We start from the raw sequence: 283,385 nt of genomic DNA, 5'->3' as shown, positions 1-283,385 counted from the left end.
GCATATAGGCAAAACAGCAGATGACCAGGGAAGCCCAGGTGGCTTAGAAACTTTCCAAAGAGTAAGAATGAAGAATGTTTGCCATGTATTTGCTTGTGTAAGCAGGTCCAGCATATTTTATTTGTTGAACCGATAACATGTTTCATTATGTCCTACAAATTCAGTATAATCACCCATTCTTCTAAAGAAACAATTTATATCCATCCAGAAACTTGTCCAGACAAATCATATTGTCTTTGGACATTTGTCCAGGGTTTGTTGATGTCCTGCAGCCAAGGTGGAGCAGTAGCAATAATTCCAGTCAGGCTGCAGGACATATGGAAATCCTGGACACGTGATACACCGTAGGGTATGTATACTGCCACTGTAGCACAAGTGTCGAGCTCTGGCACACCTGGGAAAGACTGATACAGGTAAGGTATGTATTGTGCAGATATAAGGCGTACCCTGGAGCCGTCAGACTCACTGCATGTGCAGTGCACGCTGAGTGCACTCGTCACTCTGGGAAATCACCCAGCAAACATACGAGGAGCAACACAGGAGGGAATATACCACGTAAGCCTAAACACATTAACTTTTGCTTCCTCAGCTTGAGTTCATTTTTAGGACACTTTTTAAAAATAATAGAAACAACTGTAGGCTGTATAGATTTCTCTGTGGCTACATATAAGATTTCTACCAGACACTAGAGAGTGAAATGCTGCTAACTTCAGCATTAGCAAAGCATGCTGCTGTCTAAGCACAAAAGCAGAAGTGCAACAAAGGGCTTAGCAGCTTCAAAGTTAATTTCAGAAATATCTAACATTCCTGCTGCTGGTGTGAAATCCTGACAGCGCTGCGGCAGGAGCTAGGCTGGTTCCCTGTGCAGTACCTGTGGGTTCCCTGTACAGCACAGATGCGGGTGCCTCAGCGTCAGAGGCGGATGTGTGTGTGAAGACGGCCAGGCACCCATGTATTGCCTACCAACTGGGATGGGCTCTGCTGCCACAGGTAGGAAAGTAGAAGCGTCTCTGCTTGCAAAGGAGTCACGACAGCTGAGGAAGCCACCTGCAGACAGCACATATGCAAGAGAGGGATGGCAAACATATCTGATATCCTGCCTTTCTTCTATGATGTTCTTTAAGAGAACAAAGCAAGGAGGCCATGCTACCAAGACAGACCCATCGAGCATTGGGCACTGAGGAAAATAAAAAAGGGAAAGCTACATTCAGTTCCTTCTCTTGCCTGCGGAGCTTTGTACCCGCTTCCCTCTATGTCCTAATCAAGGGGTAAGTCGTGGAGAGTGCACCTACCATCCATCTTACTGAAACAGCAGAGAAAGAAGTTCAAGATTTATGAGGTCAGAGAGAGGGAACATGTGTGGGCATGTATTGGCAGCCAAGGGCACGCAGTGGGGGAGGCCAGGGCTGCTCTGTACTTCATGTTCTTTAAACAGGCCTTGGATAACATACAGAAATAGGAATGAGAACCCAAAGGCCATTTGGAAGGTGACTCACAGAATCACTAAACAACAATTTCACAGTCGTCTTCCCTCCTCCTACGAGTAAAGGAGAATTTGCATCTTTTCAGCAGGAAGACTGGACACAACAGAGCCAGTGCCGGAGCTGGACATAGGTAGGGCTATGGTAGGACAGCACTGCACCTCAGTGTATCAGCTGTATTGCCATGTACCAAGTCGGCTTGGACAACATGTGCCCTTTGCAGATCATTCAGCACAAACACATTCCTGCGGGATAACATGCTGCTCCTCAGCTGCCTCTGTCCTACCTTGCTGGGAGCGCCAAGATGCTCACCCCTGCACCAAAAGCAGTAACTCCGTGGGTTTACCATGGGGCAGGTTACAGGTGCTGATGTAGATCAAGAGTTCTCTATGCAAACATGAACGGGTGCATGCTCCCTTCTTCAAGCCTCTGTATGTCCAAGCAAACACCACTGAGGCCGAGATAGGGCTGGGGCTGTTGCCAGTTAGGTTCAAACTTTTTATTTCTACTTTCTAGATAGCATGTATCACTGTGTTAGCGTGCTCACCTATTGCCAGGGTAAGTGGCTGTGACATGCACTTTGCAGCAAAGATGAAGGCTGAGGAGCTTTGGAAGTAGGAGTCTCAGGGTTGGGAAAGCAAGATTTAAGTGTGAGACTGAAAATGAGATGAGGTTCCCGGGTCTGTGGCAGGCGGTGGGACAAGGCAGGGAGTGGGAGGGTATGGGGGCAGGGGCTATGGCAGCAGCACGCACAAGCTATGCCCCATGCTTGTACAGAGTCCCCAAAAAATGACTGCAAGTGATTCAGCAGCTGCAGTGTGATGTTGGCAGATGAAAATCCTTGGTAGCCTTCCCATCGCTTCCCCTGGGCGGGGCAGCTCTCCACAGACTCCCCGACTTCTCTAATCTGAACCACTCTGGTACTGCCCCAAATGAAGGCAGTACCAGAGTAGCTAAAAATAACCTTTAACAACAAACAAACTAAACAATCATCTTTAATTAGATATTTTTATAAGGGAAAACTATTTTATTCAGGAATATAAATTGTGAGATTAAAATAAAATGTAAGCTGGGAGTGTTCAGGGATAGCTGTATCTCCAGAGGAAAAGCAACAAATACCTGTGTCCTCTTACACACAAGAAGAACTACACTTCCAAAAGCAAACTTTGTAAAGATTTCTCTAAGGTCCTCTCAATTTTTAAGTTCACTGGGCCAGTACTGCATGATCAAGCTTGTTTCACTCATTCCAGAGCTCACTAGCTGTTAATAATTTTAAATATTTTAGATATGATTCCTACTGCAGCTATTAAATTTAGATGTACTTTCTGATAGAACCAAATCCTGGGACTTTCCAAAACATTATGTTAATCACAAGTTTTCTTTTTTAAACTGTGACTTCTTTTCTCAACTCTTTGGCTATGCTGTACAGAGAGACCAGTACTGACCAGGCAATAAAATATCCTAAGCTGTTTATTGTGGCAGATAATTCAGGCCAAATGTTCCACAGATGCAAATTCATGTAGCTCCACTAAAGGCTGCTCTGTGATGCTAGTTTATGAACTGCAGAGAACTGCCTTCTGAAAGAGCTGTTTTTGTTTTGCCTGGGATGGCAATGACCTTGAAACTTCACTCCTAGGACAATTTCCTGGAAAGGAGGGAATCTGAAGATCTTATCAGACTAATTACTATCTTTAGAAATCTGTACCTATGGATTTCTGCACAATTTGGCCCTTAGAAGATGCAAGTATCTGTTGTACTGGCACTATATTTAAGCTGGCTACACATGTGAGTATATTAATATATGTATTTTTAGATATATATATATATTTTTATATGTGCATACCCACATACTCCTTAGCTTCCTTTTACTGGCTGAAAATATATCCAAGGTGTGCAGATACCCAGGTATTCACAATAGACAGCATTTAATCTCAAGATTTTCCCAGTTCTCTCATGAGATAACCTTTCTGTGTTTGGCCCATTTTCCTCTACAGCTCTTTCCTTTCCTCCCTTCCTTTCTCATAGTAAAGCTGCTCAAAGGGTGGCCGAGGAGAGGTTTGCATCCAGATCCAGCAGATCTGTGCATTACTGGGATTCCAAATTCCCAGCAATCTGAAACAAAATGCTGCATTTGTCTGCCTGACAATACAGGGGATAGTTCGGTGCATGACCCTGAGAAAATTGGATGAACATGTTTGCATTTGTTGTAAACGCGATGATTATCAGAGAACACAGTCTGTCACTTTTAATAGCCCTGACAAGTGCAAAAGGAGAAAATAATGGCTGCAGGTGTTCACACAATGTTGTTGTGTAATTGTACAGAAGTTTTGACAGGACTAAAAATGTGAGAAAGAATAGGACTGTATTTCTGCCTATTTTTATCCTATCAAAATAGCATGCTTTGGCCATATTGGTAACATAAAGATGAAGGCCTAGCTTTTCAAAAGATCAGTCGTCTTTTTTGAATTGAATCTTGTCTTTTCAGTGTTGAGTGTGTGACCTTTGGCACCTGAAGGATAGCTAAAGATATGCTGCCTCCTCTGTGCAGTGGTTTTAGCAGAGGTTACAACTTGAAAGCCCCCTGCAATCGCATCACACAACATTTCCTGGTTCTTTGCTGGTAACGGGTCAGTGTCTGTTACCATCACAGGCACCCAGCAGCTCTAACAAGGAGCAAGTTCTGAGCTCTACCCATTGCCTGCTGATGCTCAGGTAAGGGGGTAAGCAGGGGTACAGCTTCAGACGCTCCTCTGCATCCTCAGCTGTCAGGGTGATCCCCACTTCCTATCAGGGTCAGCAGTGCTGCTGCTGCAGCTTTATAAAGATCTCAGAAGTTCAGAGAATTTAACAGAATGATCCATCCCAGGCTGTGCTATAGGGTGCTCATGTACCGCTCATTTTTAGACATCAGTATTATTTTTCTCTTTCTTCCTCTTTCTCTTCTTTCCAACCTTTTCTCTCAGTTAACTATACACATATAATTAGCACACATAATTAGCACACGTCCCTTTTTTCTTAGTGGCATCGGACTTTACTGGCATCAGGTTACATGCCATTTTTCTACGAGCAACGAGATCACCCTGTTAACAAACTGACAGTATTATTACATTTGAGGGGGCAATGTTGGGGGTTCCATAATACGGAGAAAAAGTTGCTTTGGGATTTCTCTGCAGAAATGCGTGTACCTGTGCTGCACAGACAGGCCTGCATCAGCAGTATGCCCAGTACTTACTCCTTGCAGCTGAATTGCTGCAAGAGACCCCATGGGCAATCCTAGCCAGCCCCAACTGTGAAGAAAAACACATGTGCTTGCTTGTCTGTCCTCAAGTATGAGTACACCCAGCCACCGTGGTTTGTACTGTTGTTTGCTGACATGCTGGTGTCAGTGTGAGTGCTGTCGTAGGAGCTCCCTGCATTGCTCGTCTCCCCTTCCCCGGCTGCACATTTCCACTCCCAGAAGGACAGCCCACCAGCTGCATCAGTACTGATGTGGAACACGTTACCAAATGAAGCACTGGCTTCACTTAAAAACATCTCTGAAATAAAAAAAGGGGCTCAGAGTGGGAATTCTTTCAGCTGCCATCTCTACCGAGGTCGATGTATCATGAGGTTATGGCCCCAGCTGAAGGATGGCCATTAGACTGTTACTCCAGTCATGACTCAGGAATCTGTGATTGGATGTCCAGACACAAAGAAAATAAGGCTTCTTTACTATCTTAGATATTCTCCATCTTCTAGATCACTTAGAATTTCTCAGATACACTGAGTTGGTTTCATTTTATTCCAGACCCAAAATGCTCTCCAATTTTTGGGACAGGTCAATGCTTCACCAGTGACTTCTCACAGTGCTCTCTCTCTCCTAATTCATACCTCTAACTGGTGCTTTCTTACACAACCTTATCAGCGTTTTAGGGGCGGAAGGTGATGAGAGACCTCCTTGAAGACCACTGCTTTCCAGATTTTAATTACATTATCTCCCTCTCTGTTGGAAACCCTGCCCCTGCCCTCTCGACTAGGCAAGAGCAGAGTAAGGCCAGGGAGGGAGAGGCAGTAAGGGAGGAGGAGTGGCCCTGCCTTCCCCGCCTGCTCTCCATTACCTGCATGCTCATCTTCACTGCCAAACTGAGCACCAGCCTGCAGAGCCCCTGAGCAGAGTAATACCCAACTCAGCCCGTGAAGGAGTCGATCTCCCTGGCTAAGCGTGGCTGGTGGGGCAGGCAGGAGGGCTGGATGTGGCCACGGTGCCTGCTGTTAGTGCTGGGAGAAGTAATGCTGCTTTTCCTGAGGTTGCCAGCTGCTCCCTGGACCTTTCCATCTTGAGACATGTTTGTTGGAGATGGGAGACATTGTCTGCTGCTTCCCTCCCTTTCTTTTGTTTCTGCTGTATCACAGCCTCGTCGTGGCTGATGCTCCCCTGCGGAGGATGCCTGGGTGCCAAACTCTGCCTGATGTGCCTTCCCCCATGCTTTAATTCTCAAACGCCTGCATTCTAAATGCCCATCCACACTCAGCTGCTGATTTTTAACAAGACAGAGCTGTATAATATTGTTGAAGGAATTTTGGTGGGGCTAAAGCCTTTTCTTCCTTCTAGTGTTGCTTTTGTCTGACTTTGACTGGCCCTTTGCCTTTATAAAGGACATTTTATGGACCACAGGTTCCCAGGAGAGGCCTTCATGGCCACAGATGGGAGGTTTGGGGGGTGAGAGGCAATTGTGCCTATTTCTGGGTGTATTCCCCACCCTACCCAGATTTAGGGACAGAATTTGAGGTCCAATGACCAAAGAGTCTGTCAGAAAGTTCTCTAGGAAATGCAGGTTTTTTTAAAAAACACATCACTGGAACGAACTAGTTTTATAAATTCTTAAGGAAAGTTTTGCATTCTCTCCTAATCTGAGCAGAGGTTGCAAGGGTACCCTTGAAAACAGCACCCTCTTCTGGAGCCGTGCATGGCTCCCACATTTTGCAAGATAACATAAAATATGGCATAGTCGAAAAGAATCGCACCGAGGACTTCATGAGACCCACTGGGCTTTATATTCTCTTGCCAGTAAATTCAACAAGCATGAAAAGATGGATGTTTCACCTGACCACAACCAACCAGGTAAAAGTTTAAAGAATTAAAAGCAAAGACAAAATTTGATGGTAGGAATAACAGCAATGCACCTGAGTGCTGGGGCACGGAGAGGAAGAGGAACAAGAAGAGAATGAGATGTGGAATGGAGTTTACTTTTCAGCTGCCAAAGAAAATAAAAGTTTGAAGTACACTTCAAAATTGATTTAATTATACTGTAAAGGCTGAAAATTATTTTGTTTCAGTAAAGGAAACTGGACTATAGAGACACAGCAAAATGTAATATTTTATATTATTATTTATCTAGTACATATTTATATGCGCTTAATCTAGAAATTATCCCTAGAACCTTACAATTAGAGATGGACGAATATCTGAGTTTCACCTGGGATATTTAAGCTCCACTTAAGCTTGGTGATATTTTTTCTATCTTACCTTTATCTCATCTTTATCTCAGTATTAGCAGTTTAGATCTTAATCTAGGTACTTCAACTGATCTGTCAAAACCTAAGGTTGCTACCCAGTGTCTATACAGAAAAAATGGCTGGGATAATGGTGTACATTTTGACCAAAGGCTGCTTGTCACTGAGAAGGTTATCCTGTTATAAATATTTTGGTAAGATGTATGATTATATCCTAGAAAAAAAGTCAGCGTGGAGGTACCCATACCAGTAGAAAGGCATAACAGTATATTGCCATAGATTATTTCCCGTATTTGAAACAAGCTCTATTAATATAAGCATACTAGAATAACTGAATACAACATCTGTTGGCTTGGATTTTTAGTTTGTTGCTACATATCCCTATTGGCAAACGCATCAAACTTCCTAAAGCCAGCAAGCAAAACGCTCTCTCATGTTTGTGCTAACCCAGGCAAGTTTAGAAAAGCTTTTATGCTAGCTTTGTAATTTCATAAGAAAATGTATATGCTGGGGTGCCTTTCTGGTGCAGTGTCTCCTAAGAGCATGAATTCATACCAGCAGAAGACTTCCAGTCCTGCAGGTGGACCCCCAGGCCTCCTTCTGCAGGGGTGTCACAGGGGAACCCCCCAAACTCACACCCTGATCACCCACATTGCTCATCCCCCCAACGCTCAGGCAGGTGCCAGCTGAAATCATGCTCGCTGCTCCTCCCGGCACCGACCTGGGGTGTCTGTCCTGGGCTGGACACCACTGTGGGATCGACCGCAACTGTTCTTAGCCTGAAACTGAGAACCTCATGTCATAGCCACCTTAATAGTTACTACGTGCGTGTTCAGCAAGCTAATTTTAAATCTGATGGTTTCCAGAGCCCATGGCGGGCGGGAAAGGGTTTCCCTGCTCTGTGACTCCAGCACAGCAGAGGACTGAGCTGCTCTCACGTGGGCCAAGGCCACCACACAGCCAGGTGGGAGAGAAGAGCTGTTGCCCCAGCAAACCCTGGAGCTTTGCTAAGGGCACCCAAAGCTGAACCCACTGACACAGGCATTCTCAGGTCCAGAGCTACTCTGAAGCTCAGTGGTATGCTTCATGCTTGAAATCAGGTGTTTGCTCAGTCTGGGGCTGTATCTCATTGGGACAGTTTATTTATGACCGCAGTGCAGAACTAGGAGCAGGCACACACCGTCAGGCCTGGCCAAACAAAGGCACTGCTTGGTGCTTTACAGAAAGCCAGAGTGCTCAGTGCTTACAGCAGGCAGATGTGGAGTCAGACCAGCATGCATCTATTGCTCCAGTATCTTGTGATGCCAAAGAGATTTATTTTCTCTATACTGTAATCTTCCACATCAGCCCTGCGGCAGAAGTGACAGTCCCCACAGAGGACGGGAGGCTGCAGCCCCTTGGAACTCTCCCTGCATAAGGGACTTCCTTGATCAGTGCCTTATCATAGAATTATTAAGGTTGGAAAAGACCTCAAAGATCATCAAGACCAACCATCAACCCAACACCACCAGGCCTCCTAAACCATGCCCTGAAGTGCCACCTCTACACATATTTTGAACACCTCCAGGGATGGCGACTCTACCACCTCTCTGGGCAGCCTGCTCCAATGCCTGACCACTCTTTCAGTAAAGAAATGTTGCCTAATATCCAATCTAAACCACCCCTGACGCAGCTTGAGGCCATTTCCTCTTGTTCTATCGCTAGTGACTTGGGAGAAGAGACCAACACCCACCTTGCTACAACCTCCTTTCAGGTAGTTGTAGAGAGCGATAAGGTCTCCCCTCAGCCTCCTCCAGGCTAAACAACCCCAGTTCCCTCAATCTCTCCTCATAAGACTTGTTCTCCAGACCCTTCACCAGCTTTGTTGCCCTTCTCTGGACACACTCCAGCAACTCCATGTCCTTCTTGTACTGAGGGGCCCCAATCCGAACACAATATTCAAGATGCAGCCCCACCAGTGCCGAGTACAGGGGCACGATCACTTCCCTGCTCCTGCTGGCCACACTATTCCTGATACAAGCCAGGATGCCATTGACCTTCTTGGCCACCTGGGCACACTGCTGGCTCATGCTCAGCCAGCTGTCAACCAACACTCCCAGGTCCTTCTCTGCTGGGCAGCTCTCCAGCCACTCTTCCCCAGGCCTGTAGCGTTGCATGGGGTTGTTGTGAGCGAAGTGCAGGACCCAGCACTTGGCCTTGTTAAACCTCATACAGTTGGCCTTGGCCCATCAATCCAGCCTGTTCAGGTCCCTCTGTAGGGCCTTCCTACCCTTGAGCAGATCAACACTCCTGCCCAACTTGGTGTCATCTGCAGACTTACTGAGGGTGCACTCAATCCCCTCATCCAGATTGGTGATAAAGATATTAAACAAGACTGGCCCCAGCACTGAGCCCTGGGGAACCCCGCTCGTGACTGGCTGCCAACTGGATTTAGCTCCGTTCACCACAACTCTCTGGGCTCGGCCATTCAGCCAGGTTTTACCCAGCGAAAACTGTAGTCTCCCGCAGAACAGGAGGCAAAACGGGGCATTTAAAAACGCCCTGTGAAACACGGCAGATTCGGCTTTCGGGGCAGAGGAGGTGGGCGGGCGAGGGGCGGGGCCTGGAAAGACGAGGAGCAGCCTGAGGTGTTGGCCGGGCGCAGGCGCATTGGCAGCTGGAGGGCGGTGTGGGGAGTCCGCGTGCGGCTCTCGCGATAACTGAGACGCGGGGATCCGCGCTGCCTTGTGGGAGCCCCCTCCTTTTTGGCTGCCCGGCCATCTTGGCGGCGCGTCTCCGGTGAGCGGGGCTCGGCCGGGGCGGCGCGGGGGGCTCCTGCCGGCTGCTAATCCTTTCTCCTCGTTCACCCTTGTCTTCCAGTTACCGCCCGGCCTGACGCGAGGCAGCAACATGGTGGCCGCGAAGAAGACGGTGAGGGGGAGCGGCCCGCGTCGCCTTCACGTGGTGGCGGAGCGGGGCGGGTGGCGCTGCCGTGAGGCGCTTTGGGTCCCGGCGCCGTCTGAGGCGGGGAGCGGGGCCGGAGGGGGGCCCTGGGCACAGCCTTAAGGCCCCTGCCGCGGCCCCCAGGGCTCGGGCCGTGCCCGGGCTGCCGTCGCCTGCCGCCGGCTTCTCCGTGCCGGGTTCCCCGCGTTGCGGTGTGCTGCCCCGGGCCCCTGTGCTAGCTGGAGGGAGGGGGAGCTGGTGCTGAGCCCCGAGTGCGGGTGGAGCTCAGCGTCTGTATTTCCTGCCATCTTTTCGTCTTTCTCTTAGAGCCGCTCTGGCAGGTATGGGTTTCTTGTTAGATGTTGGTGTTCTGCTTGCAAATGCGCTTACCTGTTGTCATCAGCGCTCCACTCCTGTTGGAGTGTCGGCTCATGTTGCATGTGATTAGTTGTTTCTGCTGGCCGATATAACACTTAGTACGGGCCCTGGGAAGAGACATACTCCAAACCTGGCTTAGATTTGCAAGTACTTCCTTGGACTTGACTAGCTGCGCTGATGAAGGCCTGTCAGATACACCCGGACATCATTGATTAACGTAGGTAGCAGCAACAGTGCTTTCAGGTGTATTTTTCTAGTGTAAGATACACGGCTAAGAGGTATTTTTATGAAATTGGGAAAACATAACATCAGTAACCCCCTTATCCACAAGCCTTCTCATATCTGTTTGGTAGGTTCGCTTTTTTTATTCAGTGTTGCAAATTATAGGGAAATTATTAAAAGATTCCTTGTACTTGGAATTTCTTAATTTTCTTACATTCTCTGTAATTTTGCAAAATGTAATGTAGAGTAACACTCTTCTGCATCTTTTTCAGAAAAAGTCCCTAGAGTCCATAAACTCTAGGCTTCAACTGGTTATGAAAAGTGGTAAATATGTGCTAGGATACAAACAGACTCTGAAAATGATTCGGCAGGGCAAAGCCAAGCTGGTCATCCTAGCCAACAACTGTCCTGCTTTGAGGTAAGCAGATGTATGAAAAAACAGTTCTCTCAAACTGAGGCAGGTCCTTTGTACAAATACAGTGTGTACTTCATGCTAATCGCTACAGTGAATTACTAATGCAGAATACTTTGCTGCCATATTCCAGAGTGCTATGGAATAAAAGTGGTGGGTCATTCACTATACAATGATTTCAGGTCTGGATGTGTTGAAGTGCTTCCCAACATTTTTCTGGCTTTCTGATTAAGAGTTTGCACTAGCGAAGATACTGTAAGCTTCTCATACTGTGATAGCATTCATTAGAAGTATAATGGGACTGAATTCCTCTTATTTTTAAAGTAGTACATTGGAAAACAATTTTACAGGTAGGAAAACTAGTAATTGACAGAGATTTAAAATATTTGAAGCACACAAAATTTGCTGTCCACGTAAGCTCTAAATTTAGGTTCCTGGCCAGTGAAATTGCTTTTTTGAGAATGAAATCTTTACTGACTTCCCTTGTTGAATTTCTGGGCACTTTTTGTGTTCAAGGGATATTGACAGATTCAGGAAACTGTAAATACAGAAAACCAAAATTAGGTGCTTGAGAAGTAGCGGGGCTGTTACTGTACTCAGCATGCTAGTGGGGATCCCAGAAGTCCTTGAAGAACAGTATTGACCACTAGAATCTCCTGGTGGAAGTCAGAAGAGAAGGGAATACAGATTGACTTTTTTAAAAGAAAAATACACAAGTTTTTCACAGCTAGTGGCAGTCAGATCTCTGTTCAGTATCTGGCCACTGGGTGTCAGCATTATAACGGTCATTGTTTATGCACTTTGACTTAGCTCCTGCAACGTTACAGAAGTCTGAAAGTCCTGAATCCCCATTTTTCCTGTAGAAATGAGCACGTGTAGGAGCAACCCCAAGGATTTGCACTCCAAAAGTGGGTTTGCTGGTACATACCTTCAGCATGCTCCTGGGTAAGGGTTCCTGAGCCACAACACGGTAGTAGCGTTGGCTGGGAAGGAGCAGATGTGTTTTTCTGTGTGGGAAGGGAAACTGTAAGGTTTAAGTGCAATTGGAGTTAAAGTTGCTCTCGCTGTATACAGTCAGTTAGAATTGTTTGTCAGTATTATAACACCTAGTTTTTGAATTGCAGAAAATCAGAGATCGAGTACTACGCTATGCTTGCCAAGACGGGTGTCCATCATTACAGCGGCAACAACATTGAATTGGGCACAGCCTGCGGAAAATACTACAGAGTGTGCACGCTGGCCATCATTGACCCAGGTATGTCTCTCACAGGATAGTGACCAAATGGGTATGGACCAGTGGTTCCTCTGCTCACTTGTGAGTAGCAGCAGTGAGGAAGTAACATGCAGGGGTGATGACATACTTTGTCCTTTTCCCTTAATTAACTCTTAATTAAAATTTTCTCTGACCAAGATACTGTTCTTCTTTTGTGAGTCCTAGGTTCTTAGAACCTGGAATTACTGCTGCTTGTGTTTGTGCATAGCTCCTGTTACCACTAAACCCTGTGAGCATGCGGTTCATCTACCTATCGGTCTGTAACGAGGTTTCAGTGGCTAGGAAGCAACTTTATGGTCCCTGTTTCTGAGCCCATCAGCCTGAATATGAGCAGGTGCAACACACCTTGCATCACCTTTGTTTGACTGTACTTAACCTAAGACAAAGGATTGTGAGTTGTCCAGCTTCCCAGAATGATACATAGAAAAATAACCTATGTGCGGGTGGATACTAATACAGGGTTGAAAATTATATTAAACTAAATTTTGAAACTGTAAATCTGTGTGTAGTTACTATGGTTTGGTAGTGCTCTTTGTCCCAGAGAGTTGCTTAGGTTCCTCATGTGGGCTGCTAATTAAGTGACTTCTTATCCTCCTTCCAAAACCTAAGAGAAGAGTCAGGATTTTGTTTGTTTGTTGACCAAAATGTGTATGCACTGATTTAATGATTTCTGCAATAACTTTCACTTAATATTCCCCAAGTGACATTGGTTTGAATTCACCGTTTCTTCAGAAAGTTTTATTTAGCTTGCTTATATTCGAATACTGTCTGTAAACTTAACTTTCAAAATGTTTAGATTGATTTTGGGCAGGGGGGCTAACTGTAAGCTAAGGAGCTGCAAGTAAATCTTATTGCTGTGTAAAGTAATGCGAATATTCTCGCTGTCCTGATATTTTTGTGATCAGGGGAGGCTAGACATTCGCTATATTAAAACTATGCATTGTGTCCTCCAGGACTAGATTGTTGCTCTAGTACTGGCTTTGTAAATGCTAGTGACAGGTATGTAATTATGGTATAAAAATTGTGTATGGTTTAGCAAAACACAAGCCATGAAAATTACTTGTTTTTTTCTAAATGTACTGTCTTTGTATTTAAGTCGTTTTCTATTTGTAGAATCAGTGTGAGTGTGTTTAACTTTGGATTACTTCTCAAAAGAGATCTGTCTGTGGGTCGTCTTGTAACAATGGATTTTTGTTTTACAGGTGACTCTGACATCATTAGAAGCATGCCAGAACAAACCAGTGAGAAGTAAATGCTGTAAAGGTGTTATTTCTACAATAAAACTGGTTACAGATCTGTTTTAAGAAAGATTTATTTTATACCTTTGCTGGTTTTAGGGAACAGACTATATAAATGAAGATTCATTACCACTGCTGTGTCTCCTGTTCTGTTAGAAATAACCTTCACAGGACAAAACTTGCCTGTTTCTTACTCCAGAAGTTGTGGATTGCGAGAGGTAAGTGGAGTAAGAATTGATCATGGCAAGTACGGTGCCAAATCCCAAGAGGCTAGGGCTTCCTTAGTTGTTGGTTGTGGAGTGCTAATGCAAAAACAAGTTGTAAAATGAGGTACAGTAGCAAATTTGGGATGTTGGTGGGGGACCCCAAAGGGTTTACTTACACTAAAAAAATTCACACTATTTTTACCAAATCAATCACAATGCAAATTATCCCCTTTGTCTTTTCATTCCAAAAGAATATATACCTGTCAGATGGCAAATAGGGTAGGTGCTAGACATGACATCTAACATTATACTTTCAATAAGATAACAATTAAATTCTCAAAACTGAGTTTAAATTAGTCCTTTTTTTGTTTTAGTTTTTTGAAGGTGTTACGTTAGAGACAGATGCGTTGGTGTTCTCAAGTCACTACTGCTGAAGGCATTGGTATCTTGCAGATTTGTTCCCATCTTGTGCAAGACACTGACTGCAGGATGTTCCTTATTACTAATGAGTATTAATTGAGGTGCCAGTACTTTGCTGACATGCAATAAAAGAAACAACTCATGAAAATCAGGATGTACCAGGATCCTTGCAGAACTTGCATTGTTTGCCAAAGTGTACCAAAGCACAAGGTACATTTTAAAGCTTGGTGTTATGTATCCATGTAATGCTCATTGGCTTATCTGAGATCACTTAAATCTGGTTTTGCTGCCACTACTGCTTCTGGTATAGAAGGGATGAAGCTGCGTATTTCCATTTGGAGATAAGAAAGGCAAGCCAACGTGTGTCAAAGCAAAGGAGGAGGTGCTGGTGTCTCTGCCTATTAAACCCCAGATTGGAATCAGTTCAAGAGATAGTTTAGATAGTGCTCTTGGTGTGAATGCAAAGGTAGCAGAAGAGTGCCGTTGCTGCCAAGGGGAAGGAGTAAAACTTGAAGGCACTTCAGCTGGCCACGGTGGCTGGAAGCAGTTTGCTGCTTCCATTTGTGTCTTAGTGTTTGACAGACAGGTGTGCAGCCAGTTGTATTGCCCAAAGAATGGTTTCATAATTAAAAGACTAGTTGCATTCAGGGAAGTTAGGGAGTCACTGAACCAGGGAACAGTAGGGAGGAGTTACGTGGTCTGGATATGGTAAGAGGAAACGTACCTGAAAGTTTGGATTTGATACCCTGATAATCCAGCAGGCTTCCCGCTTTGCTCATTTACTTTCATCACAGTTTCAAGACAAATTTATAAATTCCTATTTTTACTTGTAGTCTACTCTTGTTGGAAGAATATAAGTGAAACGTAATTGCTGTGAATGCTGTCCCACTTGTTCTGTTTTTATATATGTATGTGTATATGGAACTATATATATCCACACAGATTGGGTGCTTAAAATACGAGCAGAGTGAGTGGAGGAAAGAAATACAGAAAAGCAAGCCAAATAAATTGGCACTCTAAAAGTACTTCAGAACATGGAGGTTTCACTTCAAAAAATAACAGCATTTTATTATTTTGCGTAGCTTATTTCAGTAATTTAGTTGCTAGTTACTAAATTGTTTATATAATGTTTTCAGTATTTCTTATCGGCAATCAACGCAAGACAGAACACAAAGGATATAGATGCAGGGATCCAAAACAGTCTTTTCAACTTCAGACACAAGGGTTTGTTACTTTACTTTGAACCAGTTTAAGAAAATAGCTCTGACAAGTTGTATGTATAAATATACAGTGTAGTATACACTTCAAATTTTGATCAGTATTTTAGTCTGTTTTCCAAGTCTTCCATTCTCTTCGTCATTTCTTCCAGTAGTAAAAGTTAAGGAAAGAGAGCTACTGATAGCATGTATTCATAGAAGAACTGTGTCAGGTGCCCGATTGCTATGGTCCATAAGCTCGTTTCTCTTAGTTACCCTCTGACTCTCAGTAGTTTCTGATACAACACTCCCCTGTATTTTCTTACTCTGCTTTGATCAGCTGAGTTCAGAAAGCTGTGTGAAGCCCTCTTCATTAACAGGCATACCTCAACATGGAGTTCAGGCTGCAGCTTAATCAAAAGGCTGGTAGTTCTGAAAACTGGCCATTTTCCTTTATTTCAAAGGGAAGCTAAATGTTTATCCTAGTTAATGATGTTTAAAAATGTTACACATAGTTTTCCCTGTGATTAAGTGAAAGCTAACAATAGATTGTAAAACCATAGCAGCTTCATGACCGTCCTGTGGTGGTGTAGCATAGGATGCTATTTTAACAAAGCTAGTGGTTTCCAGACAGATGGGGAATAGGGTGCAGCAAGCTCCAAGGGACCTCTGGCTGGCTCCAGTGACAGTAAGAAGTAGCTATGCAAAGCAGTGTACAGCATCATGTTCCCGATAAGCACCTCCAGCTGCCAGGCGTTCTATGCTGCAGGAGGAGGTTGGATTGGTACCATTTATCTGACCACCTCTCCCAACAGCGGTGGTAGGGCTGGAGCTAGGGGAACCAGAAAGGAAGAGGGGACCTGGCATCAAGAGAGAACTGAAGGCACAGTGGCCCACCTGAAAAGGACTACCGCTCTGCTTGCATGTCTAGTGTCTTGATTTCAACATCTTAAGGCCTTACACAAGGTAAAAGGAAGAACTGGCTATATGAAAGTGGGATCTTTGACAAGGGCCTGTTGGAAATTGGTTAGGGTAGGTGGGCAAACTGAATTCAGCCTGTGAATTTGGCCAGAACAGCCATGTGCTGCCCACCCCCCACTCCATGTTATACTCAGAGGAGTAACAGCTATCCTCTTGCTCATATGGAGCAAGAGCAGGAGTCCTGCATCTGCTTGTGTGGGGACGGACCTGTACATCAGGCTTATGTTTTGTAATTCCTCAACTGTTTGTCATACAGAAGGGATTACCATATGTATGCCAGCATCATTTGAGCTGGTTTCTATGCAACGTCAGTGTTTCTCAGGTGTTTACAGTGACAAAGTTCAAGCAGTAGAAACTGCATTCATCTATGGACAGAAAAAAAATAAATGTAACTGGATACAAATCATCAACAGTTTGGATTGGTCCCTCTAAATTCTGTAACGAGCTAGTTCTGTAGCCAGTTCTCCCTCTCCCCCAGATCCCTGGGATGGGGACTGTCCAGCAGTCTTTGGCACTTACCAAGAACTGCTATGTCACTCAGTATCTGAGCTGCTCTTCAGATAAGGCAGAGAAATGCGGCTTGTAATGGAGAGGAGACTGCATAGTTCTTCCTCTGTTCATAGCAATGGTTGCGCAGTGCTCTGGTGAAGTATTTGGCACTGCTATCAAAATACATAGGCCTTGCTCAGTGTCAGCAGCTTTTCCGTCACCATGAGTCTTCATAGACTCTCCAAATCACAGGTGCCTGCTCAAATTGTAAAGCAAAAAACGCACATGCTGCTAAGCTCTGTTTTCTTTGGTTCTAGTATGCTCAGAGTCTAGGCTTACAGCCTAGCTGCAGGAGATAACAGTAAAGCTTCTGCTGAAGGGGGAAGAATTGGCCTTCTTTCTTGTCAGCATCTAGGTTGGAACTGTGTGTGCCTGGATAACGCTCTTAAGGATGTGGGAAATGACCTAGAGATTTTTCTCTGAGGTCACTTGCAGACTTGGAGAAGTCCCTGCAGAGAAGTATAAATGTCGATGAGCATTTGAAGCACCTAGCAGTAACCTTATGCAATGGTTTTCTCCCCATTTATGAAGTAATTCTCCTTTGTGTAGAATAATTCAAAATTAATCAAGTGATCAGAACATGATTCCTTGAGCTCCCTGCTGAAGGAGTCACTTGGGAAGGTGGGAGATACAGTGACGCTGGCTGCTGCAGTTACACAAAAGAGCTGGAGGTAAGGTCTGAACCGGGAGGCAATGTTTTGCATCAGGTTAATGGAGCCATTGGCGGTGTTGCCTGATGGCACGACCGCTGAGGGCTCTGTGAGCCTGACTCTGGACAGACTGTAGCCTCCGTAGGTTCCTCAGTCTGAAGCTGTTCTTGTCTAGGAAGCGCACAGCTATGAGCTGTTGGTATCACTGCACTCTTCTGTGCGGAAAGTAACTGCTTACTGATCTTGCACACAGAAAATTTAAATAGATGTGATGTCTTCTTACTGTTTATTTGATTAGGCAGAAGTAGCTTTCATGAAGAAAACACAGGAATTTGCTGCATAAATAACTCTGTGATGCAAAATATTGCAGAAAGTTGTATTGCCAATTTGCTGCTGCTGTCTCCTGAGACATCTGGTGGATGTTACAGATAGTGTAAAGGCTACTGTACTAACAGCTCCCTTGAAAAGACAGGCTAACTTGGGGGAGGTGGGGGCAAAGCTACAGATCTGCACTTGACTCATTTTTATCTGCGTATTTTTTAATGCAAAATTCATCAGACCTGAGTCCTCTGAATTCCTCTTCATTTGCAGTAGTATTTTAAATGACTGCCTGCATCTGGTGTTTCTCCAAGCACTTCAGAAGGGAAACATCTCCTGTATTCTGACTCCTGTAGCCAGTAAGTGCTATGTTGATACCATCTGAAGAAATAACCCAAAGCAAAGAGGTGTTAGTCTTGAATTTGACCAGTCATTTCTTTGCTGCCCCTGAAGGGCATAATCTTAGGGATTATTAGAAGATACTTATTAATATTTTGGTCTCTTCTAGGTCTTCTTCAAGGTCTTAAAAGCCTTGCTTCTTGGAGATTATCTATTAAGTAGTTTAGGTTTTTATTACAGTAGATTGATTTGAGCTATGGAGACACCTTAGACTTGATGCAGTGTAATTATAATTTCTTTGAACCTACCCTCCTGCCTTACATGTAAGAAAGTTATTCTGAAAGGATATATCGCTGGGTAAGTCTTCTTACTTCATTGGTTGCATAGTTCTGGAACGTCACAAGGTTTTCACATTTGCACTGGTCTTTATCTTTTGAAGCTTTTCCTGAAAAACAATGTCAAGCATAATAAATCAAATGGGATGGGGGAGGAAATGACAAGGACTTACAAATACATAGTATGTTTAATACAGCTTCCTGTTCTCAAAAGAGGTCACCATCCAAAGGAATGCTCTGAGGCAGATTTTTAAATGCTGGAAAAAGTGCACAATACTTAGGCCTATATATTCAAAGAGCAGTCTGGATTATTCTAAATATAGGTAACCTGATTACCTGTTGTGCTTGTTGAGTGAGTGTGACTGTCTTCAAAAAGATACTTGTGGTGTATTGCAAGATTGGGACAGGCAATGACATCTGTGATGGCTATTGTGGTTGATTCAGGTCCTGCAGGAAACCCCCCAAAAGTCTAAAAATCAAACCCATTTCACTTAATAATACAGTATTTTTTTCTACTCACATGCACAGAGTTCTCCTTAATTAGTGAGTAATCTCACTGACTGTACTGGGGATCATTCATAGAGAGGACTAGGGATACAAAGATGTGAAGGAACCAAGCTGTTAGGCTGCATTTACTGGATATGATTTAATTTGTGGGTTGCAGAACTGAAAGGGAGTTGTGAAACTTCCTGTGAGGAACAAGTGATTGAAAGCTGAACATGCTTTAAAATATCAAGCACAGTGTGGAAATACAAGTTCCCCCATAAAGTAATTTGTTTGGATGGTGTAAGAAGCATGCAGCCATGCATTTGTTAGAGTGAATCTAAAATTTTTTTTGGACAAAGCAGATTTGAATTGCAGAAAGGACTGTGGCTTGGAGAGGGGGTAGGAATGGGAATGGGATGAACAGTTCTCTCAGAGGTGAGGTGAGTTGTTAGGGTTCTCTGCAAAAGGCATCACAAAGAGGCAACTTGGCAATGATCTGGGGAGATAGCAGTGCGCTGAGTTAAAACAGCCAACCTGAAGGCTGTGGACCAGTCTTACGAAGCCTCCCAGTTGACGGATCCTGCTGGTGAGCTGACTCTTTCAAGGCTGGTGGAAAGAAATGAGATCACAAAAGGAGCAATAAAAATGTCCACATTCCCTAGTAATGGAGATGTTTCTTATCAGTTACTTGATTTCTCTCTGTCTTTCCTAACACATGGAGAATGCCTCATACCTGTGCAGTTCAGAACAGGTCCAGTGCTGGAAACTCCAGGACTCACCCTTCAACTCAGACTATCAGAGGAACTCTTCCAAAACCAGAAGTGCTTTATGAATAGATTAATAGTGGTGAAGCAAGGTGAAATGAGAGCAAATCTACTTTGTGTCCTTCAGTGAAAATTCTTGCATGTTTCATTGTCATCCACCAGTCCTTTGGGGTGAACTGAATAAGAACAAAAACTGCTTGGAGAAGGAAGAAATTTTACTCTTCAGTTTTCTTCTTTGTAATGGGAAGCATTGATCCAGGGAGTTGGGAGTGTTTAGGTGCGAAGGTACAGTAGAGTTTATTGGATGCACTAGAGTTTAAGCAACAATACAATTTTCTAATTCTTGAAACACAGCCTTTAAAATATAGCAATTTATTTCAGACTCCACATACCGATCTCTTTAGCCAAAGGGTGGCTGGAGACAAATGGAAACCAATTACATATGCAGGTATAACCACCTCGGGAGTCACTCTGTGCACTAGCCCTCTCTTGCCGCAAGAGGGTAATGTAGAGGCAGCTTGGGTTCCTTAGGAGTGGGTTATTTTCTACTGAAGGTGAAGCATTTATTTTCTAAACTGTGGAGCCCTTAATGGTCCAGACGAGCTGGAGAACATACACTTAACAACTGCATGACTTCATCAACTATGCCAGGGGAGTGGATGGAGCATCTGGGACTCCCTCCCTGCAAATATACCTGGAGTTCCTTTGCTGAAAGGGTATGTGTGAGGGTAAAAGTGATGGTGCAAACATTCCCGATATGCCATGAAGGTGCAGTAGGAAGGTGGAAGATGCTTCTGGGCCAGCCTCCAAGCGCGTCTTAAAAAGCAGTGGCTGACTATTTACAGCAGTGACAGTGATCCACAATTTGGAAGAAGAACAGAAAGTTAACCAGCAGGCTGCTGAGTACTATCATCTGACTGGGGGTGGGGTCTTGTGGCAAAAATAATGTGGACCCTGTAAGTAAAGGCTCCCGTAATGCACGTGCTCAGAATGGGGGTGAAGAGGCAATCATGAATGTATATGATGTATGACATTGCCGTAGCCTTGTTAGTGCTTCTAGTCAGATGAGAAATGAATTAACCAAGGCAATGAATAGGAACCTTCTGACTGAGTTCCTCTTAATAAGAGGCAAGAAAGAAAACAACTTTTTTTACTACTAGTCATCAAGAATAATAAATAGTAATCAGCAGCTATTCTACTAGGCTGATGCTTTCTTGCAGAATAAAAGGAAAAAGCCTTACCCCAAAAGATATTTGGAGGGCTGCTTTACTTGGAAATACGCAGCCCATCCATAGCTGGGACTGGGGGTGGGAGACATTTTCTGTGGAGTCCAGGAGATTCAGAGGGTCTCCCACTGCCCTCACAGGCCGGAGCCTCAGAAGTCCTCAGCTAAGGACCAAGGCTGGAGTAAAAATGAAATTACTGCTGTTGCAAAGGAGGGAAAAAATGAAAACAGCTGAAAAAAAAAAAAAACAAAAAACAAACTTTCAGCTTGTGTAGCAGGCTGAGAGGCAGAATTTCTGGTGGAGTGAGTTGATGAGCAATAGGTGGTCCTGGAGTGTCCAGAAAAACAAGGCTGGCTCAGTCCTTGGTTCACAGGTGTGAGGCATTGCCTGTTGATGAGAGAGGAGGAGGAGAGAATCTGAGAGGCACCAGCGCTGCCTGTTACTAGAGGTGTAGTCTAGAAACTGCCACAAAGGGGCAGGATTTACTTATTTTTTGTATGGTAAGTAATGTAGTTTTAAAAAAAACACCAACAAAAGCAAAACATGGTTGCTGACACTGCTGTGGGTACCTGAAGGATGCATTTCCATCACCAAGCTCTGGGGTTTGCTAATGAGAAAGAGTTGTTTTACTGGTTGCCAGATAGTTTTGGCTTTGGAGTCTCCCCAAGCTTTCAAGATGACGTGCTGTCATCAGCAGATTAGCTGCATAATAAGAAGGTTAATTGAACAGGTTTGGTTTTGCATTTTGTATTTCAGGAAGATGGAACTAGGACTTCTTAGGACTGAGAGAAACACAAAGAATATACAAGCTAGGAAGCGGATTCTTTTTTTCAGATTCTTCCTTGACATCTGTATGAAGAAGAAATGCACTACTGCTTGCCAGCCAATTTTACACAGTAACGTTATAGAAGAAAGTAAAACCTGTTTGCATATAATTCCAAGAAAAACCACCAAATAAAAGCTAGTGAAAATTAAATAATCTTGCACAATTCTAGTGCTATGACTAATGTTATTGATGGTGATGTTTCTGAGTTTTGCTTCAGGTACCAATTTGAATGTACAAATAATACCAAGTCCTGGGAATACGTGAGTGGGAGAGACATGCTGTCCTCTCTCTGGTGGAATAGCTTTTGTCCCAGCTCACATTCCCCCTTCCCCTTGCAAAACTTCAGCTGGGAATATTTATATAGAGGCTGTTTGTGCCAGAGTAAAGAAAGGTGCTTTCCGGAACAAACCTTCCACATTTGTGGAGCAAAACTTGGAGCTTATGCATAACTGAGATCCACTCTTTGTAGCTGTGAGTGTATGTTCAATGAGCTAATGTTAGTCTTCTATAAATATACACAACAGATCTTGATTATTTGTTTTGCTGTGGTTTAGGCTTTTGCCACTGGTCTTAAGAGTAATTTTTTATTCTCATTAAAATGTTACAAATCTTTGATTATTTTCCCACATTCCTAATGAAGTAGATCATGCTTCTTTGGTGGGGAGGCGTTCAGTGCATGGCTGACTTAACAGTAGAAAAAGGAACGGGAGGGAGCGATTGATTCTTCTGGGCACAGAGTGTACATTTTATGCAACCTTTATGAAAATAAAGGAAAGACAATTATTATATAACTTACCTGATGACAGATTAAAAGTATGTATTCCTCCCATGTTAAAGGGCAAAAAATTTACTGTGAGTGACTTGTGCCTTACAATGTCTGACACCAATGATCTACAACCTATAGTATGACACTAGTTGTCCTCTTAGGCCTGCAAAAAATCTACAAGCATTCATTCCTTTTCTATCTCAGTGAAAAGTGGAATGCTGTTACCTTCACAGATTTGGACTCTTAGCTCTTCACTTATGTCCTCCATAGCTGTGAAGTCCTCAGCATAAAAGAGATGTTTATATGATGGCTCAGAAGCAATTTCCAGCAGTTCTTCCTCAATTGCTTTTCCTATTCCGATGGCATAGATAATTATACCTAGATTCAAAAGAATTGCACATAATTATTACATCAGCAATTCTAAACCCTTGTTACGCCATGAAAGGAAAATATGAGCATTAGTCATTTTGGAGAGAGAGAAAGGGAGAGCACAAGAAATGTATATGCTATGTAACTTCAGAATTGGTTTTGAACAGGCTTAATATGCTTTAGTTATTGAGAGATGTGTAGAAACTCACTGCTTGGCTGTGATTTAACAGATAGTTTTTAAGTTAAAGTGATGCCAGGCCACTACTGATAGTAAATGAACCCAGAAAGAGTACTGCAAAACATCCGAGGGAATCACAGAAGTCAGCCCCACGGTTCCACTGAAAGTTCCTGGTTCGTGTGTGCCTGTGTATGTAGGGTGTGTATAATAAAGCTAATTTCCACATTGATGGGAAGACCTGCTAATATTAGCAAATCGGGCAGAATCCTGAAAGATAGCAGTAATTTTTTTATTTCATTGAAATCCTCAGAGCGCATTGAGACTAGATTCATGCACTCTAAGGGATGCCAGTGGGCTGGGAGGCACTGCAAAGGCACCCAGACCTGTGAGGCTAAGAACGGGAAAGGAACGATTTGTTGGGTGAGGAGAGAACAGGGATGCCTGGGACAAGCATTTCCCCAGCAGAGGTGCTAGGGAGAAAGTAAATGAAGATTTGTAGTTTTCTTCACTCTGAAAGCAAGGGAGGAGGAAGTGGTTCCCAGCCCTCTCACCAGACAGATTTTAAGCAAGCAACGAATACAGAACATAGTGATCTTCAATATCCCCTTTTTCAGCCGTTTTTTTTTTTTTTATTCTCATTAATGTATGATCTGATACAACATTTCTCTCTACATCAGTTCTGGCTTAGAAAGTGTCCACAACTAGCACTGATTTTGTGATTCATAATACAACTGTTAGCTTCATAGTATTTCAAGCTCTTTTAGAAGATTCAAGAGCAGAAGCTACCTTCTCAGCTGGTTGGTTTCAGATAAAACTTAGGATGAGGAGGCTTGGTATCTCTTTATTATCATGGGGTAATAACAGCTACACACTCGCTGAATTGCAACTTTAACCTTTTTGCCAAAGAATCCTGGGCGTGATAACGTCATAAAATATGCATTTTCCAACTCTTTAACATTTAATGTAAGCATCTCCTTACTTTTCCTCATGAATCTGCCTAGGATTGTGCTTTAGCCAGGAAAGTAAAACATTCACCAGAAGCTGATTCAGTTTAATGAATGGACCAATCACGCTGAGGTCTGTTGCTTTTTAAAGACTTGGAGATATCAGTGATAAAGCATTCAAGGCCAATTTCATATTCCGCATTACTACATTGCCTACGCTGCAATTACACAGAGGATGGATTTGGCTTGTAGCATGACAAATATCAGTACAAGCAGTCCGGGGCTGAGGTTTCATTCAGCAAGTAAGCAAGGTTGGCCTGTTCTTCTTTCCTTCTTCAGTCCTGTAAATCCTCCATGTACTTTCCTAGATCTCATTAGTTAGTGTATAAATTTTTTGTTTTGTTTTTAATATTCTAAAGACCGCATTTCATTGTAATGTCACCCTTGTTAGCACATACTCTTCTCATATCCTTGGACATTTTTCCCTTTTCTGCTTACAGAGAGGGATCAGTCCTGACCAATGCGACACTAATAATGTATCAAGTTATGACTGATGTATCAAGTCAATAAAATAAAGACAGAAAAAAGATGTGCAGCGTCTTCTAAAGTCTGGCTGTTTTCTCTGTGTGGTGGGCTGTCAGCCATGGTTCTTAAAGCAGTTTCTCAGAAAATGTTTTGCAAAGGAAAAAAGAGATCCTTTATTTTCTTGAAAAGTTTTGAAATTTTTCAGGTAACTAACTCTGCTAAACAGCTGAGAAGTTTCTGATTTGTGGTACAGTGTCCTAGAGGATGGATATTTGCCCAGACATACTCTGAATTAAAAATCACCAGTTTTCAGTTACTTTTCAGCATATCACCTGATAAGGCACATAGAAACAGAAAGACAGACAGCATTACAGCGATATCTTTTTGTAAAGAGGACCCATCTTCCCTCCAGAACACCATCAGCACTATAAAATCAGTTAAAAATACAGAACAGATGTAAATAAAAAAATAATGTAACCAATTATTACCACAGTATTTCTCAGGGGGATGGATTTCTGTATTTTGAAGAGACAAGTTGGAGGGGGTGTTTATTGTTTTCTTAGAATTTTTTATTAAGTTCCCAGTGTTCCCAAATCTCTGTATCAAATGTCTGCCCTTGGTGGATATGTTCAGGGCACTGCCTGGCATGCCAGGTAGGTAGTACCACTGCCTGGGGATAGCATGAAACCCCAGTGGTGAGACACTCACCATGGGTCCTGCAGTAGGGGTGACATAAGCGCCTTATAGCAAAGGCTCCTGTGAACACCAAAGATCCGATGTTCTGCCGCAGTGGTCACTGTACTGGCCAGACTGCTATGGCAAACGCTCTCTGGAGCAGCACATACTGGAGGACATCCGTACTATTGCCACACCTTAGTTTCTAACAATATTTACCTCTTAGAATGAGTCGAAAACATTTCCACTTACCACTTCGCTTTGCTCTAGCAGCCCACTCGGAGACTTCATCTTGGGCTCGTCCATCGGTAAACACAATGGAGATTCGAGGGACATTTGCTGAAAATGGTCTTGCTCCTTCTGCTTCTGTGAAGCTTCTCTCAAACATTTGCTTCAGAGCCAGTCCTGTCATGGAACCTCGCCCCATGTATTTCATTTGTGATACAGCTTTCTTCATGTCTCTGGCTGAGCTGAACTGCTTTAATGTAAACTCCGTGCGAACTTCAGTGGAATACTGAAGCAAACCAACTCGAGCAGCTTTGGGTGAAATCTCAAGTGAATCCAAGACTCCCGAGACAAATTGTTTTACAATTTCAAAATTATCCTCTCCAAGACTTTTTGATCCATCAATCACAAACACCAGGTCAACTGGGCCTTCAGTGCATGCTGTGAAATAAGCAGCAGAGCGTTCAGATCATGAAAAAATTCCACAAAGCTGAAGAAGGGACCTAGACACCCAAGGACTGTATAAACTCAGAGATCATCTAGAGTACCTTGTTCCTGGCTCATCCAACTTTGTCAGTGTGTCTAAAGATGTTGTGTACAGTCTATATGAAAAGCTAAGAGTGTACCTTTGACCAAGAGTTTAACAAAAATATAATCACAGTGAATACTGAGACGTACTGCTTTGCAGAATACTACAACTAATACAGCAACAATCAGCAAATTTTAAGAATGACTGTTAGGTGGAGAAAACTGTATAACTGAAGAACATAGCTAGGATATAGAGACAGAGTTGCCATCATTTTCTTCCAGGGATAAGCCAGAAGGCTAACTTTGCATTTGTGTAAGCGATCAGCACTGAAAGACATGGAAGAGAATCACTTGAGCTGCATTTGTGTGGCAGAAGTAGCAAAAAGGTAAAGGTGGTACAAAGAAATGAGTCAGTGAAGCCACGCTTGTATACAAGGTGAAAATCTATGAGTTGAGTCATATTTAGAGTGGCAGGGAACAGTGAGGCAAAAGCGAAAGAGCTTGGGAAAGGCTGAGCGAGAAGAGAGAAGTTAGGTAGCCTGCCCTAGAGCTTAGGATGAGGTTCAAGTCTGGGGACAAAATTCACACAACGCACATGTTTTTATAGCACAAACTTAAACCTCTAGTGGCAGAAAAACAGCTAAAAAATACAGGTGAGACAGTAAATGCTAGAAATGTGCCTAGCTGCTAAACATGGCTAAGAACTGTTTATGTAAGGTTTTTTGCTCGTAACTCTCTAACAATCTTGTAATTAGAGGTATATGTATTGCTGAAATTAACCTTTTCTGGTTTACCCATTAAAGCTGGGAGTTTGTCAGGAGACTGACAAATTTGGTGTTCTCATACTTTTTGGCAGGTGCACACGCAAAAATCAAAGCAGTTTGTAGGCACTGTGCATCCGTGACAAGGCTAGGGAATTTAGGGACTCAAGAATGTTTTCGAAGCTGCAGAGTGGTTCTGCCAGGTGTTTTCTTTTTTATTATTCTGGAAAGCAATTGCCTCCAGCAGGCATAGACTAGTGCGCTTTGTGCAAGGGGCTGGCTGCGTGTATGCTCAGCTCCTCTGATCAATGTAACTTCCAGGGAGAATTTGCCATACTACGGAATATAAGGTTTACATCTTAGTCTGGACCAAATGAACTTTGACCTCTGCTCATCTCTGATGTTTGTGTAGTGAGCATGCTGTAAGCACTACACAAGAGAATTGTGCAGCAGAAATTACTTTGCAGAAATTACTGAAGGTGCCTGTCACCAAGTCAGTGCAGGGATAAGGAATTTTCAGCTTTAAAGCTTGGGCTTTTTTTCTTAGACAATAGCTCTGTTTTAAAACTGCTGTTCAAGAATTCCTTTCTGCAGTCATCTGACGAAAAGACCACAGAATCACAGAATGGTAGGGGTTGGAAGGGACCTCTGGAGATCATCTTCTCCAACCCCCGTGCTTGAGCAGGGACACCTAGAGCAGAGGCACAGGACGGCCTCTAGGTGGGTTTTGAATGTCTCCAGGGAAGGAGGCTCCAGGCGATGGAAATGCAATAATGTGAATATCAGAACCACCTCAATATTGCATAAGTCAAGATAGGGCAGCAGTCCATGGTGAATGGTTTTAGTTAGGATTGAGATCAGCCATGAACATGTTACCATTCTTTTGGTAATAACAGTCTCCCCAGCTAAGGCATCCATTTTTGCAGAATAAATGTTTTTACTGAGTTCCAGTAGATGAATTTCTCCTCCAGGTATTAAAGGGTGATGAGATAAATGCATGTCATACTCTTAAGCATGTCATGTTAGAAGATAAGCAAATAGAATTAATGATATTTTAAAATGGAGTATATAAAGATAAATGCTCCAGAGTATATGAATCTGATTAAAGTGCACATTCCTTGATAGTAAGATTTCACTTTGGCTTTTTTCCTGATGTTTGGAAAGAATTACTATCATACTTGATGCTATACCAAAATAACTGTTCCACTTTGTTAGGTTTGTGCTTAGGAGAGCATCAAGTTAGTTGTTCAAGACATTTTCCATCACACTCATCATATGCTTTGGGCTTTCAAATATTATATAATTTTTGAAATGAAGCATTTTTTGAAGTGAGGCATTTTAATTGCAGTCCAGTAATTTTAGAATTCAAAGAAACAAATGTTTTCTAAATAAAATGTACTTACTTCTGCATGTTTTCTGATCCTCTTTTAGTATATATCCCTCCCGGCATTTGCAGATGTATGAATCGTCATTATTAACACAAATATGTTCACAACCGTGGGCAACTGATTTGCAGACATCTTTATCTAGGAAAAATTGAAATATTTATATGTATTCTATTTAACATATTCATAAATTCAAAGACTCCAGACATTATATTTGAACAACGTATGACAAAAGAGACCAATATCTTTTGTTTATGCAGCAATGCCAGAGAAGAGTGGTGACTGACATACTGAGTTACTTACTTCGACATGTTTTCCCATCTTGTCGCAGGACAAAACCCTCATGGCACTGACAGCTGTATGAAGTGTTATTATTAACGCACACATGTTCACAGCCATGGTCAATGGATTTACACACGTCTTTATCTGAGAATTGTTAAGAGAATTTCCTTGTTAGACCATTTTTCACATGCAAAACTGGCACAAACAAGCTTTGAGTGAAATTAAGGCTGTTATTTGCTTTATGACTGAAAAAACATTCCCCATAAATGTTTCAGCTACTCACTCCTGCATGTTTTCTTGTCTCGCCTCAATACAAATCCCTTGTGACACTGACACGTGTATGAATCGCCAGTTGGAACACAGACATGTTCACAACCATGGTTGACTGTTTTGCAGATATTTTTACCTTGGAGTAATGAAAATTATATTTAGTACAGTTAGCTATGTAAATAACTTTCACAAAATGTAAAAAACATGGCAATAATCTTCCATGAACGAGCTTGCTTCCATTAAGTTGGTTCTATATTAAAGACACAAATAACACACTACCATTGCATAGTGTGTTTCATTAACAGATCAGGAGGTACAAAACAAAGATTAAACAACTTACTCCTACAAGTTTTCCTGTCTTCCCTCAGTATGAAGTCCTCATGACACTTGCAGATATAGGAATCATCAGTATTAACACAAATATGTTCACAGCCATGTTCAACTGAGTTGCAAACATCTTTATCTGAGAAGAGTGCATGGAGTTTGTGAGGTGAGGTTCATTAGGGAGAGATAATATCTTTTATTAACCAGCTCAAGTAGTTGGAAAACACAAACACACTAATGTGCAAACACTCACAGCCACAACACTTAAAAGTCTCATATTAAAATATACTTCTATAGCTCAGGCTACTCACATCTACATGTCTTTCCATCTTCCTTCAGTATGAATTTTTCATGACACTTGCAGATGTAGGAATCCTCAGTATTCACACAAACTTGTTCACAGCCATGGTTGACTGAGTTGCAAACATCTTTATCTGCAAACAGAAGAGTAGGTAGTCAACATACATCAGCAGTGGTCTTGATTATATGTGTAATTCATCAAATCAAGTTCTCCTGCTACTTACTTCTGCAGGTTTTCCCATCTTCTCTCAGTAGGAACCCATCATGGCATTGGCAGATATACGAATCATCAGTATTAACACAAACATGTTCACAGCCATGATTGACTGATTTGCAAAGATCTTTATCTGAAAACAGATGACAGCCCTTGCTGGTAATGCATTTCTACACAAGCCTGATCTGCAGATAAAAAGTATGCTGATAAATATCAGGCTACTTACTTTTGCATGTTTTTCCATCTTCTCTTAGCAGGAATCCCTCCTGACACTTACAAACAAATGAATCACCAGCATTAACACAAGCATGTTCACAGCCATGGTTGACTGATTTGCAAATGTCCTTGCCTGGGAATAGTTAGATAATATTTAATGTGGTTTGCTAGTTAAACTTTTTTTATAAATACAAAGACTGTGGGGGTAATCCCATGAGCAAAGAAAGATGGAAGCCTGCAAACTGAAAGCAAATCTCTGGCTAGTTAAATGATAGACAGCTTAGCTTACATGGAGCATGAGTTCTTTACCATCTGAGAAGAAAGAATTGCATGGTTTGGGTGGCTTCCCACTGACAGTAAATCATTTTAGGATTAATCTGACTAGATGAAGGAGGAGGACTTTACATTAAGACCAGAAAGTAAGAGTGAAAGGAGGGAATAATTTAGTGCAGGTGTTTAGCACAATTTCATGCTGGTAAAAACAAAATTAAGCAAAACACCACAAGACATGAAGCAAAACAATTCTTGAACATCCTTACACCAATGCCAAGAGTCTGCATAAACAAACCCCAGAAGAATAGGAACTACTCATTTAAGAGAATAAATAAAACCTAACTGGTATTGATGAAAATTGATGGGAGGATTTGTATGACTGCAGTGTTAAAACCAGTTGGTTAAAACCAGAAAGATAGATGGGGAGAAAGTACAGAAGGAAGTGGAGCCATCTATCAGCATTCCCTGTTTCTTTTTCACTGCAACACAAAAGAAAATGTTATCAATTGCTAATGGAGAACTACTTTTACATAGAAAGTAGAATAGTGTGACAGCCAAGTTTGGATTGGCTCTTCAGCAAAATACTTAGATTTAATGTGAGGGGAAGAAAACCTTATATTTTTACAAGAACTTCCATCTGAGCCAAATTACCTGGGGGTTTCATGCTGGCAATACAAAAACTCCAAAAACTACTACAGAGGACAATCTTCTAACTCAAAAAGCATTACATTTAAGATATAGCAATCTAAACTAGATCCCATTATAGCAGATAAAGAAGAAATTATCATGTAAGTAAAAATTAACATCTGCTTATACACAGCTGTGTGCAACTCAGACACATTTGTTGTTTATAAACAGAATCAAATACAAACCAGCAGCAGACTTGGCTATTACTTCAAAAGGATAAATTTTACATAGCTGAAAGCAAATATGAGCCAGAGTATTTTGGGATGGGGGTGAAATAATAACAATAAAAAAAACAAAAGCAGTGAGTGATTGCACTATATAAGGTTATAATCTAAAAAGAAGCCAGAGTAGTTAAAAAAGCAACCTCAATTAGAAATTGAAATTGAAAACAGCGACAAGATTTGAATAATAATTGAAAGAAAGGAACATTCACAGTATTTGATGAGCATGAAAAAATTAGGAATTTGAAAACACTGAAAGATAAAGGACAAGGAGGTGCATGGCCAACAAAATAAAGGCTAGTATGAGCACGTTATTTAAAGACTATTAGGAACAAAAAGCATTCTAACAATGTATTGCTAATTAATACATAGAAATGGTAGACTTTCCAATCTTAATGCAGAAATGTTAAAATATTTAGCGTATCCAGATCTGAACTTATGATATAGGCTACTGTTGATATTGTTGGAGTGAAGAGTTTCATCAGCTGAGAAGTAGGTCACACAGCACCTGCTGAACACACACACTTCTAAATCAATAACTCCAGATAACTTGCCGTGGAGTTGTAAAAGAGCTGGCTGAAGAACACCTTGGATGCTTAGTGTTGTTTTTCAGTAAGTCCTAGAACTCCGAGAAAGCCCCAAAACACCAAGCAGTCTCTACCCCCAGTATATGCACACACACTGAAAAAAATACTATTGTTCCAGTGTTTGAAAAGGATGAGTAGTTCATTGTAAGCCTGTCAGCTTCACATTGATGTGCATTAAAATAGTGGAATAGATAATGTGGAACTTGATTCAGAGTAAAATCAAAGAAAGAGAATTAATATCAATCAACCCAGTGTTATGGAAAAATAGATCCTGGAAAACTAAATAAATATATTTTTCAATTGATTATGAGTCTGCTTCATAAAGCTCATGCTGGTCATACAATGCAGCATTCACTAAGGCAGCAGTCTTGGTATTTATTTTGATCAAGCAAGCAGTCTACAGAATCACCATTAAATGGATTAACACTGGCTAGAGAGGACTTCAGTATAAATAGTAAATTGGGGAACATCAAGTGGCTTTCTAAGAATTTGCCCTGCTCCTCTACAACTTAACATTTTTATGAACAACACAAAAGAAAATACAAAATAATCACTGACAAAGTTTGTAGGTGAGTCCAGTTTTGAGAGAATGGCAAATAGAACTAGAGAAGCTGCTCGTAATAGGAGACATGAATCTTTTTGCAAGCTGGATAACGGCAAACCATATGTATTTTAAAATAGTCAGAACTAAGCTTATACATTTAGAAATAAAGAACGAAGGCTGTATTTCCAGGATGCGGAACGCATGTGTGACTAACGGTCATATGATCATGGTAGATAACTGACTGACCATAAACGCTAGCAGAATATTTTGGTCACAGACTAACGCTATCTTTGGTTATAAAAAAAGATACATTAAAAAAAAAGATAAAAGATAAAAAATTATAGGTATATTCAAATAAGAATTAGGTGGGTTATAGTTCCTTTACCCTGGACCCTGCTGTGTCTCCTATTAGGAGACTTTGTACCACTGTGGTGCCCCCACAAGGCTGCTGATAAATAGCAGAGGTTTTAGGGGAGCAAGAAGAGACTTATCAAAAGATTAGAAAACATATAAAGAACGTGAAGGAGTTTCATCTGCTTATCATTTACAAAAGAACATGCTAAGAGGTTAAGCTAAGGAACAGGTTACATCAGTATCTGCATGAATATACACAGAACAACACAGTGGCAATTAGAGCATCAACCCATCAAAGAAAAATGCAGCAACATCCTATGCTGAAGGTTAAAACTCAACATACTCAATCTCGAAATGAAGCTCACATTTTTAAAGCCACATTCAAACCTGATTTTCTGAAATGTATCTTTAGTTCAGGCAATAATTAATTCATAGAAGTCTTATGACCTATAGAGAACAATATTCCATTCCCACCACTATAGATCAGTGAATAATCTCCTAATAAAATGAAAATGAAATTTATTCTTTTATTCATAAACTACTTACTTCGGCATGTTTTCCCATCTTGCCTTAGTACAAATCCATCATGGCATTGGCAAGTGTATGAATCGTTATTATTAACACAAAGATGTTCACAGCCATGACTGACTGATTTGCAGATGTCCTTATCTAGGAATAATTTAGACTTTATTTAGTACAGTTTGATGAATGAGAGCATTTCCAAAACTTTAAGGCTAAAAATAATAAGCTCCTAGTAAATATTTATCCTCCATTTTGTCAGGCAAAATCCTCTATAAGAAGACCTACCTCTAACACAGTATGTTTCTTCAGTAGACCTCTGAGTTCAAAAAATAAAGTAACATAACTTACTTTTACATGTTTTCTTATCTTGCCTCAATTCAAAACCCTCATAACACTGGCAAATGTATGAACTATCAGTATTCACACAAACATGCTGACAGCCATGGTCAATAGAATTGCAAACGTCTTTATCTGGAAAAAAAATAAGGTTGCCAGTATTTAAAGCATGTCTATGAATGCATAGATCATAAAAGAAATCTTCTATTAAAGATAAGGATACTTACTTCTACATGTTTTTCCATCTTCCCTAAGTGCATATCCCTCGTAACACTGGCAGATGTAGGACTCATCAGCATTAACACAAACATGTTCACAGCCATGGTCAACTGAACTGCAAATGTCTTTATCTGAGAATAGTTGATGGTATTTGGTTAAAGCACATCTACAATGAATGTATCATGCAGGGAGATGTAATAGCTTTTATCAGGTCTACTGATATGACTGGAAGAAATGGGTAAGAATTTAGGCAGCAAAACTTCTCACTCTTGGTACATGAAAAATTGTCTTTTTTGTCTCCAGTCGTACCAGTCTGCCTATTAAAATACACTATTTATGTCCACAGAGTGTCTTACAAGCTTCTGGCTGGTATAACAATACTACTCCTGTATTATAACAGTAAACTGTTGTTGTATTTGTTAGAACACTTCCACAAATCTATATACTGTAGATAAAAGTCTATGAGTAATTATCAGAGTACTTACTTCTGCATGTTTTTCCATCTTCTCTCAGCAGGAAACCCTCATGACACTTGCAAACGTACGAGTCATCTTCATTTACACAAATATGCTCACAGCCATGGCTGACTGATTTGCAGACATCCAGTCCTGGGAATGATTGAGATAAATGTAGGTTTTGAATGAAAACATGTTTAAAAAATGTAGGTATAAAAGGGAAGTTGTTTTTTTCTTTTCTCAGTAAGAAGTGAAAAACCCCTTTCTTAATTGCTTGATGCACAAGCAAAAATGTTCAATAGATACCGGTCACTCACTTCTGCACGTCTTGCCATCTTCTCTCAGTATGAAACCCTCACGACACTTGCAGGTGTAGGAATTGTCAGCACTAACACAAATGTGTTCACAGCCATGGTTGACTGATTTGCAGACATTTTTACCTGGGAATAATTTAATAGGTAAAAAATTGTGTTAGTCAAGGGCAAGATGTTCAAAGTCTTACAATTCCCAGCTACTGAATGCTCTTGTCCTTGCTAGTATACTGGACTCAATCCTGCAAATCATTTATAGCACCTGCTGTCTTTTTTTTGGTGTACAAAAAGGTACACCTTTGTCCTGCTAATTTTACAACCTTCCTATTAAGGAAAAGTGCACTGTTTCAGTTCTAGAGTTTGTAGAATTTCAGGTGTCGCTAGCATGCAGATTAGTGGTCCGCAGGGATTTCCAAAGGCACCTAAATCCCACATCCACATTTGAAGTAAGCTTTCTGGTGAGAAACAGATCTATCATCATCTTTTCATTTTCTGTAATGAACCTGCTCAAACCTGAAACAGATATGCTTTTTTTCCTCTGTGCTTAATTTCAGAAGGTGTTTGTCATTTTTCTGTAAAGCAGGATTACAAAAGTTAGGTGTATTTGTATTTAAGGGTAGGGAGAAAGACAAATTATACGATCCTGCTGTGCAATTCTGCAAAATTGTCAGCTATAATTGGGCAAGCAGATGTTCACCGGGGTTTTCTGACACAAAATTTAGACACAATTCGTTTTTCAAAATAAAATAAAATACAATGGAATGTTAATTAACATTTGGTAAACTAAAATCTTGTTTTCACTTTCTTCCCCACACCCTTTATTTTCCTGCAAGGACTTAGAATAGAATAGACTTTTTCAGTTGGAAGGGACCTACAATGATGTCCTGGTTTCAGCTGGCATAGAGTTTTCTTCATGGTGGCTAGCATGGGGCTATGTTTTAGGTTTGTGCTGAAAACAGTGGTGATAATACAAGGATGTTTTAATTACTGCTGAGCAGCGCTTACACAGAGTGAAGGAGTTTTTCAGGTCCCCCTGCTCTGCCGGCTGCACCAGAATCTGGGAGGAGACACAGCTGGGACAGCTGACCCCAACTGATCAAAGGGATACCCCACACCATATGACATCATGCTCAGCCTGTAAAGCTGGGGGGGAAAAGAAGGAAGGGTGGGGACATGTTTGGAGTGATGGCGTTTGTCTTCCCAAGTAACTGTTACGCACAATGGAGCCCTGCTTTCCTGGAGATGGCTGAACACCTGCCTGACCATGGGAAGAAGTGAATGAATTCCTTGTTTTGCTTTGCTTGCGCAGGCGGCTTTTGCTTTGCCTATTAAACTGTCCTCCTAGTAGCTGTTATAGTGCTGTGTTTTGGATTTAGTATGAGAATAGTGTTGATGACACACTGATGTTTTAGTTGTTGCTAAGTAGTGCTTACACTAGTCAAGGACTCTTCAGCTTCTCATGCTCTACTGACTGAGAAAGCTAGAGGTGCATGAGAAGCTGGGAGGGGTCACAGCCAGGATGGATGATCCAAACTGGCCAAAGGGATATTCCATACCATATGATGTCATGCTCAGTATATAAAGTAGGGGAAAGCTGGCCAGGGGACTGCTGCTTGGGAACTAGCTGGGCATCAGTCAGTGGGTGGTGAGCAACTGCATCCTGCATCACTTGCTTTGTTTAGCCTTTTATTATTTTCATTATTATTACTAGTTTATTTTATTTCAATTATTACACTTTTGGAAACTATTAATAATTGCACTTTGTACCTTTTCTCCTTAGAGAGCCAATTACGGGGGAGACACCTTCCTTCCCCTTCCCCTTCTCCTCCAGGCTAGTTACAACAGCTCTTGAGAATTTTGAATATCCTTGGGATGTTATAACTGGCATGTTCCTGTTGCTCCTACTCCTGAATGTGTTTCAGGTCTTGTTTAAAGTTAAACAGCTATTTAAGAGTACCACCCAGAGATCTACCCCAAGGCTGGACAGTTATGAGTAGCAGGGTGTGTGGGATAGTATGGGCAAGTATCTAGGACAGTGGGAACCTCCAGGTTTTTTTGGAACTTCATCCCTGAACAACTGCAGAATCCTGAAAAACTAGTAAAGTATTTGGAAAAAATATGCTGTCACCCTGGCAATTCCAGAGAGACACAAATCACTGCAATGTGCTGGGGCCTGGCCTATGCCTACCAAGCCCTGTTCAACCCTATTCAGTACCCTCAAAGGGAAGAGAGGGTCTCTGGATCTGAAGACAGAATGGCAGGTACTGTGGCTACTCCAAGCCCAGCAACAGGCACCGCATCCACTCCAACTCCTGCTCTGGCATGGGTTTATCCACAGCCGCAGATGGTTCGGGGTGTCCTGCTCCCACATGGACTCATCCACAGGTCAGTTGCTTTGACTCGAGTTCACACTGGAGTGCCAGCCTGTCCAGTACAACAGCACAGAAACAGCAGAGATGCCCTGGCCATCAGCCAGCCCAGGCACATCACCATTGCTGTTATCAAAATGTTCCCAGGCACAGCAGAGTAAGATGATAAGCAGTACAGCAAGCAGCAGAAGCAGAAAATAGCCACTAATGAGCACTAGACTCTAATATACAGTAAGGCAAGCAAGCCCCATGGCAAGCACAGAAGCCTGCTGATTAATAGGTAAACAGCAATAACAGCTATAAATTCGATGTAGCACATCCCAATCAAATCTGTTGTTATCTTGAACACTTCAAGCCCCACACTGGGTGCCTAACAGAACTGTCATGGTTTAACCCCAGCCAACAACTAAGTCCCACAGAGCCACTCACTCACTCCCCCCCGGTGGGATGGGGGAGAGAATCAGAAGAGTAAAAGTGAGAAAACTTATGGGTTGAGATAAAGACAGTTTAATAGGCAAAGCAAAAGCCACATGCACAAGCAAAGCAAAACAAGGAATTCATTCACTTCTTCCCATGGTCAGGCAGGAGTTCAGCCATCTCCAGGAAAGCAGGGCTCCATCATGTGTAACAGCTACTTGAGAAGACAAACGCCATAACTCTGAACGTCCCTCCCTTCCTTTTTCTTCCCCAGCTTTATATGCTGAGCATGATGTCATACGGTATGACGTATCCCTTTGATCAGTTGGGGCCAGCTGTCCCAGCTGTGTCCCCCTCCCAGATTCTTGTCCCCTCCCAGCCAACTTGCTGGTAGGGTGGGGTGAGGAGCAGAAAAGGCCTTCAGTCTGTGTAAGCGCTGCTCAGCAGTAATTAAAACATCCTTGTATTATCACCACTGTTTTCAGCACAAATCCAAAACACAGCTCCACACTAGCTACTATGAGGCAAACTAACTCTATCCCAGCCAAAACCAGCACACAGTGTGTGACCACCCTCTCAGTAAAGAAATGCTTCCTCATGTCCAGTCTAAACTTTCCCTGGTGCAGCTTTGAACCATTCCCACGTGTCCCGTCACTGGGTCCCAGGGAGAAGAGATCAGCACCTCCCTCTCCACTTCCCCTCCTCAGGAAGCTGTAGAGAGCACTGAGGTTGTCTCTCAGCCTCCTTTTCTCCAAACTAGACAAGCCCAAAGTCCTCAGCCGCTCCTCACAGGACATTCCTTCCAGCCCTTTCACCAGCTTTGTTGCCCTCCTCTGGGCACATTCAAGGACTTTCACATCCTTCTTAAACTGTGGGGCTCAGAACTGCACACAGCACTCGAAGTGTTTATACTGTGTTTGATGCACCCCAGGATGCGGTTTGCCCTCTTGGCTGCCAGGGCACACTGCTCGTACGGAGCCTGCTGTCAGCCAGCACCCCCAGATCCCTTTCTGCAGGGCTGCTCTCCAGCCACTCCTCTCCCAGTTTGTACTTGTGCCGGCATGACTCCATGCTAGGTGCAGAATCCAGCATTTCTACTTGTTAATTTTCATCCCACTAATCATAGCCCAATGCTCCAATCTGTCTAGATCCCTCTGGACTTCTGCATGGACAGAATGTTTCACTTACTTTTAGTGTCAGTACTTTTGAAGACAAGCAGAATTTGTCTCTGTTTGCATGGAATAACAAAGTATGGTGTTGTGCTACACAAACTAAGAATAAGGAGTTTTCATTTGTCATGGTAATATCTGGATTACTTTAATTTTTTTTCTGTAAATGTTTTTTAACAGGAGATATTGATGAGATCTATGGATATTATTAGGATTACTGTTATGAAATACTTAATGCCTGTGTGTTTTTCAGAGACTTATCCTTGATTCTTCTTTGATCACTTAGTGATCAAAGCTATAAAAATGGAGAAAAATTTCCAATGTTTTTTTCTTGATATCTGCCACTCATCATAACTGCATAATATAGTCAAATGCATAATGCAATTATGATATCTCTTTTTCAGTCATCCTTAGCCCATGCTGGACAAAATGAACTTTCCATTAATAATATCGTAAGCTTCATGCTGTGTAAGACTTTAGAAACATTATGTATTCTTGCTGTGATTTGAGAAGAATATTACAGTTGTCCCATATAACGATGTAAATCCAAATAAAATAGTTTTGAATCCACACTAGTCCAATTTCAGGGCTACTTTATAAATGGCACAGACATTTAGGGTGTGATTCAGGTGCCTAAAACTATGCATCCAGTACCACTTTAGATGCCTTAGCATATCCAAGATATTGACGTACTGCTAGCGAATACCACACCAAAGGGGAAACTATGAACTTTTGGAATCCTCAAGCATTTAAAATTACACCGGACAGCAACATTTAGGCAATCAAATCCTCCCTTACAGATTTCTTCTATGTGTTTCATAAAAATGTAACTGTGAGTTGCTGAATAAAAACTTACGTTTACACGTTTTCCCATCATTACGAAGCTTGTATCCTTCAAAACACTGACAAGTGTAAGATCTGTCACCATTTACACACAAATGTTCACAGCCATGATCACTCAGAGCACAATAGTCAATTCCTGTAGGATCAGTTGAAGTTATTAGAAGAATTTAGCAAATAATGAATCAATTATTTTTCATCTCTAGTATTTGCATGGCATATAAGCAAGTAAATATAAATACATTGAACTGCTTAAACAATAATCCAGTTCCTTATATGGTAATATATATATAGCTTCAATAAAATGTAAAAGGTGTACTTTCCATTGGTTGCTTTAAGCAGAATGGAGAAATCATACTTTGCTATGCTTAACATAGCTCAACAGAGTTCACATCTCAGTACTTACAAATTGAATTTAAAAAAATAAAACCAAAACACTTTAGCAATTATTTTATGTAAGACAGTGCCAAAGACATAAAAGCTATCTTGTGAGCATCCTTCTTTAAACACAGTCTCTAAATGGTGCTGTGTGAGGGCGTCATTCCCCAGAACTCACTTGTGTGCCTGACCCAGCTGCTGTGGCAGCAAGCAGAAAACCTCTCAGGGACCTCAGTGGGCTTTGGTTTAGACTATCCACGCTTTTGCAAAGAATTGCAAGTGACAAGTGCTGTCAGATATGCTCCATTTTTCATCTCAAATTTCCTACGTGTTTCTTCTCTATAATACAAAGACATAGGACTCCTGGGATCCTGAAGGCAGCACTTGCTACTGTCTATTGGCTACACACACAGTGTCACTCATTTTTTTGTAATTAGTTGTCAGAGTAGAAATCTGTTTACCATTCAGGTGTTCCCACAGCTGTCTTTCTTAACACACTAGTGCTGTGTATATGATACCAGAATTGTAATTCCCAGGTGTTTTCCCATTAGGAGTGGTATATGCTAAATGCTAGTCACTTCCATTCAACTGCTTATTCAGGAAGTCCCAAAGTGCCAAAACACTTTTCCTGATAGCCTAAAAATGTCCACGAGGTTTCAACAACTCATCTGGAGTTCAGGAATAGAACAAATCTCTTTCCTAAATATATATGAGGAGAGGGGTATCCTGGCAAGAAAAGGAGCAATTCAAACGGGCTCATTTTCATTGCACAGAGGGATTCCAGAACCACAACACTGTTTTAATGCTGCTGATAGGTCTCCAAGTATGGTTTGGAGGAAAATAACTCAAGAGTGGAAAAAAACACTTCTTTTTAGTACAAACAAAAAGGGCTTTTCCATTTGCAAGTTGATAAAACTCCATAGTTTGGCTGTTTCTAAATTTCCACTGATTCTTTTAGATAAATATCTAGATAAATGGTTTCAAGCAGACCCTATTGCTGTTACATGTAAATTAGTTCTGCTTTTGCATTACTGTCAGCCCCTTTCTAGCGAGCTGCAGTGGCAGACAGATGCAAAGTCTGTCAAGGTATTGGATGGGGCTAAAAAGGTTAGCATGGAGGCAAAGACAAGGTAAAAGACAAAGATAAATTGCCTTTGCTCATTTGCCTCACTTCTCCCTAGATCAGAGACTGAGCACTTGCAGTTTGACTTCTGTTAAAACTGCGTTGCCTGAGTGGAAGAAAATGGTCAAACTCTAAAGGTGCTCCATCACTCAACAGGCTTGAAAAATAATGAACCTCCAAAATCTGAAGAAAAAGTGGCCAAAACCCTCTCATCAAAGAGGTCCAGGAAAAGTCAACAGATAAAATGCATTCACATTCCTCTTTTCCTGGCTCTTTCTATATATATACTATTTTTCCAGTGAAGGAGGCAATTTGGCTATTTGCAAAACTGCAGTGATTCTCAGTGACCAATAGATTTATAAATGGTGGAGAGCTGTCAGGACAACTGTTGTTCATTTATTAATGGTTTTCATGCAAAAGGAAAAGCTCAGTGTGGGATGCTCACTTCTCCTCCTGCCCCAGGTCAGCTGATGCAGTTTGCCGAGGGAACACTACTGTCAAGATGACCTGTCAGTCAGACACATTTGTGATGTGACTGAAAAACTGTGCTCAACACCTGGGGATGAACAGATCTTCCAAAACTTTTCTGAATATGTGAGGATTTACAGTTATCTTAACAAGAATCCTTTCCTAGGTCCTCTTTCTGTCTGTTTCTGCTTTCAAATCATTATTAAAGGATTATCAAAATGCAGACAGTAAAAATAAATTGAAGGTGTGTCCTCTTCCCTGCATGAAAACAGAAACCTTTCCCAGGTGAGCTCAGATCAAAGAGGTTCTCACAGGACTTACGTGTGCAGGTTTTTAGGTCGTCATTGATGACAAATCCTTCAGAGCACTGACAGACATAGGAGCCATCAGTATTTAGGCACAGTTGCTCACAGCCATGATTGCTTTCAGCACAGTGGTCCACTCCTATTGATTTGTGTTAGTAATTGAAGAAATCACATTGGAGCCTTAGATACATATACTATGACACTGTAATTAGTACACAGTGCTTTTGCAGAGTAAGGGAAAAAGATCAATACAACTTTTTATTTATGCAGTATCCCCATGTATTTGAGTAACAACACCTAAGTGAAATGAATACAACAACCCCACTTGGCAGATAGCAAACTTGACGAAGTCCAGATCTCCCTTGCCAAAAATCACAAAGGGAAACTAATGTGGAGTGAAGGGAGAACCTTAAAGTCCTGCCTGGTTTTACCCACAGAATCATGCTTTCTTTCCTTAAAAAGCAACTCTTTCTCTTTTGTTCACCATCAAATTTTCTCAGAGAGAAAGTATGAAAATTAGTAACTCTTGAAATAGAAATTATGGCTTTCAGATTACTTCATAAGCAGTAAATTCTTATTCAATGGGATGAAAAATCACCAATTTAAAACTTTAACCTGCCAACAGGTTCAAGCAGTAAAAGCCTAGTGGGGAACAGATACAAATTATGAGTGTAAGAGTGTCTTAATATATTCCTCTTCTTTGATTTTCCTATTCCAATTTCAAGTAAGATAAAATGGAATTTTTTTTTTTAGTCTCGTGTGCGACTGGTTGTGTGAAATATGAAGGGGGCAGGGCAGGAGAGACGTATGAATTTGGTTTTAAAATTATATTGTCTCATAGAATGGACAGCAAAGCAGGAGGGTGACATACGTGCACTTGCAGATGTACTATGTAATCTGCTGACTCTATAAGTTTAGAAAAAGCATATTTCAGGAAAAAAAGCTTTATATTGAACTTCCTCATAATGTTTTGTTGCCGACTTGTTAATGGCTATTTTTAGTTATATAGGCCCAAATCACTTTGCTTAACTTGACCAAAAATAGTGGTGTTCCCTCGGACGCAGAGAGTCTCGTATATCTTTACTTGCAAATCATTTACAGATGTGAACAGGCATGTCTGCAGCTATTTGTTTACATGAAAAAAATTCTATACTTAATGTAAAATTACTTAGTTCTAAATATTACTGTTCATTAGTTTATTTAACTAAGCAACGAGTTTGCAGTAATTGGTCCAGATTTACCATTATACATAGACAGAGATAACGTTGGCTTGAAAAGGGGTTTTACTAGCTAAAGCAAGTTCCAGCTGGAACATTCTCCTTTTTCCAAGAGTTTATATCATCATGAAGAGGCTTGTGTAACTTCTCAGAGCACACAAAAAATGTGGGGGGAAAAAAAATGAAAAGAAAACCCCCTAGTATTCTCTGTGAAAAATTGCATCTGTTTGACACCGTCCTTTACAAGACAAACACCCACACTAACATGAATTTTAACATTTAAATACTTTGGGTTCTCATGCAGAATCTTTTAACGCACTCTTTCAGTGAGTGGAGTAATCACAAAGCTGCTAATTACCAGGGTTTAGAAATTAGCATATCTGTAAATTTGGTCATCATGTGCTTCATTATACATGTAAAAAAATGTAAGAAGGGACAGGAAAGGCTTAGTATTTTTAAAAACAAGAGTCTGGGGTCATATTAATTTTTAGATATTCAACCTGTGATAACCTAAAACCATAATTGTTAAAAAGTTTTGAGCTCTTGCAACATATCCAAGTTTCTTTAAATATGGCTTTATCACAAACAATTTATTTAAAAATAATTTCTCCCTGGCCTATCAACTTTTTGTTAATTTCAGTGACTGAGTGTTCCTTTGGAAAAATGTGTCATAATTACATCAGGGAAAAATGCTGCCAATATTTTAGATGATGTGCAAAATGGTTCTCTGCAATAAATGTATCTTCTAAAAACTGGGTGACATCAAGCGGGCAATGTTGTTGGGTTTATCTGGTGCAACACTGATCCTTTAGAACATTCTTATTAAAAGAGGACAGATCACTGAAAGTGTACACACATAGAAGGGGGAAGTCTCTACATATCTCCACATATCAGCATATGGCTTTGTGTTAGACACCTTGGCTGAACACATTTTCCCAGTTATTTGGATTGGAGAAGATGACGCTTTAGTTCTCTATTGGATCAGGGATCTCACTATAGCATTACTTCACTAGGCCTGGCTTGTGGCAAACTTTACAGTAATAGAGGTTTGCATTAGCTCAAACTTTCCTCAAAGTGGAAAATGCTCCTGTGTCCCCCTCAAAAGGGACCCAGGAGCATTTTCTCATTCTGTTCACACCTCGCCCCACTGCAGTAACTAGTCACTGTAGTTCATGAGACACACTCATTTCTGCACGTATTGCCATCATGTCTGGGTGTATCCAGGATGACATCTGCACACAAATGGCTCTTCCAAGTTAACACAATCATGTTCACAGTCATGCTGACCTAAAGCACAGAAATTTACTTCTGTGAGAGAAAAACAGTGAAGAATTCAAGCTAGCCAAGAGGGTTTCTGAAGTAAAATGGCTTAGAAAAACTCACTTTTCTCTGGACACCTGTTAAAGTTGACAGTGAGCTGAGTATCTGAGAGCAGATTGCAAATATTTGGATACAAGAGGCTTCACTTTGACTCCCATAGACTTGCTCCTGAGTCATCAGAAGTCATGTATCATGGTGACAGAGGAATGCCTGGTGCTAGTCACCAGTGATGCATTCTCCCTGATTTATAAATAGGGCATATATGCAAACATTCTGCTTTATTTTACAAGCTTATCTAACACGAGCCTTGTTCTAACAAGATGTGGAATAGGAGTTAATCCTGGAAACACCACCAGGTTTACAGCCAAATCCAAAGCCCCCTAAGGTTAAGGAAAAATACCCCAAATGGGAATTACAATTTCCTTTTCATTCGCAATTACATCCTTGACAATAAATATTCTACACAATGCTGTTCTGTTGCTCCTATAGCCACCAAGGCACATCCAATCTATAAAAACCTGAATGTATTAAAATACCATATAGATAATAAAAACCAGAATAGCATGGATTGCTGTAAAAACAGCACTGTGTAGGCAAAGATGCTTCATGAGAATGCATCTTTAAGACTGGAGGAATATAGAGTTCCAAAATGGGATAGATTTTATGAGTGTCTAGAAATATAATTATGTTGCTGCAGGCAAGCTTCTTATTGATATAATATCAGCAGTACAGTTCTACCCCCAAGAACTGAGCCGCCAGATTAGACTAGTTCATTTTGCCCAATATATTCTCCTTAAACTTTAACAACATTACATTGAAAATCTGCTGTGGTTCCAGGCCGCCACTCAAGAAGAGATGTAACATGAAAGTCTCTTTAAAGTAAATAGTATGTGTGATTGGTCTGGAACCCTGACACTGCTGAGGCTGTTTTTACAATGCTTTTAGGAAATCGTGGGGTTTCATGTGTGACTTTAAGTTGATTTCAATGGCTACCTTACCTATCCAATACTTTCCCAAGTTAATCAAATATATCTGTCCTTCGCTAAACCAAATGGGCAAAGCAAGGTGGTTTTTTTTTAAAAGCTGTTTGTGTCACTACAAGACAAGGTCAGAAAGTTTCAAATAAGTAATGAACTTAATTGGTTTCGAGCTGCTCCGGTTCCTATATTATGCCTCAGATTTCCATAAATCACTTCAGAAAAGTCTAATATACAATCTAGCCTACAAAAAAGCAAACAGTCTATTTTTCCAGCATGACTGGCTCAGTTAAAATACAAGTTTATAAGGAAACATTTGTTTCAATCTCAAGTAAAGAGAAAACTTTCATCCTTTCAGAAGGGAAACCATTCACAGCAGGTTTAAGAAGTAAAAGCAGATGAACTTTGGTATGTCCAAAGGATTACTCACTTTTGCATGTTTTCTTATCTGGGTTAAGTCTAAACCCTTCTTGGCATTGACAGATATAAGAATCATCTGTATTAACACACTCCTGTTCACAGCCATGGTCCTGAAGAGCACAATAGTCTGGTCCTAAGTGGCAAAAAAATGTGTCGGTGAGGAATACCAGAAATAAGCTAGGTAAAAAACAGTTGTTTTGTTTACTTTTCTTTGGCCTCTTTTTTTTCTAGGCATGATTCTGACTTTTTACCATATTATTTCAAACTATGAAAATAAAATGCTCCTTTTTACCAAATATCTGCTATACTTAGGTATTCCTGATATGTATACTTCAATGAATTCTTCAAGAATGCATGTAATACACGTATAGAGAATCTTAAATATTTCTCAACATTTTGCAGCTATGGCCTGTATATTGCCTCATCAAAATTGCCTCTTTATTTTACTCAACTTTATTTTATTCCAACTGCAACCCAATGGAATTTTCTCCCTTAATTTTAAATTAATTTAAAGCATTTACAACAAAACACAATGCAGTTAACATGGCAGAGATGCACAGAACTGTGGGAAGCCTTGTCTGTGGCCTCTGCCCCTTGGCTTGTGAGTTGCATTTCATGTCAGGCTCTCACCCTTTGTTCTTGCCTGAGCTATGTTATAGGTATGCCTGTACCTAGCCTTGCATTTTGCTGATCCTGACCCGCTGACTGGCTGACTTATTTCCTGAATTTACCTTAGACCTCTCTTGACACTATGGACTTGTCTAGTGATCATTGGACTGTTGGCTGAGCCTGGTTACTCTCATAGGACTTTTGTTCTTCTTCTTTGGGATCCAGAAGAATCCAGAAGGCTGGGAAGGGAAACAGCATAATTCAGGCTCCCTATTTCACAAGCTCAGATTTCAGCTTATTCAGGGAATTGCTAGGAAGAATCCCCTGGGAAAAAGCCAAGAAGAAAAAGGATGCCCAGGACAGCTAGATGATTTTTAAAGAAAACTTGCTAAAATCTCAGGAACAAATGATCCCATTGTACTGGAAAATCTGCTTAGAAGATCAAAGAGCTTCTCAGTGAGCTGAAACACAGAGAGGGAAAATAGTAGAGGCAGAAAGGACCAAAGAAAAAAGGGGAGTATAAAAGCATTGCTTCAGTCCTTTGGGATAAAACCAAAGCCCAGCTGGACCTATCACTACTGAGGTAAACTAAGGGTAATAAGAAGGGAGTCTACAAATACGCTAGTAGCAAAAAGAAAGTCACAGAAAATGTGGGTCTTTTGGCTGTGGGAAGAACCCAGTGACGAACTATAGAGAAACAGCTGAAAAAAATAATGCCCTTTTTATTCCTGGTTCTCACAGACAAAGCCTGCTCCCAGATTTCCATGTGTACCAACACTGTTTGGGAAGGAGAGGGGCTAACAACAACAGTTAAAGGCTACTTAGAGAAACTGGATATACTCAGATCCATTAAATGACTGGTATTCACCTGTGGGCACTGAAATGATGTCATGCTACTGTCTATCATGTATGAACTTTCACAGGGACCAAGAGAGGTCCCTGATAACTAAAAAATGCTAACGTTACACTCATCTTTCAAAAAAGGCAAAAAGAAAGACGCAGGTAACTATAGACCAATCTGCATCATTTCAGTCCCAGGATCATGGGGCACATCCTCTCAGAATCAATTTCCAAATACATGAAGGACAAGAAGATTATTGGGAATAGTCAGCATGTATTTACCAAGGGCCTGACCAACCCATTCACCTTCAGTGATGAAATGACTGCATCTGTAGACAAGGGAAGATCGCTGGAAATAATACATCTTGGCACTAGTAAAGCTCTTGATGCTGCCTCTGATAGCAATCTCATTTGGAAGCTGAGGAAGTACAGGCTGGAAGAAAGAACTCTTAGGTGGGTGAATATTTGCCAGGCCACCGGCCTCAAAGGATAGCGATCAACGGCTTCATGCCTGGCTGGTTGCTGATAATGACCAGACTACCGCAGGGGACAGTACTGGGGGCCACATTTGCTAAACATCTTCATCAGTGACATAGATGATGACACAAAGTGAACCCTGAGCAAATCTGTGGGTGACACTAAATTAGGGACAGTGACTGAAAGCAAATAACAGAACTTCAATACAGAGGAACCTTGATAAACTTGACAATTGGACCAGAAGATGTCTTATGAAGTTCAGGAAGAAGAATTGTGAAGTTCTTCATCTGGGTTGGAAACACCCCATAGTTTGTACAGACTGGGAAGTGACCTGCTATCAGGGAGCAGCATGGGTCAGCTGCTCCCTAAGGGAAGGAGAGCCATGAGCCAAGGGTGGTAACACAGCTGAGCAGGGTAGGGGCCTTACCAGACAGGTACTGTCCTGCAGTACCCAAGCAGGGTGAGCAGGGGAGGCCTGGAAATGGTAGCCAGGCTTATCCAGAAGTCCAAGTCATCAGACAAGTACATGCTGCTGAGGCAAGTCTGACATCAAGCCACGAAGCCAGCCTGCATGTCAGGATGAGGTGAGACCACTCCTGTTGAGGGCAGCCAGGGTCTGACACAACCCAGTGATCACTAGACAGGTCCATAGTGGCAGGACAAGGCCATGGTCAAGCTGGGAAGTCAGTCTGCAGGTCAAGTTCTGGATCAACCAGGGCTTTTGCCAGACCCAGGTGGAGACTGCACCTGGCACAGTTTGTCCAGTTCTGGAACAATCCCTTCCCTTCTCCCCCCAGTTAAAAGGAATAAACTGAAGAGGGCTCAACAGAGTCATACTGCTGGGACATAGTGCACCTGACTTGTGCAGAGAACTTGAGGCATCTGGTCTTACTGAGTTTGGTGAAAGGGAAGGTATCTAACTGCAGCCTATAATTATTTCTTGTAGGTCATTACGAAGGTGACGAAGCTAAACTCTTCTTGGTAGTGCCAGAAGATGGAAGAAGGAACAACAGTCACCACCTGTGGCTTGGGTGACTCGCGTTAGACATGAGGAAAATGTTTTTCACTACAGAGATAGGGCAGCAGTGGAACAGGTTGCCCAGAGAGCCTGTGGACTCTCCACTGGCGCTTTTTGATACTCAACTAGATAAAACCATAGCTGACTTGATCCACAGTTTGTGGCAGTTTCACTTTGAAGAGGAGGCAAGAGATGACTTCCAGAGATCCTGTCCAATGAGCATTTGGAAGCTTTTGTGTTTCCAACATAAAGACAGCAGCACATGGTCAGGCTGACAGCCTGTATAGCCCAATGTGCTGTCTCAAGCAATTAATACCCAAGTCAGAGGATAGCAACAGGACAAGCCTGAAATACTACTTTCCCAGAACACTTTCTCAGCTTCCAGCATTCTGTGGATCATCAATTTAAACAGGTTAAAATAATTCATACAGTTAGACCATAAGCCCAAAACCACTCAAGACATACAAAATGTTTATGCAGTTTTAAGGTCTTTGTTCTGTTCAAAACAGGGAAGAAAACACTGCTTAAAATCCACATTCTTAAATTGAAGGAATTAACAAAAATTTGTGTTTGGGCAGTGTAAAGCACTTACGCTATAGTAAGATTTGAAAAATATGTGGATGTGGAATTATATATGGAAGTATAAGAGAATTTAGCCAGCCCTTAGCTAACAGATATTGACAAACATGTGAGTTCATACAACCTACAAGCAATGTGAACCAGTAAAAATTGTACTCTGACCCTTGGGAAGGCAGGAAAATAATCTCCCCTGACTCTGACCATCTGCAGATTAGATGTCTAGTCTGTCAAGTCACCCAGGCTCCCTGCACAGTCAAGGAAAATACAGGCACTTCCATAATTTCTGTCAGAGCTGTGAGCAATCGCCTTCTATAACTGTGTGTCTCTTTCCCTTGATCATAAGGTCAGATGTGCAGACTGGATTAGATGCTTTCTTTCTAAATGTTAAATTTACGTAAAATAGACACCAAGCATAATACAGAATACAGTCTATAGGTCATCATAGTCTCTCATCATAGACTAAAATGCCCCCAAGGCAGTAAAAAGCACAGAAATGCAGTGCTATATTAATGCATTTTTTTGAGAAATAATGTTTGAGCATATTATTCAATAATACGGGTTAAAATCACCACTGGCATCAGCAGTTCCACTCACCTAAAACTAATGGAGTTTGTCTGCCTACAGAGATAATAGTAACATTCCCTTATCAAGACGCATATTTATGAAGAAAGGTAACTAGGAAGGTACATAAAGGTTTTCCTTTAATATTTCCTGAAAGTGAGTTATGACTTTGACCACTGAGAAGATTTTAGCTTGTTTTCCCAATTATGGCAAGCCTTGGCAAGGATACTTTCTGGTCTGGAAGTTCTCCTCCACTTTATATCTGCTCCTAACTCTGTGGCGGATATATATAAAAGCCTGGTATCAATCAAATTTGACAAACACCAAAAAAGCAAAGCCATGAATATAACCTGGTAGAAACATGGAAGCTTGGTAGAAGATACTGATGTTGCCAGAGCTTTGGCACACTATGAGAGACCTCACTCTTGAGAAAAAGCCATAGGAAAATAGGCTGCAATGTATCCTCTGATTGTGGAACTACTCTATTTAATTTTAGCTTGTCTTACCAATAAAGCTGATTATAAATTGTTTTGTACAGACTTGTTTGTTTACATAGCTAGGGAGATTACTCCCCCCAGTACAAGAAGGACAGAGCTGCTGAAGCATGTCCAGAGAAGGGCAATGAAGCCGGTGAAGGGTCTGGAGAAATGAGGAGCAGCTGAGGGAACTGGGATTGTTTAGCCTGGAGAAGAGGAGGCTGAGGGGAGACCTTATCGCTCTCTACAACTACCTGAAAGGAGGTTGTAGTGAGGTGGCTGTTGGTCTCTTCCTCCAAGTCACTAGTGATAGGATGAGAGGAAATTGCCTTGGTTGTGTCAGGGAGGTTTAGATTGGATATTAGGCAAAATTTCTTTACTGAAAGAGTGGTCAGGCATTGGAAGAGGCTGCCCAGAGAGGTGGTAGAGTCGCCATCCCTGGAGGTGTTCAAAAAATGTGTAGATGTGGCACTCTGGGACATGGTTTAGGAGATATGATGGTGTTGGGTCAACAGTTGGACTTGATGATCTTTGAGGTCTTTTCCAACCTTAATGATTCTATTCTATAATTCTATAATATTCTAACTGGAAAATCTAGATAATCAAAGAGACTATGCAAGAAAAAGCTTTCAGCTTTACTGTTCAAAAGGAGGCTGGTTTCATGTTAAAAGCTTCCTGTTCATAGGAGGGACCCCTACCCTTGGCCCCTCCTCCAAAAAGCCAAACTACCCCAAAAAAAACTTGCATTGCTTTCAAGACCTTTGCCTTCCAGGGCACTCCAACATTTTCTATACCTGACACATTAGTCACTGTTCCCAGGACCAGTGGGAGTATTACTGCTGAGAGCTGGAAGACAGAAGTACAATCTGTTCATAATTAAAAGTTATCACAACTTACTTCTGCAAGTTCTTTTGTCTGGATTTAAAATGAACCCTGGGTGGCATCTACAGTAATAGGAGTCCTCAGTGTTAACACATTCATGTTGGCAACCTTGGTTATCCAAAGCACAGTAGTCTACAACTGAAAAAGAACAAGACCAACATGTACAGTTAGATAAACAAAATTAGAAATATTATTCATAGATATTATGGTACTAGTTAAACACAGTAGCTATTAGAAAAAGGAAAAAGCCGACATAATTTCTGTCCTGAAGAGCCTTTCTGCATAAAGCAGTGCACTTTCAATACCAGTTGGTATATCAGATTTGAGATGAGTCCTGGATCATTTCTCCTACCCTTTGAAAATTTATCAACTCTTGGATTGTCAGAAGCTTTCTCAACATGTCTTCTCAGGTCTGGAAACCACGCCTCACTCAGTAACTCTGTCCAGATGTTCATACTGTAGACCAGGGTGTAGCAAAGTTTGTTTGATTTAGCTCTGGCTTCTGTCTCTCCAGCCCCAGTCCTGGAATTGCTCTACTTTTCCTTAGTTCCCTCCCAGCTGTATTAATTCTCAAGAGCTGTTCCCGTAGCCTTAGTATATAGGAGACCCATGGCAACACCTTCTACACTGAGGACTGTCACAGTACATTAATTCCCTCTAATGTGTTCCAGATTCATCCTGTACAAAGCAGCTGCAGCTACGAAGCCTGACAGCTTCAGGCTGATATTCAGCACTGATATTTTGTTTATTTAATGCCTTTTGTATATCATAGCTAGCCCAGTCACTTATTTCATAAGTCTGGCCATTTATTACACAAACCCATATTTACAAAGATAGATTACCAAAGGATAATAAGGTAATACTTTAGAGTTTACTCAGTCAACCCCATTCAAAAGTGATAAAGAAGTTAAATGATTTTTGTTTTAATTTCTTTGCAGGTTAAGCTGTTTTTTAACAAAGAAAGTCTTGGAAGATATTAACGACAAGTCACAAAGTAGGTGTTCTGTCCCCAGAGAGCTGCCAGGCCCACATTAAGCAAGTTTATCTGACTCTTTCTGCAGAAGACAGTAACGTGCTCAGCTTCACATGGACATTTAATGAGACAGGTACCCCTTCTTTGCCAGCTGAGTAATTTTTTCAGTACTTTATATTGCTGAGCCTCCCAAATTGCTTTAAGAGGCAGTAATTCATTTTAATGAAATCAGTTCCTTCTTCAATAGCCCTGCCTTTGCAAATCATGCATATACTCAAGTGTGCTAAGATATTTAGTCAAGGTCATCTAGTCAGGAAAGCAGGTAATCCATTTAGTTACTTTGAAAGAGCTTCTTTTAACCCTTCAGAATATTTGTATTGAATCAAGTCAAATTAGACTACTTACTGGCTACTATGTGAGACCATTTTCCTGGCAAGCGCCTTCTTGTTTCCAGACTGAATAGCTACATATAAAAACGTATTTACTGAATATGTATTTCAAGGATATAATGTGTCATAAAATTAGTCAGTTTTCCACTTAAATTAATTCTGACCACATACACATTTTCAAGTGCTTTAAAAGAACACATTAAGAAATAAGTAGGCCAAAGAATAGATAATTTTTTTCTATCTAGCATCTTATCTTGGAAACAGCCCATATGGGTCACTTCATAAAGTCACCTCCTCCTCTGCATTTCAACCCTAACAAAATGCATTTCTACCACAATAACTGCAACTGCCCGACTAATGATTATAAAGTTGAGAAAAGAAGAGAAGAGAAGAGAAGAGAAGAGAAGAGAAGAGAAGAGAAGAGAAGAGAAGAGAAGAGAAGAGAAGAGAAGAGAAGAGAAGAGAGGAGAAGAGGCTAGTTCCAGTTGGAAGGGACCTACAACAATCACCCAGTCCAACTGCCTGACCACTTCAGAGCTGACCAAAAGTTAAAGCATGTTTTTAAGGGTGTTGTCCAAATGCCTCTTAAACACTGACAGGCTTGGGGCATCAACCGCCTCTCTAGGAAGCCTGTTCCAGTGTGTGACCACCCTCTCAGTAAAGAAATGCTTCCTCATGTCCAGTCTAAACTTTCCCTGGTGCAGCTTTGAACCATTCCCACGTGTCCCGTCACTGGGTCCCAGGGAGAAGAGATCAGCACCTCCCTCTCCACTTCCCCTCCTCAGGAAGCTGTAGAGAGCACTGAGGTTGTCTCTCAGCCTCCTTTTCTCCAAACTAGACAAGCCCAAAGTCCTCAGCCGCTCCTCACAGGACATTCCTTCCAGCCCTTTCACCAGCTCTGTAGTTTGAGAGATGACTAAACAGGTTTTAGAATGCTTTATTATGAACATCTGAGCAACTACATAAGAAACCCTAAGCACTTTCAGATGACAGTCTTTTGAGGGAGGAACTGTGCCTTCTTATGGCTATGCAGCTGCTAATGTTCTGTGGACAGAAAGGAAAAAAAAACAATGAAATAAATAACTATTTTTTCCAGGCTTGCTTTTTTCCATTTATAGCCTTCTGGGGACCTCTTACTCACAGAAGTAGGTCTGTTGGCCTGTAAGAACAATGAGCATATAAATTTAAATAATGCCTTTCCACTAACACAGTTAAGAAGTGAGAACATTCTCTTGACAGTTGCTTTCGGAGATAAGTATTATTCAATTTTTTCCATATTTTTTGTATACAAATTGCCCTAATTCCAGGAAGTCTTAGCCTTGCAGACTGGTGCTAGCAATTAACCTACAAATTCATTTCACTTTTAGCTTCATGTTTCATTTTGGTGGTACTTGTTCAGAAGGGAAACTTGTCAACAGCATTCCAGTCAGTAAGTAGGTAAGTTTTTCATGGAGTGAAAACTTCCAGGAAAGACTGAGAAAAATTATAAATCCGTTTTTCTTATATTGAAGTACTGTAATCCTTTAGTTGGTGTGCAGAAAATATACACACTTTGTATAAGAGTAAAGCAGAATATTTCCTAATTTAAGTTTTATTCTTTTCATATTTCTGTACTGAGTCATGAGATACACATGAGAATGTGACCCCTTAGAGATCTCACTGTTTAATGTTAGCCCATGCCTATTTCAATAAGAAACTTTTCTAAAGGATGAATTAATGACCTTTTTAGCAAGCAAGCAGTTAATCCAGTTGTCATCTCCCCATGTTTCTTCTACCCTGTTTTTCTCGCTTGGAATTAATTGGTAAGTGATGAGAGCCATCTTTTACTTCCAGTTACCAGTTCTGCACTCTGGGTGCTTACATTGCCCTCTCTGATCTGTGGACAGCATGTTGTTCATATAGGTTATTCAGGCTTAGGAGAACAAAGTAAGTTAAGGAGGAGGGTAGGAGAAAAGGGTAGGAAGAAAAGGTAAAGGCATAAAGGATCACGAAAAAGAACATGGGGGAAGAGTAAAGCAGACTCATGGAAGACTTGTAAGAACCTAGAAAGCAGCCAAAAAAATCTAGCGGTGCCAGGACTGCAGAGAGGTGCCAGCAGCCAAACCACTGCCAGGAGAAGAGGTCCCAAGCCCAACAGCTGCAGCAATATGGACACAGACTAGCACCAGCGCCAGGAAAAAGAGGACAGCATGTCCAGCAATGCCAAGAAGGTGGAGAGACTGAGTGTCCAGCAGCATGATGGAGAAAGAATGGCTCATTACCACCAAACCTTAACTGAAAGGATTTTGTTCACGTGAAAGGAGGGCAGTTAACATGAAAAGCTGTTTAAAAAGGCAAAATGATAGTGCTCTGCCAACCATACTTATAGCTGAGCAGTTTCAAATATTGTTTATTTGAAATATATTGTTTAGTCTACAAATTTGTTCATAAACTGTGTGTTGCAAACACTCAGAGTGGATGGCCATTCAGTGGTCACTTCAAATGAATATGTTGTGAGCTGCTGCTGGCGAGATTTTATTTAATTATTGCCATTCAGGTCACTGGCTGACACGTGTCAATAAAAAAATCAGTATAGCCTTTGATCCTTAACCAGATAAATTAGCCCATCAGAAAGAAGGAAGAGCACTTAATAAACCTGCCTGTGAAACGAGTTTTTTGCACTTTCTCATTTACTTTTGCTGGAGTTAAAATTTTAGAAGTCTTAGCGATCTTAGAGAGAAACCTTTGGCTCTTTGAGAGAACCGCAATGTGTATGTCCTACTGAAATTCTCTCTCCATTCTCTGGATGAAGAGGAGAGAGTAACCTTAATGAAGTCACTGCTTTTTGCAAAATTGTCATTGTACTCAGTGGTCCCTGGCATATATGTACACCAAGATCTTTCTTCTGATCCTGCTCATTTGATAATAAATACTTCACAGGAACAAGGGTTACCTAGCTTAATGGTAATGAAACCTGAGACTTATCACTACTGGTTCAGTACTATACATAGTCTCCTTTACAAGATTTACCAGCAAGGATGATTATTCATTGGTGATCACATCTGCAGAAGCTGTACATTCTTGGTAGTAGCATATTCCTCAAAAATCTCAAATTGTTCAAATCTGAAAAGTTGAATTGTGGAGGCAGACAGCTAGCAGGATTTGCAGGCAAATTAGCATGAAAACCGCATATTACCCAGACAATCTTTTCCTGTCCTGGAAACATAGGGAGGCTAAGTTCTGGACGGGTAAAACGTAATTAATATACACTGAACCATTCATGTGCATCAGCAAGAAACTAAAAAGTTAAATGGTCAAATAAATGCAAGAGAAAACTGAAAAAATAGAAGTGCTAATAATGTGCTTTAAAAATCACAATTAATACTGCTAATTATTGAAAGGGTATGAATAGCATGAGTTCATGTTTTTTTGCTAAACTAGGTATAAATGAATAGAAACCAAATGGAGAGGAAAGACAGCTGTAAAATGCAAGATACCATAGTGAACCCATGCATGAACTGTATTTTGAAAATAATTGAAAATAACTGAGAATATGAAAGCTTCAGATGTCATCAATACAACTTACAATAGGCCTGTATCTCTCCATGCCAAAGAAAATCAGTGAGGAGGTAGAAAAAAATGTTAAAGATGTATCACACTTCTAAACAGCACTCTTCAGACTTTGCAGAGAAACTATTATCGGGCAAAAAACAAGTGCTACTGTAAAAAATTTATTGAATGGCATAGAAATATTTTGAAGCTTTTAATAAGAAATATAGACTTTGATTTATTGTAGAGGATAATATTAGGTTTGACATACAAAGAATTTCACCAAAATTTATTTTTATCCCTATGAAGCTACAGTAGCTACCTTCCCAGTAAGAATATCTTGGGCTGTAAAGGACCCTTCAACTTAATAGAGAGAAAATAGTAACAACAGCTAATGACACTAAGCATGAATATTTCACATTAGAATATATTATAGGAAAGAACTGGGGATGAAAGAACATACCAACAGAAGCCACAGATTTTCTGTCTCAGGATAGTCAAATCAATAGCAGAGAAATATATGATTTATCCTAACACAGGTTAAAGTCATGGGGATTAGCTATGGTTTTTGGATGCAATTCTGTGGGGTGTTAGATGTAGAAATTTGGGCCAGAACATCTAACAGGCCTTCTTGCCTAAATAGCTGCATTTTCAAGACAATTCAACTTCAGAAAGCAGGTCCTTAAAATGGTATGTTAGTGGCCAAATTATGTTGAGAATTTTACACACTCCTACACTGAGATCATGAAGCTACAAGTAAGGGAAGGGTAAGTACAGAGTGAATGTTCTTCAAGAACGCATATAATCTCCTTGGCCTGAAAAACCTCAAACCCTCACTTGTGTGTCCCAAGTGAAACTACATGCAGAAAGTTCAGTTCCATAAACTGTCATCTATTTTGCATGTCAAAACAGGAAATAGGATTATACTGCAATGCAATAACTCTGTGAAGGTAATAAGAGACAAATTATATTATGTTAGCATTGTTTAAAATGACAAGAAAAAGTAAGCTGTTGGACAAAAGCACTGTGGTGGCCTGTGACAGATTTAGGACCAAGGATTCACTTAGATTCACTTCCATGGGATTTCAGCATGTGTTTGAAATTAAGCATGCATTTAAGTGCTTGCCTGAAGAGAATACCTAACAAATAAGGCTATTTTTTTCAAGGACTCACTAGGGGTTTTTTGTGGTAGACACCAAAAGACAATATTTTCCCAGAATGTAGCATGGGATGAAAAGTTTACAAGAAGGCTAATAGGCTGGTGAAAAAGATTATCCTAAAAGAAATTTCTGTGTATAAACGGGGAAGAAGAGTGGGATACTTATATGGTAATAGAGAGGGAAGTATTTTTTGTGTTAAAAAATTATTACGCTGTATTTCCAACTCACTCTTTTGACTTGCAATTCTTAGAGCTGATGTTTTCTTCTTTACTGACTATAGTAAAAACTTAAAGGCACGTAGTGGGTGGGTTCTTGAGGGGGGCTGAACTTTCCTTAAAGTAACCTTCCCAAAAAGAGTCTGAAATCTCTCCTGGCATAACCATAAAAGCAATTGAGAAATGGCAAAAAATTGTCACCTTCACATTTTTCCATGTGTAACTTCTGTCTGAAGAGGAGCTAAGAGGATTGTCTGTCTTTGTTTAATGGCCACATATATCATGCACATTGCTGGCCATCTACATGGATCTAGAATAAAATAACTGGTGTGTTGTTTCAAAACAGCAATGTTACTTTCTGTGTGAAATTAATTGGAACAATTTTACCAAGTCACTATTCATTATCAGTAAAGGCCTACGAGCATGCCAAAATGTGTTCTTCCTTTTCTGCCACTCATATAGGAGAAGAGAGCTTCCTATCATTGTCTATGGCTAAACTAGATATTAATTTACATTGAATTTCTCTTTGGTTTGTGTCAAGAGGTAAATGCAAATTGCTAAACTCATACTCACCAACACAATTCTTTCCATTTGCATCAAGCTCATACCCTTCGTAACACTGACAGACATAAGACCCAGGTATGTTCACACAAATCTGCTCACAGGCGTGTTTCTCCACAGCACAAAGGTCCTGAGCTACAAAACATAATCGTATGAATATGAAATTCTTTGACCTTCTACAATGCATGGGTAGACCATAGATCAAAAATAAATTTCAGGAAGCTATGAACAGCTCTTTAGAGATGAGCTTATTTTAACAGAGATCATGCCAATGTTCTGTCAAACAGTGAAAGTCATGCCAGCAGGGAACAACCACTCAAAGCTGAGGAGCTCATTCCTTTAGCTGAAGGCAACAACTATGGATGGTCCAATGATACCTAGCAGAGTTGCTTGACTGTGTTGCTCTAAAAAGTTTGAAGGGCATTCTTCAGGGTTTTTTTTCTTGAAAAACAAAAAAATTTGTGTTTATTTGTGTCTTTTTTTTTTTCTTTTTTGCATAGCCCTCCCAGATAAATGATGATGAGGTTGGAAAGGGAAAGAAAAGGTAAACACAACACCAAAAGACTTGGTGATTTTTAATTTCAAAGTTTTATAATTTTTCAGTTTTGTGCAAAATACCATAGGAAGCTACCCCTCCCAAGCAAAAGATCTTATTAGAAAAATTACTATGACAAATGAGGTCAGTTCAGCACCTGGCTGAATGAAGCACATTGGGTTTTCTTTTTAGTAGACTAAAGCTTTCTGAAAACCCCAGGTTTCCCCAGTGAAATCTCTGGAACACAAGTAGTTTGTGTTGCTCAGGATGAGGCCCAAAGACTGCTTAACACATAATGATGGTTTACAGCTACATGAGAGGCTTTTGGAACATGTTTGATTAAACTAGCCAAGCAAATAGAATTTTCTTTTATAGCTGTCTGCTTCATATCAAGTGGCATGATGAACAGCATAAACAGTTGTTTAACTCTCTTTTTCCAGTACAAACCCACAAATAGATATTTTTCTGGCTTGTTTCAGCTGCATTTCATCTTTTGTACTATTTTGTGTATTAATGTAAGATTTGAACATCTCTAGGGAAGAACGGAAGAGATTAAGTGAAACAAACAAATACAGTGTAATGAGTAAAGAACAGCCATCACCTGACACAATCAATCTTCTCTAGGAAAGTTAGACCAGGATCCATGAAAGGAGCATCCTTTGCATGGATGCAAAACCACCTTAATGAAACAAATGTAAGAACATTACACATGAAACAAAAGAACTTTTTTTCCCTGGATTTGTTCTGGAAGATAGCTGAGTTGCTTTTTTGTTTGGTTTTGTTTTGTTTCACGTGGAAAGCAACACAATTATGGCAGATTCTCTCCCTTCAATGCAAGGAAATAATTTTGTTTAGAAATAATGTTATAATGAAATGTACTAAGGAACAAACCTATTGTCTGTTCAAAAGTGAAATGCGCCCTTTTGCAGCCTGAAGCAAAGTTGCCAATTCACTGCTGATTGAAGCCATTTGCTTAAGGGCTTTAGAGAACTCAATACTGATATGGTGTGCTCTCACAACATTAAAAAAAGGCAACAGAAGAACGAAGAAAAGAGTATAATGTTAGGTACATACCATTCCCCTTTTCTGCATTGGTTAATTTAGAAAGCATTAAAACACATATGTAAGGAAACTATTTGCTCATGAAAGAGCTGTCAAAATACATCCAAACCTTAGATAAATAGGTCTGGTTTATGTTGATCATGTATTGCACTAAGCATAAACATGATGAAGATGTATTTTACTTAGAGGTCAAGTGAGGAACATATTGTCTTTCTGCACTTGCGGAAAATCAGTAGGCAAAGAGGATGGTCACAGACTGTAGGTTTTCCTATTGCCATGCTTCCCCTTACCTCCAGAAATAAGCTGTCCAGCTTGTCCAGGCTTGGTCCCCTTTCCTCATAAATTCTGTTATTTCTCTGGGGAGTTTTTAGACATAACTGCTACCATATCATCTCCCTCCTTCACCAACGATTTGCACCAACCTAGCACATTTAAGGCCAGTTTGATGACTCTCAATATGAGATTTCCAGTGCTAATTGCTAAAATTAGTTTATAGTTTGGTGTAGAAAAAAATCCTTTAGAAGTAGGCTACAAAAACATGGAATGACTCGTTTCCCTGTCATATTTAGCAAACTGCAATCTAGTATCATCTGATTGATGTTCAAAGCAAGTATACAGTCAAGCAAATCATGTGTGACAGGTAAGTAGGGAAAACTAATACAAGACCAAGTCATAGCTGAAAAAAAAAGTAAAGCAATGCAGCAATGGGCTTTGAAAAATATGTGAAAAAATTGTTCTTGCCACAATCCTTGTCTTGGCTCAGCTGCTAAAACAAATCAGGAAATATTCCAGAATGGATTGAATTTTTTTTCTGTGTCTTCTTGAGGAAACAAAACCACAAATAAAGTGTTAAATTTGTTCCATTTAACACAAAGCATTCCCCTATAATGCACACACATGCATATGACAAGTGTCTACATTTGGTGAAGGATGCTGATCAGGACTAGAAGACAGAGATTCCTAAAAGTAACTCATCCCATAGCTTGACAGCATAGGATGTGAACAGCTCAAAAGTAGTTTCCTGCTGTAGCCCAAAGGGTCTGAAGACGCTTCCATGCAGCCGTGAGAATGCACAAATCACTCCGGTGCTGACATTCTTTTGTTCCCATTCCTATTTACTGAGGCTCTGACGGAAACCATGTGTCCCACTGCACATGTAAGGACTCTAATCCCCAAGCTGCAGAGTCGCCTCAGATACTGACATACTCTCACTCTATCAGTGGTCATTAACTATTTGATATAAAATACAACACTAAGCAAGAGAGACTAATAACCCTCTAATCCCAAGATACCTGATTGTTTTACAGTACTATCCTGAGATGTGGAACATGGAAGTTCAAACACAAGGATAGCATTTGAGCCTGCATCCTTCACCTTAATTCTAAATCATCAGTTGTGAAGGACGCATCCTATGGTCGGTCTCACCATGACTGTCTCCTCCAGCTTTTTGAAAAGATGTTTTCCAAAATTTTTCTTCTGGCTAAAATCAGTTTGGCAAATTTCACTTGAATCCATGCACTGTTGTGGGATAAGAAGCTGCATTTTTAGCAAGCACATTTTCTGCAAGTAATTAAAATACTATTACATAATTTCTTTAAAATAATGGTGAATACAGAAATAAATTTGGCATACGCATCTAATGTAGTCTGCTGTTAATTATTGGGAAACAAGTTAAAATAGACAAAAGAAATACTGCTTACAAAGATCACAATTAAAGTGAAATACAGTTTGTTGTTATAAACTATAAAGCCAATTACTTAAAGCTGAAAAAGTCAACCCTTTTAAAGAAGGAAATTAGAGCATAAGCAAGACTTTTGAAACTATTCTTTGAATGGTTCCAAACTCTTATGCTGCAAGCAGCTGTTAGGAAGAGCTTTTCAGAATGGCAAATTATTTCACAATTCTCTAGTTTAGGGTTTATTGCACCTTTCTGTAGTATTTAGTACTGGTTGCTGTCTAGACAAGTTACTAAAGTAATTGGATTCGCTTCATGTGAGATGATAAAACAGTTTGTTCTTTGGTTGTTGCTTCGTTGTTAAACTTACTACAACAATAAAATTCAAATGCAATTTTATGTAGTAGCAGTGTACCTCTGCAGAGCTGTGTATAAAAAGCAGCTTAATGTATTTCAGAAAGGTTTATAAGAACTTCATTTACACAGAACAAGAAAACGAATTACCATGTCACCTTTTCATGCTCTTTCTGATGATTACCATTAATTACATACTGAGCTCAGTTCTTTATGAGCCCAACAAAAAGGGTATGTTATGTTAAGCACTTTTCAGGAGCATGAAAGAGAAAAGTTAAGAAAGATAACGTACTGCTGCAAGTCTTCTGGTCAGCATTCAGAATATATCCTTGTTTACATCTGCATACATAGGAGCCAGGGGTGTTTATGCAGAAGTGATCACAGCGATGCTCAACTATACTGCACATATGGTGCACTGAAAGTAAAAAGGTAAAATGTTACTTACTGCCAGTCTTACTTGTGGTCACAGCTGAAAAAAAAAAAACCGGTATAGAAGATTCTAGTGAAGTAATTTAGAAATTTCAAATTAAGTGTTGACAGTAAAGACAAAAATGGAAGCTTAAGCCTGTAAGACCATAAAAACATCCTTAACAAACAGTACTATGTATTTATTCCTAAAAAAAGTAGGACTTCAGATATTTTCTGTCTGGTTGACATTGGTGGCATGTTTTTGGACATAAAATTACATGTGGAATGGAGATATAAAAAAAATAAAAATATACAACAGAGTATCTGGAAACACTAATTACTTGGTGGGCCCAAGAAGACAATGAAACAAACCTACCACATCCAAATTTAGAAAATAAATGGAATTTAAGTACAAACTGTTCTAGAGGACATTCAATATGTTGAATGAAGAAAATCACAGCACAATACTGAAGAAAAATTACTAGAAAACAACTTGATGAAGAATCTTGCTTGCTTAGTCATTAATATTGAGGAACATACAAGCAATACTTGACAACACTGTGGGCATGCATCTGCAAGATTCAGTAAGTGGCAGCTGAGCTGAGCTACACTCCAGTGTATAAGTCTTTCTGAGTCTATTTTTAATCTGTATTTTATGTCTCTAAAAGCAAGTAGCAAAATGCAACAGACTGAGACAGTAAGGAAGAAAAAGAATACTGGGCCCACTCTGTCAAATTTATTGCTGAACTATTTTCCTCCAGATCAGTATTTGGGAATTAAGACATCTCCTTGATGTTTTCCTTCTACTGGAGCATTGCTTGTATGTAATTTCTATAATACATAGGTGAATTACTTCTCAGAGAACACTGTGTGGAAAATAATCTATTTTGCTCAACAACAATTAGGGATCGATGTACTCCTTATCGTGCTAGGTCGACAAAGCTCAAAATTTATAGAATAGATATTAACAGTAATCTTCTAGCAGCCACAAAAGAAGCCTGATAAATAATTTAACACATGGTATGTGTGCTACTTGTGGAGAAAAAAACTGTGGTTTTGAGATACATACTACGCATGTGGTCTTTGGAATGGTTACCAGAGCTCTGCACTTATTACTAATATAGAAACCACCACAATTCCCAAATCCCTTAATCAGCTTTTTGCTTCTTGTAATTTTCTGCCATAATAAAACTTCTCAAGTACTTTGATTTATGTGAATACAGACCTGCTTGGACTTCTTGTCTTTTCATCTTTCTGTCATTCTGAAAATGAAGTTTATGACCTCTGATACTTTCTAAACAGAAGTTTCCTCCTGGCTATATTTCACTAGCTTTCAACATCAGCTTGTTATGACTAGAGAGGCACTTTCAAATACGACAAATTTAAAAAATACCTACTTCAGTAGTTTACGCATTAGAAAATCTTACCATAGACTAATGCTATAGAATATGGATCTATAGAACATTACTAGAAAAAGTCAGTCCTCCCATATCAAAAAAGCATAAGGCTGCAAAATAGAGTACTAAAAACAAAAAAAAAAAAAGGAAAAAAAGAAGACAAAATAATAATTCAATGATAGGCATCCCAATAACTCAGTCCCCTAAGAATATATTGTTACCGTCTGTTACCAACCTTCCAATATACTATGACATAAAATCTTTTCCAAAGTGTCTCTGTTGCACCCATAATTTTGAAGAATCAGTGGTACTCTGGCCATCAGTCAGAGTTCTGCGGTGAAGGAGCCTGCTGTCTGTATGATTTCTGCAACCTCATTTGTTGCAGGAGGTGTTTGGTGGATACAGCCAGGGACTGAAGTAATAGAAAGGATGATCTCATAGTTAAGGAATTTGAATGTGGGCCTTGTGAATTAGATTTTATCTCAATTTATGTTACAGGGTCCTTATTTGACTTTGGGCAATGAGTATCTTCAAGCAAGCATCAACCTTCACACTGTATGTGTTCAGCTAGAGACACCTGAATTTGGATTTGAAAGAATGCAGGGGTCTCTCAGCTGAAGGCTGTAGAGCTGTGACTGGTATGTTATATTAGTCTAAAAATGCTAAATGCCCCAGAAAATCAGACGAGGAATTGCACTGCATCAAATATTTAAAGTTAGTGGGTGATCTTGACAGTCCTAACCCTGCTTCTGTTCCTCCAATGTAAAATGGGGGTGACACCACTATCTACTTTATAGGAGAATAATAAAGACTTTATTTGCTTCTTGCTGCTCCATTACAACTTTCACACTCTTCTATTTAATCTTCACATCTTTTCCTGGATCCTGTCCCCATTTCTGTTTCTCTTCTGAGTTTTCAACTCTTGCCTCACTCCTCATGCCTCTGACATTTCAGGATACTGTTTGCTTCTCTTTTACCTTGCTGAGTGGTAATAAAAAGAGGCCCTGGGATCTCCTGGCTTCAGCCGCTGTTTCTGACATCCCCAGATCTTTAGCAGCCAGAAGCAGCAACTGTAGGGAAAGTCTGACTTAGCAGACGATGGAGCACAGCCAGTTCATATGGATTCTTCCAAGAATATAGCTGCTAAGCACTGGGTATTCTCTGCCATCCATGGGAAAACAGTGGTTAATTTGGTTTTCTTTTATTTTCCCCACAGAACTTCATCATTTGGCCAGGTTTTTCTCTCATCTTCACAGGAACCATGAGGACACATTCCCACAGATATAATGGCAATCCAGACACAAGGACAGCTCAGGTGCCAAGGTCTCCCACAGCATGAAGCCCAGCAGACTGCATGCCAGAAGACTTGACCAGAGGGGTGCCTTCAATTGCTCTAGTGAAGAAACAAGGTGTCCAGATGTTCGGCTCAGCTACAATGATACTGCCTCTGGGTCCACGCTGGGGAGAATTTTAAAAAACTAACCACATTATCTGGGAGGAATATAGTGCTCTAGGAAGCAAAGGCTATGGATGCTTAGATTGCTCTCTTGAAATTCAGCAAGTTGAACACTGCTTCCCAGCCCAGACTCAATAAAATATTAAGGATCCTATCTGCAATTAGTCACTTCAGTTGAAATCCATAAGACTCTAACAGCTTAAATTCTCTGTTGCAACTGGGCCTCGGTTTTTAAGTGTATTTTTGGATCTCACCTTCAATTCTTGACACAGCAAATGTTGCAGAGGCATTCCCTGAGAAAAGGAGGCAGCGGCAATCCTTCTCACCTCCATATTCCTCCATCTGCAGGGGTGGTGGTTTTATTGAGGATCACATGTTTTTGGATTAAAAGTGAGCTATAAAACTCTAATACATTTCCTGGACTCTGCCTAGTCAGAAAAAAACGAGTAAGTAGTATTTGTACTGGATTTGTTTCTAAAATGCAATTAAAAAAATCCAATATGATGACGTTTTGAAGCATTTGCTGCTCATTCCATTTAAGCTCTCAATCCATGATTAGTTTACTCTTTTTTGTTTTTTAAATGTATCCTACTACACCAGTTAATAATACAGCAAGGAAGAAACAGGAAAAAATCTATTATCTAATGATTGTCTGTGATGGTGTTTCGTGCTGATGCAGTTCAGCTGGCGCCCTGTTGCATTTTGAAACAATTTTGGAAAAGACCAAGTAAGGAAAATTCTCCAGACTATCCTGACAATAAGCCTCAGTTCTTTTCTGGCAAAGGCATCCCTACAGATGAGTGAGCATTCAGTCTCACCATGCATTCTTTTTCTGGACTCTGCTGAAAATGGCGCAGCTTAATGCCAGATCTGTATGAAGATCTTTTATATTTATCTCAGGAAAAAGTAAAAAGGAAAATTATATTAAGTACACAGGTTGGAATAAAATTAATTATGTAAGACATGATATTTTAAAAGGTATTTTCTTATCAGGGAATTACAGATGGAAGTGATTTTTCTGTTGTAAATTAATACCTATTAAAATATTGTTTACTTTATTGTATGAATTATCACTGCATTGGCTTTTCCCAACTTTCTGTATTTAAAATGGATGGAATAAAAACTCTACCACGTCTCTGTGTCTCAGTTCCAGTCACAAGGCATACACAGAGATAACTGTTTGCACAGAATTAATATGTAAGCTTTGGAAGAGGAATCCATGAACTCCATAAAAATTTTTAAATAGCAAAAAGACTGTTTATCAGTTTGAAGTTTCAGTACTAAGGGAGAACACATTTAAAACCAGTAGATGAAAAAACTTATCTAATATTCAAATAGCAGAGGGTGGTAAACTTACTGCTATTATGCAACAGACAGGAAAATCATGATATGTGTGTTTGCCTCGCTGCTTATGACCCCTAGGAATTAGATCCCATTTTATGGCACTTAGCAGTAGAATTAGTTTTCCCCATATGTATGACTGCTGTTATAAATGTTGTCTGGCTAGCCTCTCTTTTTTTGAACATATATATTCTAACAGATATAGATCCATGTAAAAAAAAAAAGTTTAATTCTAATGCATATTTTTTTCTGTGTTTTACCTTCATCTAGGCATTCAAATCTATAGATAAAAACCTTACCACAAAGTTTAGTCTGGAAGGCAGAGGTCAGTGTTTCAATCTGACTGAAATTAGCAACCAGAAACACATGCTCTTCATGTGGTTCACTCCCAATGGACTTCAGCGTGTTCATATCTACTCTTCCCACTCCAATGGCAAAAATCAGGATTCCTGAGTTACGTGCTTTAGCAGCAATCTCTGCCACTGGATCTTGAGGTCTCCCATCCGTTACTATCATAATAATTCGGGGCACATTCTGCTTCAGAGGTCGAGCTCCTTCAGACTCTGAAAATGCAATATTCACTGCATACTGAAGAGCCAGTCCCGTCATGGTGCCAGTTGCCAGATGCATCATCCTTTTCACTGCTCTTTCAATATCCTGCTTCCTCCTGAATGTCTTCAGTGAAAACTCATGTTTGACAGTGCTGCCGTACTGAATCAGACCTACGCGGGTGGCATCAGGACTGATGTCCAGAAACTGCAAGATGGTTAAAATGAACTCCTTCACTTTTTCAAAGTCGTAAGGACGTACGCTGCGAGAGCTGTCAATGATGAAGACAAGGTCCAGATGTTTGTTGTTGCAAGTATTTTCTGGAAGGCAAAATGCAAACAGAAATACATGACAAGAATTTCAAAATGCAGATTGGTTCAGGTTGACCTGACGTCTCAACCATGCTGACTAAACAAACACCCTGACAAGTGCTGGGAAAATACAGGAAAAATAGGAAATGCCAGAACTAAGGCTACTTGGGCAATATAAAACCAGCCTCCAATAAATAACAAAAGTTGCCTGTTACATGATCAGTATACTTTTTTTTTTTTTGGTGAGATCAGTGCCCAGAATGACTAATGTCAATGGTATGAGTAGATACTTGTGCCATACCTTTTGCTGTTGAAATTTTGACCTCATACCCATGCCAGATAGAAACCCCTTCTGAATGAAATAGTTACTATTTGGGTGGGCTGCACTGTGATGTTTTTTGTGGTAGTGTCTGAGAATTTAGAAATCTAACACTCTGATGAGGCAGGGTAGTATCAGTCCTCCATTACAAACAGGGAAAACAGAACACAAAGAAATTCAGGTCAAATGCATCTGTTAATTGCAGTGACCAATACCAGACGTGAAGGGACTGATTTTTCAGGAAACTTGGCATTAGGCAGCTCTTTGTATGTACAAAGTACAGCTCTCAATGACGTCAACTGCAGCTGTGAGTGCTCAGCCCTTCTGCAAATCAAACCCCATGATTTCAAATGCATAATTAATGGCCATCTGCGAAAAGTCTTGTCTATTGGACTAGCTCAGCATCACACAGAAATTCTGTGGCTGCATCAGACAGAAAATCTTGTTGTCTACTGTGGCATTCAACTTGGCCAAAATACCACTCATACACTTCCTGAAATCTTCTACTTCAGCCATCAGCAGTCTTTTCCAAGAGCTACTGAAGCAGAAACACCACAGGGTATGTCTATATCTGACAATTGCACAGGCGGGCAGGCCAAGATATCATGGATAACAGCAGAAGTGAAGGCTGGCTCTCTTCTGGCCATGCCACAAGCTTTCTGGGGTCTTGGGTAGATCCTCTGGGTTCTGTTCAGCATCCTTCTTTTTTGAAAGAATATGATACATATGCATGAGTTGCACGATGAGAATGGACAGGGGCTGACCATTCACGGAAAGCCAGCACGCGGCAGGCTTCACACAAGCAGGGGTAGGTGAGCCACGAGCCTTGCCACAGAAGGCAGCATATGGCAAAAGATTAAAAGGACTTTGAAGGGCTTAATGGGACACTGGTGAAGAGAAATCAACTGAGGTTTAATACTTACATTAAAGACCCCTCCAGATCAGGAAATTCCTGAACCACAAAAGCATGGCAGTTGGAATTCCTGCAGGTAGTATTGTCTTGTCCTTAAAACTTTTTCGTATGCGTCCACTTTTGACTGTTGTCAGAAATAGGACACTTGGGTTAGATAGACCTATGGCTTCAATCAGTATGTCTGCTCATGTTCTTAAACTCCTGAGGCTATGAATAAACCTGTGAGGTAGCTAGTTGCCCATTTGCCTGCCTGACTTGAAAGATTAAAAGCAGCAAGAATGCTCATCAGACTGCAGCGGCACCCTCATCTTACTAAATTGAGATACCCCTAATTAGTAATCTTCCTTATTGCCCAAACCAAGTCAATTCCCAGCACACTTTCATCCATCTTGTGCAATGAATGAGGCAAATGCTCAGTGGAAAAGTAGTATCTGAGTGTATAATTAAAGGTCATGTCATACTGCACAAGTACAAGTGGGCCAATCAAAGACTCAATTGGAAAAACATCTGTCTGTAGACAAGCCTTTACATGAGTTCACTTGTGACTGCTGATGAATGCTAACCATGTACTTCTGCCAAGGCAAGGGGTGAGAAAGATGCCTGTTTTCACTTGCTAACTCAGAGGCCTCTTTCATATATTATCAAGAACATTTGTGGGCATAGAATAAAAATGCTCTTTGATGACAACAAAAATGACTGCCTGGATTTATTCACATGTAGTCTACAGTATGGCTTTATTCATAAGCGTAGGAATATGCTCGGGTTGCTTATTCTTTCAAAATCAGAGGATGCTGAATGGAAGCCAAATTGAGCAGAAGCAAAATTCCAGTTCTAATGGGATACAGATATTCTGACATATTAACTGTTTTCCACCTTATTATCTTAGGGGCATATGTAATTATTAATTATTTTTACTAAGCTAACATGAAATATTCCAGCACGGTTGTAATACAAAGATAACGCTAAGATATGATTTTGAGCAAGGGAAAGAAATATAATTACAGAAAAAAAAGCTAAAAATATATGTGTGTATATGAGGGGAAGGAGAGAAAAAAGAGAAGGGTGAAATGACTGCTATTTTATTTCTCTTAGAACAAGTCAAAACTAAAGCCATGGTGTTGAGTCCTTTTAATTTGAATATAAATATTTGGATCCCAGTCTCTAGGGACTCAGCTATGTATTTGAAGTCAGGCATGAATCTCAGTGGGAAAAACCTGGACAGCATTAGTGGATAGTACTACCAGAAACACACCCCATTGTACTAAATTACTTAAGAAAAATCTACCAGTCTGAATGCAATACAGTATATTTCAAGACTCTTTTCACTAGCAAAATTCTATCTCTAGAAATACCAAACATTTCCAAATTAAAATGTATTTAAAATCTTTGTCTTCTGATTTGGTGGGAATTTTTAATAACCTTATTATTAAAGTTGATTTAGCTGAGATGGGCTTCATGAAAAATAAGATGTAACTCTTACTAAGTAAAATTCCAGCTGGGTGGTATTTTGAGGAGTGGCAATCAGTAATGACTAACAGATCTGAACATTCATCCTGTAAGATAAACTTTCAGTGATACCTTTTTAGCAGTTCCATGCTTTTGCACTTGCCCTGTAAACTATAACCTCTTCCTCTTACCAGCTCTCATTTTAAACAGGGAACTTTCTCACAAATTTGGCAAACATCCTCATACCCAAAAGTAATTCCATTCCATTCTTATGAAACGCAACAACCTCACTGAAAAGAACTACTCATCCATAAACCTGCTTCTAAGTCAGCAGAGGTTTTGTATTGCCAACACAAAAGTTAAAAAACCCCTCAGTGTGAGCTGTGTTATCCAAAGACATGGCCAGGAGAGGCACAACAAGGACAGACAAGGCAAGGGAAGGCAAGGTCAAGTCAATAGTAAATATGTTCTCCTCCTCCACTCAATATCCAGTTTGCCTGTAAATGACAGTTACAGTGATGCCACCTTTGTGGAACTAACAATGCAAGGAAATTTGAGTTCTACTTGGAAGAATCCAGCTGAGATCCCATTACCAAGAGATACAAAGCTTAAAAGAATATTTCACATTCAGCATCTTAATTTCCTCTAAAGGTAAAAATTCTATTAAATTATTTTCTCTGATCCCTGCAGGTTTCCTTCTACTCCTTTCTCAAAGCAAATTACACTCAGGCATGAACCCCTACTTTGGCTCTGTCTGACAGCGTGTTTGTACCCTGTTAGCTTATTTCTAAGTAATGCTACATTGCCTTAATCTAATTAAAGCAATACCAGGGAGTTTTCCTGGCCATTGGAATTGACTCTTTTAGGCTGTTAAATCATTAGAACAGTTCCTGGTATTGTTTGTCCTAGAACAATTAACATTTTCTCAGACGATCCTCAGGCATGATACAAGAAGTAGCATGAGCCAGAGACCCATCCTAACAAGCGATGCGGATGCAACCACTCTGTAAACTCAGGGTATTTAGTAGTACAGAAGCAGACCATTGTATACCACTGGTCTCAGTGCCAGAGAGCAGTTTAAGATACAAGCTAAGCTCAGAGGCCAGCTGGCCTGCATCCACAGCATTGAACTCACCTTCCCACTAAAATAGAGTGGCTGTACGCAGGCTGCTGACTGGGAATAATCCCTGTCCCACTGTACCCTCTGAACCATGCACAGGGATTGCTTGGGGTGTGCTAATCACTGTGGGCCAGAGAAAGCTCCAGCAATTTAACAACAAGAATAATAGTAGAGTCCCAAAGCCCAAGAATGCCCCCTGGCACTGTTTAATTTCCTCAGACGTTTCCATTCGGGGATATTCAGACTGAACACATTCAAAGGACCAAAGTTCTAGATGGTGATTTTTCAAAAGTTTTTGCAAGCCAGCTCCCTTGAAAAGATTGATTGTTTAAAAATTAGTTATTTCTTTTCTATTTTTGCCCTACATCTTTATGACTCAATACCATTTTTTTAATCTGGATATTCTTATTTGGTTATGTAGGTCTTTATACTAATATATGAAAACGGATAAATGTTAAAGAAGGCTATTGCTGTATGCAAAGCAAAAGGAGGTTGGCTCGATTTGGTAAATACTACAGCAAAGTTAAGACATCGAAAAACTAATTTATAACAAGTAAATATTAGTTCAATGAAGATGTTATAGAGTAAGATAATTTAAGCAAAAAGGAAGGATGAGAAATGAGATCATAGAAAAATTATTGCCTGAGCAGGCAATGCATTAATGGCAATTTTAAGACTCAATATATTGTGTTTCTTAGCTCACTCCACAGTAATGTGTATACAGAAAATTACATGTCCTGCAACACTGCCAGCAATAACACCGGGTTTATTTTTAGATTTTATCTTTGAGTAACAGAACAAAAGTCTTTACTCAGAATTAAACAGAAGATTAGAAAACTATTCTCCCAGCTAGCACATTATAAAACTTCATAAATTTCTCTTCCTTCTTTGCCATTTCATTATTTCATTTTCCCTCTAGCCCTCAACCTTATCTGCCTCTCTTTTCTTTACAACTTCTTTCTTTATAAATCTCAGTATAACTCCTACCAAATTTGTTTCAAAATGTATGAACTTGCTGGGTGTCAAATATTTGTTGTTAAAGTCCAGAATTCTGTTTTTTCCTAGCTAACTATCCAGCCAGAAAGATTGGGTTTGACAGGTTCTCAGATATTTCCAAAAGATTTCTTAGCTCATCAAGAAGGTTTAATCTTCTTGCCCTGCAATCATACAAGTAAAGAATACTCAAATATGCAATTCATTCATAAATACACTAAGAGCAAAAGACTCCGATGGGAAGAAAGACATATCTATGATTTACTGACATACACCTTCCCGGAAGTGGCAGTAGCTTCATTTGCCAAGATCAAGCATGAAGTACATAGCATTTAATGTAATGTTGTTCCTGTTTGGAAAACGTATTTTGTGGTTGTTGCCAAGAGTAAATGAAGAACAGCAGTAATTCCAAGCACTTCTTTGCTTTAGTGAGACATTTTGTGCAAGCTACCTTCCGCTCATTTTTCTTTTTTCTTATTTTAATTCAAAGAAAGGCAAAGGATGATATGGTGCAGTTCAGATGTAATCATACATAGTTCCTCAAGTAACCATTAGAATGTTCTCCATACCTCTTGGCTGACAGGCATACATGCTGCCCTTGGTTCTGCAGGTTCTACACTGCCTCTGGGACAGACCCTGGGTCCAAGACCTGGCCCCGTACTCCCCAGCCCCATCCTTGCTCTGAGCCTTTCCTCAAACTCACAGGTCTCTGGCCCTAACCCAAAGGTTCATTATGAGTCTGGCAGCTCACTGATTCCTCCTTACAAATTTCTTCATCTGGGAACACTCTAAGTACAACACAGCATCCAGACATTTCTTTATTGCCTCTGACAAAATCTTTTCTGAACTTCCAAAATTTCTGGGAGAACTGTACAGCAGGAGGATCTTGTCCACAGATTTCCATTTCCTTCTACATGCAAATATATCACTATCAGTCACTGCTGGAGGGTCCACTACCTTGTTGTCATTTCACCTCACTATTTCTATTCCTCCCTGTCATCCTTTCCAAAATAACAAGGGCATTATTAATATAAAGTCTTTCTAATTCCATTGACTCCTAGTGTTTCTCCATTGCTTTACTGAGACTGGTGTTTTCTCTGGCATGAAGCCAAAGTACAGTGTAGGGACACTCTCAAGTTTCTTAGTTCTTTTTGAATATTTCAGCTGTTCTGAGATGGAAACTGTTGGGTTTCCTGAGAGGAGTCAAACCTGATTTCATGGTCAGGAGGACCAGGGAGCAAGTTTCTTTCCCTTGCAAGCAGGGGAACATCTGGACACAGGGATGAAGCATCCTAATGCCAGTCCTGGCAGCATCAACGTCTACCCACTGCTTCCTGACAGAAACAAATGTTATGTGCTCTGCTGAGGTCACACCCACGAGAGAGGGGGAATTCATTTTCTGAGCCGTGATGGAGAAAACTTGTACTATACACAGTTAACGCTAGTTTGAATCCAGTTCCCACAGACAGCCTGGAGGCATTTACTCTGCCTGTGACTCTGTCTTTTCCTGCACACATCTGTAAAACAACAAATCACGAACAGCACAAAAAGCAGTCACTGTATGGGAGAAGATGATCTTCGTATCTTTCTCCTTGAAGATCTGAAATTCCCATCCTGTCTGAGCTACTTGGGGTGCTGTTGGAAGGACACAGGAATTATTAAAGAAGGAACAAATAGAGAAAGTAAGTAACCGTTAGCAGCATAGAGAATTCAGTGAAAACATGTGACGTTAATGAGTTTGTGCTGTTCTGCTTTCAGGATATTAGCTTAACGTTTTAAAAACTCCTATCCATACTTTCTTTTCTTGAAGTTGCCCATGTCTTTGTTTACGGGAAAGCTGTTAGCAACTTCAACATTACTCATTGATCAGCTGACCTGAAACCACATACTTCTATCCATTGGTAACAGTCTAAGTATTAGACTCTTTTCCAGATTTGTTTCAGAAACAGCACCATGGGACAGTGCCATATAGAATTTCCCGTTGCCCCCAGAATTATGTGGGACATCATGCCCACTGGCAAACCATTAGTTCCACCACTTCAGCAGTACTTCAGTAAGTAGACAGTGTCTTCTAGCTTCCAAAGCAAATTAAAGGCAATTTCCCACTCACACCTATAAAATGAGATGTTCCTTAAGTTATGCAAATGCTGTTTCCAGGATTTTCAAGTTAATTTTGCACATATGTGCTTTTTTAATTATTAAGCTAAAGTACTCACGATGAAGCCAAAACCACCACACTTTTGAATATTTAGTATTCTTTCTTTTGGCCTGATCTTCCTTCAAGACAAAATACACAGAGGACGCTTTGAGCTCTTTAAGAACATACATTTTAAAAGAGTGCAATTTTACTCAGTGAATTATTGTCAAGGCAAACTCTTTTCAAACAGAAATGGTATTTCACAGTAATTTGTGGGGGCTGCAACAAACAATTTCAGGAACACAAGGAGCATTTGCAGTTTAGTACATGACTTGGTTTTTTCTGTAGCAGCAGATATTTCTTCCTTCTGGAAAACTTATAAGTCACTTTTTAAAAAAAGGAAAAAGGAAAAAGGGAAAAAAAGAGGGAAAAAGAGAAAAGACCAAGAAAACAAAACAAAGAGAAAAGAGAAGAGAGGAAGGAGGGAAAAGGCTTTGCTAGAGGAAATACATACACATTAAAGAAATACAAGAAAATTTCTCGTGCTGCTAGGAATATAATTATATCCCATACAGCATTAATTACTGAATTGCCCTTTAAGTGGCTTAAAAGTGAGTGCTATTTTGATACATGACTTGAAAATTAATAATGAATACTAAATATGACAGTTGGCAAGCATAGTGTTGTTATGTGGTTAAAAATTGCTAACACAGGCCAAAATCCAGACTTTCTGATCTCCATGATAATTGGCTGCAGATGAGCATACTCAGAATAGGACACAGATCCCTGGGGTCCATCATGGACCCAGCTAGCCCTTATGGCTCGTTAGATGTGCCTGCTTAAGGGATAACAGTTTCTGCAGGGAGCAACTGGCCAGGCTCGCTTTCCCAGACTCCGGGACCCCTGTTAGGGGCTGGGGAGGCACACCCTCAGCACAAGCCAGGCTACCAGACCTCAGAGCCACAGAAAGACGGTCTCCCACTGTGAACAAAACCCAGAAACCTGAAAAAGCAGGGTGGTCTGTACAAGTGCAACCTTCCTACTACTGTTTTAGACCCCAGCCAGGTAGCTAATGGACGACAGCTATTGCAGAGGAGAGGCCAACACCTGACAGACTAAGATGAAAGCTGAAATTTCAAGACTTAGCATAAAACCCACAGGAGACCTCTTGCTATTGAGGCAATCACGACAGGGAAGCAAAGCTCACGAGTGCTAATATTGCCTCGAGGCACAAAGATTGTAAGACCTACCTACATGCATCAGAATGAAGAAACAGGTGATTTCACAGACTGTAAAATGCTTTGCTCTCACTCTTTCTAAATATAACACATCTCTATTTATCTGGCAATTTTATTTTTTTATTAGAGAGAATCTAAGTTGATATGCATTTGATTACCTTGTATCCTTATAAAAGTTTGGTTAGGATTTTGCTTACATTTTAACTAAATACATGATAATTCAAAAGATGCCATTTGCAACCTCTTCCTACCTTTACCTACTGCCTGGAATTGTTTTGGTCTCCCCAAATACTATACAGGCAGAGTATGTCAAACACATGATGTAGTTATCATGACACAATTCTGACTTCAACTGCAATGCAGACGTCAGTTACGAGTCTAATTAACATGTTTGAGGACAAAAATACTTGGCAGGGTTACATTTGTGTGAAGAAATAACATACACATATGCTCAGGCTGTGAGTAAGTTTCTTACAGAAGTTATCATCTCATGGTAGTTCAGCAGGCCACATTAGCAGGATTTAAAGATCTCTGGCCAGCTGTTCATGTATAAATACACAACGAATTCAGCCAAAACTAAACAGAAATCTTATCTTCACTTCACAGAAGCATCATGAACCGGACTCACTTTTGTCACATATTTTCCTCTCTGATTTGCGGCTAAAATTTAACCCAGAATGGTTAACCTCATAATATTCTCGAGCCCTAAAGTTACATACACAGAAGTTCAAGAACTGGGTTGGATATAAGAATGTTTGGAATAATTTTAATGAGTAGGAAGTGATTCATAAATTTAGTGAGCACTCTACTTCAAATTACTTCCCTTCATATTATTAGTGGAACCATGTATATACAACCAAGAGATAAAACATTATGTATTGTGTTGCAAAATGTAATTTAACACAGACAGGGACATTTGTGTTTCTACTGAACAGGAGCCAAGTACATTTCCTTCTTGGCCTCCCTTCCCCTCTCTGTTTTAATTTTGTGCAGAATCAGTTGCTCTCTTGTAGTTTCTTTGTTCTGGTATCATGTAGTAACTAAAGGAACGAAGGATGCCCCCTAATTTGGCTTTTCTCCTCACATAAATGGTTATTGTCAAAAATGGGTAGGTGCCTGTTTTGTATTCCTAAGGAAAAGAATGAACGTTATTGCTTAGAATATTGTTCTACAGCTTATTCGATTATTCCCATGCATCCACTTCAGAGGTCTCCAAAGAAATATGCCCATGTGACATGAAATGCATGCCCAGTTTACAAGAACAGAGTTCACCAAGTAAAAAAAAAACCAACAGAAACACTTGTGTTTTTCCACAGTGTTGAAATTTTGCTTTGCTTTGCTTTGTTTTACAGTAAATTATTAAGATGAAGTGGGCATAAGTCCCAAATATGCTCCACCAAAAAACCCCACAACATCAAACACCGTAAAAAGCTACATCTTGCAAGGACTGGGCACACGTTGCTTCTGAACACGGAACCTGCTGAAAGGTGCTGTGGACCTCCAACCATGGCCCTGAGGTCACGGTATGGAAATCACCACCCTGGACAACTGACACAGCTCTTCATCAGCCTGTTCAGGTGCAGAAGTCCATTTCAGGTACATCTGAAGGGAATCAGCTAACATAACATACATAATTTTATCTTTAAAACCATGTAGCCAAGCATATTTTGATTACTGTTTTTCTCTAGCACCCAAGAAACAAACGCTAAGCTGTCAATCTGCGCTTTCAGTGATCTGTGTGCAATCTAACAAAGCAGCTGCGCTCAGCAGGAACAATGATTTTGTCGGAGAGCTAAGGAAAAACTCTTTAGAGCTCTAGTAAAGCCTTTAAAAGAGAAGATTCTAAAACAAAAATATTAATTTCCTTTAAGGAATCAGGATAAGGCCAAAGATCCAATACTCAGGATCAAATTACTGATGAGGTGAAAGAGAAAACAAAACTTAGCTCATATGTCATGTAAGGGGAGAAGCAACTGCCCTCTGCTACAGGAAAGACAAATGGACTGTCCTATTTCTTTCCGTTATGTCAGAAGCTGTGGCAGGACTATGGAAGTGATCCTTCAAAACATAAATACACCTACATTAAAACAGTGTTTTCCAGCAGTATAATACAAATTCTGCTATTATGAGAAATACATGTATATTTTCGATCTCTAAGGAAACTATATATATTCTACAACTACTATGCTGCAAGAAAGATTTAAGAAAATGTTAACAAATTTAATTAAATTTAAATATTTAATTAAGATTTAAATATTTCAAAGTTTGATTCAGTGTTTAAAGAAAGAAAAACCTGCAAAACAGTTTGGCTTTCAAGGGCCACACAGAGACAGTTCCAAAAACTTTATGTCCAATCAATCCTTGCACAAAAGATTTCAGATCTTTAATAGAAATTATTAGCTATCGCAATAATTTTAAACAATAATAAGTGATGCAAAGATCTGCCAAATTAAAACAACACACATTGAGGTTTAGCAGAAAGACTGGGGATAAGAAAACCATAGAAAAGACATAGCTCATTCCTTCTGAAACCTTTGTTAAAACATATAGGCTATTAGCCCTAACAAGACAATTAAGAAACCTATGTGCATGGCTGCCAAAAATTTAAATCCTCCTAAAGCTGGATCCCAAAGTACTTTTATCTCTATGTGGACAATCCTACAGGACTTTTCGTCCATTCCATTTTGCTTCTTTAAGTGTTGGTTTTCTGGAGCAAGGACTTTCACTTCTGTACGTGGACACTACCCGTATTTTACCAGTAAACAGTTAGCACAGCAGTACACTTTTGTTTTAAAAACTGGCAAAATGAAGAAAAAAGGAATAAAATTATTTTAATGCTACTAACATTTACATAGCATAATTCTTCATTTTAGTCCTAAAAACACTGAGACCTCCACCCCCCCCAAAAACACCCAACCTGAACTTTTATTACTTTTCCAGGTATCTGTTGGTTCTTTGCAGCTATATTCCTCACTTTCGCCTGCCAACCAAGTCTTTCCACAACAGCAGCAATTGTCATCGCCGCCACTATTTATAATATACCTCTTACATAGAATGGGACAGCTTCTAATCCCTGCTAAACTGCTGTAATTCTGGAGTGATTTTATTAAGTCAGCAGACTTCATGTCACTGAGATCATGGTTTGGCCCTGTTCTTTCTCATGTCATTTGAGGAACACTGCAGCTTTCCAGCAGAGTGGCATGCATTTTACACATTCTGTTCTTTACAGAGAGACACGTTTTAACCATGCCACTGTTTATACGTGCTGCTGAATTTGAAGCAGGTGACCTAAGTTATTATAACAGAATGCAAGGCCCAAGAGTCTGCCTCCAAACTGCCACGTACTTTTATGGGCTGGACCAGAGAATGTCCCAAGTTTCTTGCATCATTTAATGTCTTGAAAAGGTTCTTTCAGCCAGAGCTGCCAGAATTGTTTGCATCCTCCACATGCCAAGCTGAATAGGGATTCAGAATTTTCCAAATGCAGGGACCACGAATCACTTGGCTTTTGAAAGAAGTAAGAAGTAATCTAATCTATACATGATGATTTATATAGAGTGTTAATTCTTTTGATATATTTTCACTATTTAGAATCAGAAGAAGAGGCTATAAAAGCAATTCAAAAAAATCATAGGGAAAAGGACTAGCTGAGAAATGTGACACCTTTTAGTTTCTCCATATAACATCTTGCTGTTGCATTCATTTTCTAGTGAGACAGGTAGTTTATTTCTTAAAGTAATAAGCTCACTTAGGATATTTGCTGGGGACCCTAAAATATTCAAGAGGGGCTGCTATTTAATCACATTTTAGAATTTAGGATTTTAGAAAGTTTGAGAGTCTTGTTGAGTAAAGTGTGAATGTGGGTATTTCTCTTTGCTGTTCCACATGCATACTTTTTGATGGACTAGATCTCCAGAGCTGTAGTTTTCAGCCTTCAGTTGCAAAACCCCAAGTGTCTCAAGACCGCATCTATTAGTTCTGAGAAAGTTGAATAAGAAAGGGAGATCTTGTCATTTGGCTTAAATTTGTTCTATAGGAATTTAAAATCAATGGTTTTAAGTTAACAAAGGACAGATTGTGAACAGTACTTCATGGAATTTTACATATTGAAGGATTATGTTTTGTTTGGAGAAGAGTTTCACTGATAAAACTTGCTGCTCCCCTCTCTGTCACCCATTCTCCCATGTTCTGGCTTTGTTTCTTCTTCTTTCTTCCCAATATATCTTCTGCAGGACATTTCTCATTCCTCATGCTCACCTAGGCTAGGTCACCTTTATGGGGCAGCAGGTCACTTAACATCTCCCACTGACTGGAAAGAGATACCTGATTAGATCTACTATTGATGTCTATCATGAATCCCTAATGATGGGCCGTGTCCAAAGTCCCATCCATGCTATGTTTTCATAATCTCACGATTACTTTAAACAATGAGCAAAAGAAAATGCTTCTAAGTCACAAACTGTTAGCAGATGAAAAAGTTGACCAGCAAACTGCTTGATGACATATAGGCAATGATCAACAAGAGAGAGACGAACCTTCTGTTCTGTGACAGCCACAGTCTAAACCTGGTAGATCCTGTCCTCAGATTTTTTTTGCAAAAGAGGAAAAATGAGCTAGTTATTGTAAATAAAATTAACCTGACAATATGAAAGGATTAACATCAAGTAATGTAATGACAAGCCTCATTTCAATAGCCACCGATTTCCATTCAATCATCATTATGCACAGCACGTCCATACAGACAGCTAAAACGTGCTGGCACGGTAAAAGGCAGCTTTGACAGAACCTCCATGGACCAATATGTATTTTCTCTAAGGAGTGGTAAAAAGGTCTTTTTATCAAGACAACAATCTTGTAGCAAATATTTATTTCATATCACTTACATAAAGTAGATCTAGTATTCCAAAAGTAAACACCTCCTTCCAACAGCTGCCAACTGGTCAACAAACTTTCTTGTATTCCTCCTTGCAAATGACAATCTCCTTTTTATTATAAATTAACTCTGACAAGGTTTGGCCAGTTGCTTATGCCTTTTATCATTTGTATTTGAGATGGCTTTCGGTGGCGGTGTTTGGGTTTTTTTGGGGTATTTCTTGTAACTTACCTAGTAGAGATTGTGAGTTAACATCCCTTCTTCGGGTGAAGTGTCCTCCAGGGAGATCTTTTGCCATGACAGAGACAGTGGAAAGCAGAGTATGTCCAAATAGCAGAAAGAAGCATGCAATCATTTTCTTCATCTTCAAGAAAGACAGGGACATTCAAGGATGTGAAACTGCAATAAAGGCAAGAAAGGGATGAGCTCTTTGACTACACAAAAACATACAATGTAACCACGTCAGCCACCCAGCTGCACTGCTTCCTTCCCATCACATACAAACATGCAGATATACTGGCATGGAATAATACCTACACCTTCAAGAAAGATCTACATATTAAAGTAGCAGTTAGCAGACCCTGCATAGCATTTATAAGTATTGTTGAAGTTCATAGTTAACATTTAAAATGTATCGACTTTCACCATCATTCATAATAATCAAGTATTTTTAAAGCAAGAAAAGGAACTTTATTTCAGTCAGCCTGTCAGCATAAAGAGGTTTGAGAAGGACACAAATATATTTTCATTATTCTACTCAGTACGTCGTTGCATTTTTTCAGAAATGTAATGGTTCTTGTAGTCTGAGAGTTACTTGCTTCAGAGAATCTTGAGAGAATTAATACACGAGAAGGGAATATATTCCAGAAACAGCAACTATAAATGAGAACCGGCGACAGCTTCTGCTTCCTTTTCAGAAGACTGTCTGTGGTTACTAGCATGAAGACAACAGCGCAGAATGAATCCTGTTTACTCAAGGAGGCTTCTGAGGACTTGCAATGAGCTTGCCATAGGTTATGGAGAAGTTTTGTCATAGAGAACAAAACAGGCAAAATTTCTATGCTAAGAGATGATTCCTGCCAAGGAGTTTGTTAAGGCACCATCAAAAGCTGTGGCTGACTCTGCCCACAAACAGAAAGCTAAGACTGACATGCTAAAGGCTCATCTTCTGATCATGTCCCCTGTTGGTGGGCTTTCTCAAATGGCGATTCCATCTATCTTCCCCCAAAACTTTATTGTTGTGCATTGTGAAGAGAGCATCTCACAGGAGCTAGATTCAGCCTTGGAACCGGTGATAGTCAGGAATCTTAGTCAAGAGCTCCCCTAGGTGCGCAAGAGGTGGATAAAACTGCCCACTTTCACGACAGAGAACTGTTCTACCTGTAACTGAGAGGAAACTACAAACAGTGTAAACTTTAACAGTAATTCTAGGTTAAGTAACTAAAATGTTGAAAACAATTTTAATAGCGTCTTGATAAGCAGATAGAGCCACAGATCTTTAACAGAAGGCAACTAAATGCCCCATTTCAGAAAGAGAAATTATTTCTTTCCCACCATGGGGTACTCACTGGCAGAAAAGAAAATTCTGAGTAAATATTTTCTCTTTAATAAAGAGATTTTATAAATTATTCTTCCATCTGTCCCACACAACCATCACACGTGGGTATATTTTGCTGTCTATCAACCTATTTTTCCTTTTGTATATCCTACTCAGCATCCCCAAATGTGAACACAATGTTCTGGTGTATATACCAGAGAGCAAAATAAATTGAGTCTTTGCATTCAAAATGCCCAGCCTTCGTTAAATGTTCAATATTCTCCAGGTACAGGCAATACATGATTTAAGGACACTCAAACTAGGAAAGAGATGTAAATAGTTGGTGCTTATAATAGTGGCCACAAAAAATTTAATTTTTGGAGCCCTAGCATCATGAACACCTGGATGGTATTATTGGTAAAGTATTTCCAGTGCTCTACTCAGAAACAGATTGACACTACAAATAGCATGCACCACTGAAAAGGACACAAAACTTCACTGGAGGCAACAGTTGTGACTGTGGGAAATTACTGATGAAAGCTTCTCCCAGGTTGCCTCCTCACTTCTCAGAACCATCAACAAACATAGGGCTGTGCAAGGGGGCCACCTCTCTCTCTGGCCTGTTCCTTCAGCCCACAAGGCAAATGGACCTCAAGGGTACATGCCAGTTCTAGCAGCAATGTTTTAGAAACATAGAAGCCATGCTCAGAGAGCTAAGGAGCATAGAGTAATATAACAGGAACCAGGCATGAACAGTTTGTTCAAGAGGGCTATCTGGCTGTTACCTAGTTATCGGTGGCCTAACTCATCCCTCCTTCCTATCCACCCTAAACCACTGTGAAGATTGGGCTAATCTCTAAGTGGAGCCAATTTTACCTGTTCTGATGGCATGTTAATGGAAACCAAGGCAGAGCACCTTCACAATGCATTGCTGAACCATCCAGTAACAGCATGATGCCAAAGGAAACTGTGACAAAGAAGTGACTCAGGACAGTCCCACCTGCTCTGTAAATTACTCCAAACTAAACCCCTTTATATTCCGGCACTTAACATATTTTATACCTTTGTAACAATTTTTGATATTTGGTTGCAATTTCAAGTTCACTAGGCTCACAACTGCCCCCAAGCAACTTAACAAAGTAGAAAAAAAGTGTTTGTGATTTTAAGCCTTTGAATACGGTTAGGAACATGTTTATATAACATGCAAATATCATATGATTAGCTGACCATATAAACTGAAATGCTTATGTAATCATTCATTAGCTGTCACTGAATTCTGAAACAAAATAAAGCAGTAAATTTTCAATTTTTCATTATTTTACCAGTCTCTTTGAAAAGTAAGCTTGGGGATATTAAGAAACAGAAGCATGGAATAACAGTGCCTAGTTTTTACCAGTCTTTTTATTCAAACTTAACATAGCTTCTATTGTTCAACAGTAATTAATTTTAGAATCACAGAATGGTTTGGGTTGGAAGGGACCTTTAGAGGTCATTGTCGAACCCCCCTGCAGTGAGCAGGGACATCTGCAACTAGATCAGGTTGCTCAGAGTCCTGTCCAACCTGACCTTGAATGTTTCCAGGGATGGGGCATCTACCACCTCTCTGGGCAACCTGTTCTAGTGCTTCACCACCCTCGTTGTAGAAAAATTTTTTCCTTATATCCAGCCTAAATCTACCTTTCTTTAGTTTAAGACCATTACCTCTTGTCCTGTCACAACAGGCCTTGCCAAAGAGATTGCCCCATCCTTCCTATAGTCCCCCTTTAAGTACTGAAAGGCTGCAACAAGGTGTCCCCGGAGCCTTCTCTTCTCCAGGCTGAACAACCCCAACTCTCTCAGCCTATTCTTGTAGGAGTGGTGCTCCAGCCCTTGGATCATTTCTGTGACCTCCTCTGGACCTGCTCCAACAAGTCCACGTCCTCCTTGTGCTGAGGGCTCCAGAGCTGGATGCAGTACTCCAGGTGGGGTCTCACCAGAACAGAGTAGATGGGCAGAACTGCCTCCCTCGACCTGCTGGCCACGCTTCTTTTGTTGCAGCCCAGGACACAGTTGGCCTTCAGGGCTGCAAGCTCACATTGTTGGTTTATGTCCAGCTTTTTGTTCACCAGTACCCTCAGGTCCTTCTCTGCAGGGCTGCTCTCAATCCCTTCATCCCTCAGCCTGTATTGATATCAGGGGTTGCCCTGACCCAGGTGCAGGACCTTGCCCTTGGCCTTGTTGAACCTCATGAGGTTCTCACAGGGCCACCTCTCCAGCTTGTCCAGGTCTCTCTGGATCACATCCATCCTTCTGGCATGTCAACTGCACCACTCAGTTTGGTGTCATCTGCAAACTTGCTGAGGGTGCACTCGATCCCACTGTCTATGTCACTGATGAAGATATTAAACAGCACTGGTCCCAGTACAGACCCCTGAGGGACACCACTTGTCACAGACCTCTGTCTGGACATCCAGCCATTAACCACTACCCTCTGGATGTGGCTATCCAGTCAATTCCTTATCCACTGAACAGTCCATCCATCAAATCCATATCTCCCCGGTTTAGAAAAAAGGATGTTTTGGAGGACTTTGTCAAAGGCTATGGTCTAAAAATGTACCCATGTTTAAGATAACAGGAAACTGTGATCAAATCAAAAGCTTTTACTGAAGTTAAAGAAACTGCAAGCGATCTATGTCAGTCAATAAAATCAGAGTCCATGTTCCCAAGTCAGCAAGCGCAGTGAGTTACTTGGAAAACCAATAAGCTCTTGTTACATGAAAGCCACAAAATATCTCATTCTCAACCCCATCACCTCAGAAATTAAAAATGTTAAGGACAGCAGGTACTGTAAAGCCCTGTTAACTATCAGTTAGAACATGTTCCAAGGTATTTCACTATCCACAAGCCAGCACACGCATTACTAGTTCATTACTCATTAAAATCACTGTGTGTGGCATTGGTGTCAGGACATAAGAGTATTAATAATTTCATCTGTCTTTCTGGACCAGATTGCTGACACAGGCATTTTCCAGTTCTGAGAAATTGTAATAGAGTCCTGCAGAGCCCAATATTGTAAAATATCTGTCCTTAGCTATGCAGGTGTTGTGTGGGGCCATCTAGCATGCCAGCAAGAAGTGCCATCTTGCCTTCGTCCTTATAAAGGGGCACTCTCTTGTCATTCTGTTTCACCAAACGATGCACTGGATTTTCTGCAACTCTTTGCTGCACAAGGAGGGCCACATGTCATTGCTTTGTGCCTGCCGAAGGACACAATCCTAGCATGTGATGGTAATTTGCCTGTTCCAGACATATCTGCACATGAATGGGGACAGGATGACAACCACAGATTCACAAAGTCTCCCAGACTTGTTTCCTATGCTTTGATATGGTCCTCCTCACCCAGCATATATCCCTACCTCAGCAGTAAAAAAGATATTCCAGTGCTCTGTGTACTGAGAGATACCCTGCCTTGTACAGCAATTGGGCTGCAGCCGAAAGAAACTCCATCAGTACCTAGTTATTCTGACTGCTGCTACAAATGCCCACAGCTCAGTTGTGTCCTGGATTAATAAAAGCAAATGTTACAGTGGACTAAACTTACGTCTTGAAGCAATAAAGGGAAGACCGATAATGCATCACAGAGCAGCTCCTAGAAGGGAATGACATTTGGCAGTCAGCTAAACATTCCCACAAAACCAGCACTGTGTGTGAGTACCCCTGCGCAGTGTGGCTGAAGGTGCTGCAGCGTACAGGAGGGCAACTGCTTTCCGGAAGCCATCAGAAGAGCACTGGGGATGGGGGAAGAGCAGCTTCCCTGTTCAAGCACAGAGGTCAGATAAGCCACATACATCTTGATGAGTATACACACCAAAACATAGAGCATATGGCAACGAGCAAAGATCAGCATTTCAGTTCTGCATTAAATTTTATTGTGAGGTGTAAATATCATGGTAGGACTGTTACACAATGGACTCAGCTATCTAAAGGGCTTAGAGTATATGCACTACATGTACAATTTAATTTTCTACAACTCTAATGAAATAAGGAGCATTAAGGGATCTATTAGTTATTTTTAAGTCATTCATCTAAATCACACATAGACTTCCTGATATCACTGTTGTAAAACTAATAACTACTAAATCATAGAATCACAGAATAATTGAGGTCAGAAAGGACCTCTGAAGGTCATCAGGTCCAACCCCAGCAGAGGTGAAGCCGACAACCATTTCAGTGATTTCAGAAATTTGCCATATAAACGTTGCTGTGATGCTTTAGAACAGTGCACGCACAGTATGGCTTACTCTGCATAGTTTCCAGTGGTCAGACAGCAAGCTTTAGCAGTGAGAATGCTTTTTTTATGACAGCACCAATCTCCATGTTACGATTTTCTTCAGTTGCCGCTTGGACAACAGACCTTTTCATTATCTTGTTCTTCTGGGGAAGACTCATTTGCACTTTCTTGTTCCAAATCTGATCCAGACATCAGAGTTTCCACAAAGTTCCCAAGAGTAGCATGGCAAAACTGAGAAGCTTCACTTTTATCGTGAAGAGTATGTATTTATGTGAAAGCATATATTATATGACATATAATATATATGTGGGCTGCTTAGTTTTGTCTCTGAGAAGTAGTCACAAACCATAACAGACTGATAATTGCAAGCAGAAAGGCTTTCTTTTTTAAAAAAAGAGGATACAGTAGTTCTGAAACTTATTTGCAAGCCCACACTGACCCCAGCACCAGCGTAAAACAGTAATTTGGGGATTAAAACCACTCCATTCCAAATACTCCACAGTCATAATGAAAACACAATCCAACAATGAGTACACTGTTAAAAGGAGCTTGTTAATGATGTCCAGATTATAATTAAATAGCAGTGCTTAGTGTTTTACCCTCCCATGGAGATAGTTTGTATGCCACGGGAGAGTATTTGGATCTGATTAGCCTTTCCCTAGCTTGCCTGGACTGACTAAAACATCTTTTACTATTACAGCTGGGTCCCAGGGTCCCAGCTCGTAAGCACTAGAGCGTGCGTTTGTTTGTGAGAAATCCCAGTGAAGTCAATGGAAAGACTCACATAAAGTAATTAGGTGTGAATATCGAGTGCAGGACTTAAGGTCTTAGCTGCAGCCTTGTGTAACTGAGTGCTACATTTTCTTAAGATATAAATCAAATTTAATTTGATTAATATAGTTACAATCAGTACATGAGAAAAAGCTTTAAAAATCCTGTGGTTAAAGCTGACACATCCATATGAAAAGTGTATCATTCAAACATTTTTTGTAGATTTTGTAGGATTTTATGGAAAAGCCATATGTGTATTTTATTAAGCTCTTGATTTCGGGAGAATTTATGGTGGGATTCAGTATGATAATTTCTTCTGAAGTAGTCAACTGCCTGACAGTAGCACAGCTCTAACATGGGACACAGCATGTCACCTTTTCAGATCTCAGTCAGGATCATTCACCCCTTGAATGATGGCCCCAAACGAAAACCCAAGCATTTAGGAAGTCTTAACATAAATCAGTAGATTGTGTTCTTCCCTCCCAGTCAACACTAACCCACGGTTAAGCAGTGACAGCAACCAGTCAGACACGGAAAGGAGTCTTCTGAAACAGGAATATGTGGTTGTTAAAGATGCCACAACAATTTTTTGAAGATGAAAGAGCACCATCTAGGTTGGGTTTCCAGGGTAAGTATATTGCATGCAGCAAACTGCTCCCCACTCCTTCCATCTCCAAGAACTGTGCTGCCCTCAGGGAGCCCGGGCAGCCTCCACACTACATGTCAGAGGCGACTGCTCCAGCCCAGGGCTACCTGCAGGGCTGCATCCTCTGCACGGGGATAAGCCGCACCCTGTCCCGCTGGAAGCTGGTAGAGACACCTGCAAGCTCCTCACTAACAAATGTTTCAAGGTAAAGTTTGACTCCAATTCCGTGCTGATTTTAAAATACAGTGGTTTTTGTTTTTTTTCCTTACAGCACGTACACTGTTAAACGAGTTACTGAAGCACGCACGGGGAAGAGGGCACATGGGGAGCTTGCTCAGTCCCGTGCAGTCCAAATGAAAGGGTGACACTTCTCCTGCGGCTGAATCACGAGCAGCAAACTTGTCCAGCGGGACCCAGCAAGCACCTAACCCAGCCCCGGCCCCCGCCGCGGCCCCTTGCCTCGGCCTCCCGCTCCCCGCCCGCTCCCCGCCGCAGCCCCCGCCACCCGCAGGGCCCTCCCCTCACCCGGAGGGGCTCCCGGGGCACCGCGCCGCGGGGCAGGGCCGTCCCTCCGCCGAGCCGGTGCCCCGGGGCGCGGGTGACCGCAGGCTGTGCCCTGCCCCGGAGGTGTCAGCGATGCCGAGCCCCGCCGGGCGGCGCAGGAGGCGGCGGGTGTTACCGGTGCCCGCGGGCGGGACGGGAGCGGCCAGGCGGGGCAGGGCAGGGCAGCGCGGGCGGTGAAGCCGGGCTTACCTGAGGGGCTGGCGGGGCCCTTCGCTCGGCGGCGGGCGGCGGCGGCGGACGGGAGCGAGCGCGGGAGCGCCTCCTCCCCCCTCGGCGCGGCCCCGGACGGCGCTCCCCGTCCCGCCCCCCCGGGAGCGCCGCGGGCTGAGGGGCGCCGCCGCCTCCCGCCAGCCCCGGCCCCGAGCGGCCGTCGCCTAGCTCAGCCGTACCGAGAGGAGGGAAGCGGGTGAGGGTCCCCGCTAGGGAGACACCGGCCTCCCTGCCCGGACCTCCAGAGCCGGCTCTTCCCCGGGGTGGACAGGCCCCCTCAGCCCGCGTCTGCCGTCAGGGACAGGGTCCCGCTCCTTCCCGCATGCCCCGTGTGAGGGACGCGGACTGTCCTCCCGCTCGCTCCCGCCCGCCGCGAGTGGAGAAAGGGGATCGGCGGGATCACGGCCGTCAGCCCCACGCCTTCCCGCCTGTCCCCCGCCAGGGACGAGGGAACAGCTCCCTCCCGTCAGCCCCATCAGGGACGCGGGCCGCCGGCCCCGCTCCCTCCCGCCAGTCTCTCCGGGCTCCCGGCTGCGGTGGCCCTGTCTAGTCCCCGCCGGCCCGCGCCCGCCGCGCACCTCGGCCCCGCCGCCGGTTCCTTCCTGTCAGACCCGGCCCCGCGCTGCGAGGGGGCGGCGAGAGGAGCTCCTGCAGCCCCGACGAGGAGCGCCTGCCCCGGCCGAGGGGGCTCTCCCCGCAGGAGGGGGCCGTGGCGTCCCCGCCGGAGGAAAGCGGCGTGGTTTCCGTCTGGCGGCTCAGCGCCCTATCGGCGGCATCCTGCCCCGGCCAGCACCGTGCTCCCCGCGCCGGGAGCGCGCTGCCTTCCAGGGACGCGGACCAAGGGAAACGTCGGGGAATGGAAATCCCATTCCCCGCGCCGAGGGCCTCGGGGCCAAGGCAAACAGTCCCTGGTGAATCATGCGGGTCTCTGCCACCGCGGCGAGCCGGTGGGAGCCTCCCTCGGGAAACACGCTGAGGGAGGCCTGAAATAAGTGGGCCAGGTAGAGGAGACCGTCGTTCCTCAGGTGTCGTGGCAGCGGCACAGCCAGTGGAAAAGCTGTGCGTGGGGGTTGACATCAACATTTACTGTTTTATTATGCATAAAAAAGAAAAATAAAATTCCTGCTTTGTTCCAAAGCAATTGCGCCTTCTGTTTCCTGGAAAAAAAACCAGCAGTGAAAGCCATTCCAAACGGCAGAGGTGACACAGGCTCATGGTCACAAACGACAGGAAAGGGATACATTGGCCAAGCCACCCCAATTCCAGTGCATCAGCTGCCAGTGGGGTCGAAAAGAAGAGGTTTGTACCCCCCAGAGCTACTAGAACGGTGAACAAACTTTGGAAATCAGCAGAGCTAATTTGGGTAAGTTTTGTAAGGCACAGTTAATTGCCTGTGAGGTGGGTGTACAAAATCTGATCCCTAAAAATGGGTGTAAATGATGAGCAAATCTCAGACTGAAGGGCCAGATTCACCCCATCTTTCATTCTGAGCACTGCCTCCTGAGGAAAGGGAAAAATTAAAAATGAAGATGAACATCCATAGAAGTTATAGCAAACTCAGCAGACCCAAGTGCAGAAGAGTTCACCCGTTCTGTTCCACCCTTGTCCTACATAGCATAGGATGAGGCCCCAGCCACAGTCCTAGTTAAAGCTCCGTCATCTCAAAATACAGAATCTGTACCCCTGAAGATTTCACTGTGCTGTGCCTTGAGGCACCAGCTGCGTTGCCAGAGGAATACAAAAGGCAGGAGAGAAAGCGTTGTGGTGAGAAGATGATGTGCGCACCCAGAGGCTCAGCTTGGCAGCTTCAGCTCCATCCTGCACATAAGAAAACCCAACGCTAGCTCTTCCCAGAGGCCATCCGGCCTGTTGCTGTTGGCAGGTTGAACACATGGAAGGTGTCCCAGCTGGAGATCGGAGGAGGAGGTATGAAGGCAGTGAGTCAGCACAATAAGGCATCTATTTGTTTCATAAGAGACAGCTTAGAAGATGGGGGGATTTTTATTTGACTTGATTAATCAACTTTGCTATTTATTTAATACCGTACCAGGAGTTCTGTGTATTCCCTACATTACAGAGTCTCACCATCTCTTCATCACTTGTCCTTACTCAAATGACGAGCTTCTGTCCCCCACTCCCACAGTGTGACTTCTTTTTGTTTGGGGAAGACATTGGTCAGTCTGTCAATATTTGGGAGGATGGGCAGAAGGCAGTTGGAAGGGATTAAGTTAGGAAAAGCTGGAGGCTTCTATCAAGCCATGCTTTGATCTGCAGGCAGTTATTAAGCTTCTTGAAAATTGCTAACTGGATACCAGAGGCTTTGTGAGTCTCCCCTTTCCTTTCCTGGCTTCTCTCAGTGCCTGGAAGGATAGTTCTTGGTCTGGAAGGAACTCCCAGTGAGTAGGCCGCTTTTGAATTACCACAGGCCACCACATAATGTAAAAACCACGTTTCAGAAAATACATTCCATCTTAAAAGCAGGTGCTTTAGTAAAACAGCAGGGAATTGGTTTTCCTCCTGCTGTTAGAGGACTCTTTCAGACCTTCCTGGTAGTTAGACACTTCCTACTAATTTCCAGCTTAAATGTATTTATGGCCATTTGATACTTGTGCTCTAGTACCAACGTTATCTTTCAACCTGAGCGGTTCTTTTTCTTCTCCATGGTTTGCCTATCTAGTGTGTTTGGTGACAGCAATCATTTTCTCTTTCAGCCTTTGCTCTTGTTTCACTCAACAAGCAAGTTCTTGCTGTGTATGTGCTGACCTGGTTCCTGTGGCTGCATGTGACAGAACTGAACATGATATGCCGTACAAGCTCTCAACAGAACATTTCTATTTCTTGAAAATTCTTTGCCTGAATTGGTCTAGGTTTTCATTTTAATTTTAAATGGATGAATTACCATTGATGGCTGATGGTCATCTTTGTGTTCAGTTTATATATGCAGCTGCACCTGTTTGCCAGTGCGTAAATCCTACCTAATACATGATCTTTCATTTTATACTATGGAATTTCATCTCTCTTGTAGTTCTTTCATTCTTAAGACCATTCAGGTCTTTAAAAGCGAGGTCCCTCTCCTTTACATTTACAATACCTATTGATTCTCCTGTGTTTTATTGGAAAACTTCCACTCTTGTCTGACAATTTCAGGAATGAAAAAGTTAAATGCTAAATAAGATTCCAAAACTGATCTTTCAGTAATCGCTGATAACTTTTTCTCTAACTTTCCCCTTTGAACACTCCCTCATCCCATTTTCCTATTGCCATGAGCTAGGTCCACAATTAGCTCACAGTCCTCCTCCTAGTTCCTATTTCAATTAGTAATTTCTTCACTGGCAATGCTTTTCTGAAGTGTAGACAGATTAGATCTACTGCATTTCCTTTGCCTAAAATAAAGCAAGTTAGAAGAGCACAGCCTAATGCTGGGAAACTGATCCTGCATTTATCACTTGTTAATGTTTTGCAACATCTTTAATTATTCTTTACTTCAAAATTTGTTCTGAAGTCTTTAGTACTACTTGGAGCAGAATAAAAGCTGAGATGGAATTTGTACAAGTCAAGTTGCTCTAAGGTATTAATTGCTTTTCACTGATCACTACCTGACTCAATCCAACTGTTAAGAAAATTAGGTATGATACCTGTACTGTCATTTGGGATGGAAATTCTCTGCTCCCCTTGATGTGCATGTGTTTTAAGGTTCATGTCTCCCTTGGTTGTAGTTGCTGCTGCTCTTACTTTTTATCCTGCCTTTGTCTGTGTTGACTGTAATAAAATATTTACAGATAGCAAAGTTTTTAGCACTGGGAAGAGAAGCAGAAGCAAGACAGGTTTCTCAAAGGCCTAAACAAAAGTTCTGTTAGTTTCTATTGCAAACAAGAAAATATTTAGACCTTAGTAAAAAAGGTTGAAATAAATACGTAAAATGGTTGTTAATGCAATAAAAAGTCTGTGGCTTTTATCAGTGGAGGAATTCAGCTTTTTATTTATTGGCATGCAGGGTTTGAAATGGTTGTAAACAAGGTCATAAAGCTGTTGTACTATTAAGTGTCTTTATTAGTCTATAGAGAAATCAAACCGTATTTTTTAAATCACTTCAGAAGTTTGTTTCTGACAGCCTTATGATTGGAAATGTTATAATGTATATCTAATATTAACTCAAAGAGTTTATAAGCCACACCTCACAGCACTGCAATTAATCAAGCAGAGTTTCCAATGCTAATTGTATTCTATCAATTGTAGCACCAGCCTTAATTATAGTTATATATTATAACTATATATAATTATATAATAATAATTATAAGAAATAATAATAAAATAAATTCATAATTATATATTTATAATTGGACCCTTTCCTGGGTCCAGTGCTCACTGAAATGAAGCTGTTTCCACTGACTCCTGAAGTGCCAGCTCAGCAGGTTCTTGGTATCTTGAGAAACATACAATGCAAACTCCTCATAGTTACAGTGGGATTTTCAAATTTCTACAATAGCTTGAAAGTAAAACTGTATCAATCTTTTCTTTCTCTACTAGTCTTCCTAAATAAAGACAAGGCAGATTTTTTTTTTTTTGGCTTAGATGTCTGTTGTGGTTAAAACTGCTGTCATGTAAAGCAGATATGTTCCAGTTGGTCAGTAGTTGTTAATTACTTTGTCATTCTCCATTGTTATCACTTCAAATCACTTAAATAAAAAATAAGGATATAGGGTTCAAGGCTATATGTAATCTGTTTTCCTGAAGAAGCAGATAGATAATATGATCTATCTCATCATCCCCAAAAAAACTTTGCTATGGCCACAAGCCCTTTCTACTTCAGGCATGCACTACTTTGCAGTTTTGGGCATCTCTTCCATAGCTAGCCACCTCCTTGACACTTACATGATTCTAATTTGTAGATGGTACATTATATAACCTCTAAAAAGAGATGAAGAGAGAGATTTTTTGAAAACTCATACTGTTCCTTTACATGAATCTTTCCTGTTCAGCTTCCATCATTCCAGGAACATGCAGCTGGTTAAAAAAAAAATCAGTAAAGATTCAAATACAGAAGCAATGACAAAGTGTTTAGTTCTTATTTGTGGTAAAAAGGACGCACCTGAGTGCTAGTGATGAACTGATGATACATGAATTGCACGGCTCTGTTCACAGTTCACAGTTTGTGAACTTCATTATATATATAAAACCAGGGGAACTGCAACAGATCAAAGGGTTTGAAGGACTCTGAATTTGTAAAGAGCGTGCACTTACTTTTCTCCCACACTTCTCTGTTGATTTTGCTGTGGTTTAGTTCCAGCTGTTTGAGGATTAGGATCTTGGCTGGCTCTGTACTTAATTCAAAGAATCACGTCATATTTTTAAGGCATCTGAAAACAGCAAATAACTCACTAGTGTGCATGGCCAGACAATGTACAGCCTCAGTTCATCCCACTTTGATTTGCTGTCTCTGTACCACTCCAGACTTTCATCTTTCTGGTTGCCATGGATAGCAGCTAAAGTCACCTCCAGTGGCTCAGAGAACTGGGCAAAACGCAAAAGTTTTGCTTATTGAATTCCAGATGTTGCAACTGACAGAGTATTTTCTACTGAAATTCTCTTGGAAACTCCATTTGACTCAAATATTTTGGAAGAAGAAAATGAGAACTCTTGCAGCTGGTACCTGCAAAGCAAGCATTTGCCTTATATATAGGTTATATCCTTTCTTCCTTTTCCTTAGAAGAATTGTGTGGTAGTTTGTGATTACTGTCCAGACCGGACAATGTTTAGTGGTGAAAAAAAAATCATATATGATATCATCAGAGGCAGGACTCAATGAAGTTATATGCTGTTGATAAAATACATACTGAATTCATCTGCGGACAGCACTCTCCCCCTCTCTAGCTAGCTGAAAAATTGTCCTGGGATTGCCACTCTGCCAAGTATATTCACAGGTTTTACTTTTGCTGTAACTTCCAACATGTGGATGGTAAAATTGCATTTTCAGCATTTCTCTTGGTAATTTAAGCCATGTCATGCTTAAATTCAACTCTCCTTCAGAATCCAAAACAATGGGTTTTTACTCAGTTCTTGGGACAAAACTGAGGTCACATACAGAAGGAGCTGAACTTAGATCTTTCAACATGATCCAGAAAGCATGCAAGTTGGTCCTTACACAATGAAGACTATTCTAAACATAGCAATGCATTTGAATTGTCACCCGTGTCTGGATCTTAAGAGAAATAATAAGATTCTTTGTGAATCTTAGGTAATGCCTGTGTTGTGCTCAAAATAGGCACCCAAATTTCAGCTGAACTACAACTTCGGCAGAATTTAGGAAGTCTGTCTCTAGACCTAACCGTGTTTGTACAGAACCACGTAAATCAAAGATTAAAAAATAGAAAATTACATCACATTTGAATTCTGGTGATTCAGATGCCAAGCAACCAAATGGTAACCAATGCAGCCAGATCCCTGGGTGTTTTTGTGGTATCATTTGCAGCAGAAACACCTGCCTGACTTATCTGTCATTGCCGTGGCTCCTGACTTTACCGATTCCATCTTTAATGAATTTTGTTGATGATATTACTACTTTAAAAAGGAAGCAGACTGTCTCACAGCAAGTATCAATGAAAATGCAGTTCTTGAAAACATATGCTGGTCCGTATTTTAAAAAAAAGTTAATGCAAAAAGTATGATTAGCGAAACTGGCCTGCCTCTGAATGACCCAGATAAAATATGTTCTGTTAAAAGGCTATTATGGTAATATATATTAATTAATACAGAGAACTGTGGCTATTATGAACCAGTTCGGTGTTGATTAAATGTTGCATATTGAAAATATCTTTTCATGTGGCTATGGCACAGCTATGATGCTGACCCCAATTAAGTCTGACTCATGAACCATCTTGAGGAGAAAATGGGAAGCACCAAAGCCTGCACTGAACTTAGATTTAAAGGAGATTACTCATGGTCTTCAAGTCAAGCCTGTGTTCAGAGGTTTTGGTGGTTTCTTAAAAAAATCATCACCTTAAAAAATATTTGACTCCTGAAAGCTTGGCCCTGTAACACCTAGGTTTGTGGCAATGGCCCTGGGAAAACTTGGTGCTTTATGAAGCACGTAAGGAAATGCAGATGTTAATTCCTCTTGTTGCCAGTCCTCTTCCAACACCCATAAGACAAGAATTCTCGTCCTTGTTGCCAGGGCTGTGCAGAGGACCTTGGGAGCCGAGAAAGGATGGCAGGTCTGCCCAGCTCTCTGAGAGTGTTCTGCTGGTTACCCTGTTCTTGCTCTTGGACATACTTCCAGGGCAGGTGCTCCAAGCCTCTGCAAACAGCAGGTAGCAACAGCCAAGCCACACCTGCACCTTGGACTGTCCTACAAAAGTCACTAGGAACCGCTTCTGCATCTTGTGAGCAGCAGATCTCTGCTGGTTTGTGCTGTGTGTGTTGTTAGAGCACACAGGGGGACTCAGATGGCTGAACGGCTTCAGGGAGCTTGTGCATGAGCTGGGCATCAGCCTGCTCAGCCCTGTCCAAACTGGTGGTGTGTTAAACATAATTATCAGGTCTTTCTCCTTACCAGAACCCCCTGGGGCCAAGACAGTAGGTGAATGCCAAGCTCCACAGGCTGGAGAAATCCTGGTCCACAATGCAGAACTGCAGGCACCAAGGGAACAGCAAAACGTTGAGCAAATTGAAGCATTTGTAAGGTTGGGCAGCCATTGAATATGCTGTCTAGACATCAGTTTTGGAATTAAACATCCAAATTATTTTTTGAGCCTACTACGTAACAGAAGATACAGAATTTCCCTGAGTTAATTCATTCCTGAATTAATTTATAGATTGCCTTGCAAAACCAAGTCCTTTATTACTTGAAAAATTGCCAAGGAGAAAAAAATCCCTTACAAAATATTATCAAATATAAAGGATGGAGTCGTAGCAGAAAACCAGCTTGTTTCTAGTCTGATTTTATTGCCTGCAGGTTCTGTTGGCTGCATTGAGGACACTTTTTACTGAAGTTTTGTTCCCTATGTTCTTACTTATATGGTGTCCCTAAGTCACCTCCTAAATCTGAGTTATTAAAGGCATTGCATTTCCTGAGTTTTTCACTTGATGGCATATTTTCCAACTCTCTAATGGTTCTTTCAGCTCTTTGCTAACCCACTCCAAGGATTTTTTAAACATTCTGCTTGAATTATTCACAGCTTTAAGGTATAGGCAAAATAGAATCTTTTTTTTTTCCTTTCTATTGATGATTTATGCTTTCTTTAAAGTCATGGATGAAGAATTTTAAGCACTGAGCCTTGCAGAATTTCTCTTGAAACACACTCATTTACTGAGTATTCTTTGCTCACACACAGCTGAGATTTATCATGTGTTTTGCAATCTATTTCATATGTGAAATGCCATTGCTGTATCATTCTAGTTTCCTAGTCAAAATATTGTGTTGGATCAGGTAAAGTGCCCAAGAAATGTCCAAGCGTATAATGTTTGCAATCGACCTCATATTGATCCATTTCATAGCCCCTTTAAAAAAAGAAAAAAGGATAATTTAACAAAGTCTGTTTCCCCAAGCAGTCCTGTGTTCTGTTGACAGTTTCCTGAGTAATGCACTAACTGACAGAACTATGGAAAGATTTAGGTAGGAAGTGACCTAAAAAAAATCTCCAAGGATGGTGTTCAGCCTCTCTAAGTTATAGCCTTGTGTGATGAATCTTCTGTTATACCTGAAGCCTAAAAATTTTAATTCAGGAACTCGCCAAAACATGTTTTTTGAGTACCGCTGCTGCTGGTGGTGGTGGTGGCATTTGCCAATGGTTTGGCTCTACACCAGATCACTGTGCTTTTAAAGACTGAAGAGGGAGAAACCTTTGAAAAAGGAGCTATAGTGAAAGGACAAAGAGTGAAAGATTTCTTGAAAATAATACTAGATATAGTAGTAGATATTGTAGATACGGAGTTTCTTGAATAATTTAATGGGTTCCTAGTAATGTTAAGAAAACCATCCTCAACCCTCCCTGCCCCAAATACCTGGAAAATCCATCCCAATATAAGATGGTATTTCACAGAAAAAGACATCATTGCAAAATTGCAGTAGAAGAAAAAGTATGAGATGCCAAAGAAGATTCGTAGTAACCTTGGTACAGTTTGTAGCTGTGTTAAACCTCATTAGGTAGTAAAAGGATACTGCTAATACTGTCACTGAATCCAGCTGAGAGGGAAAAGTTACATTCACAATAAGACAGAATCATAGAATCACAGAATGGTTTGGGTTGGAAGGGACCTTTAGAGGTCATTGTCGAACCCCCCTGCAGTGAGCAGGGACATCTGCAACTAGATCAGGTTGCTCAGAGCCCCGTCCAACCTGACCTTGAATGTTTCCAGGGATGGGGCATCTACCACCTCTCTGGGCAACCTGTTCTAGTGCTTCACCACCCTCGTTGTAGAAAAATTTTTTCCTTATATCCAGCCTAAATCTACCTTTCTTTAGTTTAAGACCATTACCTCTTGTCCTGTCACAACAGGCCTTGCCAAAGAAATTGCCCCATCCTTCCTATAGTCCCCCTTTAAGTACTGAAAGGCTGCAACAAGGTGTCCCCGGAGCCTTCTCTTCTCCAGGCTGAACAACCCCAACTCTCTCAGCCTATTCTTGTAGGAGTGGTGCTCCAGCCCTTGGATCATTTCTGTGACCTCCTCTGGACCTGCTCCAACAAGTCCACGTCCTCCTTGTGCTGAGGGCTCCAGAGCTGGACGCAGCACTCCAGGTGGAGTCTCACCAGAGTGGAGTGGAGGGGCAGAATTGCCTCCCTCGACCTGCTGGCCACACTTCCTTTGATGCAGCCCAGCTTGTGACTCTATCTGGTCTCTATGTGGTCTCATAACCCCTGAGACAAAGCAACACTTCCTCAAACACTTACCTCCCTCCTTTCCTCAGATACCCCTTTTTGTAGCTCATCCTCAGGCTGCTTGTGTAAAATGAACTGGTCCCAGCTGAACCGGGACTGTGCAGCCTTTCCTACAAGGGCCACAGATAAGGCAACTCTAGCAGTTAAATGTAGGACACATCTATATATTGCTGCTGCACAGCTGCACAGCAGCAATTATGAAAACATATGTTAGGTTGCTCAGTGCTAATAGAATACAACAGTTATCAGACAAGTTCTGCTGATCTTCATTTTTTCACAGGGGGTCTACTTTTCTAGACCCTTGGAGTGTTTACAGTGTCTATTCAGCATAATGATACTTTGCCTTTATTGTACTTTGTTGTCTGAAATTCTGTGTCAGAACTCTTTATCCAGGCAGAAAAATTGAATTGAAGTGAGAGGAAAAAGCAACCAAAAGGTGACAATGTATTACGTTGTGCTTTGGGCTTTTTTTGCTGCTAATTAACAAGATTTTAAAAAAAAAACCCACACAAAGAAAATATACCTTTGAAACAGAAACCAGGCAGTTCCTAAGATGAAAATGTGGCCACAGATACATTTACTAAATACCTATATTTAAAAGGAAAACATTTGCATTAAAAAAGAAGGAAACATAAATATTTTTGAAGAAAGAAAACCCAAAAAACTACTGTATCAACTAGTCTGGTTCATTAAAAGCATTTTGAACTTCTTTAGTTCCTTTTTCTTTATGAGAAGCAAAGAAGCAGGATCACACAATAACAGGAAATTTAAGCTGGCCTGTGTAACTGATAAAGCTAATTCCATCCTCAGCTCTAATGCAATGGAGGAAATTAAATGCATTCCAATTTTCTAATGATTTCATGGGGAGAAGACTTTATGAACTCACAAAAGATAAATATTTGTAACTAATTGCCAGCTCTTGCCATTGTTCCTTTACTTTCATTGACCGTGCTGCCCTCCGCTGAGTGCATCTGATACTGCCAAGAATGACCACATTCATATAAAAAGGATCTCCCAGAGTGTAAGATCTCCCAGAGTGTCCCACCAATTTATTGTTTACCTAGCAGTCTTAAACTGGTGTACTGGTGATACGCAAAATATAACTGTAAAATTAATTATCTGTCCAGCCACCTTTTCTCCATAAAAGACAGGATGCCTGTTTGTGCTTGCTTCTGGCCCAGAGAGGAGCCCAAAAGATCTGCCATCTGTAAAGTAGAACATATCTGTCTTATCTTATCTGTATTTTTAAGAACACCTTGCCTATCCTGACACTGAATGCGCTCAGAGGATTTGATGCTAGAAGTCTACCAATGTTGGACCTCTCTGATTGCATCCTTGCCTCTGTTGTCATGAAGGGACCTGAGATGGGGCACTTTGGAGAGGGAAACAGTTTCAGGATTACAGGCAATCAACTCCCCAGTGTTACTGATGATGAAGCAGAAGGAATCTCAAAAACCATGTCTCAACCTCTCCAAAACCAGAAGTATTCTCACTGCATTGCAGCTGGCTTAAGGAGGTGATTGTCCCCCTCTACTCTGCGCTGGTGCGGCCTCACCTCAAGCACTGTGTGCAGTTTTGGGCGCCGCAGTACATTAAGGATATAAATCTACTAGAGAGTGTCCAGAGAAGGGCCATGAAGTTGGTGAAGGGTTTAGAGGAGAAGCCGTATGAGAAGCGGCTGAAGTCACTTGGTTTGTTCAGCCTGGAGGAGACTGAGGGCAGACCTCATCGCGGTCTGCAGCTTCCTCACGAGGGGAGAAGGAGGGGCAGGCGCTGATCTCTGCTCTTGGTGACCAAAGACAGGACCCAAGGGAATGGCAGGAAGATGTGCCGGGAGAGGTTTAGGTTGGGTGTTAGGAAGAGGTTCTTCACCCAGAGGGTGGTGGAGCACTGGAACAGGCTCCCCAGGGAGGCAGTCACGGCACCAAACCTGACGATATTCAAGAAGCACTTGGAAAATGGCCATAGAGATATAGTGTGAATTTAGGATTGTCCTGTGCAGGGACAGGTGTTGGACTCGATGATCCTTGTGGGTCCCTTCCAACTCATGGCATTCTATGTTCTATGATTCTATTTGGATACTTGGGCAAAGTTTATACAAAACTAGAAACCTGTTAGACTTACTAGCAGGATGCACTTACATACTGTAATGGAGTCCACGTTCTGTGCTAAAAAGCTGTGTGTGTCTCATCCTTGCTGTTGCTGTTCACCTTGAGCTCAAAGAGCAAATGGAAGTCCTCTGAAGTGGCTGCAGAGACTCTGCCATGCTGCGGCTCGCTCTCTCTCAAAGTAGCTTCTCTGTTGGCTAGCAAGCTTCTCCTGTAAGCCAAGTGGCCAGCCCTGCTGCATGCCTGATTCATCTCCTTGCTGTTTATTCACCCTTCCAAGTGACCATGTGTCCTTTCCTCAGCCTAATTAGCTAAGTCCAGCTCTGGCTCCAAAGGACAAACCTGTCATGATTTTCTGAAAACCCTCCTGTTTGAAAGGTTTGAATAATCTTAAAGAAAATAAGTAATTTACTGTGTTAAATTTTATATAAGTTCTTTATTAAAATAAACTACTGTTGTAGCTCATTGTCTAGGATATAGTAGTAGAACTGCCTTTTTGCTTTGAAATAACTTTATATCTGCTGGCTGGGTGACAATGAGGATTTTGCTCCTGTTGCTTCGGTATCCAGTTCTGCTGGAGGTGGACACAGGCTGTAGGCAGAAGGTCACAGATCTGGCTTCCACACCCTGCTGAGCTATTCAGCTGAAAAACTGGCCACGTTGCAGAACCATTTTGGGTCCAATCCATGGGTGTGGAGACATCATTTACAAACACCAGAGTCCTTCTCTGAAAGAACTCCTGATTTATCAGAGCCAAGCCTCCCTTTAGATAGCTATGGCTGCTGGTTTGGGTTTCTCAGAGCTGTGAACTGAGATAGTGCTGGCACATCTCCGTAGCCATAGACACTGAAATTTTGCAAGAAATGCTTTTTCGTGGTACTTGACTGCAATTTCTGCAGCTAATAGGGACATGTAAATGGGAAGTATATAACTTAGCTCCAGAGAAGCAGCCTCTAAGGTGAGAGCTTCTAAGGATAGTAGCCTCTAAGGATATAACTTAGCTCCAGTGAAGCAGCTCAGAGTCTTCTGTCAAGCTAGACAGTTTGACAGGAATTTAACCAATATTCCTTTAGGTTAGAAAAATAAATCTGTAGATGTCCTTTCTTTACAACAAGTAAGACTAAGGTATCATCCACTCCAGTGATAAAAGTCTGAAACAGAGCTGATGTAATGGGTAATGTAAGAGGTTACAGAAGCAATTATATTTCCTCCTGACAGTAGCACAAGAGAAAAAGAGCACGTAAGCCAACCAGGTTTGTAGCAGTGAACCCTATCAATGCAATGACATCTGTCTCTGCTGTTTAAAGGACATACATGAACATTGCCCTCCCATGCTTTGTCCCTGTTGCAGCTCTTCTCTCCATTCTCCCCTCACCAGTAGCCAAGTCTTCCATCTTGAACATTCCAAGCATCAGTGTGCAGACTTTTTGATATTAGCAAAAAATGGTTAAAACTGTCCATGGTGTCTCTAGTTGCTATACTTTGGCCAACACGGTAGTGGTGAGGAATGCCCTATTTAGAAAGCACAGAATTTAAAATTTGTTTCAGACTAGTTATCGTTCCCTCTACTTCCTTGCCAAGCTTTTCTCTGGCCATAAATCGATCTGATATGGCCTTTGGTAACATATCAACTCTGGATTGTTTTTACCAACCAGAGGTTTTCCCAAAGAAGCACAGACAGGCTAACACGTAAAATAATGGTCGATAATAATTATTTTAGAAAATTTTGTGTACTTACAAGCATGAGTGCCACACTGTTGGGTCACCACTACAAGTTCCTCTTTGCTTTCTCCAATATGATGTATGGATGAGTATACAACAAGGGGAAGCTGCATTGTTCCATCAGGAATAAGAACATCACCCACAAATGAGAGAAATGGGATTTGTGCCTTAGCATGTGTAGGCTTTGTGAAGCCTGCAATGCCTTATAAGAGATATTTAAAAAAAAAACCAGAAGATTTTAGCAAAGATCTACTTATATTTCTGGTACTATCAAAGTTTAAATTACTACTTGCTGATTTTGGCCCCGTATTTATGATGTTTCATGTCAACATACCTTGAAAATATTTTCTTTCCACTCTTAAGAGACTAGAAATTATTAATAATAAACTGCTATGTTAGAGTTTAAGATAAGAGAAGAGGAGAGAATTTGAGTGAGCACGTGCTCCTAATATCTGGGAGAAAGGAAAAATGCAAGGAATAATGAAAAAAGCACTGTTAAGAGCAAGCAGTTCCCAAAGCATGGAAACTTAAGAAGCTAGGTTTTTAATGGGTTTCTGTGTCACAGAATACTGACTAATAAAAATTAATTCTAGAAAAACTGTGGTGTGAATTCCCTGGGATTAGATATGGAAATGGAGAATGAATTCAACAACTGAGGATAAAAAACCTTCAGCTGGAGTTTGTGTCTCTTCATGTAACCCGGAGACTCTAATTTTCCTTTGGGAGTGGGAGAACTCGTCTCCCATGTGGGTCCTCTGATACACCAGCAGAGCTGAACTAATATGACATTATCTGCTCCCTCCAATCCAGCTGTCTATCTACAGTATGTGTAGGCATGTCATGGTTTTGACACCATAACCTCCCTACCCTCTAACTCAAATTGGACAAAATCCAAAAGGTATTAGGAGTACTGGCAGGACACATGTACTTGCATTTATGCACGTATGGTGTGTGTGAAGTAGTCTTGATTCTTTGGTAAGACAAACTAAAGTCTACAGAAATTTCATGTGAATTAGCACGACATTATCCCTATAAAGATCTGGAGAAGAAGCAGCCCCAGCTTTCAGTGCAGCTCAGTATAGCACTGTTGTATATAACACACTTCATCAGACCTGGAAAACTGCCTGCACTTCTGGACAATGAACTAAAAGCTTGAATTCTCTCTTGGTTTTATTGTACAATAAATTACAGAACTTACTGTTCTATTCTCCATTTATACAGTATGGAGGGAAAAGCCAATGAATAGACTGGCGAGTGGCCTGAAAAACTGTTGTTTAGGTCATTTACAGAGAAAATGCTGCCATGCCAGATTGGTTGGACAGGAATTTTTGTATGGTTGTTCTTGGAAGACCAGCAAAATGATTTCCATAGTCTTGAGGAAACACCCTTTTATTGCAGAGAAGTTTGTATACACACATGCGATGTATTTACAACCAGCTTCTCTCAAACAGATGACTGTTTCAAATCCTTCACAAATCTGTCAAGATGAAAGAAAATGAAGATCAGAAGCCCAGCCAGCCAGCCCAACCCCCAAAATCAGATTAATTCATGAAGATAACTGTAATGAGATAATAATACATGGAGTTATTCTGAAGGAAGCAATAGGACTGTGACAGATACCAATGGATGGACTTCAGGATTGGTTCAGCTCAAAAGCATTGCTTAGTTTGATCTCAGAGTAGATGAACCCTGAAGTAAAATGCCAACAAGCAGATGGAGACCTGTCTTTTCCCAGGAGTGTGGAAGACACAGGCAGAAAGAGTCTGGCCCTTCATTTCCTGGCCTTTGCAAGGACAGGTCACAACAGCAACCTCCATGAAAAGAAGTTGTTGGTCCTGCGTTCCCCTGGAAAGCTCTTTTCCAGAAGAAGGCAGGAAAAGCTCCACTCTTCTTCAGTCTGCAGAATGGAGTCAATGCACTGAGGGTGAGAATGGGTGTCCTCCTTAGGAAGGGTGTGGACTCACATGCTCGCTCAGTCACAGGAGAGACGACACCTTGGTTCCTTCTGGTGCCCCTCCAAACTGTGGCTCAGCTCTGCACTACCCTTTACATGGGGCGGTGTGCAATGGCATCAGTCTAGCTTCAGCCTCTTCAATCACCCCAAATGCAGAGGAACCAACACAGGGGGAAACCATGAGAGGTAGAGACACACATTATATTCCCTTTTCCTCTTCCTTTTCAATGAAAAGTAGAACTTTCAGAAACAACAAAAAGTTACATTTGCAGGAGGCACTTCTCTGGGGAAGAAATAAATACCTCACACAAACAGTCATGGATGGACGAGTCCCATGAGAAAGATTCTCAGCACAACCAATTCAGTCATAAAAGAAATCTAAAATCCCCACGTTGATGTATATGAGAAACACGCAAAACATACCTGCTAATGCTCGAGGAAGTTGCATGCATAAGTTTCCCATAGGTTGGGAACATATATCTTAGAATCTGCATAATTTAGTTCACACTCAGCAGAACATTGCAATATTTACAGGCACATTCCAACGTGAATGGGAAAACATTTGCATATCGAGTGTGAAAGATGCAGCTTTGTCACCTAACCATGGGACTTTAAAAGCAGGGATTTTTTTACCTCAAAATACTATTTGTGAAGTTGGTGGGGAGGAAAAAGATGTACAGGCAGGAAAAGAAAACTGCCAGAAGTTGGTAAGAACTCTTTTTTGAGCGTTAGAATGGTTGCAGGCTGGGACAAGGTGAGTCTGTGTAGACCACAGGTTCTGGCTTGTTACATATTACAGAGTGCTTTGTCTACTCTCATTTCCCATACTTATTCTGCTCAATTAAATTTGTTTCCCATTAGTCAGGTTGATGAGAATAGTGCGTAAGACTTATTCTTCTTCTTGCAATCATCACCCTTCATAGTATAACAACTTAATAAATTCTTGCAGAACAGAAATGAAGTGGAATGTAAATTTTTTGGACTTGGTCTGTATTCTGAAGGTAAAACTGGGCATCTGAGAAACACATTTGTAATGCTTTGGAAGTTTTACAAATAAAAAAAGAAAGTTACACTCTGAACTTGATTGAGACTGCAGAGTTCTATGTTCTCTAGCATTGCATGTCAGACATAGTGAAAAAAGCTATTCAGACTACAATAACCTTAGCGCTACCCAGATTTGTTCTGAAATCAGTTCACTAGTTTCTGAAACACTACTGTAGTTGCAGCAAATTATTAAAACTATCTACATAATTTTAATCATACAATTTAGGTTTCAATATGTCTGCAAAACAGGAATGTATAACCCATAGAGGTTATATCCTGGAAGTGAAATTATTGAACTATTGCCTCAATGTCTGAAAAGTAAAGCTATCCTCTCTAGGTACACTGCATTCTCTCTCTTATGCTGATACGTAAGGTGGTGGTGGATCTTTAGCAGCTCCGTTCACAGGATCATCATATGGTGGCAACAGGACCTGCAGGAAAGGAAAAGAAAAGGTTGTATTTTTTAAAAAGAAGCCAGCTGATCAAGATTACAGAAAAGAAAACCCTTAAGGCCTTGTCCTAAAAAATAACAAAAAGAAGTAAACCAGTAAGCAGGAGCAGAACAGTAAGAAAATGAAACAGTATTAGCTTGAAGTTCCTCCTTTTCAATTTGTGGGCCTGTTTTCGTTATGAAGGAAAATGTGATTCCTTCCCATTTCTTATTGACTTCAGTGACAGCTTGATTTCAGCCAGAGATCATTCATTGCTGGTACCTGATTTTGTTCAATCTGGCAGTGACAGTAGCTACTTATTCTGCAGCTCTCCTCTGTCAAGAGCACTTAAACCATATATCCTGGAGGAGTGCTAAGCCAGAGTGAGAAAAGTCCCAAACACCTCTCTTTCAGAGGTCTCCCTGGAATAGTTAATAATTATTTTGAGGTGGGAAGAAAGAAAGCAAATGGAGAACAAATTACCCAATGTTTAAATAAATCTCCAGTTTTGTGCTTCTGGGGCACTCAGCCATGAGAAGGAAGACCTGCATTCCCATAAGCCATTCCGTGAATACTTAAACACCTGACAGAAGTTAGGACAGCTTTAATCATATATCATGCCCATTCATAGGAATCCAGGCAGCTTCCTAGGAAATGGGAGATGCAAGTTCAGGCCACACAGGGCAGAGGAGGGATTTGAACCAAGATTTCTACTTCTTTAGGCAAGCATGCTAGCTATCATGCAATTTTTAATGGCACCAGCACTGACATTAATTAGCTTGCCCGTGAAAAGGCAAAAGAGCACTTGCTCTGTAAATCCCAGCAGGGACTGAGGATAAAATAGATGTCTGGATGAAGAATGAGAGTACATTCCCTAAAATATCTCAATATAATGTAAGAATATCAGTTGTAGTGCATTGGCAGAGATACTTTATGCAGCTGAAGATTAATTATTCACAATGGAATTTCCAGATTTATCAGCATTACTTCTTGGTCATTAAAGAGCACATAAAGCTGATTATCTAAACATACATCGGGAAAATCCTGATCTCAATAAAGTCTGTGGAAGTTTTTTCATGAGAGGATTTCACCAGTTCTTAAAGAAGTTGATAACCTGCCTTCTGCAAAGAAACCTCCATAATCATCCCTTTTGGACCTCATCCACAACATAACAAAATCAGTGGGAATCTTCTATAGATTTAAATAGACTTTGGGTCAGACTTTTGTGGGGTAGTTCCAAGGGTGATTCACATTACACTTGTGTGAGTTTACAGACATGTATGGATGACCATGTGTTCAAGTACATCTGTGCAAATGTTTGTTAGATTACAGAATGGCTACCTTGGCATCTTCAGCCCTTACTCAATAAAGTTGCATTATTTAGAAAAGGAAATTGTCAGAGCCATCACTCTTTATTACTACCATATGTCTGAGCTTGCAAATGCAATATACTATGCTCACGTCCACTATATAATCTACAAAGCCTTGTATTGAGAAGCATTTAATAAATTATGTCAACTGTAAAGGGTGCAAACAGCTCATGGCAGACTACTTATCCAGTGAAATTAGGACAACATATAGAACTTCAAATAAATATTGCACTAAAAATCATAAATATATTTTGCAAAGGAACCTCAGTGAATCACACTGCTAAAGCATGTAAACTGTGAAAAACACTACAGTTGAGATCCTCTCTCTAGTGCTGATCATTAGTTTAATAACAGGGTTTCTAGTAAAATCCCAGTGTTACTAAAAAAGGCAGTAGTTTCTCAAATGTACCGAAACATGTTCATTAGTTGATTATGAAGCAATATAATTAGTAACTAAATCTGATCTACAGATGACTCTGAAAATGAATCAAGTTCAGTTTGTGAAGATTTAGTCCTCTTATTGCACTCTTGTAATGCCAAGCCCCAAACTGTCCTCCAGTCCTTTCCGGTTCAGAGTCATTTCATCAGGCATGATAAGAAATGACAGCAGATGCAATCCAGAAAGCTGCCTATCTTTCAGGTCTATGAGCTGATTAATAAAGGACAATACCTCTTCCTGTGCTCTGATACTTTTTTAGATCAATGTGTCCTAAGACTACTGTAGTTAAATCAATATTATTACTTCAGCATTGAGGTTACTGTCATTTGCAGTAGGTCCCCTGGAGGATTTGCTGATGTGAGTGAGGTTCTTCATTCCCTTCACCCCTGTATGAAATAAAATCTGTCTGGTAGGAGAGCAGCCTCCTGGTGAGGCTTTTTACCTCTTGGGAGGTGAGTACTCTACTTTGCTTCATAGACCCAAAACTCATATGTGGGTCAGTGTCCCCAAGGACCCTCAGAAGACACTTCCTCGCTTATCATCAGTTCAACAAGAAGTGAGGGGAGATAGGAATACCTGCAAAAGCCATGTTGGAGAAGCCACTGGCAAATTCCTAAGGCATATGGATTTCTATAGGAATATTCAAGGTATGTGGGGTATGAACAGGGGAGACAACTAAAAATGTTCAGAAGCTTCACAAGAAAATATCTACAGTGGAAGGCTGAAGAGTATTTGCAAATGTCTGTAAGGTTTAGGGTCACTTTACTGCTGGCAAAGATTATTTGTCTGAACAGTTCTATCAGTGATGACTTTACAGGCTTACTCCCCACACATTTCTGTGTTTAAGTATTTAAATATCCTGATCTTGCATTCCCTGACATGAACAGAATAGTGGTAAAAAATAATGAGTGTAGCATGAGCAGAATTAAAAATTACTACCTTTGCCTAGCAGTGTTTGAGTTAGACAAATAAAATATGGACAGGCTGTTATACAAAGGTTAAGATGAATAAGCATGATGGACAACTCATGGAAGAAAGCACTCGGAGTTTGTGGAATACATGGCGCCGGCTTGGACCCCAAGTATCTCACATCATTAGTATAAGTCTTTGAAACTCATTTAACTGTTTTACTTTCAGTCAATGTGGTTTTGTTACTGTTACTTAATCACCTGTCAAATATAAGTCTGAATAATCATCCTTCAGCTTCCGTGACAGGTTGAATAACTCTTCAGCCACTCTATAATTACAAATATTGCAACTCTGCCTCTGTAAGACTACCTTTTTATTATTTTTGACAAAAACAGAGCTTCAGGCCATTACTTTCCCTTAATAATTTTTTCATCTTTCTCAGTTAAGTGTATTTTGTCAAAAGGGAGAAATATGATAAAACCTGAATTATCTCAGCTTTTAACTGTTTAGTGTTGAAATGGTTAAGAGTTCACAAAAATCTCAAGGAAAAGAAAATTCCATTAGAATTTTAATCACTGAATTTATGCCGAAGTAGCTGAGATGGAAATCTCGATCAGAGTAGTTTTCCCTTCCCTTGTGTTAATTTTAAATCTCAGCATGGTTTAATGGAAGCAGATAAGTGCCTTGGACATAAAACAGCACAGTTATTCAGGCAGTACATTATGCTCTCCAGAGGCATAAAATGGAAGCCAGTCACTGAGCCAAAGGGTGAATTCAGAAACTGGAAAAATAGGCAGAAACTCACTATTCAGTCTTATCTAAGAATCTAATTAGAATGATACAGTCTAAAATAATTCATACAGGACAAAAATGTATGCATATTTTAGGTCCATGGTATCCCCAAGGCAGAATACCCACTAGATCAACTGCTGGATTTTGCTTCCTAGGCTCTACATTGCAGCATTTCCTTGCTTGTTTGCTGTGAACTGAGAAAAATGTAGGTTAGTTCCCCTGGATGCTGTGGGACTAATGTTTATACAGTGCTTGAGATTGTCACTCACAAATTACTATAAAAAGTAAGTAAGAAGGACTATGTTTTTTGGAACTGAGTGATCCCAGTGAAAAGAAGTGCTGGCTTTTTATCAGTAGACGAGCAAGCAAATTTGGAAGATTAGATGGTTGCAGGGTTCGGTCCTATAGGATGCCTAAAACCCAAAGGATAGAAGCTCCTACCTTCTTTTGCAATCCCTACAACTGTATCAAAGAACCATGTAGAATTTTAGCAACATAGAATCATAGAATCATAGAATCGTTAAGGTTGGAAAAGACCCTTAAGATCATCGAGTCCAACCACTAACCTATCACTGCCAAGTCCACCACTAAACCATCCTCAAGCACCACATCTACCCTTCTTTTAAATACCTCCAGGGATGGAGACTCAACCACCTCCCTGGGCAGCCTGTTCCAATGCCTGACAACCCTTTCGGTGAAGTTTTTCCTAATACCCAACCTACACTTCCCCTGGCGCAGCTTGAGGCCATTTCCTCTCATCCTATCACTTGTTATTAGGGAGAAGAGACTGACCCCCTGCCTCACTACAACCTCCTTTCAGGGAGTTGTAGAGAGAGCGATAAGGTCTTCTCTCAGCCTCCTCTTCTCCATACTAAACAACTCCAGCTCCCTCAGCCGCTGCTCATAAGACTTGTTCTCTAGACCCTTCACCAGCTTCGTTGCCCTTCTCTGGACACGATCCAGCACCTCGATGTTCTTCTTGTACTGAGGGGCCCAAAACTGCTCACAGGATTCAAGGTGTGGCCTCACCAGTGCCGAGTACAGGGGGACGATCACCTCCCTGCTCCTGCTGGCCACACTATTCCTGATACAAGCCAGGATGCTGTTGGCCTTCTTGGCCACCTGGGCACACTGCTGGCTCATGTTCAGCCGGCTGTCAACCAACACTCCCAGGTCCTTTTCCTCCAGGCAGCTCTCCAGCCGCTCTTCCCCAAGCCTGTAGCGTTGCACGGGGTTGTTGTGACCGAAGTGCAGGACCCAGCACTGAGCCTGGTTGAATCTCATATCATTGGCTCCAGCCCAAGGATCCAGCCTGTCCAGGTCCCTCTGTAGGGCCTTCCTGCCCTCCAGCAGATCAACACTTCCACCCAGCTTGGTGTCATCTGCAAACTTACTGAGGGTGCACTCAATCCCCTCAGCCAGAGGAGGAGCTGACATCACTTACTGTTTTTGTAGTTGTCTGGTGATAAAAGCATTGCACAGAGACTGTGAGATCAGAGCTCTGCAGACTCCCAAGCCAAGAAGGTTCAAACCCACAGCTCCTATCTGCCATACGAATGCTCCAGACGCGAAAATTTCAGTTAGGTTGGAAGGAGCATTTTCCACCCTCCTGTTGAAGCCAAGTATGCAATAATCCATGGGAAGAGAAAGAAAATAGGAGAAAGTGTAGGTAGCTATGTAGCCCCATAGTTATGGTGCTTAAGTGGGACAGGAAGTCCTGGGTGCTGGGCTTTGCTCCCAATACCGTTTAAGCATTTTGTAATAAGAAGTCTTGTTGTATAATATGCATAAATAATTCAGAACTGACCCATGAGAAATCCTGGTCCTGACTTAGCTTGTGTCCTCCAGCTGGTTTGGGTAATTGTATTACATAAGGAAATTAGGAACTATTACTTCACAGAAAGGGTTGTCAGGGATTGGAACAGGATGCCCAGGGAACTGGTTGAGTCACCAACCCTGGAGGTATTTAAAAGACTTGGATGTGGTGCTCAGGGACATGATTTAGTGGTGAATTGGCAGTGTTAGGTTTACGGTTGGACTCGATGATCTTTTCCAACCTATACTATTCTGTGTATCTGTGTATAAACATCTCTCTATTATAAAGCACATGATACAGGATGACCTTCTTTTGAAGAAATAATTACCATACAAGTTTGCCAATGGCTAGAAAATAATCAGTTAATATAAGCATATGTCATTTCTTATTTTTTACATTCTGGTTAATCTGGTTTTGGGGAATAAGTTTTTAAAGACGTTGCTTAGAAATATGCTTAAGAAGAAACACAGGCAAATATTTGTGTATTCAAACAGTTTGGAATTAACCTTGGCCCAGATTTGGGGGGTATGGGGCGGGGACGGACGGAAATCGCATAATTTCATTAATCACTCCATATTTTTGCAGCTGATTCCACATTTACCTGAACTTCCAGTAGAAAATTTTCTTTCTTCAGCTACAAAGAAGACGGAGACTACCTTTTTACAAGCAGTCACATGGAGTGGACAAGGGGGAATGGACACAAGTTGCTCTTGGGGAGATTCCGATGGACACCAAAGGAAAATTTTTCACAGTGAGGACAGTCAACCATTGGAATAATCTCCCCAGGGAAGTGGTTGACTCGGCCACATTGGACACCTTCAAGAGTCGCCTGGACAGGGTGCTGGGCCATCTTGTCTAACTATGCTCCTCCTAGAAAGGTTGGACTAGATGATCCCTGAGGTCCCTTCCAACCTGGGATTCTGTGATTCTGTGATAGATACAAGTTTTCTCATATTGCTGCATTTATTCCCATTTGAACTCAAATTCTTAGATCTGTTTGGTGTCTAGTACATTTCTAGAGCAGAAAATGTGCTTAGTCCTGTATGAGTAAGTTTAAATATTTAATTAATTGATTATTTCTATATTCTTATGGGTCTCACCCAAAAGTCACTGAACTCAATAGAAATCTTCCTGTGTCGCCAGAGAGCTTTTGATTGCTTTTTCCCACAGCCATTTGTATTCTTCACTGGGTGGAATGGTACAATTGTCACATATCAGTTTTGAGTTTGAACAGCATTTTGGCTGGCAGCTATATGAAACTTCTGTGAGTTCCCATGGCAAAATACCTTCCCATGGAAAAATGTCTTGTTAGAAGCAGACATTGTTAGAGACCGCTCTAACGTATTTTTCTCTAACACCTTCTGGAACAGAAATGCATTTGATAATGCCAAAAAAGCTGTAGAGTAAAAATATAGATTAAAAATGTCTATGGTAAGTGCTGATGGTTGTAGTGAGCATTCAGGATGTTTTCTTGAACTTTAGCTTTTCCATAAAAACTCCAGTCCTTTACGCTGAAGAACTTCACACTGCACAATTACACTGTATGTAGACAGGGACAGGTGACAATGAGTAGTTGAGTAGAATTAGGGTCATCACTACTGCAATTTAATCCCGATCCTGTTGTTGACCTTCTGAGTTTTGACAAATCATTTGACTTTGTCTTAGGAAATCTGTAGAACAGACATGTTATTTGAAACATCTTAAAAGGTGTTGGAAACCTTAAGACAGATTTAAAACTCTCTTGGATGAAACATGCATATGACTGTATGAGACAGGGATTAGGTTGTGGAAATATTTACAGACTAAATCTATATTTGCAGAAATTTCAGCCTACGCCTGGAAATGTTTAACCCAACCTCTTCACCACAGCTATGTATGCATTATGTATCGTTCTTCTGCAGAAGTGACCTTTACATTTCAGATACCCAAAGCACTACCAGGAATCCTTATGCGAGGCCTGTGCGAATACATGGCGAGGAAAGGGAAAGAGGGCAAAAGGAGCCTTTTCTTTCACACAGCTCACATACAAGGTGTCAGTGGGTTCAGGTCTTGTTCTCTGTTTACTTAAAAAGGGAGGGAGAGTAACCACAAAGTGAATAGGCAGATGGCAAGAGTATGCCAGAGCCAGTGCTGGACTATTTCACAGGTAAAAGTGCTAAGCCACAGGGATTTCCTCATCCCTGAGCCTCTGTCCAACATTCAGCCCCTGGCCTGGTGATGGGATGAACACTGATACATCTGCAGGCTGAAATACAGTTGCTGCATGCCTTTCCTTTCCTAATTCAGGATAAATTTTCTCCTTGATGTAGCATGGGGCTGATGCGTCAGGTTCAGAGATAACTGAATTGAAAGATAAGGTTTTAAGCAGCGCATGCCTAGTTGCACCAGTCCTCTACTCAGGGTTCATTTAATCTCAGTGATTCCAGCCCGAGACCAACCACTGACTTGTACCAATCTGATACCATTGTGCAGTCTGGAAAGGGTTTAATGGTATGCAATCACATTTACTGATTTCATGTTTACTTCCCTGCTCTCCTTTCATTCACCGAGCCAAGAGGAGTGGAATTTCCTCCCACAGCTGTGGTGCTTTGAGGAGCCATTAACTGCAACCTAAAACCATGCTCAGCTTCAGTGATTGAAGGGTGCTGACGTGACCACCTGTCCAGTTCCAGATAGTCTCAACAGCCCTCGGGTACTGTTGGGTTCTTGACTACACAAATATTATGAAGATCACCTGGGGAAAACAGAAGATTTCTGTGTGCATAAACAGCTATAGCCAGCTGATTGCTTCACTCTGTGTACAGGAAAGGCTGAGAATAATTCTTTCTTTGCAACATTTTCCTGCCCAGTTTGACAATGTAGTTTTCTTCTGAGAAGTCTGACATGATTACAGAGGAAAATGTAAAATTAAGATGGGGTAACATGATGTTTTGTGGTCATTGTTAGTGTACTGAGTAAAGTTGGCTGAAAATACAATTGTCGGCATACAAAATATTTGGTAAGAAACTCCCTGAAATATTTGGTAATAAATCTTGTCTGTATTTTTTGCTTAAGATTTTCAGAAATCCAGATCTTCTCAGTAGAGCCCTGGTTTGGAGGCTCAAGGCACCAGGTGGCAGTCCTTTAGTACTATGTATACCAATAAGCACTGGACTATATGTAAATGTAACTGATTATATAATTAATTTTGTATCTTACTTTAAAGGAAATAAGCATATTAATGTAGCACATGGCTTATTTCCTGTACAAAATTTACTGGAGTGATTATATATATTTTTGAGGCAGACTTCAAAGGTTTCTAATGTTTCTGTATGTAGGGTGGGAAGAAGTAGCATCTATCATGAGTTTCTGAATAAATGAGAAAAACAAATGGTGGAAAAAAAGAAATGAAAACCAAAGAAAATCCTGTGGTGGGAAGCAGTCAAATGTTTCATACAAAACGAGCACTGGAGAAAGAAGTAGGGATTAGCTTTCATCACACTGCAGCTAAGCATGTGCATGTAGGGATAGCTCTCCTTGATCAGGTGGAAGGTCCATCCAGATAACAGCAATTAGTGATGGATAATGAAGAGAAGAACAAGAGAGAACAATAAAAGAAATTAAGAGAGCGGTGCAAGCATATATAGTTATAACTTGCCCAGAATATTCTCCAAACTGTCAGAAATTTGAATGTCAAGGACTTGCTGAATTACTGGTCATGTCTTACAGGAATTTTTCTTATACCCATTTTTCTAGCCTGCATTTGAACCTGTGTTGACTTTTAGCACCCACAATGTCCTGTGGTAATCAGTCCCACAGCTAATCTAGGTGTTACATGAAGAAATAACTTACTTGGTTTGCTATGAAACCTGCCACTAGCTATTTCACTGAATGTCCCTTAGTTCTTTTGCTAAGACAGTGAGCAGTTTTTCCTCCTCTATCTCCTCTGCTGCTCATGATTTTAAAGACGTCTATCATGTTTTGTCTTGTTCTGTCCCTCTTTCGTCCCACTAAGGATCCTTGCTACCATGCGGTGCAGTCAGTCCACAGTTAATTTCTTCATACTGACAAACTCACTTGACAGTTTTGGGTCCAGGCTGAAGAGCTCCAAGACCAGGCACGTGGAGAAGCATTACAGTCAGGAGGGAGCTGACCTCCACCTGGATGAAGCTTCCTTCATGCTCAGGGGAGTGGCAGGCACTTTCACCCACCTGACCTGTGTTAGATGTTCTTCCAGATGAGATCAACTGCCCTTTAGAAGCAATTCTTATAAAAAAACGCTTATAAATATATGCTTCAGAGGTGGCTGTTTACAATGTAAATGACTGCTCTGGTCAAATAAGTCCAGTCAAAGCAACTGTTTCTGAGGAAGTCAGAGAGCAATGTTTGCAAAAAACCTTTCCCATCTTTCTTTTTCTCCTTTCCCGTCCCCAGATAAAAAAGCCCTGGGTATAGGGCCAAAGCTTCATATCTGAGCCAAATAATTCTTAATATCAAATGAGAACTGTTTTACTTTGCTTTATGCACAGATGCTTTTACTTGAAAAGTTTGTCCAAAATGTGCTAGTTAATTACTATTTAAAGGTTTCATGATATGTTGTCTGTCAAATAAATCCCAAGAAACCTTCCTTTCAACATGGACAGGAAGTATTTTCATGTTTGTACGTATGCATTTCCGTTAGAAACCACACTAGAATGATTACAGATGGAGTAACTGGAAGCAGAATAGCTCAGAGATAATTTATAATCCCATTCAGCGAAGAAGTAGGCCTCAATGCTGCAAAATCATCTGTGTGAAGTTAGAGTTGGTATGTTTTTTCCTTTGACAAAATTGCTTGTATATTCCAAGCCACCAGCTCTCCAAAACACTGTTTAAGAAACTTTTCATGATTTTATGGATTTCTGTAATGAAGCAGCACAATGTTTTCAGCACTCCAGATAGAGGAATAAGTGTATATATTACTAGGACACAACAATATTCAGGGACAGATTGTGATTGCCCTTGCGTGGGAGGAAAATTGGATTCAGGAAGCTATTGTCTTTTTCCATCATGTGCAACCTCATAAAAGTCACCCAGAATAATGGTGTAATAACCCTCTCCATTCAAAGGCATGGAGGAATAGTCCACCTCAGGCCACAGAAGTCTTTTCTACATCTTGGCCTGCCCTCTACTGATGCATCTCTAGTTGCACGTCATGATTTTGTAGGGAGAGAACATCTATTTTTTCAATTTTTCCTACATTTTTTTTCAAAATGAGGATTTGCTGCATGAGCACATGCTTTCTCAGGGGGTACTTGCCTGCATGTCATCTGTACTGAAGACTTGAAGTATACTATGTATAAAAAATGGTTGATGTGTTGTCCTGGGTGCAGAGACTGTGACAGAGCACTAATCTTCCAATCGACTTTTTAATTACTAACATGCATCTCTTTCTAACCTTAGCTCCTTTTACAATTATGCCATGTATCCTACTCAAGAGTTAACAAGAAAGAAACCTAGGAATAGCTCAGGCGGGGCATTCAAATTGTTTAACAGGACTAGTCATGTCCCAGGAGCGTGGTTATCACAGCCTTGCTTGCATTACAGATACTGCTGGAAAGGCTTCTGTGTTATCTTCATCTCACCAGATGGACTGTTTTGCCCTATCTATATGCCTAGGGACATAAGGTGACCCAATGTCAGTCTTTGGGCACCACAACAGGGAGATGGGCCAGTTGTAAAGTTTGGAGGTAGATTTTTGAAGTCTCATTATAACGTTTGGGAGCAGCAAGATCTGGGATTTTGAGATGACCTATCTCTAGTTCTGTCTTCCATACATATTTTTCACTAATTTTTATTTTTCTACAAACACATTCTTTTGTATCACTATTAAAAAGTAAGACATAATATTGAAATATAAAATACAGATTTTCTTGCACAGTATATTTAGGCATTTCCTAGTGAATGTTGAAGGGAAGCCAAATTATTATAATACCGTGTTAAAACTACAAAGGATAAGTGTCATGAAAGGTGATGAACTGACAGCTTGAGGGAAAACTCTTATGTTTATATAAAAATCCCTTAATGTTGGTAAATCACATCTGTAAAGTGCCAATCAACCAGAAACTCCCACAAATTTTTGCAGATCTTCAAAATTTGGTACATGAATGCCCACTCAGCTTTGTTCTTTCTGACTTTGAGTGTTTGTCACACAGTTCATTTAAAGCAGACTTTGCTTTCCTCACTGCCCATAAGACAGAGGACCAAAGCCACAAGTACTGTGCAGTTCGGGACAGACTGCAGCGGACAGCCCGATGCCCATAAAGAGTCCTGAGGGAGCCTGGGGAAGAGCACAGTTATGCTACGGGACCCATTAAAGTGAACTGAAATCAGACTGAAAGGATGGTCCAGAAATCACCAGAAGCCATTAATTACCACAGGAAGCCAGGCCTCTCAATGATCGTCACACCCTCAGCAAAACAACCGCAGCTGGGCGCTCCTCCCCGGTAGGGAGCTGAACTTCACTTTCACACAGTCTCTGAGAGAACAATGCCACCTGCTGAACCACCAGCTGCAGCAGCTCCCTGCCATCTAACTGATGGCTGGTGTTCTTTCTGTATCTGCATAGTTTGTGGTGTTGGGTAAGTTTCGGCAGGGAGGCTCGGGGCTGGAGGGACTGGGACGTGAAAGTCGTTCCTCCTCTGCTTGGCAAAGGCCAGGCTTGTGCTGTGCAAGGGGATGTGATGCAAAGAAACCAGATGAGCTAGTGCTGGAGCTGAAGGCAGGACCGCCTCTGGGAAGAGCAGCTTTGCAGAAGGGCAGGGCTTCTAGCGTGGGCCAACTCTACGGCTACAAAGCCACAGCATGGCTCACTCCTGCCAGGACTTGGCCTCTTGCACCCTGCTTCATTTCCCTGTTTGAACAATACCTGCCTGAGTGAATTCAGGCCTCCCCCATCCTTGGTGCACAGTATAACTACAACTTGAGCCTGACCCAGAAAATTCACGCATGGCTCAGCTTATACACCCATATATACTTGGCAACAGGGTTTTAAGTTGTCATCGGCTTTTGCCACACTGATACATATCCTTGGAATTATACTGAAGACTTTGACTCATTTTTTTTAAGCCCACAAAACAGCAGCTGTCAGATGGTAATGAATCAACTCAGTTAGAAAAAAAGGGTCTGTAAAGAAACACTGCAAATTTATAAGCACTCTGTTTTTTCCTACATTGCAACACTCCCAATTAGTGAATCCAAAAAGACTTGGAAGATTTAAATTACATATCTCCATTTCATGTCTTCTTTTTAATCTAATTATGAACACTGAGAACAGATTTGTCTATTTTTATTGCAAATCTCTTACGAATTGTCATATATTAGAATAATTCCAGTTTTGAGCTGCAAACATAAATACAGTTTTGGTGTTTAAAATAAAAATCTACTGGGGAAAATAGATAAACATGTATATTTTGATCCTGTAATTCAGCTTGTAAGTAAATGTAATGACAAGTGGAAATTTTTTGGAAGTCTTATTTTTAAACTTAAGAGGGTATTTGTTCCAAATTGACACCGTTAATAGCCTGTTGCAAACAGCACAGCTGTCTTCTGGCAGCAGCCACCTAGTAATAGGTGACACCTATAACAAGAAGTGTGATTAGCGAATAGCACTAAGCAACAGAGCAAACAGGCAGCATGAAGCAATTCAGACCACAGGGAATGTTGGATTTTAAGACAAAATCCTCCCATGAACAAGGAAGTACTGGAAGAAATGGTGGAGTGTAGATGATAATGGGAAAGTTAAAAAAAAGAAAATATGAAAAAACAATCTTTGCTAAGATTAAAAGGCAGCTGACAAGGGATGGGACTTCAGGTAGAACATGAAATGCCGGAGCAGCTGAACAGCTATTTGTTGGCAGATACAGACTGTCATGATACTGTTCTGCAACTCAAAATCAAACAGAAGAGGAGGAAGCACACACATTGCACTAGCAAGACATGAATGCTGGCATCCATGTGGAGCCTGAGCCCTTTGAAGATTCTCTGATTAAAGACATTGCTCTGGGAATCTTTATAAGTGCATTTCTGCAGAAAAGCAGATCCAGCGTTTAAGCCACAGTCCCAGGTCTCATGTAGACTATTGTATGTGGTTACTAAGTAATAACCCCCTTTACTTCAAGTAGTTCTGCCTGTATCCTTTTCTTTCCTTGCCCCTACTTCTTCCTCTTCTCTGCCTCCTGTTTTACCTGCTTTCCTTCTTGCAGGTTTTATCAGACAGTTTCCACTAGGGAAGGTCAGAGCTCCTCTGCCTTGTCTCAGTTGGAGGCCCCGAGCTGAAGAGAGTGAGTCATGCAAAGGTATTCAATTCATGGTGTTTGCTCACTTTAAAGTATGCTCATGGTTACTAGTCACTAGAAGAAGATGCCTCTGATCTAGTGGCCCAGTAATACAAACTGCCACACAAGAAAAGCTACCTGGTGAACATTGCCAAGTTTCTAGGATTTTTATGCCGCATTATGGAAAATATCTTTAAAGCAGGACTTTTCTCCAAGTTGTCTTTGACTCTGACATGTACCATCTCAAACCTGGCTCACTAATTGGAAATCACAGGTCCCAAAGCACCTGTCAGAAACAAGACCTCTTGGGCATGGTTTGTTTGCCTCTGGGCTCCATCTCACACTTCAGTCTGTTTAATTGGCATGAGTCTAAGGGTCCTTCTCTCTGTCCCGAGCCAGACTAATCACCTTCCACACATGTAGAATAACACAATAACACAAAGAATGGTCTTCCAACTTTGCCAAATAATATTCTTCCTCTGCTCAAAGGAATCATCCAGCAGGAATGAAAGACCTAACTCTGCACTTCTCAAATAGGTCTCCTATTGCTTTGAGAAAGGGAGAGCAAACAAAAGTGTCGACAGATTAATTACAGCCTCCTTAGTTGATATCATGGCCACAGAAGGAATGTATCTGCATTGAAAAAACAAGTAACTTATTAACCATTGTGGATAAATGTATGTCAGATAGGATCTGCTGGAGTGATTTCATTAAGTACATAAGGATGTAAATCCCACTTTGAAGAGAGATTTGCGGCTTTACATTTTATCCCCACTGGCAGCATGACCGGAGATGAAGCTTCCATTGATTGGCTTCAGTGAGAGTTAAAAATAAACAAAATGAAATCCCCTGGCTGTCCAAGAGTACAAAGGAGCTCTTTCTGCTCTGGAGAACAAAATGTCTAACTCTGGGTTATCTCCTGTACTTGTATGCTGGTAATTTTTCCAAACTGGACAAATATTTCCATGGTACTGCTGTCACAGTTTAAACTATTTTTAGAATATTAATCTTCATCCATGGTGTGCTTGAGCAGTTGGCAGGAAAAAGCAATCTCAGATTGGGAAAGTGGAAAAAATAATCTTCAGGTTACTATGGTTCACTGTGGGGGAGTCACCTTCCTGCCATGCCAAAGTCTCAAACAGATACCTTCAGAAATTGAAAGGAGAGAAGTATTGGAAAACTCTTAGAGGAGTGAGATGATACCATATCCCCAAGTGACTCTGCTGTGACCAAGGTACACGGCTGGATCCCCAGGTCCTGGCGTTATCAGCCTCTGGAGCATAAGACAGTAATGTCTTCCCACCAGCCAAGGTCCAGGCTATTCCCCTGCCCAGCACCAGCTGGTTCCCCCACCCCATAACCAAGTCTGTTCATGCAGCCAAGCCGGGTACGTTCATGTGGTGTCAAGGGCCACAGAAGGAGGACCTCTTGCCTAACAGCCTGTAGTGAGAAGGACGTCTGTTTGTTCCAGATGGCACGCTTGCAAAAAGGATGGCTTAAACCACTTACACTGAGTGACAAAAATCAGATTATCTGGTAGCCCATAACTGTAGCTAGCAGGTTAGTTACAGTTCAGATCTATGAGTATTATTTATATGAACCATTTTGATCGGGGAGAACTAACTGGAAATTTCTGTGTTGGGAATTTCACCCCAGATCAGTTCACACTTAAGTTGTTCTCATGGCTTTATTAGTATGAAAATCAGATAAGGAATGCAGAGACATCTCAATATGTTTTAAAATAAAGAATTACTGAATTGGGGGCTGGTAACAGAGAAGGATCTCACGAGGAGCATGAGAGAAGGTACAACAGATGCAGGCGAGTGCCAGCGACTGGCATTGGCAGACCTGTCCTGTATAAGGACAGAAAACACAAAAGCTCATCTCTTGGAAGGACACACCAGTAGATTTCCACCATGTAACCAGCCAAGAAGACAACAGATGAATACTGCTGTTGAGACCTGTACACTCTCAACATGAATTTACAGAGTCATGATGGACTGACTTTAGATAGAAACAGGAGAAATTAACTGTGAGATTCACCAAGGACTTCCTGAATGCAGAGACCCAAGGAACAAGGAACAAAAAGCAGGGTGGCATGGCTGTGCTTATGGAGTTATCCATTCTCCTAATTGAATCTGGATGTGATATGTAAGCGAGCTTACATACCTTGCCAGTAGTAAATTAAGAAATGCAGTAAACCAAAAGATAACCTGGTTATTATTTTCAGAACAACTTTCTGGACTGGGGAACCAACTATATACAATCACAGCTGCTTATTCTTTTGAACCAAATCCTAGCACTCTATATTAAAGAAGTTTCCTTCTTTCGTAAAAGAAACATGTGCAATCCAAACATCTCAGAAGGGTTCACAGCTGCTGCAGCCAGCAAGTAACTGTGGACCCTTCCTATCTCTTGTGCCATAGCATCCGCGCTAGTAAGGATTTGGTTGTTCTTCTCCAGAAAAGCTCAGTCATTAATGTCGTACTTCCATTTAAATTGAAACTCATGGATATATTTTTCAAGGGGTCTGAGCAGGTAAAACAGGTGACTCATAGTTTGAAAGTTAGAAGAGGGAAAATAATTATCTTTATGAAGGTATAAGTAAATTTGTATTTATCTGGCAATGGAAGATCCAAGAATTTGATTTTGCCAAGATGTTAACAGACCAGAGATAAGAATAACTATTGTAGCTGACATGCCTTCTCTTACAACAGACATAGGTGTCCCTTCAAAAAATGGCACATAGCAATCATCAAGTAATCGTAACACGAATGCAATTGTTTATGGCTATTTAATTGTCTGTAACTAGAGTTATTAGAGGACAGGGTTTTACCCATTCCTTTTCCATTTTCAGTAAAAATCCTGCAGGTATATAGAATTTTGAATTCAATGATGAATTTGTTGATGATTTGTTATTGAAGGCAGAGATTTGTTTTTTTCCTGAGTGCAAATTATAATAGAAATAAGGTATACATTTCATTTTTAAGATATTTTTTGAAGACAGCTCTCCCCAAAAATTTTAAGACACAGTAATAAAATTTTTGTAGTAATAAATTTCTTAGCTTCATTGAAAATATTTATGCAACTGCAGAAAGATTTTTATTTTGTAATCATCCCAATATGTAAACCAGATCTTTTAAGTTTGGCAGTAAACTAATCCATACTCTAGGCCCATATCTAAACTCCATTCTAAATGTTTTTTGTAATACAGTGTCTAGCACTTGCAAACCTAATAACTTTTTAAAAAATCTTGTGTGCAGAGTGTAGATGAGATGCATTAATTACCATGCAGTACAATGCAGGTAGCAGCTGGGATCTGATCTCTAGATTTTGCAATTTTTGGGGTATATCTGAAACTTGTTACTCTATAGCTATTGTGCCCAGTCCCATATTTAAGCTTAGATTTTCACTTCCATTTGTACAGATTGGTATTTTTTCAGCTAATGCTGATGATAAGCGTATCAGAGCTTACTTTGTTTACAATCATGCAAATAGGGGTTTTTGCTGATGTCTCTCCATATAGGTATAGAAAAAAAAGTCCTTCTGAGTCTATGATTTGCACAGGTGAAGGGAGGGAAGGACAGTCTTCTGATTCCCACTGGAGAATGATGAGGATTTAATCGTACAAACTGTTGTTCCTTGCTGAAGCTCAGCAATGAGCAGAAGAAAGAAAGAGGGTGCTTAGGAATGCATCAGCTCCTCCATCACATTGCTGCGTGCACTGCGCTGGTGGGTGTCCACAGAACTTGTCGGGGAAGGATGTGCAAGAAACGGAGACCAACTTGTGTCACCTAGGGATGAAGGAGCTCATCCTGACTGTGGAGAAGCTGTCTAATGTGGGTTTGAATGAAGCTTGCCTCCACCCCAAATAAATAATTTAAAACCCAGGCTGTTTGTGACTCTCTCTTCTCCTGCCTCTCTGGCTAGAACTGAGAAACTTCCCCAGCAGCATTGCTCCTGAGCCTTTCTGTACTCCTGAACAAGAATTTTTGAGTTAATGTTTTGGTTAGCCAATAAATTCCCAAACAGCTCTTTCTATAGGACGTGATTTAACATCATCTCGTTGAACTTACTTAGAAAGAATGAACAACAAATGTGTCATACCTGAAAGAAAGAGATTCTGACCATATGCAAATTAAGGAGGTGTAAATATTGAGGAAAGAAGAGTCGTCCCATGGTCAGGGCACTATCTAGGAATGCACAGCCTTTCTGAAAACCTGCCTCTGCTGTAGCTGTCTTGTAAGATCAAGATAAGCAAAGTTAAACTCTTAGTGCAAGAATGTGTCACCTGTAAACAGGATAAAAGGGCATCCTTTCCTCACAGAAATACAAGTGCTTTAAAGATGAGGAGGCAGCTCAGAGTACTTTGGTAATTACTAAATATAAAAGTACCGAGAGGTGCTTTGGTAACCAGGATCTCTGAAAACAAGAGTCTTTTGCTTTGTAAAGGCAGCAGTGGAGCAGGTGGCTTTAATGTAGCTTTATAAATGCCTTGGTAAGTTTAATTTCCCAGATAATCCAACTGACGTTCTCCCACCACCGAGTCTGCCAGTTCTGTGGGTTGTAGGGTTAGCAATGTTTGAAGCTGAGTTACAACTACCCACTGTCTGAACAAAAGAGCTATCCAAACTATTTCTAACAAAACTCCTGATTTTACTCGAAATAGATTCCAGTAAAGAAATAGTAGTACTTCTTAGCTTTCAATAAACCCATATTTTTACACTTAAATGTCCTGGTTGCCAGCTCTGATCATAGTCTGTAAAACTTCTTATGCTTTTCTTAAAGCTTCAGGTACTGAAGACAAATAACTATGCAAGAGTTACAACTTTCTTTTAAAAGTAGTAATAGTTTTCTAAGCCCTCGTGGCTGCACAGGAATCACTCATTCCAGTGGTTTAAAGCTGACAGTCTAATACCTCAGCGTGTGGAGACCACCCACATTTTTGGAAAGCCTGAGGAAAGCAATCCTGAAATTTTACTCAGATGATTGAAAGGTCCAGGTTCATGCTGCTCTCATTCTGTTATGTAAGTGATGTAAAGACCCTCATTACATAAACAAGTGGAGTCACCCCAGGGACTGATCTGGCACCGTGCCCTCAGTGTGTAGCTTGGGTGGAACCAAGCAGCTCCACAGAGGTACTGCTGCGAAGAGGACTATCTCTTTCCAGGGACCCTTTCTTCTTGCATTGCTTCAGTGCCTTATGCAACAAGCAAGATATTGCTTAGCAGTCGTGCCCTATGCATATGCGTGTCAGCACTAAACTACTATAAAGTGAACTGACACCTTCCATTCTTTGAGGTTAAATCTGTTTATTAATTTCTTTCATGTGGATCTCTATTTAATTTTGTCTCCTTACTATACAAATCCCATCGTGCACTGGGAGATGAATCACTGAACTTTTGTTGCCATTTAGCTCCTCTCTGTGAGTGTGTAAAGCACTACACCAGACGCTGGGTGTCCTAAATCACAGTTTCTATAGCTAAATCCACACTTCACAGCAGTCGTAGACCATGGCATTCCTAGGTCCTAATCAGCCCCCCTGCTGTCCAGATCATCACACAGCTGGAGAGCTCAGAACTGAAGGTCATTCCTGGGGCCACGAGGTAAGCTGTAGTTTATGCTTAATATAGATTCTTTACCAGACCTTATGCATAAAATAAACCCAGTATTTTAGCAATACATTAGATTAGTAACTATAGCACACCAGTCTGTTGAATCTCAGGTCTAAACATAACCAGCAGATGAGGACTCTCAAAGGAATTAAGGTGGTTAACTAAGGAGTCAGAAAATAATAGAATATAAAGCTATTAAATGCATAATATTAGCCAAGTATTGGTGATCTAACATCCTTACCGCAGTGTCATTGGTGGTAATGTACACCAACACATCCGAGTTGTTTCTGCCATTAATGTATCGGTAACAGTTCCATACGCAGCTTATCAAGTAACCCTGCAAAGAAAAGGGATTTATTATTCTGTGCAGAAAATAAACCATATATATTTTTCTGTTAGAGCATTTCTATTCTTATATAAATATGAATATGAGCCTGACAGAAGCATAGGACAGTCACTTTGCTGGTTGCAGTGACTGTAAGTATGTGTAGGGATTCTGTAAGTAATCCAGCGCTGTTCCTCATACTGACAGAGCTGGGGTTGTTCAGCCTGGAGAAGAGAAGGCTCCAGGGAGACCTTATAACAGCCTTTCAATATATAAAGGGGCCTTATAAGAAAGATGGAGAAAGACGTTTTACCAAGGCCTGTAGCAACAGGACAAGGGGCAACAGTTTTAAACTGAAAGTGGGTAGATTGAGGTTGGACATAAGGAATAGATTTTTGATGATGAGGATGGCAGACACTGGAACAGGCTGCGCAGAGAAATTGTGGATGCTCCATCCCAGAAAGTGTTCAAGACCAGGTTGGATGGGGCTTTGAGCACTGTGATATAGTGAAAGATGTCCCTGCCCAAGGTAGGAGGGTTGGACTACACGACCTTTAAAGGCCCCTTCCAACCCAAACCATTCTACAATTTGAAGATTCTGTGATTACGGAGACTTGTGTTGCACTATGAACCGCTCCATCTAGGCAGAGATAACTGAAATCTAGACCTATCTGAATGAACTTTACTATTCCAGAGATTTAGTATTACAACATATTTAATATAAACTAATTGTTTTGAAAAGAAAGAGTTTCTTTGGCCCTGAATATAGCTAAAGTAACATCAATTTGTGTATATAACTTCCATTTTACTTAAATGAGCAGGTCACATATGCTCTCAAAATACAGAGAGATATGAGTTCAGTCAGGCACCTCGTTACTGTGCACGGGATACTGCATACCAGCAGGGGTGAGTTTTACAACATAAAATAGGAGTACAAGTTAGACCATGACAAACATGAGAAAGTGCTACAGATGCAGAATCTCTTAGGGACATCAGTAAAATGTAAACAGAGACCAGTTCTGGATTCCTCCATGGTAAGGATGTTTAAATATTGTCAGCTAGGGTTTAGTAGTATTAAGAAGTGGAAGCAAACCCCAGTAAAAAGAGCACAAGCAGGGCGGGGACTAAAGAATTGTCAAGAAAATTACAGGAAACCCTCCTTGTCTTGTGAGTGGAAGCCTGGCCAATGACTGTGTGATGATCCTATATATCATGTGCATTGTTCCAGTACTCTGTTTCACTTAATCTGAGATTAAAGCAATGTATTCCATGTGACTGGGGTGGTCTGGAGTCTTCCTATTCTTTCCTGGCTCGAGAAAACTGCCAGTGTAAAAGTTTTTCTTGAAATCTGAAATTATGTCTGACCTTTTAACTGTTACTACAAATTCTTAATTTTTTTTTAGTATAAAGCAAAATAATGTTATTGCAGCAATAATCCTACTGCAGGGTCATAAACTTCACTGGTTTTGTTCTTGGAGCTCCCTTGGCTCTGGGTAGGGCTGCTGCCTGGCAAACAACTAGTTGTCTCCACTTTTTTTAACTGATTGGGCAAAGTGCTCACATCCATCGTCTCATCCACCAGCATGAGAGATTCCAGTCTGGCCAGCAGAGATGAGCAAAGTGACTGGAAGGAAGATAGGAGTCATTAACACACATGGAGGAGCAGGAGTCAGATCCTCAGCATGCCACAGACAAGGCTGGTGGGATTAAGCAGTTCCCTATAGAGCTTTCTGCTTCCCACGTAGTCAGACATTGCAGTGCTGAGGAGAACAATGTGTTTTCATAGTGCCCAACTTATATTTTTACTTAGCAGGTTCTGCATAGCAGTTCTTTCACAGACTTAGCGTGTGCAAATTAAACTGCCAGTGCTGATTGGATTTGCATGTGTGTCTCACTCCGAGTGAGTCATATTTTTGTGATTCACTTGCACTGATGACCTTCCAAAAGCCTCTTATCCTCTTGAGCTGCCCTATGCTTCCTCCCTCACCAGAGCTGTCACACACGAGCTGGGTGTTCCAGGATGGCTTGCTTGCAGATCAGGAACAGTTTTTTCCACCAGGGCCGAGCTGTCTGAAATCCAGTAAATTTGCTTCCTTTTCTTTACAGTGTCTTACAGACCCTGGATGACTTGGAGGTGTCGCAGATTTTGACAATACTTTTTACCATTAAATGGGGAGATCAGAAGGCTTCTGGAGGAAGCTGAGTCTTAGGAGAAGGTTAGGCTGACTCTACAACCTGAGCTGCAGGTTATGCAATCTTGCCCTAGGCTACGGAACCAAGTGATGTAAAGACATACACATATATACATATACATTTCTGGGGACACAACCCATCTTTGTAAGATATCCTTTACATTAAGCCTACCTATTTGCAAACCAATTTCTATACTCCTCCTGTTAAAATCCAAACGGAGGGAAGCCCCATTTCAGATAATACCCTTTAATTGGTGAGAAGCTAGTGGGAGATTTATTTTTGAATGCTCCTATTCCATTACATGCTGTGAATAAAACACGTTTAACCCTACAATGAACACCTACGGCTGTTCCAGCTCTGAGCCGTAACTCTAATCAGCGCTGCTCCTGCATGCACAGGCTGTCTCTCAGTGGGTGAGGTCCGTTCCAGCCCTTGAACTAAAGAGGTCATCAGCCAGCACACAGCAAGTAATTGGCCCTGAGACACTGACCCACATACAGCTGAGAGCAGCGGCAGCTCAGAGCACGTCCTTGTCCAAGTGCTTTGGATATGTGCTGCTGGCCTGCTAATTGTGAGTCATGGAAATTCGTTTTCCTCAACCTGAAACTTTGTGTTCCTAATCACTCTTTTCTACTGACGCTGCTCCACCGTTAAATGGGATTGCTGATTCAGTTACCAATTTTTTTCCTGAAAAACTTGGCTGAGGTTTCAAATACTGCTTTAAAAAGAGTGGCTGGACATACGGTATATAAATATATCAGTTTTTTCTCTTGGGAGACCAATGTTCACAATTGGAATGGGTCCTACGTAAAAGGCATTAAGTCACTTCAACCTAATCTACCCACCCATTCATGCATACCACAGGACAGGCTGCTGACAGACGCCTTTTGAGGGGGGGCAGCCCCAATAGCCACCATGTGAAAGGACAGTGCACAGGAAGGGCTGAGTGTGGAAACAGGCACCGTGCCTACTTCTACCAGCTTTCAGTCTTCCTGCCTGAATGGTGATAAATAACTTTAGCCCCTAAGGAACTGCTACCCACAAAATTTTACAACCCTGCCTCTCACCATTGTTATTGCATATGCACTTGTTAAGCTGCAAAACAAGGGTAATATACTGATGATTTCTGCTCATCGGGCAGGTGCCCAACCAGTTGACTGACTGGCATCTTTGTGGAAATTAGAGGTTGTTGTATCCTGCTGTTTCTCGTCATGCAGCAAGGAAAAATCTGTGCCAATCTGGGTCACAGCAGCCCTCTGGGCAGCATCCTCACTGGCAGCAAGCACAGGGTGAACACTGCAGACCCGACAGAGCACCCGTGGGTTGGGAGCTGTCTGCACTGAGTCCCATTTTATTCTCCAGTTGCTTTGAATTTTCTACTGACAGAGCTGGGCTGATCTTCAGTAACTGGTGAAAAAGAGATAAAGATTTCTACAAAAACTGGAATTTATGTAAAGATTTCAGAGGGATGCTAATGGCAGACCAGTTGGCTACGTGTATTTCACATGTCAGTGCTGCAGGAGAAACAATGGGTTGCTATGCTGATGAAATCTGCAATTAAATCCAGCTTCTCAGCACACTAGAATGCGTATCTTGTGAGTATAAAAAGGCTGTACAAGAATCACTCCTTATAACTGCGAAGAAGTGCTGTGATTGAAAAGAATGAATGATGTCAAACCAAACCACTGGCCTGTGACACTTTAAATGGTACCTTATATGGTCCAGGACATCATTTATTTGCTCAGTCACACATATTGGGGTATGCAATTTAAAGCAAATGACCCCTGCTTTAGACATGCTTCTAAGTACCCTGCTACTAGCAAGCCCAGTGCTGGGATCTGTCCCAGGCTTTCATGAAACAGGTGGCAACCTCATAGCTCTGTGTTGGCCATTCCTGGGAGCAGGGATCAGAACTTGGCTGTTGGGGCTGTGTCCATGGTCCCAACTGCTGCTCCATCGCTCCTGTGGGAAGGTAGCAGACACCAGGGCGACGTGCTGCAGGTCAGGATTCCCCCTGCCAGGAGACATCCCCCTGTGCTGAGACACCAAATCTTTCAGGGTGAGCACAGAACTTCATTCTGCATCACCCCTTCCCATCTACTGAGGACACCAGGACATACAGAGTGGTCTCACCTCCAGGCTCAACACCTTGTACATGCAGGTTATAGGCACATTATGGAGACCAGAGTTAATATTCAGTTTGCTGAAGACCAGCTGGTCTCAGTGAACTGGTGTACCTTTTGGGTATCCCACTGGCAACTACCTCTTCCTGCCTCCTTTCCAGGAAAACAAAAGCCGAAAAAGAAGAGGAGGCCATACTCTGCAGCTGCAGATGGCTCAGGGCAGCCTGGGGGAAAGCTTTATTCTGGTTGTGTCTGTGTTCACCTGAGCCCAGCTCACTTGGGCCTGGGGGGCTTTGCCTATGGTGGGGAGGGGTAGGTTGAAGCCTTAACTGTTCTCTCTCAGCAGCTGGGGCTGGCCAGAGGAAACTGAGGCCTTGTTCCCCAAACCAGCGGCAGAGGAGGGTGTGATTAGAAAGCCACTGTGTTGGCCATATGCCATTTCAAGTCCTGTGTACATGTATATAAATAAATTTGTGCTGCTGGATGTCCTTCCTCAGCCAGATAGGAAACACCTATGTTTCATGGTATGTAACTCTGGTTCAGTTTCTAGATAAACACAGTAAGTGGAATAACACATTTTGGTCTACTCTGAAAAAGATTCTGCATGAAACCACCTGAAATATCCATTAGCTGCTTTGGATCCAAGTAAATCCTAAGGACTAAAATGGCAAGTGCTTGTGTGTGGTTAGCTGGCTCGCTTTCTTACTACCCTCTCTTGTCCCCCTTCCCTTTTCACAATCCCATGACTGCAAAGCACAAAACCACAATCTACTACTGCTATATCTTGATTTCTGCTCAATACTGTTTTCGTCTGCATGTGGCTTCACCTAAAACAGAAGTGTCATGATGCCAAATGTTTCTAAGGAATTACGTGATTCTGTTTCATATTTTACACCAGCTGAATGTGGCTTTTCCTACTGTAGCTTTTCCTAGGTTACAATGTTTTGGTTTCTCTCCCTATTTCTAGTCAAACTCCAGAGGGAGAAGGAGCTCAGGCGTATTTTTATGCACAGTACCTTTTCAGTTTCAGTATATAAATGTGGTACCATCTGTTAAGTCTATCAGTGATAAAGTGTGGTACATCTGATACTGTCCAGCTTTCTTTTCATCTAGCAGATTCCATAAATCTGCATAGCAGCTTTTCTGGAAACACAAGAAATTCAAATGAAAATGCTAACTGGGACTTAGCATGTGTTTTTATGTGAGTCATATTTTTGTGACTCATTTGCACAATAATATGTTGCTAGAATGAGCATTATATGAGGCACATATACTCTTGGAAAAAATATGTGTTAGCCACTTTAAAACAAAATTATATTTTTGCACTATTATTTCCTTGTTTCTTTTTTCTATATTATTTTTGCCATTCCAATTTTAGTTGCGTTTTTTTTATAAGCTTGAGATTTCCTTGCCATACTTAGTCAATGAAATACCAGACCCACCTGGGGTAAAAACAAGCTAAGGCTTGCATCTGAGAAATTTAAAGACCACATCCCTTGTGGCACCTGACAGATCTACATATTTATTACATTCATACATATTTCTTAAAAGTGCAAACAAAATCGGCTCCATAGCTGTGAACATATAAAGCCAGAAGGCTAAATTGTATTTCTAAATCACAGGAGTTGGGGGTCGACCTCGCTGGACCACGAACCTGGGTGCGGGGATTTCACATGAGCCCTGTCCGGCTGTGCTGGGCGATGCTACATCTCCCCTTTGTCTGGTACCTCCTGCCATCTCTAGCCCTCTCACGTGTGAGCTTTGCATAACAGCAAATAACTCATCCCTCCCTGTGCCTTTTTGCTGCCCAGTGTGGCAGCCCTTTACATTGTCCCTCCCAGAGGGATTGTTTGGATCTATTTACCTGCTCTACAACATCCTCTTTGAGATAGGGCATCAGAAGTGAATGCATGCTTCCAGAGGTGGTAGGCATCAAAACTAGCAAAGAAATCTTTAGATTTCTGGTTTCTCTATTCCTTTCTTAACATTTTTATAATTTGATTTACTTTTTTGACCAGAATTGAGCAGTAAGCTAATATTTTCACAGGTCTGTCTATTACAGCTACAAGATCCCTTTTCAGGTGGTCATCCTTAGTTCAGAGCCCACTACAGTGAAACAAGATTGTGCTTCCTCTGTGCCCACCACTTAGATTTTATCACCACTGAGTTTCTCTGCCATTTCATTTCTCAGTCACTCAGTGCCACGAGATCCTTCTGCAAAGATTTTTTGCTGATTGTTTCCCCTATTTTCAATGACACACAAAAAAATGTTGTTAGATCTCCTTCCCCTTCCCAGATCTTTTATGAATGTACTGAACAGCATGGGTCTCACTGTTGTAATGACCAATAATTCATCCTTATTCTCAATTTCCTAGCTACAGTCTGTGAGATGACCTTTTCTCTTATCCCTACACATCTTAGGGTCTTTTTTAAAGCCTTGGATGAGATACTTTGCCAAACTGCTTTTGAAAAACGAAGAAGTTTGTATCAACAGGCTCTTCCTTGTCCACTACATGACCTGCTCCTTCAAAGGTTTTCTGTGCCATGAGCTCCCCCTACAAGCATCACGCTTCCCCTTTGTGGCTTATATGTTCATGTGTTTGTCTACGAGATTTTCTGTTTTTTTTCTGTAATATCTATCATTTTGCTTTGTACAGCTGTCAGGCTGCCTGGTCTGTAGTTCCCTAGATCTATTCTAAAGCCAGGTCTCCCAGCAAGGGTCATTCCACCTATGACCAGAAGTGAACTTTATACACAGTAATGCAACTTACCTTAAAAGCCAAAATGATACTTAGGAAAAGGAGGATAATCACAACCAGACACGTAGGGTTCACAGACATAATCTCTTCCTTGTATGGAAAATTGGTTGGCTGCATAAGCAAAAATAAGTAAAACACTAAGTTAATCTCATGAGTCATTTAAGAGCCATTCAAGAGCCATTCAATTAGTGCACTCTATAATTAACAGCTTACAAAACTTGATGTGATCTATTAAATCATGAGCTCTCTGCACCAATAGCCAGTTTTGGTAAATTTGGCTGAAACAGGCATTGCAAAGACTCAGCTACCAAACATTCACCAGACGGCTGAGGGTTTTGCGTTTTGCTTGGTATGTGGTGTGAGCTGTCTTTTCCTCTGTGCACACGGGTTTTGCATCTGACACAACCTAGCAAAGGACATCTCTCTGGGAGCTTTGCAGCAGGAAATCTGCTATCTTGGGCAATGGCAGGCGAGTCCTGTACTTATTAACTAGTCATTATCTTCTAGTGGCACTGGTTGCCAAAGACCAGTGGCAGTTCCTTCCAGTAAGTCAAAGCAGGAAAAGCTGGACAGCACAGTCCTTTCACCTAAGTATTTGATAAAAGACATTGGATCTGTTCTGCTCCATCTTATTTTGGCTAAATTTGGACTATATCTCCAGGAGCACTTGCTACTGCTGCTGTCTGAGTCCATGTCCCCTGGAACCATCGGTCCTACAGGGGGGCAATGTCATAGCTTCAAATGGAAATGTGCTCCAGGTCCTTCTGTTATCTCATACATGAAATGGAGGTGACAAAATTGATCTTCCTGCTTAGCATAGGACCGAGGGATTTACAATTGTGAAACACTTTAAGATCACTGTCTGAAAAAGAAGCTCTAAAAATGTTTTACTATTATTTGCTATTGCTTCAAGAAAACACACCCTTTAAAACAAATGTTCCAAATCGTTTTGAAGTATTGCAAGACACAAGTTCCTGTTTCAGTTAGAATAAATCATTGTTCACAGACAGAACTGTTCTCCACAAAAGATAGCACCGCTGCAACAGTAACTCACTATAACTGAATGCATTAACTCCTTCTACACACAACCCCCTTTGTCCTTACAGAACTAATTACTTAACCAGGCCAGCTCTGCATCTTTGTCAGGACAATTAACTAGACAGAGCTATAACCACATTCTTGGCGATGATGGTGTAAATCCAGAGTAACACCTTAATACCCCTTATACCAGAACTCAGCCCACTGCATCAGGAAATTCTCGGGTTTTTGGGCAGTTCCTAGTGAGAATAGCTCTTTATTTAGCGCTTCCACGAACTGTTCAGAGTGGTTAACATCAACAGCAGCTGTAACCGTTTGCAGATAAATGTTACATAAGCACATTTTCCGCTTCTTGACAGCAATGTTTCTGTTCCTGTACTGAATGTCATGGCTGAAATTTTTATCACCATATCTTCTTTGTTGAGGTGCAGCTTTTGCAGGAAACTAGCTTGCTATAATTCAATAAGTTGCTTCTTTTTTTTTTCCCACAGGTTATTTCTAAATATAGTGGATGCGGTCACCCAGAGACCAACAAAGCAAGAGTATACACCAAGAAAAGATGCACTGAAAAATAAACACAATCCTAACATGCAGAAAATTTAAGTATTAATGCCACAGCCTGCCCTCCTGCTTGCAGGAGAGAGGGCATGCACGTGATTAGAAAGTCCAGTTAGTTAAGGACAATTACAGTAAAACTGCCCCCAAACCATTTTTTTAGCACTGACCTACCATTAAAAAACTAGTTTGTAAATGTAATAAAAAAAACCTCCTAGTGAGGTTTTGGTGCTCCTGCGCTCTGGTTTTTGGCGAGCAGTCTCTGGTCAAAGACTGGATGACTGCATGCTGCAATCTTGGCCATAACCTAATGGCCTGTTTGCAGATGTTAACATAACTGGGACTTGCACAGGGGCAAGAGGAGGGTGGGAAAATGACCAAGCAAGGTCCCACTACCTTGAAGAGCAGGAACATCTGCTGGAGCCATGAGCCTTGGCCAAGTCTGGGAGCAGCATGTGCTGCAGAGCAGTGCCAGGCCCTCCCTTACATCAGCAGTGGTTCAGGTGAAAGGACAGCAATTCATCACTGAAAGCAGCAAGCCAGGACAGCACATGAGGAGCAGGTGCTATGATTTGTCCCCTTCATGCTCAGCTTTCTGGGTCTCTGTCATGAAGAGATATGAGGTGCAAGCAAACCCCAGCGAGGCAGTGGGTGCTGCACCCATGCAGTGGTCACTCCACCCACAGACACCTGGGAGAGCTTGGTGCAAGGCATGAAAAACAAAGCTGGCCGCTCCTGGGGCTTCCCAGCTTGCTGCCTAGGAGAAAAATCTTTTGGGGCTGTGATGAATAGCCATGGGGCAGCAGGTCCATGTGGAAGAAGCTCCCTTTGTTTGCTAACTGGGCTGGTGGCGCCAGCTGACCAGAAGACATTTAATGCTGGCTTGCCCAGGCCGGCCTACAAGCCACCGAGTCTGAACTTGTAACTACAAACCTGTTTAGCGCAGTAGGAAAAGCAATTTACGAAACCTGCAGCTTTTGGCAAAGAAGCAGGAAAGATGATGGGAAGCATCTCAGCTGGCTCCAGGCTTGCCTAGTGCAGCACCGTCATGGAGCTTGTGCCATCGGGAGGCCCTTGGGATCCCCCCATGGCAGCAGCCACTCCCAAAACCTCACTCACTCCCACAGAAAATGAGTACCAACGGTGGTTCAGATGAATCAAAGACCCATTGCTCTTCACTGATTGCAGTGATAAGCTTAAACACCAATGTGGGTGTATGAGGTGGGAAAAGAAATTCTGCTTCTGTGCTGGGGGTTTGCTGTTATGTTTCAGTAGCTGAAATCCTGCTGCTGGGAAGACCCCAGGCACAGAGCTCAGTGCTGCAACTTCTGGGAAAAGCTCAATGTCAAATGTTGAGCAAGGTTTAATCGAGCTGAGACTGAAATATGGCTGGGTAGGAAAAATCAAGCCTGTCCCTGGAAATACAGGAGTGATTTTGCAGCAGGACATGATGAAATTTTCTATACAAACAACAGGTAGTTGTAACAGTGTGGCACTGGCATGCTAAAGTCATAATAAAAGTGTCATTTATAACCTTATCACAGACATGGAGAGGGCTGCCTGCATAATACTATCCCTGGTCAACTTTCAACTGAAAAAATGATACTGCTTGTACATAGCAAAGCTCTATTAGACACTTAAAAAGAATCTAAAACTTGCATGGAAAGTATATTCCTATTGTATATTTCTAATGCATAAGAAGAATAAAAAGTTCAAGTCTGAAGCCCGTTCTCATTCCCTCAGCCTGCTTGCATAACCTTTCACATTTTCCATCCCCCTCAACCACAAAAAATCTGCTTTAAAAGATGGTGTGGATTCTCATTCAACAGTTACAATCCTCCAAGTAGCAGAATCTTAGAAAACTGACAGAAAACATGAATGTGTCTGTAGAGTTTTTAAAGCTCTGCTATGAAGTTAGTAGTACTTCTTTGGAATTATAAAACAGCATTAAAAATGTCAGAAAGGATATTCCTTTTTTAAGCTTTAGTTTATAGGAAAAATTTCTTTAATCTCTTTTATGTTCTCTAGACATTTCCCCATGGATTTAAAAGCATGACTGATACTACCTGAATTGTTAAGACAGCAGCATTGCAGGTAGTCCCATAGTAAAGTTATTTAATATACTTTGAAATTTTCTTTAGATGAACTGCAATAGTCCTGTACTTTAATAAAAAACAAGTTTGTGTAACTCAGTTGCAGACTGGCCTGTTCTGCACCTCTGCTTCAATCCATTTTGTATACTGTTATCGGATGATAGAAAATGAAGTGTTTAATTTCACAGAATCACAGAATGGTAGGGGTTGTAAAGGACCTCTGGAGATCACCTTGTCCAACCCCCCTGCTGGAGCAGGCACACCTAGAGCAGGGGGCACAGGAACACGTCCAGGCAGGTTTTGAATGTCTCCAGGCAAAGAGACTCCACAACCTCCCTGGGCAACCTGTGCCACTGCTCTGGCACCTGCACAGGAAAGAAGGGTTTTTTCTCACGTTTAGCTGGAATTTCCCATGTTCCAACTTGTGCCCATTGCCCCTTGTCCTGTCATTGGGCAACACTGAAAAGAGCCTAGTCCCATCGTCCTGACACCCACCCTTTAGATATTTATAGGTATTGATGAAATCCTTCCTCAGTCTTCTCTTCTCCAGGCTAAACAAACCCAAGTGTCTCAGCCTTTCCTCATAAGGGAGATGCTCCAGCCCCCTGGTCATCTTGGCAGCTCTCCACTGGGCTTGCTCAAGCAGTTCCACATCCTTCTTAAACTGAGGGGCCCAAAACTGGACACAGGACTCCAAATGTGGTCTCACCAGGGCAGAGCTGAGGAGGAGGATAACCTCTCTTGATCTGCTGGCCACACTCCTTTTAATGCATCCCAGGATACCATTGGCCTTCTTGGCCACAAGGGCACGTTGCTGGCTCATGGTTGGCTTGTTGCCCACCATCACTCCCAGATCCTTCTCAGCAGAGCTACTTTCCAGTAGTTCAGCCCCCAGGCTGTACTGGTGCATGGGGTTGTTCCTCCCCAGGTGCAGGAACTTGCACTTGCTCCTGTTGAATATCATGATGTTCCCCTCGGCCCAGCTCTCCAGCCTGTCCAGGTCTCGCTGGATGGCAGCACAGCCTTCTGGTGTATCAGCCACTCCTCCCAGCTTGGTATCATCAGCGAACTTGATGAGGTTACACTCTGTCCCATCTTTGAGGTCATTGATGAATATGTTGAACAGCGCTGGGCCCAGCATAGACCCCTGGGGAACACCGCTAGTGACAGGCCTCCATCCAGACTCTGTCCCATTAATCATGGCCCTCTGAGTTCTGTTGTTGAGCCAGTTCTCTGTCCACCTCACTGTCCACTCATCCAACCCACACTTCCTTAGCTTGCCTGTGAGAAGGCTATGGGAGACAGCGTTGAATGCCTTACTGAGGTCAAGATAGACAGCAGCCACTGCTCTCCCTTCGTTGACCCAGCCAGTCACGCCATCACAGAAGGCTATCAGGTTGGTCAAGCATGATCTTCCCTTGGTGAATCCATGTTGACTACTTCTGATAACCTTCTTGTCCTCTATGTGCCTGGAGATGACCTCCAGGATGAGCTGCTCCATCACCTTTCTGGGGATGGAGGTAAGGCTGCCTGCCCCTATAGTTCCCCAGGTCCTCATTCTTGCCCTTTTTGAAGATTGGAGTGACATTGGCTACCCTCCAGTCCTTGGGCACCTCTCCTGTCCTCCAAGACCTTTCAAAGATGATGGAGAGTGGCTCAGCAAGAACAACCATCAGCTACCTCAGCACTCGTCGGTGCATCGCATCGGGGCCCATAGATTTGCGAGGATCCAGTTTGCATAGGTGAATTTGAAGGCTTTAGAAAGCCAGTATATCAAAGCTTAGGTGGGTCTAAAGAAAAGAAATGTGCTTTAGGTCAAACTGCTTTAGACCACTACTGCTCCAAGAACCAAAATTTTTACTTTACACATTCTGGATTTACTGTATGTGAAGGTTTTTGTTTTTATAGTGACAGTGATAATGACCAAGACATCCAGCACAACTCTTAGAAAGTTTTAGCACATGTGAGCACCATACAATATTTCAAATACTAGACTTGTAACATCTACTTATTTTATATGACACTTCATGCTGAGATGCTCTTGCTGTTTATGGGAATTAAGTGGCACATCTGTTTGCAGCTGGGTATTCAAAGGCAACAAAAAGTTTCCAAAGACAGTTGCACCTCTGAAAGCAGTATCCAATATAGGCTGACAGTACCAGATACCCTGTGATCACAATATTCTGTATTTTACAATTGCAACGTTTTCAGCTAGGGCTCTGCTTACTCTGTTGATAGGTACTCATTTATCATCTTGCTAAAAGTACATGGAGGGTTTAGCAGTAGCTTGCAACTCACCACTGACAGACTGAAATCTGTCAGATGTGCACGGAAGTGAATGGATGACATAATTCCAGATACTAGCGTAAGGAAGTAGAAATGGTTAAAAACACAGGGTTTTGACCTTAGAGCAAGAAAAAAATGATCTTCTGAGACTGCCAAATATATTCCATTACATAATGCATACCTTCTTCCAGATATTCAATAATGGATTTGAAGAACAATTGAGATTTTTCATTTCCCTTATGGATCTGTGCTCCCTAAAATATCATTCCCCAAAGTCAAAGCAGGTTACAGGTCAACGCTGTAAGAATGCCAGGAAGAAACACAATCCCCTCCCTTGCTTTCTGCCTACCTTGGCAGACCTGTGCAAAGGGGGTGAGGGCAAGATGACTCTGGGGCTTATTTATAAATCGTCAGGAGAGATCACACCTAACTGGCGTGACTCAGGTCTCACCTACAGGGACAAGAGCAGTAACTGCAGTCTTGTTCTAAATGTGGTGTTTGAGATGACAAACCTATCTGCCATGAGTATTGTTAAAAGATAGGGAAACAAGTCCATGGGTACAAGCCTGTTTAACAATATTTTGGTGCTAGCACTGCATTGATGGTGTTAGTATTAAAATTTTAAAAAGCTTGTTTTCCATTTCATCTGACTGTGTGTCTGAGTATTTCATACCAGTAGATGTGATCTTCACCACTTCCTTTTGCTTTTGCCCACTCAGAGAGACTGTATTTGCTCTGAACCAAATGTGACATCCTTTTGCCAACTGATATGGTCCTTCCAGGTAAGGGTCCGAGGGATTCCTGCTGAGCCACTTGTGCTTGGGACCACAGCTAAGACACAGGAGGCATAAACAGTTTCAAAGCTGATGTAGAACAGCTTCAAAAAGCTTCAAAACTTCATTAAGCAGGTGACATTAACTGTACAAAATTCACCGCAGCTCTTGGTAGTTCTTGCCAATCATTAATCTCCACCGTGAATGATAAAATAGAATTGACTCCTCCTTTCTAAATGAACTTAACTTTGTTTAGCTTTTAGCTACTCATTGTCATTATCCCTCTCATCTAATTTAAAAAGCATTTTAATACCTTATTATTCTGCATATGAAAACTCTAACAGCATCACCTCTCGGTCTCCTTTCTTGGTAAATGAAGAAGGAAAAGCTGATTGTCTCTCTTCATACTACAATGTATCCAGCTTTTATATAGTTTTTGAAGAACTTTTCTGCATGTTTTCTGACTTGTAAGCATTATTCTTTACACACAGAAACAGACAGATGAAACCTATGTCACCAACTGAGAAGGGAAGTCTCCTCTCCACTACTGTCCATTATTGTCCACAAATCCCATGAGCAGCTCTGGGGAACAGCAAAAATCCTGGGGACTCCTGTTTTGGCACTTAGTTCCCTTAGACTGCATACTGGGTCACTGCATCCCAGGTACTGTACCCAGGTACTGTATGCTCATTTATATTCCTCCGGTTTTTACATCTTTTTCCATATAGCAATGTAACACACATTCACAACTGAACTCAGGTTCTCAGTCAGTCTAGCTCACTCTGATTAATGGCTCTGTCCTTAGTGTCATTTACTTCTTCATTAATCCCGGTGTCAGTGACAGGTTTTATTAGAAGTGATTTTGCTGGGAAAAGGCACAAATACTGACTCTGGGAAATGCAGAGGTGTGCTCACTTTGGGCAATGCAGGGATACGGTCTTTCAGAGGAACAGCTATATTAGGCTCCTGCTCGCAACCTCCTGCTAGAGGACTTGATCCCTCTAGACAGTGAGTCTAGGGAAGCTCTCCCAAGGCTGATGTTAGTCTTTGTGAATGGCCTCTTGGGTATCAAGGTTATTAATGGAAGTCAGGATGAGCATGAGACCTAGTGCTGACTCCTGGACCTTCCCCTACCCAAAATAGAAACCCACTGGCAGATGGCTGGCTTGACCACGACCCTTTGCAGCCTGCCATCTAACCTCTCCTAATCCATTTGATACATCCTTTATCGATCTAGTGCTTTATTGTTGCTCTGAGTATCATGCTGCAAAGTCACAAATCTTACGAAAGTCTATTATGCCCCTGCCCATCTTTATTGACAAAGCAAATAATCTTGTCAGTAAAAGAAAATGAGTTTTCCTGCAGGACTGATTTTCTGTGAAAGTGTGCTGGCAGTCATTAATCATATTCCTCTCTTCTAATCCTTTATCAATTGACTCTCATCTCAGCACTTCTGTTATTCTGCTTGGTAGCAATGTCAGGCTAATCAGCCTATAATTATCCTGGAAATCCCCCTTGCCCTTTTGAGCACTGACAGTTTAGCACTCCTGAAGTCTTGCCGATTTCATTACCAATCCGGAAAATTATTTACAACAGCAAGACAAAGTTGTGTGCAACCAGAGGTTTTTTATGCTCCAGAGCAGCAATGCGGATCACTAAGTGCTCTGCTGCACTGTTCCCAATACCTTCCAAGGCCTGTCCCTTCTATTTCTGCTACTGAAGTGCCTATTATTTTTTATCTGCAGGAATGACAGTGATGTTTTAGCTGACATTTTGAGAGGATCAGCTGCTCTTTGCCCTTCTGGTGAGCCAGCTCTAGATGTGGCACTAGAAGAGCAGGGACTTTTCCATGCACAGGTCCCAGCCTGCTCCCATCCCCTCATGTTCTCACAGTGACCGCGATGGAGTAAAACACGGTTACAACTCATGCTCTGGGAATCGAGGCCGCGGGAAGCTCCTGCAGCCAGCAGATGCTTGTGCTGCCACAGGAGAAGGGGTGGCACGACTGCAGAAGGAAAGGACTGCAGGTGAAGGATGGGCAGGGCTGTAGCCAGCAGCAGTGCCAGCTTCAAGCACTTGCCAAGCTATGGCTGTAATTTGCACTTTTCTACTCATATCTCTGAGGATGTTTTGAATTATTCCTCTGCTTCTCTTCCAGTGTAGCATCAGCCATGAATGCAGGCGGGTGTTAAATAAGGCAAAGGATAACAGGCCCCTGATGAATGCCAGCTCCTGCTGGCTTGACACATTCCCTCTTCCCACAGATTTGTGTGGCTACTTATCTGCCTGCTGTTTCTCATTACCTGTTATTTATACTGCCCTAGCTAGTTTTCCAGCCACACAACAGAGTTCACAGCCAAGGTAATCTATATTCAGGTTCTCAAGGCAGATTTTCAGACACAGTGGCAGCGTTAGCTTCTCCCAGAGCTCTGCAACTCCACCTGAACCTTGTTGGACATGGCACATGGTCCTGGATGAGACAGAGGCTGATGGGCTCTTGTCTTTGCTGTAGGTGGTTGCGATCATGTTTGCACAATACTGGCTATGGATGTTTGGCCAATGTAGACCATGGCAAGAAGGCAGCCTCTAATCGTCCCTAAGACAGAATGCGATAATATTTTCTAGCAAAACCAAACCTACATTGAATCAAACTCCTGCCTAATTAAATCTGTGTTAAAGCCACCAAATACATTAAAAGGAGCAACAAAACATCCTTGAAATAGCATCAAAAAGAAGCCACTGGATATGAACACAATAAGGCTGAATCCAAAAGCAATTAGTTATTATCTATATCTTGCAATATGAGCCTCATTCTAAATGAAGTGGTGCTGAGAGCTTCTGCAGCGTTGCAAAACTCCAGAGCTCTGCACAAATATTGTGATAAGTTAGTAAAGTAACCTTGCAAGGATGTTGAACACAGACTAGCAAGGACTGAGAGGACTCTTCAAGGGCTGCATAGAAAGTCAATAATAAACTATTGGCTAGAAATACAGGGCAAACTGTGCACCTTGCAGTTTTTCCCCAAAAGCCCCCAAAGGCTTGTGAACATAGAGTGATTTACCAGTTGGCGGAGGTAGTCCTGAATTGTGCTGGGATAGACGAGTACACTGATGGCAACCAACGCGTTGAGAGCAAAGTCAAAGATCTGGTAACAGAAGAAAGGGATGATCCAAGCTGCATGTTGCTAAAAAGGAAAGAAATTAAAAACCCATCAGCCACAATTTAAAATAGAAGATGTAGGTCTTTCTGCACTAAAATCTACATAACATTTGACAAAATGCATTACATTAAATGAAGCCGTAAGAGAAAAGAACTTGTTAAATCAGCTAAAAGAAATAAGACATTCAGCCAAAAGGGTTGGCCAAGCCAGTTTGGCTGCTGAACTGCAGTAATATGTGTGGTGTATGTAAGTCCCACAAGTTGTTACACTGGGACATTTAGAAACCACATGACACCTTTTTTCCCCTAATTAATAAGATTAATACTGGGGAAAACCACCGGTTTGGGAGGTGAATGGGGAAAATTTCATTTAATTTTGGTAGGAACAAGATTTATTTCTCTCAATTCAGAGTTTGCCCAGAGCTTACTCATATTTGAAACTGCAGATAGTCAACCTAACTGGGCAGTCTTCCTGCCTGCAGCGCGCGGCCCTGGGATATCACTGATCTAAGCAATCAGTTCTGCTGCCTTTTTGACTTTTTTTTCTCAGTTTTCAGCTAAACAAGTAAACAAGAAATTGGTAGAAAGCAATTTTCTTAATTTAGTTTCTACAGAGTTATGTAGTTCACTTGATTCATGTCTTCACCGAATATAATGAATTACCTTATACGCGCCATATGTAGCCATTGCACAGATCAGAATCATAAGAAGAGAAATTGCTGTGGCAATGCACATATCTAGAAGAGAAACACATCAAAATGATTGCAGATAAATTCAGAGCTTGGTTCAGTTATTTTGCCATCTACCTTGTGCAAAGCATCTCAAAGGGCAGGGTGGGAAGTGGGGTGGAGATGGGGTCAGATGCATCACTCAGCCATTGCTGGCGGAAATCTCTGGCTCTTGCGGGAAACCTCCTAAACGTGAGAAGCACAGACAGTGATTACACCATGCAAGCTTCTGCAACCTCTATGAGGCTGTGGAGATGCCATGACTGATTTAATTTTTTCTTGCTTACATATCTCTAAAAACTTTGGAAAAACAGAAATGAATTTTTAAAACCAAACTGGCATGTAGAGGCATGTTACAGCAGAAATAATATCTTGAAAATTATTTTGACCAAGACTACTACAGAGATATACAGTTTATTAATGAAGATGTATAACTGTCCAGAAAGGTGAAGTAGTAAAAGAAGCAAAATACTCTTTAAGGTGTTGATTGGAGTAATTACAGGACTCCTATCTTTTTCTTGCAGCTCAGCTCTCAATTAACTTTTCACCAGTTTTAAGAAGTTCCTAAGCTACGAACAGCTAGAAGGAGATTTGGGGGGGGGGGGGGGGAAGGAATTACATATGTTTGTTCTTTTCCTGTACACCTTCCTCGATATCATTAGAAGCCATAGTCAGGATACCAGAAGTGTATTTCTGAACCTAATGTTAAAGTGAGTTTGGGAGTGAAAATGAACATGGCAACTACTTTTCTGAGGCTAAGTCCATGCACAAAGAGGAGAGAGGACCTGATGTATAGAGGACATGACTTTAGAGAACCCAGCTCTTTAGGTATCTGTGAGATACCTGTTGTTCATATTGCCATCAACCAAGTGCATTTAAACTACCAGCCTGGTGGACTTGAAGCACACAAATACATGACTCTGTTCAAGCTGGTAATACCCATCACTGCTTGACTTTGGAGGCATTCAAAGTGTGAAGATGCCTCCATTTGGTCACAGACTTGGCACAACATCTAACTCCAGCACATGATAAGGGGCATCCTGCAGCAAGAGACAGTCCCTCCACCTCCCTGGCTGCATCAAAATGACATTCTGAGTAGGTGCCCTGGAGCCTGCATCAAAGTCCCTGAAAGGTCCTGATCTGGTAGCTGCGGAGCGGTCTCACCTACAGCCACCAGGCAGCAGTGCAGGTTCACTCAGGTCATGGCTGAAGAAGGACAGACACTAAGTCTTGTCTGTCATTTTTTCCAGCCCAACAGTATTATCATCCATGTAGAAGACAAAGGACCAATTCCTTGACCCTCCTCTGCCTGAAGGAATGCAAACCTGCACTAGCACAGAGCTCCTGCTGACACTAATCCTGATTTCTGCTGGCCCTTGATGCAGAGAGGAACCTGAGACTTGTGAAGCTAGTGGAAAAATGAGCAAAAGGAGGCTGTCGCTGGCTGGTGAGGGTGTCTTCAGAGAGCACTTATGTACATTGAGCTACAGGCTCCTTGGGTACCATGCCTACCAATGGCAGGATTAAGGATTTAGGAAACCATATCTCCCCTTTTCCAGGGCAGTGCCTGTGTCCTGGGTTTCAGGACCCTTTCGCTCTCCCTCTTACCCCCAGATTTTGACCCTGTGATTGCACAGGGACTCAAATGCAACAGAATAAGCCCTATTGCAGACTACTTCCTAATTAAATGGGTGGAGCCCCTTTCATGGACACTTGGAGGACCATGTTTAAACCACTGTAGTCTGATGAAGACCTGGAGTCCAGATGTCCTTACTCATAGTGCCAATGCTTGAAACTGTCTTATTGTCAAAATAAGCAGGTCTTACCCAGAGAGGCACCAGCACTCAGCACTGAGGTTAGCTGCACCCCTGCACTTACTGCTTCCTACCCAGTGGCTTTATGCAGCTCTGCTTGTGGGTGCTTGGAAATGCCACTGGGAGGCAGCTGGGCTTCCTGCTTGTAATTTGGGAGGGGATGACATCACAGTGAATCCCAAATTGCTCTTCATCTCAAATTGCTCTTTAGAGGCACCTCCTTCACCTCCTTGACTGTGCAGAGAATCCAGACATCCAGTGTAGATGTCTCAGCTGCATTGCCATGACCATCTTCGGCTTTTTAGGAGCTGTAAGGCTGTGCTGTGCCTGTTAAAGCTGATCTGAATTCTGCCCTCAAGAGGAAGAACAACTCACAAAACAAACCCATACTGATACAAGGTATTGCAGCCTCTTCAGATACTCTTATTTGTGCGGTACTTTACCCTGGCAGCCCACATACATCCTGTGAAATCAAAATTCTTTTGAATAGACCAGGTACAATTGAGGTAATGTAAAAGAGATGTGGAAGTGGCCACCTGTAGGCACTAACCTCAACAGAACCTCTTATAAAAGAGGATCTTGGATCAATATTTTTATTTTAACGATCAGCTTGGAGGCACTGCTCATGCATTTTTTCTGCCCATTCTTAATCCCAGTCACCTACTTACTGTATTCAAGGGGAAGCTGCTGTCATTGTCATCTGCAGCAGATGCAGCAGCCACAGGCCTCGCTTTGCTCGTGACCATAGCAGTACTGGTTCAGAGCCAGAGCTTAGCAAACTGCAATAAACTTGACATTGAAGCTCTGGTCTGACACACTCATGCTCCCCGTCTCTGATGTCTCTCTAGCTGTGCTCTGCTGTGCCAAGTCCTAGTTGGCTCAGGCTGGCTCTTTCTCATTTAAGGCTTCATTGGGTTTTTTGAGTTGCGTCAGCTTCAATTAATGAGAATGAAACTAGATATGTTGCACATTAAATGAGAAGCTAATAGGGGTGTGTGAATTTTTTCCAGCCATGCTGTACTTTCCATGGCATTCATGGCTAGAGTGCAGTACTTGGACCACTGCAGTGGTTACACAGCCTATTGACCTAGACAACTTTTGAGTTTTCAGCTTGGTTTTAAAGAAACCAGTTGGGTTTTTGCCTCTTATACCTTGCAGCGAGATCCCACCTTCCTGCCACATTGGGGAGAAGAGGCTGCTGGGGCTGGGTAGAGCTCCTGCCATGGTGTGCTTTTGTGCATGCAAAGCTCTGCAGCTGGAGCTTCTTCGAACCCACCTCACAAGCATTTCCCTGCCTTCCCCTCTTGTCTTACAGAGGAGGCTGGTGGAGGGTGCTGCAGGAACAGAGAGGAGCAGCCAGCAAAGCCAGTCCCTGAGCCAGGACCTGTATGGAGTGATGGAGACCTCAAATCCCCCAGCTCATCACCTGCCCCAGCCCTGAAGTGAATTGCTGGCTCTCGTCTCTGAGAGCAGGGGCCAGAAAGCTACAATCCTCAAGCAGATTGCAGCCTACAATCCTCAGTCAATTTTGCCCACCCTCCTAGCCTTATTTATCCAGCAGCCTGGCCTCCTTGCTGCCAGCTAAGGATTACTACTTTGCTCTCCCCTCCAGGCTGCTTGTGTGAGCTCAGTGCTGCTGCTGCAAGCTGCTGAGCAGCCTCCTGAGTTGCAACCCATGCAGCAGTGGCAGTTTTTCTCCAGCAAAGGAGGGAGGCCAATGAGAAGGAAAAGGTTTTCTGCATCCTTGAGCCCAACTCATTTACTCCAGAGGATAAGGATAGAGGGGAAGATGCATCCCAGAATATGCTATGCTGGGTCAGGGATCTAGTTATTTTCCTCACCCTGTAACATGGGGCTCATACTACAGGGGTGGTGCTGATGGGTTGAGGCACAAAGGGTATGTGTTCTACTGTTTACCCCCCACAGAAGTCCCAGCCTGCTACCTGTAGGTTTTCTTAGAAAATATTTCTATTTGAATTACTCTTTTTATACTCCAGATGCATGTCATGTTCTGCAGAGAGACCATCTCTTTACCCTGCCCTGAAACCTCTACTTGTCTTGTCTGCCTGTCCCAGGGCAGGGACACAGGCTGATTTTGGCCTGAGTTGACAACATCAGTGTCAAAGTTCCCATCAATTTCTATAGGGCATACATAGCATTTCAGTTCTAGCTGTTGTACAACTTTTGAAGAATCACACACACCTGTGACACGCTGAAGGCAGTAAATAAAACCAAGCAACACTCACTGCTTGTTTGGACTGTTGATATGTCAGGATCATAGTCTGTGTATCTGGAGAAGCTGAGCAGGAAGCTCAGGTGAAACCCTCTGGGAAGTCAAATTGATTTATAGGGCTTTTCCATCTCCTGCCCAGACATTATTAGTCTTTTAACAGCAGCAGTATTATGTTGGGCAGCTCACACATTTCTAACTTTTCCTAGTCCAGCTTCTAGTGCCTTAACTCCCTCAGGCCCTAAGGAAATAATAAAAAGAAAGATGAGATTAAATGGGCTCAGTTGAATATCCACCACAAGAAGTAGTCCAGTGTTTTCCACAGCTCCCAGATGCACATCTCAGAGAGCCAGCCAAACTCACATGCTGGTGTCTTCCAGCACATCCATCTGCTGTGTGGCAAGTCTTGACAGATTATTTTCCCCCTCGTTTCCTTTTCTAGAATAGAAGGGAAAATCTATAATCTACAGCTTTTTCTAAGTGCTCAGGTAAATCCTTTCTCTGCTTAATTGAACAGGCATTTTGGAGCCTCTGGTAACGCCCTGGGAACCACACTGAATCCTGATATTAAGGCTGAGCAGCCCTTTGCAGAAGAGCTGATGCTGCATTGACATTTTCAAACAGTTTGCCCTAGGCTGGTTCTGGCTCTGCATGTGAAAGGAACTTTTCCCACTGCTGGAACAGAAAATTGAAAATTCTCCATAAACCAGGCCAGAGCATAGCCAGAAATAAATAAGAATACAAATATTGGGGGAATCCTTGTTTCTTGGAAGTCAAGGGAAATTGGTCATTAACTTCTTGTTAGCCATGATCCCACTGCTATGATTCATCTGATAAGTTTATTTCCAGTTTATATTTTCAGACGTTTTTTGAGGGAGCCTATTTGAGGAAGAAGGGAAAGGGAATAACAATTTTAGATGCAAAATGTGTGTCTGCACTCTTTTTTGGTTTGCTATTGACAGGGGCATCAAAGGTAATAAGAATAATGGTTACTAGTATTTCCATCATTATTGTTTGCTAGCACAAGTACATAAAGATAACAACTCTGGGACCTTCACTAGCATAAAAATTGATGTATTCTCCTGTATTTTGTACTCATGGTTTCACATCAAAGAATTTCAGCACATGTTGCTAACCTGGGAAACATTTCTTAAAAAAAGACAAGTAAAAGTAGGACAAGAGCACGTGGAAGTTTGTCTGATGTTTTATCTTGTAAGAAAATATTTCCTCAGATTTGTTCAAATATAGTCATATTTAAAGAAAGAAGGAAAAAAAAAAAACCTCCTGCCAGCTATTTCCAGTAACTATAAAATCCAGTAGCTTGATTCAGCTGGCTTTACTCAGTAAGGGCTTAAACCAGAGGGAGTCAAAGAATAAAAGGACACATTAATTCAAATGTTCATTGGTAATTTAACTGCCTGTGAAATGTTTCCTTTACCAAATGGAAATGAGGTCACTTGGCCCATAAGCCATCGTTTTACAGTCTTGCAGGGTTCACTTCAGAAGCCTCGATAAAAAAAATATAGAAAATACAATTTTCAAGTGTAGATGGAAATCCCCAATGTACTTGATCTGACAGCTATTGCATTACAAAACAGAATTACTATTTTAAAGCCTTGGGCACTGGCAGGCTATATAAAACCACACCGACAGACAGTCATTACCAAGGTTAATCTCTGAGAATTAGGACAAGACAGTCAGTTTTAATATGTCAGTATCAGCTAGGAGCCCATCTGTACTTACTATGGTCCTTACTTTCTTAAATCCAGTTATATAAAAAGATTTTTAGTTGGAAGTTATAGGTGTTTTTTCAATGAAGACACAATAAAGTACTGATTGCGCCTTATTATTAATTAAATGTAGGCCCTCAAGGCATAGCTGCACTAAAGGACTTGTGGAAATAAGCAACCCTTAACTGATACCCAGCAGCTCTGACACACCATGGGTGCAATTATTTTTCTCCTATGTGGGGCTACTCCTTTTCCTACTGATATTTTTATTGTTTTGAGTAGGAATGAGGAAAGGACTTTGAGCTTTTTGCTGCGGATGGGTGCGATTCTGAGCAGCAAGACACCAGGGTAACTAGTAGGAGGCCTTGTTTCATATTACTGTGAGAAATGTTGAAGGTAATGATCTTGTGAGCAGAAATAAAAATAAAAAGACATTTTTTTCAAAATCACATTGAGGGAAAACTTTTCTAGATACAAAATAAATCATTGGTCTGTGCGTGGGTGGGGAACTGGCTGACAGGCCGCACCCAAAGGGTGGTGGTAAATAGCTCTTTCTCAAACTGGCAACCTGTCACTGGTGGAGTCCCCCAGGGATCAATATTGGGCCCAATGTTATTCAATATCTTTATAAGTGATCTGGATAATGGCATCAAGTATAGCCTGATGAATTTTGCTGATGACACCAAGTTGAGCGGGGAAGTAGACACTCCAGAAGGGAGAACTGCTCTGCAGGAAGATCTGGATAGGCTGGAAGAGTGGGCCAGCAAGAACCTTATGAAGTTCAACACGGACAAGTGTGAGGTCTTGCACCTGGGAAAACATAATCCGGGAGTGCAGCACAGACTGGGATCCACCTGGCTGGAGAGCAGCTCTGTGGAAAGGGACCTGGGGGTCCTGGTAGACAGAAAGCTCAACATGAGTGAACAGTGTGCTGCTGCGGCCAAGAAGGCCAACAGGATGCTGGGTTGCATCAAAAAGGGCATCACCAGCAGAGATAAAGAAGTCATCATCCCGCTCTACTCAGTGCTTGTCAGGCCACACCTGGAGTACTGTGTACAGTTCTGGTCCCCGCTATACAAAAAGGATGTGGACAGACTGGAGGGGGTCCAGAGAAGGGCCACTAAGATGATCAAAGGACTGGGAAGCCTGCCATATGAGGATAGGCTGGGAGAACTGGGTTTGTTCAGCCTTGAGAAAAGGAGGCTTAGAGGGGATCTCATCACCATGTACCAGTACTTAAGGGGCAGCTACAAAGAAGATGGAGACTCCCTTTTTACATGGAGTCACATGGAGAGGACAAGGGGGAATGGGCGCAAGTTGCTCTTGGGGAGATTCCGACTGGACACCAGAGGGAAATTTTTCACAGTGAGGAAGTGAACACTTCCCCAGGGAAGTGGTCAACTCGGCCCCGTTGGACACCTTTAAGAGTCGTCTGGACAGGGTGCTGGACCATCTTGTCTAGACTGTGCTTTTCCCGGAAAGGTTGGACTAGATGATCCCTGAGGTCCCTTCCAACCTGTGATTCTGTGATTAAAGTAAACCAAATAATTTGAAACAGTTATGGAAGAAAGAAGCATTTGCAAAGGACAGGGGGTTTTTGCAGGAGACATAAATGGCCTGGCCCATCCTTCCCTAAAACTGTATTGAAGATTTTCTATGATGTCCTTTGGTCCTGTGTTATCACTAATACACCTATGACTATACAGATAATATTTATACTTGCATCTCTTACAACAGGTTTGTGCGAGTCATGCCATGTGCACATGGAGGATATGTAAATAAGTACAACATGAATGAACACATTCAGCCAGTTACATAAATTGCAGTTTGGGTTCTTATGCCTGTGCATGCACTACCAGACGTGGTGCTGGGGGGTGCAGAGACTCCATATTTCCCTATGTCATGCAAAATCCCCTTGGGTCTTTCAGCACCATGCTCAGGGATAACATCTCTATGTCAAGGGTTGGCTCAGCCCCTGCCAAGCCAGGGCACAGTAGAGCAGATGGATTACTAATAGGTAACAGATATGGTTACTACTAGGTAACCAGTTTGAACTGTGCCATGAATACACCTTTCACAATAAAAATGCATCTGTAGGATACCATGGTGAGCAATAATTAAAGGACAATAATTAATGAAATGATAGGACAGTTACATAAATGCGTGAGCAACGACTGCTAGTGTTTAGGCAGTTTGTACTTACTGGCATCATCCATGAATTCAAATTCACCCCCTAATTCAGCACTGGTTAGATGGTACTGGTCAGGATCGGTCAGGGCGCTCAGCAGGATCAGCAATACCACCGAATTGATAATCTATAGAGAGGAAAAAGGGAAAAGAGTAAGACTGTAAAAGTAATCTCTGGAAAAGCTCTCAGTAGTATATACCTGCCACACTCCATGCCAGCTATGGAGTTTTCTGACTGTAAAACCGCAGTATTTAACTAACACTGCAATTAGTTTCTCTGGGTTTGTGTAAACAGGACCTATTTCTTCCCCAGGTGGTAGCAGGAAAATGAAACAAAACGTGGATTACCCCTTTTTGTTCCTACTCTCTCCCATACCATCAGACAAGTTACCACTGCTCTTTCAGATTATAAAGCATGTTAACACATACATTTCGGTTTGTTCTGTTACAAAAACTAAAATCAATTGAAAACAATGATTTTGAGATTATTACACGAGTGCTGTAGTAAAGGATTATTAGCACTGCAGAGCTGGAACTGGGGACAGGCCCTGTGAAAGTGCCAGGTGATCAAAGAGGAGCTGATTTGCTGAAAGAGGCTGAATTTTAGAAGAGGTCATGAGTGATGGAGCTGATTCACGTGACCTGCTAAACCAGAAGGCCTTGAGGAGACGGGATGAGTGGCAACCGAGCCCATCATCTGATGCAGATGTTCCTGTATCATATGGCACAGAGATATGTTCACATACGCTGAGGTTTTGGCTATGAAATGCAATAAATTATTTAAATACAAGAATATAGTATCAAGTGATTCAGTACAAGCAGATTGTTAAGTATCAGCTATGAGAGGAACACAGAGGTAGCCAAGAGCTATGTTTTAAAACAAATCCGAACAAAATGCTCATATTACTTTGAAGTAGAGAGGGCTAATTGCAGAAAAGAAGATTGCTCAGCATGAAATAACACAGCTTGGCTAAAAGATTATTCTAGAGAACTAGGAAGATAACTGATGAACAGGAAGATGGAGAGAAGAAAGCTGATGATAGAGTATGCTGGGGAGCATGGATTTTCATTGCTTTGATTCTCACTTCGAAGTCATCCTAATCTGATCACAGGTTACTAACAGCAACAAAAGGTGTAGGAACACAGGCTATAATAAGACATGAACAGGCTAGAGAATTTCTTGGGTAAGATAAATACTTTTTGATAGGCAAATTCCATCAAGTTTAGCTGATATGAGATCTGTTAGCAACAACCTTTGAAAAATTTTTGAGAACAGACTGAGTTCACAAGGTGGGGAAAGAGCAAGCACAGTTTATGCCTTTACAAAGCAGAAAGGACATATAAAGAATTTATGGCTAGATTGTGAGATTTATTAATAAAATAAACCCAAAACCAGATAATCAAGCATTCTTCCAATTAGTACTTCAAATTTTATTGTTATAACCAACAATCACCATGGGCTTGTCAAGGACAAACTGTAATTAATTCATCATCTTTTCCTTCTCTGACAGGCTAAGAGGCCTTGTGGACAGGGAAAAAGCAGTAGATATCATTTCTTTGCATCTTACAAGCCTTTTGACATTGAAAAGTTCTCGTAAATGAGCTAGGAAAACCTGGTTTGGTTGAAAGTGCAGCAAGGTGAGTGCACAACCAGCTGGGTAGTTGTAATGAAATAATAGTTGCCAGGGATTCCCAGCCAGTGCTGAAGATATATTGATTAGGGTTCTCCAGGATTGTTGAAATACTTGGTATTTCAAGGCATTTGTGACGTCTATCTTTTTTTTAATTTGCAGACAATGCCAAACTGTAAGCACTTTAGCAGATAAGCTTAGAAAGATTTTGAGCAACTATGTCAGAATTCAAACAATAGAGCACAATTCAGTACCAACAAGCATCAAGCATCACATTTGTGACAAACTGCAGAAGAACAAGGGGAGAAATAACTGAGTAGGTAACAGTTCCTCAGAAAAGACTCTGGGTATGACAGTGAATTAACATGACTCAGTGCCATCCATGAGCTCATCTTCACGGCTGCATGGTGGTGGGCAGTACTGCAGAAACCTGGGTTTTAGACACACAAGTCATCCTCCCACTTGCCCTCCACAGTGCCTCTGCAGATAGGGCCCAGTTCAAAGTCCTGAAATGTACCTGCAGAGGGTCCTGCAACAGAACAGAGGGTGATCAGACATGTAGAAAGTGTTACTCGCAGGGAAAATTGTGTTGTTTAGTGAGAAGGCAGAGGGAAATGCTCTCAGTCTTTTATATGCAGAAAGGTGAGGAAAAGGAGGCGGTGATAGACTTTCCACTGCGAGATGAGTAAGTAACAGATTAAAATTACAGCAAAAGGAAATACAGGTTATGCAGCTTGCTGAACAATAAGAACAATCAGACAACAGAAGAGATTGTCTGGAGTGGGTGAGAGATCTTCATTACTGCATTTTTTCCTAGAACAGTTATATGGCTTTGTGTTGGGAATGCTGTAGCCGTAGATGGTCTTGGATCGGCTTTGAAGACAGATCAGATGAGCATCAAGTTTAAAAGTTATATTCTATAAGATCTACTATTTTTTAACGTTATGTCTAACTTTATATTGCAATCCAGTTCTTGTTTTACACTCTTTTGTGGCAAGATGGAGGATGTATGACAGTAATAAATATGTTACTTAAGAAAAGTCCTTAAAATAACGAATCAATCAGAAGCTATAAATGTATATAAGTGTTGCTATTTTAAAGGCATACAGGTTTAATCTTTTGTACAGATATAGTCAGGAAGATTCATAAAATACTGACCTAGGCACTCTACTTTCTCCATATGGATATGTCCAGATTCAGATTACGTGTTTGTCAGCATTGCCTTTAAGTCTCCGTATAAAACACAGATTGCATTTGCCTGACCTGAAATCTGCTGTGGTTAGTAGGAATCTGTCTAATGCTCTTTAGTGCACACTTTTCTGTTCTATCAGGATGTACTCTTGAGATCCTCATAATGATCTCTGAGCACCTTCCAACTGTGCTGTCAGCAGTGCAAGGGAAATGCACCGTGTCTTCATTTGCTCACCCGCTTTCTCTGAGAAAAAAAATGTATGTGCAGTTGGGTGTATTGTATTTGTTACGGTTTTTCTTTTGTCTTGAACGTGATACGACCGTTGAATTTTGGAAAGTGCTTCAATGCATACATTTAATGTGCCTAAAAATTTACTGATGTAGCATCTTCCAAGGACACATAATCAAGGACCAGAGCATAAAGTGATTCCCTGTTGATATATGTGGATCATATGAGAGTTGAAATCTCTGTTCTAAGAAAAGCAAAGGAGATTTTTCTGCTCTCTCAATAGGACCAAGATTTCCTTCAAGATCTTTTACATTCCTTCAGCAACAAATAATGTAATGACTAATTAACAATCCTTAGAAAGAATTTTCATTATGCAAAGTTTCAGTAAGCAACTAAGCCCTACAGAGGACAACTAAGCCCCAATCAATGACACACGTAGTCCTCCTTTTATGGATGGAGAAACAGAAACATGTTCATGACCATGCAGCAGGGTGGTGTTCAGTGGTAAGAATAAAATATAAGATGTTGCACTACCAAGTCAGAACTGTGACCACTGGGTCCTGCTGCTGGTTACAGCCATAGAGCTACCCAGAGTTATAAGACAGGAGCTCCAGGGGTACTAACAGGCCTTACCGGCCCTTCCCAGCCACATCTTAGGCCTCCCCGCACCCCTGCCCATGGCCCAGGACTTCAGCTCAGCCTGGGGTCATCAGTGCCTGCCCCAGTGGCGCCACAGGAGTGCCGGTCTCCAGCCATGCTTCTGGGGTGGTCGCCTTGAATGCATGTTGCAGCTTGTCTCCAGTTGCGTCCCTGGTCTTGTCCCCTCCCTTTTGCTCCTGGTTGGGCTCCCTCAATGGCCCCTGGCCCTGGTTCACCACCTGCCATATGGGGGCTGTTGATGGAGGCCATTACCAGCCCCCAGTTCTGCACCAGGGCTCAGCACCTCCAGGATGGTACCCAGAGTGCCATAACAAGAGACTGGACAAAGATCCCAAAGAAAGCCCTAGAAATGCCCAACTGTCCTCTTATCCTGATACAGAAATAAAATAATAATTTTAAAAATGCCCCAATCTTGCTTCTCTAGCAACCAGGTAGAATACATCCACCTCCTTATCAGTGTAGAGGAGGAAAATAACTCTGCTTTGTAGAGACCCCAGAATATGTAATGAAAACAGGAAAACAGGACATATTATGGAGGAGATAGCTAATCCAAATATTGGAGCATTACTTGGATTTCCTGCTCTAGGCTTACAAAACACAGTTTCAGATTTGAGTAGAAGTATTTTAAACAGCAACAACTGTGTGAGAGAAGGTACATGCAGGCATGAGGGTTAAAGGCAGCACATGCTGAAAGGATGACTGGCACCACCAGCCACTGCTACTGCTTCCATCTCTACTGTGATAAAGAACCAGCAGCTTATGTATGATGTGAAGCAGCTCTGCCAGAGGGAACATGCAGTGTTTAGGATGCAAGGAAGCAACCTCATGTCTTCCGCAGACAGCATCCAGCATTTAGAAACTATATAATGCACTGAAATTTCAGACCTCTGCCACCAATGAGCGAGTTGTCTTCTTTTCCTCATCATTTGTTCCAGAGATCAGCAGTGAACTCTGGTGACCCATGGAGATAAAATGCAGGGGAGGGAAGGTGTCAGAAACCACTGTATCAACAGGTGATGAGAAAATGGGTATCACTATAATTTCAGACCCTTCACAGAAGTGCAGCTGCATTATATCTATCCCAGCTTACCTAAAAGAAAATCAGTTCCAGTAGCCCCTAAGAGATTGCCGTTAACACAGATCTTTTTGCTGATCTCCAACTCAGACAGAGAAATCCTCAAGCCAGTGACTTACATAGATGTCCGTAAATACTACAAGAAATAGCAGGACTTTATTTGTCCTTTCCTTCCTCCAGCTTACAGTCAAGGGTTGAAATAAAATTGCTCTGATAAAGGACTTCAGAAGAGGAAATATTAAACTTACTTTAACTCAATACGCTGCATTAAAAATACACCAATGTTTCTATTGAAGTCCACAGGGTGCCCTCTACAAATATTCTACCACTCTTCTCCCAAGACATCCTAATGCAGTGAAAAGAGTTCTTTATATTTATAGGGATCAATTTATTCATGCATGTAATGGTCTGGATGCTCTCTATCTGGTGAAAGATGTATGTACACTGTTAATTCTGGATCTGTTTCAGCCTCACTGAACTTAACTTAAGCACACTCAAACCTCTGCATTGGTGGAGCACTAACTTGCCACCCATGCTCTCTGTCAAGGGTCCTTTACAGTTCCAGAGAGCTGGTTTAATGACAGTGAACAACACTCCAGTAATATTTAGGTATAAACCCCCATGCTTTTAGATAAGAGGAGATAAACTTTGGGGTTTTTTGTATAGAAAACAATGAAAAAAGTAGATATAATGAAAACACGGTCATTTTGCATTAACCCCCCAATTTTCTGTAATTCATATTAGTGAATTATAATTCACTATATATACTCGATATATATATATTCAATATATATTCAATATATACTGGGATTGATATCATCCGCTAGTTATCGGAAACATCACTGTAGTTTACTCTATAGTCCTGTACCTCACGTAGTACGAGCTACTAGATGAAAAAGGAGTTGATGTTTCTAAAGAAAAATGGTTGTGACTGAGCAGCAAATAACAGCAAATTTCTCTGAGGGTTTTGAACAGTGAGCCATCTTGGGTTGTTTCTGACCAAGGCTCCTAAACCTTGGCCCGGTTTTGAACTGTCACACACAATTCTAGCATATTTTTTAAAATCCACAAAACTGTCAAGGTTTAGTTTGTTGCCTTCTACAGAGATACTGTTGAAGCAAATCACCAGTTACATTAATTTTACTAGTAAGAAAGCCTAAATGTTTTTAATATAACTGAAGAAATTCTCAAGCAAAACCCCATACCCTCCATCCCCCTTCAAAAAACTCAAGGGAGGTTTATAACTCTAAGTGCTCGTTCTCTGTAGAAGCAAACCCCCAGTCTTAAACTATTTTGCTCCTTGAAACTAAACTAACAACAGAAATCTGTACATATTTTAGAATACTTGGATATTTGAAGTCAGTAGCACCATTAGAAAATGTAAGAATGTATGGAAAATGTACAGTTAAGCTAACTCAACATCCTTAATTCTCCCCATCTACCGCTGTATATCGTTGCCTTCTCACTTGGCACATTCTTTGCATTTTTCTTGCTTTTTTCTTTTAGCGTAGAAGATATTAATAAAAGCAAACACACTTTTGTTCATTAAAAGGACAAAAGAACTCTACGAAAAGGAAAAAAAGTCATGTTTAACTCAATAGTTCAGGATAGATTTGTGCTATATGGGGCACCTTTCCCAAACTTCTTTTATTAGCACTGATGATGACTTAAAGTTTATGATCTACTGCCCCAAATAGGCAGATCTTTCTCTCTCTTCTCTCTCTCTGTTAGGCAAAGTATATTTTTTTTCTGAATTCTGGTTAAAGAGGAAATACGAAGGCAATTTTAGCAATAAAGGTTTTACAGCTGTCTGACTGCTGTGGAGAGCAGGAAAACAATGTGAGAAGGAACAAGGTGTCCCCACTGTGTGCCCAAGGTTTTTTACAGATCTCATGGCAATTATTCAGTCATGCATAGGGTGCATAGGACCCAGGAGCTATATCTGATCACACCTCAGTCAGTGGCTTGAACTCCTAGGAAAGGAGGAGCAGGAGAATCCTGGCTGTCAGAGTAGATACCTCTCTGTTTTTCTGCCATATAAGCCTTCTGCCTCATGCTAATGAAAATGTTTCAACTCTCCAATGCTGGGGGACAAACTGCAGATGTGTTAGTGATACACAAAATGAGGAATGGTCCAAGGAAGGAAAGCCAGACACACCTAGTTATCTTTTCACCCAATGAAACATATCAGTCTGAAGGGAAACAGAAGGATGGCAACATAGAGTTGGGTTAAAGGAAATCCTTCACCCCTTTCACCAGTGAAAGTCATTATCAGACATTATTACTGAAGCCAAAAGGTTGGAGGAATACAGAAAAGGATGAGCTGTTTATTCAGAAAATGCAAGTGCTCAGTTGTTGTTACAAAGCATCTTAAAAACAAAATACAAGCCTTCATGCTTCAGGTTATTGCCTACCTTAAAATAATAGTAGAATAAAAGAAAATGTCTTCCCTGCACAAGTTGTTCTTTCTTACTTCCCTGTGGAGTTTCTCAAAGCATATGTTTCTAGCTGCTACCTGAAATAATGCACTGGAATAGGGAGATCATTAGTCAGATCAGAAGTAGCAATTAAGTTTTTGTGTTCTTTAATCTGGAGAAGACAGGGTAGAGTTTGCAATTCTTGTTGCTTATTTTTCCAAATTACTCATGAGAAGTCAAAGAATGATCCAGGCTCAGGCCAGGCAGGCTCAGACTGGCATATTACAGAGAGCATATAATAGAAAGCTGCATAAAATATTTTAATCAGACTTTATATATAATCTCAACTGTGTTTATTATAATGACACTAAGCATTGAACTTTAAAGGCTATGCTGATTAAATTGATATAGGAAGTCCAGCATATTTTATCAGCACTCTTCTATACAAATGACTCAACTGCTGCCTACTGTCAGCCTTTTAAGAGTCCTAAAACCCAAACCACAAGAGGTCTGTTACTAACAAAATACAGTAATGACTAAATTTATAAAAGAAAAATTAGATGGGCAAACTGTGCAGGATGCACACTGGAGGTTTCTGCTTCCCTAGAGATAGAGTTTAATTTGTAATATACTTAATCTTAGTCCTGTCATGGTTTAAGGAAATAGGATATTTGTATGCAAATTTGTCAGTGGATTCTTTGCTGCTTTTACATTGCATTTAAAGGAAGTGGGACCTGTTTCTGAGCAAGGTCCTGAAAATGATTGCCAAGGTCTTCTGCCCAGCCTTGGGGAAATATAATCATGCACCCATGTTCAAGTCATAACATTCAACTCTATTTCTACTAAAGCACATCTCAGTCCAGGATGCTGTGGAGAGCTAGGAAAGAATTGGTATGCACTAAAACACCTTATTAGAAAAAGAGTTGAACAACTGGTCTGTTGGGATTTGTCCTTGACTTCCAGAAATTGATTTCTGAGTCTTGCAGGTGATTGTGAAAGGTTGAGGGCAGACCTGTGGAAGTGTTGCTGTTCATGTGAGTTGCGGCAGCTCCCACGGGTCTGAACCTTAGTGTGGACTCTTGACAGAGAATGGGCCAGTCAGCACGGCTGTAACTCAGCAGTTGAGTACCTGGGCTGGATTGCCCAAGGCAGCTGGCCATGGCCAGCAGCTAGTGTGTCTTCCCTACACCAGCCCACATGCTGTCTGGGCTCAGGCTCACCTCTAGTCTCTTTGGACATGTGTTACTGCACTGGTGAGAGGAGTGTGCTTCAACTTTTTATAGTGAGCCACATATGCCCACTTAATTTAAAAAAAAAAAATAAAACCCAACCAACCACAAAAACACACCAAACCTTTGATGAATTATTCTTTTGTAGTCACCACAGGCAATATCTACAGAAACCATGCAAGGGATCAGGGCTGTCAGTAGTAAACTGCATCCTTACATCACTCTGCAACCCAAGGCAGTGATTTAGTTATGCAAGCAAGAAGCTGGCACACCCCAAAAGTTGGTACAGTACAGATAATTCCTGAAATAGTCACATGTATCCAATCTGTCCGGGCATAACTGTCACATCTGGAAAATGCACCTCCACAAGGTGAAAATCTCCCACAAACCCGTGTTTCTGCCAAAAGTATCTGTCCTGTCTGTTTTAAGTAGCTTAATATATCCCCTGACAGAACAAGACCTTGCTCAGCACAAGCAAGGAATGAAATGAAAAACAATCATGGCACTTTAAAAAGCTCTTCTAAGGCAGAGGACTAGGACGACGGTTGTCACAGCTGACTGCAGACACCTGAAAGAGCAGACCCACAGGAGGTCCAAGAACAGTGTGCTAGGCTCAAGTCTAGATTATTTCTTCGGTGATGCCTTGCTGGCAGATTCAGCACCTCAGATTGAACAGGAACACTCTCTCACACCTTCAGCAATGACCATGGTTTTTCTCTTCCTATTCTGCTCTTTGGAGGTTTGGAAAACATCAAAGTTTCAAATCTGAAACCTCCAGGTCAGCTGCAGAACACCACAGAAACTCCCGAGGACATTTTCAAGCCTCAGCCACTTTAAACTTCCAGAGTTTTAAAGTCAAAGCATGAGCCTCACAGTAAAACCAGAGAAAAAGAAAGCAATCAAGGAAATTAATTCCTGGCTATTTTGCAACATCCGTTCCATATGTCCAGGAATATATAAGACTAATTGCATTTTCACTGACGTCAGTCTAATCAACGATCAGTTTACGAAGCTTAATGTGTTCTCCTCTGGCTCACTAGAAGATACATATTAACCTTCAACAGAACTTCTAAACACATTTTACTTGATTAATGTAATACCTCCTCTCCTTTCTAAAAATACATTCATGATTTTTGTATAAAAACCAAATGTAGTTATAGCATTCTGGACTCTTAATGGGCTTCTTTCCTTTAACAAGCACTTATGTAAACTTTACTCCTCTTACAACCAACCATCTGTTTTCTCACTGGAGGAAGACAACAGTTCTTTGTAATCCCAGTGAATTTATTATCCAATTGAAGGCCTTACTAAGATAAAAAGGGTATTTTACAAAAGTTTACATTTTCTCAATTACTGTGTTGATTCGAAGAGACAACTGTGTCATTATTCTAGACAACTGATGCAGTTTAGCAGCTATAGTTGCAGTGATTCATATCCTCTGTGCAAAAATCCCTCTGTGGTGTTTGGGGACATAAGAAAACTTGCAGTGTAAGGAGATTAGAGCTTAAAGTTTTCAGAAATCCTTGTGTGTGTTGCAGATCAAGAAACTGTTCAGTAAATGTATGGACTGTCCAAAATATGCTTACAAGAAATTTTAGCCCTCCAATGACTTAAAAAGTTTTAAAAACAAAAACATTAATAAGCACACTGATGTGTGACAGAGTCTGGGGAGGACCGACAAAATGCTGTTTCTGCTCTGCTCTTCAACAGAGCAAACACACAAACCTGTTTGTTTTTTCACTTAGAGCAGAAAGCACAGATAACATCTATGAATCTGTCGGTTTTTCAGATAATCTTTCTGGCCTCTTCATAGATTGATTCTGTCACCCAGAGGTGAGTGATTAGGGTCTTTGCAAGCTGTCTTATTGATTGTGCAATTTAAATTCCTCCCATATGGTACTTTATTTTGCAATTTAACAGAAGAGGCCCTGAAACATGAATTGGAATGAGGAGGGAAGGAGGTGGGATAAGGTCCTGCACTGCAGGAACCAACCTGGATTTGCACGTGGGAGGAAGGAGTTATTTAAGGAGTTCTCCAGAAGTCATCTTGAAGCAATTAATTGTTATGTTATTTAGTACTGTCTCTCTAGTAAGTTACAATCAGAACGTAGTTATTGAGAAGGTCCTTCAGACAAGGTACATTTTCTTCATGCTAATGATTAGTGGTGGTCTTTATTCTTTGCTCTATCATGTCTAAAATGCATACATATATTTTCAGTTTCTTAAGGAAGTACCATGCAGGCCCTGAGCAGGTATTTGTGTGCAGGATCAGTCATTTATTCCCTGCTGGTCTTGAAGAAGATAATGAAATGGATGCAATCCACTCCAAAAGCAAACACTCTGGGCCTCCTCTGATACCATCTCAGCTGGATATTCAATATGTACATCAGTCATACAGAGAAGCCTTTGAAGGTAGGATTCACAGTTTTCTTTACTCGTAATGAATTCCAAGTTCCCTCTCCACTCACCTCAAAAGCAAGCACCTGCACAAAGCAGCAAGTCTCCAGTGAGTTACTGGGGATTGCTACTGTTTTTTTTCAAGATGTCAGCTTTTTTTTAATGAAATGAAGTGTAGACAATAGAAAAGCTAATTTTATAGACATGGCACTTTGAACATAAATATTTACTCACTGCAGCCATTTCCATGACAAGAATTGGGAATCTCAAGTAATTTCAGATTATACCCTGATCCCTTTACCTGTCAGTGGAGACATCTCACCTGCTGCTGACACTACATCTCCCACCAAGGGCCGGGAATTAGCCATGTCATTGGGACCATCCAGCTCTTTGCCCTGAATATACTGCCCAGGTCTGGGCCATGGAGAGGCAATCACCTGGTGAACCCACAGTGAGCCCCATTCTGCAAGACTTCTTTCCCCAGTGCCATCAGTGTTGGACTCTTAGTGGAGGTGGTAAAGGCAGAGTTGCTTGCAGAACAACCTGACCCAACACCCAAGCTATATCACACTGGTATGACATGGAAAGCAACATCCCTGGCTGATGTGAAGGAACAGAATCTTCAATGAGCTCGCGGACATGCTATGACCATTTATATGTAGATAAAGTTGGAGATCCTTATTCTTTGCCAATTTCATTCCATATAAAAAACAAAGAAAGCTAATTTTCTGAGTAAAACACAAAGCCTCATACTTGCATTCACGCAAATTCCCACAACCTGACATGGGGATAACAAAGTTTCCAGTTCCCTGTAACATCAGGCTTTCTAATTGTGCAATTTCCCCCTTTTCACAACTTCAGTTCTTTTTTCAGTTTTCAAAATCTCTTGATTCTCACAGGTTTGAAAATAATTAATAACTTGATCTTTTCTTAGAATTTCTTTATTTTCCCTGAAAGAGCCTTTCCACCCTTTTGAAGGGACTCCCACTTACAACTCCTTGCTGCTGTGAGCAGCCTCAGACAGTATAAAGGTTGCAGGAGTGGGGACAGAGCAGCCTGGAAGGACCCCAGTGGAGGTATATTTTGTTTACATGAGCAGTCATGCTGATCTCTACTCCCTGCCAAGTAAGCCAAGATTTCAGTAATCTTCTAACTGGTATTTAAGTACATTGCCATACATGCTGTTTTGCATGGGGCTTGAAAAAGACAAGGAAATAAGTGTGGCCCAGTTGCAAAATATATGCCCTGATTCTCTTTTTGACATCAGGTCAAGTGCACTCTACTGATGTCAGCAGGGCGTTCAACCTGTAAATCAATGAGGCCATGGCAACCGGTGCTTTTCTTTTGCTTTACAGTATAAAAAGGCCACTACCAGTACTGCTTTTCATCCATTAGGATTCAATCCTTTTATTAAAAAATGACTGGGATGCAGACAGAAATTATGCGCTTTTTCAACTGTATATTCAGAAAAACCCAGAACTGAAATGTCACGACTAGCAATTCATGCCGAGCTTTCCACAAATAGCAGCTCAAACGTTGAAGCCAGCCTAGCTAAAAACTTCAGCTTCTTCTATTCATGTTCTTACTTCACGTCCTTCAGAGGGAGCCGCACAACCTGATAACTCACCATTATAAAAAGTTCTCAGCCTTTATTTTTAGCCCCTCTCTGCCGGGGCCCTGGGGACCACAGAGAGGGCCACGGACAGCTTCAGTGGGTATGAACAGATCCCACCACGACTCCGGGGCTGGTGGTGGCTCCTGGGGGGCCAGGGGGTCCCTAAGGGGTCCTTCGGGACAGTGGGGAGGAGCAGCCCCTGCCAAGGCCACTGCTGCAGATGGCACTGGGCACACAGCGCTCGTTATTTTAACACTATTATTTTTTCTGACCTGATGCCTTAAAGTTTTGTCTTCCTTCCTCCCAGGTCAATGGGAAATAATTCCTGTTGTCCCAGCTGGTGCTGGTGGAGCCTCAGGTTGTGCATAAACCCTGCTACCATGTGTTGGGAGAGTGGGAAATCCTTCTGTGACACTGTCAGCACATCTGACATCATGCCTCCTTTATGTTTTAGATAAAGAAAGTGGAGTCCATTTACTCAGGAAGAAGACATGCTGTGTTTATAAATGCTGTTATGGACAGGGATGTTATTCTGACTGACCAGTGCTGACTGGGTCACTTGGAACTAACAGAAGTGCCAGCTTTCCCCTGGTCACCTGCACCCAGGGGAGATCAGTAGTGAAGTTGGCTCATTTCAGCAGTGTCACTGCCTCAAACAGCACGCTGATACAACTGTCTAGAACAAATCTAAGCTGCTGAAAGTGACTTTCTCTGTTTCCTTAGGTTTTTTTTTTCAAAACATGAGACTTTTAAGACATTTCTGCGTTATTACTCACGACCTCTGACTTCATGTTTGATACAATGCAGAGAAGCGTAAAGTCCATGCCAGTAGGATAAACCCAAAAGATTAATAGCCAGCTGAAGCAAACTGGTCCTCAGGTTTTGAAAGAAATATTATCCCCCAGCCAGCCATATTACCTCCATCTTAATCTTCAGCATAATGTTTGTATTCAACATTGCAGCACCCCCTCTTAAGCTTTTCTCCCCAGGCAGCACACCAGCTCGTGAAGCGTGAGCTATTTTGCAACCCGATTAGATATTCTTTTCAGGATATTTCCTCTGGCTGCTCCACGCTTTACAAGTTACTTTTTACATCGAAGTACCTCAGTGCTCTGTGGCAGTATGTCTATTGTACTGTGTATACTATATTGCAATATCATGCAATGCTGGATTATGTTATATTAATCTAGATGTAGTACCTATGGCTGTACCAGAAGGAAACAACTGAAACACAAGAGCTATAGAAACATTAGCATTCTGAGATCCCTTATGTTCTACAATAGAGCAAAGTTAAATATTTATTTCCCAGCTACTGATACTTTATCAGACCATTGTAACTGTCCGTGGCTGCTGGGTGTGTGTTGGAAATGCACACAGCGTTCCTTCCCCTTACCTACGTGGGAAAGTGCTCTCATCAAGCAGCCCTGATGACCCACCTGCACTCAGCTTCCCACTCTCTCCACTATTTGTAGGATCCCAAATAGTCAATTAAAACATAAAAGCTAAAAAGCTAGAACATCACCCAGAGAAATACATTCATTTTTTCCACATTTATTCAGACATTAAATTCTGTCTCCTGAGATTATACTAACTCAAAACTGGCTCAACATATAAAAATGTTATTTTGAAAGCCTGCCAGAATTTTAAGCTACTATTTTTACGTCCTTCAGAAGCCTCCACTACTGAATCACTGCATTCATAGTCATAGAATTAATAAAAGTTACACCTCACAGGTAGCGAGATATGAAAAAGCAACAAGAAAACTATTCATTCTCTAGGGGGATGTTTTTAACTCAAGTAATTTCCTGTGAAGCATAATGGCAAACATTACACAGAATACATGTTGGTGTGGTGAAAAATCAAGGGGATTTTTATTTGAACTGTATTTGAGGTAATGCTCATAGCTCACATGTGGTTTGGAGAAATATAACCACCCAAAATGCACGCAGAGAAAAAAATCTGCTGCCAGGACAGCATCTATTTTTACGTAAACACTAAATAGCACACGATATAAAATAATAATTTTTCTTCTGAGATAAAACAATATTTTCATATACGACTTTGAAAAACAGACCTTTCAACCAGGGTAGCTATTTGCTCAGGGAGCTACCCCTTCCTTACTTATTGCTTCCTAACTTTCTGAGCTATCAAAATGGTTTAGCATTTATTATCAACATGCATCTAAATTTCTATTCTTAATAGTTAAACTTAAAAATTCTAGATATTTGCAATAGAGGAGAAAGTGCAGAAAGAAGTGCGCACCCTGACATGTTGTGATTTTGTGTAAGTTTGAAGTCACTCAGAAATCTGCCCTGAAAAATCTATGAAAGCAAAATAGGAAAAGGTCTAACTCGGGAAATACCTGCTAGTTAAAAAAGAAAACTTTAAAACAGATTTTGCAGAAAAATACTATGTGAAATTGGGTCACTGGTATTTAAACGTTAGTAACTTAATAGGTAACAAAGCCTAAGAAGCTGTCCGTTTTTTCTTTGTATCTAAGGCCCACTGATGCACTTAATTCTCTCTTCCTCAAATATCTTTAGGTCCACTGAACAGCTAAAATATCTGTATCCCTGTCTTTGTGGAGCCAATGTGAAAAGGCTTCATTCAGCTGAAGGCAAAAAGAAATAACAAGCATCCTGGAAGAAATGTTCAAAAGCTTTCAGGTCGTATTAAAACTTATTGAAATTTCATCGCAGCTGGGAAAAAGGGGCATCTTTTCCAACACTGTTAGTATTCCAGATACCATAGGCTGTGGATAGGATGTTGCATTTAACTATATTTTATTAAACCAGGAGCAAGAAATAGTTCAACAAATGCACCATTTTCTCAGTGGTGAATATGTATTTTATAGGACATAGAGCATTTTATATTATTTCTAGGACATAAATGTCAACCTAGCCTTTTTATTATGCTGATTGAATTTATTTTATGAGCTGTCCTACAATGGAGGCCAGCCCTGCATTTTTCACTTGCTTCTGAAGGGAATTTCAGTAGTTAGCAAATAAGCCCGGGTCTAATCTGCTTCCGTCTGCAATCATTTGAAAAATGACGCTTGGCAAACAGCTCTGCGTGGCCTTGGCATCAGCCAGAGACCGATTTCTTCCACCAAGGGACCGGGAAGACCGAGCAGGCTGAGAAGTGCATCTACATAACCCAAAGCGACGAAGCAGCTCTTTTTACTCTTGTGACACATTTGCAAACCCTGCGACTATGGCAGGGCAGGTCTGGGAGAGCCGCTTTTCCTGCATTGTTACTCAAGGGACCGAGAAAAGATTGACAAAGCCAGAGAGGAACCGAGGGCTTAATGCGCCTCCTTCGCACCGAGTCTTACCCCCGGCTGAAAAACCGGGTGTCGAACAACCTCTGGGACTGACGAGAACCCATTAAAGCTCTGCCTCGAGGGGCAATTCCTCGCTTACAGCCTATAACCCCGACGGAGGACAGAAGTCTTTCTAGTACCTGATAGCAGCTGCCTGAAAGGTTTCCACTCTCTGCCAGACAGACCAAGATACTACTGAGAAACAATTATCTGACAGACAAGGAACAGCAGTGAGGAGAACACCCGACTTCTTCGTGAAGCAGCGACCAGAGATAATAAAACAAGGTTTTCCGTGCGGTGTGGTCAGGGTCCGGGCAGCCTTGGCAGAGCCAAGGCAGCAGCGGGGCCTCAGCGCTGCCGTCAGCCCCGGCCTGAGAAACACCGCTCCGAAGTTTGGGGAAACCAGGCCAACCCCTCACACCGGGGGTCTTCACTCGTCACATTTTTATCCCCAAAAAGGCTTTTCGCTGGAGTCCCTGGTGAGCCTGCCTATGCTCTGTATCTCCTGCTCCCGCTCCCCTGACCCTTAAACACGCACACGCTTCGTTTCCCAATTTAGAACGAGGCTAAGCCTCAGCCTCGCCGGGGGCTAACCCGCGGGCTTGCAGCGGGGAAGCGCCGGAGCCCACCGAGCGCTACGCTGCTAGTGACAACATGACCTCGCGGAGGTTTATCTCCAGAAACCTGCCTGGGCTGGCAGGGGCACCTCAGCTGCTGCGATGGGCACCCCCTCCGCGGAGCAGAGGGGCCGAGCAACGGGGGAGGGGGGCTGGGGGTGGGGGACGGACGCCCCCGGGGGGACTGGGGCAGCCGAGGTGGGGACTTACCAGGTACCAGACGCCGAGGATGATGGTGCCGGTGCGGACATGGCAGCAGAGGCAGCAGCTGTTGGAGTAGAAGCGCGCCCAGGGCGAGCTCAGCATCTCCGCGGCTGCTGCGGGCTCCGCGCCGCTCCGCACCTCTGGCCGCGCCGCTCCGCGGGGGCGGGACCGAGGCCGGGGCTGGGGCCGCCCCCCCGGCGGGCGGGACCGGGAGCGGAGGGAGCCAGCCCAGAGGGTGGCGGATGGCGGGGGCGACCCCCGCCGGCCCCTCTCAGGAGGCAGCTGCACCCCGGCGGGCGGCGGAGCCGCCCCCACACCCCTCCATGCCCGCACACGCACTGACACCGACCAGCTAGAACTCCCCGGAGCGCTGGAGCATTCACACCAAAGCAGGGAAAGGTTTCAAAACACGAAGCTGAGGGAATTCAGGGCGTTCACAGCCTGGCCTGCGTGGCCCCGGCATGTCGCGGGTGGTGGAAAAGTGCCATTCTCCTGGTGGTCCTACCCACCCCTTCCCAGCACGGCTGCGCCTGGACCAGGCTGCTGAGCGCGAACCCGCGGGGTGCTTCCTCAGCAAAGCTTGCAGCTCGCCTAGCAGTTCTGGACCGGCAAACCAGTAGGAATAAAACTCCGTTTCTCTATAAAGAGAGATAATATCGGAGGAGAGCGTGGAATGCTTTGGATTTGCCCCGAATTCTGAAGCTCTGAGCATTTATTTTCTTGCATAGTGCCCTCCTAATCCACTCCCAAAGTCGCTCACGTTAAGGAGGCCGGAATCGCCTCCTGTAACTGATACACAAGTTAACATTAACCTCATTGTCCTATCGGTAGTTAATGCCCTGATGGTGGTGGAGGAAGCAGCATTAGGAGGAAGGACCCAATTCTGCACATTCAAGCACGGATGCAGGTAGAAGCTAAACTTCCTACCAAGCAGCTGACTTTTTCATATTTTATCATTGGAGACTCGTATCATTCGCTAGTGGAAATAACGAAGAAAATTCTACAAGGAGGTCTGTATGCCTAGCCTGACCCTAAGAATAATTTCTTTACTGCCATCTATCTTGGCTTCCTACCAAATCCCACAATTTATCATCAAAATATAACACTGAAAAGTAATCAAATATTTCTCTATATGGTTGCTTTGGGACTCTTCTTTATTTCATACATACATCTGCACAGAACAGGAACTCCAAGATAAAAGCTAACTTGGCACGGAGGAACATCTCTAACTATGCCTTATCCCTACTCACAAAGCCACCTTAGTAAATTACATTAAAAATACTTCAGGTAGGAACTTTACATAACCTCTGTTCTTAGCTTGTCCTTATAAAACTTTCAGCATTTTTCGGGGGGGGTGGGGGGATGGAGGGGGAGGGGGAGGGAGGTGCCTAAAGAGAAAAGCCACTGGGCACCGAATTTATAATTTTGACTAGGTTATATGCATAAGCCAAATACTGTATTTTCAAGATTCATATTAAAAAATGACACTAAAATTCTAGTAAAGATGAAACATCCATATCGACAAAACAAATATTCGAGAGACAAAAGGAAAGTCCCAAACAATGTGGTCTGGACTACCTCACTGGTAACCTCGATGATATCCTGAAGAAAATGGAATTTTTGGAATTTTCTGCTAAGCTATAACAATGAACTATGTGAGCTTGGCAAAACAGAATTTGACAGTGAGAGACAGGAACTGAGAGATAGAGAAGAACTTGTTTTACGACTATATCCTTGAGGAGAGCTGAGAGACTAATCAAAGCAAACATCCTGCCTCAGAAGATGCTGAGAACAGGATGATAAAGTGTATAGTCAAGGAGAACAACTAATTGGGATGTTGATAAGAACAAAAACGGAGTGCCCATTAGGGGAACTATCCTCATTATAATACTAAAAATCAGGCCCATAGGCCAGGAACCACCCCCACTAATAAGTCCCTTACTCTTTGAGCATGCATAGTAAATTAAACGTGAGCTGTACCTTTACATCGAAGTGAAAAAAATTAACCAATTATTAGCTGAGGCATGTGAATATTAGTTGTGACTGACTCATGTAACTGTATAAATGCCTTGTAGTTTCTCGGTGTGGGGTGCTGGCTTTGTGAGTTACCACCTAGCACCAATCTTTGTGCAAAAATAAATTGAATAAAATACCTCTGCTCTGTGTGGTGTTTGGCGTTTTGCACACCAGGCAAGTGAACCCGCTTTTTGGGATAACACTGAGAGACCTTGTCCTTTAAAACCAGAAAGTAAGGAAGTTAGACACAGACACAAAACCCTTGAATGTACACCTTGTAGGTGTAAGTGGAAGGTAAGAGCATCTGCTCATGAAAGTTACCTAACCAAGGGCCTGACCTTTTCAAAGCAAATGCGATAGTAAGTGAAGAGGGGTGTGATAAACAAGGATGCACAGAGGCCAAGCTGGTGGACAAGAGACAATGGAGACAACGCCAAAGACCAAGAGTCTCCGGTTACTGATTGATGGGCCATTGAAGAGCTCTAGGCACAGCTTTGGAGAGGGTCACCTGGACTCTGTAACTGATAAGAAGGGGCAAACAAGAGGAACAGAAGGATTTGAGGTATTTGAGGAGGACTTTGCAAAACTTAGGAAGGAATGATTAGGGGAAGGGGAAAGGAGCAAAGTGGTGATCAGACAGAAAGGGGTATAAAAGGGGCTGGTCATGTGCAAAGTACACTTCTCTGACAGAGCCTTGTGCCCCATCACTCTCTCGTCTCATAAAACCTTTTTTAACTGTCGCTTTGTGTACTCTTACTCTCCACACAGTGTGTGCAGAGGCTGCAAGGAGTAAGTGCCAGCTACTGAGTGGATTGGTATGAGTGAGGGCGTAAGGGGCTCAGTGCTGGCGGCTGGAGTGGGACCATGGGTCATAGCCTGGGGCTGGCTGCTGGGGAGGTGAGAGTCTATCTGCCCCAAACTCACTTGCAAATGTCAGGCTGGAGCAGCTGATCTGCACTTAGGTCTTCTGCAGGTCCTACATGTAAGAGGCACAGCTGAAGGCAGCACCTGGTCTGTAGCCATCTGTGCAGCCATCCCCATCTGTATCCTGTGCCTGCAAACGGGAAAGCAGCAGCCACATCCATCAGCCTGGGATGGGCACAAAAAGTTGGGCTCCAGCAGCCTGGCAGGAGGAACCCCAGGTCCTAGAGCTGCTGGAGGCAGTAGCTGCTTATAACATCCCCCAGTGCAGCTCTCATCTCTGTAAGGAGAAATTAACTGCCTGTCTTCTTTTGCTTATGGTTTCCCATCAATGGCTTTAATCTGGACATCATCAGAAGAAAAAGGAAGGAAGAATGAGAAGGTGAACACTAATTACTTCAGAGCAGTTTCCTGTATAATTATTAATTTCCATTCAAAAAGCTTGATGGGAAAGATCAGGAAACATCAGGCTCTGTATCACACTCCTGATTTATAACCAACTGTATTGGGTTTGCGTGGCAAGGTTTTGGTAGCGGGGGGGGCTACAGGAGTGGCTTCTGTGAGAAGCTGCTGGAAGCTTCCCCCGTGTCTGATAGAGCCAATGCCAGCCAGCTCCAAGATGGACCCTCCGCTGGCCAAGGCCAAGCCCATGAGCGATGGTGGTAGTGCCTCTGGGATAACAGATTTAAGAAGAGGAAAAAAAAAAAACCTGCACAACTGCAGCTGGAGAGGGGAGTGAGACTATCTGAGAACAACCCTGCAGACACCAAGGTCAGTGAAGAAGGAGGGGGAGGAGATGCTTGAGATGCCAGAGCAGAGATTCCCCTGCAGCCTGTGGTGAAGACCGTGGTGAGGCTGGCTGTCCCCCTGCATCCCATGGAGGTCCCTGGTGGAGCAGATATCCACCTGCAGCCCATGGAGAATGCCATGCCAGAGCAGGTGGGTATCCAAAGGAGGCTGTGACCCTGTGGGGTCCCAACCCTGGGACAGGACTAATGTCAGAGGTCTGCTGAAGAGGGGAACACCACGATGAGGCTGAGGTGAGGTGTGGAACTAGGTGAAGACTTGGTGGTCACCCCTTGCTTAGCCCCCAGCCACAACTGTGCAGACTCTGGTAACATGCCTCTGCCTCTCCCTACACTGCTTATCAGCTGCCAGAAAATTAGGCTTAAATTTATGTCAAGAGCCTGGACAGTTTCTAACAGAACACCCCAAGGGAAGTATTTAAACCGAATCACGAAGCTGTCACCCACTCACAGCTAAACACTAATCACAAGCACAATTTGTGGTTGAGGGTTTAGTTGTCTTGCTCTTTTAAATTATAGAAGTGTGAACATTTTTGTTGAACCATGAGGCCTTCTGTCATGGTTTAGCCCCAGTCAGCAACTAAGCCCCACGCAGCTGCTCGCTCATTCCCCCCACCCCTGTGGAATGGGGGAGAGAATCAGAAGGGCCAAAGTAAGAAAACTCATGGGTTGAGATAAGAACAGTTTAATAATTACAATAAAACAGTAATAGTAGTAATAATAATAATAACTTAATGAAAGGGAAAATAACAAGAGAGAAAGAGAGGTGAAACCTCAGGAGGAAGGGAAAAATACCCAAACAACAAGTGATACAACCACTCATCACACACCAACCAATGCTGCTGATCCCTGAGCTGTGATTGCTGCTTCCCCCAGCCAACTCCCCCAGTTAATACACTGGGCATGACATCATATGATATGGAATAACCCTTTGGTCAGTTTGGATCAACTGCCTTGGCTGTGTCGCCTCCCCTCCTGGCTTCTTGTGCACCCAGCAGAACATGGGAGGCTGGAAAAGTCCTTGACTAGTACAAGCACTACCCAGCAACAACTAAAACATCGGTGTGTTATCAATATTATTCTCATACTAAGTCCAAAACACAGCACTATTCCAGCTACAGTGAAGAAATTTTAACTCTATCCCAGCTAAACTCATGACACATACCTTCCTCTTTCCCCTCATTTTTCTACCCAAACAGCCCCTGTTCAGCTCCAAGAGACATAGCAGGGTGTGCTGTGGTGATAAAGACTCTGGGTACAAAGATGTGTGGGGACCCCCATCACCTTTGACCTTGCCACGGACTACTGGACTGCCAAATAGGTTGTATCCTCCTTACCCTGATTTCATGTATCTTGCTCTATGTATTGAGCTTACTATATGGGTTAAAGCGACTTGCTTAAGGACAGTGGAAAATTTAATAAGATTGTGGTATATGTTAACTGCCTCGCGTCTCATCAGTGAAGCGTCATGCTGCATCTGTCATGCTGCAGATGATAATCTGGGAACGGTGTATGACAGACCCCATGAGAAGCCCACACCAGAGCAGGCTCCTGGCAGGACCTGTGGACCCATGGAGAGGGGAGCCCGCGCTGGAGCAGGGCTGTTGGCAGGCCTTGTGACCGCATGGGAGACCCACACTGGAGCTGTTCATGAAGAACTACAGCCCGTGGGAAGGACACAGGTTGGAGAAGTTAATGGAGGACTGCTTCCCATGGGAAGGCCCCCAAGCTGGAGCAGGGGAAGAGTGAGGAGCCCTCCCCTGAGGAGGAAGGAGCAGCAGAGACATTGTGTAATGAACTGACCCCAACACCCATTCCCCATCCCCTGCACTGCTTGCGGGGAGGAAGTAGAGAAAATAGGGGGTGAGGTTGAGCCCAGGAAGAAGGGAGGGGTGGGAGGAATGTGTTTTAAGGTTTGGTTTTATTTCTTATTATCCTACTATTATTTTGGTTGGTATTGGTAATAAATGAAATTAATTTTCCTGAGCTGAGTCTCTTTTGCCCATGAGAGTAACTGCTGAGTGATCTCCCTCTCCTTACCTTGGCCCACGAGCTTTTTGTTATATTTTCTCTCCTCTGTCCAGCTGAGGAGGGGGAGCGATAGGGTGGCTTTGGTGGGCACCTGGCATCCAGCTGGCATCAACCCACCACACCAACTCTAGAAGTCCAGAGAAGTATAAAATCACAGGCAGAGTTTAGGGAAATGATGAAGTCTTATTTGTTCCTTTCTATTTTTATTTCTGTGGCATACTACATACTTTGCAGATGGAAGACCTAGTCCCTGCCTTGCAGCAATTAGAGTCTTCAGCTCTAATCAGCAACTGACCACACAGGCACGAGCACTCTTACGGACTTGCATGGAGCCCCACCAGCTCTGGGGAGCCCCACCCACTGATCCCAGCTCACTCCCCTTGCTACCAGTTGTGGAGGCAAAGACATAGCTCCAAACTGAATTAAAACAAAAAGTCAGGATGGTCACAGCACAGATTACAGTATGAGGTCACTGGGCACCAATGCACAGCAATCCATCCGTATTTCTTGCAGGCAAATGGATTTAGAGAAGATACCCGGGCTGCTGCAAGTCAAGCGTGCAGCTTTCTCATCCAGAGGAGAATTTGCTTTCCTGCCTTGGCTAAGGGAGATCTTTGGAGGGAGGGTTGGCTGGTGGGACATCGGCCCCCGGCGGCAGTTTCTGTTGGAGGCAGTTTCTGGCACCATGTTGGTCTCCTCTCTCCAGTCCTTACCACCAACACACACATCCCCCACTGCCATGAGCCCCTCTGCTAGCAGCGATGCCAAATGGCCGTCAGCAGCCACTGCTTAGCAGAAGGAAACCCACTTACTGGTACCGTTACACAAACCTTTAATGACCTTAGAAGTATGCTGTTGACTGTGTATCAAGAGAGAAATTCAGCAGAAATTAAGTGTTCACAAATCTACAAAACTCACTGTTTACTAATTTGTTTCAGAGCCCGAGAACTGCCACAGTTACAGACGCATAACCACAGCCGCTGTAGTTCAAGCCTCTGTGCCATTCACTTCGCTTTATAAAACCAGAAACAACAAACACTTCTTACAAAGGTGGCCGTGAATCCACCAATCTGATCTTACACCCAGAGTGGTGAAAGATCATTTAAGATGCACCAGGGACAACTTCTGAACTGGATGACATCTGAGTTTTGTCAAGGTTCCTAGAGTCACAAGAGGCACTCTGGATTATCATCTTTATACATCAGAACTTGTACAGGATCAATATCGGTGCCTTGCTCCGAAAGTGCTATGAACTCAAGCGAATCAACAGCCTACTCACAAGCACTTGTTTTAGTTGTGCTGAAAAAATATATGATATTTCCAGTGGGATCCATTATATGGTAAGGAATTTTTCCAAGGGAATATTTGAGTCGGAAACAGGGTCAAAACCTGATGCACCGTTGCTTAGCCATAGATTGGCATGTAGGCTGTAGGATGTATCCAGAAGAGAAATGCAGACTCACGGCTTCCATCTGCCCCTCCTTACCACAGCAGAGCTGTAAATCGCTAAACTCATTTTGTACAGCCACTTATTCCCCACAGCACATCCTGAGAGCTACGCTAGCCCACTGCAGAAGGACCCAGCCCAACTTTGGCTCATTGCCAATTCTCCTCTGTGCTGCAAGCTGTTAAAAAAAAAAATCCAGTATATTCTGTGTCCTGCTTCTGCTCTGTACTCCCCCATGTGTCCCCAGTGATCATCTCACTCCAGGGGACAACTTCTTCCTCCTGCCAGAGGATGCTCTGATCCATTTGGCATTTTCTTGTGCCTTCTAGTGCTCACTAAAATTGGTTACTGGTACTCCTCTTTCCAACCTTTTTAACACCTAGCTGAGCAAGATGGCTTGATGTGGACAGGTGGCTTGGAAGGTGCCGATCATTCCTACCTTCTGTCTGTACTCACAGTCCACAGAGATGGTGCTGCATATTTCAATTGGCCTTGAATAATTCAATCACACTGTTGCCCAACACTGCATACAGCACGTACACAAAAGGACAGCTCAAGGGAGCCACATCTTCTGCTTGTAGGATTAGCCAAATGCTCCAGAGTGAGCAATTGAGTTGTTAATTGTTTTGTATTTGGCCAGGTTAAGACAAGATAAGAAAAGGGTTAAACATTGCCCAGAAACCAAGGTCTGGGTATTGTCCTGGGGCACAGGGTGGTGACAACATTGGCAAATTGACTGTGATTGTAGTAAAGAGTAATTTTGAGTCCAAGTTGTTGTTCAGCTTGCTGTGTTTCAGGATGGCTGCAAGTATTCAGCGCTACAAAAATATTTAATGCAGCAAAGTTTAAAAAACACCCATGCTTTCTAAAAAAAAGTAGCCCTCCAATAAACGTCTGACACTATTACTCTGCCACAAAGACTGTCCAACGTGCAATAAAATAGGACTGCTTCCACAATTCAAAATGGTTTCAAAAGATCCTTAATTCTCCTGGTTTGTATAAAAAAGGTCAGAGTGAGAATAGTATTTTCCTCCAACATGTTACAACTCATAATACATCTAAGAAGCCTATAAGAGAGCCGTCACAATGACACAGCGCTTGGTGTGCAACCATTTGCACGAAGCTAGTCAAACACTCAAATTTCAGTACCAGACAACCGACAACAAATTCTTTTCCTTTTTTTTCACTTTCTTTCTTTTTAAGTGCTCTTCTGATTGTTGAGAGAAATACCTGGACCTTTTTAGCTCATTTCTGGGATATTTTGTCATGATTTGCCTTATAGAAGATATTGATTCTAATCTCTTAGACAACTGATGTACTTACACATTTTCTTTCATGATGGTCAACTGCATTTGCAACGCTAGCTCCCTTGGGCCAGGCCACAGCTTCATAACTGTTTTAAAGTCGCTGATTTTAAAAAGCATATAATTAAAATATTTTGATACATTACTCTCATAAATCAGAAAAGCCAAGCGCTCAAAATGTTCTCCAAGAGAAAGCTCACCTTACTGCCTCCTTCCTCTTCCCCTTTGCTGACTCAAAAGCCTCTCAGTTTTACTGTGAAGATATAGGGCTCACAAGAAGTCTGGTGAACTCTGGAGTACACTGAGATTCAGCTCTTTTTTTTTTTTTTTTTGTGGCCTTCCCATTCATGCTAGCCTCGCAGATTAAGTTAACATTTTGCATGGGAAAAAACCATCTGTGCTACATTCACTAGAAACCTCAGAAACAGGTTAGGCTTTTATGGAATTATTTGCCTGGCAGCAGATTTGCAATTTGGTAACATGCACTGGAAGTCTTTCTTCAGTGTCAGATACAATATGCTATCCATGTCCTGCAGTCTCCTCAGAGACGCACCTGCTCCAGCATGGAGTGCCTCCTTCCAAAAGTACCAGCCCCATCATCTCCCCAACAATGTCTCCCCAACATGTATCTCTTCCATTTCTCCTCAGGTGGCTCTTTTGTGTTCCCTCCCTTTCTCCTCTCCCTTGCCCCTGCTGTTCTTTCTTAACACGTTTGCACAGTGTTGCCACCTGTTCTCCTCACTGAAGTTTTGGCCTGCAAAAGATGTTTACACTGGAATTAGAGCCGTCAGGGACTGGCTGTGACCAGCACAGGGCACAGTGTCCTTCCACAGAGGGCACCCCTGCAGCCCCCAGCTACCAAAACCCTGCAATTTATGCCCAATATGTTCCACCCCTAGAACTAGATGATGGGGTCAGCACTATTACAAATTTAACATAGGCTTACCACAGAGTCCATCCCTCCTCCCTGCTGACCAGGCTGCAGGGGTTAACATCCTAACAGAGGGAACAAATATCTATTGCAAACTTCAACTCCTGCCCCTCAAAACACAAGTCAAGAACATAATGGCTGGTTAAGCAATTTATTATATTTTTGAAAACAAGCAAATAATTCATATGGTATGGGCAATGATTAAAACTGCTGCTGAAGGTACCTATAGGCTTAAGAATCCTATAGCAGTAGGGCTCCACCCAGATCTGAAGAGAGCAGTGAACAGTGTTCACTGGATGCAGTATGGGCATTTCCTTGTTTGGGGAGTAAAATTATGCATCAGACAGATTTAATCTCATGCTCCAGTTCCTCCAACAGCAGTAGCTGAGCTCCCCTGTGCAAGTCTTTGGCTCATGATGCCAGATCTCTAAAGGATCTTCCACCCCACTGTGCCATGGCCTTTCCCTTGTCTCTCTGGAAGATCTGTATGTCCCAGCCTGTAGGGTGAAAGCGTGAACAGTTTTCAGCCTTTCCTGACAGTTTTTTCAAGGTTTTCTGTGTTATTCTTGGCCATGTTGCTAAGGAATTTGTTCCTCCTGTGTGCTCCCCGAGTCTGATATGTATAGATCCCACCTTGACCAACAGGATGCCCCATCAGCTCAGCAGGTGACAGCCGAGGGGCATTTGTAACCATGTCTAGCTGCCAGGTCTTTTGGGCCATGGCATTAGTGTTCACTACCATTTCAGGGTCCCTCACCTCTAAGGGGACCTCTGGCAGTCAAAGCAACTGCAACTCTTTCCTAGCCCCTTCACTGGGGCATCTCATCTGTGGGGTTGGCAGAGTTGGGCCATTGCTCCACATTTCATGGGAGCACGCAGCAAGCCCGATGGCAGGACAGTACACTGATCTCCTGGGGTTTCGTAGAAGACCAGAGAATTGGTGTTGGTGTGTGACTGCCTCCTTTGGCCGCTCCTTCTTTCTTATGCACGTTCCTCAGCCCCGTGTAGATCACCCACTCAACTCACCGGATAGTTTCTAATAAGAGCACACAATGGGAAAGCAATACACAAGGGCTTCCCCTGAAGAAACTATTTAAAACAGAACTGAAGGGTACTAATTAGCCAGCCAGCCAGCCACCACACAAGAGTGTTAGTAGATAGCAGGTCCTGGGTAAGCACCAGAAATGCTGCCTGTGGCTCATAATTGAGCTTTTCTCCCTCGGGATTAGACAGGAGCTATCACAAGTTTCGGCTGCTGCCTAGTGACATTGCCAAAGCAGAAGAAATGATGGGTCTGAAAATTTCAAGTGTCTTGTAGCTCTGTCTGCCTCTGGCGTTCATCATGGGGAGACACATACATGTTTTTCCCTTCTTAAATGTCCATTCACAGAAGGTATAGACCAAAGAAATTCATGCAGCAGAAGTGAACCTTACTGTGGTGGTAAACAAGAACTATTTTGTTACAGAAGCAGGTTGGATTGATCTAGATGTTGATTAAAAGAAGAAAGGCACAACAAGTTTAATAATTTTGAAAATTTGGATTACTCACTAGAATAATTTTTGGTTAGTAGTAATTTGCAAGTTCAGCAGAAATTTTAAAAGCGCTAAGGCAAGCTTGAATGAAGATAACTGATGTTAGTAAAAAGACTTATGAGATAAATACATGAAAGTGAAGTATATAAAGTCAAACAGAGTCTGAAAAGTACATCTAAAGATGGAGTACAATATGTTAAAAGGATGTGTATTCTCTGAAACTTTCTACCCTGCAGCGCTGCTATACCACTAACCAGTACCTTAGCAGTAAATAAAGAATAATTCTCTCTCCTTTTGCCTTGGGAATTCTGTGAATTTCTGTAATAACTTTAGTTCTCCCAGCTAAACAGAGCTAGCGAACCTTGTGCCCCACCTTATGCCCAGGGCAGTGGAAGTGCTTTGGCTTTTCCTCTCCCCTGGCTCAGCACGCCTGAAGACACTGAGAAGCGAAGACACCACCACTATTCTCAGCATCTTGGTTCTAACCATTATCAACCAAATTGGTAAGAGCAGGTGTCTTGTATCCAACTCAAACTCATCATCTCTTCCTCCTTCAGGCTAATGAGCCCTTTAGCACCTTGTATCATAGTAACTTTTACTCTACAACAGAGTCTTCTCCAAGTCTTTTTGACAAATTAATTCTCTACTTATCAGACACTGCTTCCAGTCCTTTAAGTGTGTTTATTGCTTCTCTCAGTAGTGTGGGGATCTAGACAGTTATGTGAAAGCCTTGAAAACTGCAAGCATCAGACATAACAGTGTTTATTTAATCAATGGACACAGATTTGGGATTGTTCCCCCGCTCCTCTTCACTACTCGGATTCAAACATCCTGGGATTTACACTTGACCTTTTACCACAGCGACCCAGTGGAAGGTCAGGCTTGGAGATTTTTTGGCCTTTTGGCCTGAGTGCTTGTGCTGGACACAGTATTAAACCACCTGGTACATTTTATGCATAGCCTGTAGACAGTTATAGAACATGAAATACAGCATATGAGGATGAGACGGAGCTGTTTGATAAATAGGTTGTTGTGTTGCCAGCAGTGTCTCACTGCTTCCCAGATCGCTTGAGCAAAGGAAATCTCAGTGAGAGTTTTTAATACTGTGTTGAATTTGTGGTCAGACAGGTCACAGGTCTTTGATTGATAGGAGAGGCAGACCTTCTAAGAAAAGCTAATATACATCAAATAGTATTTACTTCCTTTTAGTTCCATTAGTTAGATTAGTTAATGTTTAATTTATGGATTCATCTGAGTATGGCTCAACACTGGGAACACTGCCAGATTTTATTCCCTTTTTCATTATATGATTATGGGTTTCCCCCTCTCTTTTAAAAGCTCACTTTTAATGTAGAAGAATGTAGATATTCCCCCCAGTTTTGCTCACAAAGCATGTTCTGTTTACATATTTATTTGGATTTCTTTTTACCTATATCTAGTAGAAGTCATGATCATTTTGTCTTTTATTAACAATCTCAGTCCACTGATAAATCCTTTTCTTCCATCCTATTGAGAACCAACACTGATTTTTATGTACAGTCAAGAAGGATTAAAAGAACACATCTTCCATAATGGTAATTTATTACTGCCTGTAACTTACGCAGCAAACACTTCCCAGTTTAATATTTTTAGATGATAGTCAGGTTTCAAGCAGTAACTCACCACTGTACTTGGGCGCCTGCTTAGACTTTCCTCCAGGTGCACTTTATTCTTTAGTGCATTAAACCATGTGCACCAAAAGCCTGCGCTTTGAGCTATTAGCAACTTTAAAGTAACTGAATAGCATCACCATCATTACTTTGAATGTCTATGGAGTTTGTTTCCAAGTTTACTGGACTCTTGAACAAACTCCAGGACATGCCATCCAGTTCTTCTCACTGGTGTTCACCGCAGGCAGAGGTTTGCCATGGAGCTTTACGGAAACTTCCAGTCTCACCCATATTATTTTTTTTCTATGCTAAGAAAAGCACTTGACTTTCTCAGAGTGTCACATCCTCTGCCCATTTACCCATTTGCTGCTTAATATGGAGTCACCAACGGGGAGCACTTGCTTCCGAGCCAAGCCTGCAAAACGTACCGTAGGAGCTGGTGGCTTTATACTGTGAAAACATCAACTGGGTTTGCCCCCTTCAGCAGTCTGCCCTGAATCCCCTTGATGGTTGACTTGCTGAGCACATGATAGCAGTTCAAACACAGTTAGCCAATACTTGCCTTTTTCTGCAGCCCATGCAAGAGGCAAACTGCATCTCCTGTACATGCAGTGTAACAACTTTTATATACACTATCTATAATTACAGGTCCACAGTACGTCCTTCATGAAGTGCAGAGATACAGAACAGATGGATTTGTTACTTCAACAGCAAGGTAAACACACATTTATGGCGCAGACAGTGCAGAAAGTTTAATTGGATGAAGTTTGTTCCAATTTATAAATCTTTTGTATGTATTGGGAAATGTGGCTAGGAAATCTAGATTAAAAACTACATAAGATGGAGCCACTGGTATCAGGTGTACGTGTGCGGGGTGAGGCTGAAGCTCTCTAGTACTGTATATTTTACATTGTTTCTTCTAAAGAGACACAGATCAAGACTGGTAGTGTTCTTTCAATTATAGAAACCAAAGATATTCTTGGCTTCTTTTCATCACAGGCTCCCCCAAATGTCCAAAATGTCCTCTTAGGATCCCTCGTGCCAGATGTTACATTGATAGTTTAAACCACATGCCTAATTTTTCATCCTCCACTTTGTATAGCAAATGGCATCATAAATACCAATATAATTCTACTGAAATAAAATTATTTGGCAACTGATCTCCAAGTGAAGTATAAACATAACTTCAAAAGCATGTCTCACAATCACACTGCTTTCTGCTGTGTGTGCCAACAGAATCACAGAATGAAAGAATGGTTTGGGTTGGAAGGGACCTTTAGAGGCCATCTAGTCCAACCCCCCTGCAGTGAGCAGGGACATCTTCAACTAGATCAGGTTGCTCAGAGAAGTTTTATATAAACCTTATAATGGAGGTCATTATTGCAAAGTATATTACTGTACTGTGACTGTAAAGCATTTTATAGGCATGCACATCTGAACATGTTTGATTATACTCTGAAGCAACTTCAGGAAATACTGATTGAGCCAACGTTGCAGAGATCTCCCAACGCACGTTGGTATTCAGTAATGGACTGGTAAAAGCACAGAGAAAGTTTAACTTCAATAACACACAATGCTAAGTCATCATCTCTGTTGGAACCCATTTAGTGTCAAACATCTACGTACAAACCTTTGGAATCCAAGTGGCTTAGGCATGGCATATGGAAACCCCATCTCTGCAGACCAGAATGATACACCTTTGTCACCTTGGGGATAGGTACCTCCTATTTCGTACTAACTCAGCATCTCATTCAGTCAACGTTTAAAGTGATTCTGATAGCACTCTGAAATTAAGTCAAACTTGTTGGGGCAAGCTGGTAGGTATGTAACAGTACAATACCATTACTGTGCATCCTGCGTAGCACACTCTCGTAGTGAAGTACCTAACACTGCTATGCTTCTCAGCATCCGACTTTCTTTTCAGTTGTAATATAAAACTAACTGATCACCAACATGACATTCTCCAAAACCAAGCATACTTTGAAAATGCAAATCTGCATATTTTCCCTCTTCCCCTTTGATGTTTTGTGTCTATGAGCCCTTAAACCACTTAACTGCCACATAGGACACCTTCATATTTGCAAGATGGGCAGCACCCCTCACTGAGAGTTTTTACTGTGCTGACAGAAACATCCCTAAAGCCCTGGCAGAACACCCTGCTGACAGCTCACTTCATTTGGAGCAGGGCTGAGCCACTGGTTTGCCATAAATTGAGAACACAGTTTGCAGTTAGGAATTCTTTCCCCAGTTAACTTGTCAAAATACTTCCTTTGAGGTCGACTGCTCAAGAAATATTTGGAATGATTATGTCTAAAGAGTTTAAAACCTCAGACTGATTCATGCCCTCCAATGTGTTCCAGCATGATGGTCTCTGGCAGCACGAAGCGATGAATCCCAGTGGCACACCAGCACAAAGTCGAGGTTTTTAGTGATGGAATTATTAATGCAAAGTGAAGCACTTGCGATCCTCCTTCCACATGCTTCCACATGTTGATCTTGTGATGCACGACAGATGTTCTGCCTGGAAGTGAACAGGCAAAAAGCTATTTTCTGATGTGACACACACTTCTAAGTTTCCCTAGCCTAGTATTTGCATGATGTGACTGCAGGAATCCAAAACACTTGGCAATCCTTGGGTATGTAAAACCCACCCCTCTCAATCACCAATGTGCCAGGCTTTGGAACCCTTTAATTATGCATCTGTGTCACAGTCTACAAAGTATTTTTAATATTCAAGGCAATACAAGCTAAAGTGTTTTAATCATTACAAAAACAATCACTAAATCTGTTGTTCTGCTTGCCTACTAAGGACTCACAGTAAGAGACACGCTCCTTAAACATTATAAAGAAGTAAGTTCCACAGTTAACAACAGGCTGCATGACTTGGATGACTTTGAACTGCATCTCTGTAGCATATGAATGTAAAATAGCACAGTATTGATTTTCCAGCTCAGTTCTACCAAGTGCTGAGCATCCTGAGCCCACTCCAGAAAAGCACTGAAGTACATTTTACTACTACTACTGTTCAAAAGTGTTCAATCCCTAGGTCAAATCTGAGTAACATTATTTTTGCTTATTAAAAAAACAGGTTTTCCTTTTTTCTTTTTTTTTTTTTTTTTAAATTAAATCATCACATTAGTTCAGAGCTGACAGCTCTTTGAACCTTTGTCCCCGGAAGCTGCAGAAAGTAATTCCAGCAAAAAGGAAGAAAATATGTCAAATCTCTACTATGATTAAAATTTTAAAAAGTTTTTAAAATAATCAGCCAGGCATGACGGTGACAGAAAAATAATTAAAGGTATTTATGAAGGGGGAGACACCCCCCACCCCCAGCCATGTTAAAGTCAACTGTGAAAGTTTCGTACTTAAAGTAACACCAATATTAACCGTACTCTACGTGGGCCACAGACTTGACTTACAGCAGAAATACTGGAGAAAGAATATTTCTCAAGTACCACCGTAGCCTTGGCCTTATTTAACAGCCACACTTGCACCTTCTGGGGGCGAGTCAAACAGGCAGGGTAGGTGTGGGTGTGGGTGAACTGGCACTGCTGCTGTAGGGTGTTGCCCAGCTGTGCTACAGGAGTGCACGAGTCATCCTACAGTCTCAGATTTGGTTCTTCTTGAAGTGGCTGCTCAGACCATGCTGGCAAGCACGGAGAAAGGGATTTGTCTGAAAAAGTTTCAAAGAACTTGAAAGACCCTAGCTTTATAGCCAAGCTAAAGGCCAGTGTAACTAAGACACAAAACTGGAACGGAATAGTTCTAGAGTCAAATGAAGGATGATGCTAGTGCGGCGGGGTTACTTGTAACGGACAGGTGACTTGGAACAGGTACCTGAGGGAGCTGCCCACTCCTAAACTGTCCCTGGCAAAACTCAGTTGGGCCAAGACTACAGCCTTTGTTTCACTGAATTTATAGGTTGAGGTTTTTTTTTGTTGCTACACTATCAGAAAAGCAAATACTGACGGATTACCTTCTTATGTAATTCAGAAGCATCTAAACTCTCTTGGTGATTATGAAAAGGATGCTGCCTAGCACTGCATAGTCCGAAGCAGTACAGTCTCTGGAGGAGAACACATGGACCTCTCAAACTCTTAACCAAACATCTGGAGAAAAACACCATGAAAAGTCCAAGCAGGATTTGACTGACAGAAAATGCAACTATCGAGACATGTTTTATGCACACCACAGAAAAAATCCATTTGTATATGAAAAGCCAGGTAGCAGTTTTGTGGAATTTTATAGTAGTCTGTGGTTTTTGTTCGTACTTTTACTGCATTCAACAATACGGAAGCATAACCAGCCAGCTTTTTTTCTTTTTTAAATCTCACTGAATTTGAATGTAAATCCCTTTTTTGTGTTTAGTTTGAGATCTCCTCTAGAGATTTCACAGTCCCTCAGTTAAAGCACAAATACATCTCCAAAGTCATAGTCAAAGGCGTAGGGGAGGACTCATCACTGGGTTACCTGGCAAAACAGGTGCCTGTATGAGGAACGCTGATGGTCTTTCCAACTCTTCTGGATGAAAACTCCTCAAAGGAGTTTGAAGAGCTTTCCCCCCTCCTCACTCCAAGATTGGATAAAAGGAAGTTTAAGGAAAACATTATGGCTGCAAAAATAGTTTTGCCAATTACATTTTGGGATACTTCAAGCTTAGTCAGGAAGAAATTACCTTACCAGTCATCATACCTTGCCTTTCAGTTTTGAATAAGCAAGATGAGGAACTGAAAGATGAACCAAGAATTAAGAAAACAAGTTTCAGCATGTGCTAGATCTCTGAAATACCTCAGCTCCCAAAGTATGGATTATTACAGACATATGGAGTATCACCTATTTCAGTCAGCCCTCCTTCTCCTGGGCAAGCACAAAGCAACAGCAGTTGACATTGGCACAACCACATTTGGGAGCATTTCAGGAGCTTGTGTGTGCAGATCAAATGAAAGGAAAAAAGGTGAGGGGGCTCAGAGGAGGGAAGAGTGAACTAAACAGCCTGAGCTCCTCTCAGCCCTTCGTAAGGCAATTCTTTCAGTTTTCAAGGCAATGAAGAAAAGTTTAAGGAAATACCTAATCACAGTATACACAAATAGGAAATTCAACATTGCTGTTCACTAGCAAACGAGCTAACTAAAAGTGGAAATTTAAAGGAAAATTAATTCATCTGAGCTATAAGTAAGGTAACTTCAAATCAGGATGATTTAACTCTTGCAGCCAGTCTAGAATCCAGCCTCTAGCTTTTTGTAAATTGTAATGACAGCTTCAGGATTGTCTCTTTCCCCTTCTGAAAGATGTTGCCTTCCTTTTAGTAAGCACAGATTATAAACCAGAAGGGGCCAGCAAACCGATTTCACATACGATAGACCTCTGCTCATGTAGGGACTGGACTTGGGTCAGATCCGAACTTCCAGCGATGGCAACTTCTTGAGAAAACTCATTCTGTACTAATTTTGGACATGGCTGCAGACATTTTCCACACAAAATAGCTGCCTACATGTACAGGTGAAAATGCAAGGTTACCAATCTTTCACAATGCCTTTGGAGACTTGTGAGAGCAGATGGAAAGCTTGCACATCTCCTTGGACATACACCCAGCCACTTGGCCCCGCTCAGAGGGACCACCAGTTGATGCAGCTTCTATTCTTTAGCTAACTGGCTCGGGCTCAGGAAGACACTCGTCTCCAGTCCAGCATGCCTCTTCAAAGCACACATTAAAGCCTGGCGGTTGGAGGGTGAGCGAGTCCAAGTTACAGTATCCCATCAGAGGGGAGTTATTTCCCATCCGGAGCTTAACTTGCAGATGTAGCTCAAGGCACAACTTTGCTCCTTCGCTACACAGATAAGGATGGCCAAGGAAATAGCATACTCATGAAAAACACGCTGTGGCAGCCTAAGTCAGAACGGCCTCCAAAAACAAAGCTCTCAGTAACAAAGTATTTGGTTTATACTTCATCAGATATTTGAAATAAGGAGTCATTTATCTCCACATCAGAGCCTATTGAACAGCTAAGTGGAAACACTGTGTGTGTAAAAGATTTGCTGTCCCTGAGAAAACAAGGAACCGTCTTGAACCAGTCGGTTTTATGAGTTCATTGTAGTGATCCGGTTCTGAGTGGTCCATGACTTACCCTCTGCCACCGACTGAATTAAAAATACTGAGCCAAGAGGTCACTTGATGCTACAATTAGGATAGAAAATGTACTTGCTTTGAGCTGCAGATGTTCCTAGGCATGTTTTTTTTTTTCCTAAGGGCATTGTATGAAACCCTGAAACCAGCAGTTTCACGTTACGAGTTTTAAATGCAGTTTTCCTTTCCAGAATACACCAAAATTAAATACATCAGAGTTTCAGTAAAGAAACTGATTTTCAGTGAACCAGAAACCTTCAGCTTGGTACAACTAACAAGATATTTAAAACAACAGAAGTTTAATAATTTCATAAACTGAAGGGACCCAATATGGAGACCAGACAATTTCAGCAATTCGACCAAGTTTCAACAGGAGGGGTCTGTGAACCATTAACAGCAACATGCTATGAATAAACAACAATTCTGCCCCCCGACTCGTCTGTCAAAGGACAAGCTTCTCCTGCTTCATTCCCAGCATCCATCCCGACTAACAGCAGTTCTCCGAGTCCTGCAGGGAATCAAATCTGTGGTCATACCACACTACTTTCAGGTTTGAACTAGTGGCCAAACAGCCCTTCTTGTCCTTTCCCCCATCCAAACTGCCTCAACTGATGCTCTTAATTCTGAAATGAAGCAACTCACTTGGAATTTTAACAGTAAAATAGATTTAGCAGTATCTTTTAAGCACAAATTCAGTTTTAGTTGTGTGGTTTTTTTCTTTCCTTCCATTTACAGCAGAACAATGAAGAAATCTTTCAGTACTAGCCTGGAAATGGGAACATCATTAGTACTCAGCGGTCACCAGGAGGAGACTCACAGGTACAAGTGGCTGCAAGAGACTTTGTTTGTTTGTTTGTTTGTTTTTGGTTTTTTTTTTTTTTTTTTTTTACAACTGAAATCTTGACTGGCAACCAGCTTGAGTCATTTAAAGGCAAAACAACTATAATCAGTAATAGCCGAGAGTCTGCTTACACCGTGTATTCTGTCTGCACTCTTCAAAAGCCATATTCACCGGACGATCCCATGGCTAGGAAGTATTAATAAGGCAGTTTCCAGAGAGATACAATTCAGTTACAACACAACAGTACTAGAAGTATTTCTATAAAGTTTGAAATGTTTTTAATATGTACATTCTTTCTTAGTAAATATTAAAGTAGTGCTTTTTTTTCTTGCACTTTTTTCTTTAGACTTCTGAAAGGGCAGAAATACACTTTTCACCCCCCTCCAAACCAATGCACAGTTGTTACCTCTGTAACAAGCACACAGGAATTCTGTACACCTTTCCCTCCCCACAAAAGAAATAAAAATATGCCATGACTATCCAATTACACATCATCACAAGTTTAAATTACGCATACAAATAATTCCAGAGTATTTAGAAAAACCCAACATACTGAATTTATGAAACCATTCCATGCATTCAACAACCAAAAAAAAAAAAATGAGAGAAAAAAAGAAAAAATATTAAGTTTCTTTAAATGGTGTTTTCTTTTTCTATCCAAGTACCAAAGTCTGGATTCAGTGTATCACTAAGACTAACCACTGCTTGAGCCATAGAAACATGACAGTACATATATAACCAAGTTTCTAGTTATAGACAATATGCTATACAGTTACTACCTCTTTAATGAATACCAAATAAAGCAAGTTTCACTTTCTAAGATGTTGAAACTGCACATTAAGAAAACAGTAAGAGGTGCTGCTAAATAGGTAACAACATTTTGAAAGGAAGGCTATGCATTTATATGATCCTGCCTAGCAGTAGCAGTTAACTAGCAGGGTTCCTACGTTGTTAGCTAGTTTGCTTTTTTCCAGAATGACAAGCTATTCAAGAGCTAGAGCTTACAAACCCAGTAATATCACCAATTTTATCTTCAAGAGAAAAAAAAGAATTTATGCGGTAAAAGCCCTTGGGGGCAGTCTCTCTCATTACATAAAATCTTCCTATTTTTTCACCAAATAGGCTTGTAGCACAACATACAGATTGGAAACGGACATTTTGGACATACATCATGAACCTGAATTCAAAGGGTATTCTTTTTAACCATTACTATGAAGACAAGTAAAATTAAAATATTATTTACATGCAAAGGACTCTGCATGATTTTGTAATATCCTATTTTTGTGTTTGCCTTAAGATACTCCTTGAAAAACTGTACTTCAGTTCTTAATTTATTTTACATGTATCTTGACAGGTATCAGTCTTAGGCATCACTCCCTCCCAGTAAATAAATCAATACTGCCGATATGCTCAATTTATTTTAACAAATCAATTTAGAGTGTCACATGTTCCTGATATACAGGGGTTAATACCTGTGCAAGTTAGTATCCATTTATTAGAACTGCAGTCAAGTACAGGAAGAGTAACAAGATTGTTGATCAGTACCATGTGTTACAGCTGTTAACAATTCTGTTTGTGCCACAAAACCAGCAGCCATTTGAAAAAATCTTGGCTCTTCTTTATCTGAATTTACCAGGTGATGTTAATTACCATCCTTACCAATCAAATTTTTGTAAAGGCTATTTACAGTGTACATGGCTGAGCATGCACCTTACAGACACAAGCACATCTGCCAGTTTGATACCATGTAATTACACAGTGCCTGAAAATGACAACACGTCTTAAACACCATTTTAATTAACAGTTTCAAGCAGGAAATGGTCTTTATTTTGCAACTGCTATACTTGCATGAATTTTAATTTTTTTAATATAAAAACACTAACTCCTGTCCAGAAGTCTAGACACATTCTACATACTACAGGTTAAGGCAGTAAAAAAATGTGTTCCTGATAACTGGTCTTGACAATGTCAATTAAAGCTGTCTGAAGCCACTCCAGTTCTCCAACAGATCTTTGAAATCCCACATAATTTGTGAATGAGAAGAGTTCGCTTTGCTTTCTTCAGAGTTTCAGTAATACAGAATAGAACAGAATTGGATATGGCAGAACAGAATTGGGTATGGCAAGTTAAAAAGTGTTAAGGGAAGGGAACGTTTGATTTCAATTCATTCCACAAGTTTAAAAGTTGATAGGAGACAGGTTTAGATGGGAGTCTGAATCAACCAAAGTGTGTAGGGAATGAAGGAGAAAACCAATTTAATGCACGTTACTGCATTCTTAAAAATATACTGTTATCTTCAACAATTCAAGTAAGGTAATAGACATTATCAAAAATAACTTCATGAACCATACTCAAGTTTCAAATCACATTCTCAATCTTTTAACCCAAAGCAGTTTTATTGTTAACTTCATATAATAAACCATGAAGGTCTGACTGTACAAATGGTTAATGATTTGCACTTGCGATTCCTGTAACAGCTAGCAGACTTGCTAACCAACTTACTGTAAAGATATGGCAGATTATGTATTTAATCAAAGCACTTTGATTTAGGCATGAAACAAATTCAAATGGTTGACATTCTGTGCTTCTAATGCATCACTCGTAAGAGAGGCAAGAAACACCCACTATTGTACAGACAGTTATTTTTACAGAAAACCCTTCCTTGAAATTAATCTTTTATCCGCAGCTGTAGATGAGTATAATCTGTTGTAAACAGGGCACTGTTTTGTAAAACCAGTTTTTTTAATTAAGATCTCTCTCCAAAAGTTGGAAAAACACAGACTCTTCAGAATGTCTTTCAGATGTAGCATGTTCTGTTTGCTATATCATAAAGTTACTTTCCTCTGATTCCTTTTTAAAGATGTTTGTGTTCACAGCAGTTCTGTTTTTAAAAATCGTTTGAAATTTATATAAAATTCTGTACATGTTCACAAATTATTGCATAAACAGCATAATCTTCATGACAGTATTCAGCAACACATGTCCATCTCGGGAAGTTCACGTTTCCCTTCTTGCTTTTTTCTTCTTTTTGACTTGTTTGGGGGATTCCCAGCTTTCTTCAGACTTTGCTAAAAACAAAACATAACTGCATTGTTAGGTCTGAGAAGGTTTACACAGAATTGACTTTTAAAATCCTGGATAGTACATCCCATATTATTATGAAGTAATTCAGAACAATCAGCTAGTGTGATTTTTGAAGAAGAGTTGTATTTATCTGCTTCTCCCGAACAGTCTAATCTGAAGTTCATCTAAACAAACATTTGCTAATTTCAATCTACCTTTTTACACCACAAAAAGTGAGACAAGGAAGGCAATTCATTTTGTGAATATATTATTTACAGTAAGGTCATTATTATTCTTTGGCTCACTGGAAATAATGTCAATTGTGTACATGTACATTAATTGTTCACTTTTATCAGATTACACTTTTTAACCACTGGTAGCTAAACGTCCCGTCAGCTGCTGTGTTAGTACCCATCTGTTCCACTGAACTCTCGCAAGCAGCGAGTGACATGTGAGAAGAGTATTTTTAAAGATAATGAACTACATATAGATGTGGTTACATGGAATCCATAACCAAATAAAGCAGCACTATGTTATTTTAATAAAACAGATTGCCTTAAAACATGCTGGCTGCTTAAAGTGGTAAACCAGGTAAAGTATTTTGTATGCTGAACATAAGTGACATTCAACTGCTGAGGCATGAATGAGTCACAAAAGCCTTCATGTTTTAGAACCAGAGCAAAAAGTTGTAAGTTGACACATTGACCTGAAAGATCCTGCTTAATATATGCAAAACCAAGAAACCAATTACTGAAGTTGAATGAGACCAATATTATGAAGTCTAGTTTCTTACACAGTCATTAAAAACTAGTTTGTTACTTCAACACTTTGCCAGAGTGTTCTTATGAAATGTCAGTATTTATTAGTCTTACTAAAAAGCCTAATTCAAACAATTTTTCTTTTAAAAGCAGTGCCTTTCACATCCTGACTTCCCTTCTAATTTTTCTGTCTTAACAGGTGAGCACCCTGCAACAGAGGAGACGTTTGACATCTCTCTGCACAGTGTATTTTTTAAAAAGCAATACACCTGTAGTAGTTCACCAGATGTACGTGCTGTTAGGCTACAAAAACAAATGCATAACCCAATACCTTTTACTCCCATATTAGCAACTGTTTTCTTCCATGATTACTGCATTTCACGGAAGCATACGGAAAAAGATGTTAATGAGCCAGGCTGAGGCAAAAAAACCCCAGTTGGTTGAAAATTGAGTTGCATGCATTTTTTTCCAAACTTCTTGTAGCTAAACATCCTGTCAACTGCTATGTTAGTACCCATCTGTTCCACTGAACACTCGCAAGCAGCCCTTTGAAACAGCGTTGGCAGAACTACTCAGTCACAGCATGGAGCTCCAGTCCTGACGGTGAAGAGTAGGTACAAATGTCTGTTAAGGACTGGACAAGGCCAACAGACATTTTCAGTCATTCAAGCACACGAGTGCTTTTTGAGAAAAAAAATACCAGTTTTTCCTCACAGCGAAAGTACATTTGTCAACGTACTTCAAACAAAAGGTAAAATATGGCAAGATATATAAATGAAATGCATAAGTACCTGATACGGCACTCTGAACCCAAACCTCAGAGCAAAGCATTCTGACTATACACGCTCTATGGGGAAAAAAAGTATACCCTGAAGTCAGTCGAATGAATTGTACTGAGAGATACTTACTCTGTGGAGGAGGCACACTGTTTTGCTTAATATTGGGACTAGAAACATCTGTCTCTTGCAGCATCTGTGGCACTTGGGAAGCGATCTTGTCAGAATCGCTCTCTGATACAATTACAGATGGCTCAGTAGAAACAGCAAGCGAAGGAGCCTCCTCAGGCTATTTGAAAAACAGAAAAAAGGTTCCAGAAGTTGAAGTCATACAGCAGTAAAACACACTTATACGGTGTTATTTTGGCAGTATACTTAGCAGCTGCTGCATTGAAAAATTAAGCCAATATTAAAATCCTTCAAAATTTTATATCAAGGCTGCAAGACTATGACTGCCATCTAGTGCCAAAACTTTTAGTTGCATACAAGCAGAGATAAACTACACAAACGAATACTTCTGAAAATACATGACAGGCAAAGAAACGGAGGACAATCTAAAAGTCACTAAGATCCTAAAAAGATCGTAGAATCATATTCAGAAGAGATGCAAGACAGTCACACGTATGCATTTGGTAGCAAGGCAAACAGGCAAGCTGTTTAGGTCCAATATGCAACTCAAAAACCAAAATAAATCAAACTTTTATAATATTTAGAAAGTATTTGCAGTCATTCCTACCAACTGCTCAAAACACTTTGTATGATTATATTATAATAAGAGATATTTGCAAGAGCAGTTAGAAAGTATTTCAGTGGAAAACTACTGTAGCAATAACCACCAATTAAAAGATACTCCTAACATTTTCCAATTATCTGGTCTATTTTGAAGGTTCCCAGTACAGAGAGAAGGTGTAACTGTAGCTTACTGTGTAACACTTACTGGAATTAAAGTACAGTAAAACAGAAATTGAAATGCAAAAAAACATTTTGACATTCCAATAGCAAAGTCAGAACATAAACATATGATCCCACAGCAGGTGACCTACTAACAAAAAGCTTCAGGTAAGACTGTAGTAGAAAAAACGAAGCCTCAGTCATGCAATAAACCCCAAACTTAAGGATGCTATTAAGTAGTCATGGCTCTAGTTATGATACAGTAGCCAGGACCTGGAACCATCACAACAAAACAGTGAAGTCTAGATCCAGCCCTTGGTGTGGATGGACACAGATCCTGTGTTACAGATAGCCACAGTTTGTACTCTCTCCATCACTGCAATGTCAGCATCTCAAAAATTTAGTCAGATCATAGGAAAAAGAAAAAAAATACACATTAACTGTTTTTTTTAATCATATCGTACTAAGCAAGAAGTTAAACAGCTTTAATTAAAAAACCCAGCACATGAATTTAGAGGGTAGCAGTCCTCTAACTTTTTATAGAGGAGTTTGCTGCACCCTTACACACCAACAAACAAATTTTTTGATAACTATAATTGCAATATTTCTCTTAATCTACTGAAAATATGGTAATCTTGATTTTTTTCGTAATATCAGCCATGCTGATTAAATTAACTCCCATCCTACAGGATTTCCAAGCTTAGCCAATTCTAATGTTGTCCAATGGTTAGCAATTATTAGCTACATAAATATGTGAAGAACTCTAACAAAATGGATGTGGCCCTAAAAGAGAAGGGGGACTTAGAGCTCTTAGTTGTGCAAAGTAATTGATTCAGGTCACTGGTATAGTTTTGTTAGGAGAGAGTCACTCTCCGCCTGCAGGTAAAGCAACTCAATGAAGATTTAAATAGCATTCAGCTGTCTCAAAGCTGACTAAGAAACACGCTGCAGCTTCACTGTTAAAGCATGTAGTATTACTGCAAATGTAACGATACAGCTGCATACAGCATTATCTGGATGTTCTTCCAAATACCATACTTCTGTCTGAATTTTCAGAGAATGGATCACAGAATGGTAGGGGTTGGAAGGGACCTCTGGAGATCTTGTCCAACCCTGATTTTTGGATGAGGGGAAGTGGATAATGATACCAAACATTAAGAATTAGGTACTACTCTTTGCTAGGATATTCTGTGTTAAAAAAATCAGTTCAGAAAGGAAACCTGAAACAGTGGATAAAGCCTATTGGCTCAGTTGGACTTGATGATCTCAGAGGTCTTTTCCAACCTTAATGATTCTTTGATTCTATTTGGTAATATAGTTATATGCATAATTCTAAAATTTATTAATAAAGTAGTGACTTGTGAAACTGTTACAAATGAACGGTTTCCAGAGATATCTCTTAATTTAAAACCTGTGCCTGCTGATAAAATGCCAAAGATTTCCATGCAGGCCATTGTATAATATGGGAAAAATATCATAATCAGATAAAAGCTGGAAGTGTTCAACATTCAGCTGTTTCTGGTCTTTATAAGGATATTCTGGATAATAACTTATTTGTACTCAGTTTATTTTTCCTCATATTTAGTTCTCATGTTTTAGAGTATTTGCTCAAGACCAGATTACCTACCTTGGAAACTTAAGTCATCCATTTCCCACATCAGTCACATACTGTTTCTACAACTTTTTGTAACAGCCAAGTCAAACAACGTCAGAAGGCACCTTTCATGTGTGAAATTAAAATGAAGCCAAATCGGATGGAAGGAGGCTTTGATAAAGACTGATAGACCTTCTAAAGTACAACTAACTTCCAGAGAATGTTTTTGTTAATAATTTTGTTTGCCCTCTGCCCCCACACCAAGTTAGTATGTATTATGTCATTCCACAAAATGTCTACTAACACAGCTATACATAGACACATACATGAACAGAATGAATTTAAGACTCAAGGGTAACAGCAGCACTCAAGCCCACCAGTGCCCAGTGTAGGTCTACATCAGAGCTGACACCATCATATCAACTAGGGAGTTGTTTAGTGTTTAAAACCATACCCAACTGAGCAGAGTCACCTTTATATTCATAAACATATATCCTGAAGCAGCACTCTTACTGTAACCTTACCTACACAAATTAATGTTTCAATGGAATTACAGCACTTCCAAATCAGAACATCAGAAATTGCAACATAAACCCAGTTTTGCACCCCTACCTTAGCTGGTTCACTAGTACTTATGGTCTTCAGAGAAAAAGCTATTTCCTGCTGTGGTTGAACTTTTGAGGTATCCTCCTGAAATTCCTCTCCAGCTTCTCTATCCAGTTCTTCAGTGTCCTACAAAAGGAGGGGGGGGTGTGGGAGGGTAAAAAAAAAAGAACAAAAAAGAGCCTGTGTTTGTAGTAAAGTTATGACTCTTCTTCCCAGCGCATCAGTTTCGTTGCCAAGATCAACTTTTGTAAGAAAATCTATCTAAAAAAAAAGTTGAAGTAGTGGGCTAATATTAGCCTATGCAAACACTCAAAATTTATAGAACAACATAACACAAAGCTACCCATAGAACCCAATAGAGCCTGGAAAGCAGTATTCTTCATGCAGTTTACTAACAAAAATCCCTATCTCTGAATGAACTGCACTTCATACTCCTGTGAAATTATAATGGTGTAAAATTAAACTCAAGTTACTTTCAAAACTTTGCAAAGGTATTGCAATGAGACTTGACTGCTCTCAATTCTATGTTTTGTTACAAGTGCTTTTAAATGCAAGTTCTGCATATTAACCTGTACCATTTTCTATCATATATTAAGCTTTAATAATATTTTTGCAACCTAATTTAGTTTGCCACGAGGCCTGTAAAACAAACCTTTTGGTACAGAAACTGAAAATATATTAAAAGTATCCAAGAGTCTCAACTGTTACTCCTGAAACACTAATGGTGGAAAGTTTCCATTTTACATGAGGAATGAAAGTAGTTACATTTGTTTGTAGCACCAGAAGAATCAACAGAACACAGGTCATCAGTTTTAAGCTGGAAGTACCTCTTGAAACATGTTCCTTCACTTATTTCCCCTGGAACCTTGTGAAAAACACAGCCACAGCCTAAATCTGTTGATTTTTGTCAGGAATGACTATATATTGCCTTATATCTAGCTCTGAAGGTAGCTTCCACTGCCTTGACAAACACTGAAGTCAACAAATATGAGTACAAACACTGATGTATAATCAATGAGAAAGTTGATGCTGTTTAAATGAACACATTAAATCCTCAGAGAATATACAAGTTTTAAGTGAGTTTGAAGTAGGACTGGCAAGTTAAGTTACTAAACTGCTCTAACAAGAATAACTCATCTGTGATGTATTAGCCTGCTCCTATCAAGCAACATCCCCCGATTTTCCATAAAAATTTAATTCAGAGAAATTCTCATCTTTAAACTGATTATTTCACAGACTGATGGACTGAAAGAGAAAGTAACAAAACCAGAATGGTTGGAGACCAGTGAGTAGACTAAATTGATTACGTTAATGAGGACAGTAGGATTCTATTTGACATACGTAAGGAAAAGGCAGCCCACAGACAACAGGAAAAAAAAATTCAGAATGCACTCACCGACCTCAAGATCCACACAAGACATCCACAAACACCTGTTAACCATAACCTATTAATCTTGACTTACACTTAAGTCATTGCAGACACCAGAACATGACAGATTTCAATTACAAAAAAAGCTGCAGTCCTAGTACCATCAGTTTGAATTTGCCTCAAAAAACCCACTGCAAATTGACACAAGCATCCACCTCCACAACTTCAAAAGACTTATGTAATAAAATTTAGTCTTTAAATTCTTTTAATAAAATATCAGATTGAAAACGTGATAATAAAAAGCAAATCCAAAGCAAGAATGACTGAAGTAATGTTTTCCCCTTCTCTCCAGTTCACCTAGTCATATTCAGCTGAGCATTTAATATTTTGTAAAGAATGTAAATTATGAATGGCTGTCACTACAAGCAGAAGCAGGATGTATTCTGAGCATGAGCTATTAAGAGCTTTTTCCTATTAGGAAAGTACTAGTTTTCATCTATTCAAACATGATTCAACACCCGAGTGAAGTGCAATCTGCTTTCGCTATTTTTGCAACAAATCTGTTTCAATGTAATTCTTCAAAAGCTATTTAAGTAACACAGACTCCAACCACCCTCAGTTTGCAAATACTATCTATCTCATTCAAATCTGACTCCCAGAGCAGCTCCACCTACTGTGTTTGAGGCGTTGATACTTACCATTTTACATAAAGCAAGCTATGACAGTACTTCAGAAAAAACACTGTATTCTCATAGAATTGTACTTTAAGACAGTCTAAGAGAAAACTTCAATTTCTCTCATTCTCCTAGCTAGCTATGTCCACCAAAGCAACGGTTATTTAAAAGACAGGAGGAGAAGGCTTCCCATGCAGAGGGAAGTTCCTCCTGGAAGCACCCCTACAGTACAGGACCCTGATTTGATAGAAAATGAGTAATTCAGGATAAATATTTTCCAAATATTTAATGCTTTCCAGAAATCCAGTAAAACTATGTTGAATTCACAAGTCAAACATCGAATAATTCAAATTAAAGGAAATACTAATAAGAGAAGGATTACTTTAACTGTCAAGAAATAACAGCAGACACTTCAATGCCATAAGGAAATTAATTTCTCCAAAATAAGTTTTGCTTAAGACACTAACATATACAAATAAGATGATTTTGTGAATTCCTCACAAATGCCTTTCAGACTATCTAGATTTTGTTCCATTTACCTGCGCAGGAGAATTAGCTTCTTCACCCTGCTTCTTCTTTTTCTTCTTCTTTTTCTTGGATTTGCCGCTTGTAGAACTCTGAAGAATTGGCTCTGCTTTTTCCCTTTCGTTATCTGAAGCCTTTATAGGGGAATAAAAAGTACTTAGCATTTAAAATGACAATAAAACATGCCTTCTATAGACTAAGCACAAAATAATAGCTGTAAGGAATTTAATTGCACATAAAAGTATAAGTGAACACTATCTTATCTGTTCAGTTCATTTTAGGAAAACCACATTCTTTACATGCTATCTGGTAACACAGGTACAGGAGTTAGGAATGAAAAAGGCAACAGAGCACCATGTACTGGTGGCATGGAAATGCTGTTTTTCATGGAGAATTAAATATTGTCAAGAAGTATTTATGAAAACAGATCTAAATCCCCTCTTAGCCTACAATGATAAGGTAATCCTTATATTATGGTGAGACAGTAAGATTTAACATGGGTTAAGTGGCTTCTATTTTCTCAGTAACATTCAGCATTTTCCATCTCTGTGTACATATTATACACAATTGCGCTACTCTTATTGCTGCAAAAGAGATGAGATATTACCTTTATCACCCCACTTAAGTTACTTTAAAATGGCAGTGGTAAAAGCAAAGTCTTGAAACTAAGAAAATATCACCTTTTACCTTCTGAACATCAGGTATCTCTTCAGGTTGAGGAACAGAAGCAACTTTTTCTTCATCTACCCAGTTTCCCCACTCTTCTGCTGGTGCATTCCAATCAGAGCTGGGATCAGATGAAGAAAGTCCATCTACAGAGATTAAAAAGATTTTCAGGAATGTCTCCTTACTTTACAGGTGCTCTTTGACATTTTAAAAATTAAAAAAAACACCTATGCATAAAACCACTTCTTGGTATCAAGATATAAGTATTAATTTTGTGTATTTCTGAACAATTGTAAATATTTTCATGATAGGTAGAAGATTTTTGTAAGTAATGAGTAGAATTTGGTTATTTTACAGAGCAATTGGATTACAAACAAGTTACAGCATCAGCTAGCTAGATGCTTTGAGATACTCTAAGTCCCTACTCCATTTTGCTATTGTTCATTTAGGATGGCACATATTTATGTTGTCACACAGGAATGCAGATTTAAAGGGTCAGCTATATAAAAATCAAAGCTATCTGAAAGTAAGAACTAAGCCGTGTTTAGTAGAAAGTTACAGCAAGCTGATTTTTAAAAACAAAACACCTTGCAAAACATCATCTTTCATTTCACATTTATATTAACACCACTAATATTTCTCACCCTTAGTCTATGCCAAATTAAAGGGAAGAGGCAAACTTGGTCTGTCAACTACAGTGCCATTCAGTTTAAACATATGAAAATTAAGTGAAAATGAAAAGTAGTAATAAACCCAATTAAGTCTACTAGCAAACATTATGAAACAAAAAATTTGCTAAGATATCACAGGATTACTTATAATACTCTTCCACCTCTTGCTTTCATGTAAAAATATTACCTCAATGACACTTTGGACATAAGAATTTACTGATCAGAAAAAACAATTATTGCCCCACATACCACTTCATGTTTCCTCTACCACCCTCCCGCTAGTTGCTTAAAGAAATATCCATCCTTTTTTATTATTAATAAAAATTAGTAGTATTTGTACATAGAGTTAACTTCCTTGTCCTGAACATGATAGAGCAGTAAGGTTTGTCTGTGTATCACATTGGCCTGAACTTCCATTATTTCCGCACTTCTATTAGCGTACACTTCAATTAGTTGACATTTGTGACTAAACTATTCTATTACCAGAAGCTATAGCCATAAACATTGCATGCTCAGAAATGCAAATTATGCTTTTGATAATATGTAAAACTGATTACTTTCTATACTTTCTAATGATTAACCAGTATGTGCTTCCCTTATCCTTAAACCAGATAAAACACAAAAGGTAATTTTCAAAACAATCCAGTATCAGAGCAGTCATGCCAAAACTGGTGGAATCAAGGACTGCAATCAATCCATTCCACTTTTGCAGTCATTAAACAAGAAGCTGTTCTTAGAGAGAAGGTAACATGCAAGGCAGCTTTTCTGGTCCACTCCTTGACTGATTTTTCAGGTCAATGACCTAATGACAGGCACTAAGGTGTTGTTCTTAAACATTCTTAGATCTGACTGAATAAGCGTATCGGTTACAAGGCAGTTCAAAAAGTGAATTTAGGACTGAAAGCTTTCTTCACAGGTACAGTTTCATAGTAAATATTTAGGAATGGCTGTAACTTTATTATACTACAGAGCTGCTTAGGGAGAGACTGTGGTAAGAATTAAAAGAGTATTTTAAAATTGGCGGGGGAAGGGAGAGTAGACACCAATTTTACAATTCCCAAATAATGCAGCGATTTCTATCCTGCATATGCTTTCTACACACATAAAAACTTCCTAATGTTTGCTAAATGAGAAAGCAAGTTAGACTACATACAAGAGTTTTATGTCACATTAAGTTTTCAGTAAGGTGCAAACATGTAAAAGCAAACTCAGTGACCCAAATACAATCTGCTAAATACCTGGTCTTTTGCAGACTTGCAGGATTTTTCTCACTGTTCACAGTAAGACTGCTTTAATTGATTACCAAGATTTTCTGGCAAAAGCCAGAACCACCTTAATATGCATGAGCTCTTTCACTTCTGTGTTTCAATATCCAAGTATCTTTCCTAAAAATGAACCATTTTCTATTATCATTCATCAGAAAACTTCTTCCTGCTTTCTTCAAACTGTAAGTTAGCTTTATAGAAGTGGAACATTCCAGGTTTTCCTTCAGATGCTCACAACTGGCTAATACAAGTAGCTAGTATAAGTAACTACTCTTTAAAGTAACAATAATTAACAGAAGTTTGTTAATGAACATTTTAGATGAACATACTTAACCCAGACCATTCGTCATCAACAGGGGGTTGAGCATGACTTAAATCCCACTGAAAATCAGAATTACCAGCCTGAGAAACCGACTCACTGTTCGATCCTGAAAGGGAATAAATAAAATTGTACTTGTAAGTTAACAAGCTTCCTGAGTTTTCTTGGGTAAAGGAATTCCAATCAAAATAGGAAAGGAAGACAGAAGGCTCAAAGGAAAAAAAAAAATCTCATTCTAAGGACTGCGCAGGAAAGGAAAACTACAAGGCTCTTGAAAATGAGATATATTCATTAACAAGGGAACTGAAGAAAGACGACAAAATTAAGTCAGGAGAAGAATACATTAAAAAAAGACATTAGAAGAGTGAATGACAGCAGTCTATAAGGCTTACAGCCTTAATAAGCCTAGAAGTCTTCTCCTCAAGTTGAGAAATACAATGAAATTTTATGGGTAGTAAAATTATTACCCTGTATCAGTAAGAACTCTTACAGGGAGAAGCTTAAAAGAAAAGAGTAGTAGAAAGAAACCCGATCAATTACATTGCAGATATAGCAATTAAATTATTCATTAAAACAATTTTCATTTCAAGTGAAAGGTTTCAGGAACAAAGAAGCAGCACGAAAAACAACAGTAAGGCCAAAACCAGTCACGATGAAAGAAAGCTTAAACATCTAACATCATTATTTTAAGAAAAATAAGGCATCAGTGAACAAACTAGTATAGAAAAACAAAAAAACCTAAATTGTGAGACTGAATAATACTTTATGATAAGACTTACTTTTGAAGTGAAGTTTAAATAGGATCATAGCTACCTGGGTGTCTATTTTATAAACACCACTGGAAAAGACACCTCAGATGACAGGAACCTTGACGTGTTCTCACATTTTGCTAGCCAGTCACAAGTCAGAAGTAACTATTTAGTGTGGTCCCTTTGCATTAAAATGTTGTTGGCTAATGTGCAAAGAGGACAAATATACTTCACAGTCTTCACACTTCTCTTTCAACTACCGTTGGAATGGTGGTATTGCAGATGAATCTCAGGTTAGTCTGTCATCCCACTTCATTAAACTTCCTTAAGGTTTAGCCTAGAGACTGAACTTGAATTCAAATGGCTCCCCTGGGAAAAATTTTATTAAAACTCTCTGCACAATTAAGACTTCATTTCTTCTTTTTAAGATAAGGTTTCTGTAAATTTTCATTAAGTGAACTGTTCTTTGGAAAGTCTGATATATTAAGACCTTGGCATAACTTTTTTCATTATATGTATTTGTGTATATATGAGTGTGTATATATATTATTACATTAGATGTGTGTATATATACTGTTATATATAATTTGTTATGGCTGGCTCAGATGTGCACAGAGAATGAAGCACTCATGTGAGCTGTAGGACACTGAGCTCAAGTTCCACAGCTGAAAGACTGTAGGCTGCAATGCAAGTAAACATAGCCCCAATGTATAAGCACTTGGCCAGCTACTTCCTGAAAGAAAATAGCCATGCCAAGCTCATTAGATAATGGGAGTAAGCAAGAGCAGAAAACATGACATATGATCCCTTTATTGTAAAATAAATCACTGTAGCACTTATGTCAGTAGTTTAACACACAAGATTTGTTGCAAAGCTACGTTTGCACTCTATAGTGATTTCACCCTTCAAAACAAGAAAACCCCAGAGCTCAGCTTTCCCACCCATCATAAAAAGACAAGACTCAGGACTTCAAATCCTGCTTATGGAAGTTATTTTGAAAATAGTACTTCAGCTCCTTGAAGGGAAAAACCCCAACCATCAAATAACAGACCTCCCAGCAGATCAGGGTAAACAGACTTTCCTAGAAATGGTCAGATCGCCAACTTGAGACATGGCAATACTGAGCAATCTCTTATGCCCACTATTTAAACCCAACACACAAACATGAGGGCTAAATAAGAAATATCGCCTTGTTATTGACGAAGCTTTTGATTATCAATTTAAAACAGTTACATTATTGCATAATTTGAGCATAACAAAAAAGCTTTCTAGGCTTTCATAAAATGTGTCTTCTGCTTGTTTACAGTTACCAGTACTATTTTCAAAAGCACAATGAGAAACCTGCATATTAATAACACCTGGAAAATTCTATTTCCACTTGGTGGGGTAGAAGAGAGTGCAAAAATCTTTGGAAGGGCATACATACCAGAAACTCCAGGAGTTAATCCAAACGAAGAGAAAGAAGTAGAATTCTGTTCAGAGGTATTAATCCTTGCATCCACATTCCAAGCAGCTGTGCAGAAAGGGGGAAAAAAGGGAAAATAGAATTTCACACTGCTGGCAATGTTGCAAAAGTTAGCTATTTAATTATGAACAGGGTCAGAAAAACAGTGGACGTTCCAGCCATGTGAATATTTCACAAAACTGAGGGCATTATTTTGCTTATTATGTCAGGCAATCAGTGCTGGTACAGATGTGACTGTATGAATACTCAGTTTAAAACAATTCTCAAGCTTTCTAAGATCTTCTTCCCTCTATAGCCTTTTCTATACATAAACTTCTCATAGTAAATTGTGTTTTGAGCCCCATAATATTATTTTTCCCACTACTGCAATCATCTAAGTTATTGAAAAGCATATTTATTAACTCCACAGATAAAACCTAGCTTGGAGCAAATTACATATATGTTAAAGAACAGGACTGAGTTCAGAACAATTTTTGACAAATAGGAGATACCACTTAAAAATTGAGATATTCTTGACTCCGTTAAGTATAAGGTGGAAAATAAGCAGAAATAATCAGTGGCATTAATGTGTCAAAAGAAACATCTGGTTAGAATTATATTCATTTAGCTGGGGTGCAGGTACTCAAAACTGGACAGAGTATTCCAGATGTGGTCCAAGTAGTACATAATCACTATCTCCAATCTACTGATTCCAGTTAACACAGCCCAGAATACTGTTGGCATCCTTTTCTGCTGGGGCCTATGGCTGGCTAATGTCCAGCTTGGTAGGACCCCATAGCCACAGAGTTGCTCTCTAGACAATCAGGTGCTTCCTACCCAGGTGCAGCACTTCACATTTTTCCTTGTTGAACATCCTCAGGATCCTGTTGGCCCATTTCTCCAGCTGGATTATGTCCCTCTGGACGGCACCCCTGATCTGGACTATATCAACTGGTTCTCCCCTCCCCATTCAAGTTTGGTGTCATCTGGGAATCTGATATGAGCGACATTCTGTAGCCTCCTCCAGGTTATTTATAGAGCTGTCCTGTTTAGCATCTTTAAGTACAGAGTCCTGTGACACCTCCCTTGTTACAAGCCTCCAGGTAGAGTATGACTCACTAACCACTACCTTTGAGCCTGACCAGTTTTTCAACCATCTTAACTTGGATACAATAATACTGTGAGAGACAATGCTGAAAGCATTACTAAAGTCATCATAAAAGATGTTCAATGCTCTCCCCTCACCCACAAAACTAGTCATTTTACCATAAGCAAAACAGCCTGTTTACTATGTTATCATCATGTTAGACATGATGTATTCTCGGTAACAAAAACAAGAACAAGCTGGTCACAGTCACTAAGAACTACCTTATTAGAATATATAGCAGAATACAGATGACTGGAGTATGAAAAAAAGCCCTTTGCCTCCACTTGGCAATAGTAAAGCTTCCAATGGTATGGCAGGCCCAGCCACAGGCACCACACTTCACGATAAGAGAGACAAATAAAAGAGGTGTAGACCAAAGCAGCGTTGCTGGCTACAAAGGAACACTGCTTTCCAGAAGAAACCAGGATCAGTTAGACTGAACAGTGGGAAGGACCATATTACAGCATCTACTAAGCTGAAGATTGTTGCCTAGAGAGAAATTAAGAATTCTCTTCATTATTATTATGGACAGTACAAGTGATAAAGGCAAAAAACTATACCTGTAAAGATTAAAACCAATTTCTAATGAGAAAAACACTGTAACACTAAATGTCAGGAGAGCTGAACAATCTTCATGCCCGGAGCCTAAACAAACATCTGCCAAAACCAAACACAGCTGACTTGATCATGTTGAATCAACAGAGTAGACTGTTTTTTAAGACATTCATTAAAGAAGTTACACTTAAAAATGGCTTAGCAATCACTTTCAGAATTTTAGGGAAGTGATATAAAAATATGATTCCTTCACAGAAATAATTTCTTCTCAGATACACTCCAAAAACCCAGTTAAACTGTAAACAGAGGCATAGATGTTAAGCCATCAGAACCTGGAGTAAACAGAAACTGCTTAGTTCCCATTTCACTAGACCACTCCAAGATTTTTTTAATATATAAAGCTATTTAAGATATTCACTACTAAAAAAATATACTTATGTAAAAATGCATAAGTGAAGCAAGCTTTCTTCATAATAGCTTACCAATAGGAGTGAACAAAGAACGCTCTTTCCAGGGCCTGCCCACCAGGGTTACACCCCAGTCCTTTCCATTTCCATTAGCATCTCCAGTGTCCTGGCCCCAAGCTGATGTCTCAGCCTTCCTCTTTCCAGCTGCAGCTGAGGGAACAGACGTCCATTTTTCCTCCCCCACACCAATCTGTGAGGAGATTTTTACAGACTTCTCATTCCAGCTTCCTCCATTTACAGTATGGCTTTCACTCAATCCTGGAGAAACTAAAATACAAGCATAATGAAAGCATTATATAAAGTAAGAGCTAGAGGAAGAATTAAAATATTACTTATGTGCACTTAACAATAGAAAAGAAGAGCACAAATGTTCAGCAACTTTGCTACACCAATGTGATATAGAAGAACTGCTGCTCTGTCTCAGATGATTTTCCAGTTCAGATAATATGCACCATCTGTCTACTATCTTGAAGAGTGAGGAAAAAACAGCACCAAATTGCACTCTCCTTCCTGTGTCCCTTTCTTTATAGTGCTGATATCTTGGTGAACCAGTGCCTCTAGACAAAAAAAAAAAGAAAGGGTGGGGGCACTTCCAGCATTGCCTCTCTTACAGAGTACAGTGATGAATTGCAGAAAGCCCAATGCACTAAATGGAGAAATACTTCTGTTTCATAACTGCATCAGCAGTTCTCTAGTCAGGAAATTATTGAAGACATGACCAAGGATTAGAAAGTGCTTCCCAGACACTACACAGAATTTGCAAAGAGCACAGCTACCATTTTGACTATAGAGTCCATCAAAGTTGGAGGAAAAAAAAAATCATGGTAACACTCAAAATAATGTGTAAGCAATATATTCTACATTACATTACGGTAAAAGACCATAAGTCTATCTGTAACAGTCTACCCTGCTGAGGAACTACCAGTCATAGCAAGTTTATGTCTACTGGCTCCTCTCACAGTATTACATTGAGACAAAGATCATTATAAAACTTTTGTAAAAATAATTTTTAATTTATGCCCCTATAAAACAAAGTCTAATGGTCACCTGGCACACCCAGCCTGACCTACTGTGTATCACAGTTTTTTCTCAAAGGGCTCTGTATATTAAATCCTCTCTCTTTATATATGGAATGTAAATAACAAAAACTTCTCATTTACAAATGATTAATAAATACCTGCATACTACAAGCATAACACTTAAACAGTCGGCCAAAACCTGATGCACGAGTAAGTCAATATCATATGCCAACAAAAACTATAGACCAAATATTTCATTCCTCAAATGAGCTCATAGCTCAGGCAGCACAAACATACCACATTCAAGGTGGCATCATCAGCAAGAAATTGATTAGGTGATATATGTCTAGATTTTCTTAGGCAAGTCATTTCCAAACACAGACATCTGTAAGGTCACCATTATTGTACCTAAAAACACTGCCCTTTGTCTATACAACTCCACAGCACTAACATTGTTCAAGTCAGTCAACGTCCTCTAAGGGTAAGAGGACATCTTAGGGGAAGGCAACCACAAAAATAGCAAAGAGACAGAAACCAAACTGTAGCTGATGAAAAAACTCTTTTGCAACCTTGCAAAAAGACAGCTGAAGTCCTGAAGCAGGAGCTTAGTTATTCTGTGTTTATCATACTACTCTCCTGTCACAAACATTTGCCTTCTATATGATCAGCAAGTTTTCATGAATCACAGAAAACAAGATTGGAAGTGATCTCTGGAAGTCACCAAGTTCTATAAAGGCTGATAGTTCAAAGCATCTCTGGGCAATTTTATGAAGAGCTTTTTTCCTCATGGCCAGTGAGAATTTCCCTTACTGGAACTTGATTATTGCCTCCTGTCTTCCCATTATGCATCTCCGAAGGATACACGCTCCTTCCTCCTGTGCTATGGTCCAGGAAGTTTGCGTGTGAAGTAAAGCTCTCAAGAACTAGCAGGAAGTGATTCACTTTCTGGACCTGCGTGCTTTTAAAAACTAATTTGCTGACTTGCTTAACTGCACTGACTACTTTCATTAAAGCAACACTGCTAATGTTTATTATGAGTAAGAAACAACCATCTCGATTTCATTATGCCAAATTAATTCACTTTAAGTATTACTATAGCAGCATCTTTTAATTAGCAAACTGCTAAGATTCACTAGTCAGTCACAGTCTAAAGATAGCCAAATATTTGAACAACTGCATGTATGACATGTCATGTATATTTTATATTTATAAATGTATGTTTATATTTATGTACCTTCAAAATGAATATATTTGAAGTATGCCTCTCAAAGGAGTATGTAAAGAATTGATTATTTCTTGTGTATACAATCTGAAACAAGTGCAAACTTTACAATAATCAGGGCTGGTACCTTTGAGCTCTTTGCCTTTATCTGTATTAAGTTTTTCATTGAGCAAATAATCAATTCATTAACACAAAAAAGTGAGTAAGTTTGAAAAGCTAGCATAAATAATTCTGAAGTGGAGCTTGAAAATAAAATTTACTGTTCTCTAAGCAACAATTTGTGTAATAGGTAATCTGGCTGAAAATTCTAGATATTGAATCCTTATTCTACATGTAACAGAGACTGTTTTCAACCTGTTGAGAAGTAACTGCAACTTAGAAGCATAATATTTGCATAGACAAAAAAAACCAGCTGCATAATACACTTCCCTACCAGCAACCACACAAAATCCTGCACTGATAATTTGTGTTTTCACTTCTGTAAAACACTTCCAGTTAGTTAGGATGCCTAATAATGAAAGCCTTTTACCTTGTGGAATTGATGACTCCCCCTTTGCAGGTTTAGAGCTGTTAACTTGTGCATTCAGAGGCACATCACCTGATCAAGAAGAGGAAACAGAACTAGAGTAAGTTTTTTTCAAAATAGCAATACCTGCAAAGGTCTTCAGAAAGCATATCCATCACTGATATTTTGAGAAAAAAAATAACAATACTTCGAACTAAATTAGGACTTTTCCAGAAAACTTAAGAATGAAATTAAAATTATCTTTTAAAAATTATTTATTTTGCAGATAGATTGAACTCAAAACTGATTTAGGGCCTATAAAACAAGTAACAGCACATTTCAAAGAATTCTAGCTAGTTTCCCCAAGAATGGCAAGAAGATATCTAAAACAGAGGCTGTAATTTTCAAGCAAAGGGCAGTTCTAAGTAGTTCAGAAATATATAGCTATTTGTAACTTTTACCTTACAATGAAAATACTAGATACATCTGAATTCTTTTCAGATTAGTCTGATACAAGGTGATACATAAGAACATACGATGCATAAAGTACTCCTGGCTAGCCACAGAATATGTAGACAATTGGAATTACCATTTCTTGAAGCTGTTTGTGTGTAAATGGACAATAAAAACAGGAAACAGGAAACAATTGATCTAGTCCTCAATGACAAGATCCATACCCTCCGTCAAGATGCAAGCAACTATCAATAAAAACACCAGGTAAGGCATGCAAATTTCAAGAAATTTTTTCAAGGTACTAGACTGTTGCTAGGCTCAGTATTTCTGTTAATTTGCTAGAACACCAAGTTTCATCTAATTCAGACACCAAATGTATCAGGAGGTTATAAGTACATTAGAAAGCTAAACTGTATGTCTTCAGATCCTTTAGGCTTGTTAGACCATTTCTCAGTTGCAGCCAAATATGAATTCCTGTGCCTACACATGGTTTAAACCAGCCCATGCAACTATTCTTCCTGAAACAGTAGCAGCCATAGAAGCAAAAGCCTACATTTCCTTATTGAATCCTTATCTATAGTAATTGATTACTAAATCTCGGCCAGATGTGCCCCACCAATATGAACAGCTTTAGTACAGGTACTACTATATCTTTGTTGGAAAAAATGTCTACACATTAAGCAGTGAATGATCTGTAAAGAGAACTCATGGGCAAAACCTTCCCACAAGAAAGTGTTCAAAAAGCTAAGGAGTTGGTGCTGCCTGCAGCAGTGCTGACTGTGCCTTTGAAGTTTCTAGAAACATCAAGGGCAGCGTCAGCAGAGCACAAGTGAAGGAGTGGGGAGATATCCCTATGCAGCTGCGTAGCTACTGACAGAGCACCAGTGTGGAGGCCAGTGTCTCAGCCACTTACTCCAGAACTTTCTCTCCTAAGCTTGCCCAAAAGCATGGCTCATAAAAGGTGGAGTTTTGCACAATGAAAAGTACCTTTACACAGCTTGAAATAATTTCCTCAAGAGTTACACCTCCAAATATACCTGCCATACATCCAAAACAGAGTCATTATTTAAGTGTTCAAGTGAAGTTATGTTTCTAGAACACATTCACAGACCTATCAACCATCATACCTTTATTTTTTCTGAGACCAACCGGAAGTGATGGTGTAGGTATCAGCTGTTCAACGGATACAGTAACTGTATTTTCCACCCCTTGGAGATTTGATTCTCCTGAGCCACCATCAGTCAGCACCTTGTCTCGCTTACGCTGCTGTCGCTTCTCTCTGTTACTCATTTTAGTTTCCCAGGTTCCTAAAACATCCCCCAAATGAAAACATCACTAAATAAGTCAGAGGGCAAAAAGGAAGGGTTTTAGCTTATCTCAAGCCAAAGTCAAGTACAGATTCAGTTTCAAAAAACAAAAAAAAAAACCCCAACAAACCAACAAACCAAAACTCAAGACAGTCAACTTCAACATTAGTTTGAAAACATGAACAACTGGCCAAAGGTAAGTTTTTCTGGATGCAATGTGGTAATACTTTGCTTCACAGAGCAAAACAGGACAACGAGGGTGCTACTATTAATGACTTTTCAGTTTTTGTAAGTTTAACTTAAAAAAAAAAAAATCAGTTGAAGTTATCAAATGCTGGTGTTTCAAACATCAGATTTCCAGATAGAATATGCGACTATGGAATTATTACAAAATTAGTTTCTTATGTTTCTTTATGAAGCACAAATAAGTAAATCGTGAACAGCATTTAAGCCCGAATACGTCTAATTGCATTTTTGTGTGTTTGTGTTCAGTACCTTCATCAACTTCCTTCCCATCTAGACGTGACATATCCTGAACTGTTTTAGCATCTCCCTTAGATTTCTTTTTTTTCTTTGCCTAGAATAAAAATAAAACATTATCTTAATAATTACTTAGTGATCACTTGTCACAGTGGTTTAGAATTCTCCCTCCTCCCTCCCCCCCCAAAATACAGGAGTAAATTTGAAACAGATTTTCCTGAACAGCCCTCTGTACGGACAGTCCCTTGAAAGGAGTATGGAACAATACTTATTCCTAAACATAAGTGAAGGCTATTGAAGTCACATGAAAGACTTGCGCAGTACATAAATGGCAGGTGGGGGGAACGATTACTTATGCTACAGATCACAAAGCCTGGTAGAAGAAGCTATGCTGATCACAGTCACAGAGGAGTAATGAACTGGTTGGCAGGCAGATCCCACTCTGGCAAAATTTGTTTTGTGCAGAAGCAAGTATGAAGTTATACATGGAGAAATAAATAATGCCAGTGACTCCTTTAAAAAGAAATGGGTAAGAGAATTCCAGCTTGGAAAATGAATTTATAACAGAGACTGTGGTCAGAGTCCATTAAATAGATACACAGGTTCTTTTTCCAAGGTTTCACCAGTTATGGCTTCTTGGCTATACAAGCAGAGATAAACGAAAAAGAACAGAGGTGACTACTTCTGCAAGCAGTTTTGGTGCAACAGGTAGCAATATAAAGTGTTAAAAAGATAATATTGAAGAAAAAGAGATGATAAATGATCCAAGATATGAGGAGAAAGTATACTGCAGAAAGCCTTGGAGTTTAATATTTTGGTAAGATAAAGTGATGGCAAATTGACTTGACTACCTTCTTAAAAGAAGATATAGTACTGAAAAGCTTTTCAGTCTAGTGAAGAAAGGTGTAAGAATTACCAGATAAATCTGAACAAAAAAAAAAAACCAACAGACTTTTTAAAGAAAGATGGTTATCCCCTCAAATGTTATAAGGGGAACTATTCACTGATTCACTGTCTCTGGAATACTTGAATAAGGATATTCTAAGAATGTTGGAATACATGCTTCTGCTAGAGTAAGACTAATAATTGCCAGCTTTATTAGCAATTTGAATCCCAGTTCAACCTATATGATTTTTCTAGTCTTAGATGTTTAAGAAGAGTATAACAATCTCTCTAAAATTTAGAATTGATAACAGCTAAATTATCACCACACCTGCAGCAGATATCCTATGGGCCCACAATGGCATGCAGTTCACATGCCTTTGAGTTAGCATGCCCGAAAAGTATCACGTAGCTTCAGTATAGGTATGGAAAGCAGCATAGCTTGTTAGTGCAGCACCAGAGACAATAAAAATTTCATTGCTTATACGCAATGCTGTGCCAACACACCTATAACACTTAAGGAACTGACCTGAACAGTTAACTCATGGTTTACTGCACTAGGGGACCGACAATACAGATGCACCCAAACTGAATTATCTCTCACTTGCTCAGTAGACTACCTTTAAACACAGCAGCTATCCAACTTCTGAATAGTCTCCAAAAGAGAAGGGCCAATTTCAAAAGCAACCTGAGAAGAATTCATTCTAAGAATATGAACAAGCTAAACTATTTGCCAGTGCAAATGAATTTAATTTAATTAATTAAATGTAATTCTTTCTAAGGAAAGAATTAGAAAGGAAAGTGAAAAACAGCATGAAACCAGTAACAAATTGCTGCTTGGAGCTCAAGCAGAGGAAAGATTAGTAAGTTTGTATCTCTGTCTCCCATTTTCAGCTACATTGAGATGAGAAGTTGAGGTCTTAGAACCTCCCACCCACAAAGCTGTAACTACCCAACTGTCCTCCCGCACTAAGAGGACACCTGAAATGACTTCAGATGTCTCCCAGACAGCAGTTTAAGATGACTGCTCACCCAAGTTATAACTCCAGTTTCCTAAATAAATAGCTCCTACAGAGCTATTGACATCAAATTTTACACTTCTTGTTAAAACATCAAAGTTGAACAGTTTAAAAAATATGTTCATTACTAACAAACTGTTTTTAAAAAGATCAAGAATTCAAATCCTGAAAATATATTTAGTTTCCTAACCTAAGTTACTAGAACTTGATCTGAGAAACCAGAACCATGATTAGGTATCCAATTTACTCACCACCTGCCAAACTTAGTGGTGTAACAGCCACTATCTCTGTAACTGACTAAAACAGCAAGAGATGTTAAAGGTTACTGAGCAAGCTAGCAGATCATTTTGCAGAAGCCTATTCATTCAAAGTGTCACCTTCTGCAACACAGAAAGCTTACAGTATTGGCTCCACCACTAGCCAAAGAGCACATGAGAAACTCAGCAGGCCTGCCAAAATTTTTGAAGTCTCTAAGATGCACTGTCTCCCATGCAAGAACAATAGAAATGTAAACCTTTCTTCCTCATCCCTACTGGTCTGTTTATTTCTAGTATTAAAGACAAGGCAGTTGCATGCTTGCAAACACAACAGGCAATGAAGTTTTAACATTCTGCAATCTCATCCACAGAGTCACTTCTTTGATACAGTTCTTTACACTAAGAACTAAAAAAAAAAAAAAAAAAGTCCTGTACTGGGCAAGTCACTAAAATAGAAAAAAGGGAAGAAACTATTCAAACTGTCAAGAGAATCATAAATGCCACCAACCGCCACAATCCATACATTACCCAAAGCTTCCCCTCCCCCAAAGGCAGAACAAGAGAACACAACTTAAATGACTATCCTGAAAAGACATCCATGAAATTCACAACCCTGAAACAGCCAATACAGAAACACAACAGGAACATGATTTTCATCGAAAGCATATACTCAAGCACAGAAAAAACATCATACCCTTCAGGTCACAGATTATATATATATTCATAGATCTACACACATGCACATTCTACTTAAATCCCACGCATTGACTTAGACCACCCATCCCAAGCTATACAAAGACACATACACAGGACTTCTTACAACCTTCTTAGCAGGTTTAGAATGTTACAGATGCAGCATATGCCCTGAGAGGCTTAACCAAATAATTAGATGCCTGTAAAGTTACCTGTAGTTTAAAGAAAGTTCTTGGATATGCATTTAATTGAAGGGTAACAATCAACTCCTGAGGCAACCACACTTTGCCCAGGGTTCCCCAAAGTGATACAAAAACCTAATCAGCTGAATAAGCATCCATATCCATAGTGGTACCAATTTCCTGGAGCTGCAGCTTCAGCTTAACATTTTAAACTTCACATCACTGAATTGCAGTTTTAAGGTAAAGCTCAAGTTTAGCATTTTAACACCTTACCTACTTGGAAACCTGCTTGAGATAAAGCGAAAGTTAACAAGAAAAATACAGTTATTCCTTCAGGATCAAATTTTATTCTGTTCTTGAAAAAAACTCACGAAAGTAAATCTGATGTGTGACGCATGGAGAAGAGAAATAAGTGTGCAGCATGAAATTTTAAGGCAAAGCCATTTCACACAAGTCTGTATTTGCCAATGCTAAAAACATTTAGAGCCCTATAGCCAACTAACAGGATACAGTCTTTTAGCCAATGTACTAACTGCAAAAGCAGTTGTTATAGAATAGACAAGTAAGTTAATTAAAGCTTGAATGAGCTAAATAAATTACAATATCAACGACTGGTTTATTTTTCCAATACTCCTCAGTATAGTTATAACAAGTGTATTTTATTGAAGAAAATCAATCAGAAATCCATGACAGTAGGAAAATTTCATGCACAATGTTAGCAAAAGAACCAAACCAAAAATTATCACAAATGGCCTATCATACCCATGTTGCCTGTAAATGATAGCATATATGACAAGGCTAGAAGATATTAGTCCTCACAATGAAAAAATAACATTGCCATTAGTACAGTTACCTTTTAAATAAAACTACAGAGGAAGTTTTAAAAAGCTGTTTTTATTGTAGCTGTTAAATTTGCATAATAAAAAGCTCACACCAGACTTCAAAGCCCATATTTGTCATTAGAAATTAAGAACTCTAATGAGCAACGGATACATCTGATGAAAGAAATAAGCAGGCAAATGGTCTTAATCCTTTGGATAGCAGTTTTCCTTTGGATAGCAATTTTTTAGACCATTTTCAAGCCACTTAACAATACTATCATGTTGCATCTCCAAAGAAGCCAACAAAGGTGAAACACAAACTTAATTTCTGTAGGCTTAATGTTTTCACAGGGCGAATAGGGATATTGGTGTTTAGCAGAGAGTGGAGAGGGGAATTTGCTTGATGCAAACATTCTGTGATAAGGCATGACCTCAGAAGTTAATACGACTTTAGCTCTTTCCCACACCAAATTAGTTTAATACTCTTCATAGTAAGAAATATGCCTCTTCAATCAGTAAGTAACAGGATTTCAAATCACAAATAGAGTTATTAGACATTGAAATAATGGCACTAAACTTTGACATTGTCATTTCATATCCATAACTGACCTTTTCATTCTTCTTTTCTGTGTCCATAGGCTGCTTTATATTTTCTTTACGGACAGGTTGTATTACTTCATCCTCAGATACATCAAGGAAAGACCGTCCGTTAGGCTGTGTAAACAAGAAGTGTGAATAATAAAAAATCTGGAGAAAGCAGATGAAGCAAAGCTCAAATTACATTATTAATGAAATGCAACTATTTGTTGACTGAAAAATGCTGAAGTAAAGCAGACAGAATCCTGGACTGGCACTCAAAATATCTACTGCAATTCTGTATTTACCATAGAAATGAGAAAGGAAAGAAAACACAAGTATCTTCATTTCATCTCAGTCCTACTCAACACAGGAATTGCTTATCAAAAGGTAAATTTCTGAAAGCTACCAGCATTCTGAAGAGCTACAGTTCTCTGTAGCCGTTCTGAAAACTGATTCAGAACATGGTTGCACGTGCCATAAATTATCTAATTAAATGAACACATTTACACTTTGTAGCAGTTCAGCAACAGGCTGAATTTTTAAAATCAGTTCTACCTTGACCAAATTTCTGCAATTTATATGTATGCATATCCCTCACAGCTCATTTCCTTCAGAAGTTAAATTTCATAGTAGAACAGAAATTAGAAGTCAAACACTAAGCATGACTAAGCATGACCTCCCACTGTTCTTTTCAGACAGACTTGATTATAGTCATTACATTAGTCTACCATTTCCCCCTCAAATAATAAAGGAAAGAAAATTAGCACGTATTATTTAACACATGAAGTTAAAACTCTGGACAGTCATTAAATTAGTCTTCATCATCCTCTTTGACAGCAATGGCATACATCTTAGCCTATATATTCCCTATGCAAAAATGTAATAATTTTTAAAGTAATGTTTACTGTTAACAAAAAGCTGTGACTGAAGTTACTGTGCTTAACTGCAGAAAAGATGAAAATAGGCAAAGCATATTACTGCTAGCCATTAATTTCACTGAGTGAAAAACAATCGTCAAGAGTAGTAATTGATAAGAGTCCACACAAATTTCACATTGATTCACATTCATAATGATTCAGATAGTTTAGGCTGAATTTAGTTAGAATTAAGTTAGGCTGAATTAGGCTGAATCAAGATATTAAGCATAATTACTTCATAGTTGCTTTAATTTCTCTAACTTCTTTTAAAATAAAGTTCAGTTATTATCTTTAGTTATTTTTGTTATTAAAAAAACAAAAGCTATTTTAACTCTTCATCACATGAACCTGATTCTTTGAAGTTAAAAAAAGGCCACACGACAACTTAGCATGACCTATTCCTTCAAATATCAGATCTGATCCTCCATTTAACTGGTACAGGTATTTAAGTCTTGCCATGTTATATTATGCTTACAAATCACCCTTGGCATGCATTCACCAGGGCATAACATAGCACTGCTTACTGTAGTTAGCCAGCATGCCAACGTCTTATTTTGTAACTATTAATAGAAATTAAAAGATCAGGTCACCTAACCCTTCTTTTCCTGCAACAACCAGCTTTAAACTAGACTTTTCATATCTCAGATGCAGTACATTTCTCTCAGCGTTCTGAAAATGAAGTTTATTTTACAGATCTGTGTCTCAAAATTCTCTCTGGAGCTCTTCTCAATGAAGTTCATAGTACTTGATTCCACAGGGACACCAACGACCTGATATTCAATCTTGAAAACAAGCCGTTGCCAAAAAATCAGTTTTCGAACCCCTCTATTTTCTCCAGATTCTGCACAGCCATGTTATTAGTGGTGTGATGTCTTTCAATCCATGTTAGTACCTGTGATGTTTAAGATCTTAAGCTGGAGAAAGAACCTCTATTTCTAAGTTATTTAGCAGTAGAGTTAGATAACAGATTTGCTGCATCTGGTATTGGACTTGTGTCAAAAATGTTTACAGCCAGCTAACTTTAATTATGTACCTTCTTTGCTTCTTTGCTATTACATATATACCTTAAATTGAAAACCACTTTCTTAATCCCTCTCAAAGATTCAATACATAAAAGTTTTAACCTTTAATTTAAAAGAATCCAGCTGTTTCTCTGAAGTAATAAACTAATTCATCTCCATTAAGAACCTTCTGGAAAAATTAATCCACACGATTGTACAAAATGCTGTCTGATCACCTGATCATGTAAACAACAACCACTAAAATATGTTTAAAAACTTGTAATTGATACATTTCTCTCTGAATGTATTGCTGAACTGTAATAGCCTCCTTTTCAGTGGAAGCTTTCCACATTTATTTTCTGCCCACAGATGAATCATAGAATTTTAACCAAAATTCATATGACCATTTTTGGATATACCAAAGATAGTAACAGAAGCGGGGAAAAAGTGGTTTTCTGTAGTATTAAGAAATGTTTCTTTTAAAAGAAAACTACAGCCATGAAGACTAACTTTAAAACTTTATGGTAATATATTAAACATCCACTGAAAATATTAATTCATTCAGATTGTGTAATTTATTATTTGCCATCTTTTCTTCCTCATCCTAAAAGCTATAGGGAAGATGCAACAAGGCAGAAACAGTGCTGTCAATAACACTACTGATTTCTGAATGCATTTCTTGCCTGCTGACCTTAAAATCCCAATATTTAAATAAATCTTTTTCACACACAGTCATTTGAGGGCATTAAGATAATCCAAAAGTAGAGTAAAGGTTTTGTTGAGACTGTTCAAATGAAAAATATTGTTCTTTGAATATGGTACAGCGCAATGGATAACTCATTTCCACACTTCAAATGGCAGTAATGAAATCGTTATCATTTGAGTCTTACAAGGCCATATCAGCCAAAGTCCCTAGTTGCTCATTATAAAGATATGCCTGCTTACAATACCTTTGGCCAATGAAGGAATCTGTTTACCAATACTATTTTCTGTAAACTTCTCTTAAGAAAGGAACCAAGCAATTTTCTCTTTGAACACTGGAGCATCCTACAGCCCTGCTTCTCCTGCAATCTGACACTTAACAAAACCAACATGTAAGTATCAGCTGAAAGTATGAAAAAGTCTTTCTGCAGTCTATTTCTAAGTGCAGTAAGCATAAAACAGTCATAGCCTGAGAAGTTCTTTCGAGCAGACCAAGTAGGAAGCTCTTTCAAATGAATGCAAATGCTTTTACTGAAGTGTGTAGCATTTACTGTCCAGGTGTACTTCAAACAATAGGAAGTACACAGTCAATTTGGTATTTTCTGTGTCTACAAACAGATGGTATGAACAGCTTTCTAAAGCTGTAGCAGAGTACAGAAGATGTTACTCAAGTTTCTATGGTGTTTTGCAGATTGTCCAGAAACCATGTAAGAACAGTTTCACCTTTCTCTGCTGTGGGTTTAAAAAGTAAAAGAGAGGCACCGCAGTTATTCAGAAGGGAAAGGATTTAAAATTAAACATCAAAAGATTTTTTTTTAAAGAAAAGAAAAATCTTAAAAGGGGCTGAAAAACTCTGTGACAGGAGACAAAGAGCTTTGCCCCTGGCAGGAGTAAAGAAAAGAGGCTTCAGCTTTACTGCACAGAATCTAAAGCAGGGATACCATGCTATTACCTTGCTCCAAGCAGCTGGAGAAAGCCAGAACTGGCTCTGTAAACTATAGTGTTAACAAATGCTAAGCCATTTCAGCTTTTTTTTCCCCCTCAGTCTGCCCATAGCAAGTAAATAAACCAAATCTTATAGTTGCTACTACATTTAGTCAACACAGTGCTATTCAACTAAACTTATTTTACTAAAAACATCAAGTAAGTTGTACCCTAGTTATATAGGAACTGTATAAAGCCACATGCAAGAAATAAAGCAATAATATTCTTCCTCAGAAAGGGTACAGTGAAGAACATTTCCGATCCTGACTGATGAGAGTTATACATCGTCTGCCATACAATGAACTCTGTAATTCTGTATTAAAGTAACCCCACAGCTTTTAATTAGACATCTGTAGCATGCTCTTTAATGCTTCAGTCCACTTGCTTTAAGCTTTCTGAAATGCCCGCAATGGAAATCTAGATCTTGGCGTAGCAAACCCTGTAGTAAATCTACCGATAATAAGCTTACTCTTTTCCCCTCACAGACCTCAGTATTAGCATCAGAGTATACAAAAACACAAGATGAAAATGACTCGGCAGCAATTGGCACAAGTTTTTGTTGCATCTTTACATTTCCAATGTTATTTTGAGAATTTTCCATGTGAAAATTGGAAAATATTGGGACATGCTAATACAGATCTCTATGAACTTATCTTGGAAAATGAGTGTGAGGCAGGCCTATTAAACTTTGCCACTGGTATAAACTTATTTGCACTACAGTTAATGATTCAGATTGTGCATTTTCTTTTTGGAAAAGGAGGGCTTTTTTTTTTACCTCTGCATGGAAATAATGAACATAAAGTACTATAAAAATAACTTTACAAATCTTAACAATACAGAATGACAGCTTGACAGCTTAAAAACTATTATATTCTTTTGATAAATATTTGTTCTTACATAGCCTTATTTTGTGCCTGAGTAAACCAAGCTTGAAACAGTGCAAGTATTTAAATTCACCAAAAATGTCAGTTAAGTTTCATATAAAATGAATACAAAGTCAATGAAGCCCTGCACAACAGAACATTGTCAAGTTAACAGTGTAACTACCTCTTCATTTGGTCTCTTGCTGAGGCATTTTTTAATGTCTTCAATGATGACTTGCAAGAGTTTATGCTTTGTTTTTATGCTGGAGTTTAAAGAAAATAAAAGAAGCAAAATCTAAATTATTTCTAGGATTAGTCTTTGTTTTCAAGAAGGCATAACAAATCTGCTAAATCTTGAAGGATTTGCTGTTCGAGATGACAAATAAATTTGCATCTTTCACACGCCTTCTCCAAAATGGAGACCTAGCTACACTGGAAAGATTCTGAATCACAATGCTTCCTCTTCTTGGTGCTCAGCATTCAGTCTCTTGCAACTTCCAGAATCAGCTTCAGTAGTTCACTGCTCAAAGACAGATTGATGGCATATGTAGATTTTTTTTGTTTTCTTTGAAAATATTCTAGCCTTAACTTCTCATTAGAAAAACCCACCAAACAAACTTCAAGTCTTAATACTGCCACAGACTCAAATGAAGGTACAAACCCATTTTCTCTCCCTTTTCTGGTCATTAGGTAAACGATTCAGATTTTATAGAGCAAGATATAATTAAAAGACAGTTGTAACAGGCAGGGGACATCTGCTGCACTTTTATTCCTATAATCTATTTGGACATAAATAGGATTACAAACATACTAACAATATAAACGCTATAGCAGCAATCCCTCCAAGCCCCAAAACTATGATAACTGGAAGCTTCAGAAGGGCAGTCGATCATTTCTGCTCTCTACTAATTCTCACAAAGCGCACGCAAACTGTCAAAGATGAGAGGTTCCCACAACACGTACTGAGGATTAAAAAAAAAAAAAAGAGACAGGAATGATCTGTTTTTAAGGGGCTGCTAAGACAGATTTCCTTATTAAAGGAGATGATCCTTACTGTAACAACTAAATCAGACGTATTCCTACTGAGGCAAGCTCACCACAAGATTGACGTTAACTTGTTCTGTCAAAAAGACACAGCAAAATGCCTTACTCAAGTTTGAATCATCACAGTATTTGTGGGGCTTACAATGCTGCTTCCATTAGTTAATACCTGCCTGGACTGCAACTCCTGGCTTGAAATTATAAGCCATACTAAGGTCCACTACTGGTTCCTAACCCTGCAAGCATTTGATGAAGAATAATAAAAAGTTAATGCTTTCATATAACTCTTGTTTCCATTAAAAAGCTTCTAAACAGAAACGAGCATTTTCCTCATCATCCAGGACTATTAAGGTGTAATTTATGTGCCTGCGCCCTGCTCCTCCGGGTTTTCAAAGCAACGGAGTAACCCAGACAAGACGAGACAGCTCCAGAGCAGGCAGCCAGGACCCCCATCCGTTCCACAAGCACATATCGCCCAGGTGAAGCTCACGACGGCTCACGGGGACCTCTATTGCCTCCAGACCCTGCGGTCGGCGCTCCCTCTCCCCACCGGTGCCCGTCTGACCGGCGGGCGTTTCACCGAGCAGGGGGCACCGAGGACAAGGTCTGGGGTGAAGCAGCCGCACCGGGTGCCGCCGGCCAGAGGCGACCTGCCCCCCGCTTCTGCCTTCCCGGGCGGGACTCGCCGTGCCCGGCCGGGCGCCACCGCGAACCCCGCCGCCCTCCCGCTCCCGCCGCTGTCAATGAGCCTTTCATCCCCCTTCCCCCGCCAGCGCCCGGGCCCAGCCACCCCCCAACCCACCCCGGGGTGTCCTCTCCCCTCCCGAGCGGCGCCGTCCTGGCAGACCCCCCCTCACCCGCGCCGTTTTCTCCGGCAGTTTCTTCTTGTTTCGCTTCTTCTGCTCGTCGCCTTTCAGGTGTAGCTGCCCGGGGCCCGGGCCCGCCGCCTTGCCCTGGCCCCCGCCGGCTGTCAGGCCCCCGCCGGCCGCCTCCTCACCCTTCCTTTCCGCCGCCCTCCGCGTTGGCTTCTTACGGAGGCCGCCTCCGCAGGCCACGGCCAGGAGCAGCCCCAGCAGCCCCAGCCCCAGCGCGGCCGGGACCACCAGGGCGAGCCAGGTAGGCAGGCCCTGCGGGTCAAGGCCCAGCTCCAGGCCCAGCTCGGCGCGCAGCAGGCCCAGACCGCCTGACAGGACGTCCCGCACCCGGGCCGCCGCCTCCTCGGCCTGCTGGGCCGCCGCCTCCTGCCAGCTCCCCGCAGCCATCGCGGCCCCGCTACCCCGCAGAGGCCCAAACCGGGCGGGGCGGCGAGGGAGCGCTCAGGCCGAGCGCATTTCGGCCTCAGGAGAGCCGCCCTCGCCTCCCCGAGCCGGAGCCACCGCGGGTCGGAGCGGGGAGAGGGTGGCGGGGAACACAGGACACGAGCGGAGCCTCAGCAGGACACGGCTGCCTCAGCCCCGGAGGCGCCCGGGTCTCCTCCTCTTCCTCCCCACCCTCCGCCTCGCACGCAACGTCACCGCCCCGCCGAGCGCCCGCCGCTGCCGCAGCGCGCCCCCGCCGCCATGGCCGCCGCGCAGCGGGGCGGGCCGGGGGGTGACGCCTGAGGGCGGGCACGGAGCCCTCCGCCTCCCGCCCCCTCCTCCTCCCCCGCCGCCCCGCCTCGTGCAGGGCGGTGCCGGCCGCGGTGAAGGCCGTGGGTGGCGGCGCGGAGGGGAACCGCGACGTGGCAGCCAGCGAGCGGGGCGGCCGGGGGATGCTCGGCGCCGCCTGGCGCCGCCCGGCGGTGCAGTCGCGGCGCCCCTGCGGACGGGGCGGGAGACCCCGCGGTACCTCACACCGGGCCGGGGCGGGCGGGCTTGAGGTGGCCGCTTGTCCACCTCGCCCGCTGTTTCGGCGGGTCGCGTTCCTTCCCCTGTGGGGACGCTCCGCGGAAACGTGCCCGTTCCGTGGTGCGGGACGGCCCCGCTCCGCCGGGCGCCGGCGCTGAGGCAGCGGGTGAGAGACGGCCCCGGCGCCGGTGTCCCTTCTCAGGCTCGTGGTAACGTGGGTGCATTTCCACGGTAACGGCTGCTTATGGGCTCTATTTTAGTTTGCGGTTGGCCCGAAGGGGCGGCACAGCTCTGGGGCGGATACGTTAACTGCCGGTTCGTGGGTGCCCGTGGCACTGGTGGAGCGCCAGCAGCAGCCCCGGGGCCGTGTCAGGGCTCTCTGGGGCAGATGCTCCTTCCTGTCAGGTTTCAGAGGCCGGGACCGGGGCCCCTCGGAGGCCGCCTCTTCTGCAGAGAAAGCATTTGAAAACGTCGCCAAAAAATCGGTGTGGTTTTAGGTATTTCTAAATATACCAGTCAAGGTAATACAACCGCATGGTGGTTTTCTAAAAGCCATATTATCTAAGATCTTAACTCCCGCAAACTGGCTTAATACATCGATTTAAATAGCTTTATGTAAAATACATCTGCATGCACCACAGTGGGACTTGTTTTGTCACTGGGAGCTCAAAAAAATGTGTCTATCCACATAGTTCAAAAAATGAGCTCTGAAAAATTTGACTCCAGATGTCTTGGTTTTGCAGAAATCGGGTCTCACAGCATCGGGTCACAGTTCCTGCAGAATTTGAGCTCTCAGAACTTGAGAGCTGGCGTTGTTGCATGGCTTTACAGCGACTGTAGTCTTCTACAGTGGTGCATTGCTGGAAAGTAACGTTGTGTCCCATTCTTTCTATTTGCAATTCTACTTATAAAATATGTTCCTCTCTCATAGCCTGCTAGAAAAGTGCCTGGGTTTAGTGCATTGAAATCTGCGCGGGATACTTAACGTTTAAAATGTAGTGAAATAAAATTTGTTTGTTTAAGCAGCACAGTGGTAGCTTGTGCTGTTTTCATGTACCCGTAACTTTGCTTTATTTTGCAAAGTCAATATATCTTTCACATACAAGTATTTACGTTTTTACTGTTATCAAAGTTTTTTAGTAGAGTGCTCCTACACTGCTTCTAAGTCCTATTTTTTTGATTATACCATCAGAAGTCAATTCCTTCTTTTCTGATTGACTTCCGTTGGAACGAAGGATATTGCTGGAAGTCGTGGTAGCAACAATCTCAGCAGAGCATTTTACTGGTAGACCTTTGTATACTTTTAGAAGATTAATTTTTTTAATTCAAAATCATAATACTTTGGGTTTTTATAAGCTTTTTATGCTTTAGCATAGACCATGTACATTTATTGGAAAATTTTAACTATCATTGTACTGGTTGTTGCACAGCTCAGCCACCCTAGCATGTCAAATAAATCATTCTAGAAGTAATTTCTTTAAGATGGATAGAGGTGACAGAACAGCGATCACGTAGCTTTAGTTCAGAATACATTATCTGAAAAGATATACCTAAAAAATTCGAAAACATCATTCAGCTACAATAGTTTGGTTTTTTTTTTTAAACCGGGGCCAAAGAAAGAAGGTATTTTTCATTTTAAAGAAAACACTGCAAGAACCTGGTGGGGCTGAATTCCACAATCGAAGTGATTGAATTGAAGACTCGCTGAAGCTTTTTAAATGCAGCACCGTGGCACCACCGAGTGGCAGCACCGTGAACAGCCGAGCAATCGTCGGAGACCGATTTGTGGGAGGGGAAAGGAGAGAAAAAAAAAAAAAAGGGTAGCAGATCCTCACTTGAAAATAGTCACTTTCCGTTTGGTTCGGCTGACGAAGCAAGTTAACCTGAAACTAATAAATACCTTTTGATTCTTAACTAGGGAGATACAGCCATAAATAGGCATACAATTTGTAGCAAATTGAAATATTTTGAAGAAAGTTTGTGTGACTCGTTAAAAATGGTGAGTACATTCTGACAGTACTCATCAAATAAGCAAATTTTCAATTTCACACTAATTTTAATACTAATAGTACTTTAATATTTATCTTCAAATGTCTAAAAGATTTGACCAAAACTACCCAAAGGACTCTTTCCGGCAGTGCTGGATATAAAACATCTTTCTTGTGTCGTTCTCCCAGGGATCACAGCAGAAGGTTGAATGTCACATTACAAAAGAGAAAATAATGGCAAAACCAAAACAAATTAATACAAAGCTTAATTTATTTTTTTAATGTAATCTGTCTTGTTCCTGCAAACATTCCTTGTTCTACCACAACAACTATTAGATATACCCTATAAAACATCTTTCCACAACCATATTTAAAACTGAGCACCTGCCATTTGGCATGGCATGAGGAAAAAGGAACTAGATCTCAAAATACCTCCTCCATGCAGTTTTTATTATTATCTCACACAATACTGAAGCCATGTGTCTTGCAGCTTTATATACTCTTTAGTCTGGAAGTCAGAAGGATACAGCAGAAGCAAATTAAGCCTCTCAGCATTTAAATAAAGTAAGCAGAATCCCAACAAAACACATTCAAGGTTTCTCTTGTGTCAGGAAGTTGAAAAAATCTTGAACAATAGGCAATCGTTCTATCTCACATAGATCATGGCTCCAAATTGCGTTAAGGTGAACTCAGTACATAATGAATTGAAAATACTAAGGCCGATACTCGTTAGTTATCCTGAAGGATGGAACAACAATAAAAAATAACTGATCCAACAATTATCATCCTTGGCAATGCTAACAAATGGCTAGGAAAGGGCTGAGCAGTCTGCAGACAGAGTTTTCCTTGAGAAATTACTCATCTGGGTCATGGTTGGGTGCCTTGGGCTAAGGCTCAGCCCAGGCTGAGGATTGAGGATTAGGGTTAAGGATTGCATTAGGAGCAGGAAATTCATCATGCCTAGAGATGCACTTGGAGTGGAGCTACAAAGGGCGGCCAAAGAGGGGTAGGACATGAAAAGAATTCTTCCCTGAGACATTTTTTGTTCAGGTCGTGGCTGGGCATGTTGGGGGAGGCTCAGCTGGTGTCTGAGGTTAGGATTAGCGTTAATGTTACATACATGGTTGGGAGAGAGATAAAGCCTAGAGCAACAGTAGGTGTGGAGCAGAGAAGGAGCAGCCAGAGTAAGGGGTAGGCTGCAAAAATAATTCTTCCCTGAAATCTTTTTAATCTGGGTGCTAGCCCAGGGTCTGGAGCTAAGGCTCAACCCACCCTTTGCATTCAGACTAAGTTAGAGTTTTAACAGGGCAAAGCCTAGAGTTCCTCTTTGAGTCAAGCTGAGAAAGGGTTGCTGAAGGAATTATCGTCATGTCTATGGCACGGGGTCTTGGGTCAGTCTCTGTTGATATCAAGTGTTACAGCTGGGGTTACAGTTAGGCTTGGGGACAGAAAAAGTTTGGATCTCCATTTGGAGTGGGGCAGGAAAGGGGCTGCAAAAAGAATTACCCTCTTAGAAATTTCTCTGATTTCATCTGATTGATGGTTAGAGGCCTTGGGCTAAGTTTCAGCTCACACCTGTGGTTAGGGATCTGAATTCGCTTAGGGTTGGGAGAAGAGAGAAAGTCTAGAGTTCCACTTGGACTAGGATTGGAAAGGGACAAAAAGAATTGTCCCCTGAGGACATGTTCACCTGGCTATGGCTGAGGGTATTGGGTTAGGGCTCAGCTGACCCCTAGGTTTGGGGTAAGGGTTACAAGAGACACAAAGAGTGGGAAATGCAGTTTAGTGGTCTGAAAAGATGCTGCCAAATGGAAGAGTGGAGTGTCAAAAGGATTCTCTCCTGAGACCTTTTCCACCTGGGCCATGACTGCAATCTCATGCTGAGCTTCAGCTGACATGAGGACATATTTATCTGAGTTATGGCTAGGACATTTTGGTCTTAAGTCTCATCCAACACAACGTCTGGGGTATTCAGGACTAAGTCTCCACCAACACATAGGTTTAGGGTTGGGAGAGAGACAAAGCAGAGAGCTGTATTTGGAGACAAACTTGAAAGGGGCTGCTGAGGGAAGGTGTAGGTTGCAAAAAAATTTGTCCCCTGAGAACATATTCGTCTGGGCTATGGCTGGGGGACCTGGGCTAACTCTCAGCAACCTCCTGTTCTCAGAGCAGTGAATGATTTCAGCAAGTCTTTGAACCATTTCAGTTTTTCTAGCACAGTGCTTCAGGAAGGATTTCTTTCCCACCTATGGGGAGAAGAACAGGACAATTCAGTTAGAAGATGAGTAATCCATGTCCTGCTTTGACCTTGGAAGTTCACATTACTTATTTTTCCTGTCGACATGATCAGTTTTTGAGCTGACACAGGATCCTAAGTCTAAATTCACTGTTAAGGAGTAATGTGTTCTTCAAAGTCTGTATTAATCTTACATTATTTTTCATTACAGTTCACATTCTTGTACAAAACCATATAATTCAAATATAGAAACATTCGGACAAAAATCGTAAACTTAATTCCCTGTATGAAGGATAAGTCAGTTCTCATTAAACCTTGGACACAAATAGTGTTTAGTCATCAAAGCTAAATTGTCATTATGACTGATAGAGCTCATGAGTGTCTTGGGAGGTGAGGAACACTTTGGCAGACTGTTCACGTTCAAATTTCTATCAGCTCTAAGCACTGAGAAAAATAAATATGCGAAGACTTGCTACCCAGCTGGGAAAAAAACCCTTCAAATTAAGGGAAAGCAAACACCAAATTATAGGCCTATTAGCTCATATCTCTCGTTATATGAAATTGTTTTCTGTATTTTTTCAAGTGTACATTAAATATCTCCTGTAACAGGTCTTCTAACATTTATCTTTCGAGAGTTTTCACACCTTTATTTTATAGGGAAGACAGTTTTTCTAATACAGCATTTTAATCAAGACGTGGTTGCTGTTCATACAGATGGCACCAAGTTAGCTTAAAAGCATGTTGTTCATTTATTAGCACTACAGTTACAGAATCCAAGTGTGCAGGCTCGTTTATGCATTTAGCCTTTTGCACTGCAGTCTACGTTGCTGACTCTCCTGCGCTGTTAGTACTTGAGCTAGTTAGTGACAGAAGCAGCGGGGACATCAGTGCAGATGTGTTCAAGCTCTTTCAGTTGTTCCTCTATGTTCTACTCTAAATAATTTTGCTATAAACTTGGGCTGGTTTCTGTCATTCTGACTCAGAGGTAGCTGGGAATATTCCTAAATACCAAACGCTATCAGAAAACTCCAGTTCCAGGATATTACAGTCACGGAGGGAAAAGACTTCATTTCAGTGAGCTTTTCATGTAGCACACCTGGGGCTCCCACAGGAAGCCCAATCTGGTCCTGTTCCCCTGATGGCTGTTATAGCAGGATGCTGTGAAGCCTGAGCATCCTTGGCTGCGAGGCCTACCACAAAGAAGATCTGTTCTGGGCAGTGATATTCTTGGAAACCCAGAAAACCCAAACCCTTGCCTGAGCTAAGATACCACATTTTTTTCAGTTCCTTTTTTCAGTACATGGAAAGTTATACATGGGAAGAGAAAAAAAAAATCCCAGTCAGTCATGAAACGATGAATAATATATAGAACATACATGAATTCAGTCTGCACAGTCAGTACTAGAAATGGCATGTCCTAACATTTGGGTACTTGATTGCGCATTCTTAGTTATTCCAGTCACTAGCAGAGTTCCACAGGGATCCATCTTAGGGCCCATACTCTTTAATCTCCTCATAAATGACTTGGATGCAGGACTGGAAGGAATACTAATTAAGTTTGCTGATGACACGAAACTGGGAGGATCTGTTGACACTCTCAATGGCAGAGAAGCCCTGCAGAGAGATCTGGACAGACTGGAGAGCTGGGCAATCAGCAACCGTATGAAGTTTAACAAGGGCAAGTACTAGATTTTGCACCTGGGGCATGGCAACCATGGATGTTCATACAGACTGGGGAACAAGAGGCTGGAGAGCAGCTCTGCAGAGAGGGACCTGGGGGTTCTGGTCGATGGCAAGTTGAACAGTGTGCCCTGGCACCCAAGAGGGACGGCAGAGTCCTGGGGTGCATCAAGCCCTGCGTTGCAGCCGGCCGAGGGAGGGGATTGTCCCGCTCTGCTCTGCGCTGGTGCGGCCTCACCTCGAGTGCTGTGTGCAGTTTTGGGCGCCACAGTACATTAAGGATATAAAGCTACTAGAGAGTGTCAAGAGAAGAGCCACGAAGTTGGTGAAGGGTTTAGAGGAGAAGCTGTATGAGGAGCAGCTAAAGTCACTTGGTTTGTTCAGCCTGGAGGAGACTGAGGGCAGACCTCATCGCGGTCTGCAGCTTCCTCACGAGGGGAGAAGGAGGGGTAGGCACTGATGTCTGCTCTCTGGTGACCAAAGACAGGACCTGAGGGAATGGCAGAGAAATGTGCCGGGAGAGGTTTAGGTTGGGTGTTAGGTGAAGGTTCTTCCCCCAGGGGGTGGTGGAGTGCTGGAACAGGTCCTCAGGGAGGCAGTCACGGCACCAAGCCTGACGATATTCAAGAAGCACTTGGACAACGCCCTCAGACACATGGTGTGAATACTGGAGTTGTCCTGTGCAGGGACAGGAGTTGGACTCAATGATCCTTGCAGGTCCCTTCCAACTCAGGACATTCTATGATTCTTATTCTTAAAGTGAGAATTTACATACCAATTCAACTTTTTAGAAAATCAAATTGGAAAAAAAGTTTTCCTGATTTCAAAATCTACTTCGATTGAAATTAGTCCTATACACAGTGAAAACCTTAGCCTCATTTAAAACTCATTGAAACCTGTCTCCCCGAAAGATCACACTGTCTATAGTGCTCAAAAACAAACATAAATCCCAGGGATCGTTTCAGTTCCTGGCCCTGGGGTGGCACATGCTGCCTCACACCCATGCCGCTTAAGACTCTTCTATAACTGACAGGCTGTGTCCATGCTGAATAGATTGTGCCTTGGGTTTTGTTTGGGTACCATGTGATGTTCCTATGACCATAAAAGACAAAGGCTATTTTTTTTGGTAGGTTTTGGTTTTTTTTAGTCAAGCTGTCTGAAACACTGTGAGGGCTGTGTTGCATCTTACCAGAGTGAGGTTTTTATAGAATGAAATTGAAGGATGTATGCTTTGCTGTACACCATAAGCATCTGTGAAGGTGTTTCAATGTAAGAGTCTGTAGGCCAAAGAAAGTCAAACCTTGTCAACAGTGCTTGCAGAAAACTATCCGGAGCACACTTCATGAATTTTGTTTGGAAAGTTAATTGGAGTGATCCAAAACAAACTCAGGATGCCAACTAATGGTAAGAACTGCGAATGCTCAGAGTAACTTATTCAAATTTACTCTTTGTCCTCTTTTATTTATATGAGTCGACCTATCTAAATGTCTAACACAGTTACTGACAAGAAGTGTTTGCTGTTGAAAATTTCCTCCTAGATGTTAGTCACACTCAACCTGAAAGTCTAGAGCATAGAAGACCACTTGATTTCTATGAAGTTTTGTGCGTTAACTGCCAGACCAATGCTTTTTGGTAATCCTGTACCTTCGATAACATGTACAATCATGTTACTGGATCATTCTACGTATGGTTTTGATCTAAACCAGAGCACTACTATGCAAAACATTTACATTTAGAATTACAGAGTAACCTAGGTTGCAGAGATCTATCTATTCCCATCCCCTGCACAAAGCAGGGCTAATTATGATCAGCGTGCTCAGCCTTGTCCAGTCAGGTTTTGAAAGTCTCCAAGAATGGAGATTTTTCAGGTTCTCTAGTTTCAGGTTTCAGTTCTTGGCCCCACTCTTGTGAAAAATATTATCTTTATATCCAACTGGAATTTCCTGCAATGCAGCTTCTAGCCATTGCCTCTTGTCTTTTTACTGGGCACATCTGAGAAGAGTCTGGCCCTGTTTTCTCTATAACTCTTCTTTAGTTAGCTGAAGACAGCAATTAATTTCCTCTTAGCCTTCTCTTCTCCAGGCTAACCAAAACCAGCCCTTCTTCTATGTCAAATGTTCCAGCCTTCTAAGTATTGAAAAAATACTGAGAAAACAGCGATGTTTACACTGAGAAAATGCACGTGTGCAGGCTGAAAATCAGTATGTAAATAAAAAGAAATCTGGGAAGTAAACAGATATTTTGGACTGAAAGCTAAACCAGAACAATGGGGACAATGGCAAAAATTCCTTCCTTCCTGAAAAGGCAGGAACAATTTTGGCCAATCAAAATGTGAAACATGCTCTTTTTCCAGTTTCATTTAGATTATGTCTTTTGCTTAGTCTTTTTCTTGTTTTAACTTAGGCTATTTTTAAAATAAGAAAATGTTCTTTCAAAGCAAAACTTTGTATTTTAAAGCTTTTGGCGTTACTGAACAGAAATATTTTATTGCAATGAAGTTGAACTGTTTCAACCTATATGGATTTTCCACTCTGTCTTGTAGCTAAAACTGCTAGTCAGCAGTTTGACTCAAATTCATGAACACTTCCCTTTCGTTCCATTTTACCATACTCACCATTTATTCTTCTGTATATTGAACTTTAAGAAGCATTTCATAGCTTCCAAAAGGTGAACAGGCCTAAGCATTTCATTAAAAAAAAGGAAGACCTAAAAAGTCAGAGATGTTTATTTCCACATGTTTTTCAAAGCGTGTTCATGATCATGAACCAGTGTGATGCAGACGCTGCAGACTGCACACCGAATTTCAGAGCAGTGTCCCAGCTTTGTACCTGTGGCTGGGCTGACTCCATGCTATCGGCACATCTTCCTAGCCTATGGCCTTTGACTTTCAAGAAAATCCTGCATGTTCCTTTGTCTTCTTTTTTCCATTTTATTTGTAAAGTTCCTTTGAAGTAAAGAAAAAAAAGCAGTCCTCTAACCTAAATATTAACTTTTGTGATACTTAGGTTTATTACGTGTCATTTATGGAGACTATTCAACAATTGCTGCTCCATTTTTACTGTGTCTAAAATAGACATTCTACTTCCTGTATTAAAATCATACTCTCAAATCCTCTCATGAAGTGTGGGATAGTCCTTGGGGAATTATACTGAGCAATAATAAGAAAATATTCTCAGGATATCAGCAGTCTGTGTGCATTAGGGAAGAAATAACAGATGCTTAAAAATCTTTACAAGACAATGGACTCCTATTAAAATCCAAGGTGAAACAATTATGCAGATGCCAAAGTGCCTCCAACAGTTGCATACAATTCCTAATGTTGATGTCTGGATAATCTTGTAAAGTATTTCTGTTTATGATGACCATTTTTCCCAAAGTTCTCTGGGACAAATCCTTCTGAAATACTGGATTCCTTGCAGTAGCATTTAGACAGTAATCAAGAGAGGAGATTTTTAAAAAGGCCAATAGGTGGTTCATTTATTCAACAGGGCACAACTGACATACTGTGTGCTCCAGAGTAGACCCTAGGTGTTTCTCCCTTCTTGTTGGCCCTGTTTCTTTTACTGCCATTTCTGCAACCTCATCTAATTGTCCACTGACTTATGTTCCTCCTAGCCCTTCCTGTTCCCCTGGACCCTGCCATGTTTTTCATTCCAGAGTTACGCCTGAACTCTTGCCCTTTCCCAATTCCTTAGTTTCTCTAACTCATTCTCTGACTTTTTTTTTTTTAATTAAACATATGCCACTATAATGACCCAAGGGATATCCCCTACCATAGGACGTCATGCTCAGCATATAAAGCTGGGGGAAGAAGAAGGAAGAGGGGGACGTTCCAAGTCATGGCATTTGTCTTCTCAAGTAACTGTTACATGTGATAGAGCCCTGCTTTCCTGGAGATGGCTGCCTGTTGGTGGGAAATAGTGAATTAATTCCTTGTTTTGCTTTGCTTGTGTGTATGGCTTTTGCTTTACCTATTAAATTGTCTTCATCTCAACCCACGAGTCTTCTCACTTTTACCCTTCTGATTCTCTCCCCCAACACACTGGGGGGGAGTGAGCGAGTGGCTGTGAGGTGCTTAGTTGCTGGCTGGAGTTAAACCACGACAGTGTGCTACATCTTGCTTTTATCCTGTCTGTGTTATAGTGCAAACTGTTCAGGGCAAGACAACACCTTTTTTGATACGTCATCATCATTTTTTATGGGGTCGAGTACACTGATGTCCCTTCATGATGCGCCTTGGGGCACCTCTGCAGCATTGCTTCTAGTTACTATTATAAAGAGCCAAATACTTGAATGGATCAGTCTGGCTGGGAAAAGTATGAAAGAGGCTCCATCTGCTACATGTGTTAGAGAAGAACAACATCCTGAAATAAAGAAAAAGAATTTGACTTAGTGTACTCCATTTTTGGCTCTTCCTTAGAGATCTTGTATCTGTCGTGGCTGCCAGGGAGCACCTGGCACATTTCCAGCTTGGTTAAATTGCCTGTCTAGGCTGATAACTATCCAAGCCTCAAAAAATTACAGCAGAAATGAAATCAGCTTTTGGAACTGTCGTCTTCTAGAGAAGGGGAGAACTAGAGTAGTTTCATTCTCAGGAAAGAGGAGAAGATGCTCTGGTGCTAGAGAAGGGCAGATCAGGAGAATGAAGGGTAGTCAGAGACTTACAGTGTTGGGAAATTGTCTGGGATGACTTAAAAAGAAACCTTTCATCTGGTTCCTTGTGTTCCCTTCTTTATCAGCCACGGTAGCAACTGCCTGCTTAGGGTACAAGGGAAAAGTAACACCTGCATTAATAGTAACAATGACACTTAAAATATAGATTCTTTCCTTGTATTATCAAGATTACTAATCAGTTATGTGACATTTTAACAAGAAGTCTATGACTAGGAACACTGGATATGGTGTTAAAAATGCTGCAGTAAAGCACTAGAAAACAGGATTTCCAAACTTGAACCTACTTAATGAATTTTGTCTGCTCTAAGACTGTCAACAGCTTTATCCAGCACTGAAAAATGATTCAGATCACCTAGAGAGCTTTTCACTGCGATATCAACTAGAAAAACCAGGTGAGCAGCATCTGGAGAAAAATGCTGAAATCAAAGTGTTGGACAAATGTAGTTCTCCATGCCTTGCATTAATCCTCTCAGCCAGAAGCCACCAAAAAGAATAGCAGGACTTCACACTACTTTCTGCTTTCTGAGGAGCATGCTGATCATGCTTGTGCTTTTACTCAATATTAACAGTTCTGACAGTGTTGAAAACGTAGTCTTTTCCATTCAGATTGTCTTTAGATAAAATTCATGTTAGACTTCCACATGTTGAACATTAGGTGTTGCTCAACACTCCTTGCAGGTACAGAAGTAAAAAAGGAACAAAAAGTGGGCTACAGTCTAACTGCTTAGGTGATCCTTGGATCATTCAAGTTCTTCACCTGCTTATTATTTGTATTATGCAGTGAGTTCCCTTGAGGAAGCCGCTGAGAAGTGTAGTGTACAAACAGAACAAAAGACAGTTCCTGTCCCTGGGACCTTAGTTTCTTTATGCTAAATCTTGATAGGTATCTCCTATAGCCTCTACTTGGTTCAAAATATTTATTGAACATACAATCCTTGGTCATGTTATCCTTGGTCACAGGCACAGCATGCAGAAAGCTTGAATCCTGTGCACGTGCAGTCAGTCTTCCACGCAGGTGCTCCATGCCCTCTTCTAGACATATTTGCCATGCCCTTGCCCCTTTTGTGCCTCTCTCCCAACTTTAGAACTTCTGCAGCTTTGGAAATTTGGCCTTATGATGACAACCGAGAAGAGTTTAAAACAAAGACCAACTACTTGGAGACCAAAAAATTGAAATGCTTCTTAATGGAAAGGTGTAAAGACTTGCCAAAACCATGAAATCATGTCAAGAAGAGAAGTGTTACAAATGATCTCACTGATCTTCAATATGGGGCTTTGTACTGGCATGTGCCTGTGCATTTAAGCTCAAACATCCAGAAACTGTGCTACAGAGAGGCAGCAGCAAGTTCCAAGTGAGTCTCAAAAGATTTTTTTTAGCACTGCCTCAATGTTGCCAGCTAAGAGGGGGAGGGAGAAATTTTGTGCATGGAGAATAAAAATACATTAACCCACATTTGAAGTGTATTTACATGATTTGGATTCTGTCTTCCTGACACCAGCCCAGGAGAGTGGAGTAATTTTTTGATCAAAAAAATGTTTTTAAAAAAAGAAAGAATGTTTTCAAGATGATTTTCTTCCTCCTGACACTAATTAGCTGGAGCTCATAAGACAGAGCAGCTATTGCACAGCACAGCTTTTTCTGGGCACTAGGCAGCAATACCACAGGACTCTTTGCACTCACATGAACTCAGTACAGGAACTGGCAAGGGTGGACTGAGAAAGATGAAAGAGAATAGCTTAGAATGTAGAGGAGGTTGTAAAAACTCTGGTTTTGACCAGTCAGGAAAGGTTTGGTGCCTGGGAACCTTTGACACCAGAGAGCAATGGAAGCCTTTAAGTACACACATCACCTACTTAGTTTAAAAGACTTCCTTGTCTGTCACTGAATAACATGGGTTGTTCTTTCATATTTGTTCTAAATCGAGTCTAAAGAGACTAAAGATCAGTTGTGGAAGCTTTAGTACGGATCTCTTAAAATTATACTCCAAATACACATGAAATATTTTAAATATTTGAATCCTTTTTCTTTTTTTTTTTTTTTTGCTAGTTAGCAAAACACGCGTTTTTACAGGACTTTAGAGATTGTATATACAGTTTTTCAGAGAGCAGTGAGTCAGTATCTATTCTAAATCCACTCATCCATAATGTTATACACATGACTAAGTTTCTTCTAGTCTCATACGTATTTTATATTTCCTCTTGCTTTTGTGGAAATGGGCATTTTCACTTCAGTCTTCAGTGGATAGGGGCAAAGCTTCTGTTTGTCTCTGCATTACTTCTCCCCCTGCTCCTCAGCTGCATGAGAAGATGGCATCCTGTTTATTGCTGAAGTCACAAAATAACTTCTATTCTAACCATGATTATGAAAATGCAAAAAATAATGGATTACTAACTGTCTGTCAGTAGAGTGCCCCTGAGACCAATGTGGTCTTCAAAAGTTATGAGTAAACTGCTGGGGAATTCTTGAGATTAGATTTCTCAACAGAATTAGTGCATGGCCAGGCACACAGTGGGATCTTCATGTGACCCAGTGCAAGAAATGCAGCAACTTCCAGTCAAATGTCGGTGCTTGCTGCCAGCTGCCCACAGCTCTGCCCACGCATCTTGGCCTCTCCAGCCTGTGGTTCTCGATGTGCTGACTCTCTGAACATGAGCTTATGCTTTTCAGCTCTCTTCATACCAGAAAAAGCATGAAAATACTTGAGGCTCATTTTTAAACAGCACGCAAGAATGAGGGAGGCACCTCTACAATAGGTTGAAGTGATAAGATCACTGTGTCTCCTCCTTCATAGCTCCCTCTCACTCTGAAGAAAACATAGCCTAAGAGAAATGGATGCATACGCACACATGCACAACTTTTCTGGGGGAAGTGATAAAACCGAGTAAAAACCTACTGTCTTTCATAGGTGGTATGTTTACTGAAATGAAAATCTTCAGCCAGATCTGTTCACAGCACATCTTGGCCAGCAAACAACACTTTCCTTTATTTACTACATGAGTAGCAACTGCATCATCAGAGCAGATCAGTGAATGAAACAGGAGGAAAAGATAACATGTAATGTCATCATTTGGGGATGCCCAGCCTAAAGCCCATGCCTCGTACATAGTCCGCTGAGACATATGTACCATATTGCTCAAGGAATCTTGAAATAAATGGTGGCTGGGAACACTTGGTCTGACAGACTTCTCAAGCCAGTACTAATCTCTGATCCAACTAAATCCCAGCCCTATTCCTATCCTATCTCCTTGACTGGTCACTTTGCATTCCTCAGCTCATATTTTGATGCTTGCTTTCCCACGCTGTTTCTTCTCTTCTAATTCCTCATCTAGTCTTTCTTCCTCAGCTTCCCCATTCACAATGATTTCCAATCTCCGCCTTTAGATTTGTAATCTGATCTCAGCTTCTTGTTCTGTCTTTTCCTAGACATCTCCCACTATTTCCACCATATCTGATCATTAATTAAACTCAACTCCCTTTCATACCTCCTTCCTACCAACCTATTTGTTCACTCTCAGACTCCTCTAGACAGTCATCTCAGTCCCTTCTCAAAATAGATCCTAAGCTACCCACCCCAGCATTTTCTCTCCTTTCAATTATTCCTATCCCACTGCTTCCAGCACCTTGACAGCCCATTCCAGCTTTCCTTTCTCATGCAGCAGCTGCCATACCGTACTGTACCGTACCGTACTGTACCGTACCACCCACACTCACCACAGCATTCCTGTCCTGAGCAGCTCCCCTTTTCTCTCTCCCGTACCACAAAGAGCCAGTGTTGTGACTGTTGAAAGTGCATCCTTGCTCTCAGATCACATGCCCGGACTTCATTCAGCAACGACAACAACTCGGAGCCAGAAACATGGGGAAAGTTGTGCGCAGCCTGAGGCTGGAGCCTGCTTGGGTGGATGGACTCTGGGAGAGTTTAATTCAAAACTGGGGTCTCTACTGAAAACATCTGTTATGCACAAGCTCCAAGGTCAAATATTGGTAAAAATTTAATGAGGATAGCAAGAAGTTCATCTCTGATAAATAGGCCACCCAGCTTGCAAACAGGAAGTCCTTGTACCAAAGGATGAATGTACTAAAGCTATTTAAATAAAACCGTGCCAGAAATTTTTAACATGGTCAAAACAATGTATATTTTTATCTTAGTTGTGTTTTCATAAACAGCTGAAAGCTTTTGACTGAAGTTTTCTAGAAAATTGTCCAGAGGCAAACATCCAGCATGGAAAATTCCAGACTGAACAATTCATGTGTGGCAAAACTATACGTAGTCGATAACAGGCCTGTGGGCTTGGAAGTGATGTCTAATTGTAGTAATAGTTGATGCTACCAATCCAACTACAACACACTAATGTATTAACCAGATCAGGTAGTGGACTGCTGCTCACCAAAGAGTAGCAAAGGCAATGTGCAATTTCTTTTAGCTCAGAGGTGATTATAACTTTTCACTCCATTCATTCACATCATGGAAATATGAATTTGAAGCCTAATGGAATACTTTCAAAGGCATTATGAAGCACAGCTAAATAACAGTGTTCTGTCAAAATGCCAAAGATACTTAATGTGAAAGTTTGTTTGCATGTAACATATATATGTGGAACGGTAGCCACCTATATCAATATTATCATTACAGGAACACTGGGTTTGCTTCCCTTTTTAAGATAAATTGTCATCAATGTTAACTGAAATGCTTTACTTCTCATGTAAAATAAGAGAAAAGACTGAGACCCTTTCTGTTCAAATGTGCAGTATTGCTGTATTCTAAATTTCTGGCAAATAATTGCAGAGTGAACAAAGGAAGATTGTTCTGTTGAAAGGCTATGAACACAAAAAAGTTTTTAGTGGGGTTTACGAGCTAAAATGAGAGCAGTGTGGGATACTGTACAGAAAAGTGTATTAGGATTTAGATCGTCTCCAGTCCTCTTCCATTAGGTCCCTCTGTAATAATTTCTCTTCTGTGACTCATTTCTCCACCGGTAAACAGCATGTGAAGGTCTTTATTATGCTGCAGATTAAGTTTCAATTTCTCAACTTCTTCTTTTCCTGTATTTGGCCACCTAAACAAATAACGCCAGCCTCATCAGTGCTAGAAAATATCCTTCCAGCAGATGGCAGATATAGCTTATCCAATGTAACACTGTCATTCAGATCAGTAGGGCTGCAGTGGGACCTGGAACGTCAATAAAAGCAGCAGCTAAAACCTGAATAACCAATCCTCATGATAACATGTTTCAAAAAGATCTTGGGTAGCATGATTAAAGTTTGCCTTATTTCTCATATGTTTAGTTAGTACAGAAATCCTAGACATATGCTTCTCTTCTGTTATGCTTTCTTTACTGAAGTCTTTTTGGAAAATGTATTTAAGTGAAATAATGATAAATGATCTAGCTGTTCAAAAATAAGGGAAACTGTTCTCATTTGAGCATGTCTTTATGGCATTTGAGTACTAATATTTCCTGAATCACATGAATTGCCACTGGTAATGTGAATTAATGAGTCAGAATTCTTTCAGACCAGAAGGCAATTGGGTATTTTTTAACAGGAGCAACTCATACAAGACTGGCCAATGTACAGCAAGTTTAAAGCCATGATGTGCTTTGCAGTAAATCTTGAAATCAGCTCTGTTTTTACTGCCATTCTCTGACTGTACTCATTAGTTCCCTCTATCCTTTATATAAATTCTGAGAGTCAGAGAACTTACAGTAAAGTTCACCTCATGGTGTAAGAAGCATAAAATGTACTAGCTGATGGAAAGCTTTAATTTCACTGCAATGTCCTTCATTCTATTATTATTTGCCTACTAGTTAAGAAAAATGTTCCAACTGGGGAAAGACAAGACAAAGGAAATAGTAGGAAATAGCTTGATATTTGCAAACAGTCAAAATTCAGTGACCTTTATTGCAGACCCTGAATTATTTTCTAGATCTGAACTGTGGTATGGAAGACCATCTTCTTTATGAATTATATTAAATTTGCATTCCATACTAATTTTTCTTCAGCGTTTTCTGAATCAAAGCTCCCAAACTCCTATGTGGGAGACATTATAGCATCTAGGCTTTTATTCATTAGCCATTCAGCTGAGAAGACCAAAACTATTCTTCCTTGGTGTCCTAAAAGTGGTATGCAAAGGAAACGAATGAGTTTTGTAACTTTTTGCTTGGGAGTTGGGTTTCTGTTTTTCTAGGTGGCTGGGTACTTTTGATTATATTGTACTCTAGGAGGCCATTTCTTTCCAGTATTTTATTTTATATTTTCTTCAGTTCTGTTTCTGATCTTTTCTTCAGTGAAACACTCTTTAGAGAATGATCAGTTCTTGCCAGGACAGGTATCATTCCCAGGCAGCATCTTCACTCTTAGTGACAAATGTCAGATAGCTGCTTAATATGGTTCTGTGAATATAAATTTAAATGCTCCGTGAACACCTAGAAATCAACAGGTCTTTAATTTCTTTATGGCAAGTCTCTTGCAAAAGTAGATATTGCCAGATACTGCTTTATTGATATTATTACTATTATTACTATTGATATTATTACTATGTGGGTAGGAGTTTTACCCACACTTAACCTTGAAGCCATTCCATACAGCAGAGGGTATCACAAAGAGATTGTAAGACCATTTTGCCATTGGTTATCCAGCGTAAACTTGAGTAACACAATTATTTATGCTGAAGGCAGTTTAATCTGAATAAGAGTTTCAGGATTTGTCTCCGAATTAAGGGAATTTCCTACAAGGTGTGTGCCAAAGTTTAAGTACTGAAATTGTCCATTGTCTTGCTGTCTACATACTAACAGGGATAAGTATGTTCAGGAGAAAATGTAACACTTTGCAAAGTCTAGCTTTCATGCCAGTGTGAAGTATGAAGTGTATAGTAACACCAACATCAGTATGTAACATTAGACTGTTAAGACTTCAAACTCAAATAGGAAGAATTTAGTATTCAGAATTTAGAATTTAGTATTTCTAAATTGTCTGTGCAGTCAAATGGCTACCTAAGTGGCAGTGAATGCACTGTAGGTCTTATTGCATGAAACAATATCTTGTATGATACAATTTCTACCAAGAGTAGGAAGCAATGACACTTGGTCATAAATAGGTGTCTCAGGAGTATGTATACTTACTTGCAAAAGTCCTTCTTCTAAACATACTGTGCTGCTGTGTCATTGCCCTGCTATGGATCAGGAGATTTGCCTGGGTTTTAGTCTGGTTTGTTAAGAGCTAACTGTTGTGTGGTCTTTCCTTTCATGTATCTAGAATGAGAGAAAGACAAAAGTGAGGAAAAAGGTAAAGGCTGTCTGACTAAATGCTTCTGCTTATCTTTCCTTCTGCCCTGTTCATTGCCTTAGGTGCTGCAAGGCGGAAACATAAATGTTTTTATGCATCAAGTGAAACAACAAACCTCTCCTTAGAATCTCGACCTTAGGAGATGTAATTCTTCTTTCTTCTTGATCAAAACATGTAAGCCAGATGTGACATAAAAAGTGGTGTATGTGAACACGTATCATTTCACCTCTACTCATCTATACAGACCAAAGCATGACGGAATATAGCAGGAAAATAGCAGTGAGAGGAACTATTAAGGTTTAAATCTGATTTAGCACTGCTGGCAGTTGTTTATACCACCTGATATATAAAATTAAGTTGGAATTTGGTCACGTCCTGGGCAGTTTATTTAAGCATGGGATCTCCAAAGCACAAAGTTCCTATAACCCCACATTGCTGGGACTTAACATAAGGTATTTCCCAGGTTGGGTGTACACAGAAGTAAGGAAGGATGGAGAAAGGACAGTCTGAATCCTCTTATGACTCAACACATAGTATGAACAATGCAATTTGAATCCACTCGAGTGCTTGCAGGAAGGATGGCAGTCTTGCCAGAATACCTGAGGATTCAAAGAGGCAGGCTCAGTTTTCTCAGCAACACTGCAAAGCACTTTGGTTGTCAGCTGCCATGGGAGACAGGTACCTCAATACTTTAAAGGTCTATATCAGTAACTCGGTTTCTCATGATACTGAGGATAATAGCATTTTCTTAATTAGTAGGGCTATGAGTACAACTGTGAAGCACACAGAGTTCACAGTACAGAAGGTTGTTTAAAGAACAGACATAGATACTTCTCATTCATTATGGTGGGGTTTTTTATAAAACAAAGTAGAACAATTGAACTCAAACTATGTGAAGGAATTTGTACTACAACTTCTGTCATTGAAATAAATGCTTAAATCAGCCCTAAATTTAAATGCAGACCATGAAAAGAGCTTTCTAAAACTTGTTGAAATTTCACTGCATGTAAATTTTCTGTGAAAGCACTTTGTAACTGACTTTCCTGTAACACTGTTTTTCCTTCAGCCATCCATTCTGTCGTGGCTGCCTGTTTGCTGCATGCCCCTTAAAGGTGCCTCTTTATCTTTTCTGAATTGATTTGCAACAAACTTCTCTTTCACATTCTCTTTGAAGGGAGATCTCAGATATGAAACCTGTGGTACAGCTGGGAATGATACAAATCTGCAGAATCATGGAACTGCATGAAACTATTTCTCTCCAAGCAATCTTTCCCAGATTGTCCATACCTTTATAAAGTTTCTTAATATTTAATCTTGTTTGAATCTTTAAGACTTTAGCTGCTTTTATTTACTGTATAAGAATTTGCTCTTATTATTTAATGTTTTTCCTTTCTCCCTTTCCATTTGGTCTTCTCTAAATGAGGTTATAAGGCTCGTAGGGCAGGGACAGCATCTAGCTGTGTTTCTGCAGGGCCTACTACAACCAGATTCTTAAGTTTCTATAGCTGTGTATACATGACTCAAGACCTATTAAGTGTCTGGGCCCACAACATTTACACCTGGTGAGCCATTGCTGCCATCACACTTTCTTTCTGGAAGACTTATAACAAAGAGTCATGTCAGCACCCCATGCAGTGAAGAGAGATCCTTCAGAAGGATCCTGGGTCACAAGCACAACAGCAGTATTAGGCTTCTCAAGCAGGTGAAGAGGGCTTTATACTAAAGTTGCTGGGAGAGGGGAACCTCAATCCATCCCACTCCTACCAGTTTGATGCCAGTGCCAGCACTAGATGCCCGGAGCCTGGAGAAGGATCACACGTCAGCAGGAGAGCACCTGAAGAGCAGCACAAAGGCATTCCAGCCAGTAGGTCAGCTTCATCAGGGGCCCAACTTAAATGACTCTATGCAAACGCACATAGCATGGGCAATAAACAAAAGGAATTAGAGATGCACACACGCCTGCAGGACTATGTTCTTATTGGCCTCATGGAGACATGGTGGGATGGCTTCTATGATTGCAGTGTTGGAATGGAAGAACACATGGTCTTTAGGAAGGACAGGCAGGAGAGACAAGGAGGAGGTGTCACCCTCTATGCCAACGACCAGCTGGAGTGCCTGGAGCCTGGGGATGGATGAGGATCTGACCAAGAGCTTATGGGTCAGGATTAAAGGGAGGGCTGGGACAGCTGACATTATTGACAGGTGGGGGTCTGCTACAGGCTGCCCAACCAGGAAGATCAAGCAGATGAGGCACTTTATACAGATAGGCCTGCAACATAAGAAGGACATGGACCTGTTGGGTGAGTCCAGAGGAGTGTCACAAAGATAATCAGAGGGCTGGAGCACCTCTCCTATGAAGACAGGCTAAGGCTTGGGGTTGTTCAGCCTGGAGAAGAGAAGGCTCTGGGGATACCTTAGAGCAGCCTTCTAGTACCTGAAGGGGGCCTATGAGAAAGCTGGAGAGGGAATTTTTACAAGGGCATGTAGTGATAGGACAAGGGCTAATGGCTTTGAAGTGAAAGAGGGTAGATTTAGATTAAAGGAGGAAATTCTTCACTGTGAGGGTGGTGAGGCACTGGAACAGGTTGCCCAGAGAAGTTGTGGATGCCCCATCCTTGGAAGTGTTCAAGGCCAGGTTGGATGGGGATTTGAGCAACCCGGTCTAGTGGAAGGTGTCCCTGAACATGGCAGGGGGGTTGGAACTATATGATCTTTAAGGTCTTTTCCAACCCAAACCATTCTATCACTCTGTGATTACTCAGCTTATGGTACATATCAGTTTATCATAGTGTGAAAACGCTTGTGTAGTGACCCCAAATGTCCATTTTTTGTCCTGAACCTTCATAAAGATGGATTTCATCTTCACTTGACCCATCAAAGCTCCACATTTCTCTTACAGCAGAAAATCCTGACACTGCTGCTGGGAAATCCTTCCTGATCCTGCAAGATTATCTGGGAGACAACCTTGGCCTTTTCTTATTTCCATAACCGTCTGCATTTTGGAAACTGAGATGTTTCCTTTTACAGACTGAAAAGCACAAATAAAGGACGGAGAAAGACTGAAAGCAAGAACTAACAAAACCTGCAGAAGGGCTAGGCGGCTGCACAGTGCCCAAAATCTGTGACTCCTTAGCAGGCTGATGAGGGCTTCTGGTATAGACTGAGGACACTCCAGGGCTTCTGGTGCAGGTGGGGTTGCTGGTGGGAATGAGCTACCATCAGTCACTGTACAGTTTCATCTAGTTTTCTCTAGACTGGAGCTAATCCTCCTCCCCTTGGCAAGTGTACTGGTCTGTATGCAGAGTAAGAGGCTGGAGAAGCAAGGTCCCAGAGCACTGCAGGTGTCTGCATAGCTTGGTGGCCTGGGGTCACCCCAAGGGATGCAGAGGCTCAGCACCACTGCAGTAGCATGTCCCTTGCCCTCTCACAGGGAACGGGACCAGGAAGCCTCAAAGCAGAAAATCAGCATTTGAAAATGTAGATAGCTGGGTGTTGGTTAGCTCCCCAACCTGGCTTGTTATGGGGTTGCAGGGAGTGTCACTACAGTGCCAGTGCCAGTGCAAGAGAAGGTGTGAAAAACACAGCTCCAGGTATTTGGGAAGTATGAGATGAGGGTGTCCTTGCCCCGTTTGGCATCAGCTGGCCAGATGTGCTGCACAGATACTGAGCCTGTGGAGAAGCTACAGCATCGTCTGCCACCCTCCAAGGGAGCTCATTTATCCTGTATGCAGGCATCTTTACTCCCCATCCTCCACAACTTTCCCCACAAACTGCATAGCATGAATGCTGCCTCCCAGTGTGTACCAAATAGACAGCACAGCTTTTATCTCAGATGCATCACATTTTGACAAAAATAGAAACAAACTACATTCCCTTGCATCTGCTGTACGTGGATCTGATTTAAGAATCCATTGCCCTTAATGTCTGTCTTTGTCATGGGACCAGAGTCAGCTAAAACTGTCATTTGAACTCTCTTCCTGGGTGGGAAAGACATGTGAGATCATTCTTGTAGCTGATGGCATGGTGGGGGCTAATATTTGAAGTTATGTCTATTTTTTGTGGCTGAAGCACTAGTAATTATGACTCGATCTTTAACCTTCAATCAATAAACGAGATAGAAATGGGCTTCTCCAGAAATCCATGATGGGAAGTACAGGCTCCCTGAAATAAGCTGAGGAGAGAAAACAATTTGTGCCTGAAGAATCACAACACAGAGAAACCTGAATAAACCCAAAGTCTCCTGAAACCATATATGCTGCTCCCCAATTTGGACGACTTCTGATGGATGCAGAGCCACTTGGAGCACCAGGGTTCTCTCCACTTCTGTGCCGACAGCATGTGGAGGAGCTTTCAGAAGTCCCAGCTCTCTGGAGCTGATGCTGGAGCTGGTGCTTTCTCTCAGTCTCTGACAGCAGCCTGCCTGCCTCCACCCTTGGAGCCAAATGCTGCACTCCTGACACCTGCAGCTCTGTTTACATTACTGAAGGAATACACAGAACTGCATTTGTTATCCAGTATTTCCATATTAATTAAGTTGCCCAGGTGGCCACAAATCCATACATCCATACTATCACTGCTTTGCCTTCTTAACCTACTGATGATACTCATTCTTTCATTCATTTCCAAGATCCTCCCACAACTCCTGTGCCATTTATCATCTTCTTGTACCTCTTTCTTTCACTTCCTTGATCTCAATACTCCAGCTTCTCCTTACGTAATTTAAAACAAAGTAATAAAATTAAGGTATTTGTTTTTATGTAAACTCTAATCCAAAGATAATATTAATTGCATTAGTGCAAGAAAAACTTTAATACTGTAAAGTGTTAAAACTTTTTAAATGCTTCAATGCCTAACATTGTATCCACCTTCATTTAAAAGTGGGATATTTGTAGGGGGGAGGAAGTGTGTTCAGCACAGCATTTGTAATGTAAATAAAGAGAAGCCAACACCAGCAGGACTAGTGCAGACTACATTACAGTCCAGAGCAACTCCACTTTGTACTCCATTTTGTAACCTCTAACTTTTTAAATCTTTCATCTTCTTTCTAAATTCACTTATTTGATCTGCAGGCACTTAGAATTTTCATAGCTTTCCACATGGAAGACATTCCATAGGATCCCGTGATTTTAAATACGATGGGACTGCTCTCTGTTTAAGTGATGGGAGACTGACGCCCTGGTCCTTTGAGATGTTACACACACATACTTAGCAACGGGTGTTGCAAGAGGTCCCCATGACCTGTGAAAAGTGCACATTTTACAAGATCGTGGTCCTAAAATATGACAGCTTCAGAACAGAGCATATGTGATCCATTTGTTTTGAAAATGCTATGGTGTTGTGCAGCTAAATAGACATGATCTGTGATAGTGGTCATAGCATTGCTATTCATGAAGTAATCACAATCATGTTTTCCTTATAAAGCTATATTTAACCAATATCCCTCATTAAATTATGGCATAACATTTGGTTATGTTTTGAAAATCTTACACCACATAAGAAGTGTTCAGTGCCTCTTGCTTGTTCCTCACAAAGTGGCAGTGAGTTTGGGCAACAGGCTAAAGGGTAGAACTGGTATCTAGAAAGTGTCAGAAAGTCCAGTGCTACCTACAAAAACGTGCTGCTACATGAAGGTCTGGGGCTGTCTTTGTTCTGCAAGTTATGAGCTCATACGTCAACATGGGAAAACAGATGTTTAGATGAAAAAAATAAAGAAAAGGCAGAATGAGGAATATGTCCAAGTTCCTTTGGCTTTTATTCAGGTGTTCCATGGACTGAACTAATGGGGATCATGTGGAGTGGCTGATTAACATTGGAGTCAGATGGTCTTTTTGTAACTGTAAAAAGGAAAGAAGCAGTTTTGCTGTGTATACACACATCTGATTTACTGCTGTGCTTAGTTAAAATAGTCTTTCACTGCTTATTACAAGAAGGGTAGAAGTTAATTGACAGAATGCACTTAGACTTTTTTTAATGCAAGAAAAAGTTTGTATCATGACATTAGTAGAAAATCATCAGATGTCTTCTGTTCCTGTCTGTAACTATCAAGATGAAAGACCTGACTGTCTCACGCTTTGCTCCTCAGGTAGTCGTCTGTGCAAAACGACAGCACTTCTTACACATTTTAGTACAGACATGAGATTCTGCTCAATGTGCAAAGCTCTGGAAAATAATTTCCTATTTTGTCCATTAATGAGTCCCTTCTAGGCCCAGTTATTACTTGCCTTGACATAACTGCTGCCATGTTTTTTGCTTCAGGAGATGTGTCCCCGGTTCTTTTTTACCTTCATTTCTTCCTTATGATGCTGTGGGCTGGCTGGTAATTTCATGGCCTGTGATGTGACTTGCCATGTCTCTGGCTAGGAAACCTGTAATTTTTTTATAGGGCTGCTATTTTCTTCTTCCCGTGAACTATTTTTCTTTTCTATTAGTTGCCTTGTGCTGCTCTCTTGCAGGATGATTCACACAGTTGCTTTCTCTGACCAGAGTGTAAAAAGCCCCACCTGTTCCAATTGGTTAGATACCAAATACTATTTTTCTTCACTTGCTTTCAGCTTCAAAGAGTAAACAGAACTTCCTATCGCAGGGAATCATTTTTATTATGACTGTAGGACCCCATTTTTTCAGTTGCCATAGAGTCTTGAGTCCTGCTCCTCCTACACCTCTCCCAAACAACCACTTTCAGATGCTATCTCAGGGCACAATGTTCCATGGAACATTCTGATAGAAAATTATATTAAAGCAATCAGTTATATCATAGCCTTTAGACCGGAGAGTTTCATGCAGCAAACCTTGCTGAGTTTTTTGGAATATATGAATCCGCAGCCTACAAGGGACTGCTGAGTGCCTGTGCTATCTGAACATTTATACTGCAGAATGGCTTAGGTATATTTATAAAAAGAAATTGTAGAATAATCTGATCTAAGGCCTCTCTTGCTGGACTCATTGCCAGAAAGATGTGTTTATAGTATTACTTTAACATTCTTTCATTTTATTAATTTCATTATTAAATCATTTTTGCCCAAGACAATTCATACTGACCTTAAAATGAAATGGAAACAAATGGTGCCAGAAGTAAAAGTCAACAAGTGAAGGATGAGACATGGCTGTCATCCGTTTATCCAGAGAAACAAGATTACAGGCTAGGTTGTCAGCTGTGCTAAGGCAGTGCTCGGCCCAGCTGCGAGGGTGGGGGAGCATGGCTGTGAGCTGCCTTGCCTGTTCTTGTTCCTGGGAAAATATGGTTCCCAGATTAGCTGGGAGTTAACATCTATTAGACCAGCCCTGCACCTCCCCACACCACCATGCTGCTTCCTTGGCCCCTAGAGATCATGTTCTTCTGCTCAAATTGTTTTTAAGAGAAGGAGTGAACAGCCTCTCCATTTCTTACCTGAAGTTTGCCAGTTTTTCCTTCTCTTGCTCCTCTCTCTGATGGACTAAATGGGGTAACTCACCAGTCTTCTCAAATTTCTGATTTTTAGTTCCTGCTTTGTGTCCCCAGCTCAAAAGCATCCCTTTCCCTTTTGCCACTACCTCCAGACCCCAGCTGGTCCCAGCTCCTGCCAGTTGTCAGTGACAGGATGGTAGGTCTCCATGGGACCTGGGGCAGAAGGCCAGAAACCAGCAAAGATGTAGTTGGTCTAAAGTGAGTGTAACAGTACTGGATTTGTCACCAACTACACCCAGAATGTCTTCAGGCCCATGTCCACATGTTCTCTTTATTTCTCTGACTGCCCAAAGCCTCCTAAAGTGGTTGGCTCCAGCCAGTATACAACAGTTCTAAAACTCAGTACTTGTTTCCTCGAGCATTTTATGCTTGCCGGTCAGTATTCATCAGAAATAGCCAAAGGCCACCACCCAGAAAACAGCTGAAACCACATTTGGAGAGGTGGCAGCATTAAAAACCCAGCCAGTGTTTGACAGGCTGGCCAGTCTTGGGATGTATGCTGGGGGGAAGTTTCCTTTCGGTTCAAACCCAGAGCATGGTTGCTTCAGGGTACTGGGAATGGCAGAATGATTAGAAGCCAAAGCTGCAAGAAATCTTTTCTTCACCTTCCTGCCAGGCAGTAGAGACCAGCCAACAGGATGCTCCAGCCTGCCAGGAGAGAAGTTCTTCCTTTCCCACTGCCATAGATAATCCAGCACACAAAACCATGTATTGAGGATGGGATTAGTTCTTAAGTGCTCAAAGATATAAGGCGCTGAAAAGCTGCTCAAATGCCAGGTGAAAGGATTTATATTCCCAGATGGCAGTAAATTAATGTATAGAGTGCTAGTCATCATTTTAGGATGAAATCCATCTTATCTCAAGAAGAAAGAGTAAAGAGCTTCTGTGGGGGAAACTTCTAAGATTAAACCTTTCCCTTCCTATCCGAAGGGCAGCTATGTACTGATTTACAGCTTAGTCAGAGCACATGCTTATAGAAAATGTCTTCGTGTGACACAGGTACAGAATTTGAAAGGAAGCTGTAGATTTCTCTATGCCACCTTACTCTTCTTCATCTCCTCCCTCTCCAAAGTAGAATTGTACAATTGCTGCTACTCCCGGAGACTGTCTGGCCACAGGATGAATGCGGGTTGTGTTTCAACCTAAATGATCTCATATAATAAACTACTAAAAGCTGGTTCTAATAAAGGAATTAGAGAGAATGAGACTGCTGACAGACAACTTGATGAACCTTCTCAAATTCCTTCTACAATATTGATTTGATTCCAGATTCTCATTTACAGCATTTGCTTGTTGTATACATAAACTATTTCTGCAACAGTTGAAGTCGTCCAGTGAGCCATGCACAATCCAAATGCAAATTCCAGAGCTCCATTTTCAACAAGACCATTGTCTTGGAGAGAAACCCCAGTGATGTCAGAGATTTAATATGTCAAAGCAGGAACAGCACGCAGACATAAAACTGGAAGAACTTTGGAGAGACTTTTTTTAGTAATACCACCAAAGCAGTCAGCCCTGCGCAGGGAAGTGAAGCAGTCAATGATTACCTGCTATTTACACTAGGATTATACATCATTTATGAATATCAATATAAAGAACTGGTGTAGTCCAAAGTTAGGCATCCCATTCCCGACAGACGTAGAAGTTATTTGAAGAATATATATGAAAGGATAAGCATGAGATTTTTTTTTTTTTTTTGCTTAGTAGGGAGGTTATTTTCCTTCCAACCTTTGGCAATCAAGATTTGAATCAACTGCAATGTAAGTGGCAAAGGCACCTGAGGGAGTCTCTCTAACAGGCGTGGAGTGGATATCACTAAAGGAGCATGTGGCTGTTCTTTCTAGGGAACATTTAATTTTGAATACCAAGATTTAGGGGAGAAAAACAGAGAAAATACAAACTGGTTTCAACTTTCAGGGTAATAAGTATTTTTAATGAATATTAGAATTTAATGAATATAAGAAATAGTATTTCTTAAAGTATCTGGTAATGGAATTCTGATTGATAATAAGTTTGGAATAATATTCCATTTTATATTGACTGGAAAAAAGAGAAAGGCATCTGTGCATAGAACAGTGTGTAGCTAGAACTTAATTATGACTGGACTTTGTGTAATAATATTCTTGAGTTACACTTTAGTGCTAAAATAGAATAATATTTCCCAAACATGTGAGTGAAAATGTAGCTTAAGGAACATTTCAAACAGGGTAATAGAGAGCTGCAAATGAAATTAGCAATGTTTCCACGTAATCACATTCAATAATACCATAGAGACTTCAAGGAAGACACATGGAGACTGTTTCATTATTTTATAAGTGTTAATTGACCTTTTATTTGCTTAGAAAACGAAATGAAAAACATTGGCGTAAGATAAAAGATCAAATTAACTACTCCTCTGAGAAAGATTTTTTCTTAAGAAACTTTATTATGCCAAGAAAAAAGGCATTTTTGAAAAATTAATGACAAAAAAGGCACACACAGACAGTTCCGGAGGCACAGGAGCATGGAGAGCTGATATGCTAGGGGACCACTGTGGTCTTGTATTGGTATCAACAGCTGATATTCACCAGTATTAAAATTTAATAACAGGAATTCTTTTTTTTCATCCTGCAAATATATTATCTCTCTCTTCAAGAAGATACTTCAGTATCTTAATCAAATGATACATGTAATTTAAAGGTATTAAGATCTGGAAACCAAATACTGACCTGCTATTGTGCATTAAGTAGACTGATCAATAGAAGTTATTTCAAAGGAAGTTAAGAGCCCCCCATACTGTACAGTCTAAAGAAATTGCTGTGCTTATGTTTCTTTAGATGCCAGTAGCAGCAGTTAACTAACAAACTATCATCATTGCTGAAGTATTTCTACATAAACAACAGCCATTCATTTCATGGATTTTACAACATCCTATGAGCCAACTTCATTTTACATAAATTTACTGGGGTTCCACCAGGAATGGAGCTTGGCCTTGTGTTTTCTGTTTTTTCCCTTGGCTGCAGAACAGCAGGTAGCAGCCAGTAAACCCTGCAGAATAGACCCCTTTGTAATGCATGAGTCATGGGGCCAATCCAACAGCCAGTGCACATGCAGCACTCCCGCACTTGTTTAACTAGACACCTGACCGGAGTAAGGAATGGAGGACTGTGTTATTGCATGACTAAACCTCTCCTAAACTAAACTCAGGAGGAATTTTAGCTTTAAATCATCTTGGAAAGAAAATACCTCAACAACCTAAGAGAGTAGAGAAAGAAAATGAGGAGCAGTTGCTGGAAAAGAGGAATCATATATCCATAATCATAGAATCATAGAATTATTAAGGTTGGAAAAGACCTCCAGGGTCATCAAGTCCAACCATTAACCCAACACCACCAGGCTTCCTAAACCATGCCCTGAAGTGCCACGTCTACATTTCTTTTAAATACCTCAAGGGATGGTGACTCCACCACCTGCTTGGGCAGCCTTTTCAATGCCTGACCACTCTTTCAGTAAATAAATTTTTCCTAATATCCAATCTAAACCTCCCCCAATGCAGCTTGAAGCTGTTTCCTCTCGTTCTATTGCTAGTAACTTGGGAGAAGAGACCAACACCCACTTCACTACCACCTCCTTTCAGGTAGTTGTAGAGAGCGATAAGGTCTCCCCTCAGCCTCCTCTTCTCCAGACTAAACAACCCCAGTTCCTTCAACCTCTCCTCATAAGACTTGTTCTCTAGACCCTTCACTAGCTTCGTTGCCCTTCTCTGGACACACTCCAGCACCTCGATGTCCTTCTGGTACTGAGGGGCCCAAAACTGAACACGATATTCAAGATGTGGCTTCACCAGGGCCAAGTACAGGGGCACAATTACTTCTCTACTCCTGCTGCCCACACTATTCCTGATACAAGCAGCAAGCTGTTATATCTGCATAGCATAGCACAAAGCTATGAAAAGATACTTTTTTGGGTGCTGAAAGCAGGAGAAACAGGTCAGTGTAGCAATACACTTGAGCCAATTTGTTAATACAACCATCATGCCACTGGCTCCAAGCTGGGTCTCTGCCATTGGCCCATGGCATCACACTCCATGGACCAGAGTGATCATAAACCTGAGAGCACAGAAATACAACCACCAGAACTGTTGGCCAGATTTTAATGACCATAGGCTGATGCTCAGGAAAGCACCCTAAAGCAGACTTCATGTTCAGTTTCAGCAAGGTTGGAGGCAAATATTTTGTCTTGTCCCTTGTCTCAAACACACACTCATAAAACCTTCGCTGCTCCATGTAGGAAGAAAACAAATGAAGAGGGTATCGGTATAGTGCACTGATAAAAACAAACCCAAACAAAATGCAGCTTCACTTTTGGGATTTATTTTGAGCCCCACATTTTTTTCATTGGTTTCATACGTCAGTTAGATGAGGGTTAGGAGGTTCTTACTGGAACTGCTGAATATCTTGTGTTACAGCTCTGGAAAAGTTCCTTGGCTGTTTGCCACTCTTTCCAGTACAATGTTATGGTATGACAGATGAATTCAATAACAGTGGCTGGCAATCAAGAGATGTGAACCACAGTGTGTGTGGGACTTAACTGTCGCTGTGACTTGTGAGAGACTCTGCTGTTCTATATGTCAATACCTGTTTTCATGGGGAAGGAAGTGGTCACCTGGCTAAAAAAGTGCACCACTGTGTTTCTTCTGGACTCACTGTTCTTGGGAGTAACTCAGATTTTCAGTCCCTTTAAGTGCTGGAGCATGGTAATATGTTCACAGCTATTCTAGAGTAGCATCTCCTTGTCACCACTAAGCTCAGCATGTGGGGAGAAGGACAAAAAGGTGGGATGCAGCTTTCTGCTGCTGGAGGGACCCCATTCACTCTGCAAGCTGAATTTGCCTAATGCTCTCCCTAACCATCATTGTTGATGTCTGTCATCCTGGGTCTGACCTCCTGAATATGATTCTGGCTGCATTTAGGCTCTTGTCTTCCTCGGCTGGAAGCATGTGCCTGTGTGCTTGTCTGTTAGCCCATGCATGCTCTCATGTTCTTCTGAGTGCCAATGCAATATACTCAGGGTCTTCTGCTCCAGCCTGAGCTGCAAAAGAAGTCAGATCTTCAGGACTGTACCTGAGTGAACCAGCACTATCAACCAGGATTTTCATAGCACTGGGGGACAGAATTGCTCTGTGTGGCTGCAGTGGTAGAACAGCCATGAGGCAAAAGAAAAGCAAAGGGTCTCCAGCTGGCCTTCGTTCTGTGCTCCTGAGTCACTGCAGACCCAAATTGAGAGGCTGTTTTTAAGCCATTTGCCCCTAAAGAACAAGTTGCTGTTTTAATAAACCAGCATCAATTCACTGAGCTCTCATGTACTTTCTGTGCAGGACATGATCAAGAAATGTGTTTTCATCTGTCACCTACATTTTCTTACCAGAGAGGGCATTTTAATTCTTCAGCTTCATTCAGTGTCACCTGAACTAGCTGTTACCACCTCTGCAGTGTGCAGTCCCCAGGAGCAGAACTAAAGCAACATTTATTTTCTTTAGAAAGAAAGTAGCCACTGAGGCTACTTTAAAGAAAATAGTCTCTGAAGTTGTGGAAGCAAAAGGTCAACATCTAATTTATAGGGGCTTGTGATGTATATAGAAGCCTGTCTCTGTTCCACGGTCTTTTATATTAGGCCAAATTTGATGCAGTTACATGGACTCTGCAAAAACACTCCTGTGATTTGTTGTTGTTGAGATGCTGACTATAGAACGGTTCCTTGTGACTTTGACGTGAACAAGCAAATATTTCAGCTAGCACAGCAAACCCTCTGTGTAAGGCTGATCTGCTCTGTGTTGTGCTGCTGAATATTATGGGATGCGATCACTATAAAACTGCAGGACCACTGAGAACCAATTCACTGTAATCTAGGAGTAATAAAAGTGGTCTAAGAGCCTCATAGCAAAAATACAAAGACATTCCAGGATTTGCTGATCAATTCCTCTTATTCCACTGTAGAGGCAGACTGCTTAAGCTAGAGTATAGCAAACCTTCAGCAATCAGCTCTCTCTGAGTTATCTCTCTGAGGATATATAACTATATATAGTTATCTATAGATATCTATAGATATAGATAACACATGCAAGGGGTACAGGTACCTTGGCTGGCTCCTTTCCATGTGAAGCCATAGGGGTAGTTAGGATGGCAACATGTATCTCGGATGCTTGCTCTTGTAAGTGTTGGTAAGTGTGTTTCAGACATTGCAGCCAGCTCAGGAGGAGCAGGCTGGACCCAGTGAGCTGCGCTGGACTTGGCAATGCTCAGAGACACCCAGGTGGTTCTGCCCCAGCCTTCCCCTCATGGCAGTTTCCAGGAGGACTTACCATCTCAGAGGCAGCGCTGGACCCTGGATGCCTCCTTGTGTTCCCATGGCATTACATCCTACATCCCAGCATATTCAGGGAAAGAGCCAGGACTGGGAACAATATTTCTCATATTTCTAAGCTTTTCTGTTATAAGGAGTGTCCCAGTCCCTCATTATGCAACATGAATGGGAAGTGGAGCTATAAGTACTCAGATGTGTCCCTCACTAGCCCTTTCGTTTCAGGCCATTTTCATCATCTGTATCCAACCTTCAGCTTCTCAAATGCCAAAGCAGCCTGTTCCTGCAAATTGTGAAGCAGCCTTGCAAGCTATACCTTAGACTGCAATGAGAATGGAGTATGTCATCATGCAAGAGACCCTGCTGAGGGTGCGTCTAGTAGCTCAGCCATTAAACACTATCAAGAGCACTATTCTAAGGAATCTAGAGATTGGGGTGGGGGTGGGGGCGGGGGTGGGAAGGAGAGTGGGCCTTGTGGCACTGCGTATGCAAAGCAGAGCTGCTGTCTCCATGCCACACTCGGTGTGTGAGTCTTTGACGGACACACACAGATCAAAAGCACAGTGTGCTTGTAAATGTGACATTCATGCCCTAGGAGGTAGTCTTGTGGGTTCCTGCCATAAAAAAATAGTATTTACTTTTTCCCTTGTTTTCATGATTTTGGCTGGGATAGAGTTAATTTTCTTCACTGTAGCTGGAATAGTGCTGTGTTTTGGACTTAGTATGAGAAAAATGTTGTTAAGGCACTGATGTTTTAGTAGTTGCTGAGCAGTGTTTACACTCATTAAAGACTTTTCCAGCTTCCCATGCCAGGTGCACAGGAAGCCGGGGGAGGGGGCCACAGCGAAGACAGCTGATCCAAACTGGCCAAAGGGGTATTCCATATCATATGATGTCATGCCCAGTATATGATCTAGGGGGAGTTGGCTGGGGGAAGCAGCGATCATGGCTCAGGGAATCGCAGCATCAGTCGGCAGGTGGTGAGCAGTTGAGCACTTGCATCACTTGTTGTTTGGTTGGTTTCCCCCCCTCCCTGGGTTTTGCAGTTTTCTCTCTCTCTCTCTCTCTCGTTATTTTCCTTTTAATTTAATTATTATTTTTATTATTATTAATACTATTACTGTTTTATTTTATTTATTAAACTGTTCTTTTCCCAGCCAATGAGTTTTCTTACTTTTGCTCTTTTGATTCTCTCCCCCATCCCACTGGGGTGGGGGGAGTGAGTGGCTGCATGGGGCTTAGCTACTGACTAGGGCTAAACCATGACACTTGTCTTTTGGTGTTTCATCTTCACAACAGAAATTAATATTTCTCTTTCTTTCACAGGAACATGAGAAAATGGTGATATTAGTATCAACTCTTACATACCCATATTCTTCAGAGGAGATGAAAGAAGATGTGTATTATTTGGAAGGAGGCTAAACTGAACATCAGTTCAGGATAGCTGCCCAAGACGTATTGAAAATCAAGTACTGAAGAAATACAAAGATGCAAAGGTGTATGTGTCAATAGAAGGTATGGAGAAGACATGTGTGTCTCCAGAAGCAAGCAAATACCTTCTGAAAAAAAACCACAAGAGGCCAAGTCATATAAAGAGGACTCAGGCCTACTTGCCCAGTTCAACCTGGTCACTTGTGCTTGGAGAAGACATGAAAGGTGAATGTCTTATGCTGCCACACTAAATTGGACTTTCCAAAGCTAGATGTATTTTTAAGTTACAAAACTTTTGGGCTACATTTACTAGATGAACACATTGAAGTCACCATTTCCTCATCTTTCTTGCCCATGGCTCTTTCCTGAAACCAATGCCACCTTTATTCATTAGTTGGCTTACCAAGGATTGTGTGGCCATAGCTGGCTGGTTGCTTCTTTCCATTGCCACAGCCTCCTTTCCTGGCAGACTTTTTGCTTTAGAAGCCAGAATTTACCCTGTAAGAAACTGGCAAAAAGCTAGCATGAATTTAAATTTGTATGCCTTGAATTGCAGTGAAGCAACCCACAACAAATTAAAAGCACTTTCAAATAAGCTGTAGCAATATCAGCTGCTAGCATTCCAGAGCCCTTCACTTCTGGAGTCAAAGGTGTCTGCTTAAATTGCTAATTAGCTTTCTCTTGTTATAATTTTTCTGACTTAAATACTCTGCTTTAAAGCATTTTTCATACCTGCTCTAGTTGCCATAGCATCCATCACTGCACGGTTCGGCTGCTCTTCTGTCCCTGTTTCATTATCAGCTATAACTATAATTTCTTGAGAAAAAAAATTGTTTTTTAACAAAATGTAGAATACAAAATAAGAAGGCCCTAATAAAGGCTCAAATAAATTCCTTATCTTGAAGCATACTGAAAATATCTTGATTCGTGGCACAGCAAATATACTGTGGAGTTCACTCTTCATTAAAAAACACAGGCAACCACAGTACCAGGATGTGGGTAGTCTTAGAGACTAATGTGTACATTTATGCAGATACAGTCTTCTGGGAACCAGCTTGTTTTAATCATAAAAGAACCCTTCAAGTAAATTTAATGAGGAGTTAGTTGAGGAATTTATTCTGAAACTTTAAACTATGTGTAAATTCCTGAGGATCAAATTAAGTTGAAGGTAAATAATGTTCAGAATGGTGTTTCAGTCAAGGCTGCCTAAAAGCTGGAGACACAAAGATCCTGCTTAGAGAACATTTCTTTTCCAGCTAGAGCTTTCTTTAAGGAGCCCAGACAGATGCCATATGTTGATGATAAAACAACATCTTTCACAATGTGACATTTGGAGCCTGCTCAAAAGATCAGTCACTTTTGTCTTTTCTAAGGTTGCCACCTTTAAAAGAAATGCCAAACAGTTATGAACTGGAAAAAGAGTAATTGCCAATAGTTATAGGTGACATCAGTGATGAAACATCCATAAGCAGATGTTTTGCTTTACATGCATGGAAGTTCTGGCTAGAAGAAACACTGTGACAAGGACAGCTGTGTCAAGGGTGCTTTAAAAAACAGATTGTCATCATTTGACCTCTAAAAAATAGGAAAACCTTGCTTTAAGCTCTTCCTCTCTCAGTGAGAGGATGCTTGGTCTATATTCTTCATACACTCGAAAAAAATGGTGCACTTGAAGAGATTTTATCTAATCATTTACCATTTCAGTCATATTATTTATTTGATGTTCTGAAGTCTAGTCAGAGGTACAGTGATGGACAAACATGCATACATACACACATGCACATGCACACGACACCCTCTGTTTCCCTCTCTCATTTTCATAGAATAGAAACATAAAATGGTTTGGGTTGGAAGGAATTTCTAAAGGTCATCTTTTCCAACCCCCCTGCAATGACCAGGGACATCTGCAACTAGGACAGGTTGCTCATAGCCCCGTCCAACCTGACCTTGAATGTTTCTAGGGATGGGGTAACTACCACCTCTCTGGGCAACCTGTTCCAGTGTTTCACCACCCTCATGGTAAAAATTTCTTCTATATATCTAGCCTGAACTTACCTTATTTTAGTTCAAAACCATCACCCCTTGTCCTATCACTACAGGCCCTATTAAACTGTCTGTCCCCATGTTTCCTGTAGTCCCCCATTAAGTACTGGAAGGCTGCAATAAGGTGTCCCCAGAGCCTTCTGTTCTCCAGGCTGAACAACCCCAACTCTCTCAGCCTGTCCTCATAGGAAATATTTTCTGCATGTGATTGATCATCGACTGGATGGTGTTAGCAATGTACATTGCCTGGTGTTTCCCAGGTGGATGCTGTCATTAAATGTATAATTCTTAAATGAAGAAGTATTTTCTAATAGTGTCAGATATGCAGATGAAGCAAAGAAAGCACCTAAAGGCTAAGCAAGTTGGCTTCGTAAGGTTAAGCTTGGTCATGTAAGTGCTTAGTGGTGTATCCTGCAGATCTGCTAGTTCATATTAAATTTCTCCAGTATTAATGTGGAATAAATAAGATTTTATTTTGCCTTCTTGGGTAGTGTTGTGGGGGTGGAAAATCTCAGTGAGACAGAGACAATGAAGAAACAGATGCATTCAAAAGGTATTGCTTATGCATATTATTAATGTGTTTTTCTCTAGAGCGTACAGAGTTTATGCATATTTGGTTTGAAAATATGTGGAGCCTGTATGGTCTGTGTCTTGGTCTTGTTTCTTCATTGGTATTCTTACAGTGTTCAGAAACTTCTCAAGCATATTAGAGGACAAAAAAGGAAAGATGCCTCCAAGCTGATAAAATTGTATCCCCCTGTCCTGCAGACACACCAGAATAGGAAATATGGGAAGTCCCACAGAACTCTTAAGCCAGCCGGCACAGGGGAGAAAGCCTTAGCTTCAGAGTAGGTGTAATCAGGTGGTGGCAGATGAGGAAGAATGAAACATGAAAGGAGAAAGAGTCAGCTTAAGCAGATGGTCATGTTGTCGTTCTGCTGCAAATAATCTGAGTATTTATTTCCTTTATGCCAGAATCTTGCAAACCGTTATACAGGTGAGCAACTTTATACACATAAGTGGCCCCATTCAGTTCAAGACACCTACTCGTTACCAAATGATAAATACAGGTATGTCTACAAGATTACAGCCTTAAACTGAGAGTGAGCTTGTTTCTGGTTTGTATGTCACTTCACGTGCTGGTGATTGTTAATAGACATCCATGACGGAAAAACATGAGGGAAATCACACCATCTGATTTGAGAGGATGAAGTAATCCAGGAGGCACCAGTCTAGTAGGAGGGCCAGCCTTGCAGATATGTACAGCTGAAAGGGGCAGTGAGGCAGCACTGGCTTGCAAAAAGCAGAAAAACGGGATTCAGCGGATAACAAATGTTTGAGCTACATAAAATGTTCTTGTTATGGAAGTTTCTGACATGGATCTCGGCGCTGTAATGCAAAGAACAAGATGAGCATCACACTGCTGAGAACTCCTATAGTGAAAGGCAGTCAAAAGGAAGCTAATTTAAAGTGCAACAGAAATACTTATGGGACAAAAGGGTTTAAAGAATATACCACTATGCCTTCCAGAGGAGGCAGGCATCAGATAATCAGATCTGGTTATAAAATGCAGAGAGCTTACCCCACAGAGACCTTTGAGTTTTTGTGAAAAAATCAAATAGCCTGGATAAAAAGGCTTACAGCTGAATGTTACTTCTCCTCCAACAGAAATAATTTTTTTTAAAATAAAAAGGTTCCATCTCCAAACATTTTAACTTAATTGAAACAGCGCTTTCCTGTAGGAAGAATATTTAGTCAGCCTCAGGGATAGCTGAAACCCATGCAGAGTGCAGGTGACAACCATGTCAGAAAAATGAGATGCTAAATGGCTGCAGTGTGCTACATGGTTACTAGAATCTTTGATTCACAAAACAGGACTGCAGAGCTTGACGTGGTGATGACGAAGATCCTGTTCCCTGTTGGCCTCCTACTGCAAGCGCAGGGAAGGCTGAAACCCTGATGGTTGGCTAACACGAATAACCTCCCAAGCAACGACGCCCCTCAACCCACAAGGAGCGCTAAGATGGCAGATGACAATTTTCTCTAGTATTCATTCCCACCCGATGAGCTATGTGCCAGCTATGAAAGCCTGGCTTACAGAGTTTGCTTTGCAACAACGGTGACTGCCTTTGGGGCAGCTATGGTGATGCTGACCCCAGCTACCTGTCCCACCTCACTCCCTGGATGAATCTCCACCTCATGTAGTAGTTGCTGGATTGCTACCACTGCTACCCTGAGACACTAAGTAAAATAAAAATTGAATGTCAGTTTATATTAACACATCGTCTTGTAAACAACTGGAGTTTGTCTGCTGCTTCAGCAAGAGCTGACCTTTCCTTGCATCAGAGATGAGAGTCCCTATGAAGTCAGCTGATAGGAGACCTTAGGCTGAGCACCTGTAGGCAAAGCATCCCCATTCAGTAATCTGAGCTCATAGTCTCAATTCTCATTGTGAATAGCTTTTAAATTTTATAGGGTGTATTTCCATGATCGTTTCTCTTTCACAAGGTATCGTCAGAATTAGTTATTTAATAGAAGTGTAATGTTCAGAATGTGCTTTTATTTCAGACTTTGTGGTAATTCAGAACTTGTCCATACTGGGATTTTTCAGTGGAATTGTATTTGTGATGGTGGTTTTATGGCATGGAAGCCTGTTTACTACAGCTTGGATTGGGACCAACAGAAACAGTGAATACTTGAGCAAGAATGCTGTTGGGGAAACTCTCACTCTTTGAAACAAAGCATTAGAATAATGATAATTTTTCTTTTTGGATGTAGGTCATTCTAGAAGAGCTTGCTTGCTTGCCTGTCTCCTGGCAGACAGAAGTCCATCTCCCCATACCACGTTAGCTGTTCTTGGAGTGGTAAGGAGCAGCTGCAGTCCTCCTGTGAGGTCCTTACAACTAGACTATCCTCTCCTCCTTTTGCCACAGCCTCTGGAGAGACCCCTGACAGCCCAACACAGGACCTTCCAGACCCACAGGCTGTGAAGATCACACCGGTTTGTGTACTGCATCCCTGGCATGGGGGTAGAATGCCTCCATGGACCCACATCTTGAGGGTGAATTTCATCTGTATGTTGAGCCTCCACAAAACTCATACACTACCTAATTGCCACAGTGAGGTCTTCTTAATGTTCAGATCTTTGCATAATAAATAACTACTGAACATGAATGAAGGCAATTAACTCTATAGTTATAATACAGGGGACTTTCTAATGTTGATTTAAGCTACGTTGGAAGCAGAATGGATATTCTGCAGTAACCCTACAAGCCAGGAGTTAGAAAATAATTGACATGCAGCATTTTCTAAATGTTCTGATTCCTCTAGATGAGCTCCATTAACACTGAGACACAGAGATCAGTTAATTGTGGTTGTTGAGATGTTGCAAATGATCCTTCCTATGGTTGCTTTAATTAAAACACCTGCCTTCTAGTTTGTCATGTCAATATTGCACCTGCTTATTCCGTGCAAATACAAAGTAATGGCTATGAAAGAAAACTTCTTTATTCCTTGAACCATTCCGAGTCAACAAGATTAAATTGCAAAGCCATATCTGGAGTTCCTGAGTCTGCATATCTGTTCATTAACATGTGCGTGCCTAGAATATCCAAATTCTGTTGTAAGATGTGCCTCTTTACAGCTAGATAAGAAAAGATTTCCTACTGCTAAGCAGTTCTTTGATACCATCAGGTTCTATCAAATCTATCTCTGATTTTAAAAGCAAAATTATGGGAGGGCGTTGTTGCTTTTTTCATTTCAAACTTTTCAAATATCAGCTTTACTATTTAGTCTATAATAATGCTGTTCTACTACATAACTTAATATTTACCTGCCTTGTAGACAGAGAGAATTTATTTCACAGTATGCTTTGGATTATGTGTCTGTGATGTAAAGAAATTATTTTTCTTGGCTCAGCACCAGTTTCTTTCCGTTTTTCTCAATATTGCTTTCCAGAAGCACCTCTAAGACACTTCTCATAACTCCCTTGCAAGCTCTGCAATCAATGATACTGGAGGGATTTCCAGTTTTGTTGATTTGGGGTAACTTTCAGGTTTTGTGCTAGTCTGTGATTAGAGATACCCTTGAGTCATGCAGTAGCCATCAGCATCTCTACCTTGTATAATGATCACCAGTTCCTTCCTTCCCACAGCTCAGCACTTGGAAGTGCAGTCTGGCAGAAAAGGCTCTCAGTTCCATCTTTCTCCCCAGAATTTCTCTGGATATGGGTTAGTGAGGCTTCATATGCACACTTCTTTGGGTCCACTGCCTCTGGGAAGATAGTGGTTTTTTTCATTCATCTTGTTTTCAGCACTAGGCAAGCTCAATAGTTTGTCACATGTAGGTAGGCCTTCAGTGTTGAGAGCAACATCTGCATACCCTTAGGGTTATCCTTGATTTGAAATGTAAACCTTACCTGGTATCCAGTCCACCAGGATGGGGCCATGACTTCCTAGGAAAGCCTGCCACCTTCTGAATCCTGGTTTTTTTTTGCTGTCCTCGTTCTTGATACTTTTAGGAGTCAGGTTTGGGGATTCAAAATGTTCCTGATGGTTTCATCCAGAGCCACTGTGGAAACTTAAAGAAACTCTTCTGAGATGCTGTTGGCTCCTCCTTAAGGCAGGCACAAAAATGACTTCGTAGTACTACTGCCTGGAAGCTCACAACCCTTTGGCAGTAGTAATACACTCACATTAAATATATAAATCATTGATTGTATACACATTCTACAAAATTTCTGGCAGGACACAAGTTTAGACAGCATACAAAGACATTATTAATGTAGACATCAAGCTTGGGGAGTAGTTACTCTTCATGGATATATCCATGAGTGCAAGTCTCTGTATACACTTTTTATTGAATTACTGTGAATTGACTTTCTTTAATTTTGGGATATGGAGATTCTGAGCAATAAATACTTACTTTATTCTCACTTCCACATTGATCATGTGAGATAACAATTCAGAAACGCTTCCTTGAAGTAGCTGGTGTGTATCAGTTGCTAACATAGAGTGGGCTGATATTTAGTCAGTCTGTGAGTACACCAGCCTTGGGTGGGAGAGACACTAGGCTGCAGATTTATAATGAGTCATGAGAGCATGGATTTATTTTCCTAAGGTGGTTGCACACCCTTAGTCTTTGACTCACAGTGTATATTGCAGTTCTCCATAAGAGATCTCACAGCTCCTTATCCTAGTGAGCAATGACAAACAGGTGGAGGTCACAGATAGCGACAAATCCAATAGCCTTGATAGACCTGCTGGAGGATCTGAGAAGAACCTCAGCCAGAACTATCCACTACAAGTCATTCAGAAAAGAAAGGAAGGATGATTATACTTAGATACTCAGGAAAATCTGGACACATAATGTTATAGGCTTGACTGTGTAGACACAGCCTATCAGAGGGGATCATTTTGTCTCTGCTAAAGTGTCTAACTCACCATTCCACAAGTATTGCAAACACCTCTTTCCGCCTATCATTTTTTTTCACACTTTTTAAATTTTTTAAAAATTTATTTTATCACATTGTTCTGAAGCTATTTGAATTGAATTTGCTATACTCACAGTTGTTATATTTGGACTGTCTCAAGCTCATCCAAGTTCATTTCAATAGCAGTGACTAGAAGTCAAGAAGACCTTTTCTACAGTACTAGAGCAAAAAAAAAACCATTAATTTCAGCAGTGCAATATTCTACCTTTGGTCTGCTAGTTTTTCTACTATGTCTTTAACAACTTTAATTGCTGCTTGAATTTCAGGCTCTATGGACTATGATTTAGAAACACTGTCCTTGATGTCAGCTTGTAGGAAGCTGACAAGTGTGTATTAGCTGCTCACTCTGAGTCAGTGCCAGTCTTGGAAATGAATCTTTTCTCATGTCTCTTGGGAGAAGAGCTTTTAATATTGGAAGAACATCTTGAGAAGTAGTTGTTTCTTTAATATATAGAGAATTTTCTGGTCTACATCTTTATTTTCCTTTTTTTTTTCAAGTAAGGCTTGATGAAGACAGCCTTCAAAGAAAAGAACGTGTCCTCTGCTGTACTCAATTTCTCTCCACATCCTCAAAACACTAACATTTTATTCCCAATTGAACGGGACTGGGTACAAGCAGTTTAGACAAAGGAAAGTATCTTTCATTTTATGTGTTCAAGTATTCAAGTGGAAAAAGACAAACAGCAATTTTCAAAGCCATTCTAAACAGCTTTCTTCTTTCTTGGCCCTTCTTTCTTGTATAATCATAGAATCATAGAACGTTTTGGGTTGGAAGGAATTTCTAAAGGTCATCTTTTCCAACCCCCCTGCAATGACCAGGGACATCTGCAACTAGGTCAGGTTGCTCAGAGCCCCGTCCAACCTGAGCTTGAATGTTTCTAGGGATGGGGTAACTACCACCTCTCTGGGCAACCTGTTCCAGTGTTTCACCACCCTCATGGTAAAAATTTCTTCTATATATCTAGCCTGAACTTACCTTATTTTAGTTCAAAACCATCACCCCTTGTCCTATCACTACAGGCCCTATTAAACTGTCTGTCCCCATGTTTCCTGTAGTCCCCCATTAAGTACTGGAAGGCTGCAATAAGGTGTCCCCAGAGCCTTCTGTTCTCCAGGCTGAACAACCCCAACTCTCTCAGCCTGTCCTCACAGGATAGGTGTTCCATCCCTATGATCATTTTTGTGGCCCTCCTCTGGATCTGCTTCAACTGGTCCGTGTCTTTCCTGTGCTGAGGGCTCCAGAGCTGGATGCAGTATTCCAGGTGGGGTCTCAGCTGGGTGGTGTAGAAGGGCAGAATTACTTCTCTTGACCTGCTGGTCATGCTTCTTTTTATGCAGCCCAGGGTATGGATGGCTTTCTGGGTTGCGAGCACACATTGCTGGCTCTTCCTCATGTATTTTTCCTCAAGAGCTGCATATTTTTTTTACTTAACCCCACTAGTCCTTCTCTCTATTTTGTGGTCATTTGCATAAATGGAAAGGTCATGGAGTGGATAAATAATTTGTTAAAACACAAGCGGTGGAAAAGAGCAATAAATGGTCAGCTCTTGTGACAGAAAGACATCACCAGGTGGAGGGCCCTGTACTGGAATCTGTGCTGTTCAACTTGTTCATACATGATTTGGAAAAGGGTTTTAACAGCAAAGTGACAAAGGTTCCTGATGATGCACAGTTATTCAAGATATTAAGGATGAGCACAGCTTGGCAAGCTGAAGAAAGACTACAGCCCAAGGGAACTGGGCCATAAAATGCCAGATGAAACTTAACATGCATACGTGTAATGTGATTTGCATGGGGAAGAAAACAATCCCATCTTCATACAAGGGTTCTAAAATGGCCATTGCTTTTCAGGACTAGCTAGATTTTGGTGTTATGATTGATGTGAAAACATCAGTTCAGTGTTTTACAGTAGTTAAGAAAACACAGATCAAATATTCATGTCAAAAGAAAAGACTCATGAGAACTGGAAAGGGGAAGAGGAGGGCAACAAATATAATCAAAGGTATGGAAAACTCCCATAAAAGCAAACAAAAATTGACTTAGTTGAAACTTCAGTATGAAGAAATGACAGCTTAAAAGGAAAATATGTTTAAGGTTTACCAAATAATGATGGGGAAGAAGTTTTGACTATTCATTGCCTCTTTACATGCTAGAAATAGAGCTCAAAAATGCAGCTTATGGGAGCCAGTTTCAGAGCAGGCAATAGGACCTGACTGTTCACACAAGAAGCAGAAGCAGATCTGTGAAACTCCTTGTTAGAGATGTTGTGGATGCAAAAAGTCTGTATACAGGCAAGGGAAGACTTGACAAATACTTGAAAGATGGGGAGACCAGCTGGGCGTTACTAAATATAAAAATAAAAACAAGTTACGAAAATCCCCTGAGCTGACAATTGTTGCCAATGAGGAGAGTATTAGTGGGAAGGTGTCATATATGTTCTGCTCTTATTCTTACCAAAGCATATGCTTATGAACTGTGTTTCTGCTGCTCTTTCTTTTTAAAAAGATAAATATTAGCTTGTCCCTAGCAAAACCTTAAGCTTTTCTTCAGAAGGGAGAAGTTAGGGGAAAAAAAGAACAGGGAAAATGCAAAATTATTTTAAGAATAAACAATGAATGTAAAAGAAGAGGGGAGCAGAGGATCTAAGGGTCACAAACATAGAAGCTGGGACAGCAAGCAGAATACTCCTAACGATGCCAACCATTCCCAGAAGGTGCCGAAGGAGTTCTGCCCAGTGATGCAACAGGATGAGGGCCTATTTCCAACTAATTCACCAGGATCTCTCACAAACCCTCTGAGAAAGAACAGATTGGCCAGGGCCAAAGGGAGGATAATAAAGAGATCGTGCACAACAGTGAGGATGCGTATGAATAAAAAGGTGAGAGGAAAACTGTAGCCAGAACTGAGAGATTCTGGATGAGAAACTAGGAGCTGCTGTATGGTACACTTAATGCAACCCTGCATAACTGTTTCTTTCCTACTGCAGAAGGAGCATGAGTCAGACCAAGAGCATGCCTTTCTCTACCCCTCCATAGAAGATTTTCCAAATTAGGTGACTTTGGTTTTGGTGTCAAGTGCCAGCTTAAGCAATGGGTTGACCAGATGCGGAGAATATTTGTAAAGCAGTACCAGACTGTTTGGAGGATGTGCTAGACCACTGGCCTTTCAACCTTAATTCCTTCCCAGTGGAAGCAATGTGGAAGTGGAGGGAAGGGAATTTTGCAATATTTCCCCTTCTCCCAAGGCAAATTGTTTGAAGTGACAACATTGTCAATTCACGTACAGGATCATGAGCTAATATGTCCTCTTATGTCAGCTTAAGGAAAGAATCAAGCTAAAGTCATCGTACTTGTATCAAGAAAAAGTGGTTGCTTTCATTGCATGTGGTGTTTGCATGTTTCATCCAACTTTTCAGCTCTAAGGTTTCTTTTGTTAATATTCTTCTGTCATGTATAGTCAGGTACATTGATGTGGGATGAAACTGCCCAACAGTCAGCAGTCATTTCCTCTGCTGATTTCTGATTCATGAAATTACAATCTCGATAGTTACATATTTTTTATTCATTGCCACTTAATTAAGTACTCTGACATCAGTAGTAAGAGAAAACATTCAAAACCTTTTTGAATTACCTCGTGCTATATATATTCTGCTAAGGGTATTGTCCCAGTGATACTGCTGGCTTCCACATACTCCCCTCTTGCTTTCTCAGTTAGCTCTTAGTGTCAGTGCTCTTTCGCTTTTCCTTTTATTTCTATTAAACATGAAACACCATCCATTATAATCATAGAATGATAGAGTGGTTTGGGTTGGAAGGCGCCTTTAAAGACCATCTAGTCCAAGCCCCCTGCCATGGGCAGGGACATCTTTCACTAGATCTGGTTGTTCAAAGCCCCATCCAACCTGACCTTAAACACTTCCAATGATGGGGCATCCACAACTTTTTCTGGACAACCTGTTCCAGTGTCTCACCACCCCCATGATGAAAACTTTCCTCCTTATGTCCAACCTAAATCTACCCTCCTTCAGTTTAAAACAGTTGCCCCTTTAGCATTAGAGTTGTTACCAGATATTTCCATTAAAAGGGTTAGGATTTTGAAGCACCGACACACCAGGAAAATAAAACAGTACCCACCATTTTATACGTAAACACACAGTGTGCAGTTGTGTAATTACTATTACCCATCACAATCATATTAAAAAAACCACCTTAGGGTATATAATTAATTCATAATATAATAGCCATTTAATTTCTGCAGTACTTTACTGAATGAATCAGTGCGGTACTGAGCTAACATCAGTGTGGCATTTACAGTAGATTTTCTGTTTACAGGCTGAAAATATTCCCTGAGGAAGAATTGTGATTTGAGTTATCAATGAGCGTTAGCAGCTCTAATGCACATTTCTTCTTTCATTTTGGCAGCAGGCAAGCTGCTTAAAGACCCAGGTTTCCCTATATAAATTACCAAGTTCCAACAAAACTTCATACTAATAATTTTCATCTTGTCTCATAAGTCTGTAAAACACAGTTGTTCATAAATGTCAGTTGGAGGCATCTTATGTGACATCTTAATTCACCAAGATGCAGCACCACTGTTCAAAATATGAGAAGGTGCCCGCTTACTGGGCCACAGCATGGCTGTAACAAGAAATCTCTCCACAACATTTTACCACTGAGAATGCAAGAAAATTTCATGCCCAGAGGACATGTCTGGGAAATACCCCTCTCCCAGAGACTTTTCAATAACCATCAGTCCATAAAAGTGCTTTTAATCTATGCATCAATATGAGTGACGCCAGGCACTGGGAACAAAAAAAAGCTAATGCAATCTCAAGCTTCTGAATGTTGTTATAATACTAGTTCCCAATGTACCTCATAAACGTGAACAAACTGGGGCATCACTCTTTCTGATACCAGTTGCTGCTGTGCCATACATCTGGCCCCTCTGAGCTGATGAAGGTAGGCAAGAGAGTGCCTGGCACCCTCTGCCCCAGCACACAGTCACAGCCCGTGGAGGGCAAAGGAAAACCTGCCAGCTATTAACAGGACAGAGAGTATTAACAGGACAGACACGTAATCGAGTGTGCCTGCTTCTATACAAAAAGTGAGAACCTAGTATCTTTAGCTACCCTAGCAACTGTGCTCATTAAACAATTATTTTCCTCATTTTAAGGATAAAAGCCAAGGTCTCCCATTGATTTCAATAGCAACTAAGTAACTTGGTGCTGCTGAAAGTCTTTAGGTGCCAGAAAGGTTTTGTCTGTCTCTAAAGTTCAGATCTTTAAGTATATTTAAACACCGAGTTCTTGGGTGATAGGTACCGACATGCATTTTAAAATCTGTTCCTAAAAGACTTGCTTATAGGAAGTCTGGGGAAGAGGAGAGGCTAGACCCATGGGTTGTGACATGGCCAGAGACTTTCCCACTCAAAGGCGCTCCATGTGTGTTACTGCAGCAGCTGGCATCTGAAGAGTGTTTGCCAATGACCAGAGTAGTCATTGGCTCAGAACAATCTTCTCCCACTGCCTCTGTAAATAAATATTTCCCTTCAGATTATTTTTGATTATGCAGTTATTTTTCTCTTGATCCTTCTATTTCACCCTTTTTTTTTCTCTTTTCCCCATTGTACTGCGAGTGCATTGTAGAAGCCCTGCAGTTCCTCCCATTGCACCTTGCTGGAGACCCCAGGATTCCCAATCCAGGTTCGTTTTTTTTGTACAGCAATCGCTAAGAGAGCAGAAAAGCCACTTGTGCTCCCAGGAGGCCACATTGCAAAGTCCGTAGGGTGCACTCTGGCTGGCTTTCCTGACAGAATGGACATAGATCAGACACAGAACAGCCACAAGCTTTCGCCCTATAAGGCAATCTGCTGTTAGTCACATGATGATGGACTCGGCACCGAGAATGAGATGAAGGCATTGTTACGGGAACGATGTGCACTGTCCCATAGGTCTCCATACCACAGCAAAAAAACACCAAATGTCCACAGTTGATATAACATCAGGCTTGGCTCCGTATGGGCTTTTCAGTGAGGTAATTGGAGTTTATTCTTTGCTTGGTGTTAAAGTAAGAAACAGAAATGGCCATGAAGGGTCATTGTGGTCAGATCTTATTTTAACGTCTGCATCACTGTTATACTTGAACTGTCTTAAAAGTGATTATCTTGCTGTCCTGTGACCACTTTACATCAGACACTTTGGCCTAAAATCGTAGAGTAAGGACTGAAAATTGGGTTCCTGAACTCTGTTTCTGCCTATGCCAACTGTGGCTCTTAGCCAATTTAGAACTTAGCATGTATAAAGAGCTTTGGGATTTGGAACTGAAAAATCCTCCAGAATAATGAGTAGACTGAATAAAAATAGGTCAATAAATAAATAGAAAAGGAAACACTGTAGAATAAATAAAAATATGCTCAATAGACTTTTTTTTAAGTGCCAGTGAATGAGGGAGTTGGTCTTTGAACAGAAGGGCATGAGCTAGAGGGAGCCATGGGACAAAGTGAGCCGGGGCTGAGCAGGCAGCACAGAGCAAACAGGCAAAACCAACACTTTTTACAAGATTTCGGATCACAGATTAGGTTAATGGCATTAGTCCCCTGTTCAATTCTTCCTAGAAATGAAGGCATCTTCTGAAGTTACAACACTCGTGTGAGATTAAAGAATGTTCTTGCATAAGATTTTGAAATTTACCTTATAGCAAGGCTAGAAAACAAAGATTTGCACTTAAGATTATGAATTCAAGAAATGGAAATAAGCTGGTTTTTTTCTTTACATTGCCAGTTCAAGGCAATCAGATCAACCTAAATTTAAAAAGTAAAAGGGTGTTGGTGTTTTTTAACATGAACAAAGAAGTAAAAAATATCCTTTCAGATGGAATGAAATATTTTATTTACTATGATTCAGAGTGTTTACTTTCAATGCTGTGAGTATTTTATAAGCAAAAATAAAATGGTTTGACATTCCAAAACAAAAGTTAATTTCCAATGGAGAGGTTGAAATAACTATTCCGTGAGGACTTTTTCCATTCTTGGCCTTCCCATACACTGAAAAATTTGATAAAACCAGAATGAATTTGCAAAACATTTTAAGGTTACAGGTACCGCATGTTTTTCCATAAAGAAATGTGGGCAAAGGTCCATCTAGCTTTAGTACTGAGAAGCCCAAACTAATCTATGGATTTATAGCAAGGTAGCACTTAACAGAAGCATAAATCTTTTCCTTCAGTTCTTAACCTTTTGTTTCATAAATAGAAAGGTCTCTGGTGTTGTTACCACCCCTGTGACTGACAGAGCGTCAGAGAGAAAACGTGACCTCTGCAATGTGTTCCTCTTGAATAAGGACAAGAAAATCTCATGTAATATTACTGTCTGGAAAATGGAACCTGATGATTCAGCTACTAGAGGAACTGTGCCTTAGAACAGCGTGAATTTTATCTCTGCCTTTCATGTCAATCTTCTTTTGCTGTAACATTGTCAGTCAGTCAGATCACTCTCATACTTTATTATGTTTCCATGGTGATCCTTTCCTCCAAAGTTAAAAATAGTCCTGCTCCCATATTGGAACTTGTAGGGAAGACAACCATGTATAATTGCCTACCTGCAGTTATCTGCCTCCTACATGTGGAGGTAGGTACACCAAAAGGTTATCCATTCGCTTTGTTCTGATTTTTGGAGTTGAAACAATACAGTAGCAACTGGGCTAAGCCCCTTTCCCCAGTTATTGTTATTAAATCAATTCATACTTCATCATTGAGTTTTTCAACTGTGCCACAATTTGCTACATCTCCAAAATAATCCTAACAAACAATCCCAAGGTATTGTGCTAACACTTATACATACATACTCAATAACAATTTATATGCTTAGTATTTTCTTGCTTTTACTCTTACAGCTTTTCAGAGAAAAAAGAGAGATATTAGCTGATGGATTGACTTCACTGATGCAGGATGATATTTGTGACAACTAGATGTTTGCCTGGACAAGCACGTAGAGGAACAGCATGTTTTATACCAGTGACCTTTTGGGACACGAAGGCAATGGGCATGAAAGTTCTGTAAAAATGCTCACTTATCCGCACTCCTTGGCTTTCTTCTTAGCTTGCTACTCTAGCCTCTAGATCCAAGGTGCATAGTTCCCACTTACTTTATTTCACATAACAGAGGCTTTTAACCATGCTCATTTATCAAGTGCCAAATCATAAGAAGTTTTAGAAAAATGCAGTTTAGCATTTGTTAGGATTCTGAAGGGTATTTCTTAAAATGCAGAATAATTTTTTTCTGGTTTTATCTTTACAGCTCCTGGAGTTTTATACCGGGTATCAAAAAATGAGGACCACATAATCAGTTAAACTGCAAATAGAACGCTGCGGCAGGGACAGGTATAGAACCCAGTTTTCTGCAAGGCAGCGTCCAGCTTTACGCACCCTACAGCAGTCACTTCTCCTGGAGCTCCCCTGGGTCGTTCTCTGCCTGGTGACTTCTGCAAAGAGGAGTGGGGATCCTACAGATAAAAACTTGCTTCTCTGCACAGCTCTGCTCAGCCCACTACACCCTGTCCTCAGTCATGCAAAAGTTACTTAAAAAGAATATGCAGTCTTCCACTCGTTACTATTTTCTTTCTTCCTGCTTTTCATTCACTTCCCATTCTTCCCCCAGGAAGTCGATCTGGCTGGCAATCTCTCCTCTCCAATACTGCCTTGATTACCCTCAGCTCTGAAGACACAGGAGAGAGTCTTCTTGATCTGAGTCTCCTCAAATGCTACTGACAAATAGCACAGTGGATACAGCTGTCAAAATTTAGCATGGCTACCGTGGCCATACTAACAGACTTTGTTCCAGAAGTTCATAATTTGGCTTTATATAGCCATCTTTTCCTAATAGAAGAGTAAAATGGATTCTGAGCAGTAGGGCTGCTTTCAGTAAACTTCAAATACCTGTGCTGGAGTGAAACTATAGACTAAGCTGATTGCTGATTTTTGTTCATTTATTTATTTATTTTTAACTAGGGGAAGAAAACAGGAAAATTATAATGCAAAAAGACAGCCTGGATGGTTTAAATTTGTCAATGTTAAGGCAAATAAAGTCAGGATCTAAAGCAACTGAGTCAAGATGCATCAAGTAACCTAAATTATATATGGCACTTCCAACTTTTCCTGGCATGAAATAGCATGCCTGACTATGAATCAAAGGACACAGCCCTTTGGAAGCCAGTGAGGCTGTTCCTGCTCCTGTCTTATTCAGAGGCAAAAGATAGTGCTCTCTTTCTGGCTGTAGCAGGATTAGTTTCTTACATGGTGCCTATGTTTAATTCTCTGGATTCACAGAAAGAAAGCACAGCAATTGTTCACTTATTCAGAAGAACATGTAGCCAGGCCTGACGTTTACTCATAAAGGGTTAAAAGTATTTCTGAAAGCACAACTGTAATTCTAATAACTCACAATTTAAAATTGCAGTAGCAGCTTTTAATTTTTTTTTTACCCCCAAACTCTCAATTGAAATTTTAGTATTAATGTCAAAAAAATGTGAGAAGAGGCAAGGCTGCACATTCCTGACAGGAATAGAAGGCTCTAAAAGAGAAACCATGTCCTTGTTGCTGTGTTACTCCTTTCTGATCCGAGACAATAGCTCTGTGCTCTCAGAATTTGCAGGCAAGAAGACATCTTATTAGGTCCACTTGACAGAGTTTCATACACACAAAAAAAGTGTGTCTGTAGAGCAAAGAGTTCGGCTACTGTACGAAGTAACCAACATGTTGATATTGCTCGCCCCTTCAGGTTGACACCGGCTAATGGTGTTTTATTTTCAAGAGAAAGAGAAACACTTTTCATTTTCCTGATGGCATACAAGTGGAAGAGACCGAGCAAAATGATTCTAAACAAAACAAATGAAATTAGAAGCCTCAGCTGAAGGAAAAAAGGGGCAGAAACATGGCATGTAAGCTCCCACCCACCCTTTACATCTTCAGAGGGAAGAGCTAGGCAGTAGCAGTTGCGCCTGCTCTCTGTTTGCTCTGACTCAAAGACTGTTTTGTTCCAGGCTGGGAAAACACACAGTAAGAGAAAGCAAGTTTCCCGAAGAATTTACAATCCAAAAGGCCAAGGCAAACATAGGAAAATGACAGTCTGTGTTGTCATCACCAGTCCCTGAAGGTGCAAGGCTGTAACCTCGTCTGTTGTGTAATCAGGGGACTGCCGGGTCCTGCCATGGGTGTGATCAGGAGCGGGATCTGAACTGGCACCGAGCACGTCAGCTTGCAGTGATGTAGACTTAACAGGCTGTATACCACTGTCAGCTTAAAGCAGGATATTTATGGTCTTTACTGTACAGTGAGAAAAGGATTTATAGAGGCAAGTGGATTTCAACAGTAGGTTGAGATGCTCACCTTCATTCTCTCCATTCAGAAGAATAGAGAAGGGTGTATTAATAACTCCACAAAATCAATGTGGCTAGCTTTTCGCTTCTCAACTTCCCAGCTGGTTATCCCAGCAGAGCTCTTCGTAGGGCTCTTTATTTTCCTGAAACTGGCTTCATAGATGCCTCTCCTTCCTCTTACTTCTTATGACCTTCAGCCTTGGTGCAATAATACATCTATCAGAAGACATAACATCACTCACAGTTTCACTAGTCTCATTCCTCTTTCTTTTCCAGCATCTAAAAGGTGAATGCATCCAAAATGGAATGGAGATTTCTTTCCCAGTTGGTTCTTACAACAGTAATAAATGAGCTACCATCTGCATTTCTAATTAAAAATCCAATTGGTATAATGTAATGAGGTTTCTGCGTGCAATTAGTGACTGCTGGGGATCTCTCTATAGAACCAGCACTACAATTATGAGGCAAATGGATTCTATCATATGCAATGAAGAGCTTTTTTGAAGTTTTTCTGTCCTTAGCTGGATGGATTCGCAACAGGGAGTTAGGTCCTTTTACGTACTGTAATCTTCTGAAATGCACAATTCAGGTTAGTACTTGGGTTTCCTGTACAGTTCAGGGCAGAATTAAAGGCCTAATAGGATCCACTGAGCCTTAAAATCATGTCTAACTTCTGGAGTTTTACATTTGCTGCAGAATCTATGTTCGTATGTTTATGTTTGGATCACAAGCACTGCATTGCGAATAAATAGTGGAGACATTTACTTTTCTTAGAAGTAGACCTGATAAAAATAGTGGAACTTTCTGGTGATTTTTCAGGGGAAAAAAAAAGTTTTACCTGGTTTTTATGGTCAGTAAAAATTTCAAGGCCACAAATTAGTCTTGAAGGTATCAATGGATCGCTTCTTCTAGATTAAAATTTCATAACTTTGTTATAGGAATGACTTTCAACAATCCTTTACAAATTAGACTTTATAAAGATAAGAGTAAGAATGACAGAGAATTTATTTAAAAGCCTCTTTCTCCACCTCCCTTATCTCCATGTATATATACAGACATAGCTATATCTGAAGGCTTGCATAAAAGTCTTCTACCAGAGTATTGCCATGTGTCTGAAGCATTACCATTTCTCAGACTCAAACAGTGATGCTCATAAAAGAAAGACACTCATCAGGCAATGCCACTCAGCCTAGCTAAATCATCAGCGGCACTGTCTTATTCACCAGCTTCAGTATAGTTAAAGAAAACAAAGATCATCAGTATGACACAAAGTCCCAGGTTGCCTGGATTTCACATTTCCTGGGAGCAGGCCTGAGATGTTCTCAGGTTCTTTCAGCCTCTGTCTGTGCATGTGGAGGCACTTTCTGCCCTCTTCCCAGGGCCACTGTGTCATAAGGACCTTGCAGAGCAGGAGAGTGCCTCTGTGGGATGGGCCTCCACCCCTGAGAACAATGTTTCCTAATTCCTGTTTGGTTCTTAGAGGAAAGAGAAGCTAAAGGACACAAATGGCTTAAAGAGCATGTAAGGTGCCATTGCTTCCTCCCAACAAAATCAGAATGACTCCTGCTCTAATGATAGAGTAACAGAAGCAACAGAATCAACTCTACAAAATGCATTTTTTAATGCAATCTTCTATGTATTCTTTGTCAGAAAGCATAGAACATTTGATAAAACTGTTTCTGGCTCACTAAAAATGACAATAGGCAGACCTCAGTAAAAATAAGATAATTCTATTTGGTTTGTACTCAACTTTTGCCTAGTTTGAGGCAAGAAACTCTGCTATCTGACCCAAAGATATTTATTCCAAAATCAGATTAAACCTCAGATTTATTGCCTTTACTAGAGATCTTAGAAGTAGCAATGGGACCAGGCTGCAAACTGAGGCAGTCTGAACATTCATATACTGTGCCTCCAGCTCATGATTGGTGCTTATACAATGCTGTTGCCATGCTAATGTTTGTCCTGTGATGAAGCTCTTTGCTAAATTCTCATTTCTTAAGTAATTTTTACATGATTTGTAATACATGGCTGCCATTGAGACTGTTTGAATCAGGCAACAGGTGAATTTTGGAAGCAATGAATGAGTGAGAGGAAGCAGCAGCGTGACAGGCAGTACCCAAACTTGTCAGAGCAACACTGTGCATTGCCACAATTTGGTGAGTATAAGAAGAGTTTTGTGTCTTCCTTGTAGGTCAATTACAATCAATTAAGCTTGCGCTTGTAGTTCAAGGAATTTCTCTGGAGTTCAGCAGTGGGATGAAAAGAAGGGAGCATCATTTTATATCTCCTTTGCGCCAAAAAGATAGCAATGCCTACAGTGGTTTAACAAGATAAGAGCCAGGCTGCCTTTTGAAAACGGGGCTTGTGAGCTGCCCAGCCTGAATAATCATGCAGCAAGCCCATGGCTAGACTGACATGCTTGCGTGGCCATGGACTACATGATGCCTCCTCACTGAGGCTGGAGCCACTCCTTGCTTCAGTAGTCCAGCTCTTGAAAAGGAGACACTGGGAGGAGGCAGCCCTAGGCAGTGCTAGTGACCAGAAGCACTGCAAACAGGGGGTTGCACGTCAGCCAGGGCATGGCACGGCAGTTTGCGTGGCAGTTCCTGCAGGAAGGGTGTGCAGAAGGGTGCTGCACCCTGCTCATATGTCCACAGCCAAGGGAAATGCTCTAGGTCTCTGCCAAAATTGTGGGCACTTGCTTCAGAGCTAAAACCACTGTTCCTATGAAGAAAGCCCCAGAGATGTCTGATGCATCCACCCAGGTGGAACTCGTAAGGAAGACTTCCTGGCTTCAGGAAGGAGATTGCAGCGAGTGCCCAGACCCTTCTCCTGGTGAAAAGGATGAAAAAGTTGTACATGCATTGATGATCTGTTGCGTCAGGTGGCTGAGTTGCAGGAAATGGTTAAAAGGCTGTGCAATATTAGTAGAGCCGAGGCATAGATAGATAGGTGGTTTCAGAACCATGTTCCTGTAGCAGACACCACTGAGAATGAGACACCTTCAACCCTAGTAACCCACAAAAGCAGGGCTCTGCTTCAGTATCCACCCTCCAACATCACTACCAACAACAGATAGGAAGCTTTAACAGCTATAGACCCTCATGAGCAAGGTCTGCAAGGTGCAACTGTACCAGTAGCACAGAGTGGGTATGATAAAAAGAAGAGACAAGTGCTCGTAATGGGTGATTTTCTGTTAAAAGGCACTAAGATGCCCATCTGCTGAACTGAGAGGGAGTCATGAGAGGTCTGCTCCCTTCCAGGAGCTAAGATCTGAGACATGGCTGATAGGGTGCCACAACTTGTCAAGGACACAGATTACTGTCCTCTGTTACTCTTCCATGTGGGAACAAATGATGCTATAAATCAGAGCCTGGGCAGAACCAAAGAAGACTATAAAGCCCTGGAGGTGCAAGTGAAAAATGTTGGTGTCCAAGTCATCTTGTCCTCTGTTTTACCAGTTGGACAAAAATGGGCAACCAATAACAGAAAAATAATTCAAACCAAGTCTTGGCTATGTAGCTGGTGGCATCATGAGGGTTTTGGCTTTTATGACAATGGGAATCAGGAACCAGGAACCATAGCCTGTTAGGGAGGAATGGAATCCACCTGTCTAGAAGGGGCAAGGGAATCTTTGGCAGCAGGCTGGCTAATTTGGTAAAGCAGGCTTTAAACTGAAGGACTCAGGGGGCGGGATCCAAACTGGCAATGCTAATGCCATCACATCCAATGGAGGAATAAGCCAGGCCAACTAGAGCAGTGACAAAGGTGCCTTAGCTGCCTCATGAGATGACAACCAGAAGACCAACCACCTCAAGGGTGTGCATGGCTATAGCAGGGCCTCATGCACCCCTCCAGGAAAACCTGTGTGCTCAATTACCTCTCCGAAATGCCTGTACACCAATGCACGCCGCATGGGGAATAAACAGGAGGAACTAGAGATCTGCGTGCGGTCGCAGGGTCATGATGTCATTGCAAATACAGAGACATGGTGGGATAGCTCGCATGACTCAAGTGCTGTCATGGATGGCTACATACCTTTTAGGAAAGACAGGCCAGAAAGGCAAGGTGGGGGAGCTGCTTTTTATGTGAGGGAGCAACTAGAATGTATCAAGCTCTGCCTAGGGGAGGAGGAAGAACAAGTCGAGAGCTTTTGGGTAAGCTTTTCGAGCGGGAAGCTCGAAAGGTAGCCGACCCCCACAGTGAGGAGAATTAACCCCTTCTCAGCCAAAACCAGCACACCACATCTGGAGTACTGTGTCCAGTTTTGGGCCCCCTATTTTAAGAAAAGACAGGGAACTACTGAAGAGAGTCCAGCAGAGAGCTACAAAGACGGTCAGGAGACTGGAGCATTTTCCTTATGAGGAAAGGCTGAGGGACCTGGGTTTGTTTAGCCTGGAGAAAAGAAGACTGAAGGGGTGATTTTGTCAATACTTATAAATATCTGAAAAGTGGGTGTCAAGAGAATGGGGCCAGACTATTTTCAGCGGTGCCCAACAGCAGGGCAAGGGGCAATGGGCACAAATTGGAAGACAGGAAGTTCCACCTGAATATGAGGAAAAACTTCTTTACAAAGAGGGTGACAGAGCAGTGGAACAAGGTGCCCAGAGAGGTTGTGGAGCCTCCTTCTTTCAATAAACTTAAAACATGTCTGGACACAGTCCTGTACTACCACCTCCCCCCCCCTCCCCGCCCCACTCTAGGTGTCCCTGCACAACCATGGGGGTTGGACAAGATGATCTCTCATCCCTTCCAACCCTTACCATTCTGTGATTCTGTGATTCTGTGGTATGAATCTCCAGATAGGGTTTTTTTTTGCTTTATTTTTGCTACTGTTGCTAAACATATTTACCTTGACTTTGATAGACTATGTGAAGCTTTCTGCCCATCTTCTATCTTTCTTTGATAATGAGCACAACCTCTGCAGTCGCTGACACACCTAAATTACTCTGGGTGCCACAAATCATACTGCTGGAATACCTCCCAGTCAGCAGCACTTGCAGAAGTATCTTGAGCTGCAGGCAAACAAACTACTGTGAGGAGGAGTTTGGGAAGTGGGAATAAATTTCCTGTGGCATTAATAACCACCAGCTGGTAGGAAGGACCATCATGGCTACTACATGCGAAACCAGCAGTCATCTGGGATCTGGCCCTAACTGTACAGTGCTGAATAATAGTCCTACAAAACCAAATTGCATGTTGACATTTTAATGGCCAAGGAGGCAAGAGCAGTTACAGCAAACATGAGGAGCTTATGAAGAGGCTCCTGGACTGGTTTCCTTCAAGTCTCAGCAGAAAATTATTGGGGAGTTAATAATCAGGAGATTTTAATCTACAGATTCTTCGCCTTTATGATAGGCTGTTTTGCTTTACAGGGCTTTACAGACTCAGAACTGTCCTAGTGTGATAGTATGGTAATTTGTTAGGTATGTTTAGTTGTTTGGAAAAGAAAATCTGATTTTTCTGGCCTTTAAGGCATCCACAGCAGTATGGTTAAGTTAGTGGGCAGACTTCGCCATTAATATTTAAAAGATTGCACTGTCTAAGTTACCATTATTGAAATCCAGATGACTTGGTGCTTTTCTGCCTAATCTTGCACTCTTGATTCTACTCTGATTCAATTCAACGGTGCGGGGGGGGGGGAAGTTTGGGCCCTTGGTCACTAACATGAAGTCAGATACAATATACTGGTTCATACTTTTTTTTTTTTTTTTGCCCATTATTCTTGAGTTAAGAACTCTAATAATGTAGAGCTGACATTTGGGGAAAATCTAGAAAATGAATTCCTTTTTATCTCGAGGCTAAGCTGCACCAGTGAATAGAGTACTATAATAAAACCTATTTGTATGCCTGTCATACAAAGACAAACCTTTTCCAAAGGAAATGGATTTGAGTATTTGCAAGAAATGATAAACAGTCAGACAAAAAGGTGCTGAATTTCACTTTGAGATGCATGGGAGAAGTAGGTTTAGCTTCCCTTGTCAGGGAGGAGGAATTCAAATGAAAGTCATGTCAGCTGAGTGTCTCAGAAATTAGATCTTATCCAGGTCTTTGTGGAAAGAAGTGACTTGGAAATATCTTGAAGGGAGTGGTTTAGAGTTATGAACAAAATGTCAGCCTATATTTTATCAGAAATAAATCAAATTTCTGATAAAAAGAATTATCTGAATTTCATTTGTGCAAAATCCTTGTGCAAAACTGTGTTAAAATCTAGTCTTCTCTCTGATGTGTATAACTGAATTACAGTGAATAGGTGCTTAAACATGACAGGATGATGAAATCAAGCCGAATTGTAATGCGCTGTCACTGTCCTGACTCTCCCATGAAGCCAAAGGATATATTTTACTGGCAAAACAGCTACACAGCCAGAGCCACGGGGTTCCCACTCATCTCAGGCACCCTGGGTGACACACCGCCCTGTAGCCCCGCTGTCGTGGACCCTCTAGCAAGCATTGCAGGCTGCCGGCTGTCTTCTTGCTCCTGGGATGAAACTCCACCATGAAAAAAGTGGCTACTGGCACTGGTCTGCTGTGGAAGCTGAGGCGTCTCATCATGTTTGCAGGAATTTTTGGAGTGGTTGAAAGGGAGAAGTTTGTCTCAGAGCAGCCTTTTCCACTGAATTCATTGATGTAAGCAATCAAGTAACATCTGAGTCACTTGAAAAGGCATATGCCACATGAAGGAAAGGCAGGTGGAGGCACGCGAAGGCAGATGTATGCAGTTAGCTGGGGAGTTTGGGCCTGTGTTACGCAGAGGAGATGGGTGAGTTCAGCAGCTGCATACTTGTTCACGGCTTTTGTGATATTCAGGGGTCTTTTAGAGATTTCGACCAATCACTGAAATTCCAGATGTAATTAATATATTTTCCAAAACAATTTAATTATTGGCTAACTGTAGTTGAAGGATACTGTCATGTTTAAGACTAGATTAGTTAAGAGACTGGAGTAGTTAAGACACCTACTGCCTGAAAAATGTCATGGTGTGTTAAGGTATAATGATGGTAATTATCCTAAATGAAGAATGTTCGAGTGCTTACCAAGCTTAATTAAACTTTGCAGCACTCCTAAGACAGAAATATTGTTATGGTAATTTGAACAGGTAGGTAAATTGCTCATCCTGGCACATGAAGTTTGGGCAATTTACTCAAGGTCACACATCAAACCTGCGGTATAACCAAAGTAGAGCCTATCACTTGGACTCCTAAGCTGACTTGCAGTCTTCAAATAATTCCCTCTGTCCTAACATTTTAGTGTTTTTTCTCAAATAGAAACTGGCTTTCGTTCATAGACTTGATTGTTGATAAATTCCTCTGTCCTCAAAGGACATATATCTCCAACCTTTCCCCAGTAATTCATGCCAATGTGGCAATTTGCTAGAAAATGAAGGATGTGAGGGCAAAGAAGAGGACAACATGAAGAAAGAAATAGGGGCAAAAGCTAATAAAAGAGAGTGGAATGAAAGGAACTACAGGCAGAAGAAAATCATGGCATGCAAGTGAAAGACAAAGGAGTCAAAGCAGAATGAAGGGTCAAAGGAAAAGTGAAAGAAAGGAGAAAATAATGCAATGAGAAAGTACACCATCAGGAATTAGCAGACAGGAAATTGTGAAATCAAAATGCTCTAAGAATTGAGATGCATTTAGTGGAAATATATTAAAAGTAAAAATCGACTGTCTCCACTACAGTGTTCTGTTTACATGCCAGGCAATTCCTTACATCTTCAATCTATTAAGTGGTACTGTACATAGGGGCAGAAAAAAACCTGCTGCCTTTGAGTAAAGATGAAAAACACAGCAAAACTCCAGCAGAGTAATCCTAAAATGGTAACACGAGCAGACTGTGGAAAGAGTCCCTACTGAGATCTTTTGATTAACCTTGCTATGATGTAAGTGGCCTAGATTAAACCAGCCATTTCTTCCTTTTCCTCTTTTATGTTACAGTAATGCAAATAACTAGTAGAAATACATATATGAAAGTGGTGGCTAGTTTTTTCTTAACTCTCAGTCTTGCTTCCTTAACTTGGCAAGTAACTTATTTTTTCCATTGAAAGCCAGAGTTGTTAAAGATACTGTTAAAAAGGAGTAGATGGGAAGTTCAAAGACAAAAAAACACATCTTAGCTGACAGATGTGGTCCTCCTAACCCCATTAGGAAACCAAAGCATTGAATGTGTAGAAGGAGCAGGAACAGATCAAGAGGTCTTGATCCCAAACTATTTCTCCTAGCATAAAAAATGTGTAGCTGATTCAACCCAGGATGGGATGCTTTCCTCTTCCCAGTGCTGTTAGTCAGTCTTACACATTGTTTAGCTAGTACAAAAAGAGTTGAGGTGGTCTGAATGTAAACTTCTGCATAAGTCAATGTTTTTAATCTATGCAAAGTCTTATACACATCTCTGTGGTTCCTTCCATTCAGACTATTCCTTCACAGAGATGCTGAGAAGCAACTCCCCCTCTCTGTAGGCAAACCTTTTAAGAAGCTTTGGTCCTACCACCATTTCTGTCAGAAATAGCTGACTCCCAGCAAAACAGAAGATCATTTCTATTCTCTCATCAATAGCATCTTCTGCTTCTTCACTGGTTGCCTTGTGCAAACTTCCCAGCATGGTTTGCCCATGGAGGTTATGTGCATGGACAAGGTGGTGATACAGTACTGTTAGGATTGGTTTACTGAGTGCTGTTTCCAGACAGACAAACTCTCCATAACTTGTCATATACAAAATTTACTGAAGTGTGCATATAAAGACACACCATACCTGTTGATTAGTTTTCACCAAATCTTCGGTCAGGTGGAAAGGTTCCTTTACAAAGATAAGCTGACTGCTTTTTGTCTGTGTGACAACACTTATTTTCAAGATTAATATTAATGTTATGTGTCCCTAAAATGCAGTGGGTAATGCACATGTGTGAATGGGAGGAAATGGCAGAAATGCAGCCATGGAGAATTCACTTCCTATCTGAGTGAATACATACACAAGGAGTTTTGTTTTCAGCTCACTGAAGCACAACCAGCCCTCATGATTCAGCTCATCAACCAACAGTTAATGGCTTGAGGTTAAGAGCAGATTTCTTTTCTTAACCTCCTGACTGCATGACCCGGCCACTAAAGAATGTATATATGTAGTCACATGGCACAAGGTCTGGTTTAAAAGTTCTCCAAAGAAATTTAATAACGTACTATTCATTGACCCATTTTGTATTTGTATTTGCTACAGTTTTCACTTGGGAATGTGAAATCTCAGGAGTGGTAGCTCTGTTTTGTGAACTGCTTGCTCTGGCACAATCAGAAATGTCATTGCCAGTGGCTATTCACCACATTTGCTACCTTTTGATTAAATATATCTGCCATGGTTTAATCTGGCAGGCAGCTAAACACCACACCACCGTTGACTTACTCCCCCCAGTGGGATGGGGGAAAGAATTGGGGGGAAGAAAAAAAGTAAGATTTGTGGGTTGAGATAAAGACAGTTTAATAAGACAGAAAAGGAAGACAAAATAATAATAATAATGATGATAATGATAATAACAATAACAACAATAAAAGAATATACAAAAGTGATGCAGAATGCAATTGCTCACCACCCGCTAACTGATGCCTAGCCAGTTCCTGAGCAGCAACCCCCTGGCCAGCTTTCCCCTAGTTTATATTCTGAGCATGATGGAATATAGTATGGAATATCCCTTTGGCCAGTTTGGGTCAGCTGTCCTAGCTGTGTCCCTCCCAGCTTCTTGTGCATCCTTTGCCCTTTCAGTCAGTAGAGCATGAGAAGCTGAAAAGTCCTTGACTAAGTGTAAGAAGTACTTAACAACAACTGAATCATCAGTGTGTTATCAACATTATTCTCATACTAAATCCAAAACACAGCACTATAACAGCTACTAGAAAGAAAATTAACTCTATACCAGCTGAAACCAGGACAGTATCTACCCCTTATTCTATACCACCTATGTCATGCCCAGGTCCCACATTTACCAATACATTCCAATTAATCACCACCATTTTTCATGGCTTTTTATACACATACGCACAGATATAATTCCCTATAAAATGTTGCGTTCATTTAGTCCATTTAGTCTTTCACCTCTGCAAACTGACTCGATTTACCTTCTCCATACATTAGCCTTCCACCTCCAGTGCTTTCCCACAGGACAACAGGACCCATCAGTGAACAGAGCATACTGCTTCTCATCTTCTTTTTTATTATACAGTGGGGCCTCTTCATCACACATCATTTCCTCCTCTGGTGATATTCCGAAATCTTTGCCTTCTGGCCAGTCCATGATCACTTCCAAGATTCCTGGGTGACTGGGGTTTTTAATTTGAGCTGGTTGGGTGGTTGGTACAACCCATTTACTCCACGTAGCACCAGCTGCGTGATGTGTAGAAGGGACCCTCCCTTTGAACTTCCAGCCCAGCACTGGCAGTTGGGGTGCCAGGAGCAGCTGTGCTTCAGTACCAACCACTTCTGAAGCAGCTCGAACACTTTCATATGCTGCCAATATCTCATTTTAAGTTGGAGTATAGTGGGCCTCAGACCCTCTGTATCCCCGACTCCAAAACCCAGGGGTTGGCCTCAGGTCTCCCCTAGTGCTTTCTGCCAGAGACTCCAGGTAGGGCCATTCTCCTGCAGTGTAGAGCATAGTTCTTATATCTTGTCCTGCCCGGACTGGCCCAAGGGCTTCTGTTTAATTTGTTCAAAGTCTTTTTATTGCTCAGGGCCCTACTGAAAATTGTTCTTCTTCCATGTCACTCGATAGAGAGGGCTTATGATCAGACTGTAATTTGGAATATGCATTTTCCAAAACCCACAATGCCTAAGAAAGCTTGCGTTTCCTTTTTGGTAGTTGGTGGGGACATAGCTGTTATTTTGTTGATCATATCCATTGGGATCTCACAATGTCCAGCTTGCCATTTTATTCCTAAAAACTGGATCTCCTCTGCAGGTCCTTTGACCTTACTTTATTTTATGGCAAAACTGGTTTTCAGAAGGATTTGGACTATATTCTTCCATTTTTCAAAAAACTCTTCTGCTGTGTTGCCCCATACAATGATGTCATCAATGTATTGCAGGTGTTCTGGAGCTTCACCCTGTTCCAGTAAACCTGGGATTGACTGCCCTGGGATAGAAACACAGCCTTGCCATTTGCCGTGGACTGCTGGCATGGACTTAACTCTATCCCAGCTGAATCCAGGAAAATCTCATTATTTTTATTAAATATTAGTTATTATTTCCATGACTTTGAAATGAGAATTGCAAATGCTTTGATAAAGGAATTGAAAGTCTGTAACTTGAAGAAAGCAGTTCTTGCAGAGTCCTGTTTTGTAGCTTTCTCTTGCTGTGGCTACTGAATCTCCATAGTTATTGTAATTTCAAGAGCAAGGTCAAAGACCAGTGCAGGAAATGATGCAGGTAGATGATTTAGGTACAACTCAAGCCAGTCTGTTCTTCTACTGCCCAGATGGAAAGCAAAGTGCAGGGAATTAATCCAGGTCCTGGCTCTCCGGATCAGAGAATCCATTCCTTCAGCATCTCCCTTGATGGTCCACGCACCTGAAATGTAGAAGGCAAGCTCTGGATTTGACACCTTCATGGACCAGACAGTACAGCTGACCAGCAACAGCCTAGGAACATGCTGCAGCCCTCAAAAGATGACTGACTGGAGCAAATCCTCTGCTCCCAGCATTCCAGATTCCATGCCACAGTTCCTCATCAGGCTTTACAGCTCTTTGCTACTCACAAAGGGAATCTGGGTTAAGTGTTACACCTGGGACTGTAGACAAATATCCTGGCCTATAAATTTAAGCAAACTTAACACTTGTGGAAATTCTGTACTCTTCATGGCCAAATGGTCTCAGGTCTGATGGAGGAAACTGGAATATGCGAGATGTTACCTGAGGAAAACCTGCCCGCTGCAGTCAGGCTTGTATGCTACTATCCTCAAGGTGCTGTAAAGCCAGCTGAAGGTCTCTCATGCCAAAATCTGT

The 283,385-nt window shown here is 41.2% G+C and overlaps 4 protein-coding genes and 1 non-coding gene across 10 annotated transcripts; 2 read left to right on the top strand and 3 right to left on the bottom strand.

The window, feature by feature from the left end:
* Positions 1–9,642: 9,642 nt before the first annotated feature.
* RPL30 (ribosomal protein L30) lies at positions 9,643–13,489 on the top strand. Of its 2 annotated transcripts, XM_075085471.1 has the most exons (5): positions 9,643–9,752; positions 9,834–9,884; positions 10,769–10,914; positions 12,033–12,163; positions 13,384–13,489. In XM_075085471.1, the coding sequence occupies exons 2-5, from the start codon at positions 9,864–9,866 to the stop codon at positions 13,431–13,433; spliced, it is 348 nt and encodes a 115-aa protein (XP_074941572.1). In that variant the 5' UTR covers positions 9,643–9,752; positions 9,834–9,863; the 3' UTR covers positions 13,434–13,489. The 2 variants fall into 2 exon arrangements, with proteins under 2 accessions (XP_074941572.1, XP_074941573.1); XM_075085472.1 differs by having other exon boundaries at positions 9,719–9,884.
* LOC142054075 (small nucleolar RNA SNORA72) lies at positions 13,048–13,182 on the top strand. Its single transcript, XR_012659421.1, has one exon. It is a non-coding gene; the product is annotated as a small nucleolar RNA SNORA72 (small nucleolar RNA).
* Positions 13,490–15,092: 1,603 nt separating the features above from the next.
* MATN2 (matrilin 2) lies at positions 15,093–88,251 on the bottom strand. Of its 4 annotated transcripts, none has more exons than XM_075085468.1 (27): positions 88,161–88,251; positions 79,816–79,983; positions 65,985–66,554; positions 61,376–61,498; positions 57,470–57,592; positions 50,647–50,769; positions 45,200–45,322; positions 41,272–41,394; positions 38,998–39,120; positions 34,193–34,315; positions 33,906–34,028; positions 33,429–33,551; positions 33,214–33,336; positions 32,890–33,012; positions 29,688–29,810; positions 29,472–29,594; positions 29,259–29,381; positions 28,964–29,086; positions 28,637–28,759; positions 28,375–28,497; positions 28,090–28,212; positions 25,425–25,838; positions 22,707–22,859; positions 19,434–19,505; positions 18,750–18,860; positions 18,428–18,523; positions 15,093–15,413 (listed from the first exon to the last, which is right to left on the bottom strand). In XM_075085468.1, exons 2-27 carry the CDS (start codon positions 79,967–79,969, stop codon positions 15,361–15,363), a joined length of 3,837 nt encoding a protein of 1,278 aa, XP_074941569.1. In that variant the 5' UTR covers positions 79,970–79,983; positions 88,161–88,251; the 3' UTR covers positions 15,093–15,360. The 4 variants fall into 4 exon arrangements, with proteins under 4 accessions (XP_074941569.1, XP_074941568.1, XP_074941570.1 ...); XM_075085467.1 differs by lacking the exon at positions 88,161–88,251 and adding an exon at positions 87,562–87,648; XM_075085469.1 differs by lacking the exons at positions 18,750–18,860; positions 88,161–88,251 and adding an exon at positions 87,562–87,648.
* Positions 88,252–102,660: 14,409 nt separating this feature from the next.
* LAPTM4B (lysosomal protein transmembrane 4 beta) lies at positions 102,661–166,708 on the bottom strand. 2 transcript variants are annotated; one of them, XM_075085464.1, is made up of 8 exons: positions 166,538–166,706; positions 149,961–150,072; positions 141,919–141,992; positions 141,158–141,280; positions 131,364–131,462; positions 124,193–124,288; positions 104,642–104,716; positions 102,661–102,764 (listed from the first exon to the last, which is right to left on the bottom strand). In XM_075085464.1, exons 1-7 carry the CDS (start codon positions 166,631–166,633, stop codon positions 104,642–104,644), a joined length of 675 nt encoding a protein of 224 aa, XP_074941565.1. In that variant the 5' UTR covers positions 166,634–166,706; the 3' UTR covers positions 102,661–102,764. The 2 variants fall into 2 exon arrangements, with proteins under 2 accessions (XP_074941565.1, XP_074941566.1); XM_075085465.1 differs by having other exon boundaries at positions 102,661–104,716; positions 166,538–166,708.
* A 19,905-nt stretch (positions 166,709–186,613) lies between these two features.
* Positions 186,614–220,088, bottom strand: MTDH (metadherin). Its single transcript, XM_075085463.1, has 13 exons — positions 219,458–220,088; positions 213,123–213,227; positions 208,675–208,756; positions 208,000–208,179; positions 206,444–206,512; positions 203,689–203,940; positions 201,487–201,573; positions 199,322–199,420; positions 197,078–197,202; positions 196,405–196,524; positions 193,829–193,948; positions 190,864–191,020; positions 186,614–189,202 (listed from the first exon to the last, which is right to left on the bottom strand). Exons 1-13 carry the CDS (start codon positions 219,860–219,862, stop codon positions 189,132–189,134), a joined length of 1,872 nt encoding a protein of 623 aa, XP_074941564.1. The 5' UTR covers positions 219,863–220,088; the 3' UTR covers positions 186,614–189,131.
* Positions 220,089–283,385: the final 63,297 nt, after the last annotated feature.

The sequence above is a fragment of the Phalacrocorax aristotelis genome, chromosome 2 (genome assembly GCF_949628215.1).
Source record: "Phalacrocorax aristotelis chromosome 2, bGulAri2.1, whole genome shotgun sequence".
NCBI lineage: Eukaryota > Metazoa > Chordata > Aves > Suliformes > Phalacrocoracidae > Phalacrocorax > Phalacrocorax aristotelis.
Note: the sequence above shows the minus strand (reverse complement) of the source record. Positions and strands in the feature narration are given on the sequence as shown.

Bases quoted from the DNA above. Each gene is read 5' to 3' on its own strand.
- RPL30 (XM_075085471.1), top strand. From the start codon at position 9,864: ATGGTGGCCGCGAAGAAGACG. The intron at 9,885-10,768 runs GTGAGGGGGAGC...CATCTTTTTCAG, and splicing joins TGGTGGCCGCGAAGAAGACG to AAAAAGTCCCTAGAGTCCAT. The intron at 12,164-13,383 runs GTATGTCTCTCA...TTTGTTTTACAG, and splicing joins GCTGGCCATCATTGACCCAG to GTGACTCTGACATCATTAGA.
- MATN2 (XM_075085468.1), bottom strand. From the start codon at position 79,969: ATGTCCCTGTCTTTCTTGAAGATGAAGAAAATGATTGCATGCTTCTTT. The intron at 61,499-65,984 runs GTAAGGTTTTTA...TTTTACTTTCAG, and splicing joins CTTCCAGACTAAACTTTGTG to TGCACCATATGTGCAGTATA. The intron at 50,770-57,469 runs GTGAGTATGAGT...GTTCTTTTTCAG, and splicing joins AAATGGAAAGAATTGTGTTG to TTGTAGACTACTGTGCTTTG.
- LAPTM4B (XM_075085465.1), bottom strand. From the start codon at position 166,633: ATGCTGAGCTCGCCCTGGGCGCGCTTCTACTCCAACAGCTGCTGCCTC. The intron at 150,073-166,537 runs GTAAGTCCCCAC...TCCTCTCTATAG, and splicing joins TCCTCGGCGTCTGGTACCTG to ATTATCAATTCGGTGGTATT. The intron at 104,717-124,192 runs GTAAGGATGTTA...CCTTTCCTGCAG, and splicing joins TTACCACCAATGACACTGCG to GTCCTGTTGCCACCATATGA.
- MTDH (XM_075085463.1), bottom strand. From the start codon at position 219,862: ATGGCTGCGGGGAGCTGGCAGGAGGCGGCGGCCCAGCAGGCCGAGGAG. The intron at 191,021-193,828 runs GTAGGGGTGCAA...TTTTTCAAATAG, and splicing joins GTACTAGTGAACCAGCTAAG to CCTGAGGAGGCTCCTTCGCT. The intron at 189,203-190,863 runs GTAAGTATCTCT...TTTTGTTTTTAG, and splicing joins CAGTGTGCCTCCTCCACAGA to CAAAGTCTGAAGAAAGCTGG.